The 270,287-nt window shown below is 49.3% G+C and overlaps 80 protein-coding genes across 80 annotated transcripts; 40 read left to right on the forward strand and 40 right to left on the reverse strand.

The window, feature by feature from the left end:
• Positions 1-356: 356 nt before the first annotated feature.
• FMAN_10363 (uncharacterized protein) lies at positions 357-3,086 on the forward strand (the record flags this gene model as incomplete). The annotated part of the gene is made up of 6 exons (XM_041821029.1): positions 357-579; positions 654-939; positions 990-1,206; positions 1,253-1,555; positions 1,604-2,089; positions 2,136-3,086. The coding sequence occupies 6 exons, from the start codon at positions 357-359 to the stop codon at positions 3,084-3,086; spliced, it is 2,466 nt and encodes an 821-aa protein (XP_041686851.1).
• Positions 3,087-3,500: 414 nt separating this feature from the next.
• Positions 3,501-4,387, forward strand: FMAN_10364 (related to oxidoreductase, 2OG-Fe(II) oxygenase family; the record flags this gene model as incomplete). Its single annotated transcript, XM_041821030.1, has 2 exons — positions 3,501-3,775; positions 3,838-4,387. The coding sequence occupies 2 exons, from the start codon at positions 3,501-3,503 to the stop codon at positions 4,385-4,387; spliced, it is 825 nt and encodes a 274-aa protein (XP_041686852.1).
• Positions 4,388-4,503: 116 nt separating this feature from the next.
• FMAN_10365 (uncharacterized protein) lies at positions 4,504-5,204 on the reverse strand (the record flags this gene model as incomplete). The annotated part of the gene is made up of 3 exons (XM_041821031.1): positions 4,504-4,652; positions 4,706-4,872; positions 4,918-5,204. 3 exons carry the CDS (start codon positions 5,202-5,204, stop codon positions 4,504-4,506), a joined length of 603 nt encoding a protein of 200 aa, XP_041686853.1.
• Positions 5,205-5,701: 497 nt separating this feature from the next.
• FMAN_10366 (uncharacterized protein) lies at positions 5,702-7,152 on the reverse strand (the record flags this gene model as incomplete). The annotated part of the gene is made up of 2 exons (XM_041821032.1): positions 5,702-6,898; positions 6,949-7,152. 2 exons carry the CDS (start codon positions 7,150-7,152, stop codon positions 5,702-5,704), a joined length of 1,401 nt encoding a protein of 466 aa, XP_041686854.1.
• Positions 7,153-10,167: 3,015 nt separating this feature from the next.
• On the reverse strand, positions 10,168-13,168 carry FMAN_10367 (putative DigA protein; the record flags this gene model as incomplete). Its single annotated transcript, XM_041821034.1, has 3 exons — positions 10,168-10,252; positions 10,299-12,900; positions 12,961-13,168. The coding sequence occupies 3 exons, from the start codon at positions 13,166-13,168 to the stop codon at positions 10,168-10,170; spliced, it is 2,895 nt and encodes a 964-aa protein (XP_041686855.1).
• A 787-nt stretch (positions 13,169-13,955) lies between these two features.
• FMAN_10368 (uncharacterized protein) lies at positions 13,956-15,301 on the reverse strand (the record flags this gene model as incomplete). The annotated part of the gene is made up of 2 exons (XM_041821035.1): positions 13,956-14,976; positions 15,027-15,301. The coding sequence occupies 2 exons, from the start codon at positions 15,299-15,301 to the stop codon at positions 13,956-13,958; spliced, it is 1,296 nt and encodes a 431-aa protein (XP_041686856.1).
• Positions 15,302-18,948: 3,647 nt separating this feature from the next.
• On the reverse strand, positions 18,949-20,502 carry FMAN_10369 (uncharacterized protein; the record flags this gene model as incomplete). The annotated part of the gene is made up of 4 exons (XM_041821036.1): positions 18,949-19,595; positions 19,657-20,192; positions 20,247-20,373; positions 20,457-20,502. 4 exons carry the CDS (start codon positions 20,500-20,502, stop codon positions 18,949-18,951), a joined length of 1,356 nt encoding a protein of 451 aa, XP_041686857.1.
• Positions 20,503-23,515: 3,013 nt separating this feature from the next.
• Positions 23,516-24,763, reverse strand: FMAN_10370 (uncharacterized protein; the record flags this gene model as incomplete). Its single annotated transcript, XM_041821037.1, has 1 exon — positions 23,516-24,763. One exon carries the CDS (start codon positions 24,761-24,763, stop codon positions 23,516-23,518), a length of 1,248 nt encoding a protein of 415 aa, XP_041686858.1.
• Positions 24,764-25,050: 287 nt separating this feature from the next.
• On the forward strand, positions 25,051-27,051 carry FMAN_10371 (related to NOC3 protein, required for maturation and intranuclear transport of pre-ribosomes; the record flags this gene model as incomplete). The annotated part of the gene is made up of 1 exon (XM_041821038.1): positions 25,051-27,051. The coding sequence occupies one exon, from the start codon at positions 25,051-25,053 to the stop codon at positions 27,049-27,051; it is 2,001 nt and encodes a 666-aa protein (XP_041686859.1).
• A 274-nt stretch (positions 27,052-27,325) lies between these two features.
• On the reverse strand, positions 27,326-29,153 carry FMAN_10372 (uncharacterized protein; the record flags this gene model as incomplete). The annotated part of the gene is made up of 2 exons (XM_041821039.1): positions 27,326-28,911; positions 29,036-29,153. The coding sequence occupies 2 exons, from the start codon at positions 29,151-29,153 to the stop codon at positions 27,326-27,328; spliced, it is 1,704 nt and encodes a 567-aa protein (XP_041686860.1).
• A 1,442-nt stretch (positions 29,154-30,595) lies between these two features.
• FMAN_10373 (uncharacterized protein) lies at positions 30,596-31,453 on the reverse strand (the record flags this gene model as incomplete). The annotated part of the gene is made up of 3 exons (XM_041821040.1): positions 30,596-31,187; positions 31,277-31,327; positions 31,377-31,453. The coding sequence occupies 3 exons, from the start codon at positions 31,451-31,453 to the stop codon at positions 30,596-30,598; spliced, it is 720 nt and encodes a 239-aa protein (XP_041686861.1).
• Positions 31,454-33,743: 2,290 nt separating this feature from the next.
• FMAN_10374 (uncharacterized protein) lies at positions 33,744-41,933 on the forward strand (the record flags this gene model as incomplete). Its single annotated transcript, XM_041821041.1, has 11 exons — positions 33,744-34,461; positions 34,511-34,676; positions 34,725-37,302; positions 37,446-37,803; positions 37,852-38,405; positions 38,468-38,577; positions 38,627-38,835; positions 38,884-39,453; positions 39,505-39,556; positions 39,608-41,805; positions 41,869-41,933. 11 exons carry the CDS (start codon positions 33,744-33,746, stop codon positions 41,931-41,933), a joined length of 7,578 nt encoding a protein of 2,525 aa, XP_041686862.1.
• A 2,481-nt stretch (positions 41,934-44,414) lies between these two features.
• On the forward strand, positions 44,415-45,983 carry FMAN_10375 (uncharacterized protein; the record flags this gene model as incomplete). Its single annotated transcript, XM_041821042.1, has 2 exons — positions 44,415-45,007; positions 45,053-45,983. 2 exons carry the CDS (start codon positions 44,415-44,417, stop codon positions 45,981-45,983), a joined length of 1,524 nt encoding a protein of 507 aa, XP_041686863.1.
• Positions 45,984-46,224: 241 nt separating this feature from the next.
• FMAN_10376 (uncharacterized protein) lies at positions 46,225-47,376 on the reverse strand (the record flags this gene model as incomplete). The annotated part of the gene is made up of 1 exon (XM_041821043.1): positions 46,225-47,376. One exon carries the CDS (start codon positions 47,374-47,376, stop codon positions 46,225-46,227), a length of 1,152 nt encoding a protein of 383 aa, XP_041686864.1.
• Positions 47,377-47,837: 461 nt separating this feature from the next.
• On the forward strand, positions 47,838-50,422 carry FMAN_10377 (uncharacterized protein; the record flags this gene model as incomplete). Its single annotated transcript, XM_041821047.1, has 3 exons — positions 47,838-47,860; positions 47,920-50,257; positions 50,315-50,422. The coding sequence occupies 3 exons, from the start codon at positions 47,838-47,840 to the stop codon at positions 50,420-50,422; spliced, it is 2,469 nt and encodes an 822-aa protein (XP_041686865.1).
• Positions 50,423-53,972: 3,550 nt separating this feature from the next.
• FMAN_10378 (uncharacterized protein) lies at positions 53,973-54,618 on the forward strand (the record flags this gene model as incomplete). Its single annotated transcript, XM_041821048.1, has 2 exons — positions 53,973-54,023; positions 54,079-54,618. The coding sequence occupies 2 exons, from the start codon at positions 53,973-53,975 to the stop codon at positions 54,616-54,618; spliced, it is 591 nt and encodes a 196-aa protein (XP_041686866.1).
• A 1,769-nt stretch (positions 54,619-56,387) lies between these two features.
• Positions 56,388-57,437, reverse strand: FMAN_10379 (uncharacterized protein; the record flags this gene model as incomplete). The annotated part of the gene is made up of 1 exon (XM_041821049.1): positions 56,388-57,437. The coding sequence occupies one exon, from the start codon at positions 57,435-57,437 to the stop codon at positions 56,388-56,390; it is 1,050 nt and encodes a 349-aa protein (XP_041686867.1).
• A 1,406-nt stretch (positions 57,438-58,843) lies between these two features.
• Positions 58,844-60,363, forward strand: FMAN_10380 (related to ATX2-Putative Golgi transporter involved in homeostasis of manganese ions; the record flags this gene model as incomplete). Its single annotated transcript, XM_041821050.1, has 4 exons — positions 58,844-58,876; positions 58,932-58,948; positions 59,007-60,128; positions 60,177-60,363. The coding sequence occupies 4 exons, from the start codon at positions 58,844-58,846 to the stop codon at positions 60,361-60,363; spliced, it is 1,359 nt and encodes a 452-aa protein (XP_041686868.1).
• A 3,474-nt stretch (positions 60,364-63,837) lies between these two features.
• Positions 63,838-65,981, forward strand: FMAN_10381 (uncharacterized protein; the record flags this gene model as incomplete). Its single annotated transcript, XM_041821051.1, has 5 exons — positions 63,838-64,215; positions 64,278-64,885; positions 64,935-65,297; positions 65,345-65,693; positions 65,745-65,981. 5 exons carry the CDS (start codon positions 63,838-63,840, stop codon positions 65,979-65,981), a joined length of 1,935 nt encoding a protein of 644 aa, XP_041686869.1.
• A 1,069-nt stretch (positions 65,982-67,050) lies between these two features.
• On the forward strand, positions 67,051-68,497 carry FMAN_10382 (putative pyruvate dehydrogenase (lipoamide) alpha chain precursor; the record flags this gene model as incomplete). Its single annotated transcript, XM_041821052.1, has 4 exons — positions 67,051-67,182; positions 67,295-67,428; positions 67,484-67,938; positions 67,989-68,497. 4 exons carry the CDS (start codon positions 67,051-67,053, stop codon positions 68,495-68,497), a joined length of 1,230 nt encoding a protein of 409 aa, XP_041686870.1.
• A 626-nt stretch (positions 68,498-69,123) lies between these two features.
• FMAN_10383 (uncharacterized protein) lies at positions 69,124-71,974 on the forward strand (the record flags this gene model as incomplete). The annotated part of the gene is made up of 5 exons (XM_041821053.1): positions 69,124-69,179; positions 69,245-69,381; positions 69,431-70,568; positions 70,616-71,384; positions 71,438-71,974. 5 exons carry the CDS (start codon positions 69,124-69,126, stop codon positions 71,972-71,974), a joined length of 2,637 nt encoding a protein of 878 aa, XP_041686871.1.
• Positions 71,975-72,639: 665 nt separating this feature from the next.
• FMAN_10384 (uncharacterized protein) lies at positions 72,640-75,620 on the reverse strand (the record flags this gene model as incomplete). The annotated part of the gene is made up of 6 exons (XM_041821054.1): positions 72,640-73,965; positions 74,022-74,207; positions 74,257-74,348; positions 74,400-74,514; positions 74,564-74,716; positions 74,778-75,620. 6 exons carry the CDS (start codon positions 75,618-75,620, stop codon positions 72,640-72,642), a joined length of 2,715 nt encoding a protein of 904 aa, XP_041686872.1.
• Positions 75,621-76,450: 830 nt separating this feature from the next.
• FMAN_10385 (uncharacterized protein) lies at positions 76,451-78,440 on the forward strand (the record flags this gene model as incomplete). Its single annotated transcript, XM_041821055.1, has 3 exons — positions 76,451-76,818; positions 76,872-77,178; positions 77,229-78,440. The coding sequence occupies 3 exons, from the start codon at positions 76,451-76,453 to the stop codon at positions 78,438-78,440; spliced, it is 1,887 nt and encodes a 628-aa protein (XP_041686873.1).
• Positions 78,441-78,854: 414 nt separating this feature from the next.
• On the forward strand, positions 78,855-80,291 carry FMAN_10386 (uncharacterized protein; the record flags this gene model as incomplete). Its single annotated transcript, XM_041821056.1, has 1 exon — positions 78,855-80,291. One exon carries the CDS (start codon positions 78,855-78,857, stop codon positions 80,289-80,291), a length of 1,437 nt encoding a protein of 478 aa, XP_041686874.1.
• A 55-nt stretch (positions 80,292-80,346) lies between these two features.
• On the reverse strand, positions 80,347-80,955 carry FMAN_10387 (uncharacterized protein; the record flags this gene model as incomplete). Its single annotated transcript, XM_041821058.1, has 1 exon — positions 80,347-80,955. One exon carries the CDS (start codon positions 80,953-80,955, stop codon positions 80,347-80,349), a length of 609 nt encoding a protein of 202 aa, XP_041686875.1.
• A 435-nt stretch (positions 80,956-81,390) lies between these two features.
• On the reverse strand, positions 81,391-82,907 carry FMAN_10388 (uncharacterized protein; the record flags this gene model as incomplete). The annotated part of the gene is made up of 3 exons (XM_041821059.1): positions 81,391-82,550; positions 82,608-82,746; positions 82,803-82,907. 3 exons carry the CDS (start codon positions 82,905-82,907, stop codon positions 81,391-81,393), a joined length of 1,404 nt encoding a protein of 467 aa, XP_041686876.1.
• A 4,291-nt stretch (positions 82,908-87,198) lies between these two features.
• Positions 87,199-88,266, forward strand: FMAN_10389 (putative CDC42-GTP-binding protein of RAS superfamily; the record flags this gene model as incomplete). The annotated part of the gene is made up of 4 exons (XM_041821060.1): positions 87,199-87,221; positions 87,422-87,541; positions 87,748-88,126; positions 88,201-88,266. 4 exons carry the CDS (start codon positions 87,199-87,201, stop codon positions 88,264-88,266), a joined length of 588 nt encoding a protein of 195 aa, XP_041686877.1.
• Positions 88,267-90,060: 1,794 nt separating this feature from the next.
• On the forward strand, positions 90,061-91,378 carry FMAN_10390 (uncharacterized protein; the record flags this gene model as incomplete). The annotated part of the gene is made up of 3 exons (XM_041821061.1): positions 90,061-90,180; positions 90,272-90,728; positions 90,792-91,378. The coding sequence occupies 3 exons, from the start codon at positions 90,061-90,063 to the stop codon at positions 91,376-91,378; spliced, it is 1,164 nt and encodes a 387-aa protein (XP_041686878.1).
• A 4,294-nt stretch (positions 91,379-95,672) lies between these two features.
• On the forward strand, positions 95,673-98,033 carry FMAN_10391 (uncharacterized protein; the record flags this gene model as incomplete). The annotated part of the gene is made up of 1 exon (XM_041821062.1): positions 95,673-98,033. One exon carries the CDS (start codon positions 95,673-95,675, stop codon positions 98,031-98,033), a length of 2,361 nt encoding a protein of 786 aa, XP_041686879.1.
• Positions 98,034-98,700: 667 nt separating this feature from the next.
• Positions 98,701-100,352, reverse strand: FMAN_10392 (uncharacterized protein; the record flags this gene model as incomplete). The annotated part of the gene is made up of 2 exons (XM_041821063.1): positions 98,701-98,814; positions 98,889-100,352. The coding sequence occupies 2 exons, from the start codon at positions 100,350-100,352 to the stop codon at positions 98,701-98,703; spliced, it is 1,578 nt and encodes a 525-aa protein (XP_041686880.1).
• A 1,595-nt stretch (positions 100,353-101,947) lies between these two features.
• On the forward strand, positions 101,948-104,350 carry FMAN_10393 (uncharacterized protein; the record flags this gene model as incomplete). The annotated part of the gene is made up of 1 exon (XM_041821064.1): positions 101,948-104,350. The coding sequence occupies one exon, from the start codon at positions 101,948-101,950 to the stop codon at positions 104,348-104,350; it is 2,403 nt and encodes an 800-aa protein (XP_041686881.1).
• Positions 104,351-105,286: 936 nt separating this feature from the next.
• FMAN_10394 (uncharacterized protein) lies at positions 105,287-106,080 on the reverse strand (the record flags this gene model as incomplete). The annotated part of the gene is made up of 2 exons (XM_041821065.1): positions 105,287-105,964; positions 106,045-106,080. 2 exons carry the CDS (start codon positions 106,078-106,080, stop codon positions 105,287-105,289), a joined length of 714 nt encoding a protein of 237 aa, XP_041686882.1.
• A 4,628-nt stretch (positions 106,081-110,708) lies between these two features.
• FMAN_10395 (uncharacterized protein) lies at positions 110,709-111,489 on the forward strand (the record flags this gene model as incomplete). The annotated part of the gene is made up of 2 exons (XM_041821066.1): positions 110,709-111,059; positions 111,139-111,489. 2 exons carry the CDS (start codon positions 110,709-110,711, stop codon positions 111,487-111,489), a joined length of 702 nt encoding a protein of 233 aa, XP_041686883.1.
• Positions 111,490-113,119: 1,630 nt separating this feature from the next.
• Positions 113,120-114,233, forward strand: FMAN_10396 (uncharacterized protein; the record flags this gene model as incomplete). The annotated part of the gene is made up of 3 exons (XM_041821067.1): positions 113,120-113,488; positions 113,550-113,948; positions 114,003-114,233. The coding sequence occupies 3 exons, from the start codon at positions 113,120-113,122 to the stop codon at positions 114,231-114,233; spliced, it is 999 nt and encodes a 332-aa protein (XP_041686884.1).
• Positions 114,234-115,898: 1,665 nt separating this feature from the next.
• Positions 115,899-117,200, forward strand: FMAN_10397 (putative Ras-like G protein RagC; the record flags this gene model as incomplete). Its single annotated transcript, XM_041821069.1, has 3 exons — positions 115,899-116,131; positions 116,184-116,285; positions 116,339-117,200. 3 exons carry the CDS (start codon positions 115,899-115,901, stop codon positions 117,198-117,200), a joined length of 1,197 nt encoding a protein of 398 aa, XP_041686885.1.
• Positions 117,201-117,383: 183 nt separating this feature from the next.
• FMAN_10398 (uncharacterized protein) lies at positions 117,384-119,997 on the reverse strand (the record flags this gene model as incomplete). The annotated part of the gene is made up of 7 exons (XM_041821070.1): positions 117,384-117,640; positions 117,699-117,848; positions 117,904-117,952; positions 118,002-118,712; positions 118,772-119,345; positions 119,399-119,711; positions 119,766-119,997. 7 exons carry the CDS (start codon positions 119,995-119,997, stop codon positions 117,384-117,386), a joined length of 2,286 nt encoding a protein of 761 aa, XP_041686886.1.
• Positions 119,998-120,622: 625 nt separating this feature from the next.
• Positions 120,623-122,281, reverse strand: FMAN_10399 (uncharacterized protein; the record flags this gene model as incomplete). The annotated part of the gene is made up of 4 exons (XM_041821071.1): positions 120,623-120,712; positions 120,766-121,570; positions 121,621-121,850; positions 121,904-122,281. The coding sequence occupies 4 exons, from the start codon at positions 122,279-122,281 to the stop codon at positions 120,623-120,625; spliced, it is 1,503 nt and encodes a 500-aa protein (XP_041686887.1).
• A 911-nt stretch (positions 122,282-123,192) lies between these two features.
• FMAN_10400 (uncharacterized protein) lies at positions 123,193-125,780 on the forward strand (the record flags this gene model as incomplete). The annotated part of the gene is made up of 4 exons (XM_041821072.1): positions 123,193-124,395; positions 124,447-125,038; positions 125,303-125,704; positions 125,758-125,780. The coding sequence occupies 4 exons, from the start codon at positions 123,193-123,195 to the stop codon at positions 125,778-125,780; spliced, it is 2,220 nt and encodes a 739-aa protein (XP_041686888.1).
• A 3,433-nt stretch (positions 125,781-129,213) lies between these two features.
• Positions 129,214-130,707, forward strand: FMAN_10401 (putative DUF803 domain membrane protein; the record flags this gene model as incomplete). Its single annotated transcript, XM_041821073.1, has 6 exons — positions 129,214-129,235; positions 129,288-129,313; positions 129,428-129,518; positions 129,574-129,825; positions 129,883-130,174; positions 130,227-130,707. The coding sequence occupies 6 exons, from the start codon at positions 129,214-129,216 to the stop codon at positions 130,705-130,707; spliced, it is 1,164 nt and encodes a 387-aa protein (XP_041686889.1).
• Positions 130,708-132,258: 1,551 nt separating this feature from the next.
• FMAN_10402 (putative S3 ribosomal protein) lies at positions 132,259-133,179 on the reverse strand (the record flags this gene model as incomplete). Its single annotated transcript, XM_041821074.1, has 2 exons — positions 132,259-133,018; positions 133,157-133,179. The coding sequence occupies 2 exons, from the start codon at positions 133,177-133,179 to the stop codon at positions 132,259-132,261; spliced, it is 783 nt and encodes a 260-aa protein (XP_041686890.1).
• Positions 133,180-133,993: 814 nt separating this feature from the next.
• On the forward strand, positions 133,994-136,412 carry FMAN_10403 (uncharacterized protein; the record flags this gene model as incomplete). Its single annotated transcript, XM_041821075.1, has 2 exons — positions 133,994-134,008; positions 134,103-136,412. 2 exons carry the CDS (start codon positions 133,994-133,996, stop codon positions 136,410-136,412), a joined length of 2,325 nt encoding a protein of 774 aa, XP_041686891.1.
• An 815-nt stretch (positions 136,413-137,227) lies between these two features.
• On the reverse strand, positions 137,228-139,217 carry FMAN_10404 (putative phenylalanine--tRNA ligase alpha chain; the record flags this gene model as incomplete). Its single annotated transcript, XM_041821076.1, has 3 exons — positions 137,228-137,273; positions 137,326-139,056; positions 139,165-139,217. 3 exons carry the CDS (start codon positions 139,215-139,217, stop codon positions 137,228-137,230), a joined length of 1,830 nt encoding a protein of 609 aa, XP_041686892.1.
• Positions 139,218-140,848: 1,631 nt separating this feature from the next.
• FMAN_10405 (probable protein phosphatase 2A A chain) lies at positions 140,849-143,179 on the forward strand (the record flags this gene model as incomplete). Its single annotated transcript, XM_041821077.1, has 8 exons — positions 140,849-140,914; positions 141,036-141,141; positions 141,221-141,372; positions 141,429-141,920; positions 141,973-142,232; positions 142,285-142,385; positions 142,434-142,771; positions 142,823-143,179. 8 exons carry the CDS (start codon positions 140,849-140,851, stop codon positions 143,177-143,179), a joined length of 1,872 nt encoding a protein of 623 aa, XP_041686893.1.
• A 462-nt stretch (positions 143,180-143,641) lies between these two features.
• On the reverse strand, positions 143,642-144,447 carry FMAN_10406 (uncharacterized protein; the record flags this gene model as incomplete). Its single annotated transcript, XM_041821078.1, has 2 exons — positions 143,642-144,329; positions 144,389-144,447. 2 exons carry the CDS (start codon positions 144,445-144,447, stop codon positions 143,642-143,644), a joined length of 747 nt encoding a protein of 248 aa, XP_041686894.1.
• A 977-nt stretch (positions 144,448-145,424) lies between these two features.
• Positions 145,425-146,391, reverse strand: FMAN_10407 (putative TIF6-translation initiation factor 6 (eIF6); the record flags this gene model as incomplete). Its single annotated transcript, XM_041821080.1, has 3 exons — positions 145,425-146,058; positions 146,111-146,182; positions 146,357-146,391. The coding sequence occupies 3 exons, from the start codon at positions 146,389-146,391 to the stop codon at positions 145,425-145,427; spliced, it is 741 nt and encodes a 246-aa protein (XP_041686895.1).
• A 1,082-nt stretch (positions 146,392-147,473) lies between these two features.
• FMAN_10408 (uncharacterized protein) lies at positions 147,474-150,933 on the reverse strand (the record flags this gene model as incomplete). The annotated part of the gene is made up of 4 exons (XM_041821081.1): positions 147,474-147,577; positions 147,671-148,510; positions 148,575-149,430; positions 149,920-150,933. 4 exons carry the CDS (start codon positions 150,931-150,933, stop codon positions 147,474-147,476), a joined length of 2,814 nt encoding a protein of 937 aa, XP_041686896.1.
• A 2,348-nt stretch (positions 150,934-153,281) lies between these two features.
• On the forward strand, positions 153,282-153,594 carry FMAN_10410 (uncharacterized protein; the record flags this gene model as incomplete). Its single annotated transcript, XM_041821082.1, has 2 exons — positions 153,282-153,312; positions 153,377-153,594. 2 exons carry the CDS (start codon positions 153,282-153,284, stop codon positions 153,592-153,594), a joined length of 249 nt encoding a protein of 82 aa, XP_041686897.1.
• Positions 153,595-154,301: 707 nt separating this feature from the next.
• On the forward strand, positions 154,302-156,060 carry FMAN_10411 (putative benzoate 4-monooxygenase cytochrome P450; the record flags this gene model as incomplete). The annotated part of the gene is made up of 6 exons (XM_041821083.1): positions 154,302-154,630; positions 154,683-154,713; positions 154,765-154,908; positions 154,962-155,148; positions 155,201-155,840; positions 155,892-156,060. The coding sequence occupies 6 exons, from the start codon at positions 154,302-154,304 to the stop codon at positions 156,058-156,060; spliced, it is 1,500 nt and encodes a 499-aa protein (XP_041686898.1).
• Positions 156,061-157,806: 1,746 nt separating this feature from the next.
• On the forward strand, positions 157,807-159,129 carry FMAN_10412 (uncharacterized protein; the record flags this gene model as incomplete). The annotated part of the gene is made up of 2 exons (XM_041821084.1): positions 157,807-158,793; positions 158,845-159,129. The coding sequence occupies 2 exons, from the start codon at positions 157,807-157,809 to the stop codon at positions 159,127-159,129; spliced, it is 1,272 nt and encodes a 423-aa protein (XP_041686899.1).
• A 362-nt stretch (positions 159,130-159,491) lies between these two features.
• FMAN_10413 (uncharacterized protein) lies at positions 159,492-162,170 on the reverse strand (the record flags this gene model as incomplete). Its single annotated transcript, XM_041821085.1, has 5 exons — positions 159,492-159,842; positions 159,895-160,794; positions 160,852-161,022; positions 161,074-161,841; positions 161,892-162,170. The coding sequence occupies 5 exons, from the start codon at positions 162,168-162,170 to the stop codon at positions 159,492-159,494; spliced, it is 2,469 nt and encodes an 822-aa protein (XP_041686900.1).
• A 590-nt stretch (positions 162,171-162,760) lies between these two features.
• On the forward strand, positions 162,761-167,298 carry FMAN_10414 (uncharacterized protein; the record flags this gene model as incomplete). Its single annotated transcript, XM_041821086.1, has 5 exons — positions 162,761-163,047; positions 163,106-163,206; positions 163,254-163,640; positions 163,699-166,773; positions 166,829-167,298. The coding sequence occupies 5 exons, from the start codon at positions 162,761-162,763 to the stop codon at positions 167,296-167,298; spliced, it is 4,320 nt and encodes a 1,439-aa protein (XP_041686901.1).
• Positions 167,299-171,247: 3,949 nt separating this feature from the next.
• On the forward strand, positions 171,248-175,883 carry FMAN_10415 (uncharacterized protein; the record flags this gene model as incomplete). The annotated part of the gene is made up of 4 exons (XM_041821087.1): positions 171,248-171,835; positions 171,901-172,311; positions 172,645-175,718; positions 175,775-175,883. The coding sequence occupies 4 exons, from the start codon at positions 171,248-171,250 to the stop codon at positions 175,881-175,883; spliced, it is 4,182 nt and encodes a 1,393-aa protein (XP_041686902.1).
• A 1,317-nt stretch (positions 175,884-177,200) lies between these two features.
• Positions 177,201-181,786, reverse strand: FMAN_10416 (uncharacterized protein; the record flags this gene model as incomplete). The annotated part of the gene is made up of 5 exons (XM_041821088.1): positions 177,201-178,919; positions 178,972-180,263; positions 180,319-181,288; positions 181,347-181,447; positions 181,513-181,786. 5 exons carry the CDS (start codon positions 181,784-181,786, stop codon positions 177,201-177,203), a joined length of 4,356 nt encoding a protein of 1,451 aa, XP_041686903.1.
• Positions 181,787-184,954: 3,168 nt separating this feature from the next.
• FMAN_10417 (uncharacterized protein) lies at positions 184,955-187,284 on the reverse strand (the record flags this gene model as incomplete). Its single annotated transcript, XM_041821089.1, has 2 exons — positions 184,955-186,721; positions 186,787-187,284. The coding sequence occupies 2 exons, from the start codon at positions 187,282-187,284 to the stop codon at positions 184,955-184,957; spliced, it is 2,265 nt and encodes a 754-aa protein (XP_041686904.1).
• Positions 187,285-187,740: 456 nt separating this feature from the next.
• FMAN_10418 (uncharacterized protein) lies at positions 187,741-188,859 on the forward strand (the record flags this gene model as incomplete). The annotated part of the gene is made up of 4 exons (XM_041821091.1): positions 187,741-187,783; positions 187,842-187,969; positions 188,020-188,520; positions 188,575-188,859. The coding sequence occupies 4 exons, from the start codon at positions 187,741-187,743 to the stop codon at positions 188,857-188,859; spliced, it is 957 nt and encodes a 318-aa protein (XP_041686905.1).
• A 1,195-nt stretch (positions 188,860-190,054) lies between these two features.
• FMAN_10419 (uncharacterized protein) lies at positions 190,055-192,978 on the reverse strand (the record flags this gene model as incomplete). Its single annotated transcript, XM_041821092.1, has 5 exons — positions 190,055-190,875; positions 190,928-191,666; positions 191,716-191,875; positions 191,929-192,128; positions 192,184-192,978. The coding sequence occupies 5 exons, from the start codon at positions 192,976-192,978 to the stop codon at positions 190,055-190,057; spliced, it is 2,715 nt and encodes a 904-aa protein (XP_041686906.1).
• Positions 192,979-196,307: 3,329 nt separating this feature from the next.
• On the reverse strand, positions 196,308-197,966 carry FMAN_10420 (uncharacterized protein; the record flags this gene model as incomplete). Its single annotated transcript, XM_041821093.1, has 5 exons — positions 196,308-196,507; positions 196,561-196,681; positions 196,735-197,382; positions 197,445-197,540; positions 197,607-197,966. 5 exons carry the CDS (start codon positions 197,964-197,966, stop codon positions 196,308-196,310), a joined length of 1,425 nt encoding a protein of 474 aa, XP_041686907.1.
• A 2,133-nt stretch (positions 197,967-200,099) lies between these two features.
• FMAN_10421 (uncharacterized protein) lies at positions 200,100-201,339 on the forward strand (the record flags this gene model as incomplete). Its single annotated transcript, XM_041821094.1, has 3 exons — positions 200,100-200,165; positions 200,224-200,367; positions 200,419-201,339. The coding sequence occupies 3 exons, from the start codon at positions 200,100-200,102 to the stop codon at positions 201,337-201,339; spliced, it is 1,131 nt and encodes a 376-aa protein (XP_041686908.1).
• A 733-nt stretch (positions 201,340-202,072) lies between these two features.
• On the reverse strand, positions 202,073-203,345 carry FMAN_10422 (uncharacterized protein; the record flags this gene model as incomplete). The annotated part of the gene is made up of 2 exons (XM_041821095.1): positions 202,073-203,065; positions 203,148-203,345. 2 exons carry the CDS (start codon positions 203,343-203,345, stop codon positions 202,073-202,075), a joined length of 1,191 nt encoding a protein of 396 aa, XP_041686909.1.
• Positions 203,346-205,867: 2,522 nt separating this feature from the next.
• Positions 205,868-207,129, forward strand: FMAN_10423 (uncharacterized protein; the record flags this gene model as incomplete). Its single annotated transcript, XM_041821096.1, has 3 exons — positions 205,868-206,125; positions 206,187-206,674; positions 206,733-207,129. The coding sequence occupies 3 exons, from the start codon at positions 205,868-205,870 to the stop codon at positions 207,127-207,129; spliced, it is 1,143 nt and encodes a 380-aa protein (XP_041686910.1).
• A 540-nt stretch (positions 207,130-207,669) lies between these two features.
• On the forward strand, positions 207,670-208,902 carry FMAN_10424 (uncharacterized protein; the record flags this gene model as incomplete). Its single annotated transcript, XM_041821097.1, has 2 exons — positions 207,670-207,755; positions 207,819-208,902. The coding sequence occupies 2 exons, from the start codon at positions 207,670-207,672 to the stop codon at positions 208,900-208,902; spliced, it is 1,170 nt and encodes a 389-aa protein (XP_041686911.1).
• Positions 208,903-209,190: 288 nt separating this feature from the next.
• FMAN_10425 (putative oxaloacetate/sulfate carrier) lies at positions 209,191-210,341 on the reverse strand (the record flags this gene model as incomplete). Its single annotated transcript, XM_041821098.1, has 4 exons — positions 209,191-209,429; positions 209,485-210,086; positions 210,151-210,225; positions 210,325-210,341. 4 exons carry the CDS (start codon positions 210,339-210,341, stop codon positions 209,191-209,193), a joined length of 933 nt encoding a protein of 310 aa, XP_041686912.1.
• A 4,842-nt stretch (positions 210,342-215,183) lies between these two features.
• Positions 215,184-216,469, forward strand: FMAN_10426 (uncharacterized protein; the record flags this gene model as incomplete). Its single annotated transcript, XM_041821099.1, has 3 exons — positions 215,184-215,291; positions 215,385-215,619; positions 215,685-216,469. The coding sequence occupies 3 exons, from the start codon at positions 215,184-215,186 to the stop codon at positions 216,467-216,469; spliced, it is 1,128 nt and encodes a 375-aa protein (XP_041686913.1).
• Positions 216,470-216,834: 365 nt separating this feature from the next.
• FMAN_10427 (uncharacterized protein) lies at positions 216,835-218,365 on the reverse strand (the record flags this gene model as incomplete). The annotated part of the gene is made up of 3 exons (XM_041821100.1): positions 216,835-217,569; positions 217,642-218,120; positions 218,323-218,365. 3 exons carry the CDS (start codon positions 218,363-218,365, stop codon positions 216,835-216,837), a joined length of 1,257 nt encoding a protein of 418 aa, XP_041686914.1.
• A 924-nt stretch (positions 218,366-219,289) lies between these two features.
• Positions 219,290-219,765, forward strand: FMAN_10428 (uncharacterized protein; the record flags this gene model as incomplete). Its single annotated transcript, XM_041821102.1, has 2 exons — positions 219,290-219,361; positions 219,412-219,765. 2 exons carry the CDS (start codon positions 219,290-219,292, stop codon positions 219,763-219,765), a joined length of 426 nt encoding a protein of 141 aa, XP_041686915.1.
• Positions 219,766-220,398: 633 nt separating this feature from the next.
• Positions 220,399-221,769, reverse strand: FMAN_10429 (putative small subunit of ribonucleotide reductase; the record flags this gene model as incomplete). The annotated part of the gene is made up of 3 exons (XM_041821103.1): positions 220,399-221,343; positions 221,411-221,665; positions 221,740-221,769. The coding sequence occupies 3 exons, from the start codon at positions 221,767-221,769 to the stop codon at positions 220,399-220,401; spliced, it is 1,230 nt and encodes a 409-aa protein (XP_041686916.1).
• Positions 221,770-223,255: 1,486 nt separating this feature from the next.
• FMAN_10430 (uncharacterized protein) lies at positions 223,256-224,231 on the reverse strand (the record flags this gene model as incomplete). Its single annotated transcript, XM_041821104.1, has 3 exons — positions 223,256-223,814; positions 223,878-224,092; positions 224,157-224,231. The coding sequence occupies 3 exons, from the start codon at positions 224,229-224,231 to the stop codon at positions 223,256-223,258; spliced, it is 849 nt and encodes a 282-aa protein (XP_041686917.1).
• A 1,271-nt stretch (positions 224,232-225,502) lies between these two features.
• On the forward strand, positions 225,503-228,060 carry FMAN_10431 (uncharacterized protein; the record flags this gene model as incomplete). The annotated part of the gene is made up of 2 exons (XM_041821105.1): positions 225,503-225,533; positions 225,590-228,060. 2 exons carry the CDS (start codon positions 225,503-225,505, stop codon positions 228,058-228,060), a joined length of 2,502 nt encoding a protein of 833 aa, XP_041686918.1.
• A 2,140-nt stretch (positions 228,061-230,200) lies between these two features.
• FMAN_10432 (uncharacterized protein) lies at positions 230,201-231,656 on the reverse strand (the record flags this gene model as incomplete). The annotated part of the gene is made up of 6 exons (XM_041821106.1): positions 230,201-230,426; positions 230,498-230,751; positions 230,802-231,299; positions 231,348-231,400; positions 231,457-231,544; positions 231,624-231,656. The coding sequence occupies 6 exons, from the start codon at positions 231,654-231,656 to the stop codon at positions 230,201-230,203; spliced, it is 1,152 nt and encodes a 383-aa protein (XP_041686919.1).
• A 2,394-nt stretch (positions 231,657-234,050) lies between these two features.
• FMAN_10433 (uncharacterized protein) lies at positions 234,051-234,888 on the forward strand (the record flags this gene model as incomplete). The annotated part of the gene is made up of 2 exons (XM_041821107.1): positions 234,051-234,180; positions 234,236-234,888. The coding sequence occupies 2 exons, from the start codon at positions 234,051-234,053 to the stop codon at positions 234,886-234,888; spliced, it is 783 nt and encodes a 260-aa protein (XP_041686920.1).
• A 534-nt stretch (positions 234,889-235,422) lies between these two features.
• Positions 235,423-236,847, reverse strand: FMAN_10434 (uncharacterized protein; the record flags this gene model as incomplete). Its single annotated transcript, XM_041821108.1, has 2 exons — positions 235,423-236,281; positions 236,327-236,847. 2 exons carry the CDS (start codon positions 236,845-236,847, stop codon positions 235,423-235,425), a joined length of 1,380 nt encoding a protein of 459 aa, XP_041686921.1.
• A 330-nt stretch (positions 236,848-237,177) lies between these two features.
• FMAN_10435 (uncharacterized protein) lies at positions 237,178-238,899 on the forward strand (the record flags this gene model as incomplete). Its single annotated transcript, XM_041821109.1, has 4 exons — positions 237,178-237,408; positions 237,459-237,728; positions 237,779-237,983; positions 238,034-238,899. The coding sequence occupies 4 exons, from the start codon at positions 237,178-237,180 to the stop codon at positions 238,897-238,899; spliced, it is 1,572 nt and encodes a 523-aa protein (XP_041686922.1).
• Positions 238,900-239,222: 323 nt separating this feature from the next.
• FMAN_10436 (uncharacterized protein) lies at positions 239,223-241,175 on the reverse strand (the record flags this gene model as incomplete). The annotated part of the gene is made up of 7 exons (XM_041821110.1): positions 239,223-239,884; positions 239,936-240,178; positions 240,226-240,300; positions 240,357-240,720; positions 240,778-240,944; positions 240,997-241,030; positions 241,104-241,175. The coding sequence occupies 7 exons, from the start codon at positions 241,173-241,175 to the stop codon at positions 239,223-239,225; spliced, it is 1,617 nt and encodes a 538-aa protein (XP_041686923.1).
• A 643-nt stretch (positions 241,176-241,818) lies between these two features.
• On the forward strand, positions 241,819-243,664 carry FMAN_10437 (uncharacterized protein; the record flags this gene model as incomplete). The annotated part of the gene is made up of 3 exons (XM_041821111.1): positions 241,819-241,845; positions 241,899-243,099; positions 243,153-243,664. 3 exons carry the CDS (start codon positions 241,819-241,821, stop codon positions 243,662-243,664), a joined length of 1,740 nt encoding a protein of 579 aa, XP_041686924.1.
• A 262-nt stretch (positions 243,665-243,926) lies between these two features.
• FMAN_10438 (uncharacterized protein) lies at positions 243,927-246,040 on the reverse strand (the record flags this gene model as incomplete). The annotated part of the gene is made up of 2 exons (XM_041821113.1): positions 243,927-245,849; positions 245,981-246,040. 2 exons carry the CDS (start codon positions 246,038-246,040, stop codon positions 243,927-243,929), a joined length of 1,983 nt encoding a protein of 660 aa, XP_041686925.1.
• Positions 246,041-247,245: 1,205 nt separating this feature from the next.
• On the reverse strand, positions 247,246-248,394 carry FMAN_10439 (uncharacterized protein; the record flags this gene model as incomplete). The annotated part of the gene is made up of 1 exon (XM_041821114.1): positions 247,246-248,394. One exon carries the CDS (start codon positions 248,392-248,394, stop codon positions 247,246-247,248), a length of 1,149 nt encoding a protein of 382 aa, XP_041686926.1.
• A 450-nt stretch (positions 248,395-248,844) lies between these two features.
• Positions 248,845-249,928, reverse strand: FMAN_10440 (uncharacterized protein; the record flags this gene model as incomplete). Its single annotated transcript, XM_041821115.1, has 2 exons — positions 248,845-249,450; positions 249,638-249,928. 2 exons carry the CDS (start codon positions 249,926-249,928, stop codon positions 248,845-248,847), a joined length of 897 nt encoding a protein of 298 aa, XP_041686927.1.
• A 1,480-nt stretch (positions 249,929-251,408) lies between these two features.
• Positions 251,409-253,964, reverse strand: FMAN_10441 (uncharacterized protein; the record flags this gene model as incomplete). The annotated part of the gene is made up of 3 exons (XM_041821116.1): positions 251,409-251,547; positions 251,604-253,725; positions 253,811-253,964. The coding sequence occupies 3 exons, from the start codon at positions 253,962-253,964 to the stop codon at positions 251,409-251,411; spliced, it is 2,415 nt and encodes an 804-aa protein (XP_041686928.1).
• A 6,641-nt stretch (positions 253,965-260,605) lies between these two features.
• Positions 260,606-264,576, forward strand: FMAN_10442 (uncharacterized protein; the record flags this gene model as incomplete). Its single annotated transcript, XM_041821117.1, has 5 exons — positions 260,606-261,427; positions 261,486-263,777; positions 263,835-264,051; positions 264,111-264,381; positions 264,549-264,576. The coding sequence occupies 5 exons, from the start codon at positions 260,606-260,608 to the stop codon at positions 264,574-264,576; spliced, it is 3,630 nt and encodes a 1,209-aa protein (XP_041686929.1).
• Positions 264,577-265,807: 1,231 nt separating this feature from the next.
• On the reverse strand, positions 265,808-266,742 carry FMAN_10443 (uncharacterized protein; the record flags this gene model as incomplete). The annotated part of the gene is made up of 3 exons (XM_041821118.1): positions 265,808-265,965; positions 266,017-266,532; positions 266,607-266,742. 3 exons carry the CDS (start codon positions 266,740-266,742, stop codon positions 265,808-265,810), a joined length of 810 nt encoding a protein of 269 aa, XP_041686930.1.
• Between the last annotated feature and the right edge of the window lie 3,545 nt (positions 266,743-270,287).

Consider the following 270,287-nt stretch of genomic DNA (forward strand, 5'->3'; position numbering starts at 1 on the left):
CCTTTGTCGGGCTATTGTAAGCCTCTCGGCCTTCGGACAGTTTAGATTTCCGACGTTTGGTCTGTCAAACGGCAAACCACATCAAAGCTTGACGACGTGAATATGTCTGTAATACGTTTCTCCATCGTGAAAACCGTCGTGATTGAGCCTTCATACGCATTCTGTTACTCGTCGGGATAACATGATAATTGCTATTTCGACTGCTTCTCACCCTGTACCATATTTGACAAGGCTCTTGAGCCCCATCTTCAACCTTTATCCACCACGCGCGACACTCTACAGCGACAGCAAACTTGGGATCTGGGGTGGAATAATCGGAACTATCATTCATTGAATGACTATACTCTTTCATCAAGATGCCGCCTGACACAAGCGAGCCCGATCCTTCCGGCCAAACTGAGTCGGCAAAGACTGAGCCTTTAGCATGCGTTTCCTGCAGAGCCCGCAAGTTGAAATGCGATCGCACGAAACCCGCGTGCACTCGCTGTGTCAAGGTCTCAAATGAGTGTGTATATCCAGAATCACGGAGGAAGCCCAACTTCAAGAGAAGAAATGTCAAGGAACTCGAGGCTCGCCTGGGTAAGTATCTCGACAACCAACACTTATAGTTATACTGTAACCATGAATGACGAGTTGCTAATGATGTATCTCAGCTCAAGTTGAAGATTATCTCAAGGAGGTCAACAAGAATTCTTCAGAGGAGAAAACAGATGATGGGAGTCCTACTCAGCCACCCCAGGCGAACGTTAACTTCTTTGACATGGACTTTACCCCTGGACTAGGTCAGACAATTAACAGTCTGCCTGATCCCGATTTTTCGTCTTTCACATCGCCCAACATCGTCCAAAACCCACAACCAAGTCCCCAGTCTCTCAATGCGCAGTTGATGAGTCTAGGTATGACCGAACCCTTGCCGCCGGACGATGTCACGGAAGAACTGTAAGAACGGTCGGTATTTGGACTTCCAAGATGGGCGCTGACCTTCACAGCAACAACATCTTCTTTCATAACCAATATCGGATGATACCAATTATCCACCCGGGAAAATATCTCCAATCTTTTTATGGTCCTCTACTCAGAAGACCCCCTATGTGTCTGCGCTATGCCATATGGGCTTTGGCAGCCACTGGCAGTACCAAGTTTGACGAGTACCACGATGTCTTTTACCGTCGATCACGGGCGTACATTGAGGCAGACATGATGAAGGTGAGCGATTTGAGAGTGCCTGGCAGGTCAATGTTGACAAGCTCAGGGACACGGGGATGCTTTCATATCTGTCCAACACGCGCAGACATGGGCCCTCATAGCCTTTTACGAGGCAAAACACCTGCTTTTCACGAGGTCGACCATAAGTGTAGCTAACTCCGTACGACTGTGCCACATGATAGGACTTGACCGTCTCGATGGGGATCCCCTTGGCATGCCACCGGCACTGGGACCTCCTCTTACATGGGCTGAACTGGAAGAGCGAAGGAGAATCTTTTGGGGGGTGTTTGCTGCAGATGCACATTGCAGTATATCTACAGGATGGCCGAGCCTGATTAACTCGGAAGACGTATGGCACACTCTCCCCGTTTCCTGAGCAATGCTGACCACGACTTAGATCGCGACAAGGCTTCCTGCCTCAGAAGAAGCATTTGTCGAAGATCGCAAAGAGGACGCTCCTTTTCTGGATGAGGCAATCCAAGGTGCTCAGTACACAGGGTTTGCTGGAACCATCCTTACTTGTGAAATATTCAAAATCATTCTCCGTCATGTTCACCGATCCAAGCCCGACTCAAGAAACGAAGATCTAATGCATGGGCCATTCTGGACTCGACACCGCGATCTAGACAACACCTTATCCAGCCTTTTTATGTTTCTCCCCGAGAAATTCCGCCTCCCTGAGAATGTGCGAGATGTATCAGCACTCCATCTGAACCTCAATCTTCACGCCGCGATTATATGTCTGCACCACGCTGCCGTTGAAAAAGCGGACAAATACAACCTTCCCGATCATGTCAAACAGGGCAGCGTTACTCGCCTGCGAGCGGCTGCCGAGGAGATTGTCAATATCATGCGACTGACCGCCAACGGCACTCTGTTCTTTGTATGTTCATTCTGATTGTTTCTTATCTCGGCTAACCACTGTATAGAAGAGTCCATTGTCCGCTCTCTCGCTATACTGTACCACTACGGTTTACGTGTACCTAGGCAAAGAGGACCCGGTCAACGGCTTGAGCACAATTGACCTGTCAAATTTCCAGCTCATAATTCAATCTATGGAAGCTATCGCACGTGTACATACCATCACACGAACGTTCTTACAGCAGGCATGCCTCGACATCGAAAAGAACGGACTCGGCTCTGTTATTCAAGTACCATCATTGAGGAAATATCGAAACGCTTTTGGACCAAGCAGGTCGCGCATCCCCATGCTTGCCCGAAGCTCGGTTGCGGAGCATACTGGGGCATCGCCTATCTTATTTGCTTCCAATTTCACCCAAGAGAAACGGATGGATGCTGAAGAGTCAAGACTGGACAAGGTGGCCAGCGCCATGTCGCTGGGAAAGACGTGTTATTCAGCTGTGCTTGGGGCCGCTGCTAGAAATGTCGAGCCTGCGGATCGACCAGATCCGGAAACCAACAAACGAAAGAGAACGAAAGAAAGTCCTGGGCCTGAAGTTATGGCCAATATGCGAAGCAGAGATCCTCTCAACTTGAATTTGAATCCCAACTTCAGAGGAACGGGTATGTGGCCAGCATCATTTTCGCCCCGCATGGCCTCAGGTGCTATTTCGCTACCGGATCGAACAAATTCATCAGCCGCATCTTCGCCAGCTAACCAAGGTTCCTACACGAAGACGGTCTCCGGGAGTAGTCATACCTCACCTGATATCGGCCTCGGGAACAGCGCAGAGGAAAATCGAGTCGATCTGAGAGCGTTCCAGGAGCGTATCTCTACACCGATATGGCAGTCTACCGAAGAAACACTGTTTGCACAGATGGCAGCAAATACTATTCCCCTCGGTGATGGCGATCCTTGGGGGATATTGAATGCTGTCGACCTCAGCTGGGATGTCGAAGGACTTCCAGCAGGAAGTTGACAAGGATGGATGGATTTGGATTGAGGTTATGTGTATTACTAGGATGCGACTAGAGTTTTAGTCCTTCATTTAGGGGACGTTGATGTGCTGAACGAAGGGGAACTTGTACGATATATACCCATGATTGTTGGAGATGACGACACACAACTCTTGTACTCGTTTTGGGACCAATTAGAGGACATAAATAAACCAAGGGCCTCTTCAAATGACCAAGATACTTATGGAATACTCATAACCTGAACTCTATTCTTCGAGGTTCAAATATGGTCAGGCATTGGTGACCCCCGTCTTATCCGAAGCTTTTAGCCCTTGTAGTTTTGCTCCACCCATCTTGAGCTCAACCGTCCGCCCCCCTTCAACTCTCATCCTCCTTTAGACTATCAGCCATTGACTGCTTATGAGTCGCCCTCAGCCATGTTTCAATACGTGATTGGGCTCCTGGCTATTATTCTAGTGTTCTCAAACCCCATCAGTGACTTCTTGTATCCAGACCGGGTCACCCACATCAACGATGTATCACCGCGCCCTAGGTTGAATGAGTCGCTCCTAGCTATTGATCCGCCCAATGCGACGGCGCCTGAATGTGCTCCAGATGGTTACGTTGCTAGAATCGTGAGCAGAGAGCCTCTGGTGATTTATCTTGAGGATTTCTTGAATGGGGAAGAGAGGAAGCATTTGCTTGATATAAGGTGCCTAGTCATGTCCCGGTATCGTGTCATGATATGTATGATATGATGCTAATATTCAATAGCGAACCGATCTTTGTACCTTCAACCATAACCAACAATGGCGAGGCCACCCATCGCGACTCTTCAGTCCGCGACTCTCGCGTTGCGGTCATTCCCAGAACTGACCCTGTCCGCTGCATTGAGTCGCGTGCCCGCGCTCTTCAAGGCTGGCGTCCCGATCTCTGGATCGAGCGCCTGAGGACTCAACGGTACGATCCCGGTGGTCACTACAACCATCACTTCGACTGGAGCTCTAGCACGCGCGGATGGGGCCGTGTGAGCAGTCTCATGGTATGGGTCGAGGGTTCTGATAGCCTTGAAGGCGGCGGCACCGAGTTTCCCCTTATCAAGAGGCCAGCGGAGACGGAATGGTGTCGGTTCATCGAGTGTCCTGACGATGCGGAGGAACATAGAGGCATGGGTGTGACATTCAAGGTTGTGCCGGGGAATGCAGTCTACTGGGAGAACTTTGCGGCGGATGGTAGGGGGTACGAAGAGACATGGCATGCTGGGCTGCCCGTTCAGCAGGGAACCAAGACAGGGTTGAACATCTGGAGTTTTGGACGAATCTAAGGGAGTTCGTGTTCATGTTCACTAACTACAAAATGTGTGACGGGCTGAGAGATTGGAGCCGTCAATTGTGCATAAGAGTCGAAACATACTGAGATCGATACCGTCTCTGTCTTGACTCACTCCCATCTTCTCTCGCACTGCCCCATCCATCTCCCCCAGACAACTATCTTACCGTGAATGGCTTCTGCGACTTGATCCCTGTTCGGTTTGGAGATCTTGAACTGCTCGTCCAAGGGCTCATTTAAACCAATTACTTCATACCAGTCTTGCATCATGTTAATTCATGTATTTACACCTGAGCCACGCAGGTATACTCACATCGATGAATGCCATGATTCAGAAGTGGCCGAGGAGCAATATAAACCGAGCCGTTGCGACTCGCGCCATAGTAGAAGCCTCCCGCGAGTCGATTTGAACTCTTTTCAACAGGCTCAAAGTCACTCCCGACAACTCTTGTTTTCTCAGAGGGTATTCCCAAGTAGATTCTACAACAATGAGTCTCATTCCTCCAAATCAAAATGTCAACTCACCCATGACAAATCGGCGTTGGCAGGGGAGCATCTGGGTCTTCAGACACAATTAACCACTCTCTTACACCAGAGTGAGAGTCCCAGGATAACTCTGGAAACTTGTGCTGACCGCCGTGCATGTAGTCTTTCCCCAATGTTGCACCATCTGGGCCACAGTCTGGAGACGTGACAGCAAGTGTAGGGTCTGGATGCTCAGCAAAGGCGGGAGTGGTGAAGAAAGCTTTCGCATCTCTGCCCTTGGAGTTTTTGAAGAGCCAAGAAGCTGCAAGCTCGATATAAGCAGTCATTCTGTACCGGTTGACGTGTATTGGTTTCAGGGGCAGTGTTTACTGTAGCGCGCCATCAACAGCAGACTGAAGTCTTGGGGCCGAAAGCGTGAGCTTACTCGGATAAGGGACAGTCGAAATATATATATATATATATATGATGTATACATCGGGTGTGACTAATCTCCGTAGTGTAACTTTGTATGCCATGCTATGTATATCAGTGAAGAGTGGTAAAATGCTACCTTTCGGAGCCGAATCGGCAAACGAAGATCAGATCACTGCCATCGCTTAGTTACATGTAGGATGGGTTCGATCGAAAGGCAATTTATTCAAAAGTCAATAGAACATTATTTCTCTTAACGCGTTTCTACCTCGACCCAATACTCCTTAAATGTGGCCCAACAGAATAACCCATGTAACACCAGAACATCCATCATGCCAAATCAGACGCTAAATCATGATGCCTCACTGTAGATGCCTTCATAAACCAAATCATGCACATCGTTAACACCACGTTAAATGAGCATCCATGCAAACCCGAGGGCAAAGGCCCCAGCAACCATAGAAATAGCTGCGTCGCCTCCTAATGGTGAAAGTGACGCAGCGGCATTTTCCTTGTTATCAGAAGAACCACTGCCAGTGGCAGTAGGAACAGCATTCTTTCCGGTACCGATCTCGAGGATATGCGATTTTGTAGCGTTAAAGTTGCTCTGTGCTGGTGAGATCTCGTTATTGTCAAGATCGAAAACAACATAGGCGCTTCTGAGAAACGTGTCACCCAAGATAGAAATGTCTCCTGTGGTGGGTGCTATCCCAAAGGTACAGGCTGCTTGGCCATTATCGAAGGATAGTTGACGCCCTGTCACGTCGGTGAAGTCGAGAACCAGCTCACTCAATGGCACCGAGATCTCTGCTGGGTCTTTGAACTTGAACGTCAAGTTTCCGGACTCGTTTCCAAGATCGCAGGGAACGTATGCCACAGACTGGCCCTCCTCGTACTGGGCGCCAACGATGTCGTATATGTCTGATGTAAGTGTGGCGGGGAGATATGACAGTGTTGAGCCAGAGTCGAGGATAACAGCGAGGTCGAGGTTGTCAACGATGGTTTCTGAGTCTGCGCTGACGCTCTGTAGTGTGATGGAGAACTCGGCAAACTCGCCATTCATCTTGTTGATAGAGAGAGTGACCAGATCGCCGGTGTACTGCTCCTGGTCCACGCCTCCAAACAGGATGGTTCCAGTGGCAGATTCGAGGTCGTTCAGATACAAGCTGTAAGCATTAGAAGCGATGAGGCCCTTGGAAGCCAACTTGGCCGGCAAGTTATCGTAGGCGTCTCGGTTGAGTTGGCCGACCTGAGCCTCATTGCTCTTGTATCCAATACCAAGGACGCCTTCGTTGTCAGATGTAACATATCCGATACCAAACTGTAAATCCTCAAGCTTCACACTACCCATGCGGAATGTCTCGGTAGCATAGTCTCCGGAAGCACCAGAGCCATCGGCATATGAGATGTTGAAGTCGCTGTTCAAGTACTCATAAGTGGACGACTTGTTGGGGCTATATAGGCCAGATTCGCTGCATATATTTGCGTGAGTAGAACATAGTTTTGAGCCTTCGGCATTGACCCATAGATCACTGCTTCCAGTGTCGAGATGGAGACGGAAATCTTGAGGTGGCGTTCCCAATGATGCATTGAGGAAGTATAGAGATTGCTAGAGAATGTCAATGGTTGCGTCTCTGTGTTTCTGTGGCAGATGCTTACTTCATTGTCAATACCAATGTCTATTGTCCGGTCTCGCTTGCGAAGACGTCTTCGATCACTGGAAATAGGATCAGGTATTGTCCGCCTCTGGATCTCGACGCTCATAACACGAGGCTCGAGGCCATTGTCTCTCCTGTTGAGAGAAATTCCTTGGGTGAGTGGCAGCAAAGACAAAAGCAAGGAGGATAGTTGAGTAGACTTCATGGTTGAAACCTTGCAAGTTGATCTGATCTGTCGAGCTCACCCATCAACTGAGGGTATTGATCCCTGTGTTTATATCCTGGCCCCGATGTACAGACGGATACTCCGCCCCGACTCGAGTTAGACTACGCCCACAAGGCGAACTCGGCAGACTGACTAGTATGTTGCAGTGCCGATATTTGGTCATAGATAGTCGATGTTACTAAGGATCTTGCCGCACATCCGCGCGGGAGTACTAAACTCTCGCCGATGTGCCAACGTCACCTTGGAAAGCAAACGTCAGAGCACCACCTTTCGGCACGGAAACGCCGAAGTAAGTAGCGAGGAACGACCCGAGGAGAGAGAGAGCAATGAAAAGATACATGTCCGAAATCTGTAACACTCATTCGTTGTGACATTTGCATGCATTTTGTATAACACTTCCAAAATCCAGTCATGCCATTTACCCCCTTCATCGATCTAAGCTGTAACAGAATCATCTTTAGGCGCCGCACGAACCAGTGGAGTTTGCATATTCGAAACGCCTCGAAACCGTCAGGATGCCTCTCATCCCATCTTATCCCATCTCATCTCATCGGGCCTAACTCAGAATCACCCCCAACTCGAGTTGATGCTGAGGCGTCAATAAGGAGACGCGCGGCCGGTAGAAACCTTCATTAGAGATTGCTCGGGAGATAGAGCGGACACGTAAAAGGCGGAAGATCCGGGGGATTGGACACCGGTAGTATTCGCATACCAGTAATACCTAACCTAGGTACCTTAGTAGGTTAGTACTAAGTTAGTGGGTAGTACCCATCCTACTAACTGCAGAGTCAATCTGCTGCTCCCTATTCCGTAGACTGAGTAAGACTGTAAGTATATTTATTATCCGTTGGAGCCTTATTTGTAAGCCTCTCTATGAAACGTTTACATGGGCGTCTGACTGGCGCATGTTTTATGACGTGCAAGGCGTTGGTCCCTGCAGCGCTTAACCACGGCCGTGGCTTTCTTTCTCTGAGGCCTCGTGTTACAGAGTCTTTCTTGAAAGAGAAATCTATTCGATTCTAGTTGAGGTCATTCAGGAAGGGTCGCTAGGTAGTCAGTTGACATTGCATGCATGAGAGTCTGATGGCGATGCTTACGACAACTTAAAGTGGCTCAAGGTGCCGAACTTCCGACTGACAACGGAGGCTACTCACTTAGGTACATGTACTTTGGTAGATAGACAAAGTTAGGAACTTGGTAGTAATCAGAATAGAGCCAAGTTGGTTGGTTGGTTGGCATGACGTCTTATTCTCGTTTCACATTCCTTTAAATAGATGTTTTCCCACTCGAAACTGCCAAGATTCCGTCCCTCTAGAGTCATTGGCTCTCCAATTTCTCTTTCTCCAGTCATCATGGATGTTTAGGGTAGACAATGGTTCCATATAATCCATACGAATATTCGAATCAATCCTGCTCTAAATAAACACCAAGATTCAAATATCACGAGAAGCATGTTTCCCATTTTGTGGTTATTTCCCATCCCATACTATTACTCTCGGTTCAAGTTTTACGCCGTTTCTCATTGTATCATGCAGTGACATCTCGAGTTTCACAACCCCCCCAGGTTGAACTCAACGTCCGCTTTCAGACGGACAGGACATTCATGTCAATTACCCCTTAGCCATTGTGCTGCATGTATGGGCACAGAGGGCCATGTCTTTAGTTAATACATCGATGAACCGCGCTAGTGGCCTCTCCCCGGATACGCATCTTATCTTGGATGCTCGCCATCAACCACTTATAACACTGCGTATTCTTCTGCCTACCAAGCCACGTAATGATGCAATTCGACATCACCAACACAAACCGTGCAAGTCATCCATTTTTAGTTGCCTAGCAAAGCGCTGCCAAGATTGATAGTCTTGTCTCTGTGCGGCTGAGATCAATCCTTTTGAGGGGGCTGTATGCTGCCATGGAAGTGATGTTGTCTGCAGGCTTACATGTCCTGGACCAAATGTGCAGCCTGGTATGAGTATATATATATACACATATGTCTTGCTTACCACAAACTTCTGACCATCCGTACCCGTGATAACACCTTTTAATTCCAACCGAAAAATCCACAGTAACTAAACAACGTCAAAATGGATGCCGAATTGCTTGCCAACATGGACCGATGGTACAACCTCCCTCTTAATCTCTTAATCACCGAGACTCAACTGACATGATATTTCTCAGTCCCATGTACGCCGTATGTAGCCCTTTACCAAAGAATAACCCACTTCTAATCACATAACCGATGGCCAGTCCTTCTTTGGCGCAATAGGTTGCGCGTGTTCCATCGTCTTCACAACATTCGGCGCAGCATACGGCACCGCAAAGTCCGCCGGCGCAATCTTCCAATCTGGCATCCTCCGACCCGACATGATGATGCAAAACACGTACGATGAGATGAACTCAATGTTGGTAAAACTGTGGCTGACACACTTAGCTTGTGCGCCATCATGGCCCAGATCCTGTCTATCTACGGTCTCGTAGCAAGCGTCATCATGTCAAACAACATCAAGGAGAAGATGGCTATCCACACGGCCTTCTTGCAGCTCGGTGCCGGCATTTCCGTAGGGCTGTGCGGCATGGCTGCTGGCTTTGCTATTGGCATTGTTGGTGATGCTGGAGGTATGTTCACTCATGGACTAAAAGGCAGCAAACTTGACAATCCGTGACAAATGTCTAACAACCCCCAGTTCGTGCAAGTTCGCAGCAACCGCGTCTCTATATCGGAATGGTCCTCATCCTCATCTTTGCCGAGGTCCTAGGCTTATACGGTGTCATTGTGTCCATCCTTATATTGACTCGTTCCACCGATGGTGTAACCGAATGCAGGTATTGAGACATACAAACTAGGGCGCGATTGCTCGGTTCCATATTGGACCATAGGTTTCAGATTAAGGCTGCCGTCAATTGTACTGAATAAATGTTGCGGGGGTATATGCAGATCTAAGATAATGATAAGGCAGCCACAAGCACAAAGCCTCTGTTCCCGCCCTCCTCTTGTTACAACGCCCATTCGTTGACGTTGTCGTTATGCGTAATGAAAGGCTCATCAATCCTCTTGATTGCAAGGTCACTGCAAAGAATACTGTAGGATGTTAGCTGTGAAACTACAGGAGGAAACACCAACATACCAAGCAGAAGCGACAAGAGCATCCAGCTCCGCCACAACAGTCTCCCTCTGAGTGCCACTGACCAAACCCTTCTGTATCTGGGTCTGAAGTTCCCTGATACGTGTAGACTTTCCAACGCCCGCCTGCTCCAGCACCTTGCGTCCCAAGCAGTCAGAATGGAACGAATGCTGACAGGGGAACACAAAGAACTGCCTGCTCAACAGCGGTAGCCCGCACGTATAACACTTCTCTCCAGGTTCCACGATTGCGTATCGGTGATCGAGCGCAGCAATGTCAACCTTGATATTTGTTGCAGTCTGCGACGACTCGTCCATCTCTTTCTTCAAGTTATCGATATTACGGCTGTAATCTTCCAGCGCGGCGCAAATCTCCTCTTTGAAGTCATCGATAACAACAAAGTCGGGGAAGAAAGGAATGAGATCCTCGATCTTGAGCAAGTCGCACCGCTTGAGAAATTCAATGGCGGCCTTGATTCCATTCGATTGAGAAATGACTTTTCGGGCCACCGCAAGCCACAGCCGTTTGCGCAGTTGCGGACTCGACATGGGCCGATCTGCAATAACTGCTGCCAGCTCAACTTCGCCATGAGAAAGCGCCAAGTCGACTGCTTGAAGATACTGCCCCATGCTGGTGTAGATATGAACGCAAGACAATGTTCGATGGTGTTGAATGCAAAGTCGAAGGGCGAAATCTGGGTCGTAACGCGGCTCATCACCTTGTGCTTGTAGGTAGGACAAAAGTCCAGATTCATCCTTGGAGGAGTGGGAAGCGTAAATCGAGACGAGAGTGTTGTGCACAGCAGCATCTTTCGAGTTCAGCTGATAAACCGCATAGTTGAGGTATCTGATGGCTTGGTTCTGTGCATTGGGACCTCCCGAGAATGTACGGTTGTACTCAAGAAAGGCTGGTATGAGATTTCGAGGCTTCAGGTCAGCATGCCTCATCAAAATCTCAACTAACTCTGGTGCGACATATGTCATAAGCACGCTGCTATATCGGTAAAAGACTTCAGGATCCGTCTGTTTCTTGAGAACATTCAGTACCTCATTCCACCTCTCTCGCTGTACCCAGTACGAAAGAACGTAGTTGTAGTCGTTAACCGCATTGGCAAAGTATAGGAGTTCTCCCTCACGGCCGTGGCTGCTGATGACATCGTAGACCATTTTCCGGTCGAGGTCGTTTTTATACTTGTCGACAAAATCTCTAAATTCTTTCCTCACAGACTCGAGTAGCTTGCGTGATTCAGTCGAGTTGAGGTGCTCCGACGGCTCAGCTTGTGTGTTTATCGTATCATCCAGCGTGTTGAGTTTGGACATAAAGACCTCGATCAACCATCCCGCGATCATCATCCGCTGCATCACTGCAGATTTCTTGAGCGAAACTAATTTCGTCAGTAAGAACTTTCTCAAGGCATCTGGTTGATTATTGTCGATTATGCTCAGTGCAATATCTTCAAAAGGCTTATTGCTGCGGCCATAGACAGTAGCAGCCTCGAGCCAGTGTCCATTCTTGGCCAAGTGATCACCGTACGCAGCCGCGACTATTTCCTTTTGAAGTGGTGTTCGAGCGTGTTGCAGAGCTGGCTCAAACTCTTTCAGTTTTGTCATAATCTCCCAGATGTTGCGCTCCTCATCTCGAACCACAATCTCGAATATCTCGTCTGATGTAAATAGCCAAAATGTGTTCTTTTGGATATCCACGGAGAACCCGAGAGGCTTCTGTCCCTGACCGATAACATCATGCTCAGACACCATCTTTCCCGTGAGGCGATTCGTTGTGATGACACGACCTCCAACCAGGTGGACAATATGCCATTGTGTGAGTGCGATTGCATCAATTGCCTCGGTTGTCGGGACTCGTCTTTCGCTGTTCTCAGGGGAAAGGATCTGAGCTCTAGAGAGCATATGTGATTCTGAAAAGACCTTGGTCCCGAGGTTGCTGTCTGCAGGCTGGTTCAATAGTTTACCGTGGAACACGCCTTGGTACGAAAGCCACGCATATGCTCTTTCAGGAATGTCGTCATCGTATGGTCCGGAATCCGGGGGGTCTGGGGACACCGCTAAGCTCGAAGGTGCTCCTGAGGTCGTCCGGGACAGTTCGTGAACAACAGGCTGTTCTGACTCGAACAATCGGGTGTATACAGACCCTGAACCATCATGCCCAAAACCTATCCTTCCGACTAGGTGAAACAAGCGTGTCTGAGTAGCTATCACAACCCGCCGAAGGTCTGATTTGTTATTCTGAAGATTGTCCACCCACAATCCCGTGATTGGTCCGTCAGGAAGCTTGTGTAGATTCTTTAAGTGCTTCACCTCCTTCTTGTAAAACTCCTTTGACGTCTCAATGAAGGCTTCATAAATGTTGCCATCTGATGCACCAATCAATATCTCGCGTGTCGACGCTGTCGGTAACGAAGGGTTCCATGCCACGCTCTCGATCGAAACTCCTCGCAGACGCCCAAGTGGCCGAGGATGTTTTGACTGGGAGTGGAGGTAATAATTCTCGCCAAGCGCAGTGCAAACAATTAGATGTGAAGCTGTAGGGTCGAGGAACATGCGCCGTATCATGCCAATCTCGGATGGCTTTTTGGGAAGATCGATATCTATACATTGCGAAATCAGTCACCATGACTAGCTGCATGATACATCACTCAACTGCTCACCGTCAATATCCTCGGGCCGTTCCAGGTCAATACGGAGAATGCGTCCATTGGAAAGGGCGAGTACGATGACGTTGTTAGCAACCTGCGCAGCAACAAAATCAGCCGCTACCGAGAACTGTAGCTGAACGCGCTCTATGGTGAAAATAGATTCTTCGAGATCTGGGACGCCATTGGCGGCAACGAAGCCATCTTGGAGATCCAGGGCCATATTGTCGCGGTCTCACAGGCTCATATTCGGCGGTCGGGGGCGTAGAGGGTGGCTATGCGTCTTGAACACTGCTACGGAGTAGACGTCTGATTTGAACTCGACAAACAGGGGCTGTGGAGGTTGGGTCGGTTCACTGGTGCTGGTTGATGATGGGAATGAATGAGAGTTGGCGTTGACGGTGACGAAGTCGGTGGTTGGACAGCTCCGGGTCCCCACCTGGGGCCGGATAGGCATCTCACCTAGGTATCTCCTGTTGGGGGCTAAGGCCGCTATTTAGCTCCAAGCTCCTAGCAAAACACCCACCCCAAATATCCCATTACATCACCACGCTTTTGCTATTGGATTGGCATCGCCTGGGTTGTAACGATACAGTTTTAATGGAATGCTCGATGAATCAGAGGCAGTAAAAGTTTTGACTCTAAAAGATTCTATTGTCAGTGCACTGGTACACATGTTCTCCCTATGTCTGTCTAACCAATCCAAGTGTCTTTTACATAACTCGTCATGCCTATAGCTCTCAATAACTATCAGACGAACAAGTCTTGGGTACACCAGAGCGCCGTCCATGAGTGTCTTCAAAGGATAACCAACCCCTAGATCGAATGATGAAGAATGTACAAATAAATGTTTAGAAGAATGGGTGGAAAAAAAGTCGTTATCCGTTTACAACGCCGGCCCAAAACAAAAGTATGCGCCAAACCCCATCACACACAAAGCAAAGCCACTGAGCCGCCCAAGAATTAAGCTTCTTCGTGCCCTCGCCATAACCGGAATTGGCATCACCGCCTCAGCTTAGACCTGCAGTTGTTTGGTCATCTGGACGGAGCGTAGGATCAGGACTGTCACCATTCAATTCTGTTACTGGCGAGTAACTCCTCCCCAGAAATTCTGCAAGATCTGTGGGTGGCGCATCGAGAGGCTTTCTGCCAATGATGATGCGCATCTTGATCTGAAGGCCCTTCGACTTCTCGGGATCCTTGGCTGCGTTTGCCAAGTCTCGGGCAGCAGCTTCACAAGCCTGTTTGCACTTTTCAGGGTCCCAGTCCATGTACTCCGTCAACAAACGCAGGCAATATGCCTCGAAGCTGTCTAGACACGAAATAAGCCAGATCTTGCCAGCAGACGCCTCGGCAACGGTAATTGGAATAGAGTATTCCGTAACCCGCACGTCGACAAAGCCTGCCTCCATGAGCAGCCGTGGCTCGAGATGATGTATTCCTCGTGGGCGCCCCGACTTTTCCGAAGCAATCAAGAGGTCTCGAAGGAGTTCGTGCATGGCAGAGTTGTCAGGGAACTGTGACAAGAATTGTGCGAAGCCCTCAGCGCTCACAAAATCTTGAACCTCAATCCAACCACCAGGCTTGAGAGAAAAGAAGGTATTGTCGTAGACGAAGCTCCAGTTCCGAAATGCGCCCTCCATGAGCCGGAAGTGAATCAGGTCGTACATATCGGGGTGGCGATCCCAATCCTCGGCGTCTTCAATTTCGAAGAAGACGTTCATGGGCACGCTTTTAGTCTCGGCTATCGCAGCGATATCGGTTCCAACAACTTCACACTGGGGTTGCAACTCGGCCATTTTGATTGCCCATTCACCTGTTCCTGTGCCGATATCGAGGATATGCTCGGGGTTTTGGAGAGGGACAAGAGTGAGTTCACCGTCTAGGACGTGCATAAATACTTGGTGTTGAAGAGACATTCTCCATTGTTCGATGTCGTCGTTTGGCATATAATATTCGCGACAGTAGCGCCGGCCGTGGATTTCTCGGTAGTCAAGGTCTTGCGCCCACAACGATCGTGTCGATGCAGCCCTAGCATGTTGTTAGTCGTGGCAAGGAATGTAGCACAAGACGTCGCTTACATGTCTGAGTCTACCGCATAGGAATCTGGAGTGAATGGTGTCTCTACACGGTGTGAAGCAGAGACCCTTGGGTATTGAGAAGCGGGATATATGGAGATCATGTCGTCTTCGTCAACATCTTCATCGAGGTCGGAATCATCGTGGTGATGCTCCTCATCGGTACCCATGATACTGGTCATGGCTGTGTTATTTCCGTCGCTATTGGCATGCTCGCTCGGTGTACCGTCGCTGGATTGTCGGCCGCTCTGTACAGCGTACGAGTCCTCCGAGGACATTGTGCTCGTCTGAGACTGGTTGTGACGTCCCCGTGTACTTTTGCGTTGCTTGGTCCTTCGCTTTTTGGCCATGGGTGTCTAGAGAGAAGAAAAGAAGGAGAATGACAGCTAAGATAATTGAATGGATGCGATATTGGCTAACGGCATGGCTTGAGATCGGGAATGAGGCTGAAACGAGCGGCGCGGGCGACAAAGTTTGGGCCCAGGTGTGATTCGTTGTTGCTGTCGCGATGACGGGCAATGGTCCGAGGTTTGGTGGATGAGAGGTTGAGGCGAAGGAACCGGATTAGTTAGGTTCGGGTCTATTCGCGAGAGCGAGGTTGCAGTGTTTGTCTAAAAACCGTCCGTACGAGCCCGAGCGGCAGTAGCAGCCGTCAAAGCACAAACAAAGCAATTATGGATAAAAGACGAGATGTGTATTCGTGAAGTATCCGTAGAGTGGAGGAGGATCCAAGACTTCAAGAAAGAAGAAGACCTGGGGATTGGTAAAGGCCCGTGAGCACAGACCAAGAAACGTGGACAAGGGTCTGAGGGAACCGGAAGGGATCCGTAGAAAAAGGCAGACAAATTATATGGTCAGTTTACGAATAGTCTGAGGTTGGAAGAGGGAAGAGATAAGTTGACTGGTTGAGTCACCGATGGAGAGGAAAAGCCGGGGGAACACACTAGAGCCAGAGCTAGTAACTAGTACGGTCGTTGGGTTGAAAGACCAAACAAAACCAGGAACAAAAACAACTCGAGTATTCTCTTTCCCTGATGAATACAATGGACAGAACAGAACAAAAGTGGAGGAAGAGAGAGAGATCCAAGGATCGGGTGCAAGGGGGGGTTCTGCCTCTGGTGCTGCTTCTGAGAGACAAGGATATGCCGGTCGGTTGACAACGTTTGTGGTTAGTAGACGACAAGGCTCTTGGGGTTGACGGTGGTAGACGCTAGTTGTTTCCTGACGAGGGATTGGCTACCTTATTAGTGCGCAAGGTACGGAGTAGGTAGAGAAGAAGGTGCCATAGTTGAAGATGAAGTTGAGAAGTTGGAAGATTTGGATACGTATTATACCCAGTCAGTATACAATAGAGGAGGCAGCGATGAGGCGGGCTCGTTGTCCATTCATACCTTATACAGTGCAGCAATAATACAGCACTCACACTTCAACCTGCTTTCAGATCAAATCCAAATATACAAACGGACATGACAGCCGTAACCCCATGCTTTATGACCTTCTTGAGCTTGGCAATGCTGGCTGTTAACGGAAGGCCGTGGCAACCCTGTGAAGTATCTCCGTATCCCTAACTCAAAGAGAACATAAATCATGAAACGTTGTATCCCTCTGACGGCCGTTTTTCCATTACTGTCCGTTTATGCGATTCGACGGTCAAGGTGGAGGTTTATCCATTCCTCAGCTCCCGGCACTGTAAGCGTACCTGGCCCTTTAACCCGCCGCATATATCCTAAACACGGACTCCTCACTCCATGCATGTTTCTGCACCTGCTCTCGGATTGATGTTGCTCCGGTGAGCTTGGCTGCTTGGCTCTGCTTGTCAAACGGCCTCGGCTACCGGGGGGTTGGAAGAGGCAGGGCAGGCCTGGGCCCTAAGCCTCTGTGCACTATTGAAAGGTCCACGGTATACCTGCAGTAGGTACGGAGTACCTATGTGTGTAGGTAGGTGTTTCTCATCTGGTTGACATGGGCAGTATGTATGTAGTAGTATCTGTACGACCTCATCTCACAAGAAGGCGCGGGATTAGGTATTCTCATCAGTAGTGTCACCCCATGGAAGTACTCAGAAGCACCACGGCAAGTTCCAGTCCAATCTAGGCTCTTAGAAGCAATGAGCAACACAGAAACTTGCTCTCTTCGGGATGCTAAGAGTTCCCCCCTCAGGGAACCTGGCTCGTGGTCCATCATCCCACGGCAGTGGAGCAGTGCAACAGCAGGGGATGCACAGTTGGTTCAGGGTTCACAATCCAGACAAAGACTTAAACCTGATTCAGATAAGCGTCCATGCGGGTCTTTTCATGAGTCGATGTTTACTGTGAGCCGGATACCTTGTGCCTTTGTCTAACGGAAATCCAATCCTGTTATCGCATGCCAAGACAAGACAATACGACAATAGGGAATTCGTGTTAAGCATAATTGCTTGTCACTCATGTATCGGCATTGCAGTTACTCAAAAGAGCGAAGACTCTTTGACCACGGTTACCCACGTCTTCCTTGTGTCATGGGTGTACCTAAGTTAAATATCTCCACATCGTCGGAGAGAAAAAAGAAAACGGTCGATGAAGCGCAACAACCTGGACAAGTTGGCTTTTACTAATTACTTACAGGCGGAATTGGGTACTGATACGACAAGGATGACCTCGCCGTTGTCACATGTATGTATGGATACGGATAGACTTGTTCCTACTGCAACTCACTTATCAATCGTCGACTCATCAAATTCTAGTCATTGTCTGTCTGCTACGGAGCCAGTAAGGTCTCACATCTTGAAGCGGCCCGTCCCCTTTACCCTCTGACCCAAGACCCAAGTTAACAGGTTAGAGGCAATTAATCAAAGCCCTCCCGCCCTGTCAAACTCTTTAGCGCAACCCAAATGTCAGTAATTCCAATTGGAAACTCTTCCAGCTCTCCGCATAGTTCATAGTCTAGTACATGGTTGCCTATCAACATTTCGGCAGTTACAAAAAATAGTATGTATGATGCAAAAACAACACCAACACCAACACCATCACATACTAAAAACCCTCACCCCCCCGGATACCCTTTCCCTTGTCCCTTATCCGGCAGGTCGGTTCACGTTGGGCATCGACAAAAAAGATGTCAAACCCTCCCCAGTCTAGGATCGTCCCGCCGTGATCCCATTCGCTGGAGACTCCGTAGAACGAAAGAACTTCACCACGTATCACACAAACTGTTGCCTCTTGTTATGCGCTGTCAGAGTTTCCCGGCACGCATTAGACTGTCGGCCCGGCGCCGCGGAGTTTAGCCTCTCCCCGACCCGTTGGTTTGGACTTGGTGTCTGCCCCGAGAGTGCGTCTGCGTTTGCGTCTGTGTCTATGTCTGTGTGCTGGCGTTGTCTCTGCATTTGCATATGATACCGGGCCTTTGGGAAGATAACCCCTGAATTTTGGCTTGATTTCTTCCCTTTGCCCGCCCCAGTTAGTGATGCATCATGCAGGAGAACGCGTCATTAACTGTGGCCATTGGATATGCATTGTTGCATTCTGTCCTGATTGTGTTCCTGCAGTTACAGGGGGGGTTATTGGTTATTCAGAGAGCTTAGATGATCCAGAGTTGAGTTGTTCTCAAAGCTGATGATAGATAGCCAATGCCATAGCGTCTACGGAGTAGCTTGACCTACAGAAAAGCCAGCGATAGTTGTTGCGGTCATCTTGATTGCTACGTGGTCTAACCCATACGGTAGACGCACAAACATGTATCCCCGGTAAGTTAGGTATGTATTCGAGACTCTTTTTGATTTAGGTGATTCAAGTTGCAGCCCCAGCTTTCGGACTTCGTCTCGTCATCAGCCCCCTCGTACGTGGTATCTATGTCTTTCACCTTCTATCTGTTCTATTTGTCAAAATGCATCTTGAGGAGAAACAAAAAAAGAAAAGAAAAAAAGGCCCGCAAAAAGAATGGCTGTTCGTTAGGCGGTAATTTGATAACCGCCGCCGTTATTTTGATGTAGCCCACTTGTATCCTCACCGTTCTGTTGTGTTGATCGACAACCACCACTCATATCATCATTTTTGTGCTGTTCCGGCAGCTTGCCCTGTCGTATATCTTGGGACTCAAGGGGTTCATCGCGCATTGATCGCGCATCATCCGGAACCATCTCGCCATCGCTCACCGTAGGAAACGGCGTGAGAACATGGCTGATGTCTCCCCACCAGGTCTCTCCGAATTGCGTGAACCAATCGACTGTGATCTTGAGGCCTTCATCAATCGACACTTTCTGCTCCCAACCAAGCCTCTTTAGCTTGGTGCCATCAACTGCATACCGACGGTCGTTGAAGGGTCTGTCCCGAGTGTACTTGATCCACTTGCGGAGCTGCTCCGGGGTGTCGTGTGGTATCCTCATTCGGTCGAGCAGCATCCCGCAGAGCTCTAGATTGGATACTTCATCATGTGAACCGACGTTGTAAATCTGGCCAATTTGACCTTTGTGGAGAATCGTGTCAAACGCATCAGCTGCGTCGCCAGCGTAGAGATATCGCCGGGTAGGCGTGCCGTCTCCGTGCAGAACCAGTGGCCGCTGACGGTTAAGAAGACATGTAAACTTGGGGATGATTTCTAGTCGCGGTCGGTTAGAATCTTGAACATGCATCACGCGGTAGACAGCTTTCTGACTCACTCTCCGGATACTGATGAGGACCGTATACGTTATTACTCCGCACAATGATGGCAGGTAATTTGAAACTCTTCTGGTAAGACTGCACTAACATCTCAGCTGCCGCTTTGCTGGCGGCATATGGATTTGTAGGAGCCAATATGCTCGTCTCGAGAAGGTCGTCGTCGTCGTCTTTAACTTCACCGTAAACTTCATCAGTCGACACATGAATGAAGCGGCCAATGCCAACCTTCTTGGCGCTTTCAAGGAGAACATGAGTTCCGTAGACGTTTGTGTGTGTGAAGCCATAAGAGTTGCCAAAGCTCAAGTCCACATGTGACTGGGCGGCAAAGTGTAGAACTGTATCAATATTGTATCGCTCCATACAGTCAACAACCTCAGCTGGATTGGTGATATCGCCATGATAGAAGGTAAAGTTGGAGGATTCACTTAGGACGCCTGTGTTGTTGAGAGCAGCGCAGTAGTCTAGCTTGTCGAATGAGACAATATTATAGGCATGTGGATAAGTCAAAGTGAGATGGCGGACGACCCAGCAAGCGCTTGAAAATGGATTGTCAGTGGAGCAGAGCTTGGCGTTGCAGGACGACACTCACATGAAGCCAGCGCCGCCCGTAATCATGATGTTTTTAACATCGGAGCGAGGCTCAAATTTGGTTGTGCCAATGAGTACAGGGGCATGCTTCCATATGTCGCTTTGTTTGCTGTGGTTATTTGTCCCAACTAGAAATATCGGTTAGTCTACAGCTCGACCATTCGCTTATATAGCTTGCCCGGATGACGAGATGTCAAGTTGGGTGGCTTACCACCGGCGTCACCGTTAGTTCGCGGTTGATCAGAGGAGGCCGTCATATTCGTCGTAGGATATTTGAGTCTGCTCTATTTGAAGCAGCGTGCATCAGAGCATTGACTGTGACTTTGGTGGCAGAGTCTCTGCTGTTATGCAGACAAATCTGCCTGCGTCATGAACAGCCAGGATTTTAATTGTCGCAAACCACCCGCGGGAGATGGGTCATGGGTAGACAGGGGGCAGGGGATATGTAAAGGGCAATCCCTCGGCTCAGAAGCAATGAAGAGAGATCTTTGATGAAGAGATTTGGTCTAGAATACGAATAAGTTATCCTGTGTAACACTGTTGAGGTTTTTCGTTCATAGTTGTCAGCAACTCAAATCGAGTTAAAGGGGCAAATCACACAGAACACGAAGAGACGTTGAATTCTAGCGTGGTTTGTCCAATGCAGCACAGTTGAACTTGTAACGCCACCTCACCAATCGAGCCAAACCGCTGGTCAGGTATGTAGGATGTGGCGTTGGTTCCTGGAAAAGAACGTTGCGCCACAGCTCAAGTCCTAAAATGTTGTGATAATTACCTACCAGAACTACCTGTGGGAGGTAGATAGATGTATGCCGATCTTACTCAAGATCCCATGACTATATTAGATGCTCTCCAAGACTCCACTTGTCCTGCTTATGCTTTGATTCCCTGCTGTTCCTGTTCTCGGCCTTTGAAGCGAACGGTACGACGATTAACGTTCCATCACCGTTTTCGACGGTAGGGCGCCCACAGATGCTTGGATGTAAGCACTGAACTTAAAGTCAAGCTTCGATTCACATTCACGGGCTCCCTCAGTACGGAGAAGGTGCCTGCCTACTAATATCGCTCCACAACCTCAACGGTTCCTATCCAGCTTTCGGGCAAGCATTATTAATTGTGTCTTTACCACGATTCGGCCACTGCTTCGGATAATTGATTAGGTGAATATAAAAAGTAACGTTACTTGCACAGTCACGCTCTGAAAATAAATGACTGTATTGGCCTCTGACAGGGACGCTGAAGTCCTCTAACTTGAGGTCCCTTATACATTGGGAAACAGAGAGGATTTGATCCCTCTTGAAGGGGACTTGCATCGCTGGGCTTTCCCCTCCACTACTCTTTAGGTCCGTTACTAATAGCCATCATGAGCAGAGCGTGGCTTTCGACTCTCCGCTTAACCCTTGCTTCTGTAGCAATGGCCGGGAGAGATCTTCCGTTTTATAGGCATCGTTCCCAACGAGATGGGGTATTCTTGTATTCCCGCACCTGCCAGCATATCGAATAATTCCCCCTCATCAATAATCTCAAAGTGACTCGATGCACTGTAGCAGTGGAGCATCTATCATCGTCAAGACCTCGACCTGTCACGGATATGATATCCTGAAAGGGGTTACGTCAAACAGGGGTCAAGGCTCCCACTCCAAGTCCCTGCCATTCGTGGACTTAAGGGATGGGCTCGATTGACAATGGATACTGACCAGCTAGTTCTCAGGCGCATTGTAGTCGAAGAGCAGTGTCGGAAGACTAAAGCGCCTTCTTATATCCGTATAACCGTTGTGATACTCATGGCCAGGACTTTCTACCATCCACTGCCAAGGGACATGACTTCCGGCTTTCAACCCTGGTGCCACTTCATTTATGGTCTCAGCCAGAATGAATACCCATAATATTGTGTCGCTAAGGAACGTGAGTCTGGGTGAATTACCTTCAGAAGTAGACATGCTCAGCCAACAGCAAGAACATAACCTGGTGCATTCGATTCCCTATCAAAGTTAGCCATATCTATTGCCCGTGGAATAAATGCTTCTTTGCCCATGTTCACGTACCTAGCAGCTTATAAGTCACATCCATCATCATAGGTATGTATTCAAAGCCCACGAATACCCAAGGTTGGGAAGCGTATGTTGTTCGGATGATGGAAGGGAATGAACTCATACAGAAACCCTATCTTCAGCTCCTTGGGGCACTGCTGGGGGACCCAGTGGGTATGTTGGCTATAGGACCAGCACATCTCAGGGGGGTTAGAGGTGAAGGCATGGGGGTTGGCCTTTGATCCAATATATGCTCTTTTGCCTCGTTAGTCACCTCGAGAATCATAGACGTGAGAAGGAATTCTCGGCCTTTAATTGGAGAATTATGGGCTACATTCCGGAATTCAACAGGGTGTTGCGAGCGACTTCGTATATATTCATCGTAATCTGCCTGTAGCTCGTCAATGGGTCCGCGCACAAGTTTCTTGATAAGGAGGAAGAACCTCCTGAGCCGGATGCGGCTATAACATCCAGATAAACTTGACCCTGAATGGAAGATGATGTGATCCTCATCGGACTGGTCCCGCATCGCGGGCAGGGCTTCACATATAATTCCCTTCGTGAAGGCAAAGAACATCCTTCAGGTAGGGCTGGTCGACGGATGACATTTTGTCTGTTTTTGTGAAACTGACTATGAAGATAAAAACGAAGAGAAATGCTGCTCGGAGTGATGACAAGCAAGTGATCATGAACATGATAGTATTCTGTGAGTTGTTGATGAAGGAGAAGACTCATGCCTACTAGTTAAGGTGCCTGAGATATGGAAACCACCATCCTGGGTATCTCAGAGGTCACTGTCGACCATCTTCAAACTCTGAGCAACTGTCTCCTTGATAGGAAATGTACTCGTCAAAGTGCCTACCTTGAATTACTCCTGCGAGAGCACTTGTATTGTCCCTGGGTATTACCACCTTACCTTGGACACTTAGGCTACTAAGGCAGTACTAAGGCAGTACTCCCCTAGGTCTTCGACGGGTCCAGATATCATGAGCAGGACACAGTGAAGTCGCTTGATACGAAGCAACACCTCATCGATCATGCCAATCAGCCGTGAGGTGCGCCTCTTTTCGAAGGTTTGGGTTGAAGAACATGCTACACATCATTGGGTAGGAAAAAGGAATGACAGCGACCTGTAGCGTGATATGGAGATGTCTTCGTTGTCTTTGTACTGCATTGTATTGCCGGTTCAAGTTCAAGAACGCCAAGCACCATGACTACCAACCCACTATTAGAGAAACAATTATAGGTTGAACCTCTTGCGGTCCTTCTCCATCTTGGCCTTCCACTCCCACTGTGTCGCATCATCACCTTCACTTCCAGCTCTTCCAATGCCCTTGTCAACTCTCCTCAACTTGAGGGTGAAGCGGGGACCGAGCTCCTGGAGACCAGCACGGATGCCCTCCACACCTTTAACCTCCTTTCCATCGGCACCGACGATGCTCTTTTCTGTCTGTCGCTTTTCTCGGAAAACGTAACGATGTCGTCGCACAAAGATATAATCTCGCTGGTTGTGGAGCGTAGTGACCTGGCGACCTTGGAACTCGGGCTTAGGGGGAAACAAGGTCATAAACAGCTTGGCTGTCAACAGGCCAAGTGGTGTCTTGAAATTGTTGAGAAGCAGTTCAGGGTAGTGATTTGTTGGGTTGCCGTGGCCTGGGAGCTTTTTGCCTTCGATCCAATTTGTGATGGAGAAATGAAAGGTCGGGCCGGAAGGAAGATGCACAACCGTGAGACCTGTAGGTTTCTTGGAGTCCTCCTTGAGGAGAATTAGGGCTGTGTACTCTCGATTTGAGGCATACTTGCAGATCTCTCGGAGCGAATACTTATGGCCGTATCGATGGGCCGACCGAGGGACGTAAGAGCTATTGGGGAAGAACTCGCAGAGAACATGGGCCTGTTCGTGGAGAGTAGAGTTGATAGAGGTTGTGACCAGAATCTTGGGCTCAGGAGCTGGTATGTCGGTGAAAAGAGACGGAAACTTTAGGGCCAGTGATGTTGGTGTCAAGTCAAGGTTTGTGCTTGTTGTGGATGGGGCAACACTGTTATCTCGCTGTGCACGGCGTTGACGGTTCTTTTCCATTGCAGCCTGTCGCTCTTCGTCCATCTCCTCATCCGAAGCCAGCATACTGTCAACGTCATCATCTTCGTCCAGCTCTTCCTCAGCGCGCATTGCAGCCTCATGAGCCGCCTGTTCTGCTGCTTCAGCCTCTTCAATGCGGCGGCGCTTCAACTTCTCGAGGTCCACCTGCACACCAAGACTGTCATCGTCTATATCATCCCATACTCGCTTCGAGTCGATTGTTGCAGGTTTGCGCTTGGCTAGACGGGCAGCCTTGAGCTCGGGGTCCTTTGCTTCTTCCCTACGGCGGCGGTGTCGTTCCTCATGTCTCTCCTTGTTCTGGTGCTTCTTGTACTGGACGAAGAGCTCCTTTCGTTTGAGCTTATTGGAAGACTTGAGCGCCTGAACAGGCGGCTTTGTGAAACCCATTTGTTGCGGTTCGACGGAGTAGATCGAGTTGACTAGCAAACACGGTAGAGAGAAACACTGCGGCTGGGAAATAATTTGGTAACTAGGTAAGGTAGAGGGGCATTTCTGCCCGGCAGAAAAGTCCAACTTTTTGGCGGTGAGTGATCATCTTGCCCAATCACTACATGCGATTTCCCTTCGGCCCCACAAGACCTTGTCGACCTTCGAAGAAATCGACGAGACAGACGGCGACAAAACCTTCAAGAGGCGATTTATCTCGTGCCATAAACTGGAAAAAAGACACAAAAATGGCACAAAACGGCACAAAGCGAAGAAAGATCGCTCATGATTCTACCAATCATGAGACCCAAGATCAGAACGATTCAAGAAGCGCTCAGGAGTCTTTCTTTAAGAACGCTTCAAATTGGAGTCTCGAACAAGACTATGAGACACGCCCACGCAAAGGCAAGAAGCAAAAAGAGAGCAACAGGCTCCCCATCAAGACAGCCGATGGTCGAATTGAGCAAGCCGAAGCGCAAGACGATGAGACTGCGTCAATTGAGAGCGACACTGAATGGCTAGAAGGCCGCGAGGATGAAGCGGAGGAGGAGCCTGAGGAGGAGGAAGAAGAGGAGGAAAAGGAGCCTGAGATCCCAGAGCCTCAGCAGATCCTTGCAGCACAGGAAGAGCTAGCAAAGATTGCTATGCAAATGAACGAGAACCCAGAGGAACACGTCGGCGCATTCAAGGCCCTCGCCAAGATCGGACAATCTAAGATTATTGCCATCCAGATGCTTGCCCTCATGACACAAATGTCTGTCTATAAAGATGTCATTCCTGGATACCGTATACGTCCCCAGACCGACAACGGGCCAAGGGAAAAGCTATCCAAGGAAGTGCGTACACTGCGACAGTATGAACAAGCTCTCGTTTCTGGGTACCAGAACTACATCAAGGAGCTTGCTCGATGCTCCAAGCTTGAGGTCAGGGCTGCAAAGGGCGGGCAGAGTATGGCTACCATCGCTATCACTTGCGCGTGCACTCTCGTCACATCGGTTTCACACTTCAACTTCCACATAGATTTGCTCAAGATTCTTGTCTCGAAGCTCAGCCGGCGCAAGATTAACCAAGACGGTGTCAAGTGTTTAGAAGCTCTTCAGACGCTTTTCAAGGAGGACGAAGAAGGGCGACCGACAAACGATGCGGTCGCTCTACTTTCCAAGATGATGAAGGCTCGCGAGTTCCAGGTCGATGAGAGTGTTGTGAACCTCTTTCTAAGCCTACGCCTCCTCTCCGAATTCTCGGGTAAGGCATCCAGAGACCATGTCGAGAATGATGATGCACCCCTCAAGAGGCAAAAGAAGGAATTTAGAACCAAGCGACATCGCAAGGCGCTCAAGGAACAGAAGGCCTTGGATAAGGACATGGCCAACGCTGATGCATCAGTCAGTCACGAGGAGCGTGATCGTATGCAGTCCGAGACGCTTAAGCTTGTGTTTGCAACCTACTTCCGCATTCTCAAGCTACGCATGCCTCATCTTATGGGTGCCGTTCTTGAAGGTCTTGCCAAGTACGCCCATCTCATTAACCAGGATTTCTTTGGTGATTTGTTGGAAGCACTCAAGGATCTTATCCGACACAGCGAAGAAGACGCCACTGAGGGTCTCGGTGATGAGGAGGGTAATGAGGGTGAAGAAGACGATGACGATATCCCCATTCGCAATCTAACCCGCGAGGCTCTTCTGTGTACCGTCACAGCATACGCTCTGCTCGAAGGCCAAGACGCTCACAACTCGCGCAACGATCTTCATCTTGACCTCTCCTTCTTCACAACGCATCTCTTCAAATCCCTTCTCCCACTCTCAACAAACCCCGATGTCGAGCTGACACGCCCCACCAACACAGCCAACGCAACCACCAAGATCAATGTCCAAACCACAACAGTCCTTCTCCTCCGAGCACTGACGGGTATCCTTCTTCCGCCCTGGAACATTCGATCCGTGCCACCTATGCGGCTAGCCGCCTTTTCTAAGCAGCTCATGACAACAGCACTTCAGCTCCCTGACAAGTCGTGCCAGGCTGTTTTGGTTCTTCTCAGCGATGTAGCACACACGCACTCGAAGAAGGTCCGTAGTCTATGGAATACTGAGGAGCGTAAGGGAGATGGTCGGTACAATCCCGTGAGCGATAGTGTTGAAGGTAGCAACCCGTTTACAGCAACGGTGTGGGAGGGCGAACTGTTGAGGAAGCATTACTCACCGAAAGTCAGAGAGGGTATCAAGATACTAGAGAAAGGGATGTCCGAGTAGGTGGCTGATGAGTGAATACACCAGTACTGTGCACTTAATAACGAATTCGATTCCCACCTATTTAAGATCATTGAGCAGTTCACGGGTTGATAACCAATATATGTTTTACACTCATGTGTATTTTTCTACTGTCTTTCGGTATCAAAAACCAACTATAAGCTTGATTTACATGGTCACATAGAATTAGACGCTCCAGCATCAGCTGAGAAGCGTCGGTTCTTGTGCCCTTCGAGAACCCTGTCCGAAACCTGTGCATATTATATCCTTGCCTCCCTTACTTAGCCCACATGGATGCACCAAGGCCCTTAGTGGGCTTTCTCGGGGCATGAGCTACCTCCTCGTTGTCGCCAGCAGTGCGTAGGGGCAGCTCGGTTGAGAAAGTGTCATTGATAGGTGACCTGGGCATGATTTGACTGGTGGGAGGGCCGGTGATCCGGAAGCCATTGGCATGAGTGGCAACTGGAATCGCGGTGACCATGAATTGGTCAGCAGGGACGAGTGTCTTTGTCAAAGCATGCTGCGAGGCCTCACTACCGCCCAAATCAATTGGCGATGGAGTCGCATACTGGACTGGCATGGAAATGGCTGGCGGCGCGTGCAATCTGGACACAAAACCAGGTGCCTGCGGGCGAAGCCCATGAGGCTCTTCTGGACCTCGAAATTCCTTACAGGCAACTGGATCTTCTGCCTGCACAGATTCGGATTTGGCCTCGGTGGGGGCTTGAATAGAGTCAATCTTAGTATGCTCCGAAGATGTCTGCAGATCAACAAGATCATCATACGTATGGCCAGACATCCAGCGTTGATGATCGAGAGAGTCAGTTCCAGGTACCTTATCTGCAGCCCCAGGCTTAAGCTCAACCTGGCCTTCCCCAAAGTTAATAAGACATTCCACCTGTGCAGGTTGGGCAGTGGTCACAGTGGGAGCTTGAATAGAGTCGAGCTTTGCCTGCTGTGGGGAAGTTTGCGGCGCAGCGGGACGAGGAACAGTAGACTCGGTCATCCCGACCTGAGATCCAGATCCAGAGGTATTCGAATGAGCAATGAAACTGGCAGCCGATTTGTATGTGGTAGCAATGCCCGCCTTCTGGCTGTTATAATGACGCTTGACTATGCAGTCAGGGGGAATAACTCCCGTCTTTGCATTTGCCTTCAGTTCCAGAAGTTTGTCGGGCGAGTACTTCAAGGGTTCGGCGGTCTTGGAGTCATGTGTAGCTGCCTTCTTAGCTTGGCAATCAGAAATGCCGCAGTCCGCTTCATCGTCTGATTTTTGGTTTTGGAATAGCTCCAAAAGAGTCTTCTTTTTCGGCTCTTTACCGGAAGGATTGATAGTCTGAGCTGGCGTCTTTGGATGACCAGCTGCTGTTCCTACTGTCGAAGCTTTGATAGAAGTTTGATCTGAATCAGTGGCGAAGCGACAGGGGAGATCAAGATTGTTGACTCTTTCAGGGGCCTTAGAAACCGTGGGAGGATTGATAGATGTGGCTTGAGCCTCGGCCTCCTGGATGGAGTTGCAATCTAGCTTGGTAGCCTCCGGAATCGCGGCCAAAGTAGACGGAAGCTTTACCACGGGCTTCTCGCTTTCTTTCTGAGCGGGACTGGGTGACACCTCCTGTGCCTTAGGAACAGTAGATGGAGTGGATGGAACCTCGGACTTCCCTTTATGGTCTTGACCCTGGACAAGATTGGAAGACAGCTTCGGAGTTACATCTCTTCGACCAAGAAAATCAGAAGCTGACGAGCCCAGAATAGCTCCAGCTTTCCGATCCAGAGGGTTAGGTAGAAGGGTAGGCGTATAGAACCGATCTGTTGTTGACGGAGTAGTAGAACCGCTTGGGCGCGCAGCTTGCATCGATGGGCCTTGAAACAATATGTTAGTCTACCTGTTAATGAACCGGTTTGTTGCACTTGGTGTGAATTTTCCCAACTCAGGATTGTTCTTTCCCGAGTCTAAGTAGGATGAAGCAAAGTTGGAAATACTGACCTGCTCGTTTCTTGGGGATGTTGCTTTGACCCTTGGCCCCGGTCTTGGATTTGAACAATAGTTGCAGTGCCTTGGCATCTGACACCTTGCTAGGGTCTTGATACCCTCTGTCGCTCATGGTTGCTGTGGCTGGTGTAACAATAAGACTACGGACGTGTGCAAGGGAGGCGGTTTAGCGGCCACTGCAATGAGACAGTGTCAGCTAAGAGATAATAGAAATGAGGCAATCGTTCATACTATAAACCTTTGATACTTCAACTCACGACGGCGTTAATATTGCAGACGTAATCAGTTACCACTGTGCAGTGAAGATTGGGGTGTGGCTATACTGGACAGCCGACAGTTCTGAACTATTCACTGTTAACCGACCGAAGCATAGCATTAACATGCCTTGTATCATGACGCAGACTGATGTTTGACGACAGTGATGTGACCCTGAAAGATTCAGAGGGAAAAGCGACTTGCCTTGGATCTTGAGAAGGGACGCGCTGAGCTTCTGTTGGCATCAGCCAGTAGAGGCGAAGAAGGAAAGAAGGAAAACAAAAGGCAAGTCTTCTTGAGGGGTACCTTACTTGATAGTCTACCTATATCTTGTTTTATGAAGACATACCGGTGAAAGGGAAAAAGAAAATCAAAACAAAAGTTCTGGCACGTGGTGGTGAGGTGGAGGAGGAAAGAAGAACGCGATGGGTGGGGGAGGGCGAGAGAAAGCGATGGAAGTACCCAGCCCAGCAACCGCCACAAGTGGGTGGCTATGAGCAGAGAGATTTGGTGAATTAAGGAAACGGTACCTCTATGAGGATGATTTTAGTTGGAAGGATTGCTTATAGGCAGCATTACAGAGGAGTGATAGTTGAGTGAAGTCACTGTAGCATCGTCCTTAGGGGGGTAGTGCTGTATTGCAATGCAGCCAAGCCAAGAGTCCACTACCTACCTACCTCTTAGCTGCCCTACTGAGTAGAAATCTATCAACTAGATCTCAGTTGCTCGAGCTGTAGCTCTCTCTCCCAGGAGGAGTACAAACGCTGCCCTTGGGCTCCCCTGGCTGGTGTGTATGTTCATGCACTCAGGAGCTGCAGGGTTTGGTGCTGTGATATCGTGGGAGGATGAAGTCTAGCTATAATAGTAGGACCTACTCATTGTCTCGGCTGTAACCGTGACTCGATGTCCTTCTGCAAACCTCCCTCGTGGGTGGCCTGCATCCTTACGGTCGTCTGGTGCTGGATTAGGGGGTTGTACAGTGACAATTGAGGATCGCGGGATGGTATCCTGCTTGACACTGCTCACTCTACTTCACAGCCATGAATGGAAAATTTACCTACTACCTAGGTACCTAGGTGGTATTCAAAGATAAAAGGAGAATATGCGCAAAGGATGTCTTCTTCCTGTACTACGTTGTGGACAAGTACTTTATTTACGCACACCTGAATGGTTTTGGCGTTTGAGGCTTTACACTATGCAGCTACCAATACCGTTCAACAAACAGCTGATAGGCTAATAAGATGATTCGGATTTCTATAGGATACATGCATAAGCCCCTGCTTAGGTTATCTGTCTGCCTCATTCAACACGCGCTCGCTTGGGTCCCACCGTTGTTTCTATAGCATTAATCTTTGGGGTAAGATATTGTGCGGCCGAGAACACAGCAAGCCACGAGGCTTCTATTGGCTCGACTTTCTTCATAACAAACTCCTGCAAAGCTCCAGCTCCTGGGGCATCCATTCGAATAGCTATAGATGAGACCCTTGGCACTCCAAGACAAGAACTCAAGCGTTCAGAGCATGGTTTAGATAAGCCTATCAGGCGAGTTTTCCTTTCGGAACTGGTCTTCCTAGATGCCGCCCCAATCATCTGTGGGAAGTGGCAGTTGAATGTTGAGGCTTGATCGCCCCGCGCTACAAAGACCATGGAATATTGTCGGTCAGGTTCGTCTCCCACTGATCCAGTCTCTTGCCGCGAACACAACTGCAGGTTTCGAGTAATAGAGTTAAGACCGACATCGATGCTGGCTTCTATCTCGGGCATCGGGGGCACTGGAGGTTGTTCTGAAGCATGGGCTGTCTTCTTAGTCCCTTTCTCCTTTTGCGATGAACGCTTTCCCTTGGATCTCTTGATTTGTGTCTGACGATACTTTCCAATGGGACTCAAGAGTCTGTGGGCGTTAGAAAGTCTTCGCATTGAACTTAATGGCCTTCATGGAGAGATATGTGTAAGATTTGGCCAAGATATAAGCTGACTTACTCGCACAGCAATTCGAGGATGGTGTCCTGGTCTTCTATCAAGATTGAGGGCCTATTCGTGTGAGACATAAACAACCTGGAAGCTTGAGATATTTTCATACCATGGGACAGTAGAGAAAGGAGTGTCAAGCTGGTGCACAACCTTTTTACGGGGGCCTTGGGAAGCGGGAGCGGACATGGTGACACTCAGAGACGTGCAAGACGCTGGAAACAACAAACGACTTCTGACCAAACCGCTGATTGCAAGCCACTAAGTGAAATTGAATGTTCATCGAAGGGCAGCGTGGCTCAAGAATGACATGAGAGACCTGAAAAAGCCTTGCAGCTATTCACAATAAAATGGACGGGCGAATTATGTGGGGCAGGATTTTTGACGGGGAGTTGCTTATTAGCGCCGGATTACATGTCATAGGCCGCAGGAACAAGCTCGGAAAAGGCCAGCTGAATGGCGATCAATCATTGATAGGGTTTTTGGCTAAAACAAGCTTTTGACAGCTGTGAGTAGTCTATGATGTTGGTTAACATAGACGATATGGCTTGCACAACTAGTCTGAGGCAGACAAAGGCTGTGAAAGGCCCTAGACTCCCTGGGCAATATTCAGTTAAGCCCGTAGATGGATCACGAATCTACAGCTTGCCTTGGTGCCCCAGGTAAGGTAACTTCCTAGATAGTACCTATGTAGTAGGTTTGTAGGTACTACCTTAGTTATGGATTAAAGAAGAAATCACAACCCCTTTATTCAAATTCCTTTGAAACGGGTGGAAAATATGCCACTTGCCTGGGGCATGCAATTGTTAGGAAACATGCACGCGTCGAACATGAGGCACCCTAAGGCAGACAGCCGAACATGGTCACAAATCAAATCAAACATGGTTGGTCATCATGAATCTGTCGACAAACAACCGCGCACAGATTGGAGTTGATCTGGACCTGCAAGACAACAGGTTTACTTCCAAATTAAGCTACCTACCTACTTCTCCCAAATTGTAATGCCCAAATCCTCAGTTAAAGCAACAAATGACGCAGATCTAGGTAAGTTGCTTCTGCCGTCATTTATTCATGATTGAAAGTTGGATGGATGTTTGATGCCCCACCAAAGACGCACTCGTTATCATGACCACCTACTCTCGCGTGAATGACTTTGAGTACAAGGTTTTACTTCATTTCAAGCCCTCGCTTCATGTGTTAGCAGGGCTTGGCTGGCAATCACTGTAGCTATATTTCTTTGATTGAGTTACTAAAATATTTTACCCCTACATATCTATATTGGATACTTCCCTGTTGTGAATGTTACTGTAGAATCAATCGGCAGTATACCTACTTACCTACCTAGGTACCTATAAATGCAAAACCTAGTACCTTAACCTACAGCACCGTCCATGGAGCCAATCGAACTTGATGTACGGATAATCGCACTATCCTCACACCTTTTTACCCCGCCCTCCGACAGCAGCTGACATCACGCCCAAGCTGTCTGGAGGTGAGCTCCCCACTAAAAGGATCTCAAGTTTGTGCGGAACAACTGTCAGTGCCAAAAACAACTGCAAGGCAACCGGGCACCAGGGTAATCTTGATCTACCCAGGTACCCAGCGTACATCTTAGCTCGACGGCACCAGAGAGACCCTCCATTAAACCCCCGAAAGCTTCAAAGCTCCGGCACGCACCATTTTCATCCCTTACCCAGCGAATGTGAGGGTTCTCTTATCGCCCTTCCTTCGTCATACTTAACCTTTCCTAAGAACCTCCATAACTTCAATTATATACTTGCCCGTTCACGCTGGCAAGATCGGAAGGCTGTCTTTTTTCAACAATCTTCTCATTCGACAAAGCAGTATCATTTCCTTGACAAGGCAAGTAAACACAACCCCATTCTTCTCCTTCTCAAACGAATGTGTCCCGTTCCCTTCCAAAACATTCCCATCTTGCTCTGGTCTACTACCTGCACCCCCTGTGCTCGTGTTATAGCGGGGTATCCACACTAGCAAACCGCGAACGCGCACTGCCAATCCATGCTCCCCCATATCCTGGCCTGAACTAAGGTGGCTAGGTACCTACCTACTTGCCTACCTACGGTAGGTATCCTATCCTCAGATCCATTTCAAAAGTCTTGTCCATCCAATCCATCCGCCTGTTTTCTTATCCGCATCACAATCCAAGTCCCAAGAGTAAACAGTATTTTCCTCTGGGCAACCATCTTTCATCCGTTCTTGAACGTCAGGACCTCTTATTTGCACACATTTGTCTACGTTTTCCTCCCCCCGCACTTGTGCTTTAGCTCTGATTCCCTCTTCGAATCCTCTATATCTTCGAGCTTGGGAATCTTGCTACTTTGCCCCGCTACATTTCACAGTTTCTATCAAACCCACATGTTAATTTTGTGCAGCTATCGCCGGGGCGTCTTTCGCGACGGTGTGACGTCTCTGCACCTCCACGCTTTGTCCCCGTTGGCCTCTTTCTACGATTCCGATGGATCCAGCCTCGAGATCTCCCGCCCTCCCAGATCGTGCTGCCTCCGCTGAAGCGAGCTCGACCCGGCCGAATCCCTTTGATGACAGCAACATATCATCTCGCAAGCGACAACGAACTTCGCTCTCTGGGTCTCCCACCAATTCTCACAGCACAGTGAATCCTGGTCACGACTCTTCTCGCTCCGCCACCCTCGATACTGAACCTGTCTTGCCTCGACCTGGCTCGACAACTGCCTATTCTCAACCAGACTCCGCCGCGCTCAAGACTTCAGATACAGAGTCTCCTGTTTGCGACCCGTCAACAGAGCCGCCATCTAGCATGGCTACTCTTAACCTGAGAAACGTGCCCGGGAATGACTCAACTTCCTCACCACCTCCTCCACCGAACGTGGCCCAGACAGTTGCGGCTGAGACTACGGCTAATGTCTTCAAGGACCAAGTCAAAGAGAGCGTCGAGGATACTGAAGTCGCTATGGTGCCGCCTCCCCAGAACTTCGGCACTCCACAGTCCAGCTTCTCGCATTCAGCAAGCCCTCCTATCGAAGTTATCACTGTGCAGTCGGATGATGATATGGCTTCTGATCGCCAGAGCATTGGGGTTTCAATAGTCGATGATGACTCTGTCGTGATCGATCCCATTAATGAATTTCCTTTCAGGGAACCCACAGAGACACTGGAGGGAATGGTGGTGCGCCTCTGCAATTATATTGAAACTCGTAAGACCCATTCTCCTATTCCTTGAGGGTCTAGACGCTAACAGTATAGAATCGTCGATCGATGCAGGAGTCATCTGCAAACTCCAACAATGGCTTGGACGGTATCTCGATTACATCGCTGCTGCCAATAAGCAATTGGTGGTCGATTCATGTCGTCTTAACCTTGTTTTCTGGGTGACCTTCCCACGCATTATTACCACTATGGCTGCCCACAAGTAAGCCCACCACGCATGCTCCTGTGTACCGAGACTAACGTTGCACAGGCCTACGTTTCTAGCAGATGATTTGTTACGGCATCAAACCAAGGCCATCTTTTTAGACTACGCCAGGTTGTCGGCATGGTTCGTCAATCAGGATATTCAAACGATCAAAGAGTTCATAGCAGAACAGGGAGGTCGGGGACAGCAGACCGTCGAACTTTTCTGCCCATGTTATCTTCAGAACCTCCACTCAATCATCAACCCGCTATTGTTGAGCGATGACCAGTATCAGCATTTCGGGGCCTTGTCCATGGCCTTTCTTAAGGCATACCAGGACAGCCCAGGCGGGAGCCTCAGTCGCCTTCTCCAACTGACAAGAGCATTATTCCAAGTTATCCCTACATATCCCCGGTTGACTAATGAACTGGCACCTATATGCTTAGTCGCGTCAGATATCATGGAAGATTCCTGTAATTTTGTTACTCCCGAAATTGCTTTCAAAAACAACCAGAAACTTCTGGTAGGCCACACATTGCTCGATCTGATACATGAAAGATTGGACATCATGATTGACAAGAGCCCGACGCATCTCGCCGCAGACAGTGTTCTCGTGATCGTTCAAGCTTTGTCAAATATGATCAACGTAGCTCTCAAGGGTGATCACGCAGCTGCAACTCGCATGTTGGAACAGCACCGCACAGAGTTTCCAGCAGTGCCTCTCAGATACACTTCTGAAGCGATTTCTTATGAACACCGCTTTCAGTTCTTGATCAAACTAATCAAGTCAAGCCAAATGCAACTTCGATTTCAAGGCATGACACAAATGTGCAAAGAGCTTATTGCCTTCTGGAAAAAGCATTTCGACAGCAAAGCCGATGATGGAAGCCATTATGTCGAACACATTGCGGAATACCTGATCCGGACCGGATTTATCGACTATCTACTAGGCGCCAACTGCCATCCTGAAATTATTGTTGAGGGTGCTAACATCATTGGCTTCATCATTGTGACGAGAAGGTACCGAAGGACGCATATCGATAGGTTTTGGGAGGGCATTACTTCCAGGCAAGACCCCCGTACCGCTGACGCTCTGGCCCGTATGGTCATTCAAGTCGCGCATCTTTTTGACGACGATGGGTTTTTGCTTCTCTGTGAGAAGTTCCAGACTCTTCCCATAGACGCATTTACGCCCGCCATCCGAATGCTCTGGGAGGGTGTCATGAAGAGTATGGCAGAAAAATGTTCGGAAGAGCGTCTTCTCGTTGTCCAACCGTACAATTTATGCCTGCGTCTATTGAGGGATTCGTCTGTTTGTGCATCCGGATCGCAAGTCATGTATCCTGACATCCAACAAGCAGCAATGCAGAAATTCATAGAGCTCCTGAGGTGCGGCCCAGATGCTGAAGGGCAGCAACAGCTCTATCTTGGGTGCCTTAAAGATCTTGAAAATAAGTCTGCAACAACCTTGGGGAGCCTTTGGTGTTTATTCATCGCATTACGCTCAAGGGACATGAGCCAAGAGATGCGCTGGCTAGTAGAACACCATGACTTGACAAGACTCGTGATTGAAGAGTTGGAACATGCTATTGGGGCTTGCCAGGCGGCAGGGATTCCGGCGGTTCTCTCTTGCTCTGTCAACCAACCTCGGAGAGAGTTCATTGCCAACCTCATCCAGCTTGAGCCGCCATCAATCACCGAGGATCTTGGTGTCAAACTATGGGACATGTTGGTAGGGCCAATGTCCCTTTCACCAGACGATAGGCGGGTGGGCTGGGAAATCTTGAACAGTCCCCATCGGAAGAACAAAAATGGTAATTCTTTCCTTCAAGCTTGTCTGACCTACCATCTTCCAGCCCTTTCGTCCGAATACTTCTGTGAGGGTATGCTTGAATTTCTTAGAATTGAGATCCTCCCACGCCTCAACGACAATTTCAACCTTGCTCTCGATGATCCAGAAGCGGTTGCTATTAGCGGCATTGAACAATTGTGGCGTCTCATTCTCGAGGCCGAAGATGAGACTCTAGTAGACAGGGCCATACGAACCCTTGCAGTTGATGTCTATATCGACAGTCGATTTTTCAACTCTATTTCAACTCAGAGAGCACAATCTGTCCATCTGAAGCTGGCCAGTCGATGCTTAGGGCAGCTGAAAAGCGCTGCCCAGGAGCTGAGAAATGCGAGCCGAGGCGCGAACAGCGATGGCCAAGTCGTGGGTACCACAATTACGCAACGGCAGTTACAGCAGCAAGAAAAGATTTTCACCCGTTCGTTGAAGTTTCTCCGCTATATTCTTGAAGCCCACCAGTCGAAGCCATCCTTGTCCGCACCTGACCTACGAACACTGATCCCACAAGCCTCCCACGAGGTCCAAGGAGATCCTGCGGGCCTGAAGTATCAGTCCTTCGATGGCGACCAGCAGACTGACATCAAGCCACTTGTCATTGGGAGGGCGAACACGGCAGCCTCACTCCTCGCTAGTTTGCGGCAAGAGACCGGGTTTGAGAACTATCGGATATACTACCGAGGCCGGCCATTCCTGCCGAGTGAGCAAGATATATGCAGGTCCTTAGAAGATCTATGTGTGCATGATGGCCTTATACTGGTCAGACGTGAAGAGGGTGGCCCCGCCCTCTCCAAAAGGGTCAGGCCGGGCGCTTCACCACTAGAGATTGAGATTTCCGCACACTTCGACGAGATGTGGGAGTATTTAAGCATGGATGAAGCACTGGCACAAGAGGCAAGTACCCGCAAATTGGAGATCGGAACTTCGACTGACCTTTCCAGATTTACTACTTTCTCATCAAGCTGCCCACAGACGGCCACTTCATGAGGTTGATCAGCAGTGGAACAACGTCATCTAAAGATATCTTTCCCTCGGGGCAACCGTTCAAATCTCTTTACGCTGTCCATGCTTTGGTCGAATATGCTGAAACCCTCCTCCCTAGTCAACTGATCAGTCATCTCAATGATGTGACCACTGGCTCAGGGTCCGATCCTGTGATCCTCCCTGAGGCTCTCAAGACACCAATATCCTTTATCGTACAGGCAATCTCGGATGAGGACATTTTCAATGGCGCTTCGGTACTCCTGCGGCTAAAGTTGGCGTCTACTTTGCTGCATGCCCTTCGGCAGTTTCTTGACAGTATGTTCACTCATCACACACACGTTATTCGGCCTAACAAGGTTACAGGAGTCGGCAACCTCAGAGGTTCCGTACCGCCACAGGGGCTCCCCCTTCCTGACCCGAACAGGTTGGTGAAAATGTTGTCGTATGCCATAGACTGCCCGGGTGACGTCCCTTCTCCGGTCATAGCAGGAGCGCTTGTGATCTGTCTTCGACTAAGCATGCTTGATGACAAGTTTTGGGCTGAACTCAGCACAAACCCCGACTTTAACCATGACCTGCATCGCCTTCTACTCATTGATTCCCGCCAGAGTATGAGATCGCTTTCTGCAAAACTAATTGAAGAACTTTTTGCTGTTATGAGTACTGCCACTCTCATTCGTGAGACTGACTGTGAAACTTCAGCTACATCCCGTGAGCGCTCAATGACGGAATATTTCTGGAAGGTCACCAGCGCCATGGTCAGACAGACGACTATATTTCCCAACCAGTGCGAAGAACTCTTCAGGTTGGTTTATTTTCTCGTTATGAAGATCAACGCGCGGTCGCCTGAGTTGTTGAACATTGAGAAGTTTGCCTCTCAAATTAGCCAGCTTCTTCTTGAGCATACTACAACCGAGGTAAGCTCAGTCACTCTCGTCATAACGATATTGCGCAAGACAGCTGACCGCACCATCATTAGACCATTGGGCCACCAAGTGTAGATGATTCGCTCGCAAGAGGTCTATCGTTACTGTTACACATTTGTCTCCAGCTAGATAACTCAGTCGCACAGTCCAAGACACTTCCTAGGTATTATACTGCATCTTTGAGTCCCGGAATGTATGCTGACCTAGCCCAGTAACCTCGCAATGTCACTTGTTTGGAAGCACTTATACCCTCCTAAAGACCTGCGAAGTGGGCAGCCTGTGCCCAAAGTGATCCTTAACGAAGAGACTCGAGCGAAACTTTCAGATGTGCTATTCACCCTTGTGAAACACGACCAGAAGAAGATGGTGGCGGTTGTGGAAGCTCTCGACGAACAAGTTCCATTCTTCGACGATGAAGAGGGTACGTGCTATGTTCTAGTAAAAGTGCAAATACTGATACCAAGTCCAGACGACCACTACATCTATGATCTCAATTACCATTTCGACCGACACAGAGCTCTTCGTGCCCCTTGTGGGTATGCTGGTCTGATGAATTTGTCCAACACTTGTTATCTCAACTCCTTGATGACACAACTCTTCATGAACACTACGTTTAGGCGTTTCATCCTCGGCTGCCGTATCAATGATCCTGCAAACAGCCAGCAACTCCTGTCCTACACCCAGAAACTGTTCGGTCATATGCAGGAGAGCTACCGTCGCTTCGTTGATCCGTCAAATTTCGTCCATTCCATCAAAACATACGACGACGCATTGATTGACATTCACAATCAGATGGACGTCGACGAGTTTTACAATCTACTACTTGATCGCTGGGAGACTCAGCTCTCTGGCCACGATGAAAAGCGGGTCATAAAATCGTTCTATGGTGGTCAGCTTGTGCAACAAGTCAAGTCAAAAGAGTGCGAACATATTTCGGAGCGACTTGAGCCATTTTCTGCAATTCAGTGTGATATCAAAGGGAAAGGCACATTAGCAGAAAGTCTCCAGGCATATGTGGATGGCGAGGTTATGGAAGGAGGTATGTAAAGTCTCTTGGTAAGAAAACAGGAGATGCTGACCGAATAACCAGACAACAAGTACAAATGCTCAACATGCGATCGCCATGTTGACGCAGTAAAAAGGTATTGGCCTCCCTCCCGGCGTGATGCCCCATAGTAGCTAATGTTTCATAGGGCCTGCCTCAAAGATGTTCCTGACAATGTCATATTCCATTTGAAAAGGTTTGATTTCAACCTGCGTACCTTACAGAGAAACAAGATCAATGATTATTTCTCCTTTCCGGATCGAATTGATATGCGATCATATACCATTGAGCATCTCAGTAACCCAAAGAGCGATATCGAGGAGGACATCTTCGAACTGGTGGGTGTGCTCGTTCACGCAGGCACAGCTGAATCCGGACACTACTACTCATACATTCGCGAGCGTCCCACCTCGAGCAATCGGCCCTTGTGGGTGGAATTCAACGATGACTTAGTGACGCCATGGGACCCTGCGCAAATGGAATACTCCACGTTTGGTGGTGCGGATCACCGTCCCATATACGACAATAACGGCATTTTGTACGACAAGAACTTTAGCGCTTATATGCTGTTTTACCAGCGTTCTTCATCCTTGCGCGCGGAACAGGAAAAGATGTCGGCCCTTGCCATTCCAGCACCCCTTCGTGTTGACGTGCCAGACCACCTTGCGGATCATCTCTCAGATGAGAATACGAACATCCTCCGCCGCCATTGTATTTACGACCCAAGCAATGTCAAGCTTGTTCAAGTTCTGTTTCGTCAGTCACAACAGTACTGCAAATCCATTGGCAGAAGCGAAAAGAGCTCGAGTATTAACAGCTTTATGGCCATGCGTAGTCAAGAGCATGGACTCCAGGATCTTGCCATGCGAACACTCATTGGTAACTTGGATCAGGTTGTTGCAAGGACTAAGGACTCTCCGGATTTCCTCTCGTACGAAGAGATTATCGAAGACGCAGTCACATCATGCGAGTGTTGTGCCTTTTCCTTCTATGAGTACTTTAATCAGCATCCGAGCGCTCTTCGCATGCTTTTGCAGCGTAACCCAGATCAATTAGTGCGGACCAAGATCAAGAACCTTTTCAAGGTTGCAGTCACGAAAATCTCGACGGCTTTGCCCAATGTTTACGATCCGGAGATTCGATACAATTTGGTTCATGATGCTGACGGAGATGAGACACTCTCTGAACCTGATGCTTCCCATCGCTCCGTTATTGACGGCGTAATGATGATATTCCAACACCTTTGGAAATTCTTTCATATCCACATTAGAGCCTGGGACGAATACTTTGGAGCTATTTTAGACTTTGCTGACATGGGCCACCGGGAAACCGGATATGTCTTGGCCGCGAACTTCCTAGCGAGCGCTATCAGAATCATTTCTGCTGACCCGCTCCAGGAACTCAGTGGGAACTGGGCCAGAATGCTCCAAAGTGTCATTAGGCGGAACAATACTACAAAGCCTACCTCGTATGTATCGATTATCAGACTAGTCAACCACTTGATGAGTCAGATGAGGCCGCAAATAGGAACCGAATATATCGAAGACCCGACAGAGCGTGTATCACAACTAGCTGAGGCCTTCAGCTGGACGCCCGAAGAGGTGGACCTTGTTTACAGCAGTCCAAACGGTTCCTATACCAGCCTGTTTGTTGAAAAACTCCTTGCCCTCGATCAAGAACACGCCGGCTGCAACAATATCATCAGAATTTTGACAAAGCTGGACAGCAGTATGGATGAAAAAGTACTCGGGACCTTGAAGCTATGTATCCGTGGTGAGACCTCGACCCAGGCCATGGATCCGTTTCTGCGGGCTTCTATCACGTACCTCGAAAGCACAGAACAGCTCAGCAACGCCAAGGACATGATTGAACACGTAACTATGCAAGCGAGAAGTCTTCAAAACACTGAGGGCATGTATTTTGTTCAATTTTTCAGAACGGCATTGGATCTCCGCCAACAAGACAGGGAATTTTGTAGGGCAGTCCGCACGTTCAGCCGTGACCTCATCCCAAAATGGGTACCTTTTCTCCTCGCAAGCCCTGAAGAACAAGTGCGCCGGAGCACACATGACTTTTTAGTTTGCGAGTTGGGTAAGATTGATGCTGGTGCTACCAGTGACCGCGATGTCACTGCGGATGATCAAGTCTCAATCAGACAGATGACGAAGCAAATCGGCCTTATTTGCCTCCAGTATCTCAGGGACAACCATGTGCGCAGACGGGCTCAAATGAGTCGGGAAATTGCAGACAAGTTCTTGAAGGTAATTGAGGGATGTGCAGCTACGATGGCAATAACAACGGATACACAACCCGATCTAGATGTGGAATTCCTCACATTGCAGGACGGTAGGTCATTTTCTCTACAATTCTATCCAGTATCATTAACCAAAAGGCTCACATGTTTCACAGATGTCTTGAATCCCTTCCGCAGGCTAATTGTTGACGAACTGGAGGAAGATGGGTCCGGTATGTAACAGTCGCTCAGCGACTCCAACACAATTATAAAAGACATGAGGCGACGGCTGACGTTGGGCAAAGACTGGGAAGGATCCTGCGGGTCATCTGAACAACTTGATGACATTGTTGAGATGAACATTCCAGGCATGAACGAAATAAACGATCTGGAGCAGATGTCATGAGGTTGGGATTATACCCAAGAAATTTAGACGATCCACTGCGGCTGCTCGAAACCAGAAAATTGCAACAGACACGGATACGGACACATATACACATATACGGACAAGGACGGAAAGGCGTTTAGTGGAAGCTGGGTGAATCTTATTCTGAGCTTATTGATGGTGTGCTTCGACTGGACCCTAGCTTGAAGAATGAGTGGGCAATGGATGGTATATCAGGCTCAAAACATCAATGCACAGTCATGGTGTCGAGGCAGAAGCAAGTGTTTCTGGAGCAAAGTTGCATAGCAAGGAGTGATGGCGTCATGGAAAATAAGATGAATAGGATGAGGGAGTCATGACTGAAACAGACAGAGAAAAAGACGAGCTCCCAGTCTGTTCCTCAAAGCCAGGACAGTATGAGGCTCAACAGCTGACAGGCAGTCTGCCGGGTCAACGAATACACGACCACATGATTCATGATAGCCAGGTAGATGGTCCGGTAAGCCGCGGGGCATCTCCTGGTGAACTCGGTAACCTTGAAACGAATTCACATCCAGATTAGAACAGAATTGTATCTGTTACCGCTAGGTGAAGTGAGGGTGGCGCCATGTTGTTCTATGAATAGCGACTTGAGAATAGCCTCTGATTGACGGTATCTCTAAGCCGTGCGACAGGCGAAGGGAGAAAATACTGGCTATTGCTATCCATTTCCACACGCGAATTAGACTGGGAGGCCCTGGCCCAAACATTGAAGATCCAGGTCGTGACGGTACCGACAGGCCAGGCTGGCGGCTGGCTGAAAAGCTATCTTTAGCTACCGGACCAAAATGGTGACCAGCCTTAGCACGCCAATGCTACGATGCCATTCCACAGATATGCGAAAATTAGTTGGTTTGGAAAATTGTCTCTATAGTTGCAACAGCGAGACTCTGATATGGAGATGTGTTTCTGCTTGTCCTTGATACGGTTGAAGCGTTTCAAGCGAGGTTTTTGCTTTGATTCACGATAGCAATAGAAGAAGCTGATGTTTCAGCAACATATTATTCATACATGTGCTCCATGCCCATCCTGGGCTGCTAGATTCACTGAAAGGCATCAAGGATCTGAGAGTTGGTATGTGGCTGTCGAGATGATTTGACCCGGGAGATGGGAACTGTTGGTTCATGGTCACAGCCCGACTGCCGAGATCAGAGCAGCGATCATGATGGTGTCGAGGTTAGTGAGGGGAGGAAACGCAGGAACAGAACGGGGGAGGGAGTGGTGTTGATGGACAAGGATAAGGAACTGTTTTTAGAACAAGGGAGAATACATACATACATACGAACACAGTAAAGTCAGTCTTGATGATATTTTGTTTCCGCTAGATTATGGAGATCTGACCGTTGAGCTTCTCGCTATAAACATGATCAATATTAGCTTATTTAACATAGTATCTACAAGTGATAGTCCGTCTATCCCCTGCTCGATCAAAATCTGCGAGTTCATCAGTCACACTCACATGCATACAGCCACTCACATGCCTTGCCAGGCCGCCAACGACCTTCTAAATTAAGTATAAGGCTAGAGCTGGCCAATCACAGTCCGTCTTGTCAACCCCGCCAGCAGCTCAAAATAGTAGCCGAGCTGCCACTAATGCACGTTAGCCGCCGAGATCCCTTGACTAAGCCGTATTGGGCACTCACAGCGGGGCTGCATCTTGATGTAAACCACCAGAGGTATCTTGTCCTATCCTATCTGTATATCACCGCTAATTGCTGATCAACTGCGAGTGATTGATGCCGCAATTCCCCTTTCTCACAACTCACGACAACAGAGCCTTACTCATCTTGGCACGCCTCCGTTTCATATCCCTCCCCCCCATGTCCATGTCCATGTCAATCCACATCCACCGAGGTTATCAGGCGGGCCGCTCAGTGGGAGGCCACCAGGGGGAGGGGAAAAGTGACTGGATGGTGAAACATAAACAAGCTGCCTTTTCGTTCTTTTTTTAGATAGAACATGTCCGGGGAAGAATAAGCTCTGACGCGGTCATCTCTTTTAATACTCTTTTCGTCCACTTGTTTCTCTCTGCTCTTGAAACTTTCTGACGCAGGATCACGACGACAACGGCGGGTTCACAATATCATCAAGTTTGAGAGGATATCACAGCTGCTGTGCGGCTTTTTTTCTTGGTTCGGTCACCTCGTTGTATCTTCGTGTCTTTCTCTCTCTCTCTCTCTCTCCTTTCTCTCTTCTCAGTGCACCTTGCCGCTTGTTGGTTTTCCTCGTTCTTTGCCAGATCATATCACGCTAGGTCAAGTCGTCCTCTTTACTGAAGCACGACTTCGAAACTTCAGAATGTCGCTCAAGGGTAGGATCTCGTCACCCCTCGAGGCTGGTACCTCAATCCTCGATGCTCATCACCTGCCACCTCATCTGGCACCGGCTCTCGAGCATGTATCCTCGCGTCTGGCCCGCAAGTCGCAACATATCACACTTGTTGTAGCCCGTCGGGACTATCAACTCCCTTCTGTTGTGCCCCCCAAGGGTCTGCTGACTCCGACGACTCCTTCACCATTATCTCCTGGCCTTCGGTTGAACCTCTCTCAAGGTCCTGTCTCCAGGCTCAAATCGCTGGTGAGAACTGGCTCTTCAACATCCCTGCGGTCGATGAATTCTCCGCGAAGTGCTCTGTCTTCACCCGGTCAAGTCCCCCCGCTTGAAGCGTCCAGCCCTCGGTTCAGATGGCCTCTTTCACCATCCACGCCAATGTCTCCTCCTCCCATGACACCTTGCACCGCATCATCGACAACCACCGATACCATGAGCTCAATGATGAGCGCCTCGTCAGGCTTCGGTATGCGACTCATCCACACCAACGAGCTCCACCCTAGGTCCGAAAAGATCCTCAACTCGATTTTGAGCAAGACAGAGAAGAAGTTTGCGATAGGGTAAGACACCTTGTTCCTCCATAGAACATAACTAACTCGCCAAAGCACTGAGTGGCTATCACCTGCTGTCAGAGCTTCCTCGTGCGGGCTCACCAATCAGCTCATCCATAGCTCCATCATCCAGAACGAGGTCCTTTTCTGCTCCGAAGGCCTCACAGTTCTATCACTCGATAGATTGTACAGTCTCAAGAGTGCCTTGTCCAGCTATTCCAAAACGAAATCTCACCTCCGCCTCGAAGACGCCGTTGACGAACTCCGGCGTATCATCCTGGCAACCAATGGTGCAAAGGTTTCAAAAACCGCCATCCTCCGGTCGTATGACTGGCTGAGTGTATCTAATTGGGCACTTGTGGACCTTGATCGCATGTATAGGCGGGCGTATGGAGGACCAGAGCAGTATGGTGGCATCTCAGGTCTTACTAGCTTTGCGGAGCCAGCCATAAAACCTATCAGCGACTCACAAGAACGATACAAGGAAGAAGAGGCTGAGGAGGCGACAATTGGCATGGCTGTCTCCAAAGGGAAGACGCCCTCGCCCAAGCCTCTGCTTAAACTCCAGACAAATTTCACTCCGGGCCCCATTCTGAAACCAAAGCCCAAGAAGATTCAAGTTCCAGCTCCAGTTTCGGTTCCAGCTCAAGCTCAAACGCCAACTCAAGCACCAACTCAGACCGAGGTAGAGGAGGAGGAAGATGGCGATCGCACAGCACGACCGACAGATCAATTGTATTTCACAATGCAACAATGGGAGCCACCTTCGACGATAGATCAAATCTTAACCGCCGGTCCCATCAATCGAAGCGCTTTCAGTCCCCTTACGCCAACACCCATCATGAGTCCAGCATCACCAAGGTTTGGGCCGTTAACACCACATGACTATGACGATATTTCGCCCACCACGCGGGGAGAATGGGGCTTCATGATGGCAGACAATGCCTTTCAGAGCGGTCGCAAGGCCGGAGTTGAGATCTTTTGATATTGTAGGCTTAATTGTTCTGCTCTCTTCTGTTTTGTTTTAAAGGTTGCATGGCGAGCGTTTTGGCTTCAAGACACCCCTTTTGTTCGATTGCACGTATGCTTTGTTACATGGCATATTAGATCTCAGCGTTATAGAGGACAGCATATGTTTGTGGAGTAAATATTCTGGACAAAAATGGGGGACGATAGATGGTACCATTCTTGAATATATTAAATGAATCTGGGTATCATTGTCATCACTACCATCCGTACTTGCTCCCTGCCTCTTTTCGATTATTCTTCCCCTTGGCAAAACTATCCTCAAGAGCTTCGCGCTGGCTCTGTGCGTTCTGTACCAACTGGCGCAAGCTGTGCTTTCCACCTCCTTGGATCGCACGCACAGGGTTGTGGGTCTGTTCCTCTCCTGCGGCCCGAATCTCTTCGTTGTGTCTATATTCCTTGTCCATATTAAAGTTGATAACTTTCTTAGCTGCTTGGTTGCCCAGGCCATTGCGGCCAAAGAGCTCTCTTCTTTGAGCGGCAGTGAGCTTGAGGTCCTCCACTACTGTATCAAGGGACTCAGAGCCTGGCAATGTTGTTGCGGATGGACCTGCTTGCGCATGGCTGGCATAGTCGCCAAATGCGCCCTCATCATAGGTCAATGAGCTTTCTGCTGTCGCAAACATTGGTTCGTAAGTGCCTGAAGAACTCCTGTCTGCAGGTTCAGAAGGCTCTTCTGTGTGCAAAGAGAACAGCGACACCTTCTTGGGAACGGCTGGCGTGGCCTCTGGTGTTGCTTCAGCCGGTTTCAGTCGAGCCTGTTCATGTGCGGGAGTCGGCGCTGGTTTTGCCAGCCCAGAATTCAGTTTTTTCTTCTTCTGGGGGTTCCTTGCCACAGACAGAGGCTTGAACATCAATGGCTTGCCCACCAACTTAACCTCGTCCGCTGGTTTTTGTCCTTCAGGTATATGTGGTTGCGCGGCAGCCTTCAGAGTCGGTAGGCTCATGCCGTCTGCGTTGTCGTCTGAATTCTTCAGGTCGCCTCCTGCGTCTCTACTGAATCCTGGAGCTGCGCTAGTCTTGAACTGAAAGCTTGGTCTCGCTATCGAACTGCTCGATGCCACGGGTTTGGGCTTGTTCGCGTTCTTGGGCGCTGGTAGAAACGAATTAAAACCGGAGAATCTACCACCACCGGCAGTCTTGGTCCGTTTCTCTGGGGGTTCTTCGGCTTGCGGTCTATTGTTGGCGAGCTGAGGGAGGCTGACAACGATTTTCCCAGGGTTGGATCTATCGACAACCTTTTGGAAAGGCTTCTTGGAAGATGCAGATGATTTAGGGGCTGGTTTGACAGGAGCTTGAACTTCGGCTTCGGAGCTTGAGCCCTCCGAGTCGGAATAGTCGACAAGGCCCATGGTGGTCGATTATTCGATTAGTTAGTTGGTGTGATAGTGAAAGTACGAAAGAATCGTGAAGCTGAGCATCGCGATATGAAGTTAAAAGGTTCCACTTCGAACATGACGGTGCCGACAATGCAGCCACATCTTGACGAGGCTGTGCTCCACACTCAAGGGTAAGGTGAGTTCAAATAAATAGGTACTGGTAGTTACGGAGTACGGAGTATCCGTAGGTGCTACCTAAGGTACTGCCTAAATTACCCCACTGCTCAATTCGTGCTTGTCGCGACTACCTACCTACCTAACCTTATCTAGAGGTAGCAGTTAGTTACAGCGATGATACAGTCCCTGCTTTAGATTCTCGATTTCTTGACTACAAACGGCTTGGGGCAGTGTTAAACATGTTGAAGCAGTTACTCGGCTCTCGGCAATTTCTTGACTTCACAGGGTGAAGCGATCACGCATAATTAGTCGCGACTATGTCCGTCATACAACTTGAAGAGTGCGATCATGTCTTTGGTAATGACTTTGCACGGATTCATAAGCTGACGTCCCGCCCAGACTCGTCTCCTACCAGCTTCGCACGAGCTACCTTGATGAAATTGCAGACGGTGTTGGAGAGCGACTCCTAAACGTCAACGATGGCTTCATAAACTCGGCTCCTTTCAAAGCCGCCGGCTGGCGACCGAATTCGTCCCACCACAAGCGGACACATTCACCTCCAATTCCTACTGCGATTGCCTCCGAGTACTTCCAAGCGCCAAAGCAGGCTGGCCTCACACTCGAAGATGGGGAAGAAGATGGTGGTATGCTCACTGCGGGCGGTTCGGATACTATGGGTCCAGGAATGGCTACCAGGCGGCGCAGGCGTCGCGAGCAGATGGAGGAAGAGGACAGTAGTGACTTGAGCGATGAGAGTGACGACGATACGGACCAGCGGGCTGCGCAACAGATCAAGTTTGCAAAAATGCCAGTCAGACACAGAGCAGGCTCGTCGCCACTACAGAACACGAACTTGAGGCAGGTCGGAGCTGTCTCACCAAGGGCGCCTCGCCGAGGCTCACAGTCAGCTTTGATCACAGTCCAGGAGAGGCCCCGGAGAGATACAGTCACCAGCAGTGAAATATCATCCGAAAACGAGACCGATATTCCGACAGTCCAGAGGCATCGAGAAGCTGCTCGCGCTGCGGCAAGGGCTGCCAAGTTACAGGCTAGAATTCTAGAGGAGCCCTCGCCCGGTATTCAACGAGCGGACACATCTCTCTTGCCAGAGGAGGAGGAAGATTCCGACGAGGCTTCCGACTTATCTGATAACTACGCCGAGAGTATAGACTCGGCATCGATTCTTGATGGCGTCGAAAATGCTATCAATGCTTCTCCCACCCGCCAGGTTGTGGGAACACCGCCCAAGAACTTTGTACGCCAGTCTACTATTCGCAAATCCAAACCGCCGGCGCACCCCATCGTCCTCGGAGCGTTACCACCTCCCAGGCCGATGAGCATGATCAGGCCTTTGAGCGTCGCCCAACCCAAGAGTTTGCTATCGGCCGCCCTAAAAGCCAAGGATAAGAAATCGTCTATTCCCTTCCAGAAGTTCGCTCATTTCAGCGGGCAGGGTACGCAAGGTTCTATTGCTGTGCGTATATATGCACCTTTCTCAATCACACCTAGCAAGCCATTCCAGGTGCTAATCCGCCCACGTGTTCACGACGGACAAGGTGCTGAGCGGGTGGTGACGGTTGCGGACCTTATCGGTTTGAGCTTATACCGATACAACGAGGAGAAACTCGAACCTCCGTTACCCAAAGGCAAGCTCAATATTAACTGGTGGACTCTACGTATGGTGGAAGAAGGTGGCGAAGTTGACGACGATTTCCCCCCCTTTGAAAGAACAAAACCGTTGACATCTTTTACTACGGTTAACAATGCTGCTGCGCGCGGCGGAGGCCGCATGCGATCTAATTCAACTGCTTACGACGACTTTGCGTTAGCAGCAGCTTCAGAGGAGGAGTACCTTGAGAATAAGTCACTCACACCACAAGAAGACGAAGAAGAAGAGCCAGCAACATCACAGGATAGCGGCGGCGGGGTTCCTCTCACTCCTACGGAGCCAGATGCGGATGCGACTCCTCGGGGCACTCCAGGGCCGGCTATCAACCGGTTTCTATCGGAACGTCCGCGGCAAAATCCTATCGTCACAACGACATATCGCTCCAACGCTCCTCCAGCAGACATACCCCAGGCACCTGCTGCAGCTCCCAATACATCCCGCGGGCAGCAAAAGCTGCTTCGGATTCATATCATGTCATCAGATGTCGCACCGGGTCAAATGGTGACACTAGATGTGATGACTGATACTTACTTGGCTGAGGTGCTGGACATGGTATGCCGAAAGAGACAATTAGACAAGGCCAACCATGTTCTTAAGCTTCCTGGATCAGGAGCGGTAGTCATGCTAGACCGGCCAGTTTCGTCCATCGGGAATGTCTCGGACTTGGAATTGTACAGGCGACGATTTGCAACAGATGGTCCGTTAACTATCACCGGCTCGCCGGGCAGCTCGTCCCCGAAGATGCTGCCATTGGCCGAGCAGGCCATGCAGAAACGCAGTAAGAAGTCACAAACGCCCATGGTCGGAAGTCATCCATTGGCGCGAGAATCGCTGAAGCAAGATGAGCTCAGCAACGCCAGCTACAAGAAGTACACTGTTTGGCGCAAGCAGCCCATGCGTATCGTTGGTATGAGCGAACGCATTCTAGTAATCGACGGCGAGTACATTCATATCATGCCAGCGTCTGGCGGTAAGGCATTGCATGATGGTTCAGGCAAGACAACAACGGTGCACTTTAGTAACGTGGTTGGGTGCAAAGTCCTCCGGAAACATCCCACGAATGTCAAGGTGAGAGTTTACTGTTCCTTTGATTTTAGTCTGCCATTCTAACAGTGCCGCAAATAGCTTGTTGTGTATAAAGCGACCGAGAGTAAACGATATGACTTTGAGGCCCGTAGTGCATTGGAAGCGGCCGAGATAGTGGAAGAGCTAAAGAAGGGCATGCCTAAATGAGTGGAATCGCAGATCCGAATGCCTTTGGGGTTTAGCAAACCGTTGACACACTCTCCAGATTCCAGACTGCAAAATAAGCACTGAAGACACGAAGACGGTAGCGCAGGCAATGCACTGGAATTCCTCGTTGTTTCCACACCACTTGTATGTCACTTGATGTACTCCGTACATAGTAGCAAATGGACTTGGGCTTGCCTCTTTCGTTTGTCAGCAAACCCTCAATTTCAATGGCAAACGAAACGACTTGTTTCGTTTAACCCATGCCATATGTACTTGAACGGACATTGAGCCATACTTTGATCAGTCCACGCGTGTGTTGATTGCAATGAATCTCGATGAGAAGCGGTGTCGGCTACGGCGTCAGAAGCGAGGCTGAAAAGCTGCTTCAATTATTGACAGACCATGCTCAGTATAGTCTTGGCTAACATTGGCCAAGACCGTCGAGCAAGGCAGTAGAATGTGGAAATGGCGATCCAAGGTGCCAAGCCGGGGTTATGGCAACAGGATACATATCATGGAGCACTGAAGATGGGGAGAGATGGAGTTGATGTGGAGACTCGGAGGGGGCGTGTGTGGCGTTGGGCCAAGCCGGCGACGACAGGGGAAGCTCTCAGATTGGATCAGGCCAGTAAAGAAGAGTGTTGGAGGTGCTGTATCCGTATCCGTCGTTGTGTGCAAACTCGGTACATGTTGCGTGTGCCAGTCTCCGAGCCTCATGACTGTGCATGTTGTTTGAACCAGAACCGATGCTGTCCAAATCGGCAAGCAAGACATATCATTTCTGCAGTGATACACCGCACACTGATTCCAACCCTTGCGTCAACTGCTGATTGCTTGGTCTTTGTGTGATGTGACACCAACAAAACTGATGGCTCTTCTGGCTATATGTCGCGTGCCGCGCGTTCAGGTACCTGACTACCCGAGACAAAAGAGCTTCGCAACCTAGTTCCAAGCAAAGGGTGGTCGGTCTAAGGTACCTCGGGTCTCCCATCTACCTACTTTGGTCGGTTTGAATGCAGATGGGGAATCAGGATTATCGGGCTAATCCCGGGTCGACTCGTTCTTCCTGATCGAGTGTATATTATGGGCCCTAGCCATGATCAATTCCGTGATATTGTCAGCAACAAAAAGAAGAGATCAAGACAGCCAAGGGCTTCCTTGCCTGCTTCTTCCCAGGTCGGGTGTGTCCATTGTCGTATTGGGGACTGACAGTCAGTCGATCCTCTGCACTCCTTCAGACTCCTCTGGGCTTCTCGAACTAACATCAGTGGTTAGCAGACCTCTCAATAAAGTCTCACTCCAAGTTCTCCTGAATTCCGCGGTTCAGCTGGGTACTGAAGAGGCTGGGACAACTTATGGAGGCAAAGAAACCAGGAACGCAAGGTTTCTCTCCAGGAAATAGTTCGAGGTTTGATTGGATGTCTTGGGACATTGTTTCAGAGAAGTAAGCTTCCTCTTAACGCCATGCAGAGTTGGAGGGTGGCGTGTTGCATATGCCAGCATGTATGTATGTGTTCTCCATAGAGCAGGATGCATTCGTATACAGTGCAACCTTTTAGGTAATTCCATCCATAATTTCGATTTTGTTTGAACCCAATGTCTGTCCACAGGGCTACAGTCCTTCTGACGAAGGATCAATATCACGGGAACAGTAACAGCTACTGTATAAGGTCCTAAAGTTCCAAGCTGGCTCACCAATGAAGAGGCCTTGTTAGTGGCCCATGCGGACTGCCGTAGGGCTCGTGTTGGCCCTGGATCAACTGTACCAAGAAGAGCAGCCAGCAAACAAAGTGTGGAGCTCCCATCCCAAAAAGCCCCACCGTGACGCAAAGAGTCATCTAAAATTACGCGATAGAGACATTGGCATTAGGGAAGGCGAAGACAGCGGCAGGATTGACTACAGGATCATGAGAAAAGGGACGAGGCGATGCCGGCGCTTTCATCTTTTTAGACGATGGACGACGCAAGCAAGCAAGGACCCTTTGGAAGAGTAAGTCTGTACCTATGTATGTATGCTAAAATAGAGGTAGGTACTAGCCTACCTAGGTAGTCTTCTCAGTTTCTCCCTGCTTCCTTGGATGTGCAAGATGTGATCGTCTTACGTGGCGCGTGGGCGTGGCTGTGACAGAGCCGATGCTGTGGCGACCGTGGCTGACGTATCCGTACTCAATTCGGTCCCACTTCTGTTTTTAGTCCATAACGTCAGAACAAGTTTGTCCTCAAACTTCACGGGAGTCGGCTTCATCAACTGGAGCTGGCTTTAACAATTTTCTTGCTTTCAACCAAGGCGAACCAAATTTGTTGCCCCCAATCACAAATCTTGGCCCAGTCTCGCCTTGGCGGCCCCCCCCCGGATGTACATATGTTTGAAGCGTGCAGTCTGTAGCTGCACTAGCCAGAACCTCTAACGCTATGAACACGCCTGTTACAGCACATGCGCAAGATCGTGATGAAAGATGATGGAGGATTTGCAGACTACAGGGTGCACCTGGTAGCCAAGAAAAGCCCGCTGCTGCCTCCCATTTCTTGCTTCTTTACTTCGACATCCATTGCTGCTCATTTTCTGGTTTTTCTGATACAACTCGGAGAACGGCACTGAAACCCTGGTCACGGAATATTATGCAGGTTCTCATGAGCTTGACTATCAAAAGTCGGTCGTTTCGGTGAATCACTTATGCCTCACGATTCGAATGGATCGGGTAGCTGTCCAGGCTGCATTCATGACCTGGATCCTGCGCTCCTTTCAACATTACCACCTTAGTAGGCACCTAAGTCATTGTACCTAATACCTTAAACCCCAAGACATGCCGCGTGAGCTTGAGGCTCAGCTCTGCACAAAAGACAATGACCAAAGAATGGGTCGACCTCCGTTTGAGTACCTGCTGAGTTATTCCCGGCGGTCTCGTGTAGGGCGAGCTGAGACGTGGGATGTTGTATATCCTTCGCCTTGCATAACGTAAGCTAGGGGCAGCTGAGGCCACTACATCTGGAAGCTCTTCTGAGTGCTGTATGCACAAAGCGTCTTAGAGGACAGCTCTGACTGGGCGAGATCTACACAAGGTGCACAGTGTATGGCATATTGCACTGGTACAGAGGCTTGAGAGAAGCAGTAGCATGACTGACATCAACCTGAAGCACGAGTATTTGGGAGGTACAGGTCCGTTTCTGGTCCGTCAACTGCGCTGTTGGCTGTGTCGATCGATGACCTAACTACGACTGGACGTGCCTCCACCGTTCTCCAAGCATATGTACGAATCGCCAAGGTCCGGAGCTAGGGCGGACAGTCCGGGGTGAAGGGGGTGTGCGAATAGAAGTCATCGTCAAAGGCCCCAGTGCAATGCAGTCAGCCAAGATACACGGCATAGCATGGCATAGTTCGTGTCCAACTGTCTCGGTCTGTGTCCATAAAACGTCTTGACTTCCAGACTTTCTATCCTTTCTCTCCTTTCCTCTCATTCACCGCTGGCAACCAATTCAATTCAAGATCAGACTCACACATCACCAAACAAGCACTTCTCAGTCCAATCTTCTCATCCACAACACCAACATCATGAAGTACTCCGCTGTCACTCTTCTCGCTGCCCTGGCTGCCTACTCTCAGGTATGATACTCTATTTCCCCAAGGTTCGCAGGCTTGCCTTGCTAACATGATACAGGCCCAGTCAATCTCCATCCCTGGCGGTGATGAGGTCTCATCTATCATTGGCGATGTTTCCTCCCGAATTGGTGATGCCTCCTCTATCATTGAGGATGTCTCTACCCGCGTCGGTGATGAGGTCTCATCTCGCGTCGGCGATATCTCTTCTCGCATCAGCACTGCCACCGAGACTGGTGCTTCCACAACCGTGACTGATGCTTCCACCGCCACCGATTCCGCAGAGACCGAGAGCGAGACCGGATCCAGCACTGTCGACACCAGCGCCCTCGGCAGCGTGACCAGCGCTCTTGCCAGTGCCTCCAGCGCCATTGAGGATGAGATTGCTTCTCTCAGCTCTGATCTCGCCACTGCTACTGGTACTGCCAGCGAGGCTATCGAGTCCGAGATCGCTGCGCGCACCTCTAAGATCGGTGCTATCGAGAGCAGTGCTGGTGCTGCCGCCAGCAGTGCTACTGGTGACAACGCTGGTGCCATGCCCACTGCTGCCGTCGCTATGGGTGCTCTCATGGGTGGTGCTGCTCTCTTTGCCAACATGTAAAGTGGCATTTACGGAAGATTACATTAATAATGAAATAAACGGTCAAATCTTCACGCGCCATCATTTTAACCAAAATGGAACTCTTGCATATCCAACTCTGATGAAGCAAGGATATGACAGGGTTCGGGATCTTAATTAACTAGCGTTGCACATCTGCCGTTAGTGTGATTGAAAAGGGAATTTGGAACTGAGGAATGCCTATGTCTGGTGCAGCCTTTGGAACGATGACTTTGTCGATAGAATTGCTCATATAAAATGTTCTTGACCATCCATGGAAATAAAGATTTTCGCATCATATGTTGGCCCAGATGATGGATTTCTGTGTTTATGCTTTTATGTGCTCTCAATTGCGTGAATAATGTAATGCATTCTCTTTTTTGCCTGCTCTTCTCTATAATAGGTATGCTTTAGTCTCGGGTTTTCCCTTTAGCTTAATCAACTCTCAATGACACCCTCCATGAGTGGCGTGAGACGTGTATAACGGTTTCGCCCCAGGATTTATGCTGTCGCGGCTAACTTCTACTTGTATCATGTAAGCTAAAACTGAACGTCTGGTAACTGATATTGGACATTCTACTTCGTCCCAGGTTGTTCTAGAAGTCAATGGCTTGCAGTGCAACCATCCACGTGAACGGCACAACTACAAACCCAGATGGAGAAATCTAGCAAGTAACCTTTCTTGTCGATAGTGAGTTTCTGGACTCAAGTAGTGGGAATAAGGGGATGGCCATGTGCTGTGAGATCCGCATTCCAGTCAACCGGTATGATTATATGGTCACTTCCCTGATTTGAACCCCATCCTGAGCTTCACCGGTTACGAATGTAGCAGCCCAACTCAATACAGAGCGCCAGGACAGACACCTATGAAACAACCAATAGCCTCCTGTTTTCGGCGAAAGAAAGGTAAAAATAAATCTCTACATGGGCGTCTTCGTACTTACTATACCCTGTTTGGGAATCAGCATGTCAGGCATGCCAGTGCCTCAGCGCGCTCGAGAATAACCATAGGCCCTGTTGTATTTGAATGCAGGTATAGGAACTTGGCTTGCAAGGTCTATTTGAGCTCTCAGAATATTTACAGTGTTTAATTCTCGTTTCTTTTAACCGTTTACTCGGTATGGGGTTCAGATCAGAGGGGGGACATGCTGAGAACGCAACCTTGTCAATGTCGGTCGTTTCTATTTCTTGACTCTACAGCTAATAATAAGGAACTGGGGAATGGAACAACATTTAAAGCTTATCTCAGTGCTTTTCATCTCTCATGTTATTCCGATATGAATATTGGCCAGTGTGGTGCTTGAACAAGACTTGAACAAGACTTGAATATGATTGCTATGAACGGTGGCTGTCCCGTGAGAGGGCTTTGAAATCCCTCGAGCCGAAGTTACCTCGAAGCGTATGAATGAGTGAACATCCCAGTGCCGTGCTGAAATATACTTCTAAACCGCATCTATATCTAATACATTATTCCCTTTAGCACCTCCCTGACTTGTCTGTACCAGGTGCTTGATTTGATGGTCATATCAATGACAGTTACTGGGTAGCGGAATCACGAAATGGGACCAGAAGCTGACTGTCTGTGTTCTCAGGGATGCATAGCTACTCTATCCCATTATATTAGTAGATGAATGCACTGAGCACGGTCCGCATTTGATTGTTTATCTCACACAAGCTTACCAAGCCATGCAACTCTGATCCAGGAGGAGCGTCACAGTCAAATCTACTGGCCGTTGCATAACCATGTGTTGTGCGCTATACTGGGATTACCGTCATGTTTTGGGCCGACTCTCTGTCCATAACTTATCGATGATCTGGAAGACAGCCGTCACGCCCTTCATGGTATCTTCATCCACCTGTCCACCCAGCTTTTGCTGGATCTTATCTGGATGCCATCGTACACGCTCATCCCTGAGCTTGGCCACAAACGATTTTTCTCCTATCTCTTGTGGATTCAGCCCATTGACAAGGAACTTGCGCACAGTTGGCTCATCCACGTCTTCTATACGACCGCCTTCAACCGGCCATGCAATTTCTGTAGGAGTGCCATCCCAGTTTGCCCAAGCTTTCGTGTAATCTTCCCATCGTTGTTCCCAACGTCGACGTTCTCTTCGTTCCTCTCCACGACGGATACTATGTTCCATGTCCTCTTGGAGTTTCTGAGCGCGACGATCCTCGTTGGCTTTGCGCTTCTTCGCCTCTTCACGGCGTGCACGCTCCTCAAGCAGGCCAGCATTTGTCTTTTCCCACATTTTCTGGCGTACATAGGAAGCGTACTCTTCATCTGTCATTTGTTCCAAGTGACCTGTAGGCCCTACGCGCTCGTTGGGGTAGACGTGGACGGGTTGGCCATATACACTTTCCCAGTATGCAGCGCCCTCGTCATCGGCCATGGCGTCGAATAAAGATTCACGAAATGCTGCGTCTGGATCTAGAGGCTCTGGCCCATGAGGGTTATTTGGCGTGGGAGAGCGATGTGGCCGACGGTGTCGGTGTCGGCGGTGACGGGCAGGTGAACGCCCGTGCCTGTCATCATGATCATAATCTCGATGCCTATGTCTGTCTCGCGATCTTCGACGAGATCTGCGGTGATCCTTCAGCCGGATTCGTGAGCGCCTCGGCGCTGTGGTATCCCCTCCATCATCTTTATCGTTGCGCTGGGCGTCGGTGTGCTCTGATGGCTCACCGAGCGACGGTCCTCTCTTGACGTCAACTGGTGATGGCGATTCGGGAGATCGACTCCTCCTTCGGCTTCTGGGCTTTTCAGGGTTGATAGAGGAGAGGATGTGGCGTCTGCGAGGCGACTGCTCAGTTTCGCCCATCATGTGAGGGCCGTATAGTTCGAAGGCATTGGGTCAGTGACGCTCTTGGCTTTGCGAGTCTGAGAATTTGTAGTTGTAAGTTTAGTTTCGATGTGGGGATTAGTTGTTGCGGGTGCACAGACCTTACTTTATATTCACGGTATTACATAGTACTTTACCTTAGTACCTATCCGTCGACCTGGACGGTAAACCCGACAAATTGGTAGGTAATTACCTGGGTATGCACCGAAAAGCAAGTTTAGGCTCTATTAACATTTAGCAAGAAGGATGAGCCACTGGGGTGCATGTTGTTCCAGTAATTGCAGATATTGCTGTATGTCAAAGAGTTAATTGCAATAACTTTCGTCACCATCAGATTGAGTTACACAATCAGATTGAGTTACACAATCAGAAGCTAAGGTATACACAAGGTTATTTATTTCAGCCGAATGGACAAGTCCACCAAGGAGCATCATCTTTGTCCGACTGATTGTTATATATGTTTAATGATACTCGAAAGATACTATAACTTGAGATTGCACTTAAATAAAATGCCAAGTCAGTCAGTACAGGGTAGGCAGATTTGACGTATCAATCCAGAAAGATTAGCATCCGTAGCTACTAGGTAGGTAGTTACTCGCTATCACTCAGTACTGGGTTTATAGTATCTACTCCAGTTTTGGTATGGTAAGGACAAGGTAGAAAAAATGATAATCACTGAAGGGTATTCGGTACTCCGTACTAGTAGCAGAAATATACCTTGATAGTCCAGCCACTATGGAACATTGACCATTAGTTATGATAAGGAGGCAACTTGGAGTGAAACATGGGCGACCACCACCATCACCACCTATTATTCGCATTCACTTCAAGTCGAAAGCTTTACACACCAAGAACCCCCCCTGCTAGAAAACAACGTTGCCCTCTGAGGAAGTGATACTGATCTCTTATCTCACATCGTCAATCAGTTATAGTTGACGCTATTCCAAAAAGTATCCCTCCCCCTGAATTCATTGTCTCCACGGGCTGACCCCTAGGGGGGGTTTTAAGGGTCTAGGTGCCCCGCAGCGGCCAATCGACAGCTAGCAAACCGTCGCAGGGCTGGTATTGATGGTCCCAACAGTGTGTCCAGGCTGACTGACTCCCACTGATGAGCGAGGCCAGATAAATTTGTTCGACACCCAATACCAACGCCAACCTCTTTCTTGTCCGCTCCGCCCTTGCGTCCTGTCTTGCCTGAGGTGTCGTCGATACTGCGCTTCAATCCCTCGACAAGCGCATATACAGATCGGTACACTTGACGGAAATCAGTGACGACCGCAACATGCGTGGGTAGTATTTACACCGGCACCTCTTTTCCTTCTGCTCTGGCATCATTCCTGTGCGCATAACCACCCAAGAGTCAGTCAATTGACATCGCATCAACCATGGGAGGGGTCTTGTTACTTCTAGGCCTATGCGTAAGTGAACCTCACCCATTCGTCGATAAATCACCGAGACTGACATTCAATCAAGCTAGTCATGGCGTTGGCGTACGTGCGACCGTGATGCCATTCTCGTCGATTGCTAACATATCTACTTACCCAACAGGTCATTCCTTGCCGGAGCGCTGCCCCTTTCAATGTCTCTTTCACAATCACAACTTCGACTGCTCTCGAGCGTCGGTGTTGGAATATTGGTCGGGACTTCACTTATAGTCATCATCCCCGAAGGAATCGAGGCCGCAACCGCACCTGCGGAGGCTGCTCATATGCATCGAGTTCGAAGCCTGGTGCGCCGAACCCCCTGGAGCCACGCCGTATTTACACGTGGACTCCCCGAGTCAATTGTCACAATAAGCACCGGCTCAATCGAGAAACGAAACGACGAGTTGGACACCGAAGCGCTTGTCCGTCGCATCATAAATGCAGCAGCGAGGAATGGCCGAGTCAAGCGCGCAGATATCGAGGCCGCCATTGAAGCGACAGGTGATGATGCTCCAGCCATCCCAGGAGCCGGCGATACCACAAAAGATAGCACTACCGATAAAACGGGATCTGAAAAGGCGGAGAGTGGGAATGAAGGCCAACAGAGCCATGACGGAGACCATGAAGCGGAACATGAGCACGAGCATGAGCATGAGCATGAACAGGAGCATGAGAAAGAGGAAGCGCACGAACATGCTGTTCCCACATTCGAAATCGGCTTCTCGTTGATTCTGGGTTTTTTGTTAATGTTCCTGATTGATCGACTGCCGCGCCATGCGACAGAGAGTCTTCACTCTACACCCCAGACCCGCCATATCAGTCTCGACAACCTCAACGGTGATTCTGCCTCCGTTGACGAAGAGGCGGATGGGTTCCTGGGATCCCTGACACCCACTCCGCGTCGAGCGCGCAGCTTGGCAACGACCACTGGATTGGTTATTCACGCCGCCGCCGACGGAATTGCAATGGGTGCCTCGTCGACTACTTCAGATATGAAGCTTGGCTTCATTATCTTCGCGGCCATTATGATTCACAAGGCTCCTGCTGCCTTTGGCCTAACTTCACTTCTTCTCAAGCAGGGTCTTTCGAAGCGAGCTGCTCGAGGACATCTTATTGTATTCAGTTTGGCCGCACCGTTTGGTGCATTGACAACATGGACATTGATCACTCTGCTTGGTGGTGGTAAGGTTGAGAGTGATCATTGGTGGACCGGCATGCTACTCCTCTTCTCTGGTGGCACGTTCTTGTGAGTTAAGCATGCCTTTCTTGACATTCGTCACTGACACCTCGATAGATATGTTGCTATGCATGCGATGCAAGAGGATACTACCCCCCATACTCATGACCACGGCATCAACGGCTATGCAGATAGTAATGCCACGGCACAGCGGAAACCAAAGGGACCGCAGATGCGCGATACACTGGCCACCATGGGTGGTATGCTGGTACCACTGCTCACACAGTTTGGCCACCACCACTAAGTCGCAAGCACTTCATTTGCCTCGTATTCTCCTGCTGCGCATGTTGAGATTTTGGGACGGTATGCGACAGAATATAACAGCCATAGACAGAGTATGGGATGACATGGTGCTTTTCAAGATTTCTTCATGTTTCGGGGCCGGCGAGCTCACTTTCGCTGCGTGGGAAGGGACCAGAATAGACTCCTGAGCGATTTTTCACGGCGACAAAAGGCGGGTATGAATTTATAGGGATAGCATGGGCCATGTACGGTTCCTTGGGTTGCAATAGCCGCACAAATAGTATTCTTGAGATATGTTACAGGCGTTCTTGACTACGGCTGCACAGTATCGCTGTCACATCTCAAGGCCAAATTCTTTGTGCAGGACTGTATCTTTGTGCCATCTGATCACTGCCAGCAACGCTGGATTTCTCAGATCGCATCTGGTTTCAACGTAACCCAGCCGCAGCCAAAAGGAGATATCCAATGCCAATGCTGGGTTTGGTTGTGGATTCATCTGGTTCAACCTAGGTTTCAAAGAGGAGTTTTATAAAACCGACTGACATCTAGGCAGGGATACAAGGACAAAAACTGCTTCACACATAGTCACAGAAGCAACAAAATGGCCTGATGTTTTTGTTTGAATGATACGTAGAGCATTACAAGGTGAAAATGGACAGGGAATGCTGAGATAGGTTTACATATCAGGTGCCTTGGAGGGTGGGTTTAATTATTTAATTCTCCGCGTTTGATAACTTTACGAATTTAATAGACATTGCCTTGGTAGGGCGTACGGCACGAGAGAATTCGCAAACTTTAAAGAGATTGAGGACGGACAACTTGACTAACAAGACGTTGTAACAATTCCACAGTGCTTATCCGTACCTTGGGGAAAAGCCAAGCTTGGTGTTCGGTCAAGTCCGCTCACACCTTTCTTCATAGCCTCTTACGAAAATAGCAAGGGGCTCAGTTCATTCAGCTTCAAGGCCAGGGTCGTGCAGTACTTGTTAGTCTCGTTACAGCTTTTCCAAGGCATTAGGCATGCGTCGTTAGTGTTGTACTACCAAAACCTAAATCTTCAGGGCGGATCAAGGAACCTAGAAAAAAAGGTTGGTCGTTGACGCCATTGGCGCTTCTAGTGAATGTTCCGAGGTCTTCTTTTCTTCCTCATACCTATTTTCTCTGCAGTGGACAACTGAGCAACGTCAGGGTGTGAGATATTACAGCATCGTGGCTTGCGCCAGGAGTTTGGATGTTGGCGTCTGGTAAGCATTTGTTCATGTGATATCTATTTCTTGCTAGTTCCTGCAATAAATCCTAGAGCCAAGGAATTTTGTTATAATATGTGGTGTAGATAATATCAAGGTAACGTGAACCCTCGTATTGATCCTCAAACTCCCTGCACGCACCTGATTGTCCAAGAAGCCTTGAAGAGGGGGTTCGTCAACACACTTGACAAAGCATCCAATCCCATCTTGTCGAGAGCCGCCTGAAATGTCACATCTTATCACATGGCTATACTCGATGGGGGAAGGGTAGCGATGTCTTGCAGGAGTTTGCAGTGCGGAGTCCTCCATCTTTGCTCTGAAGATATGTACTGTACTCCGTACATACCGCGGTACATACAGCACAATCGTAGCTGATCCTCACATGTCATGAACAAGATAGGTACAGCTGCAGACAGTCGAGCTTGTGGGAAGATCGACGTAATATCAGAGGCTGAGGGTCGGTGAAACCGTCATGATCAACCGTGCAAAAAGTCAGCAGCCACGAACTGCACCTGAGAATGGCGCACGGCTTCAACCGCCGAACTACACTACCTTCAACAAGAGATAACTAATATCCAACCCTTTCGTAGCGTACGGATACAATCTGATCTGGTGAACGGTGGAGATGATCAATTCGATCCAAAGTACGGAGTAGGATTGTATTCATTTATTCAGGGTTGACAGAGGCAGGCTAGGATCTGTTTCACTGTTTGAAACAGATCAGGTTTGGCATCTCATGTTTCGAAATCAATTTCTCGATGAATTGAGTTGAACCGTTTGCGGGTTTGAGAACAAGATTAAAGAATGTACTTTGTCAATGAAGCGAGATTTATCCCAATTGCGGGAATGTGATTGGAACGACGTCCCGTCCCTGCATTCATTGAATCAATAATAAATGAGCTGAAGGAAGAAAAAGCAATGAAAAGAGCGGGCTTGCTCAGAGCCTTGAAGTGCTGGGTTCTTCTCTCCTTATCTTACTTCCGTCTGATATTGGATGGATGCTGCTTGTACTGTAAAACCTTTTTGACGACACCAGCAAAAGGAAACGAAACTTGATCAAGTTTCCGTTTTCGTTCACAGACCGTCTTGGGCTTCGAAAAACCACTTCGTCCTATCGTACGTAGGTAAGGTAGTTCGTTCGATCACCCCTTATTCAGCCAACTTTTCCTTCCTTTGTCTTGTCTCGCCTCGCCTCGCCTCGCCTCCACTTCTGCATCCATCTGCTGCATCTGGTCATCAGATTGATTCACTTCCTCGACGCCTCAGAATCGAGTCGGTCATCTCGTCTTGCCTTACAAAGACGGACAAACCCATTATAGTCTACATATCATCCCGTATCCTCGGTAAGACAATCTCACACCCTCATTGTGTGCGTTGAAACCTTTTTCTCGACACAAACTTCCATACCCGGCCTTACCAGCTCGACTCAGGAGATATCCTTGTGCCGGTCACGGCGACAGCCGACATAAGCATTGTCAAAAAAGACATCCAAGCGGAAAGGCAAAGGCAAGGGAATCGCTCCAACGAGGCCCTGAACTGTAAGTCTGTACTGCAACGAATGCCCTTTAGCGCCTCTACGATCCCGCCATCGTCCTTGGCCTGCATCCGACCCACGCGCCAGGTCATCAGCCAGTCCCAGGCTCATTCTGCGAGCCAAGATTGCCATCCCAGAACAAATACAGGCGTTCCCGTCCCTGGACGTGTTAGGTACTTAGGTACTGTACTGGTACCGTACCGCCTGTCCGTCGGCTCTCTCCACTATCTCATCCTCTAGTGACTATCGCCATTCACCGTTGGTTTCTGCTTCCTGCTTCCTGCACCCTTTCCCTTTTTTCAATATCTGCACCTAATTCTGTTCGAAGCCAACACAACATTCTTATACCGAGTTTTTGCGCGATTATAGGCGATACTCCCTATTCTACATGTGCTGACATCGTCCTCGAATTGTTGGCAGAGGCCTCGTACGGCTTGCTTTCTGTTTTCCCCACCCACGATCCATCGCCGGCCTCCCCTCGATATCAGCCGTTGTCGCTTCAAGTAGCCCACCTCCATCAAGTTGTTGATCCTCCTCACAAACCGCTTCAAGGTCTATCTTCCAACAAACATCGACATCTTGGAGGGCGATGACCCGGGTCATGGCCGGCTACCAACGACCCATGAGCTTTTCCGAAAGACGAGGAAGCGCCCTCAGTGACGACTTGACCCTCGGCACATCGACGACGAACCCCATGGTTAACCACCGCTTGGAAAAGCTGCCTCAGCAGCAACGGCACCTGCGTGGACCTCCTACTCCCAGCATGTCTACACCCGCCGCGGACTTTGATCAACAACTCACTGGCTCACCTCCACCGCCTCCCACACCCGCTGCGTCTCCGGGACCTTCGCATTTCCAACCAGATTGGAGTGATGCGGCTGATGATGAGGACTTCTTTCTCGCCAAAGTCCGGCAACACTTCAAAAACTGTTCTGGTCCTCAGAGGACTCGGGTCCTCGCCGATCTGCTGAATCTCTGTACCAGCCAGCAATTGAGTTTCGTTCACCAATTTGTCAGCCCTTTATTGAAAAAGGACCCATTTACAAGTCTGCCAGACGAACTGTGTCTTCGGGTAAGGACCATTCTTATTTTGTTGTTTTCCCTAGGATCCGGTGGGCTTACTCACATGTGTAGGTATTATCTTTCATCGATGACCCAAAAGTTTTAGCACGAGCCTCGCAAGTTTCCAAACGATGGCGAGATCTCCTTAGCGACGACATGACATGGAAGAATCTTTGTGTCAAACACGACTACGGCCGCCGACTATCAGAGGTCTACACACGCGCACCTAATTTCTCATCGAGACCATCAGTACAGGCTTTGCATGGACTCGATGCCGACATGACCAGCAGCAATAGTTTCCCAGGCGCGCGCCCTTGTTCCTACACCTCAGGGACCCGGTCGTTCGAGGGCTCGAATACCTCTGGTCGACCCAGGTTACGGACTTACAAGTCTCACTTCAAGCAGAGATATCTAGTTGAAGCTGCTTGGCGATCTGGCGGTACCAGCACAACGCGGAATATTACCCAAGAGGGGGGCGTTGTCACGAGCCTGCATCTGACGCCAAAGTACATCATTGTGGCACTTGATAATGCCAAGATTCATGTGTTCGATACTGAGGGAGACTCGCAACGCACCTTGCAGGGACATGTTATGGGTGTCTGGGCCATGGTTCCTTGGGATGATACTCTGGTCAGTGGAGGCTGCGATCGCGATGTGAGAGTATGGAATCTTAAGACTGGGTAAGTTGAAAGTCACCATCACTCTTGATCATTTGCTGACAGGATACAGTGCCTGTTTACACACCTTGCGAGGTCACACATCGACAGTGAGGTGCTTGAAAATGGCAGATGCAAACACGGCGATTTCTGGATCCCGGGATACAACCCTAAGAATCTGGGATATCCGAACCGGCCTTTGCAAAAATGTTCTTGTTGGTCACCAGTCCAGTGTTCGGTGTCTCGAGATCAAGGGAGACATTGTCGTATCCGGTAGCTATGATACTTTCGCTCGAGTCTGGAGCATTTCCGAGGGCCGTTGTCTTCAAACGTTGCAGGGCCATTTTAGTCAAATTTATGCCATTGCGTTTGATGGTAAGCGAGTCGTAACGGGCAGTCTGGATACCAACGTGAGAATTTGGGATCCGACTTCTGGGTATGTGTCTCTTCAAACTACGGATAATAGCTACTAACAGTTCGAAGTGAGTGTCTAGCTATTCTCCAGGGTCACACGTCTCTCGTTGGACAGCTTCAGATGCGCGGTGACACCTTAGTTACCGGTGGATCAGATGGATCGGTCAGGGTTTGGTCACTGAAAGAAATGTGTCCGATCCACCGTCTCGCAGCTCACGACAACAGCGTCACCAGTCTGCAATTTGATGATACCCGAGTCGTAAGTGGTGGCAGTGATGGCCGAGTTAAGATCTGGGACCTCAAAACTGGACATCTCGTCCGTGAACTCATCGCGCAAGGTGAAGCTGTCTGGCGTGTTGCCTTCGAAGATGAGAAGTGTGTTGCTTTGGCCTTGAGACACGGCCGTACAGTCATGGAGGTAGGTCGATATTGGACGAAGGCTGAAAAGGCTCAAGACTGACTTTGGTAGGTGTGGTCGTTCTCACCACCCGAAGATATGCTATATGACCGACCACTCTCGCTTCAACAGCGGGTACTGGAGGATGACCCGAATCGCCCACTGAGTGCCATGGCTATCGACTATCGCACTTCACAACAGACTTTGGTCAGTTCTAGCCGAGACACTTCAACCCAGGATGTCGAGATGAACGACGCTGGCCCTTCAACTGCCCCATTGCAGGGCGGTACGTTCTTTCATGACGACTGAGCTGGGAGTTCGGTGATCTCAATGATGGCCCTGCGTCAACCATAGTGATATGACATCGGCGAGCACCAGCATTTCAAGCGCACCCGATTTTGTGGAATCAACATTTAGTATCGAAGACGGATCCGGTCATCCGCACTGCATTGCACTATACTCTTTCTTCGAATTGTTGTAGAGGCGCCAAGGATTTTTGAAAGCATGTTTTGGGCGTTGCTGCATCACCACCAGTTCACAGAATATGTTAGTTATGGATGGATGACATGCGAATTTGCATGGGAGTATGACAGCATGAATCAAGGGGTTATGGGAAACTGGAGCCACGGAAATGGAATACGGAGTTGCATCTCAAGGCGGCTCGGACTATATAAGAAGTCGATGTCAACGTTTTGGTTTTTTGACATTGATCGTTATCTTCATCATAATACTACATCGACAACGTGTGTATAGAACGATTAGAGATTAGCCCAGTAATGTTGGGTTCGACCAATAAGACCTGCCAATTCTTTGTCTTTTCATCCCGGAGCTAGGTATGAGTGATAAACTGCCATCATGGGCCATTTTTTCGTCCCTGGGAGGTCAAATCGTTGAGCCCGAATATTTCCAGGGACTGAGGGTACCTCAGCAAGGGACTTCCGACCTCCACCAGCAAAACCTCTTGTCGTGGCTCGGAGGTAGAAGGGATGGTGTGGATAGAGCCCCACATCGGCGAGAATTACACCGACGACGTGGTGTGTCACTTAGACGGTCTTGTATGGAGCGGAAAGATGGTCAAGAGGTGGTCTTTTGATAATCGGAAGACGTCCTGAGATATTCAGCAGACCTTGTCGATATGGTTATGTCCTCGGAGAAGATGATCTCTTGAATTGGACAGTCTGAGGGTATTTAAAGAGATCGCAAGCATGTACATATCACGTGACTGCTAGTCCTATTCAGGACTAGACCTACCAACAATTGGAGGCCAAGCTCAACGCTCTGCCGCTCAACAGCGACTTTTTCTGAGCTCCATCCAGCCAAGTCGCAGTTATCAACTCGACAACGTCCTGATCCCTCAGTTCAATTCTCCATATCCACGATGTTGTCTAGAGCTCTCCGTCTCCCCAGGGCTGTGCCTATGCGCACCAAGCTCGCCGCTCCCGCCTACACTGCCATTCGCTCTGTCACCACTGATGCTGCTTCGGCGTCCCTGAGCCACTCAGTCCCCAAGGTGAGAAAATGCGCACTTTCTGTTCCGCAAGGGTCCTTCGGAATACCCTCGCCCGACACTTCGCCCTCCGCAATGCGCCCACGAGCCATCACTGACTCTTCGACTGCTGCAGTCCGATGACGAGCCTTTCTCTGTTAACCTCAGCGATGAGAGCTTCGAGACCTACGAGCTGGACCCCCCTCCTTACACCCTGGAGGTGACCAAGAAGGAGTTGAAGGATATGTACCGTGAGATGGTCATCACCCGGTATGCAACAGCATTCCCCACGATCTCAATACGACATTTACTGATAATCCCGCAGACAGATGGAGATGGCGGCCGATCGTCTGTACAAGGAGAAGAAGATTCGTGGTTTCTGCCACTTGTCTACCGGACAGGAGGCCGTTGCCGTTGGTATTGAGCATGCCATCACCAAGGAGGACGATATTATCACCGCTTACCGATGCCACGGCTACGCCTTGATGCGTGGTGCTACCGTTCGATCCATCATTGGTGAGCTGCTTGGCCGACGTGAGGGTATTTCCTACGGCAAGGGTGGTTCCATGCACATGTTCGCCAAGAGCTTCTACGGCGGTAACGGTATCGTCGGTGCTCAGGTTCCCGTTGGTGCCGGCCTTGCCTTTGCTCACAAGTACAATGGAAACAAGAACGCTTCTATCATCCTCTACGGTGACGGTGCTAGCAACCAGGGCCAGGTCTTTGAGGCTTTCAACATGGCCAAGCTCTGGAATCTCCCTGCCCTCTTTGGCTGCGAGAGTAAGTCAATATCATAAGAACGAGTCAGAGCACTACTGACAAATCCACAGACAACAAGTACGGTATGGGTACAGCTGCTGCTCGTTCTTCCGCTTTGACCGACTACTATAAGCGTGGACAGTACATCCCCGGTCTCAAGGTCAACGGTATGGATGTCCTTGCCGTCAAGGCCGCCGTCAAGTACGGCAAGGAGTGGACTGCTGCCGATAAGGGACCTCTTGTCCTTGAGTACGTCACCTACCGATATGGTGGTCACTCCATGTCTGATCCCGGTACCACCTACCGAACCCGTGAGGAGATTCAGCGCATGCGATCCACCAACGATCCTATTGCTGGACTCAAGCAGAAGATTCTAGATTGGGAGATCACAAGTGAGGAGGAGCTCAAGAAGATTGACAAGGAAGCTCGTGCCCACGTCAACGAGGAGGTTGCTGCTGCTGAGGCCATGGCCGCGCCTGAGCCCAAGCCCGAGATTCTGTTTGAGGATATCTACGTTCGGGGATCCGAGCCCGAGTACATCCGCGGCCGTATTCCCGAGGAGAACCACTACTTCCAGTAGAGGAATTGAGCGCGAGGCCGTACCACCATAATGATTTGAGCACTTGATGCTTGCTGTAATATACATCCATGACCTATCTAGAAAGAGGCCTGGCACGGTCCGAAAATGGAGAAGGGCGAGGACCCAGGATTGCTTTTTTCGTGCTACTCATGGATGTCTCTTTGTCCTACAGTGGTTTTATATCAATGTCTTTCTCAAAGTTAAAGTCAATGACGAAAGAAATCACCCAATATCATGATATTTGGCGAGCCATCTCGGCCTATCTCCCCCGAGACAACAAGAGCTTGCAGGGGGCCCCTCTAACAATTAATTAACGCGCGCTAATAAATTTGATCGACGCCTTACTTAACATGGGAATAGCCGGGTGCACGTCCTGCCTTACTAGGCAACCGAGTCACGTGGGGCAGGCATCTCGCGCGTTCTGGTCGCACCTACCCTCGCGAATGGCAGCTAATTAACGCGACAGGTTCCCTAGCGGGCGCGTCATGCTACTCAGTGTCAGGTCAACTCGCGGGCTCACAATTGCCCCCCTCTTTCTACAAAACACTTCCAGATTAATATCACGCCCTGAAAATTGCTACTCTTTGCGTTCTGTGCGTTTGTTTTCTACAAGAATTCTAGGCATCATGGCACCAAAACAGGCGACACTCGGGTATGTCAAGTCCGGCCAGAGCACAATCGGGTGTGTGGAGGGACAACTAAAATTTAAAGACTCGATCACTGACCAAGGCCAATTGGTAACCACAGGAAGTTCTTTGGGGCAAAAGGTGCGCCTCCTCAACAGACAAAGCTCTCCTTCAGCAGCAAACCCAAAATAGAAGAAGTCGTGAAGGACGAAGAGGAGGCTGACGTGAAGGTCAAACCGGGCTCAGATTCTGAGAAAGGTATTTTGCTACTTCGATGAAATCCTACGATAATCTAAATATAGATCAGAAACAAAGAAGCGAGCTAGATCAGAAGACAAGCCCAAGCCCGAGCCTACACCCATTAAGAAAGAGGAAATCGATGACGAGAGCGATGGACCTGTCACTAAGCGAGCACGACGAAGTCGAAAGCGAGTTGAGGAAGACGAAGATGATGAAGAAGAAACTGTGAAGAAAGAGAAGCGTACATCCCCCAAGAAGTCAAATGTCGCAAGCACACCCCCAAAAGTCAAGTCGCCCGAGAGGTCAAAGACAACGCCCAAAGCCAAGGCGGCCAAAGAAGCCACTCCTGAGGAGAACGACGATTCCGACAAAGAAGAGGCATCAACAGCTTCAGCTTCAGACGCCGAGCTTGACGACGAGGCAGATATCGAAGATAAGCCTGAAGTTGCTGCCAAGGCTCGTGAGAAGGTCCAGACAAAGTTCAAGTCCAAGACGAAAGACCCCTATCCCGACTGGAAGCCCGGCACCCCTGTTCCGTATGCGGCCCTGTGTACAACCTTCTCTCTTGTGGAAATGACCACCAAAAGATTGATTATTATGGAGCATTGCTCTCTTTTCCTTCGCCAGGTCATGCGCCTGACCCCTGAAGATCTATTACCTACAGTTTTATTAATGATCAACAAGTTAGCTCCTGACTACGCTGGTATCGAGCTGGGTATCGGCGAGTCGTTAATTATGAAGGCCATCGGCGAGACGACGGGACGAAGCCTCCAGGTGATTAAGGCTGATCAGAAAGAAATTGGCGATCTTGGATTGGTGGCTGTAAAGAGTCGATCAACTCAGCGTACTATGTTCAAGCCAAAGGCTTTGACTATCAGGGGTGTGCATCAAGGCCTAATGAACATTGCTACTGTCACTGGTAACGGTGCTCAGGGGCGCAAGGTGGATGGTATCAAGAAGCTTCTTGCTGCAGCTGACGCTAACTCCACCGGTAAAGTCGATATTACTAAGGACAAGGGAGGTCCGAGTGAAGCCAAGTTTATCATTCGATTCCTGGAAGGAAAGTTGAGACTTGGTCTGGCTGAGAGAACCGTTCTTGTTTCTTTGGCGCAAGCTATTGTTGCCCACGAAGCTGATGCCAGGGGTAAGGTCCCTAGCACCTCAGATCTTGAGAAAGGTGAATCAATTCTCAAGACTGTCTACAGGTAAGCCACATGAAACACTGTCGATGACCCATACTTACAAAATACAGTGAACTTCCGAGCTACGACGTGATTATTCCTGCGATGCTAGAACACGGGATCATGAAGCTTAGGGAAAATTGCAAGCTCCGACCCGGCGTACCTTTGAAGCCTATGCTGGCCAAGCCGACGAAGGCCATTACTGAAGTACTCGATCGCTTTGAGGGACAAACCTTCACCTGTGAGTATAAGTATGATGGCGAAAGAGCACAGATCCATTATGTGGCCAAAGATGCGCCTCAAGAACTAAGCGAGGCGAGTCAAGGCGCCGCTAAGGAGGCTGCTGCTGGTGTTGCTAGCATCTTCTCCAGAAACTCCGAAGATCTCTCCCGGAAGTATCCCGATATCCTTGCCAAACTCCATACCTGGGTCAAGCCGGACACCAAGAGCTTTGTCCTGGATTGTGAGACAGTAGCCTGGGATGTCGACGAGAAGAAAGTGTTGCCCTTCCAGCAACTCATGACACGCAAGAAGAAGGATGTCAAGGTTGAGGATGTAAAGGTCAAGGTTTGTGTATTTGCATTTGATCTGTTGTACCTCAATGGAGAAGCTGTTGTCGAGAAGGCACTGCGTGAACGACGTGAGCTTCTCGAAACCGCGTTTAATCCTGTGGAAGGCGAATTTTCCTTCGCCACCCACATGAACGGCCAAGAACTGGATGAGATCCAGGTCTTCCTTGACGAAAGTGTCAAGGCATCATGTGAGGGTCTGATGGTAAAAATGCTGGATGGAACTGAGAGTGGATATGAGCCCAGTAAGCGAAGTCGTAACTGGCTCAAGGTAAGATTTCAGAACTGCATTACTAGAAGCCGTACGACTGACTGCTATCATAGATCAAGAAGGATTATCTCTCAGGCGTCGGTGATTCCCTGGACCTTGTTGTTTTGGGCGCATACTACGGCAAAGGCAAGCGTACATCTGTTTACGGTGCATTCCTTCTGGCCTGTTACAACCCCAACTCAGAGACATACGAAACTGTTTGTAATATTGGAACTGGCTTCTCAGAGCAGGTCTTGGAGGATCTCCATACCCAACTCTCTGAGATTACCATTGATAGGGCTAAGCCTTTTTACTCCCACTCTTCTGGCGGTCAACACCAACCTGATGTCTGGTTTGAGCCTCGGTATGTCTGGGAAGTCAAGACAGCCGATTTGACCCTCAGTCCACGTTACAAGGCCGGTGCTAAGGAAGGTGTCGACCCTTCAGGAAACAAGGGCATCAGTCTTCGATTCCCTCGCTTCATCCGTGTGCGAGATGATAAGAAAGCTGATGCTGCTACGACAAGTCGCCAGGTTGCTGAAATGTATCGCAAACAGGAGAGCGTGACAAAGAACAAGGGTCCCTCTGTTGATGATGACTTTGAGTACTAGAATCAGTGTTGTTCTCTTTGGCTTTCTCAGGAGAGGTTTATGCATTGGCTGGTATGTTGCTACTCAGGCGTTGGTTTCATACTATATCAGGCAAGCATGGGAGTTGCACGTTGAAAGAAAAAGTAGGGGTTATTTCGACCTGACCATTACTTCATGATAATTCAAGTGATCTTATGACAAATCCTCAGGTCTGAATCTAGCGTCTTGTGTCCTGGTGTGCAGTTTTTGGTTACCAATAAGGGAGTACTTCTGGCGAGCTGAATCAATGTCTGTCATGCTTTACGGAAAACATCTGACACAAAGCTCAGATACAAGTTATTTCAAGATGTACTAAGCCTAAAATAAGTATACCTCACTATTCTTATTAGTTTCCTATAATATTGTCCTTTTTTGTCTCCCCTTGGCTATGATTTTACAAGATGGGGGGCACATCTTGTAACAAAGCCCGAAGCACATGAGAGCGCTCGATAAGAGGTTGTTCCGGAAACTGAGATGTGAAGTACTTTGTCAGGATAAATTTGTACGAAGCGTTGAAGTGTACGTTCATATACATTGATAGCCTACCAAGAATAGCAAAAGCAAACTCGTCTATATGATAGAGAAAATTTAATATACCCACGATCCATCATACATGCATGACCCGGCATCAAATCTACAGGATCCCTTTATAACATTGGTTCTTCCCCTTGTATGCTATCACCATCATCGGCACCGTCGCCATGTAATAAGCCACTACTTTCACCGCCGCCATTGTCGTCTGCTATCCTGTCGGTCACGCCAGTCTCATGACCAGCACCTCCAGGTGCCAGACCCATGGTGCGGCGTGTCTCTTCGGCACCATTGAGGACATACCAGACGTCCTTCTTTGTCAGCAAGCCCTGCAGAACACCGCGATCGCTGAAGAGAAGATATCTCAGGCCAAGCTTTTGGAAATATGTAGCGACAAGGTGAAGACTTGTATGCGAAGCCCGGGTGAGCGGTGTTTGGTCCATCCAGGGGCGAAGATCCAGTGTTGTGCGTGGATCTGCCATGGGCTGGTGAGAAAAGAAGGCTTCAGTCTCAGGGGGCAGCAAACGAGGTGCTTGCGTCGAGGCTGAGAGATTGTATGCCAGCTCGGCACGAGAGATATATCCAAGAAGAATGGCTTCTCGGGGATCTGATATGACAGGGAAACCGCGGTATGGGTGCATCTCGAGGATAGTGGTGAGAGATGCGATGGTGTGACCTGTGGCGGTAAGAACTACAAGATCCTCGATGCGAGTCATGACTTGAGAAGCTGGGATGTCAGGAATAGATTCGTTGTTCTCACTATTGTCGAGAAAGGGATACTCGTTGAAGTGAATCCACGATTCGTAGATACCGCGACGAGAGAAAGCATCGCCCACCCACTTTGATATCATGACAGCGATCATGATGGGGAGAACATAGGTGAGGGCACCCGTGAGCTCGAACATGATGACGACAATAGAGACGGTCAAGCGGGTTACTCCAGCAAGAGATGCTGCTGCGCCGACGATGGCATATGTACCTGGTGTAACGCAGGGTATATCAGGTTCGCATGAGCCGAATAAAAAGAATCCAGGGTGATTGGTAACCCAAATCTCCATGATGATACCTACGGCGCGGCCTGTTAAGGCACCAATGGCCATGGAAGGGAGAATAATTCCGGCGGGAATTTGGAGACCGAATGTGACAGCGGCGAGGAAGAAGCCCAATACAGATGCAAAGACTAGGAGGACAATGGTCCTGGCCGAAGCAGCTCCTGTTCTACAGAGGCCGATGGGGTCATCGAGAACCTGCGAGCATTCTGAAAAGAGGTTGGAGACGAGCTCAGTCGTCTGCACCTTCATGTAGAAGTTGGGATAGTTGATGAGGGCTGTGAAGAAGGCCACGATGAGAACCTGGACGATAGGGCCTGGAATCCATCGGTTCGACTTCTTCCAGCGAGCAATAGCCATGTTGAGTCTTATGAAGAGACCGCCATGTATGCCCTGGAAAGAAAATGCTGTTAGTTACTTGTCCTGTTCGGACTAGATGTTGGACTTACACCCATGACGCCTAGTATGGCGTAGGGGAGCAGCTCAAAGCCATGCCATCCAATGCTGTAGTGGACTTGATACAAGACAAGCTTGCCAGATCGAAAGGGGTCAAAAGCCTGAAGAACAACTGCAGCAGTCATGGCACAGACAAAGCTCTGCCACATCGTCTTGTCTGGAAAGTAGTAGGACAAAGTCTGGAGAGAATTAGTATTGGTTGGGGGCCTGGGGCTGAGCATAACTAACCTCGAGACTGAATAAGACACCACCGATGGGGGAACCAAAGGCAACTGAGACACCTGAGGCGGCAGCAGCCGAAAGGACCTCACGTTTGCGAGCTAATGGCGTTAGCTGGCGACAACTGACTGCATTACAGGGAAGCTCTCTACCTTCATTGTCATTGATGTTGCGGAATAATTTCGTAAATACGTTGGCGCAACAGCAAGCAACATGAATTAGGGGGCCTTCTTTGCCCAACCACATGCCTGATGCAACAGCAAGAGCCTGTGATGGTGTCAATAACGAGCTGGTAAGCAGTATAGACTTGACTGACGAGACCAAGAGACTTGGTAATGAGTGTCCAGAGTCCAAGGAACCGTCGGATAACGAAGCCCCCCAGGACAGTCTTGATTTCTGGAATGCCACTGTGTTTTGCGTAAATGGCATATTCTTGGACGAGAAGTGCTGCGACATATGCAAACAGCATCTTCGAATTGTTAGCCATACGAGGCAGTTGAAGTTATGGGGTTCCGGTCCAGTGTACATACCGCGAAAGAAACAAAGAAGAGATACTCAATGAACCACTTGCCGCCTTTTGAATGGACTCCCAGAGCATCGCCCCAAGTCTTCCAACCGTCACATTTGGAGCCTTGGTCATAGCCATAACAGCAGAACGCCTTGTTTAGGTAAAAATGGCCACCTTCTGGCCCACTGGCGCAGTACCCTTCCTTCAAATCCCCAAGCCAATCGGTCGTGACGTTGATGACAGCAGCTACAGTGCCTACAAGCATACCCGTCAAGAGCAGGACGATCCAGACTTGGCTGGCGTCAATGAGGCGCCGCACATAACCTATAACCCCAGACGCACTCGAGTATAGCATGCGCAATCTCTGGCGCTCCTTTGTGTATTCGAAGATCCAATCGATGGCCGTAAGATCCTCATAACCGACTCGACGCCCTGGCCCCTCAACATACCAATCATGCGGCACACCATCCTTGGAAGCTTCGTTGAACACGACAGTTTCAGAGCGCGGGGGAGTATTAGAGCTTGGATAAACAGCAGGAGACGGGCCTCTCGAGGAGGCATGCGGTCGTGAACCTGTGATGGCGGAGAGAAGTCGAGAGGGCGCAGACCAGAGCGAGGGGCCCTGTCTGCGTTTAAAGGTCATGGGCGCACTCAGATTGCTCTGAAGCGGATCGTCGCCGAGCACATGATCTCGGTCGCGAGATCTGCCACGGTCGCTGTCATCGCTGGCGTTGTCATCAAGGAAATCGAGCTCATCGCGATCGTCGGAATTGGAGTTTGGAGTATGCGACGAGGACGAGGCGGCGGAAGCAGAGGCGGAAGCGGAAGCGGAAGCGTAGGGGTCGTTTTGAGACGCTCCAGACATGATGCGGCTCATGACATTGTGATTATGCGGTGTAAGAGCTCACAGCTGGCCCGGACGGAGTCTTTGGCTCGTGAGAGTTTGAAAAAGGGAGAGTCGAGAGGAGATAAAGGTTAGATACGAGGTTGTTGGTGTCCATTTCAAGTGCACGCGCTGTTGAGTTGACTCGGAGAGTTCAGTGGAGGACACGCAATGGCTACAGTTGGTCTGGTTGGTTGTTGTAGGGCTTGGATTGCCTAAAACGTCGACTGGACCAGCTGAAAGCATTGGATGCGCCAATGGATGGTGCCCGAAGGGTGGTTGTTTATAGCTGAGACAAGGAAGAGTTTTAAAGAAATACTGAAACATTCTCGGCTGTCATTGTCTCGAGTTGCATCTAAATCAATTTCCTGGTCTCGCGAGGATCTTGGCTGTCATTGTCCTTGTCGCAACTGGCTGAAAACACTTATTTAGGTCACATTCCTGATATATTCATCAGTATATGATACCGCGGAGCGATATGCTCAGATCTCAACAATAATCAGTGTTTATCATTTACCATGTAAAATGAATTCGTTGATATCACTCCCTCCTTTCCATAGATGTTGGAGGTTTCTAGAAACTCATCTACTGTACCTACCTACCAAGGCACGCACGGAGGGGAATTCATAGAATAGTGGGACCCAACAAAGTTGTTGCATATCAAGTCTATCGATACCTTACACAACACATGTGCCCTTCTCAAATATACGGTCGAGTATTCATCTTCCTCAAGACACTCAAGTGCTGCATTCGACGTATGGTTCTAGCTCGGTATCCGGAACTCTACTCACGGCTGTAAAATAGGGTCCAAGATGGCTGAGAACACAACAAGTGCTGCTTCTCACCCTACAGACGTCAACAAGATACAGTCACTTCTCAAAGCCAAAGATGATACCCAAAGATTCGTTGGACTGGCCCTCCTGAAATCTCTTCTCGACAGCTCAGAGCAACTCCGCCAGGATGAGCAAACGGTTCAAGGTCTATGGTCCAGCCTCTCACCCAAGTTCCTCGACCGACTACTACGCACAGGCTCAAAGCCTTCAACCCAGAATTCAAAAGAGATGTTGGATTTGGCTGTATCTGTCTTGTACATCTTCTCCATTCTTCTTCCCGACCAGGCCAAGAGTGACGCCAAGTTCATCGACAGAATCCCCTTGCTTATCAATGCAGTTCTCTACAGGTACGAAGCCTCGCCGCCAGGCAAAAGGAACAAGCTAATAATGGCTGTTTTAGCTCTGAAGATACCACAAAGCTAATACTTCAACTGCTACATACGCTAGCAAGCTCACAGCAAGGAGCACAAGAGTTTATCAAGGTGGAAGACTTTAGCTCCCTTACAGAGATCGCTCCTAGCCATGCACAGGTTCTGGATATCTTTTGCTTTGCATGGCTCAATTCTATGACAACCATTGAAGATCCCTCTACGCTGGTGAGGCAGATTGACGACACGATTCAGAGTCTGGTCTCATCATTCACTGGAACCGATGCTGTCACTCTTCTCGAGTTCCTTGGTTACGTTCTTCGGCATGCCAACTCTTCAGTGCGTTTTCCACACCTTCTCCGAGTGAGTCATCTAACCATTTGCTCCAGATCATTCCTCAGCATCCCGAGTGGCTCAAGGTAGTCGTTAACTACATTCGAAACCTCGTCACAAGTAGGCCAACACCTGAAGCCCGAGCGGCATATACAAACGCCACAGCCTCCATACTCCAAGCTTTCCCGTCCGAGGTACCGAAGTTGGTGTTTATCGACGACAAAAAGGATGACAAGGCCTTCTCATACCTACTCATCAACCTCCTGCTCATTGATATTCGCTCTTCGGCTCCCACTCTTCTAGAACACTTAAATGAGCCCGAATACCCCAAAGTCTCAACACGCCTCACGTCTGCATTCGACGTCATCTCAATCTTCATTGGATACCTCGTGCAGTGTTTGGAAGACGAGTCCATGGAAACCTTCTTCATGACCCCCGAGAACCTTCTTAAGCTCCGCAAGGGCATTTCCGAGACAATGTCTCTCACAGCCGAATACCTTCGCGATCGATGGGATGCTTCTGTTGCTGGAGCCATGGGACTACATCCAGACGCTCGAACTGGCACGACAGACACATCAACTGGTGTTCATCACACACTCGCTTGGGACTCAATGAGAGATAATGCTGACGATGATATGTTCATACTTTCAGCTGTGCGAGCGTTAGCGCTCTGGCTTCGAGAAGAGGAGAATGATATCCTGCGAAAAGAGGCTACTGGTTTGATGGATATGTTTATGGACCTTTACAAATCCAGCTCTCAACATAAATTGGACTTCCGATCTCCTGTCCTCGTGGCTCTCGAGGGTGTGACTACGCTACCCCAAGGTCGCGAGCTGTTGCTCGCCAATGAAGGGTGGGCAATTCTCGCTCATGATCTGATTTCTACTCTGCAGCACGCCTCACGGATTTGCGGAGGGCAAGAGGCTGTTCGGGCTACAGACATTGTTCGCATTCTACTTCCCATAGTTGAACAAGAATCCAACGGTGTTCCTGAAGCTTGGATGGATCTCATCACTTTAGTAGCAGCATGGGATATCCCTGACTCAGAGTTATCATCTCAGGTACAGGAGGCAGTAATATCCTCTTTGCAACTTTGCTGCTCGGTGCTTGGGGCGGCGAACCGGGGCATGCGACAGAGATACAAGCACTCTATTGCTGCTATCTTTGGTATTGCGTCTCAACTTGCTAAGCAAGTCAATCATGATAACGCTGAGAGGGATATGTTAGAAGATGTTCTCGCTACATTGGGTTCGTTAACGCAGGAGTGATGACAACCACGGGATAGCATTTCAGACGTAATAATATTGAGACGACATTCAGAGCTAAATACTGTGTGGAATAGATAGTGCTTATGCCAATACGTCAAGCGGTTAGATACATCGTGGTGCTCTGTCCTACCCCTCACGAGATTGTGGCATCCCCTTTGACCAACAGTAACTTCATCAATAACGCTGACGAAATGCGGGCGTTGCGTTGTAAGAGATGAATAAGCCGCCTGCTTACATGGCGCTGAACGATGGTGCCTCGTATAAGAGGCTTCTATTCATACGCTCTATCTAGCTGGTCTCTAAGTCCTGATAGAATCAAATATCAATTGATAACCTCTGCTCATGAAACGTCTCCTCGGCTTATCGCGACTAACTTCCATCAGCCAGTTTCTTAAGCGCCAAAATCTTCATACAATGGCTACGCACTACGACGTTATCGTCCTCGGCTCCGGCCAAAGTGGCAACCCAGTCGCCAAAGCCTTTGCCAACGCTGGTCGCAAAACAGCTGTGATTGAGCGTATGGCGCTTGGGGGAACTTGTGTCAATGTAGGATGCACGCCTACAAAGACCATGATCGCCTCTGGAAGAGCAGCCTACATGGTCAAACGTGGTAAAGACTATGGCGTACACGGAGGAAATGGTAATGTTGAGATCGACATGGCTCGGGTAAGGCAGCGCAAACGTGAAATCGTGGAGCAGTGGAACGCCGGCAGTGTCAGAGGCTTGAATGCAGCAGGTGTCGATGTGATAATGGGCGGTGGTAGCTTTGTCGGCGAGAAGAAACTCAGAGTTTTGTTGAACAATGGGGGCGAGAAAGAGGTCAGCGCCGATCAAATATTCATCAACGTCGGTGAGAGGCCATCGAGGCCAGATATCACAGGTCTCGACGACGTTGATCCAGCACGAGTACTCAACTCGACTACTATCATGGAACTGGGTGAGGTTCCACAGCGTCTCGTCGTGTTGGGCGGCGGGTATATTGGCCTTGAGTTTGGGCAGCTCTTTCGCCGCTTGGGTTCTGAAGTGACTGTTATTCAAAGGGCCAAGCAGCTTGTGCCCCGAGAAGACGCTGACGTGGCGAAGTGTCTCCTGGATATCCTTCAACAGGATGGAATCACGGTTCATCTTTCAAGCACAGTGGACTCGATCTCAGCTTCCAAGAACACAAAGACATCTTTCGCAGTGAGCATCAAGACTCCGGGAGGGGAGACAGAAGTTTCTGGAACACATCTTCTGCTGGCAACAGGCCGAATTCCCAACACAGATAGCTTGAACCTCTCCGAAGTTGGCATCAAGACGACCCCTAGAGGTCACATTATTGTCGACGACAAACTCCAGACCACGGCTTCAGATATCTACGCCATAGGAGACTGTCACGGAGGTGCTGCTTTCACACACATGTCCTACGATGATTCCCGCATTATCCGCACCAACATCATCCCAGAAGCTATGTCATCGACAACTCCAGCTATGCCGACGACAAAGGCGTCGATTTCACGAATTCTGACTCCCTATGTCATGTACACCGATCCACAGCTTGGCCATGTTGGGCTCCACGCTAGAGACCTCGCCAACAGTGCAAGGGAAGTGAAGACTGCCGCGATGCCTATGAGTTATGTTGCGAGGGCGCTGGAGACAGCAGAGCCACGTGGTATGATGAAGGCGACTGTGGATGCAAAAACCGGCGAGATCTTGGGGTTCACATGTTTGGGATTGGAAGGTGGTGAAATCATGTCGATTGTGCAAACTGCTATGATGGGCAATCTGAAGTGGTGGGATTTGGAAGCAGCTGTTTATGCTCATCCGACTCTGGCCGAGAGTCTGAACAACCTGTGGGGGCACTGGGAATGATTGATGTACCCGAGCATGATCATATATGAGATATGTTCTATCAACATGAAGGCGTTCAAACTGCTGTGCTCTGTGGCTGCGTCGCTACGGCAGCTTGGCCTGTCTTCTTTTCAGCTGCCTCCGCTTTAGCACGTCGTTTCCTCGCTCGCCGCACCTCAATTTCCACGTGTAGCATTTCAGCGTTGACAGAAACAAGCCTTGGGATAATTTCCTCTACTGCTTCCACGGAATGTGTTTGCGCCGTGCGGAGAGGCATAGGGGCGAATAACCCAAACCATCGCAAGGGGTTCTTGTTCTGTTTGCGCTTCATTTCTGTAAGGCTGGTGGCCTCTTTGGCGTCTATTGTTGATGCATCGTCAGACTTCTCGGCTGAGGAGGTTTCTTTCTTATCTGCTACATTGTCTTCTTCAGGAGCAGGGAAGATTGAGAATGTTGGGCTTGGGCTGACATCCTGCTCGATGGCAAGAAGGCGTGTTGCTTGCATTCTTTCATCGTAGTGATCCTGACCGTACCTCATGCCTCTCTCGCCAGCGAAATTAGCTCGGGCGATATTGTGAAAGACATCGGATTGAATCCGAGATAGATTCTGGCGGAGTTGGCTGTATTCGTCTAGCAGACTGAGATAGCGCTCAAGGAGCTCATCAATGTGTTGCTGCTCCTCCATGATGTGTGCTGACATGAAAAGTGCTTGTTTCTGGGAAATGTATAAGAATTCGGGGTAGTTTAAGCGGAATAACGACGATGATCGGATCTTACGTTTTGCAAAAGAGGAGTCAGAGAATTTCGATGCAAATATATCATCAAGCTAAAAACGAGTTACACATGAGGCCGTTGAGAGAAGATTGATTAAAGCTGCCTGCAGGTAGGTACCTAGATGAACAGAACAGCAGTTGTTCCTTTTAGGCTTAGCTTGGATATGGCCCGCGGTGTCCGAGACGTCCCTTTCGGGCAGCGAAGGACTACGTATACTTTCATGTATAGGTAGGTAGGTAAGGTACTATGTGTAGTCTAAGGTGTTTAAATACCCTCAATCTTGAACCTAGAATAAATCTACTGTGGATTGTTTAGGCTCCAGCTGAATTCTGTCTCCCCTGACCTCTTATCTAAGCTTGACCTTCAGTGGCCCGCCCGTATACAAAACAGTTGGAATAGCGGACGCGAACACTACTATACCCAGACTCCATCCGACAGTTGCCCAACCAGCGCTATCCTTGACCATTCCGCCCATTATAGGCCCTACCAGAGACCCTCCCGAGTATGCCATGTTGTAGAGGCCATATGCTTGAGCAATCTGCCCCGCACCTTCAGTGCCGTCCTCGCCCTGGACGGACCAAGTGATCTCAGCCATCAAGGGCCCGAAGATGCACGCGGTTGTGATACCCACACCAGCCAAGAGCCCGCAAAGGAGGATCTTGTCTTGAATCGTATCCTCGTCGACGAACCTCAGACATACAACAAAGGGCGTGGCGAAGAGGAAGCCGAACGAAGCGAGCCACTTAGGCCCGTATCGATCGCCAACCATGCCAACCACAGGTCCCAAAAATGATGGCAGAATGACCGGGAGGAATATCAGTCCCGCTCCGATGGAGTCCCAGCCAAATATCTCGTGTGTGAGAAGGGGAAGAGTACTTTCGAGCGCCGTGTTGATGAGTGCCTGAACGAAGGTTCCCCACAGAGCAGCCAGGAATCGAGGCTGCCCTAGGAGCTTGACGAGTGTCTTGATAGGTGATCGTGATGGGTCTGATACGTCCTTGGTCTGCCCATCTGTTTGCTGAGCGATGTTGTCTTTATTCTTCTCAATGTTCGGTTCCTCCGTCATGACATGTTCTGGATCTGCCACGGCTATAGGTTCCACCCTACCAAGCCACCTTTTGGCGTCCTTGACCTCGATGATGAGGAGACGCAGTGCAATGTCAACGGCCAGAAGGCCAAAGCACATGGCGAAAACGGAGTAGTAACCTCCCTTTCCATATACGAGACCTCCCAGTAGAGGTGCCACCAAGATGCCCAGACTGCAAGCTGTGCTAATCCAACCCATGGCCTTGCCGATATGCTCCTTATCGACAGTATCAACAACAAGCGCAAGGCCAACGGTCCATGTTAGTGCGGCCGATATTCCTTGCAGAGCACGGCCGATCATGAAGAGAGCAAGCGTGCGACCTACGCATAGAAAAACAGTAGCACCACACAATACAATAAGCCCTATAAGCATAGGCATCCGGCGGTTGTGGATTCTGTCGGCCAGATAACCCCAGACAGCTGATATAGTCACCGTAAGTTATATACTGCCACTTCAAGTGAGGACTGTGTACATACGAGAGCCAGCCAAGAGTGCAGCACCAAACACGGCCAATGCTATGGAGACCCAGTACTGCACCCGGTTTGTGCTGATACCAATTCGATCCTGAAGAGAGAATGGAAGTATGGGAACGATAACACCATACAGAAAGATGTCCTGAGGCCATATTATTCAACTGGCTTTTCAGAGTTGAGGAGCAACCGGCGACTTACAGTGAAGATTGCAAAGGAACATGTGGTGACGATGAGACCAGCCGAGGACCGCACCTTGAGCAGAAACGGCGGCTTGTCCTTGTGAGGCCATCTTAGCAACCCCATGGCCAGCAATTGACAGTCGGTGCTTTGGTTAGTGAGCTTCTCAGGCCCGAGCGTCCATCATCTCAAGAGAGGTCAAAGTCTGGGAAGACGGATCTGAACTGACTCTTTTTCAACATCTTCGTACCCACTTACGGACCCCCGGGTTGCGGGCATCTCGCGCCCCGATGATGGACGGATGACAGGTCCGGACTCTCCATTTGGGTTTAGCGCCCTCTCAAGACTGTGATGTGATGAATGTGATGACTTTGAGGTTGAGATGTTTGCCGAAGATGCGGAGTATCTACAAGCTATTGATTACCAAGGCTTAGCTGCAGGAGGAAACTAGTTATAGATCTACGTTGACAGAAGAAAGATGTGGGAGGCAGGCCGAGATGCAGGGTCGAATTATCCTTCAACGGCTTCTTAGTTAATGCTTAGCTTGGCCAAAACCAAACTGCTACACAAAGAAGGAAAGAATTACAATGAAACCTAGAGCTGTTTATATTTTCGGGCTTGGATTACTTGACGATCGTTCTGATGGTCTGTGGAAAACAGTAGTTGACCGTACAAAGTTGTCGAAGCCATTGACTCCCCAAGTAGACACATCTTGAGGGTTCGTAAACAGACTTTCCTGTTAATAAATCTATAATGCCATCGTTTCTTTCATAACCATCGAGAACACTTGATGTTAAAGAAGGAAGACAACTAATTGACTGTGGCGGTATAGCGTGGCATGCTCCGCATATAGTTTTCACAGCTGTTCCCCGTTGATGTTCCCCGAATGCTACGCCGACGATAGCTTGGCAATACAGGAAGATTGGTTCTTCCACAGAAATGGACGAACCGATCCTAATCGAGGTTCATGAAAACTCGATGCTTATCGATACTATTCAGAGATGGGAATCACAAAGCATCACCTGAAGCGGGCTCAGCAAGAGGAAATAAACCTCAAGCCACGAGACCGTGCCGATCGACGGGTAACATGCTAAACGCAGCTCATGTCTCAGTTTGAATCACGTATGTAGTATGATGAGAGTACAGATGCAATTTAACAAAAGCGCCTTCGTGCAGGTGAGACAAGCAGATAAGCTGCATATTCACCTCGTCCCATGTTGATAAGTTGGAGCCCCAAACATGCAATTGCGACAGGAGCATTATCAAGCTGAAATTGACAGGCGTGACAGAGCTGCAGCTGGAAGTCTGTTGAGGGTATGGATATGTGACAAGTTCACGAGGCTGATCTCCACTGCATAAACTTGAGCAGGGAGCCCTTGATCAAAGTAATATCCCTGGGCTGAAGCTTCAGTGTTGATGTCGGTAAGTTCCTATACTAGCGAGCGGGTGCTGGGATGAGTGATTCCGAGATTTGTGTCCGCGCGTGTCTCCCCAGTCACCGTTTATCACAGGGCTGTTGTGTTGTTTATCAGAGGGCCATGATACTCGAACCAACGACATCGTCGCAGTGCAACCGGGACTCGAGAGACTCGGCAGGTGCCAACAGACATGTCTTGTTCTCGCTCTTGTTCTTCCTCTTCTTGATGTTTGCCTTTGTCACCCTGCTTCGGGACGTCGCACTCAGCACAGGAAGTGGTCGTGGCCGTGTTAGGTGATGGGGGTTTGTTTCTTTATTCGGATCTCCGAGCCAGAGGAGGTTTGAAACACATAACACAAAGATCACCGTCAATCCGCAGTGGCCAGTGGTCACGCGTGTGTCACAATTTGCATTGGCATCAAAGCACTCGACACTTGTAAAGCAGATCCCCTTGTTAAGCGAGAGCTTTGAATATAGCTTAGGGGGCCAAGGGCATGGACTAGAGAGAGCTACTTGCAACAAGCCCCCGACCCCTTCTGGATCACCAGATGGATAGGCTCTTAATGCGCTGCAACTTGCAAGGCGAGGCAATCAAGACCAGGCGGGAACAGAATGAGCCCAATCGGACATGTCACGATCTGATATACGACACCACCAGTGAAGCGAAGTCAAAGGACAAGCATACCCCTACAACAAGGCAACGCACGCACTGAGAACAATCGGATCTTGACGAGCGGATCGTCGTCTCATTCTCTGACCCCTATCCCCTTACTTTGTTTTCCCACCTTTTTCTTTGGTTTGGTTCTCGTGCTTTATGCAAGCACTTGGTGCCAGGTGGCTCAATCCTCGTGTCGTCATCAATTAACTATCGCATTGGTCCTCTGTACTGACATACTGTAGTAGCTGGTCTAAGTCAACGCCGATAACAAAGGGTCCTAGGATATTTGCGCCATTCAGCACGGTTCTCGCGCAGTGCGTCAAGGTCAAGCTTGTATTTATTATGGCTAATACAGGTCCGACTGACAGGCCTTTGTCCCAAATTTCCAAGCCAAAGACCAGAAACTTTGCCCCTGAGTTGGACCGTTTCATATTTGCAACTGAGGGATACTGTGGATGGTTGTTATACGGGATAAGGCTGCCACTGAAGGAATGGCACTGATGAACCAGATATCGGCTTGATAAAGAGCTACTTTGCCCCGTGGCATATACACGTGGTTTTGGAAGTATCTGGCTGTTGATGACTAACAGTGGACCCTCCTGCACGCAGACCGGGACCCAGGCAGCCTCTTATGGTCCCGTAGGTACTAAGGTAGTATCTTTGGGATGATGACGCTAAAAAGGTCCTGAAGAGTTCCAGTATCGCCGTTGCACCTGGGCTGCCATCCATTGATCGACGGACGCTCCAGAGTCCAGGCCTTGCCTCATTTCCATTCCATATTACTTACGACTTCTTGTGTGTCTGACATTGATTTTGTGCTATCATATCACTCCCTTGGCTTCAGCTCAACAACTGCAATCTAATGATCGACTCGACTCGACTCGACTCTACTTCTTCTTGGTAAGGTTTCTTGGACTTGCATCAAGAAGTCGGTAAATGGTACCGACCAGACAGCATACAGCATCGCTACAGTACCTTTAATAGTGCCTAATCACTAACAGGTTGGTCCATTTCTTTATGGGTATCAGAGTTGTGACCACATTCACGACCAACTTGGCTATTTCGACCATAATCACAAAGAACCTCACTCAGGATCTCCTGGAGTCTGCCTGATAACTCTGTCCCCTTTCTGCTTTGTTTTACTTCTCTTCTGCACTATAGCCTCACTCACATCTTGCATTTCTTTTGCCCTTAGGTGTTGTCCCGTCCACTCAGACTGGTACATGTAACGCATCCACCTCCCCAATCCACCCACATTGGCCTGGCCTGGCCTGGTCTCCTTTACTTGGTGCTTGTTTAGCCCATCAAGTAGAGGCGGTACTTTGCTGTACTGCTAAGCTGGCGGTTCTCACGAGTGTACTTGGCTGTACGTAAAGTACTTACCATTGGATGCAAGCTTGCCTGTCTAAGCTAAACCTGGAACTGGGAGAGGTGCTGGCTCTGAGCGTTCTAACCTCCCTCTCTCTTCTCTCCCCGTCCCCGTATTAATACCATTTCCTATCCCCTGCTCTGCTCTGCCTACCCTGCCCCATGCTAGGCTAGGCTGCCTTCCTTGTGCTGGTACCTCCAGGCTAATGCTACTGGTGTTGGTCCCTTTGCTTTGCCTTACCTTACCTCACGCACCTCACCTCAACTTGCTTTGCCTTGATTTCCTGCCTGGCTTGGTTTTCTCCGGCGGTATCTGTCTATCTGTCTGTCTGTGCTGCTTCATCGAGGCCCACTACCACTCACTGTACACACGGCCTGTGCCTCTCTTTTTAACTCTTGCCAGCGCCTGTGCCTCTTCCCGTCGCTTTTTGCTTGGACTGGACCCTTTACCAGCTGGTAGTCGCACGTCAATCAATCGTGTCTGTTTTCTACTTCCGCTCACCTCTTCTTGTTGCAGTTTCAAAGTTCCGTCGACCATACCTACCTAGCCTCCTCAGTCGCTCCCAGGCTCTCCACCTCCACCCATTCGCTGGCCTACATAGATCCAGAACCCAAACAACCCAAACCAGACCAGACCGAACCAAACCAAAGCGCACCTCAACGCAACTCCATACCAATCCGCTACCTAGACCTACCGAAAGCCGCATCCACCGCAATCTTGCCTTGTCTTCAACCACCTCAATCCGCCATCAAACAGTACAGCCCCAACATATTCGCCTTCCCTCGACTTATCATCCTTATTTTGACCTATTCTCCCCGACACCTATTCGAACTCGACTTTCTCCGCTCCGCAACCCCCCCGCTCTCTTACCGTAGTCGCGCGCATCCGCCCGCCAATAGAGCTTCACCACTCGACCGCTTGCATTTCACATTAACATAGACGAGCTCCTGCCGAGGAGCTTTCGTGAGGAACAATGGCTGTTGTCGCAACTATTAAGTATGTTTTTATCCCTTGGGTTTGTGCTGCCGCAATGCCATGCCATGGTTTGCTTCCGTTTGCTTGCCTTCTCTCTACACCGAGATTGTCCTACGGCAAAGCACCCTAAGCATACCTGCGCATCTACTCTGCTTGCCCGTTATCCTGTCCGCCATTCGCACAATCGTTCTTCAGGCTAACCCGGCTTACCCCTTTTCTAGATGCGTCGTCGTCGGTGACGGTGCTGTTGGAAAGACCTGTCTTCTCATCAGCTACACAACAAACAAGTTTCCCTCCGAATATGTCCCTACAGTCTTCGACAACTACGCAGTTACGGTTATGTGAGTCTACCTACACGCCTATCGATCGATGCCAGCCCCCCCCAACAGGGTATCACCACCTGCAATGGACGCCTTCAGTCGTGAAAGCCATCACCGACTCCTGGCTTGAGCAGTGTGATGAATTCTGTGATACGAGGGGCGATCTGTGGATGTGTTTGATGGACGGCAACTTGGCCAGTCGAAGAAGGGTTGCTGATTACTTACAGGATAGGAGATGAGCCGTACACTCTCGGGTTGTTCGATACCGCCGGCCAAGAAGATTATGACAGACTGCGACCTCTTTCATATCCTCAGACCGATGTCTTCCTCGTCTGTTTTTCCGTCACCTCGCCTGCTTCCTTCGAAAACGTCCGCGAGAAGTGGTTCCCCGAGGTCCGCCACCACTGCCCTGGCGTTCCGTGTTTGATTGTTGGTACCCAGGTGGATTTGAGGGACGACCCTAGTGTTCGAGAGAAGCTGTCAAAGCAAAAGATGCAACCAGTACGACGAGAGGATGGCGAACGAATGGCGAAGGACCTAGGTGCTGTCAAGTACGTTGAGTGCAGTGCTCTCACCCAGTATAAGCTTAAGGATGTATTTGACGAGGTATGTCTTGACTGTTTGAAAACCCTCCTCACCAATAAGCATTACTTGGAACATTTTCTCATTGCATTATACAGGCTATCGTTGCAGCACTTGAGCCCCCTGCTCCTAAAAAGAAGTCACACAAGTGCCTCGTCCTATAAACGGAAATGGGATAGCCACAGCCGAGCTATGACACCACCTTCTCCTACTTCCCCATGGGAATTTTTGGCTGAGTTAGGAACATGCCCAGTAGACATGCACGAATAGAGTTCTTGGTGGAGGCACGGCAAGACGACATTGGGTTGACCTGCGCTGGCGGACCGGAACGATATGGGTTTCAAAGAGAGTGATCGTTCTTTACATGAGGTGAACTAAGAGACGGAACAAAACTCGAGGAGCAGGCGTCCTGTTCCGCAACGAGAAGGGGAAGAAGGGTTTGAAAGGGTGAGACCGATCGAGAGCTGCCGGGTGCCGCTGTGCGTAGCCCCCAGGCGGAACTTCTGCCGAAAAGCCTCTTCTATCCCAGCGGTCTCCCCGAGTTTCTTTAGGCTGGAATCCAATGCATCTTGTTCTCTGGCCCTCGCGAGATGGATCAAGTGGAAAGAGAGAGGACTGGTAGCGGACGAAGACAACGATTGACACATCTAGGCGGGAATGCTTTGATAGGAAAGTTTGGCGATTGGGGTGATTTACATCAATGTCATGTCTTGATTCATACTAAGTTATAGAAAATTTTGTATTTCATGTTTGAATCTTTCAATGGATCATGTTAATTGGCAACGGTGAAGTAGCTCAGACATGTGTTTCGGCGGATGAAGAAGCATAGTGGCATCAAGTATGGTCTTCTCTTTCAACTCGGCCAGCGAGTATGTTGGATCTTGCAGGGCTTCAAAGCTACTGTACTCGGTAAAGCTCTTCATACGTTCTTGACCTGGGGAAATGTGCTTGGTAGGCAAACCCTTGCCTGCCAACTCGGTAGATGGATCGGGCCCGGACTGTCCTTGGGACCGGCTAACTGCCGGCGTACATTGTAGACCAAGTGTAGGCATCAACATTGCAGTTGATGCCAAAGGGGACATATCACTTGTCTGGGATGCTGTCCTGTCGAGACAAAGACAGAGACAGACTGTTCTCCTCGAGTGCTGCAAGAGGTGTGGTGAATGACGGAGGGTACTACGCCCTTTGACAGACAATGCGTACGCCCTATGCGATGTGTACTAAGCATGATGCGTACTGGAACAAAGATGTGTTGTCCGTAAAACGATCCTGAGAATATGATACCTAGAAGGTGCCTGTCCCCTCAGGAGAACTTGAGGTGTGTCTGTAAGAGTCACACTTGAGACAAAGGGGAACTTGATATTGCAAAGCTAGAGAACTTTGGAGGGTGTCCCTGTTGATAACTGCTTGACAAACATATCAGCGGGCTGAAGGTGATTTGACATTGTTCAGAATACAAACCCAACGTTGCCGGTAAATATGAGGTGCCGTCGCCCCAACTTTCCTATCTCAACCTAGTTCCACACCCGAGACCCATTTTCTGGTCACTATCTCTCAACCCAAAAGTGAAATCATAGGGCCTCTACGTGCAATTCTATGCCTGAATCAGGCAAATTCACTCCCCAAACCTCAAGAGGGCTCGAGGCGGGGAAGAAAGACAACTGCGGGGAGATCGTTATCCGGTCAGAACTGCCTCGATTGACCAATCGGCGATCGTCATATCTCTCTTTGAGGCTTTCATTGAGTTGAGTGAGGCATGCTTGCTTGATCTGATGGATCTTGACTCGTGGGGCCGGATGCCCGCCCGGTGGAGGGTGAAGCATAGATAGGTAGTGACTATATAGACCTCACCGGTAGCCTCTCTTTTCTTCTGCTTCTCTCTCTCTCTCTCTCTTGTGATTCTCAAGTTCAAATATTTGCAAATTGACTTGATCGGTGAATTGCAACTGCCACTCATCATGAAGCTCCTGAACGTTCTCGCTTTGGCGGGGCTGGCCACAGCTTGCTCCCATGATCACGATGATAAGGAGTGGACGAAGGAGGAACTCGATGAGCTTGAGCAGAAATGGGGTTACGAGGTATGTGATAGGCACTCGGTAGAGAAGGGTCCAAGTGTCTCATTAAGCATCGTGAACTATCGTGAGAGGTCTATATACTGACTCCTCGCAGTGGCCCTTTGCTGGCATCAACACATTTGCCCATCTCAACCATGTAAAGTGTCTCACTGAACCCACCGAGCCCTTCGATATTGCTATTGTTGGCGCTCCTTTCGACACAGCCGTGAGCTACCGCCCAGGAGCTCGTTTTGGCCCACGAGCGATTCGCTCTGCATCTGCTCGCCAGACATCCATGCGTGGATTCAACCCTCGCGCTGGTATCAACCCTTACCAGAACTGGGCCAAGATTGTAGACTGTGGTGATATTTCTATCACCCCCATCGACAACAACATTGCTCGCGAGCAGATGACCCAGGCTTTCAAGCAGCTTGGTCGCCGCAAGACGGTTTCAGCACTTGCGCCCAAGGCTCGACTGGTGACTTTGGGTGGTGATCACTCTTTGGCTCTCCCTGCTTTGAGAGCGTTGAACGAGATTCATGGGAAGCCTATCCAGGTCCTACATTTCGACGGTGAGTTAATTGTGCCCTCGGTTAATTATCTTATGAAGAACCTCATTAACACATTCATCATAGCTCATCTCGATACCTGGAACCCAGCTGCCTATCCTTCCTGGTGGGGAGCCACTCAGTTTACCCACGGCTCCATGTTTTGGATGGCCAACCAGGAAGGTCTTCTTTCAAACTCCTCCTCTGAGCGCTCCGTCCATGCCGGTCTACGCACCAGGCTCTCAGGTAACGACTTTGCCGACAACGAGGACGACACCTCCCAAGGCTGGGTCCGCTTCACAGCCGACGATATTGATGATCTCGGTACCAAGGGAATAATCGACGGTATCCTGAAAGTACTCGGTACCGAAAACCCTGTGTATCTCTCTGTCGACATCGATGTTCTGGATCCCGCCTTTGCACCCGGCACCGGAACTCCTGAGCCCGGCGGCTGGTCTACCCGCGAGTTCATCCGCATTCTTCGCGGTCTTGAGGGACTGAACCTAGTTGGTGCTGATGTTGTTGAGGTATCTCCTGCTTACCAGAATGGTGGTGAGGAGACCGCTCTGGCCGCTGCTCAGGTTGTGTATGAGATCATCAGCTCTATGGTCAAGAGAGGCCTTCAGGATGGTGGGAAGGAAGGCAATGGCGGCAATGCTAAGGATGAGTTGTGAGTGACATGGAGAGGGGATGGCGTTATGCGTTATGAATGATAATGAGGACTTGCATGGGTTTGGCCGACGTCAAAAGAATGTACATAAAACGGAGAGGGTGCATATTGTAGCAGAAGAAATCATCATTGAAATCATTGAACTGCTCTAGTTCTTTCGGTCTAGTTTCCCGGTAAATACTGCCACTGAGACTGAGATAGTGGATAATGATATGAACTTGGTGGAGATCAACGAAAGAGTCGTCAGGAACTGCTTCGCCTGCAAGGTTTCCATTGTTTGTGACATTTTGTAAGTCTGACTTGGGATGATGCTATAACATTTAGGTGGCTATTTGGACCATCTCTCCGCAGTAGCAAAGAAGCTATGAAGCCTCGCCGTGCAACCCCATTCAGTATCAAAGGAACGTGTCTGTGCTACAGGCAACACCCGAAAGCCTTCGAGTCCCACGGCTCTCAGATCTATAGAAGGCTTGTGAGTAGCTTGGGAGAACTCAGATGTGGCATGGAAACGGTCGCGCTTTGGTGCCCGCAATTGAACACCCAATACTCTGTATCAGTACGAACCATCATTGGTTGACGAATCGTAGTTTTACATCGAGTTTGGTGCAGATACTCGCCAATGGCTAACCGCGAGTTTCGCTTGGCATACTCCGTACGTGGTTGAAGATCTAGTCTAATCGATATGATTAGTGAATCCCTGAGTGGTCACGTTCTCTCAAGGATACATAGGATGCAAGGTGGATTCCTTGACACTGACAGCACAAAGGGGGGCATGGAACTCCCGAAGATGATAGGAGAGCTAGGAGAGGTCTGGAGTTGGGATAGCAGTAGCTGGTCCAGGCGCAGTACCCGTAGCATCGCGGGACGTGGGATCAGAAATGGAACCACTAACAGTAGTAGCATTAAAAGAAATACCGCTTTCAGACCGACGTTTCTGCTCAACTCACTTGTGTGAGAGTTGTTGAACAGTATGCGCAACCGGGAGAACAAGACTCTCATCATCAGCCTAGAACCATTGAAAGCGGGTGGCGCGCCTGCGAAGCGCCTGAGACGCTTCCGAAAATAGAATTGACCTCCATGGTCTGAAGGCGATTGTGTTTGGGAGTGAAATGCTTCAAGACTAGGGCCCGTGTTGATGTTTCACGGCGACTGGGGACCATGTAACAAGGGGAAGAATACGAATCGAATCGTCTTTTCCGTCTTCTCGCTTGTATCACTTGTACCGAACTGTGAGGCACGTACGTACAAAGATTGACTTCTGTAGCCGCCCTAGAGGAGGTGCTTGTTCTGCATGTCTTATACGAGCGGCTCTTTAGATCGAGCTGCGACGAACTGACTGATATTGGAGACTCTGTTGGATCTGCAAGAGTGTCTCTAATGATACAGCTGTCAAAGTGGCTTCACGCTGAAAGCATTTGACCGTTTCAAGTGATGCGGGTGAAGTTACTCTTTGAGCTTTGAGCAAGTTTAGCGCGAATGAAACGGGCGGACCGTCAGACCCATTAATAAATAACCCATCCATGCCTTGCGGAGTACATATAATCATGAGTTAGGGGTCCAGTTTGTGCCAGGGGTGAGGAGAGGTTGAACTGTGGAATATGGATAATAATGGATGTGTGTTCACAGGTTGGCAGGTTGGCAGGTTGGTTAGAAATTGGGATACGTGTGAGCTGTAATGGTCATAGATCTTGGTAGAGACACAGTTGAGGAATGTTTCCACTTTGTGACATTTGAACTGAGTAAATTCTCGTATATGCTGCATCCAAAGTCTATTCAGCATTGCTTTGCTCTCAATTTCATCATCATGCTATTTTATCCCGAAACAAACCCGACCTAGCTCAGAATGGACAAGTCATATCTGCTTTCATCAGGGCCTACCTGAAAACTAATTATCTTCACAGCAATTACATACAGAGTAATAACAGCAGACTGGCTACCCCTATCTGATCCCGAGCCCAGAATCGATCGCGTGGTATGGATGGATATTCACCGGCCGATCCAAGTAAGCCAAGCCGAGACAAACAGTCCAGTCTCCCAGTCCCAGATGGACGGACGGGATTGGATTGCATGCTTCTCAAGGGGAAGCTTGTCTGCATGTAACATTGCAGTGCATATAATGTTATGTTATGTATGTATGTACATCTCCAACACTGGACATCTTCAAACGACGGAACCGGTCGATGAAGGAAGGGCTGCTATTGATGGAAACTCATTATCCAGGACTAACCTTTTGCTGTATATATGCTCTGATACACTTGCCTTACTTCAGGCTGTTTCTATTCTCCTTCTCAACTGGCATTGACTGACGATCAACGACTTCGGTTCAGTCCGTCACCGACCTTTAGTGACAGCTAATCGACATGATCCCTGTCAGGGTCATTAAACTATCGCAGCAGCCAATTCCAACCTTGACCCCCTTTAGGCAATGGTCCCCTTGTCCAATGTCCCCTCATGGGCCCCTGATGTCGATGCTGGCCCCCCCCCCAGGCCAGCCAGGCCCCAGAGCCTCCCCTTCTCCACAGCCCAACATAGGTAGGCAGAGGCAATGCGTTGTCTGTTCTGCCACTTTGAACCACGAGACTTGGCCTTCAGCTCCCCCTGAAAAGATGCACCAATCCTCTCCTTTCAGTTCCTGACTGGCTCGCCGTTGTCCGTCGTCGGTAGCCTCTAAGCCCGTCTCGGTCTTAGTCCAATAGCTTCACCTTTAGTCTCACGTTCATTTTGTGTTGGTGTTTTGTGCATGTGCTCTTTGATGAATTGTGCATCCACTCAATCGCTCACTCACTCACTCACTGCCTGTCTCTGGTCTTCTTTCCTTTCCACTATGATCGTGAATTGACCACCTTATGACTCTATTCATTCATGCAGCTGGTTAGCGGAGGCACTGAGCTAGTCCTTTAGCTAGTAGGCATATTGTACATAATTGTTTTTTTATCACCGTTAGATTACTGCATTCATTCTTGCCGTTCATCAGCTCTTTCCTGTCTTCTTTTCATGATCAACAAGTCGTCTTTCATCATTCTTTCCGTTCTCAATCTTCTCAACGTCAGACATTCATTCCTTCTTTAACTTCCATTCTTATTATCGATCCCTCCTTTTCCATCAACCTCCTCTAAGTTCTCATAACCTCAACATCTACCTAGTACCTTGCCTTTTCTTCTTATTTCTTCTTCTTTCATTTCATAATTATCCCTTCTCAATCTATAACTCCACCCACCCACCGAACCCTCCTCCACCTCATTCCCTACCAGGTTTGTCTGGCCTTTTTTCTCTCCCTCCCTGGCGCCTCTTTGCTCATTTGAGCATTATTACCTTGCATTATTTCCAAACTACTGGACTGGCCTCTTTGTACCTACAGGCTATGGTCTACCGCCCACAGCTAATCACTTGCGCTTCTATTACATTACTTGTCGGCCTGAGGCTCACCCAACACACCCCCTGTGTTTCCTGGTCCCTGATCTTTTGGAGGTCAACCTAGACGGCATCGAAATTCATCCCTCTCCCTCCCTCCTTTGACTCCTTCTTCCCTCCACATCTGTGCCGTCCTCTCATCGACGCCGACTTTTGTCTCTTCTCTTCTTCGTCAAGTCTCGTCTCTCATACACACTCACTGCCTGGGGCTTTCATTGACTGCTCCTTGGCAGATGCAGTGTCGTTATTCTTCCTTCTGTTGAGACTACACTTTTCGGCTTCGTCGACACTCGTTTCGGCCATATTGCTTTATTAATACTTTTACCTGCTCAGCTCACTCTGTCCCTGGATATCATCCTCAGCTCGGCAAGGCTACACACAATCGTGCTTTACGTTTCTCGTTCGACATTTAGATACACTCGCTCTTGCAACCGATTACCATTATTTCGCATCTTCAGCCTCACCAAAGCCTAAGGTTTCGATTCGGCCGAAACTCTTTCAAATTCGATCACCATATATACTAAACGGCTGCTTCCTGGAACGGCCTTTTTCATTTTTCAGGGTTGCCTTGACTTATTCTCTTTCGAATAAGCCAATCCGCTTCATAATACTCGATTTCATCGACTTTATTCTGCATAACTAGTTGCTTTAGCATTGTTATACGGCCTGCTCTGACTCGTTGGATTCTCGTGATTTGACCGATTTCCCGAAAAATCAGCTCTGCTGTCAGTGAACTGGAGACTTGGAACGTCTGAAATTCTTCAGTCGGATCATCCCCCCAACTTCACAGCTCTCTCCGTGCCTTACTCGGGCACAACCAGTTCTTCAAAACGGCTGTACTGTCGCACGTCGGGCGGGACTCGCTCGTCCCCCCTCATCTGCTCGGTATGCAAGACCTAAATGGACCCGTTGGCCAGGGTGCCCCTAATGGCCCGGCCAACCGCTTCGGACATGCCTCCAAGCCTTCCAACAGCGATACCGGTTTCTCCCATGGCGCTTTCAACTCCAACATCTCTGGCTTCGCCGACCGACATCCTCGGCGAGGTAACATCCCTTCGATCAACACTCAACCTCAGCCTATGGTCCAGCAGGCTTCGAACAATGGAGTAGACATGGCTACCCCGGGGACTGCATTTGATATGCAGTTCACCCCCCTTTTGCCTTCTCAGCTGCTTCTCGGCAGCCCTTTCCAGCCCGGTACACCGGCTGCTTTTGCCAGTCCCCAGTTTCAGAGCATCCCAGGATTTCAGCAACAGCAGGGAAACAACCAGCCGCAGAATAGTATCTCCAGCCCTGTGCAGCAGACCATTTCTCCTCAGTCATACCAAGGAATAGTGTCTCCCTCCACTTATGGTGCCCCTCAATTTTACCCTCCCCAGTCCCCTACTGGCGGTTTCGGTATGCAGGCACCTCTGCCTCCTACGTCTCCCGTCTCAATGGGATCCGGTGTTGTTACAGGAACCAGCCGTACCGTTTATCTGGGTAACATTCCTCCGGACACTGTGGCCGAGGAGATTCTTGGTCATGTTCGAAGTGGTCAAATCGAGTCAGTTCGCCTTCTGCCCGACAAGAACTGTGCTTTCATCTCGTTTCTTGACGCTAGCTCCGCCACTCACTTCCATTCCGATGCCATCTTGAAAAAGCTCTGCATCAAGGGCCAGGACATCAAGATTGGTTGGGGTAAGCCTTCGCAGGTCCCGACCTCTGTTGCTCTGGCTGTCCAACAATCTGGAGCTTCACGAAACGTGTACTTGGGCAATCTGCCCGAGGAAGTTAGCGAGGAGGAACTGCGCGAGGACCTTGGTAAGTTTGGTGCCATTGACACAATCAAGATCGTTCGCGAGAAGAACATTGCGTTTGTCCACTACCTCTCGATTGCCAACGCCATCAAGGCTGTCTCCCAGCTTCCCCAAGAGCCCAAGTGGCAGGCCCCTCGCCGCGTCTACTACGGAAAAGATCGTTGTGCCTACGTTTCCAAGACTCAACAGCAGAATGCTGCTCAGTACCTGGGCATTGCCCCTGGATACGCCCACATGCTCACAGGTGCCGACCGTGACTTGATCTCGAATGCTTTGGCCCAGCAATCTGTTGCTGCTGCTGCCGTCGCTACAACTGCTGGAGGTATCAACAACCTCGGTAACCGAACCATCTATCTTGGCAACATCCACCCGGAGACGACCATTGAGGAGATTTGCAACGTGGTTCGTGGAGGACTCCTTCACCACATCCGTTACATTCCCGACAAGCACATTTGCTTCGTTACCTTCATCGATCCCACCGCTGCCGCTTCGTTTTATGCTCTGAGTAACATTCAGGGCCTTATGATCCACAATCGACGCCTCAAGATTGGCTGGGGCAAGCACTCCGGAGCTCTTCCTCCTGCCATCGCTCTGGCTGTGAGCGGTGGTGCTTCCCGAAACGTCTACATTGGCAACCTTGACGAAACCTGGACCGAGGAGCGTCTACGACAGGACTTTTCCGAGTATGGTGAGATTGAGCTTGTCAACACTTTGCGTGAGAAGAGCTGTGCTTTTGTGAACTTCACCAATATCGCCAACGCCATCAAGGCGATTGAGGCCATCCGAGGCCGAGACGACTACAGGAAGTTCAAGGTCAACTTTGGCAAAGATCGTTGCGGTAACCCTCCTCGTCAAATGCAGCAGTCGCAGTCTCCTCGTGGTGATGGTGTGTCTTCTCCTCCACCTAACGGCTCTCAGAACAGCGGTTCTCCCACAAACGGCAACACTCCCCAGCAATCGGCTGCTCTCTTCAATGCCAACAGCAACCCTTTGACGATGTATTTGAACCAGGTCTCTCACCAGGCACAGCAGCAACAACATCACCAACAACAGCAGATCGTTGCTCAACAAAATGCCCTGTTTGGTACCGCCCAGCCATCTCCTAGCGATCTCGATCTCGCCATGTCCCAGCAAGTGCCTGTTTCCGGCCATGGACAGTCAGCAAGCATTTCGAATGGATACCCAGCCAACAGTGCAGCACCAGGTGCTACTACGATTGGTGGCTTGCTAGCACCAGGTCGCGGTCAGCATAGCAGGGCGGTCAGTCTTCCTGTGCTTGCTCCTGGATTCGAGAATGGTGGAAATGCCTCCAATGGTATCCCCGGAGCTGAGACCGAGCAACGACGAGGTCACCATTACCAGGCAAGCTATGGCGGTATGGGCTCTGGATTTGGCCTTGCTATTCAAGGAGGCCTGAACGGTTGGGTTGAAGAGGAAGTTGCAAACTAATGACGCTTGTGCATCTTTATGCTTTCACTCTCATCACGAGCAAGATTGAACGAAAAACTTGCTTAAACGTTGTAATCGACGTCGCTTGTGGCGTCATGTCCTTGATTCTCGGGGCTTTACAGACTTTCATTCTTTGATTTTCCTTTTTCTTGATAATCTACCCCTTCGGTGTACCTTTTTTTGTATTGCAAGTTGGTCTCGATTTTTGATGTTTTGCTCCTGAGAGGAAGAGAGCATTCGGAAGAAATGGGATTTGTGATTAATACGCCCCCTTTGTGAAAGACGGGAGCGCTCATGGTTGAGACGAGACGCTGTTTGAACTGGAGAGGATTCAGCACGGGATGGATGGATGAGAGGATATATCACCTGCGTTTGTGTCTATTACGGAGTCTTAGGTTAGGTTAGGCACTACAGTCTTGAACGCAGATCATATGATCACTTAACAATATGTCTATTTATGTTTGTGACAGCTCAGTTCTACTATATGGGTGGTGTCTTACGTATGTACCTAATTCGTTTATAGCTGTCGATTCGAGGTCTTGAGGTTATTGAGCGCAGGACGTGATTAGAGCTTAATGGTAAATGCACGCAGTTTCCAGGACTGGGGCAGTGTCAAATATTGGAGGATTTTGGTTACCTCTCATGAGCTTGCAGGTGATTTTCACAATCAATATCCCGATGGCTCGGGCTTAGAAGGAAAGGCTGGGTCCCTTACATTGGCACGGCACTGTTGTTTCCAGTTTATGGGTGTGAACTTATCCACGATCTCCTTAAAGGCTTCCTGTTGAAGTGTAAGTAATGCACGATACCAGTCTTGGTTCCAGAGTTGGTAAGGGGGAGAATATTAGAGCTTACCAAAGTGCAAAAGGACTCATCACCATCGAGATGCTTGCCTACTAGTGCACAGCCAGGGATAGTCACCGGGCGGTCATTGTAGCGCAGGCGGACATAGAAACCCTTCAGGCGCTCTTTTTCGTTCTCTGACAGGTCTGTAGTCTTTTTCCGACCTATGCCGGGGGGTGGCAGTCCAGGATGGGAAGCTCCTTTAGTACCCAGGCCGAAGAAAGACAGAAAGCCAGTGGGCTTGGGAGCTTCAGGAGGAGGTGTGGCACCTGCATTGACGTGGCGGAATAGTTCAATCGCAACGTGACTTGTGAAAGGCGGCCAGGCCTCTTCGTTGAAAGCGCCGAGGCTGGCGAGTGTGGCAGCAAGAGTGGTATCGTGACAACCGCTCATTCCAAATCGTACAGGTTGTGGTGTAGTAGCAAAAACCTCCTTGTTGAGAGCCAGCTCATACTCGCCATCAGCAGTAGAATGCTCAGCACTACCGACCATACGAGAGACAACGTCTCCGAGAAGTCCACCGATGCCTAGAGTGCGGTACTCCTCACTCTCTTTGTATCCAGCATACCACTCCTCGACGCCGATCTTCTCCATAATTCGCTTGACTTCGGGGTCGTAGAACTCTTTGGGTAACCGAGTGGCTTGACCGTGGGCCTTTGTTGCATTAATAGTGTCCATAATGCCACTGAGGCGAGGCCGAGAGTCCACGGCAACGTGTGGGTGTTCCTCGGGCATCCAGCGACCGAGGCGTCTTGTCAAATATGCCATCTCGTCGGAGTCGTTCCAGCGGTCAGCACAGCGCTGAGCGAAAGCGCGAGCGAGAGCAGCGAAGCGTCGACAGTTGCCATCATTGGGGAAGAGGGTTTCGTCAGCAGGTGATCGAGTAAGGATTGTGGGAGGATGAAGGCCAGGGGCGCGAGCTGAGGGAGGATAGAGACCGTAGAAAGCTTGCTGAAGAGACTCAAGAGCGCGGGGTATAGGTGTAGCGCGGAGGTAGATGGCAGCTGTGTCAATGTCAACAGCGAGTTTTTCCGGCAAGAAGCGAAGCTGATCGACGTAGAGATGGCGTAGGCGCTGGCCAAGATCATACGTTGTTTCTCGTCCACGATCGGTCAACATGCCCATGTCGCAGATAGCATCAAGCTCGCCATTGCGGCCAATGGCTAAGATAGGCGCATCATCAGGCCCAAAGGTCTCGAGTCGGCGCTTCCACTCAAGAGTAGTAAGGCCTGGGTTATCGGCGGGATCGACATGGGAGCTGGTGGCAGAAGGGTCGAGAATGACGCTGGTTAAACGACGAGCTGCAGAGCAGTATGGCCAGAAAGGTGCAAGGCCTGTGGAAGTGAAGCGGGCGGTGATAGGAGTGCGTTCGCCATGACGGAGAAGGATCTGGACGAGTTGCAGACGTAATTGAGGCGGATAAAGGTTCTTGATCTCGGCTTCTGAGTAAGGAGGTCGGGGTTCGAGAGTTGACATTGTGAAGATCCGGCAGATGTCAAGAGCTGCCAGTGGCTCTGATGATCAATGGTAGCTAGGTTTGCTTCACTGAAGGACAGGATCGTCTGGTTTGAGGTCATGACATAACGATCCGATTAAATCTTGGCACATAATAGCTCCGTTACGCCCGGGCCGTGTCGGCGCCGTTGACCGGGGCCGAGTGGGGCTACAGCACGAGGGGAAGAAAGTTGGTGCATGACGTTGACGATGGCGTCGAGAATCAACAGCAAGGTGTGGCTACTAAGTCTCTCATGACTATTACAAAATTAATTGCACAAGACACATTAGTAGGTTAGTAGCTAAAAGTATCGCTGAGGTTCTTTTTGAAGAGACCCGCTCTATTTCGCATTGAAGATCTTCATTCCTTTTGAATCCTCAAGGCTGTGCTGGCATATCAGTGCTACTAGGAGTTTTTGGTACTGTACTGTGATGTTACCCACCGAAAGCTGCAAGGAACAGTTCCTTCCGATCGGTAACAGTTGTTGATTCTAATCGTGACTTTCTGTAGAATTACCTAAGATACCTTATCTTCCGATTCTATTGTCTTGGTTGGTACCTAGGTATCTCTTATCCTCTTTCACATGTAAATATCGAGTCTCACGATAGAATCATCTTCCTTTTCATGGAAGGGTCCATAAGTTGAGGGTCCATTATCACATGAACAAGCGGATGTCTCCTGCCTCGTGCGTGTTGAATCTTGGTCTAATGTCTTGGCTCCTTCCCGAATAAGAGCTTTCATCCTAGGTCCGTTCCTGCCATTCGGGAGTTGTAAGAGAATACCTAAAGATATGTACTACACCAAAAGTTGATCAGTTCTAAGTGTATCATCGCCTAGTACCTATCCCTACCTACTACTTAGCATCAATAACGACTACCTTTACAATTACACAATGGATCATCCTCAGCCTCAGCCCTCACTTCGCCCTATGACCTGTTGATCGATTCTCCAGAAAACAGCTTGTCGGCCCGTAATTGGCCCAGAATCCACGGTTTATTTAATCCCATACACCATGACCTCATTAAACCAACGACGATCAGGGCCAATGCTTGGGAGCTTTCATCCATAATCGATACTTCAAAAGCCGACTTCCTTCTTTCTTTTAAAGACAATAATACTTCATAAGCAACGTTGCACTCACCCGCCCGAAACAGTTAACACGAGAACAAAAGAGAATAAACGGCATATACCTAAACACCAACCATCAATCGTGGATCCATCCACACCCGGCCTTCCCGGATCAGCACACACAGCCGCATTGCATCGTTGGACAGATTGAGTGATTCCTTTCTGATCTCTCTCTGGCCTAGCTCCACCGTCTTGTCTTCTACGTCTCTGTGATTTGGTTTAGGCCGAGGAACAAACAAGAACCGCACATCTGCCATGTCTGATAATTCTTCGCTTTACCTTCCTTAAATAATCTCTTCTCCTAGTGTCACGTCTTGCCGGCTAAGTCGCCTGTTCAACATACACACAGACTTCGGTCCTTTTCACAAAGCCCGCCGTTCAACTCAAACTCCCGTTCTTGTCCTCTGGTGGTGTCTGAGGGTTGTAACAGGGCTCAATCAAGTGAGCCATGGCAACGAAACCGACGCATGAACCTCTGCCTGATATTCCAAGTCCAGATATTCAGGATGATGATGACTCAATCATTTGCAATCAAGATGAGGCTGAGGCAATATTGCAACCTGCTCTTAGTGATGCTGCTAGACATTTGACCTCACAAAACACGCCAGCCATCGAGAAAGCCTTAGCACTAGACAAGAGTCGAGCTGGATTGTTCGATTTGCCCATCGATAAACACGGTGACACAAGCCCTGACCTTTCGTCTTCGCCCGAAACAACACCCCAGGTACTACAGATTGCTACCCCAGAGAGGCCATCCGCAAAAGTATCGCCCACTCAGCAGTACCGAAATGCCCTGCCTTCACCCTGGCAGGCTCAGCCGAAGCCTACAAGCAAAGTTTCCACAAGCAGACCATCAGGAAGTATTCTGGGGAATGCCTTAGCTCCAGCTCGAAATCGTTCCAGGTCGGCAGGCCAAGAAGCACTAAGGAGACTGCAGAAGGCATGGCCTTCTCTTAGCCCTCCGACGCATCTGTTACCCTCAATGTCAAACTCGTTCTTTTCCAGCTCACACGACAAAACCAGTGCCAGTACGTCAGGTGTCCCGAGTCACTCATCACCAGCAACCCACCAGCATTCGCCTCATAATCCTTCTGATGCGCTTGGTGTCTCTCAAGTGAGGCCTAGTCCGGCTCCGCAACAGGCTCGAGGACTCGCTTCTACTCCTCGGAATTCTAACGCAGCCTCTGCGTCTGTACGACCCAGGGTTCTTCGACGGGTCACTTCTGATGAGAGTCACTTATATCACAGTCTTTCTCGCACTTCTTCTCTCGGTGATGATGAACAATTCCAGGACGTTCGTGAAATGGTCAATATTCGGTTCATGGCCTTGAAAGACAGCCTTCCTGACGTTCCAAACTTCAAGATGCCTAGCCTGCCCAAGCTTTACAGCCAAGCACGGAAGTCAACGCATTCACTCGGTGCATTCCACTCACCCGAACCGTCACCAACTCGCGCTCAGCCTCCCAAAGATTTCGATGTCAGCTCAAAGGACGGATCTGCTGTTCTCGATCGCGTCCTGGAGTCTCTGACTGGGGACTTGGTGATCATGGGCGGCTACCGTGGTTCCGTCTTACGATCTGCCGAGCCACCTCACCAACAGGTCTGGGCCCCTGTGAAACTCGGCCTCAACATGCGAAAGGTCAATCTCGAAGTTGGCTTAGAGGATGAGGACGAGGAAAGAATGGAAGAGACTATCAAACCTGACGGCATGCTGAAACATATCGGCCCCGTCGACGTCTCTCGCAAGTTTATCAAAAGACTGCGCTCGTGTGATAATGCTCGATCGGGAAAGCTGCGAGTTTGGGACTATGGTTATGACTGGCGCCTGAGCCCGCATTTACTGTCTCGTAAATTACAAGAATATCTCCAAAAGCTCCCTTCAAACCAAGGAGGGACACCGGATGGATCTCGTGGAGCTCTTGTCATATCTCACAGTTTGGGCGGCATCATCACACGGCATGCTGTCAACCAGAGACCTGATCTCTTCTCAGGGGTCTTGTACTGCGGCACCCCGCAACGTTGCGTCAATATCCTGAACCCTCTTCGCCACGGTGATGTAGTTCTCCTGAATGAGAAACTTCTCACAGCAAGCGTCAATTTCAGCATGCGGACATCTTTCGTCTTTCTGCCTGAGGATGGCTTTTGCTTTGTGGATAAGAATACAGGAGAAGAGTATCCCATCGACTTTTACGATCCTCAGGAATGGGTCAGGTGGCATCTGAGCCCGTGTATGCAGCCGGCTTTGCCGCCTCGCAACCGTCCTCAGTCATCTTCCTTTTCGTCCTTCCTCCCAAACTCTCTTCGGACTCGCGCTGATAGTAAGAGCGAGAAATGGCCGCCTTCGCCAACGGCGGCTGCCCGAGATCACAACCCTATCGCGCTCCAGCTCAATGGAAGTGGTGCAAATGTGGAAGAATCAAAGCCTTCGGATCTGCAGCGTAAGCGTTACTTGGACTATCTTACCCGAACACTTGCAGCGACTCGCAGGTTTCGCTCAGAATTGGCTCACTCGCCAAGGCACCAGGAAGCCAACGCCTACCCTCCCCACGCTGTGTTATATGGCAAGAGTATTCCCACGGTGTACGCAGCCCAGGTCACTGGCCGCGAGGGTATATGCTATTCTGATGCCTACGACGATCTTCTCTTCCGACCCGGCGATGGCGTTGTCTTGGCCAAGGAAGCCATGCTTCCGGAAGGCTACTCTATCGCTCGCGGCGGTCGTGTCTGTACCGAGCGCGGCCACATTACAATGCTCGGCGATCTGCCGGCTATGGGAAAGGCACTCGAGGCACTTGTTAGGGGCAGGCGGAAGGGCATCGGCATGGGCACTGGTGGCGGTGAGGCAAAATAGACGGGTTCCGGCCGTGTCGAGGTAACACCGCGCAACACCATGCCGTCACTCGGCAACACGATACGGCACCGGAAGCAGTCGCCGCCACCACCGAATACGGATGGGTATGCGATAACGCAGAAGAGGCTACGAGCAAGCATTAGTACCTAGAGACCAAGGCATCGCATCTGTGTCAAACGAACGAATGGACGAATCACGAATGTGGAAGGATATGCTAGATGTGATGTTATACACGCATTATTGGGCTGGCGTCGGATTGCCTCATTGTTCTGTAGCATAGCTTTTGTATGAACATTATAGCACAAAAACATTGACACGGACAGTATTGAATTAAATTCCACCATTGAAGCATGACGCGCATGATATCGCGAGTCTTTCCAAATATCGTCCGCGAGCCCTCCTGTGTGAACTAGATCCTTTCCAACCGTCGTCCCTTTTGTGACCTGGTAGTCCACAACACCGACGATGGAAATCCTATGCAACTCCCAGAATGAAGAAAATGTGGGATTGGTTAGCGGTGCTGTTTTTTTCCCGCCCGAAGCACTTGTCCCAAATGTGAAAATGAATATGGATGGGTATAAAGTAAAAGCAGTCGCTGTCTTGGCCTAAAAGCAGATGAGATGCCGAGCTGGGCTGGGCTGGGCTGGGCTGGGCTGGGCACATGTGAAAACGACTGATGACGCCCATATTGGCGTCTCTTAAACAACCTCACCCAGCCTGTTCTTGTTGGTTGGTGGGTGAATGGGTGGGCGCGGGACTTGGAGGAGAGGGTGTCGTGGAGGCTCAGCGTTTGTCCTCCATTGGTGAAAGGAAGCCTTAGCCTAAGCCTCTCACCGTCCCCCACGCTCTCTGCTTTCTGCAGGGTCTTGTGCTCGGTGGCTAAATATGGTATGCGTAAAAGCATCTTGTTAGCTTGTTCAGTAGGAACGTCTGTTCTCATGCAGCACCGACACTTTGGAAAGCACTCAGTGGTAGAATCCTCCACCTGGGCGGTGTCCAGCCGGGAGTCTGCTGCTGTAGAGTTTGAATGGCAACTTCGATCTGTTGGGCCATGCGCACATAGACCATGGTCGGTTCTATGTAGGACAGAGACTCTGGTGTTTCCTCTGCGCGAGGAACGAAGATAAGCTCCTCGAGTCCCGGCATACGCGACTGAATGCGACGCAGCAGCTCGACTGTGAGACTGGCGGCAGTCATGGAGCGATAGGTTGCGTCGACCCAAAATAGGGCATCGTTGATAGCAAGGCGGCGCACAAGAGCGAGTTCTTCAGGATCGCACATTGACATGCATGTTTGGAACTGAGAGTCTGCGGCCATGTAACCATCACGAGGTCCAAAGTAGAGAATATCGCGATCGGGATCGAGGAAGACCTGACCAGGGCCACGAGCAAAGCCAAAGCCGAGTCCGTAGTACTTCAGAGCTTCACTGCGCGACTCGGCGCATACGTGGAGGTTGGCGGGAATGGTTGCTGAAGAAGTACATCCTGACCATGAGTGGGAGCCCGAGGAGCCGGACCATGAGGAACCGCATTGCATGGGCACGAGGCGTGCAGGAGGGAGGTTATAATTCCAGATCTTGACACGAAGCTCTGCGGGGAGTTGCTCGAAATTGTGCTGAAGAAAGACAATGGCGTTAGCATTGGGCGTCTTTTGCTGTAGATTCAGGGGAGCGAAGAATGGGCTGGTTGACTTACAAAGGTGCGAGGCGTGGGTGTTGGCGGGGTATACATTGTATGAGAAGACATATTGCAGGAAACGTTTGAGGACAAGAGTGCTAGGAACTAAAACTGTGGCTGGAGTCGCAAACCCCAGGCGACACGCGCGGTGATAATGCGCTGCGGAACCAACGTTCACAAGACCGTCAATGGTCGTGGTAGATGTCGATGGTGACGAACTTTTGGAGTTGAGCAGAGTTGTTGAGTAGAATCAAATGGCCTGTGGTGTTGTGTGGTTTGGTGAAAACCAAATAATACGATGAATTCTTCTTTCTTCCTCTGTTCTGAAAGTCGAGACAGACTCGAAGAGACAAAGTAAACACCGAGGGGCAGGTGAAGGATAATAAATATAACAAACAATGGGAGACAGGACAAGATGAATAGGTAAGGCAAGTTAAGTGAATGACGATAGAGGGAGTGGGAGAGAGAGAGGGAGGGAGTGTCTTGTCCAATTTACCATCACACGCCCATCCCACCCCATCCCATCCACGCCTAAATCACTTGGGTCCTCACTAAAAAAGGTTGACTAGGTTAATAAAGGTCCAGTCTCTCCTCTTACCGTAGGATCCATGTCCATGCCAAGTTGTCGATGCCCTTGTCATGTTCATACCCTTGACAGACCCAAACTTATTCATACATACATACATACTAGCATACCCAGGGACACATCGTTGATGATCCTTGTTGATCAACAATGAGAAAATGTCCTCCCCAGAGCAAAGCTCCCACTGTGATTTTCATTCACTCACTGTATCCGTTCCCGTCGGCAAGGGCTCAAGCCTAAGAGCATCCGTGGGTCATGGACCAATGGACCCAGCCCCCCAGCCACGGAAAAGATGCCAAAGTCCGAAGATTCTAGGCTAAGTTAAGTTGTGTGTAAGTAAGTTGCCGGGAGAGGATCTCCAGTTGCGTTCGAGGCTTGTGCAAGAGACGACTTGAGTAGGCAGCCAGAAAGGAAGACAAGAAAAGGGGATGAAGCGTACTCACTCGGCAGCCCGGAAACTGCAAAACGCACTCGCTCATATTCCCGGAAACACTTCTCCATATCCATGCACCCCCGTTCGGCAGCTTCCATTCCCCTCAGCCTGACCTGACAGATCACAGCAGGAGGACACAAGTTTCTGTCTGCCAGCCCCAGGCGAGCCCAGCCCAGGCACACCACGGACAGAACCGACTGCTCGGGTCCGGAGAGCCGGGGGTGCATTGAAAGTGTATGTAGTGTAGGCTAACTGGCATTATTTGCAGCCTAAGATGAAGCACAGGCTGCACAAGCAACATCACATCACACTCAGCAGCAGCTCAATCAAGTTGGGCCGTTCCAAGCCTAGGATCAGGCCCTTGGGCAGTCACGTCTCTGATCTGATGGAATACGGATCATGGAGGCGCTGGTCGACTTGAGTCTTTTCTCATCAAAGTCGAGTGCTATGCCGCATTCAAGGCCGCCACAAATGGTGTTTTGACTGACTGACTGATTGATTGATTGACGGATGGATGGCTGGCTGCAACTCCAATGTCACCCCGTTCCCGTGTCTCGCATAAGCCGCACACGACAGAGGAGGGAGAGCAAAAGAGCCAGAGCACGGAGTAGAAGCAGGCAATCTTGCTAGTGAAATGAGCCCCAGGAACCTTGGCCGCCACGGAGGAAAATGGCCGGCGATAGATATCTCGAAACTCCGCAAGCGTTTATTATTCCCCTTCCAGACTGTGTTTCCTGTTCCTTTTGCGAAGGGCCCTACCAACTACCAAGCCAAGGCATGGAAACATGCGTAGATTTCTCGACCAATAGGCGGCTGCAATCGACTCCGGAACATTTCCAGCTAGACTTTTCCCCCAGGATTGGACTTGTCATTTCTTCTCTAGGGCCATGGGTCACATCATGGGTCCCTGTCATGGCTTTCAGTCCGCCCACACCACGATGCGATTGGCCCGAATGTTGAGTAGTACCCTTATTGACTTGCGGATGGCCGTTGATCCGACGCATGACAAGGAGGGGCCACAAACCCTCAGAACCCATATCCAATGCTGGGCTTTGACACTGACACTGACACTGACACTGACGAAACCTGCTCCCTTTAGTTACCTGTCCAAGATGCGTGTGAACAATCTCTCCTGTCATGTCTCATGTCATATGATGCTACTCCGATCTAGACAAGACGTGTTCATTGTCTTGATCTCTTGTTTCCTCCTTCGAGGACGTTCGAAACACACTCCCCCAGGGCGTGTCTTGATCCACAGATAACGCCTCTTTGTCTGTTCTCGTCCTCATCGCGCTCTCCGGTGTGGGACATCAAAGTGACGGTTGTGTAGTCTATATCCACATGCCGTTCATGGTTCCCGGTCGCAAGGGGCAAGGCTGTAATGTACATACGTACAGAGTACATCTCTGTACACAGCCAATTGTTCCAAGTTCTTGATCCCAGGTCGCTCATAGCACATCGTAGAGTAGTTTGGCCGACTCTAGTCAGCCATCGTTGAAACTTGAAGGTGCCAGACATGCTCTCTGGTTATGTGGGCTGCCGAAGGGTCTTGCAGTAGCCTTGGCTCTTTGATGCATTGCATCTATCGTTGTCGAACTGTCATTTCTGTTCCAATCATGTCCCAGAAATGAGGTGCACTAAGTAGCTGCAGGACATAAAGATTGCATTAGGTTCATAGTCCCAGCAGCAGATGTCATACTGTACTGCCGTCGGCATAACGACGTATAGAATTCACGCAGTCCACCATCTCTTCCTAGTATTCAGCTCTCTTGAGCCCGAAGACGACAGCGGGGCGTCCAAGATAACCTACCATATTCAATCCTCTGGAAGGTGATTAACAACGACATTAGATTACTTAGATCTGCATCCTGCTGATGAGTATCTTAATATTCTCAAGACAAGGGTCAGGATCTTTCAGTTGAGTCTTCGCAGTCCGCCAATCACATGTACACATCGTACTCAACAGGTAAAGCTCTGGTCTATACCGGCCTCTGTCTCAGCCCTCCAGAATCCGAGATCTAAGTTTGTGAGGATGTCAGGATGTCAGGATGTCAAGGGTAGCGCATTTTGGATTACTGAACGTTAGGGATCATGTCAGACCCCTTCCCCTGCACTGCCCACTCTGATTGACTCGTCTAAATAGCGGCTTGCATGGATGCGAAGGACGGGCCCTTGTTGGTCCTGGCGTCCTAACCGCAACCGGCGAGAACGCTACTGTCGATCATCCGCGACGCCTCACAGCGCCAGAGAACGTCTTATTGATGGAGGGGTTTGAGCCTTGAGGCTTGAGGGAGCTCCAAGCCTCCAAAGCCTCGAGCATCTTGGCGCATGCCAACGTCAACATCAGCCTTTGTGTCACGACATCGACATCATTCATCGTCTCTTTAATGCAGCCATCATGAAGCGGCGATGGTTGACGTGTAGATAGACACTCTGGAAGGATATATTCGTGTCTGGCCATGCTCTGGGCTGCCTGCTGTGACGCAAGGATTTGTACGAACGATGATGTTCAGGCCGTATCGATCTGCCCGGCAATTCGAGTATGTCATGTAACTGTGAAGTAGTTCGATATTAAAAAAATACCGGCCGGTCAGCCTCGATTGCGAAGCATTTACTGGCAAAAGCAATCCAGCCAGCAGGTTTCATTTCCGACAAGTAGCGGACCGACCGACGAGTTTAACGGTTTCCGAAGACTAATTTTCCCCTAGTCTACTGTAATAATAATAGTAAAGGCTTGAGAGACATCCGCAAGCTGAAAAGAAATGTTACATCGAAGACTTTGATTCATCTTGACTTTTTCGGAGCGCGATGCCAAGTCTAGCCCCGAATATTTTCGGGATCCACATCGGGGGGTTCTGTCAGGACGAGGTGTGGCGTGTGCTGTGGCGTCTTCTTGGTCTGGTCAGGTGATCAAGCATGTGACCAAGATAGGAACTCAAGGTATCTTGCTCAGTAAGTTGACTCTCACTGCTTGCTTGCTTGATAGATGGATAAACTCAAGTGACCACTGGTCGACCGTTCCTGCAGCCTTCTTGTCCGAGTTACTAATATCAACGTAGGTATTAGGGTATGTACATAACCGCTCACGCCAACGGTTTGACACGGACCCCAAAATAGATCATTGTGACAACCATCTCCCACCTCGGGGAATAATGCTTGTCTCTGAGTGGCTCAATCTCTGTCTAAGCGCTCGACGCCAAACGCTCAACTCTTGCAGTTAGAGGTTCGGCCAATCCTAGCCCAGCATTCGATGTCAATCTCTCACACCAACACCAACCAGCGCGCCTATGCTGCAATTCTTGCATAGGCGCTTCCTACAATCACCCTGATCGCCTTCATATGATTGGTCTCTTCACTGTCTGTTGTTGTGATGGGTGTTCGTCACTTAAGGTTAACGGGTCTTGTTGAGCTATGGTCAACCTCGTATATCTATGTTGCAAATCCCCATAATCTATTTCGATATCAATTCAAAGCTCTTTCGTATTTACGCTTGTTTCATTTGGCTTTTACTTCTCCTTCTCCTTCTCCTTCTCCTTTTCCTTTTCCACTTTCCTATACTCTTTCCTTTTCTCTCCAGCCGGTCTTGGGGTTTTGAATTTCCCGTTAGTCGTGTTCATCGCGATCCCTCTCAGGTCAATATACATATACTCGGTCTATATCCTCAGAATGGAGTCTTCCGGCAGAAACATGTCCATCGGTACCAAGACAGAGATCTCAGCGTCCAACTTCGAGGCAGATGCTGAGTCGGTTCGAACCAATCCCAGCTTCCGTATATATCGCTTGATCGACAGCGCTAGACTGGGCCTCACAGTCCTCGGCCTCGCAGCTGGCTTGGCAATCCTTGGTGTTTCTGCGGATTCCCTCGCTGTTTTCCATGCTACCTATGTCCCGGAAGATTGGTTGCTTCAACTGTGGCCTGCCAACTTCGATGTGCGCCCTACCGTAGCTCTGGTAGTCGGTAGTGCCATGGTCATTGTGGCCAATCTTGTCTCATTGATCGCCGGCAAGATTCCGACTGTAAGGCGACCCCCCAGTCTCTTCCTGTTGTATATATTTGCTTTTTGGTTCTGAAACTAACGGCCATGATGCAAATAAGGCCCGCAGAAACGCTACAGTCAGGGCAGCAATCACATTTGTGCCCCCTGCTATCGCCCTGATCGCCGCCATCATCGCCATGTCATTCTTCTACGGGGTGAATGCCTCTACCACCAACGATTCACTTCAGAGCTGGACATGCCGCTGGAAGGACGTGACCATGAACGTGCAGCCTCACTTCGGCACACTCTGCAAACAGAGCCGGGCCGGTGTAGCGCTTTCTGTCATGCTAGTTCCTGTCGAAGCTATAATCCTGGGGTTGGCGGCGTATCAGTTCACCCTAGAGAAACGCTTCGACTTGGGCGCTCGTGGACCAAGCCGCCGTAAAGCGGGAAGCCCTGCCCTGTCTTGAAATTGATATCGAGATTGGGAGACTGGAGCCAATATGCGAGAGTCCCACGGCCTTGGGCCTGGGTTCAGATCATTGAGATGTCAGGTCTGATCGCCAGATGCCAGTCGAGTTGGATCGATGGACTTTGTCAAAGGATCGGAATTAGTTGTGGGGTGTCATAATCAGCCCAAGGGGCGCTCGAGACTATTGCAGCCCGTATTCATACATACATACATACATACATGGCCTAGTCTCTTCTGTTTTTTCTTGTGAGGATTCGGAGCTGGGGCTGAAAACAAAGCTCGATGTGGTTTCGATTGCGATAGGTCATATGTGGAATATTAATCAACCCTGTTTTCTCTTTTCTTTTTATGTACATACGCGCCGAGACAAATGCCAGGACCAGAACCAACAGCTCGGCCATGCCTAGCGCGTGCATATGTCAATAGTCTGTGAACCAGTCCAGGTCAGTCTAGGTCTGATAGATAATTTTTATAGACATTCCGACAGTTTGGAAGCCCCTGATGCGTTGCAGCGATTAGCAGAAACTCTAACCTATGGTGTTCCGTCTCCTCGGTGCTGTCAAATATGATAAGGCGTGCGTAGGGGGCAATTCTTCGCATTACAACAGGGTATATAACACATTGTCCAGAGTGGCTGCAGCCCATTGTTGAACAATACGAGTAGTGGTCATCGGTCAAAAGACAATCGAAAACGTGCGTACCAAGGTGAGGTGCCGTAGCCATCCGTTGCACTTAAACGCCCATGTTTCGTGAGGACCACCTTTATACATATCTCCAGGGTAGCCGAGCACCCAAAGCTAAGTATACCTCGTAAAATGAGAATTCCTTCACACAATTGATGACCATTATCCGTACTCACACCCGCACCACTCAAACGAGCCAGACAAGGTCTAGAAGGCATGAATCGAAGGATGAGATAACAAGCATTGACAGGCCAGTTCTCGTCACGAGACAGACCAGTCAGGCACTGGTTTCATCAGCATCATCCCAGAAGGTAAGGCCGCAATGCATCCTTGCTAACAAAGGATCCATTTACACCTCGACTGTGTTCAGTCCTCGATCATGAATGTTCTATACCGGGCGGAATCGGGTTTTGTGCCCGTCGGGCCTCGCCTGAGCCAAGGGGAAGTCTGAGCCACAGTCGACTGTCCTTGTTGAACCCACAACTGTGTGTATAGTGATTGCGTGACACGCGTTTCACTTACAGAAGAGCAGAGCGGGAAACGTAGGGAAAACTGCAGTCCTTGTAACACCAGCTACGGCACAAAGACGCCTCGTTTTATCGTGTACCGTATTCAGCCTCAATTTATCTTCTTCACATCGAATTACTATAGAGTGGTCTATATGCTCACCTGCCGTAAGCCTCCTGCGTATTTGATTATGGAACGTGATACAGACTATGCTCACACTTATTTATATGCGCCTGTTTCTTTGGCTCGATATTCGATTTCTTTTGATACATGCGGCACATCGCCGCAAAGTATGGGCGCACAAAGATCTCACGTGTAACGAATAACCAAGCCATCTCTGAGCAGTCAATGGCTTTCATGCGCTCGTAACTTTCCTTTTACATCGTCGTGATCCCGACTCTGCAAGCTTCTGCTGTCGTCATGCATCTATCACCGGCAATGGCTTTGCCTTACATCCCAAGTCGCACCTCTACGAAGCCTCCGAATTCGAAACCACGGCAAAAACAAGAAACTCCTGCCTCAGCTCCAGCACCGAGATTACTCCCAGGAGAGCGAAGAGTCAAGCCTCGCCTTAGCAGGCCAAGTCTCGATCCTGTTCTGGAGAGCGATCAACGACTCTCAAGAGAGGTAGAGCAGATTGCCTCCGGGGATGCTGCCAAGGTGACGAGAAAGCAATCATTACCGATACTTACCAGAAATCGAAGTGACTTCTTCGAGGAAGCATTCGGACCCAAGCATACGCAAGACCCCGGTGATCGAATACGGAACGAGTCTCCTGTGCTGGTAGAAATCAAGACCAACGTCATTGCAAGTTGGCGCGCTGCATGGCACCAGAGGATCTGTCACTGACATTCAGCTATGTACCTAGATTGAAGATGAATTTACCTTCATCACTGAGCTATCCGAGTACCTCTCGTTGCGGTACAATCGTCCGGCATCTTCTATCGTAATAACAGTCCAACATGGGATCTGTATTCAGTTTGGTGGCGGTTCTGATCCTTGCTATACCATGACAATCGAGGCTCTCGCTCGAGACGTTCAGACGACAATGAACAAACGGAACATTGCTCTCTTCCAGAGACACATGGAGCAGGCCCTGAGGATTCCTCCATCCAAGGGGTTCTTGAGATTCGTTCCCCTCGCTGAAGACTGCGCTGGGTGGAAAGGCAACACACTTGCTGGGCATATTACAGAATTGATAGAAGAGACACAAGCGATGGCGGAACGTCGAGGTTCGATCAGAGCTCCGAGGAGAAGATCTAGTAAGGTGAGTCTCGTTTATTGCTATGTTGAAGGAGCTGGTTTTGATCAACATGAGTAGGCATTTCGAGAAATGAAGAGTAAGATAGCCGCATCAGAGAGTGCATCTGCTTTAAATCCGAGCACATCGCATGGCATATTGTCTCATGACCCAGAAACTTTTGCAAAGGCTGCGAAAACCGAAGCCGAGACCGAGAAAAACAATACGAAGACGTTGAAGCGAAGGAAGAGTTTCATTCATACTCTGTTTCCTCGGTCTGTGAGTCGTTTAGCGGAGAGAGAGACGGAATAAGAGGAAACAAATCCAGAGATTCCTGCCAGCTAGATACTTGTCTAGGTAGCCATCAGCAGTGGTTAGAGGGTTGAAATATCGATGTCACTCCTTTGTTGGCGAGGAATGACATAAACGGAAACGTTGAAGTCAAATATCGCTCCGGTACAGGGTAACCTGTTGCAGATTGCATGCGCCACAGGTAGTGGAAGAGGGCCCTCTCCCAGCCAAGGAGTGAAGCTAGGTTCTAGCACCTAACTAGTCATGAGATATTATATAACGATGTTGCTACTTATCACATCTGAAACTAGTTTAGATTGCATGAACTCACACAGATATGATGAGTCTATAAGGATCGAACACATCCAGGTCTGATAGAAAACCAACCTGAGGTCGTTTCAGGAGGTAGGTGACTTTGTTTTAGTGGATCGTGGGGAGTTTCAGCGCCATGAGCTGCTGCTGCCTGAGCGGGCAGTCATTGCTCCAGCCACCTCCAAGTGACAGTCTCGAGACCATACACATACAACAACACCTGGAGACGCATAAATCACCCATCACCTATAGAACGTACGTCCATGCCCATATTTTTCGTCATAATCGGCTATTGTCCTCCATCGCATCGTATACGCATCTACCAATCAAACACCGGAGCAACCAAAACGCTGCCGTCGTTTCGCTCGCTCACTGATCAATCACTGAGCACCCATAAGGTCGCAATTGACTTTCTCAGCCTCACAGCCTTGTTCTCAGTCCTACATCTGGACCAACCCAGCCTCGGAGAGTTGACCACTAGGACGGGAGTTATCGTGTAGCACGGGATAGCTCGACCTGGGCTCTCTAAGCAAAATGGAGGTAAGATACTAGTGCTTGTTGCGCCTGATTTCCCATGCTTTCTTCTTCTCTCTTGTCTCGACGCTCAAGTGTGCGCTTGACCCCTCGTGTGACCAATGCAACACGATACAACAAAGCACGACACAGCACGGCACGGCACAGCACAGCGCAACAATGCTGTCACCTCCAAGGTTCTCTCCCATCCTGTCAGCTCCCGCAATATGTCACCAAGCCCTGACCTCCATCGAGGTAAAGATTGGTCCTCGGCAGTGGCGCTGGCCACAAAATTACAGCATCAGCGTCCTGGCAACACTCTGGACGCCCTGATTCGACGGTCACTCGCTTGGCTAGGCCGCTGCTGTGTAGAGGAGCCTGTGTCAACTCAAGTGGTAGGATACGCGTCTCTTATACAACGCGAGGCGTGGTGAGGCGAGGCTCTATACGAGCCACGCTGGCCTGCAATTATGAGTACGAGTTGGGGTCTAAAGACCGCTGAAGCCTCATCACGTCCAGTCCCGCCAGCTGGAGCCCTCTACGCCTTCAGTTCACCTGTTAATGCAATGGATGAGATCCTTTTGCTCCGATGCATCAGGTGCTGCCAGTTGGCGGGTATATCATGTCCCTGTCCGTCAGTGCCCATTATATCAACCACTGATAGCTCGCCATCTTGATCCGGCACAACGAAAGAGGACAATAAAAGGAGATGAATCCTCGGGATAGCCTTGCTGTATATCAAGTGACATGAGCAAACCCGATATCCAGTTTCACTCAAACCCAAGAACCCATAACAATACATAACCCAACACCCCCAACACCAAACTACCCCCTCTCCATTGCCATTGCACAAGTCCCAAAATGTCACTCAGTCCTCCAATTTACAATCTTGCGCGCTCCTTTGATGAGGCAGATGACACATCTGCCAGTGGAACAAGTCCAGCCCAGCTAAATCTTCAACGTCTCTTTGAACAGTCAATTAGCGGAGCTCCGGCATCTAAAAAGGATGCACAAAAACCTGCCGTCCCCGGACCCAATTCTGTTGGCGCAGCTCCTAAGGGGAAGCCGCGTTTATTACTCATGGGTCAACGAAGGTATAATATGCGCGGGAGAAGAAAGCAGACACCAGCTAACAGTATGTCACAGGAGCGGAAAGTCATCCATCTCCAGTGTAGTCTTCCACAAGCTGCCCCCGAACGAGACTCTATTCCTTGAATCAACGGCTAGAATTCAAAAGGACTCCATGGCGTTAGTGCTAGCAATACTCTGGCCGTGGTAACCATAAACTCACAATTGCATAGGTCATTCATGGATTTCCAAGTCTGGGACTTCCCAGGCCAGATCGACGTCTTTGAGAACCCAGGATTTGATATTGAGGCCATCTTCAGCGAGATCGGTGCCCTCATCTGGGTCATCGACGCTCAGGATGACTACCTCGAAGCCGTCATGCGCCTCAATACCACGATCCTTTTTCTCCAGCGAACATACCCCAACATCAATATCGAGGTCTTCATCCACAAGGTTGACGGCCTCTCAGATGATTACAAGCTCGATATTCAGCGCGATATCACCATCCGTATCCAAGATGAGTTGTCAGACCACGGCTTTGAGAACGCCCCTGTCACCTTCCACCTAACCTCCATTTATAACCATTCTATTTTCGAGGCTTTCAGCAAGGTTATCCAGAAGCTCATTCCTCGCCTCGGAACGCTGGAATCCATGCTTACCAACCTCTGCCGCACGTGCCGTTTCGAGAAGGCATACCTCTTTGATGTGCTTACAAAGATCTATATTGCCACGGACAGCGCAACTGCTGATATGGCGAGCTACGAGATCTGCAGTGATTACATTGATGTCATCATTGACATAACCGAGGTCTATGGTACGTGGCAGCGCAGTGATGAAGGGCGTCGTCGTCTGGAGGGCGAACCTTGGAGCGCGCCTATTGATAAACAGATTGGCTGCAACACTGCAGAAAGCTGTCTTGTCCTACACGACGGAAACAAGCCCATCATGCTGCGTGAGGTGGATCGTTACTTGGCACTTGTTGCTATTATGAAGGAAGACTCGTACGATAGCATGCCCCTGGTCAACATGAACGTCGAGGCCGTTGTTGAGGGATTAACCGAATTCTTCAACATCACTAAGCCACGGCAGCAGTAATTCGACTGCCATGAGTGAAAGGGGCAGGCACTTCATATTCATGTTCTACCTTGTAAATTATTTAAGCTAGCGTCCTTGTCAATACCTGTTTTTGAGAGTCCATGACGCCGGGTTCGGGTTCCCTTCGAACTTCTCCCATTTCTACCCTGATTCTTATCTAAGTGAACCGCGTGACAGCTTGAGCTACTGAAAAGTAAATGTTTTGATAGTGGTGCGATTACTCTCAACAACGCAGACTCTCTTGGGCATGTCGCCCCTGACATTATTCCTGTCGTTAACCTCCATACGCAATGGTCTAGACATCGACTTCTCAGGAAAAGAGTAGGCCGCAAATCCATCAACTGACACGCAAGGTGTCTCACTGAGCCTGCTAGGATCGTAGTTGGCATATGCAAGCCTTCCTGTTCGGATAGGTACGGAGACAACCTGCAGCCCGTTATCTTTTTTTGCAACATTAGCATCATACTTGTTGCATGAAGAAACTCCCTATTAGCTTACCCTGACTGTTACTCAGTATGACAAGTGTTTCGTCGTTGAGGAACTTTAAGTCAATTAGTGTACGTGGGCCAAGATCGATACGACAACTTTTTGGCGGTCTGTTGGTACTGATGCCATTGATGATGTCGATGCCGACGGAGAATATTTGAACTTCCATTTGTTAGCAAGAATAGTTCTTCAGGTCATTGAACAGGGCTCGCCTCACCTTCGTTTTTAGCCTCTTTAGATGCTAAAGCAGTAACCACATTTGTTTCCTAATTCGATGTCAGTAAACAGATGAGTCACACAAAGAAGCTCAAGCACCTTGTTCCCTGATTTGCTCATCCTCATATCTCTATGTGAAACCACACGACCAGCTGACAGTCTAATTGGGTTCCCAAGTCGAACGCTACGCTTCTTTGCCTCTGCAATACCCTTGAATGTACGATTCGCCCAGGTCGTGGCATATGATACAAGAAATTCGACACGTGGGAGAGCTTTCATGCTGGGCTGTCCGTTCTCCCACTTTCCCAACGCCTGATCAAGAACATGAAGCAGAGTCGGACCACCTTCTATGTGTGCCCAGTCTGCTTCATAGTCTTCTCTGGTCATTTCGTCAAAGAACAGCCTAAGCGGGCTATCGATGAGATAATTCTCAATGTAACTCAGTACCTTTGCAATGTCCATGGTTGCCTCCTTTTCCGTGAGTTCCTCGCTCGCGGAGCTAGAAGAGGCAAGCCGGTCGATTTGGAAGCGAAGCCAGGTTGAGAACGCGGTAAAGCTATCAAGTTCGTCCATCACGTTGATCAACACTTTATGGCCGATGAGCTGGAGACATTGAACAATATCCATCAAGCGACTAGTTTGCTGGGGAGTGAAGCCGATGTCATCTCGGGTGTCATGGAATTGAGCCAAGCCTCGTAGCCTGCTTAGGATGATTGCACAACGATCAAGAGCTGGGAGGAAGTTCTCGTGGACTAAATTTCTGAGGCCCTCCAAACCGGAGATTACTGCCTTATCCCATCGCTTATGGCCCTGCAAAGCTTAGCAAATGTCACGATGTCATGAGAAGCCTGAAATCCCAAGTCACTTACTCGTTCTGCCAGACTTTCAACCAGCCACTCGCGTACAGGCTCGAAGGCGTGACCTGTCACAGCCAAATGGTAAAGAGCAGGGACAATACTTCGTGGCCCGGTCTCGAGATTTTCGAGATCGCCTTGAATACTCCGCAAAAATCTTGTGGGAAGCTCGCGCGTGTTTCGCCATTCGACCTGCATATGAAGTTGCGCTTGCTTCAGATACCTCAATAGCTTTTGAAGAGTGGTTAGCTTGGAGGCAAGGAGAGAAAGGTTGATAGGGTGGGATGAGATGAATGGAAGGTCGATGGGCACCAGGTGCACTTCTTCTGGCTCTTCTGTTTTGTCTGCAACTAGTAAAGCCTGGGTTGATACATGTGGGTGCGATGCATGAAGAATCAGCTGTGAGCTTGATGTGTTAATCTGAGGGCATTGAAAGCTGCCAATGATGAACGAATCGTATATGCTCAGCTGAAGTTGACCATCGCTGGTCCCGATAATCATAACGCTGACTTGATCATACTCTTCTGGTTTCGGGGGTTGGAAGAGGAAGTCTATACCAGTTCTCAACGTGAAAACCAAAGCATCTTCTCTGTCGAGGGATTATTAGTATGTTGCGTTCGACTGTGGAAGCTGAGGGCATACCCTGAGCCGGCACTACTGCTGGGAAGAGGGCTGATCTTGGGTAATGCTGTGTCAACCTCGAGGAAAGTCAGTTCACGAGGAAGATTCAACGGAAGTCCATCCCCATTCCGTGCTGAATCTTCACCGAGGCCATCCTTCAGAGCTCGGGACACGGCGCTGGAGCCCTTCTCGGCAATACTGCTACTCGCCCATCCAATGTGCGTGATCTTGCTCCCTGGAGATTCGCCAACTTTGATATGGTGAGCTGCCTTGTTGTTCTCGAGCCCCATCAATCGCACAAAGCCGTCACTCCATCCGACTGCAAGGAATTGGCCTACGCCGATTGAATGAGTAGTTTTCTCGATCATGGGAATATTTGCCTACTGACCGTCCGACCTCCAAGTAACTGCCTGCGCGTCTGGTGCTTTCTGGCCAGGCGCACCAACCTGGTGGATCTTGGAAACAACTTGACCAGGAGGTCTATACACAAGTATGTTCTTGTCCACTGGGTCCCAAGTTGCTGAGAGATCTAGAGTCGGGCAGCTCACAGGGTAGCCATCAGGTGCCCTGTCTTGATACTCAGTCGCGCTGAAGGGCGCAAGTTGGTTTCGCTGCGCCATGTTCATCTGTGGCGTGGACACAGCCCACGAGAGTATTTTTCAGAGAACTTCTAACATCCCTATGAGCTGTAAACCATCACTTTTCGTGTCGCTTGGAGGGTGCGATGTTGTATGCGAGTTGTGACCGAGCAACAACAAGCCCACAGGGAGGATTTAGTGAGTATGGACCGTGCATCAGTGAGCAGCTCGCACTATACAGCTCAGGCACGATATTGCTTGCGAGAATAGAAGTCCAGTCAGATGAGACGAGAACGAAATGCATACTCATTAAAGATGCAGAGAGGAAAGAAGAAAATACATCGAGGATGCGACAACAAAGCTGATGAGTATAAACACCTCAATTCTACATTTCAACTCCCCAACAACATTCACTATTGCGTGCGTAATCATTAGCTAGCTGTATGGAAGTTGATTTCGTGTCAATCAATAATGACGAACACGGCCACTTATCAACAAAATGGCCAAAACACGTAACATCAATTGTCGTTGCGCCATTAGGTTCTAAACCGCCAAGACACTCCTACTAATGCCCATCTCCAGCTCTACTCGAATACATATCCTTATCCTTTTATAGAGTAAATTCGCCCAGAAGCTGTTCCTAAACCGAAAGACTTTTGGGTTCCGTCTATTCTACCAAGAAGTTGTCCGCGTGAGACTTGATCTCCTTGGAAAATGTCACTTGCTCCTCTTCTTCCAAAAGAGACGCGGAGCGAACCTGTGAAATGGTTAACATAATACTTAGGTCAACAGGTTGGGATAGAGACTTACGTCAACGTCAATGTATGGCGTGCTCTTGTTGAAGCGAACCGTCATAGGGAAGAAATCATTCTCATCTCCGGACTCGGCCTCGAACTCGAATGAGCCATTGGGGTTCTCCTCATCCACGTTGCCAATTGTCCACTCGAGAGCGTCGCCAGAAACATCATAGGTAGCATCGAAGCTTGAAACAACAGGCTCGCTACCTGCATAGGGAATAACGACGCTAACATCGTTCAGGGCATCGCTGCCAGTCATTTCATACTCCACCGTTATGTTGTACTTGGCCCCCTCCTTGTTGATCCAGACAGTAAATGTAATTGGGCATGCGCTGGCGTCATCAACCTTGGGAGAAGCCCTCCATCGCAGTACACCAACAGCGTTGTTGACCGGGAAGCCACGTGCAGTGTTGCTCATCTGGATAATCTTGGAACCGTTGAACAGATTTCGGTCAACGTTGGGGTGTGTACGAAACTGTACGCCATGCGACGCCTCAGCCTGGAGGCCGAGCTTGATCTTTGTCAGGCTAGGGTCTGAGATGCGGAGAACAAGATCACCACTGATAGCTAGAGAGTTGACAGCGCCCTCGCGAGACAACTTGGCCGAGATAGTCTCTGAAATAGTGACGTGGATAGCATCGCGATCAAGAGTTGACGAGACGCGAGGTTCGGCGGCTTCAGCATGCTGGACGGGTGCGGGGGCAACAAGAGGTGAATCGTCGATTTCGCCTCCCATGTCACCTCGTACTCGCTCGAACATGTCAGTTGTCTTGGACTTCTTACCCAGTTGCATACCCTTGGCCTTAGGAGCCAACGGCCTCGAAGGTGTTAGCCAATTGTATTCTAGAACGCTGTAAGTGCCACTTACTTGCTGAAGGACTTGTTCTTCTCTGCCTCGTATGAGTCGTAGGTGTTGGTATTGGATTGCGAAGGGGGGTTGTATGAGGGATAGGAAGGACTTCTGGGCATACCACCGCTGCTACCCATTCCGCCCATGCCACCCATAGCTCCACGACCACTGCGAGCAGCATCCTTGCGCTGCATCTCGAGCTGTTTCGCCTTTCGTTTTCGCTCCTCGGTGGCCTCCAACTCTTTGTTCTATGCGTGTATGAGTATATGTCTGTGAAGGAGATCCCAATGGAACTTCTTACCCTTGCGATAATCTCTTGGATGCGCTCCTCATGACTCTCCATGTCAAGGAAGGTCTTGATTTGGCTAATGGTCAAGTTCTCACGGTAGCCGAGGGTGACAAGCTCGTCAAAAGCACTGAGCAATTCGTAGGCATTCTTGAGGATTTCGCGCTCGTCGAGACTCTTGCATGTGCTGGTAACTACCTGGGCAAACAGGTGCAGGGAGTCGATGTCCTGGAGAATGTTGGACTGTCGATTGGTGATGAGAACCATGTAGAGTTCGTCGAGGGGCTGGTAAACGAATCGGACGTTATCTTGCTCGACGGTCGTGTGCTGTGTACCGCTATCGGCAAGTTTGGGAAACGATGCGAGGAGGGCTTCTATGCGCGATCGTGGCATCTCTCGGAACTGTCTCGAGAGGACAGCTTTCCCTCCACGGGTGCAAATTGAAGCCGCAAGGACGACCTAAGGAGCATGAGTACATTATGTAAGCAGGGGTGATAGTGGTAGATGTTGCGCACCATCTTGGCGGACTAGTTCGAGCAGATGTTTGTTGATTGCGATGAGAGTTGCAAGATGTTGAATGCTCGTCCCCTGGATGTTAGATAGAGCGGGCCAATATTCAAGTCGGTGGGAGGTGCAGGAGCCTGAAGAGGTACGTACCCCTCTTACGGCCACCTGGAAGCCGGGCACCTCAGGAGCCCAGGAGCTGCTGCTATGAAGTGGGACCTAGGGAAAGAACAGCACGGCCCAGCAGCCAGCTACCCCACGCTAGCTCTTTTTAGGTAAGCGTCAGCCTCTTACCTCCCTGATCTCAGCCTTTCTGGGTCCCGCTGCTTAATCACCAACGAAGTTCATTCTTAGAGAGCTTGCCTGCCTAGGTAGTCCCTATATTCTCCTCAACTTCAACTTTCAACCTGAACAAAGGCTCTCTATTTCACGTTTTTCTTTCACGGACAAGCCAAAGTAAAATCCCCAGCACTACAAGAACGGCGCGCGTGGGCGTCCTTCGTTTTTATCAAACGCAATCTCACCAACCTGGATCAAATGTCGCATACCAGCCTAAATTACATTTCTAGCCAAGCTTGGTCTTTGTCTGTTTGATTCAACCCATCGCGTGTACGATTTCATCCCGACGCGCGCAAACTGCCGCCCTTGGGCACGTAAATTCTCCCGATACCTTGATTCCCTCGCTTTCAACGCGTTCAACACTCGATTCCTCCACACAGCAACTCTCTTCCACTCAAATCGATCCAAAGGACCAGCTTTGAAGAACCCAAACAAGATTCCAAGACGTGACGGATATCGAAATGGACATTGATATTGCCAAGCCAATCTTGGACGGTAAAATTGAGGACGATCTCATCGACTTCGATACCGACATGGTTGATTCCAGTCATAACCTGCAAAAGAACGATGACAACTTGGAAAGCACGGAAAGAGAAATGCAAGAAGATGAGGGCGCTGTGAATCATGAAGCCTACGAGACGAACAGTATCATGGGTGAGGGTGTGGACTTCGACCTACATGATGTCGAGAATACAGCAAACAGTCCCGAACATGTGGATTATGGAGTGACCGAGGCTCCTGAGCTTGGGACTCAGGGATCGATACAACCAACTCAGCCACCCGACGAAGACGTGCCAGAAAGCGAAGAGAATGTGGACATTTTGGATGAAATAATCGTTCGTGGCGATGCCGTGTCTGACGACCATGCATCTGCACACGAGATTGATTATGAATTCGAGGATAATTCGGAAGCAGAGGACTCGCATCAAGATGAGAAAATAGCTGCCGCAAACCGTGTGACAAACTCTGATCTAAATGGAGCAACCGGTGCTATTGAAGAGCAAGATGACCACGGACCTGATAATGACGCTACCGCAACCGGACAAGAGTTATCCGACCACACGGGAGACGAGAATAACATACCAAGCCACAATGATCAAAATGAGCCTCGCGATCCCAAGGAAGAAGAAGAAGAAACAGAGCCCGATTATGAGGTTGCGACTGGTGAAGCTGAAGCCGAGGACGCGAAGGCAGATGAGTATAGTGGTGAGAATATCCACGCATCAGGTGGCAACGACGAAATACACGATGGAGAAGATGCGAATAGTCATGAAGAAACCACTACCTTGGCATCAGGGCAAAATGATGAAACAACCGAAGCTGTCAAGGAAGCTGAAGATCACGATTATGACGTGGGTGAACATGTCGCAGATGCATATGACGAACATGCAACCACTGATGCGGATCATGCGGATCACTCAGCTACTGGAGAAGATTCGAATGGGAAGACAGATGAGGGCTTTCCTGCTATAACGGTACAGTATAAAGGAGACGAATTTCCTATGTTCTCCACTACCACCCATGGCTTCTTTGCCGATACTTCGGTTCTTGATGAACCACTTGAGAAGTTGATTGCTGGTCTTCGGAGTGAGCTTGAAAATGAGATTGCCGAGGATGATGACTTGGTACTCCAGGTCGATGAGCTTGGCCTCGAACTTGTTGAGGTGAGAAAAGGCTCTGACTTATATCCAGAATGCGCTAACATTTTGAAACAGGCAACCCAAGGCGAGACCATGTCGAACGTTACACTCCGTCAAATTCTTGAAATATTCGATCTTCTTGTCAAGAACCAGGACCCAGATGGCTCGCGCCCGCTGTATGCCTATCTTTTTACCAAACCCAACGCAGAAAAGCGTTTCGAGTATCTCGTCGAGAGTGCCACGGCAGGGAAGGGACTTGATGAAGTTATCCACCTCTTCGAGACTCCCATGACTGCCGGAACTAGCATGCTGGAGACAGCTGCCACTATCGATGGCGTTCATGAGGAACTGGACGAATTTGACAGCCCAATTGATGATGAACATCACAGCGACATAGATGAAGCAGAAAATGAGGATGAATATCTGGAAGACGAACATTCGAACCCCACCGTCATTGGTTCTGAGGACCAAGAGTTTAAAGACCAGGAAGTCAATGGCCAGCAAGCCGGTCACCAGGATGGCCATGATGATGGTCGAGACAATATTAACGTCATAACCGAAACTCAAATTGAGATATCAGTCAATGCTTCTGCCGTTGATCTGGAGGACCCGGAGGCCGCCGTTGACAGCCTCACGGCTGCCGATGAGGATAGCCTTGAGCAAAATGGTAAAGCGACCTCATTCTCTTCCACTTTCCTTTGTTGCTATTACCCCGAATTCTGCCTCTGTGCCCCCTGTGTGGCAGAGTATGTTGAGAATCACAACAAAGATGAAGCAGAATTCCGGAAAACTGTCAAGCGCACTTACGGAACCATGCAAATTCTTTCACCCAAAGTACAATATCTCTGTTCCCGTCAATCCAAACATCACCGCTCTCATTCTGACTTCAGCACAACGTATTCTTTCAATAATACTGACGAATTTACTCCAGCGCGAGCTGACAGCGAGATTGACCCATTTGCCAATTTCGAGTTGGACGAAGAAGCCGAGGAAGCCGAGTTCAATGGAGATGTTGCTCTTGAAGAGAATACAGAGACCCAAGATGAGGTCTATGCTGATGCAGAGCCAGAACCACTCCATGCACAAACTAATGACACGAGCACTACAACCACTCTTCAAGAGGAGGAGGAAGCGTCCACTTTCAACGTTGACCTCGGAGTGGAATCTGCAACAGTAGAGACAGCCGAGAAAAGGAAACCCGACGATGACGACCTGGACGAAATAGACTGGAGAGATGAACATGAACCAGAAGACCAAGCACCAAACACTCCTTCGGCTGCTGGTAAACGAGCCCGCGGTGATGACGATGATGTAAATGCAGAGGATGAGCAAGGTGCGTTAAGCAAGATCCTCAGCCAAGTTGCAATGTTGACTAACGTGATGCAGATGCCAAGCGCCGTCGTCCCTGAATGATGTTCGCCTCCAAACTAACCTCAACATTCTCCGATATCGACAAGCAACCCCCTCTTCAATAACTAAAATTCAACAGCTGCCGGTAACATGATGCCCAGTGGCTATCTGAACTCGACAGTCGGGTCCTCGGCCTTTGTCGTTGTTCTCAACGCTATTGTCGCAGAAGTTTTCCTGGTGGTAAGAATGCAACATGTTCTGAACCCACACAATATGGATCACAGACCCATAGCAGCGGATTCTGGGTAGGTAAGAAATGAATCCATCTACTAATTCTATAGGGCAAAGAAAGATCTTATGCATTTCTGCATTTTATGAGGTCAAGCTTGATTCCGGCCATCGACAACATGGTCGTTTGTTTTGTTTTGTTTCATACCCGATTGTTGATGACGCAAGTGTCGATCCCCTTTCCCCTTTCAAAATAATAATATAAGAACAAAATGCACGATCCTGGTTGGTAAGAGAACAGATGGATTAGCTCTAGTTCTGTATGATATGGTTCGTGGGATGGAATGAGGCGTTGTCGGCTGGATCGGAGGGAAAACTCAAAGCTGTGAGCGGTGCTTGGAGTTGAAGTTATAGCGAAGCGTGGGAGATAGTTGAGACGGACAGCATTTCTGATGTGGATCTATACTCTACCTACGCTTTAGTCGGGGTTACTGATAGCAAACAATATGAGCCTTCTACTGGGTTAGGTGGCCATTGAAGACTTTTGGTGAAGGGTCCTGGGCAGTCTTTAGCTGATTCGCTTGATAAAAATACTATCTTGAGATCTGGCCGCTAAGATTCTAAAAATAACGTGATCTGGATTATCATGATAATCATGGCGAAGGGGTTTGGCCAGGTAGTTATCACCAAACAGAAACAAAAGATTGAAACACTTTAGTGATGAGCATTGATCCCTTAAGACTAACTTGTTTCCAGCGCCGAACCACCCGTGGTATTAAAGGGCGTCATGGATCCCTGTTGGAAAGTGTCGGCTATGTTAGGGGTTGATTAAGTTGAGCGCTAAGAGTGTCGATCAGGAACAAGATGAAGAGTAGGGTTGGTATGTTAATAATAGCCCACAATATCAGCCCAATTTGCATTTTGGGATTGGATTCATCCATTCATTCAATTACTGCAAGACTCTATCCGCCAAGACAGTATATTTGCTGCAGTTTCTCGCAACGGCTTCAGTGAGGATAACTTACGGAACGTGGCTCAGACACCTAAAACTATTAAATGTGGCGCACGGGAGGCGCTGTTGAGAAGTTCTCGATCTTTGTCACAGCGGAGTGAGCGAGGCACTACCGAACTGCGGATGTTATAAAAAAAAAAAAACCCTCCCCTAAAAAATCAAGGACTGTTTCGAGCTTGAGATGCGGGCTGCTGACGTGGACACGAGGACAGGTTGCGGGACAGACGAACTTGATGGGCTGGAAATGGAGACGAGTCCAGGGGTTAAAGCCGAAAAGCAGATGGTGAGAAGCAAGGGGCTTATCGTCCGTCCCCCTTGAATCAAGCAGTCGGAAGCGCTAGTTATGGACGTGAATTGAGTCTACAGGGGCGGGGAGTAAAAGTCTGCGAGCATCACCAGAGTCGTGTATCTGTTACTATTTCTTCTTTACCTTTTTTTTTTTTTTTTTTTAAATATATATATGTATTAGAAACTATATATAAGAAATGTGGAAGTCCTTTCTAAAGTGATTGTTGAGAGCTACGATATTCTGGGAAGTACTCCGTAATCAATACGGCAATCCTACTGACATAAATACCTAGGTAGGTAGTCTGTGTATTTGAAGTGACTGTGATAGGGACAACTGCATGTTCAGCGTACATACTTACGTGCGTGTCAACATCACTTTAGTTCAGGGGTGAGAACCACTCGCACCCACCGATCGTATCGTGTTGTGCTGTGGTTGTGTCGTATCGTGCCGTCTAAGCCTCGGCTTTAGCATCTGAGGACTATTGTACAATAATTAGCTGTACATATGTATGTATGTAGTACTTTAAAGTCAGCGGAAGTTATTAGGCGACCTAATGCAATTGCTGCGTTTCGACGCCCGGGTCTGTGCCGAGTTTCCCTTAAGTTGCCGTATTTCAGTGGTTTGTTTTATCTTTACGGGCTGCTAGTCACTAGTTTCTCGGGGACTCTTAGAGAAATAACTCGATCGTGGAATGAAGTGTCGTCAGATGCAAGAAAGAAAAGAAAAGGTGCAGGCATTCAGGCACTTGACCTCGGACAGGATCCCCACCTCACCTCTTTTTGAGTCCTGAGGGGGCCCTGAAGTGTTACGGAGTATGTAGTGAGTCTAGGTAAGTTGTAACGCCAGGCGGCCAGGGTCATGGGCCTGACGCCAGGGGGTAGTGGATGGATCCATTGTCCTTTGTTGGCGCCCTCTCTTGAAACCTCTTGAACTTTGCTGTGCCTGATACTGGTGGCGGTACTTGTCAGCGCACTATAATCTGACCTCCGCCCAGGTACCTCAGCCTTTTCTGCTTCTCCACTGCTGGTTTTGTCCAAGCCTCCCGTAGCCTGTAGGTATTAGCTAGCAGGCCCCTGTCTGGTCTCGTCGGGTCTGATCTGGCCTCCCCAAACTTTGTCTCTGTCTCTCCCACACAAACTGGATTTGACCCATACCCGTCAACCGCTTACCTCCTACTACAGCACAGCACAGCACGTACGTACTGTATCTCATCCCATCCGCACTGCTGCTGCAGCCTCTCCATTTTTACTTACAATCCAGCCAAGCTGTCCCTTCTCCCTATCATCCAACCCCCCCTGCCTTTTGCGAATACCGTCGTTGCGCATCACGAGTCTCACGCTTGTCAAGATACGAAGGCAATAACGGATTCGACAATAATTGGACCATACGATACCGCAAACCCGATCTTGCTTCGTCACAAATCGCTGCCTTACAACAACAGCAGCAGCACGCCTGGTCCCCCTCCATCTGCATCCAACACCACGACTCAGCAGTCGTCCGCGCGGCCAGAACTCCAATCTCGATTTAACTTTCCCATCGAAGAGTCTATAGCGATACTTTCATGTGTCTGCAATAAATTCGAGCCCGATTCATCAACAACTCACTCGTTTCAACACTCATTATTGCTATACGGCTTCTCTCGCCTGGTGCGAGCCCACGCCAGTAGTGAACGATCCTTTCAGTTCAACCCCGACTCTCAGCGGCGCATTCTGCCAAACCCGCTATTCGATTCGGATCACCGCTTTCAGCGCATTGGGTGCATATATAGAAAGTCGACTTTGCGCGCTTCGTCGCTGTCGTGCGCTCTTTGAAACATCATGATTGAAGACAAGTATGTCGCGTTCCACTCCTGTTGGTCTTCTCCTGAGAAGCCACCTCGATCGGGTCCTTCTTGTATCCCGACCACACTGTTCTCACTACAAGTGCTAATATTGCCTCAAGGTATATCGGTCTGGCTCTTGCTATGACATCGGCCTTGGCGATTGGTAAGTCATAATTGAATACATTGGGGGCGTCGCAAGTCTAACCATATTTCAGGAACAAGCTTCGTTATTACGAAAAAGGTTCGTCCAATATAGCTACTATCTGCCCGTGGGAGCGGCGTATTCCATCGTTGCTTCAGCGGCTGGCGCCATGTTCTGCATCTCGCCTTGAGCATAAACTAATCCACTTCCTAGGGATTGATTCAAGCAGAAGAGCGGCATGGCTTTGAAGGCGACGGCTTTGTCTACCTTCGAAATCCCCTGTGGTGGGCCGGTATTGCGACTCGTAAGTGCTCTCTCAGACATGATCCCTATTGACATATTAACTAACATCAAATTAGTTGGTCTAGGAGAAGTCTGCAACTTTGCCGCATACGCTTTCGCCCCTGCTATCCTCGTCACACCTCTTGGAGCTCTCAGTGTGCTCATTGGCGCTGTTCTTGGCTCGTACTTCCTCAACGAAGAGCTTGGTACGCTGGGCAAGCTCGGCAGTGCTATATGCTTGATCGGCGCTGTCATTATTGTTCTTCATGCGCCTCCGGATGAGGAGATCGAGACCGTCGACGAGATCTTGCACTATGCAATTCAGCCAGGTTCGTACACACAAGAAGCATACTTACGAGGATGGCATTTTCTAAAACTGATACAAGGTTTTCTTCTCTACGCCTTCGCCGTTGTCGCTTTCGCCGTCTTCATGATTTACAAGATCGCTCCTGTCTATGGCAGGAGAAACGCCCTCATTTATCTTTCCATCTGCTCCACCGTCGGATCCATTTCAGTCATGTCTGTCAAGGCTTTTGGCATTGCGCTTAAGCTTACTTTTGCTGGCCACAACCAGTTCAGCCACCCTTCGACATACGTTTTCATGATTTTAACGGCCGTATGCATTGTGACTCAGATGAATTACTTCAACAAAGCTCTTGCCAGCTTTCCCACTAACATGTAAGTGGCTTATGGAGTTCTGACAGTTGGCCTTTGCTAACAGTAGTGCCAGCGTCAACCCTCTCTACTACGTAACGTTCACCACCGCCACCCTCTGTGCCTCCTTTATCCTCTTCAGCGGATTCAACACGAATGACCCAGTCAACACCCTCTCGCTGCTTTGCGGATTCTTGGTCACTTTCACGGGCGTCTATCTCCTGAACCTTTCTAGAGGTGACCCCCATGGTCAAAGGTTGACCGCCGGACGAGGAGGGAGCGATGCCACCGGTACCGACATGGTCTCTGGTTTACAAACTCGTCTGAGCATGCAGGCAAGGAGAAGCGGCGATCCCTCACGACACAGCATGAGCAGCCAACGCGGTGATCGTGAGGGTCTCATTCGCGCATACGACGAGGAAGAAGCTGCTGGTTTCGCTCTGACCGACCTCGCCTCGGATAGTGACGAAGATGTTCGGCATGCCAACGGCAATGGAAAAGCGAGCTATGACGAAAACATCGAGCTCGATAACCGCCACAAGTCAGGCGATCGGTGATGGCCTGTGACGTTCCCAGCAACGTAATGGCGGAGTAATAGAATATCGGTTAACCACCGGTCACCAGCTCCGCAAACGATATCTTGCATGTTTCATTATCTCAAACAGGCTTTGTACATTTTCAAACCATTTGACCGGGCATTTCTCTCGGAGTATGGGCTGCATTCGCGGATGGTACATTACGCAACGGCATACTTTAATGTTGGTGCCAACTGTGTTTTACCTATGCCAAACGGGATTGGGACTCGAAATCGACGACATGTATTGTTTGCTATTACTGGAGTACTATGGGCACATGGTCTTGGGCGGCGTTGGCGGATTTTGTATTGGGGCGACAGGCGAATCCTCGTTGTACGATAACTACAGAGCATGAGCGATAGGATGGGACTGGACGGCGAACTTCCATATCAGGGCCGTTTATACAGGGATGGTTTCGGATTAAAGGAGGCGTCATTGTCTTACGTCTATCGGGCGATGAAAGGGCGATGAAAGGGCGTATATCACTGCCTCAATTCTCCAGGGCATGAACGAACGTTTCGGGTATGGTAGATCTGTTATCCAAGTCGCAGGGCTTTTTCTCGGTTCGAGGAAGCTAAGTTTGAATTTTAACAAAGAAAAGAGGGAAAGCTAGAGGCTACCTACTATAGACAAGAATTTATTACGACGTTTGGTACAATGAAATTGCGGGTGGAAATGTATCTCACACAAATAAGTTTTGAGCTTATAGATGTCAAGTCCTCATTATATTTGGTTCTCTGTTGTGCTGTCCGCGATGTGCCTTTTCGTCTTAACTATATCTCACCAGCCTGGTGAAGATATATTTTGGATCCCTGCTTTTACTTCATATGTACACATAACCTATTTCCTCCAACTACGTCCACGATTTGCTTGTCTACTTAATTGTGAATGATGGTGATTGGTGGTCAGAACTATCCGTTTATTGGCCAGTTCTGTAAGTTAATTGAGATGCTCAATAACGAAGTTAGATATTATTGACTACATCACCGAACATGGCTGTTCGTTTCAAACAGCTATATGATTAGATATCGACAAATCGACAAATACCCAAACCCAAACACAGTATCTGAGATTCTTTGTAGGACACAGATGACCGTAAACGGCATGATTGACTGCCTTATCGCGGTTACGACCCCCCTGAGCCGTGGTGTGGATTGTTAGCGTACGACAAGCATGCGTGATAAGTAGACTTGAGTGTTGTCAGCTCGACATTATGTAGGCAAGCCAGTCTCCACTGTCTACGAAACATTCACATACTCAGTTCAAACAAGACTTCAAGAGTCGTTCAGAGGCACTCAAGGTGTTGGTATACAGAAGACACAGTCACAAGACGTGTCGTCGTAATCATGGGGTCTCATTTTTTCTCTTTTATGCTTTGCCTACCATTACAAGCAAGAATGAAACCGTCCGTGCCCTTAGCAGATGCAAATGATCAATTGACGCCTGAGTAGACCTCCGTCTCTCATCCCACGGATCTCCATCTTTCCTTCATCAGGTTTTGGCGGCTATTCCCAGCCTGGTGATTCAAGCATCCTATTGCTCAACAGCCTGGGCCTCTTCACCACCCTCCTCCTCAGCAACACGAGCATCCTGAGCAGCCTGAGCGGCTTGGGCGGCCTTAGCGCCGTAGTCCTGGCTGACAGGCTGGAGGACAGCCTGCTCCTCCTTGGGCTCGATAATGGTAACGGCGTCAGGGAGAGTCTTTTGGGGACCGGCCTTGCCCTCAGGGTCAGAGCCGCGCATGATCTTAACCTTGATACCCAGGACACCCTGTCGGAGGAGAACGTGGCGGGTAGCGTGGTCGATGAAGTCCTTGGCGGGCTGACCAGAGTGAATCATGAAGCCGTCGGTGAACTTCATGGACTTGGCACGGGCAGCACGGAGCTTACCGGAGACGACAACCTCGCAACCCTTGGCACCGGACTCCATGATGAAGCGGAGGACACCATAGCAAGCACGTCGGACGGCGAGACCGTTAAGAAGCTTGTATCGGAGGGACTCGCACTGAGCGACGGCGGAGAGACCACGGTTCTGGACCTTGGCGGCGTAGAGGGAGACGGAGTTCTCGGGGAACTTGAATCGCTTCTGAATGAGCGAGGTGAGCTCGCGAATGCGGCGGCCCTGCTCGCCGAGAACCTCCTGGGTGTGGGTGGCTCGGATGATGATATCGGTGACGGTGGGGGTAACGCGGACCTCGACGCCGGAGTAGCCCTCCTCAGCGAGCTCACGCTGGAAGAACTCGTTGAGCTCGGCGTAGAAGACACCGTCGGCGACGAACTTTCTCCGCTTGGAGCTGCGAAAAAGATTGTTAGTGAAACTTGGACTTTTGACTCGACCATTCTAACAAAAGGATGGTATTTGGCGGGGTGACGATGGCGATGTTTCGATTTGATGAAGGAAGGGGCTCGGAATTGCAATGTCAACAACTCACATCTGAGATCCGGGGTGAGCCATCTTGAAAATAGGACTTGTTTTGTCGGGACTGGACTTGACTTGGTGTCTTGTCTTGAGTCTGTTGGCGAGCTGAGGGTTGGCGGGCTGAAGAGAAAGATTCGCGATCCTGGGTGGATTTCGGCTTCACTGCACTCACAAATGTTGGCTTACTCGCTCAATATTTTTTGGTGTGTGGTTGAGCCCTAATTCGGCAGGCGGGTCCCAAGTCACACATTCCGTTTGGAGAAGTGGGTCTTGAATGGGAGGAGATGTGTACCAGTACCTAGGTACGTACATTCTCTCGGTCGGAGAACGGAGAAACAAAATTAACGAGATGAACCATGTAGCCCAAAATGGGGAAAGTGCTTGGACCATGTCTAGGTGGCTCTGACCTCTGGGGTGACGTCGCGGTTTCTTTTGGTAGCTGACAGCGCTGAGCCCCTCCTGCCATATGCCTTACCTGATGCTAAGTGGGCGCCTGTGGCTCGTGATGATGAGTGTGAGCTGTCTCTGGCTCTAAAAGAAACTCCATCCATTAATACTCAAAGTCGAGGCCAAGGGTTTGCCCCATGCGCTTCTAATTTTTCTTACTTTGGAAGTGACAAATATGTCAGAGTCCGTCTCATAACCTCTCCTCCTAAGGTCGCCTTACAACAGCTACTTCTTCATCTTCCGGCGGCCCCGCGATATTGAGCTACCTCTACTACATCACCAGAGCTTCCGAGTAGTCCCCCACACCGACCTACAAAGAGATCATTGATACAACATACACTTGACGAAGAGGTATCTCTCGCGCTTTAGCGAATAAAAGTCGATAAGGCAACGGTTTGCCAAAATGGAAGCCCGAAAGGTACGCGTGATCGCCTGGTTCTAGTCGCCATTCAGAGCATCCCGCCTGTTCATGCACGGCTTTGCGCTGCGTTTCGGCTCCTAACGTCATGTAGATCATCGAAAGCGTCCAGGGTATCTATGGCGGTCAAACAACTCATGGCACTTTGCGACTGACGGATTTCCACCTGGTATTCTGCGCACCCATCGATCAATCCGCCAAGCCCTCAGAAAGTTCGTCTCACAAACCCAAAGTTCGCGAGAGATGGATTCCATATCCCATGCTGTGCTATTGCGCACTTCGGCCAGTACCACCTGGATCTCGCCAGGCTCCATCGATCCGTTTGCGATGTCGTGACTTCACCTTTGTGACATTCAACTTCACCGACAGCGAGATTGCCCGAGAAGCTTTCGATTTCATCAAGTCTCGAACTTGCAAACTAGGGACAGTAGAGAAGCTCTATGCTTTCTCCCACAAGCCTCTAAAGCATGAGCGAGAGGTTGACGGTTGGTCGGTCTATGATCCAAAAGCAGAGTTCAGACGCCAGGGCATAAGCGAGAAATTGCCTGACAAAGGTTGGAGGATCACGCATATCAACAAGGACTATACCTTTTGCGATACGTATCCTGCTTTTCTGGTTGTTCCTTCCAAAATATCGGACAATGTCCTTAAATATGCGAAGGAGTTCCGCTCGAGAAACCGTGTGCCGGCTCTGTCGTACATCCATCCAGTAAACAACTGTACCATCACTCGAAGCTCTCAGCCCCTCTCCGGCATCACAAGGAAGACAAACGTGCAAGATGAGAAATTAGTAGCGGCGTCGTTCAACGCCCTTTTGCCGCCAGGTTCTGAGGAAAGCACTCCTCTATCGAGCCAGCCCGATGTCTCCCTTGAAAACTCGTCGCTGGAGCCGGAGCTTTCGGAGACTGAACGATATGAAGATGAACTCATTTCGAGATCCGTTGCTGTTTACGATTCTTCCGGGAAGCGTCAAGTATATGGTGCACAGCAGAGCAACTTGATTGTGGATGCTCGTCCTACTATCAATGCAATGGTGAATCAGGTACAAGGAATGGGCTCGGAAAATATGGACAAGTACAAGTTTGCACGCAAGATATTCCTTAGTATTGAGAATATTCACGTCATGCGAAGCTCCCTCAACAAGGTCATCGACGCACTCAAAGACGCCGACATTTCACCTTTGCCACCAAACAGAGAGCTGCTCCATCAGAGTGGCTGGTTACGGCACATTCATGATGTTCTGGATGGCTCAGCGATAATTGCAAGACAGATCGGAATCAACCATTCACATGTTCTCATCCACTGCTCCGACGGCTGGGACCGTACGAGCCAGCTCAGTGCCTTGGCTCAAATCATGCTGGACCCATACTACCGCACAATTGAGGGTTTCATTGTTCTTGTGGAAAAAGATTGGTTGTCTTTTGGTCACATGTTCAGGCTTCGATCGGGTCACTTGAACCACGAGGATTGGTTCACTGTGCAGAGAGATGCTTTTGCAGGTTCCAAGGTACAGCCCGGAGAGAACGATGGCCGGGGTGACGCGTTCCAGAATGTGCTGAGTGGTGCAAAGCGTTTCTTCAACCAGAATAAAGATGACCCTGACTTGGCTGCAGTTAGTGAAACAGCCCCTGGAAAGGTTGTTGACGATGAAGCCACCTCTCCAAAGATGGTCAGTCCTGTCTTCCACCAGTTTCTTGACTGCACCTATCAACTTTTACGCCAAAACAAGACTCGTTTTGAGTATAACGAGCGCTTCCTGCGCCGCCTTCTGTACCACCTGTACTCTTGTCAGTACGGCACTTTCCTCTTTAATTCAGAGAAGCAGAGAAAAGATGCGCGAGCTGCAGAACGGACGTCTTCCGTTTGGGACTACTTTCTGTGTCGACAAGCTGAGTTCAAAAACCCCGATTTCGATGCCAGTATCGACGACCACATCAAAGGACAGGAGCGGATCCTATTACCGCGACTGAAGGAGATAAGATGGTGGCATCAGTTGTTCGGGAGAACCGAGGATGAGATGAACGGCGGTTTGAACGCCGCTGCAGCAGCAGAGACTGACCGCCAAACCGCCATATCAAATTTACAGTATCCTAGCGTTATCCAAGCAGATGCTGATCCCCGGTCATCCAGTTCAAGTTCCAAGTCGGGGCCGCCCTCGGTTCTCACTGGAGTTGAGACTGCCCACGAGACACTCACCCCTGAGTCGCGATATGCACCAATCGAACGGAGCGCATCTACCGAACCAAGCGGTAACGCCTTTGCCGCTATCAGAGACGGGATTGCAGGTCTCAATCTAGGCAAGGGAATGCTGGGGCAACTTACAAATACTGGCGAGTCAGCATCATCGTCAAGTTCAGCCCCCGCACCAGCTCGTAGCGACCAGGAGCTACGTGAGATGACATAGAAGGTCATGTTTCCAGAGTCAGATCCTGGCCCTTACTTGATTGTCGAGACCCATGAATCCGTGCGGCACTGTTGTCCCTGGCTACACCCTCCCATAGCACTGCCGCTTCTGACAACAGAGTCTGACGCACCGTCAGCGCTCGAGCGCTGCAGCTTCTACAGTGTACCCAGCGATCTCAGTGGAGAATGGGAGTATATCAAGCGGCGCGATTCTGAGTCTTTGGGCCTTCGCTCAAGACTTGACTCCATTGATGGCCTCCAGCCCGATGCGGGCCTGCCGACGCCGTGTCACTCTCCAACTATTGAAATGCCAAAACCTGTGGCAAATCTCGAGAGAGTCCTCTCCAAATCTGATGGGCAGAGGCGTGCGATGGCACATTCTGAGATGTAAGCAGAGCATTCGGGTTCATGATGTCCGAGTTGTCAAACTTGGTTTCCTGGTTACACATGCGGACGTTTTTGTTGGCGTTAGAGGCATATCATGAGCCGGCATTGGCGTTTAACTTGAGTGGTGATGACATTCTGATTTTGCGCCAATCACGCGGTACACGGCGAGGGCTTAGACAGCAATAGACTCCTTCAGACTAGGTGAATTAGGTAGGTAGTTATAGAGTATAGTGAATCAAACCCTTTTCATAAGTTCAACACCCAGCCTTGTTTGGTTTCTTCTTTATTTTTGTCTATCTTGAAAAGTCATCTTAGTTGTGGAAGCGTGTCTGTTGACATTGAATCATATCCACATGATTTCGTTGCGTCCGTAGCCCTTTTTTGCTGCCCTAACCCTCGTGCTGTAGGTTTTCTCTAGATTCTTTGACATTACAGGAAGACCTCGAGATTGATTTCGAGAGTGCTGACAGGGTATCTATGAATATGTTAGCGATGTCACGTCGATACTGGTCGGCATGGGGGCTGACTTCAAATCAAACTTCTCCAACACGGTAGGGTGCAAGATGCCGAACTCCCCGATGCGTCTCTCTTTTCCACCAAGACGCAGGTATACGGAAGCAGCATGGCCAGCAAAGAAAGTGGCATCGTCAAGCTCCTGGATCCAGTAACCATCAGGCTTGCCAGGGTTCTCCTTTACCTCAAAATCGACACTCTTGCCAGAAAGACCCTCCTCGTGGGTGAGGAAAGCAGTTCGAAGCATGAGAAGAACACGATCAAGCAGGCCATGGACCACCTCGAAACCACTTGTTCGGCCATACCAGGCTGCGGCGAAATGTCGCTCGTTGCGAGCCTTGCGTTCCTGAGACTCATCCTTGAATACAACGTCAGAGACCTCGAAGATCTTCATTGGCACGCTGTGGCCCTTGTTCTCGCGAATGGTCTTGAGAAGACCAGGTAGAAGAGTTGATCGCACGACCTGATACTCAGCGGTCTTGGGGTTGGCCAGACGTACGACGGTGTTTCCGTCATCCTTGCGGTTTAGCCAAGCGAAGTTCTCATCGTGACTACACAAGATCAGGGGCATAACCTCACTCCAGCCAGCAACGGCGGCCTCGATTCGGATAATATCACTGAGCTTGTTGACCAGCAGGGGGGCGCCAACCGTAGCACTTCGCGAAGGAGCAGTACGGGGAAGGTTGTTGTATCCGTAGCACACGGCAAGATCTTCCATCACGTCACATTGATGCAGGACATCAGCTCGGGTTGGGGGAATAGCAACCTCGAGGATGTTGGAATCTCTTGTTGATGGCGTAGAGGTGTAAGACATCTTGGAGAGAAGCTTGCACAGGCTCTCGGGAGACTCACTGAGCCCGGTGCAGCTGTTGAGGTAGTCGATTTCAACCTCAGCAACTCTGGGCTTCAGGTTGGGAGTGACTCTGGTTTGGTTGTTATGGTCGGAATTGATCTGGACGGGCTCGACAGTGAAAGGCTCAGAGCAGTACATGGAGAACATGGTAACCATGATGTCGGTGACAATGTCGAGTTTGGTGAGGTCGGTGGCGGTGATCTCAATGAAAACGTTGGTGGTGTCGAGTGAAATCTTGGAGTGATCACCGTTGATAATTGGAGGAAGGGAACAGACAACACGGTTTGAGTCGTAGATCGCGGGGTAGACTGGTGAGTCTCGAATGATGTGTAGGAAGCGGCCCAGGTGCTTGTCATTCTCATAGAAGTTCATCAACTCGGCAGAGTCCATCTCCTTAGTCTGGTTCAAGGGGATGAACTTTATATCCTTGGGGTGGAGAGCCTCGTAGGTGAAGGGACCTTGAATCGTATCATAGTCGTGGGTACCAATTGAGACCAGTGTTCGGTTCCGAGCAAGATTCTGGTGAAGCTTGTCTTGTAGAGAGATGAAGGACTCGTATCGGCTCTTGTCGAACTTGATATTGCGGAGGATAGCGCCAGAGACATATGGCCGGACCTGCTCGGCTTCGGGCTTGACGGTGATTGACTCAAGCTTGCCACTCGCGGGCTCGACTAAACGGTACTTGGGGGGCTCAATACGTCCACGGAAGATGTTGAGATTGGTGACAATACCCTCGAAGCAGAGCATATCATATCGGTTGGCGGGAATCTCAATCTTGAGCTGAGGAGGCTCCTGTTCGCCGTTGACAATTGGACGCTCATCATTTTCAGTATCCTCGTCAAGCTCGATACCGAACTCGAAGCAAAGGTCCTCAAACTCCTCGGTCGTGAATCTGTTTCAATAGGAACAAGAGCTGTCAGCACACGTATAGGGAGACCTTGGGCGCGAAGTCGGAGAGCTCATGGTGGGGGTTGATATGAATAAGGAGGGGCATTCGCACTTTTGACCGAGGGCTTCGTAAAGCTTGTACTTGTCGACGGAAATGGTAGGCATGATGAAGCAGAGCCTCGAGCCTTGCTTGGTAAATTATCCTTTTTCCGAAGAATCAGAGGCGAGAGGTGAGTCTTCCGTCGAGCGTCGGACGTCGGACGTGGATTTGGGCGTAGATTGTACTGAGTCACAGGAATTTTTGGGGATGTAGGTACTAGGTAGTAGTTCGGGGTGCATGCGACGATGCGATACTCGGGTACTTGACAAGATGCAGGGCCATAGTGTGCTGTGACGGTACCACTCTAATGGATCGGGTTTGGCGGGGTAAAAATGACGGATCATCTATGCTCCATCCCCGGCAACACCGTCAGGTACCAAGAAGCTTTCTTGAACTTCCTGTTCTTAATAGAATTAGTATTGCCTTATGCCAGTAAGTTGACATTAAAACAGCTGGCACTTTGTCTGGTAAGTAAATTAGACTACGCTAGACATTTTAACTCTAATTATGAACGATCATCTTGTCTGAATGTCACTCATCAACCTAACCCGAGGAAAGTCGGCAAACCAACAATAATACTGAGCTCGAACAGCTCTGAAACAATGTATTGTTGCATCGTGAATTTGCCAGGGTTATTAGCTACTTGCGCAGCCTAATTCCAAACATCAGATATATGCATAATGATGTCTGCACTGAGCGAGGAGTGGCGGGGCTAGGAGCTCAAGATTTCAAGGCTTGATCAGATATGATAGTGACGTCGGATACGATCTTACAAAACCGATGCATCCTCAGAAGGTTTGGGTTTTATGCTCATACCCGTCCCGCGAGAACCGTAAGTACAGTACGCTCTCGGGCATTGGTAAAGACGGTTTCGATTCTGGTCTCACACAGTCTTGGCTTCAAAGACGGAGTAATAATTATTGCCATCCCCAGATTCAAGCCACAGTGTACCTAAAGCGCCCTGTCTAAAGGCAAGACTGAAAAGAGCTTGCCACTCAAAAATCCATGTTTCTCAGGGAAATGAGGAGCCACTTTGACCCCACTTCAGCCACATCTGAGCTACCAAGCCTAGCCAGCCAGTGCTGCCCGGGCCCTGTCGGTGCTGTTCACCTGGGGCATTAGGCGGTTGCCCCTCTCCAAGGCAGCGTTCCTAGCAGGGCATCGGTCGCTGAACAACGCAGCATCGAAGTGAAGTGAAGTGAAATGAAATGAAGCAGCCTACCTACCTAACAGTACTGTACCAGCACCAGCACCAGCCTCACCCACCTCCACTGACCACCTCAGCCAGCGAGAGACAAACATCCACCCTCTTCTCCCTCCCTCATCTATCGATTCACATGTCCACATCTCAAACCTCGACAACCTTGCTGATTTAGGCCACGGATTTGCCCTTTAACTCTGCATCCTTAGGTTCCCATTTTCTCTGCGCTGAGCGTCTCTTACAGCTCCCAGCCCCTGCGTGACCTCGTCTGTGGCTCTCGTCTTTCGGCCAAAAATCGTGTGTTGGGACTCCTCAGCGCAAATCATTGCATCACCCACCAGCACAGCACAGCACAGCACAGCACCACTACCACTACCACACGCGATCCACCCGCAACCGCCAACCTTCCTCTCCCTCCTAACGATCATCTCGACTCATCTCGGACGCTGCCACTCATTTTCTTGATAAATCTGCGATCTTACCGCCCCGCTCGCCATGGCTGACGCGCCCAACTCTGGCGATGAGCTGTACCCTATCGCCGTCCTTATTGACGAGCTGAAGGTATGCTAGGTTTGGCGGTGACGCCACGCTCCATCCCAACGCTTCCCCTTCCTGCGTGGTTGTCTCATCGCCGAGAAGCGAACAATTACACGTTCATTACTGACTCTCGATTCCTCTCCAGCACGATGATGTTTTGCTCCGTCTCAACGCCATCCACCGTCTCTCGACTATTGCTCTCGCTCTCGGCGCTGAACGAACCCGCGAGGAGCTTATCCCCTTCCTCGATGGTCAGTCTTCGATTAGCTCTCCCGCTTACCAACATGCGCTTTAAAAACAAAGACGTCTCCTAACCTTGATATTATGCAGAATCCGTGGAGGATGAAGATGAGGTCCTTGTTGCCCTGAGCGAGGAGCTTGGCGGCTTTGTCGAGTATGTCGGCGGTTCCCAGTGGGGTCACGTTCTGCTGTCTCCCCTCGAGAACCTTGCTTCTATCGAGGAGCCCGTCGTTCGCGACAAGGTAAACGAACACGCCGTTCTTTTAATCGCCCCTCCTGACACTGACTGTCAACGCAGGCCGTCGAGTCTCTGAACAAGATTTGCACCGAGCTTTCTTCTCAACAAGTCGAGGAATATTTCATTCCCCTCACAATTCGCCTCGCCAAGGCCGATTGGTTCACATCAAAGGTCTCGGGCTGTGGCCTCTTCACAACTCCGTACAACAAAGTCTCCCCGCCCGTCCAAGAGCAGCTGCGCCAGCAGTTTGGCCTGCTGGTTCACGATGAGACACCCATGGTCCGTCGCCAGGCTGCCACCAATCTCGCCAAGTTTGTCAAGGAGATGCCCGCCACCATCGTTGTCGACGAAATGATACCCCTCTTCCAACACCTCGCGCAAGATGATCAGGATAGCGTCCGATTACTCACAGTCGAGGTTCTCATCTCTATTGCCGAAGCCGTTCCCAAGGAGCAACAGGCCAGCCATGGTGTGTTGCTGACAGCTCTACGCAATTTGATAGAGGACAAGAGTTGGAGAGTCCGATACATGATCGCGGATCGGTTCGAGAAGGTTCACAACATCTGCCACCTCTTATTTTCCTTGCTGATGCTAATTTTTACAGATTGCTAAGGCGGTAGACGAGGAGGTTGTTTCTAGAGACCTCGTTCCCGCATTCGTAAAACTTCTCAAGGACAACGAAGCCGAAGTACGAACCGCTATTGCTGGCCAGATTCCCGGCTTCTGTGCTCTTGTGGATCGTAACGTGCTCCTCAACGACATCATGGGCAGTATTGAGGATCTTGTCTCGGATACATCCCAACACGTCCGTGCTGCGCTTGGTACTCAGATCAGTGGCCTGGCCCCTATCCTTGGAAAGCAAGAGTACGTCAGTCAGTCTTTTCGAGCAGGGCCTCGATTCTAATTTCCCTCTTAGAACTATCGACCACCTTCTCCCCATGTTCCTCCAGATGCTTAAGGACGAGTTCCCGGAGGTTAGGCTCCACATCATCTCCAAGCTTGAGCTCGTGAATCAAGGTCAGTCACAAACCTCATTGTGTATGATATGAAGCTCACGAAACGCAGTCATCGGTATCGACCTCCTCTCACAGTCACTTCTTCCCGCAATTGTACAACTCGCTGAGGATAAGCAATGGCGAGTAAGACTTGCGATTATCGAGTACATCCCTCTCCTCGCCAGTCAATTGGGCGTTCAATTCTTCGATGAGAAGCTCAGCAATTTGTGCATGGGTTGGCTGGGAGATACCGTTTTCTCAATTCGTGAAGCCGCCACTCACAACCTGAAGAAGCTCACTGAGGTCTTTGGTGTTGAGTGGGCCAGCGAGGCTATCATCCCCAAGGTTATGGCTATGGGTAACCACCCTAACTACCTTTACAGGATGACCACCTGCTTCGCTATCTCGGTGATTACCCACCTTGCCTGAAACTGTGAGCCCAAACTGACTCTTTTGCAGACATTGGCGAGCGTTGTGAGCATGGATGTGATTGCTAAGTCGATCCTCCCTATGCTCGACAAGCTAGTCACTGACGATATTCCCAACATCCGTTTCAACGTGGCAAAGACATACCGCGTTCTCATCAATGTGCTTCGACGTCTGCCAGACGAGGGTACCCTGTATGACCTGGAGAAGCAGGGCAGTGAGATCACACCGTCGCCTCGGGGCTCGGAGCTGATCCAACAACGAGTTGTTCCTAACCTGGAGAAGTTGCAAAAGGACGACGACGTGGATGTGCGATATTTTGCGACGACAGCAGCTGCCGAGATCTCGGGACCCATTGCTGGAGGGGAGCCTATGAATACATCGCCATAGATGAGAGACGTAATGAAGCAATAATCATTGTCGAGACAGATTTTGTCTGATTTTTGTTTTGTCCCGTCCATATCACTACAGAAAGAGAGAAAGACAGGCAGAAGCCTATGAAGTCGTATGTTGCATATTAGAAGCTGCTAGTTGGAGCCGGACATTGCCGCGCTGAGTTGAGATGAGAAAGGGGAAATGTTCGGCAAAAGACGCAATAAACAAAAGCTTGACGCGGATCCTCTGGAAGGGGTAAGGAGATGAGCTCGGATGAAGCTTTGGGATCACAAAAATGGGGAGGAGTCCAAGAGGGATAGTCCAAGCATTGACACGAGTCCAAATACCATTGTATGATACAACAAGAGCTCTCAGAGTGAATGATATTGACTGTTTAGAATAGGTGCTGTAGGCAGCACAGAGTGATGATGGGTATCTTTCTTTGTTCTTCAAACTACACTGCATCTACTATATCTTTTATACCCTGCGGAAGCAGAGCGTACTGATTGTTTGGCCTTTATGGCCTCCAAAGCTGAAGGAACGATACTCAACTCTGCCAACGACTTGGAACCCTTCTTCGCTGGTCTTTTCGAACCAGCCTCTCAGCTCCGTCTCGGTCCAGTTGCAGCTTGTCACCAAGAAGATGCCACCCTTTCGAACAAGGGGTAGCACTCGCTCTCGATAACATTCACATAGCCGTCGTCCTTGGGCATCTTTCTCGTCGCTTAGAGAGATGGCATCGAAGGTGCCCTTGTCCAGCACCACATCCCAGCCCTCGGTCTGCTCGCCGTTGAGGACAGGGCTGTATGGTCCAGCTATAAGATCCCACTCTTCAAATTCGACAGGCTTCTCAAGGTCGTCTTTTGTGGTGGTAATTTGTCGCGCTAGTGCAATACTTTGTGGGCTGTAGTCCACGCCAAGAGCTCTTGCAGACCAATCCTCTTGGCGGAGGGAGAAGAGAAGAGAGCCGTTGCCGCAGCCAAGATCGAGGAAGGTGGTGGTGTCGTGGGAGAGCACAGGCGAGTCTGGGTCAGAGGGGTCGATCAGACCGTCAAGGAACTCGAGGATCTTTGCTTCAGCATCTGAATCGTCAAACCAAACAGTTCCTATGTCGGAGGGATCGGCAGCATGATTTGTTATCTCATTCGTGTAAAGGTCATCCCAGCTGTTTGGGGCAGAGTGTTAGTCTGCAGTTTGAGAGAGACGGGTCAAGGGAGAGGGTACTATTGTTTTGTGCCAAGCTTTGACGGCTCAAGGTGCTGGGGCTTTCCATTTGAGGACATTGTGGAAGACTGGTTTCGGGCTTGGAGAGGAATGAAGCTATTCAGAATCTTTTGAACCCTTGACATTAACGGTGACAATGATGGCATATTTTGTGGTGGGGTTATCGAAGAAACGTCCGAAAGGAGCAGGCGGTGAAAGTGGGGTAATTCTTCATGTGCTAACGTAGGTAGGTAGGTAGCTACAGGCACCTGAGGTGCTCAAACTTATAGATTATGAGATGTCTATGATCGATCCAGGTACCTACTACCTACCTAGGTAGGTACCTGACGCCCATACAAGCCGGGTCGAGGTGTTCAAAATCCATCAAACATGTCACGAATTCCCTCAGAATAGTTTTAGTAGTGGCACAGCACCGAGAACTGAAGTTCTTGTAAACACTTCCTAAGTATAAAGCTCATATCTCACCTTGAGGATACAAAGACTAGTAATATATAGGCAGACAGGCGTCACTGATGAACTTGATAGGGTTGTCTGTACCATGTACTGTAGATTGGTTCTAGCGAGGCGTAAACTCTTGAGATGTAATGGATCTCCTCAAGTACCCGTTGTCAGGTACTTCTGGAACGCAGCATGTGCAACAATGTATATACCCTGCTGCAACAACGATCCTACAACCCAAACAGATCAAATCAGATGGGTCGTGTAGATGAGCAGGCCTATCCCTACTCTGGCCATAGAACCACATAATCCTTTTCCACCTGGGGGGGCCGAGAGCCGTCCATGTATGAGTATTTATCATTCGACCATCGTGATCATGAATACCTTATTCCTGATATCAATCGCACCGCAAAATCATTCAAGTTTCCAAACACCAGGCCCCGTATAAGTTAAAAGTTTGTTCGTCTTGTTGCGCGACGATGGTTATCGCTCGTCCAATCAATTGCAGGACGAGTAACGTAACAGCAAAGCCCCATAAGCAACATGTGTGTGTGTATATGTATGAATGTGAGAAACAGAAACACAAATCAGGCCTAACTTAGTAGAAAGACTCGACCATGGTGTCCTTCATGCTCGTGTTGATGTTGCTGGGGCCTTGACCCTCGCCGAGGCGGAACACACTCTCGATAACGCTGAGCTCCGTGGCAGTTGTGTCGAGACCAGTCACGGCGAGCCAGTCGTTGACGACCATTCCAGCGCCAACAACGTTAGAACCACGGTTGACACTACCGGCGACGAGAGGAACCTGAAGCAAGCTGGACAATTCGTCCTGATCTTGGATAGGAGTCTTGGGGTGCACCAGACCACCCTGGTTAGACAAGCTCATGTAGCTGCCCACCAGGACATTGTCTGCGACAGTCTGACGGAATACTTCCACGCCGAGGACATCTGCGATAATCTCTTCTGTTTCACGTTCCAAATCAGGGTGCACAAGAGCGATGTGATCGTTTGTGACGATGACGTTTCCGAGGGCTGACAAGCGCTCCTCGATACGCTGGATACGGACTGAATCGGGAAGTGAATTTCTCAAGTGCTGCAGCTCCTGGTCGGTTGTGGTTGTGGGGACGAGAAGACCCTTTCGGTTGCCAGCGGTCATACGGCCAATGATACGGGTGCCAGCGATTGTGGTTCGCACAGTAGGAATGATATCTTGGAGTTCAGCTTCAAAGACACTGCAAGATGTCAGCATGAGACTAGTTGTCAAGATAGGTGAGGGGACTCTACCTGTAGAAGTTCTCACTGGCACCGAGAGCCACAAGGGCGTAAGAATTGGTCAAGGTGGAAAAGACACCGACCCTGGAGATTTCATGTCAGCATCCAGTTCTGATATTTCAATCTCATACACATTGTACAGCACGAGGCATATCATCCACAGAGGTAGATATGCGCCGCATAAGAAAGGCGGGGGCGGGGTGCTTGAGGCGCAGGGAGCTTCAATCACCAGAAGAAAAGACAATAAAGATGACATACTCGTTGGAGTTCTCAAATTGAGCGCGGACGGCCATGATTGCTGTAGTGGTCTGGATCGTGCAAGTCGTAGTAGAGTCTAGAATTTTGGAGGTTTTGTTGTAGTTGAAGATTGTTGGTATCGCAAAGTGGATGCTCGTCGTAGGTTTTTTTTTTTCTTCGTCTGGTTGGTTTTGCTTTCTTGCCCCTCCTTCTTTTTTTTTGGGAGCGAGGGGGGGAGCTCTCGCCGTTATTTATGTAATGCGGTTTCTGGATCAGATAGTTAGTGGAGCTCAGGCAGTCAGCAACTAAAAAGTTACTTAGGTTGTCGCTCTCAGTGCATGGACGTCTGAAAACAGTAATGAGCCTGATGACTCACTTGAAGCAAATTGCTAAGGAACCTTGCCACTATGGATTGGGCGGGTAAGGCGAAAAGGATCCTGCTTAATAAATCAACAAGGTATCCGCATATGGATATTTGCTACTGTGGGATGACTCGTTTGACAAGACATGACTCCTTGGCCGTTTATCAAGTACCTCCTCTTCCAGAAGCTACCTAGGTGCCCTATCCCCAGGATCTTATGGGCCTCGTAGAATTCAGCCCTAGGTACTAAGTTTAGGCCTTTAGTTCAATAGCAGGCAGCTTGGACCCTTCCAGGTTCGACTCATCTCGTATCAAGTCCAAATACGGTAAGTGATTAACTTATATCATTTATCCTAATCCAGGTCAGGCACCTTCATTATACATCCATACTCGAATCGTTACGTGATTTGGAGCCTTTTCGTGACTCCAAACCGAATTTGTATATGCAGTCAGATGCCAATAGGAAATCCTTGTCGCATCATGAACTGCTCGTCTCATGCTAACGTGTATTTACGAAGAACAAAATAAGGGTCAGCATCCAGTATCCCTAATAATAATAAAAAGAACATCATCATGCCGTTCGTGATCCTCTGTCCCATCTTGCCCTGTTCGGGGTCATCTTACCACAGCCCCTTAAAACCTCGGTCAACTCTCGGGCCCTCGTTCTCTCTCCGGATATCTACTGTCGCCTCGCCATTTCAGCCAACACATGGCGCTGATTGCTCATTTCCCTGAGCTTCATCGTACTAGAGTTATCAATACTCAAAGTACTTGTCTTCACAGTGTCCAGACAGGCGCCTTCATCAGTACTTGTCTCCCTCGGACTTCCAACGCCATAAATCCTGCGAATCGCACCCTGTTCGAGTCCTTCGGCAGGGCCGCTACAAAAGTGTCCTCGTCAGCATCCGTCCTTGCGCTCTTTGAAGCATCGTTACCCTCCCCGCTCTCGGGCGGGGTTGCATTATTCAACGTACCAGTCTTAGCTTTGCCGCTCTTTTCATCGTCGCCGTCCTTGTCGTCGCCCTCTCCCTCTCCCTTCTGGGCCTCCAAGACTGGCAAAGCAGCCTTCTCAACCTCCATTACGTGCGGCTGGACGATCTCTCCGGGTAACGGGTAGGTAATGGCCACATCCCGACTCTCCAGGGGAAGGTTGGCTGCAATGCCCACCGCAAGCTCCACGATCATCGATGCGCTACCGTCCACGCCAGGTGGTGGCGGGTTGCAAAGAAACTGGTAAAGACAGCTTGTCAGGGACGCCGTTGACTTGGCGATAAATGCATTGCGATTATCGTTCGCAGCTGATGAGTTGAGCTGTCGATGCAAACCGTCCAATGATGTCATCCGCCAGCTCACAATCTTGTTCGTCAGGGCGTCGAACTCTTCCTGACTAGTCAAGGTATGCGTGTTGCTTCGAATGCCCAGCTCAATCTCCTTGAGAGATTGGCTCAGCTGTGCATCTAATCCAGGGTGGAAACACTTGTTGAACACCTCCTCCATGATCCAACGTGAGATCACAGCGCGCCCAATGGCTGTCATCTCAGCCTTTCCTGTCTTGAGTGCTTCTGTGCTGACATACTTATCAAGCCATTGTGGCACGCACCGCCAATCTTTTCGAATGTTGAATGAAAGGTTGTTAATGGCACCGTTGAGTCGGTTGAATCGTGTCGAGTATTCACTGTCGTCGAGAGCGGTACGCGATTGCGACATGCGCTGGTTGGCGACTGCATTCTGGAGATGCACGATTTGGCCATTGAGGGCCTCAATCTGTCCCTTACCATCAAAGTAGAGTCTCTTGACGTTCTTGTATTTAGTCACTGCAAATAATCAGTATGCTGTGCTCACTGCGGCTAGGCAGAGATTCTTCTGGTTTGTACTTACAAAGGTCCTTGAAAGACTTGTCATTTTCGCCAGCCTCAGCGGGGACTGCAGATACTGGCTGGGGGCTGTCCCTTCCTTGATCCACGGTTTGGCCCTCATATGGAGGGCGATCGCCACGGTAAGCCGGTGACTGGCCGGCCGACTGTGGCGGCACGGGAGGTAGCGGGTTCATGTTGTTCATGGAGTTGGCGGTACGGTAAGTGGGGGGCGGGCCACCGGGGACATCGGCCTGCCCACGCAATTTGTCGGAGTCAGGGCGGCGCGCGGACGGAGGTCCTCCAGTCGGTGGTGCCATACCGGGTTGCTGCGGCTGAGTTGTTGTCTGTTGAGCAGGAGGGAGGCTCGGGGTTGAACCTTGATTCTGTATATACAGGGCGTGGTTCACAGCGGGAGAGTTGGTTGCTGATTGCAGTTTGGCCGAACGCTGGTCCGAGTCGGCGATAGGCGATTCATGCGAGAACTGAGAGACTGTTTCAGGGTTCTGAAACTGTGCGCTGGGGCCCAAGTGTGCGGGAGCTGATCGTAAATCTCCACCTTGATTACCACCCTGGTGATAGTTGCCTTGCTGTTGAGCGTTCGGGAATTGATAAGGTTGTTGCGAAGGCGAATGCTGTGGTGGGTTGAGAGGTGATTGTTGCTGGTCGTACACGTTCGCCTCGTAACCACTTTGTGATTGTTGGTCCTCCGGATGTACCTGAACGTGGGTTTGCGGCTGTTGTTGGTGCAGCTGCTGCTGTAGCGGGGCCTGGCTCTGGTTCTGGTGATAGACGGCGGCGTCCTCGTAAGGCTGCTGCTGTTGTTGGTCTACCTCACCAGAAACTTGGCGAATGGTGTTGTGGAGCGAAATTCGTGAAGTCTGTGAAGGTGATGGCAGGTTAGATTGATGGGCGGTATAGTGTTCATTGATATCGTCGAGACCTTGGCGAGACGAAAGCTGGGGTAAAGGGGAACGTTGACTCTCGGGGAGCTGCTGGACCTGCTGAGGAGCTCAGCTTGAGCTGGCGGACGCGGCGAGGGCGGCTAACGCCAATGGTATGGCAAAGTACCAGAATTAACGACTGGGGTTTGGGCTTGGGCTAGGGATGATGAAAGGAGATTGGGTCAAATTCTGGACTGGGCTTGACGACTGTGGCTGGCCGAGTGCTTTGCCGAATAACAGTCAGAGCAGAGAGGAAGACAGAGTGAGATTGGGAGTGGGAGAGGGGTGTTGGGCTGGGCTGAGAGAGGGGAAGAGACAAGTGAACAAACGAGATAGGAAGACGGGGGGTTCCAGCTCATAACTGGTAAGGAGTGGAACAACAAAAGCAGGGAACGATTCAGAAGAGAAAGGCGGTGGATTGCTCACCCGCTTGGAAGGGCGACGTGCAAGGCCGCCAGTATTATCGTAGGATTGGTTGTTATTGTGGCCGATGCTTATGCTATGGTGGTGTTGGCCGTCAGATGCCCCACGATTGGACCCAGAAAATATGCCCTTAATTAATTTTCGAGTCGAGCGCTTCTCAACAGGAGCTGTTTGCTGTTGTGCTTGTGCCTGTGCTTGCTGCTGCTGCTGCTGCTGCTGGGGTGGAATTTGGCCGTAACGGTTCAGGTCCTCTACGGATGAGGTCTGAAGGCTATAAGGCGTGGCGGCGCTATAACGAATACTCTGCGAACGGCCCAGGCTCGCGTCGTTGAATTCGCTCTGCGGCTGATGAGGATCAAATGCGACGTTAGAAAGGTTGGAACTCTGCTGCTGCTGTAAAGAAGGAGGATGTTGATTAATGTTAGCACCGGTTGTGCTACTGGCGGCTGAAGGCGAGCTATAGAGATGCGGCGGGGGAGGGGCGCCAGCGGAAGCGGAGGAGGGGGAGGGCAGTAACGGTAGAGAACCTTGAGGCTGCTGCTGGGGATGTTGGAGATGCAACGGCGGCTGTTGATTCTGCAGGTAGTGAGGGGGGGGAGGCGGCTGTTGTGAATCAAAGGACTCGCTCGAGCTGAAGGCGGTGTTATGGGACGAGGACAAGGCTGAATGGGGGTTTATGTTGGAAGGATTGTTGGCGCTCGCATTGGCACTGGCAGCGTTGGCATTGGCACCGACCGAGTGCGAGTGGCCGAAGTGGGCGCCGTGGGAGGCTGAGTCTGCCTCGTCAAGGAGTTGCTGGTGCTGCTGAACTTGATAGTGTTGATCCGGCTGGATCTGCTGAGCCTGGTGGCTTGGTTGACGCTGGTGGCCTGCAGCTTGAGGAGTCGCAGCACTACCGCCTGTCGGAGTCTGGCTGTTGTTCGTCGGGGTTGAAGTCGCAGGCGTCTTGGACGAGTTTCGCGGCTCACTGAGCGCATGCGATGACCGGTTGCTGTGCTTGCCGAGGAAGTTCCTCATACTGCGATTTCGATTGTCGTTGCGGACGGCAGATGAGGAGGGAGTTCGGAGGAGGTAATCGCGCACAGCGAGTGTTGAGGTGAGGTCGGAGAGAATGGAACAGGCGGAAGTTATGGGACGTAGATGAGAGAGATAGAGTCCAATGCCAGCTAAGGGTAGGTGAGGTAAGTCAAGTCCTGTAACTACTGAGGTAGGTCACCTATCGAAACCGGGGCAGTACATCGAAGCAATGTACTTCTTGGAGCCACCTACCTACTAAGGTACCTACCTATAGAAGCAATGGAGGGCACCGATCGGACGGGACGGGACACGACGCAAGCTGATTGAGCTAGGTATCCCGTTCTGCCTGTTTCTAGGTGGGTGCCTAGGTGTGCTGAACCCGCTGCCACGGATGGGCCGTAGTTAGTGGATGTTCAGCGCCTTACTTGCTACACTGCTACCTAAGTATGGATGTACGTGCAGACCTCGTGGACACCAAACATCCCTGGATCCCTAAAGAGATTGGGTAGCAGAGGGGTGATAAGGCGGATACAGTACCACTCGCTAATATGCCTTTGGGTTGTGTTCCGAGTTACTAACTTGATCAATTGCGCGGTCGATGCCATTGAATCGTGTATGAGGGCTCATCTGGTCGACACGAATAAGACAACGTCTAACTTCTAACCTACCTAGGTACTTATTTAGTTGCCTACTAATTTAGGTACTAAACTACCTACTAACAGCCCGAGTACAGCACAGCCTCGACTGACTGTAACTATTTACCCTGTGGCACTGTATTCGTATGATCATACCTCTAGTAGGTACTAAGGCAAGCCTGGGGTTTGTGACCAAGACCCTGAACTAGATTGCGAAACGGAAAATTACAACATAGGTAAGCTACCCAAGACTGATGGTTTTTTAAACAGATGTTTGTTACCTCTTAGCATAGGACCATGCACAAGACAATTCCAATTGAGACAATTGGATACGAGCCAGGACCTCCAGCAGCGTTAGCACGTTCCATGTTAATCTACCAATATCCTCAACTACAGGTGACATATTTCTAGAATATGGATATATGTACCAACGTTACTGTATCCACACTAAAGCGTGGCCGATATGCACTACAACCTTTGGATGGTCAGCATCGGGTTTGTTGAGACTCTCTCTACTATAGACAGGTCGGGTTCGTCCACTTCCAAGCTTAGGTTCCCGTACTTGTCAGCAATAAGCCCTCCGATGAGAGCTAGTACTTCAAGCTTTGATCACCTCTCACTTGTGGTTCATCAGCCTTGTCGGAAGTTGTCTCGGTAGGTCCTTGTTTCTTGAGCGGAGCACGTTGGCCAGACTGGCCTTGTGGACAGTGGGGTCTGTTGAAAGGAGGCTGTGTCTGCAGACAGGGTTCCAATATGTGATCCTGCAGTTGAAAGACAATGCTGCGTATTGCCGGTTGTTTTGCTAATGATTGATGTAGCCCAACACGATTATGTGGCTATAAAGATCTCTGAGGGTATTCAATACGTTCTATCATTCGTCTTGTGTACTGTAATGTTCGTTGCTACTATATCAAACGAAAGCTCTACGTACAGTCCTGTCTTTTTAACTGGTCATCTTCAATTTTGAATCTCAGCGCATCCCACAAGCTATGCGTACCCTGGCAATTTGATACTATGAATAGCAACTCCTAAGCTTCCTGTCATACAGGGGTGTGTGTTGATCCAGTGTCAAAGTGTGGCAGCACGAGGCTAACTTGTGTTTCTCACCACAAGTTAGATCTGGCCGGTGATCGAAGTCTGAAGTCCCTCTGTTCTGATGAGCTACCATGACATGAACAGCGCTCCTCTTTTCGGCTTACCATACAATAAACGGTCCAGCTAGCTGAGCTTGAGGCTGGCCCCTAAATGACGTGGAGGTAACTCCCGAACATGTATGAGAAGGCATTTATAAAAGGCACATTCCAAATGAATAATGTGTCATGCATGAGGACCACTTATGGGCCATGAAATTGAAGCAAATACCATCGCTTAACAGTACATCCTCGTCTTTTACTGTTGGGTTGAACAACATTGGCACAGATATCTTCATCAACCCATGTCCAGGGTAGGCTTGTAGTGAGAACCGTCATTCCAAGCCGGCGATTAATTAATTCAGCGACCAGGTCCTTCATCTATGATCATTCCGCTTCCAACCAATGTAATGAGTCCGAGAACACTGATATATAAACCTAAGCCCCCAGAAGAAACCTCAACGCCCCAAAAGAACTCAAGCGCGTCAAACATTCACACCAACAATACCTGACTTGACCTGCCCAGAGGTGATATGACAATTGGCCATTCACTATCGCATCTGAACGAGAACAACCTGCCTTCATGTGCTTTAGTGCGACTTGCCCAACATGCTGTGAGTTTCTGTCATTTGATCTACGCTAATTGAGTTTGTGAGATATTAATTGAAGCCTATATAGCGAAGAAGTCGTGGCGTGGGTGCGGCAATCACGTTCAACAAGCCTTCGACGGAGTGCCACAGGCTGAATGGTGTACTTGTACTCCCAAAACCAAGATCGGCAGTAAGGAATATCCTCCTGTGGCTCCCATGCAGATTCCGGGCCTGAGTTGGATTTCTGGCATGCTTGGGGGAGGTAATCATCAGAAACCTGGCGGTGATAAGAAGCCGGAGCTATGAAGTTATATGGCCATCATATCTCTGCCACGCTATCAATGGATAACACGAATGCGGGGATTTGCAGGGGTGAGAGGTCCGGAAGTCGGTAGTTTGAACTTCATGACATGAAATAGGGCGTCAAGTCACATGCATTAATGCCGGGGTTGGGGAATTTCAACGTTGATTGTTTCTTTGTGTGGATGTTTAGCAGACGAGAACGAATGGCATGCGTGAGCAATTGGACGAATCATGGACAAGCTGTACTATGTAAATTGCTGTATCATAGGTTGAAAAGGTAGAGAAATCAAAACATTTTTCAAGTCAAGATCCATTGATGGCAATTCCATGGGTGTGGATGTTATCATTGATCCTAAAAGCAGGTGGACGCGGGAATCCCCAGAATGTGGAGAAGACCTTACTCAACCGGGGACAAAGAAGCGACAACTAGATACGGATATGTAATAGAGAGAATATCAAAGGGCGTGACTGGTTAACTATGGATCAACCTATCTCTCGGTTACGCAGCAATCCCACCCACACGAAGTACGCGATTCGGGTTTGGACCCGACCAGTTGGAGCCATATCGGAGCGCTTCTATCTCAGATGCCTTGTGATAAGAACCTCAATCTAGCCGGTTGATGGCCGGCTCCAACTCTCCTTCTCCCCCTTCATGAAATGAGAGAACCAGCCATCGACTAGTCAAGTTCAAACATATCAACGTTGCTACAATGTTTATACTCTCACCAAGCTTCATGCTTGGAGCTGCTGCTCTCCTTGTTGTTACTCATCTCATTGTCCGCCTGACTTCGGCCACGGCAAAGGTTCCCGGTCCCTTGATATCCAACTTCACCTCACTTGTACTGAAATGGCACGAACTCAATGCCAACCGTACCGTATATATTCACGAGCTTCATAGGAAATATGGCCCAGTTGTCAGGATCGCCCCCAATGAGGTTTCCTTCACTTCGATTGATGCCCTCAAAGAGATTTATGGTTCTGGTGGTAGCGGATACGATAAGACAGAGTTTTATGACCTCTTTCAAGTCTACGGCAAGCGGTAAGAACCCACGTTATAGGAGTGGGATGCCGGTTCTGACTGTGCCTTACAGGACAATGTTCTCAACACTGGTTAAAGGCGACGTAAGTTCAGATTAGAAGCCGCGATGTTTAGTCAAGCTGACTTTCTTCCAGCATGCGAAACGACGGAGGATGATCGGCGATAGATATGCCAACAGCAACGTAATGAAGCAAGCTCCCCTGGCCGGGATACAAGAACGTTCCAGGTGGTTTGTTGAGCGTTGCGTTGATTCGCCTGACAAGACGGCAGACGTATTTGTGAGTAGAGTGTTCTTTCTTTCCGGGGTATGCTAACAAACTGAGATAGAGAGGTTAGTTCCGACTACAAGGAGCTGAACCGATTGAGGAGAACGACACAGCTGACCAAACCAGCGTTGCACGCATATGCTTGTGATTGCGTTACGCACCAGTTGTTCCACCCTTATGGAAGCAACTGCCTGCAAAGTAAGGACGACGAAGAAATGATGCATCAAGTTGCTGCCGATGACAGTCTTCAAAGTAAGCTCTCATATGCCGTGGATCACGCGTTGGAGCTCACAAGAGAACTTAGATCGTCTGGTCCAGTACTATAGCCCGATTCTACACCGTCTTGGATCAAGCATTCTGACGAGCTTTGCCAAACCTCGACTGATTCCTCTGGCCGACAACTTTGTCATTGAAAACGCCAAAGAAGATGGTGCAGCAGATTTCACCGTTCTAAACCGGCTTAAGGAGAAGGATAGCGTCCTTGATACTATCGACATGGCTGCCGAGTGTCTCGATCACATGGCCGCTGGCATCGATACGACCGGCGATGTTCTCTGCTTCTTGATGTGGGAACTTTCACTGCCCCGATCGATAAAGTATCAACGACTTCTGCGAGAAGAGTTTCGAAGCAAGCCTGACGCCAACTTTGACGAATTGCCCATGCTAGATGCTGTTCTGAATGAAGGACTGAGATGTTTCCCCGCCATTCCAATGTCATTGCCTCGATACGTTCCCCACGGCAGCCGTGTCATTGATGGATTCTCCTTACCCCAGGGGACAGTTGTCAGTTGCCAGGCTCTTTCAGTTCACCGAATCAACGATCATGTCTTCCCCGAGCCGGACAAATTCTACCCTGAAAGGTGGTTGGAAGCCGAAGGAGATGCTGACCGACGAAGACACCAATGGGCCTTCTCTAGTGGAGGAAGAGGATGCATCGGGAAACAGTGAGTAGCTCTGCTGAGTGTAAAGAGAGAAGATAGTAACACATGCTACAGTCTTGCCATGGCGGAGATGAAGACCCTGCTGCGAGACGTGTATTCACAGTACGAAACTGAGCCGGATGAATCAATGAGGAGCGACTCTATGGCGATGGACGATCAACTGATCTCCTCACGGCCTCGGGGAAAGAGATGCCTGCTCAAATTCGTGCCCGTGAAGGGCTGAACTATGACTCAGACGAGTTGATGAGCATTGACGAAGAGACGGGAGCTTGATCAGTGCATCGTAATCGCGATTAGCAGACACACACGCACACACCAACAAGGACTGCTTCATCAATACAGTGCAATTGTCATAGGTTAAAGGATGTGGATCGGCAACTCGGCGATAGGAGATATCAAAAGCTCAAACAACTCCAGCTGAGTGAGGGTAGAGGGTGTTTCTATCGTCTATGTAAGAGAAACTCACAATCAAAAAACCCCTCTAACAACCAACACGTTGTGATTGCATTCGTCGGTTGGAGTCTGTGGCTTTTAAATCCGAATACACCGATGTCGTATTTGTCATTCTCCGGGTGCATCCCCGAAATCACAACGTGAAAAAAAGGCAACCATCCACCCAATCCATGGACCGAACCGATGCAAGTGCGTTAGGTTACGCTCACCAAGGTACCTGGCTTCCTCATGTACGGGCAGTGTGAGGAAAATTCAATATTAGAAGGCCGGGGGCTTGGCAGTTAAGCATGAGGCGCCCGGAACAGACCTACACTAGGTAGCTACAGCAGGCTCCCCCACCTGGCGAAGCGAGCTGTGTAACAGGGAATCACTACCTGGGATGAGCGCTACGAGCCGGGTGAGGCGCTGAAAGTACAATCCATGATTGATCATCTACCTCGTCACTGTTGGATTCAAACCTGGAACCTTGGGCACTCGGATTTTAGTTAACCTAGGTTTTCTTCCATTGTTGTTACCTGAGGTAGGTACGTAGTAGTATTTCAAACATTGGGGGAATTCAGTCTTTGCGACTTCTTTGTTGGCAACACAGTATCAAAAACAGTCTCAAACAGTATCTCCAAGGTACTAATATTTTGGCCATAAGGTTCTCTGACAGTTTGGATCACAACATCAGAGGTATTGGTTCCTCTGATGTTGACTGAATCTGAGGTTATGTCAGGTTTTTCTTGCCGCTTGCCCCATTCTTTAGCGTCCCTTCCGGGCATCCAAAAAACAAAAATCCCGGTCGGCCCTAACGTCGCCCCTCCCTCCCTCCTTCTTAACTCACCTGGTTGCTCCTCTTTTGCACTTTTTCTCTTCTTCTCCTCCTCAACATCACACTCTGCATCTCATCGAGACAGCAAATCTTAACTCAACTCAACCGAGCGGCCCTGAACCCATCGCGCCAAGCGCATTTCACTCCCATACTTGCCTGTTGACTCTTCCGGTCGCAGCGCGCATCGCCTACCTGACTTCCCCGCCACTTACACCTGGCTCACGAACTTCGCATCGTTCATAGTGTAGTGTTGGCCTTGGAGCACCATCTTCGCCGGTCTTCGCTTGCTCCCTACGACATCGGACCTCCCGAACACATATTTCCGCCGAACTACACTGCTGTTTATGTATCAGCACGACCAGCTCTCCGTCTTCAGACACCTCTTCAAGCTGCAGTTATTTCGCATACCGCGAAAGCCTTGTAGCCCCGACATCAGTTCCGACGGTTGAAATCTAGAGACACCATTGTCGTCTATGCATCACCACCAGCATCCGATCATACATCCGGTCTGCCACATGTCAATCAAAAATCATCAAGAGCACTGAAACCTTCCTTGCTCCGCCCACCCTCAAGTCATCTTCTGCTACCAAGTCTATACATGATCTCCTCGTCATCTCACGACTCCATCAACCACTAGCCTCGCTCACCCGCCTTGCCCTGTCAACTCTATCTTTCAGACAGTAATTACTCAATACCGCCACCATGGCTCTCGTCAACGTTCGTCGCGATGTCAGCGATGCTTTCTATCGTTACAAGATGGAACGTCTGCAGACCAAGATTGAAGGTAAAGGAAACGGTATCAAGACCGTCGTCGTCAACCTGAGCAGCGTTGCTGCCTCTCTTGCCCGTCCTGGTTCTTATGTCATTAAGTACTTTGGTTTCGAGCTTGGTGCTCAGACCAACATTGACCCCAAAGACGATCGTTGGATTATCAACGGTGCTCATGATGCCCCTAAGCTTCAGGACCACCTCGATGGGTTCATCAACAAGTTCGTCCTCTGCAAGAAATGCAAGAACCCTGAGACCGATGTTGTCATCAAGGATGATCGTATCCTGCTTGATTGCAAGGCCTGCGGTCAGCGCACCGATGTCGACATCCGCCTCAAGCTTAGTGGCTTTATCCTCAAGAACCAGCCCAAGAAGGGCAAGAAGGACAAGGCCGAACGCAGGGCTGCCAAGAAGGCTCGACAGAACGGCAATGCTGCCAACGGCACCAATGGTCAGAATGGTGCTGGCAGTGATGAGGCATCTGAGAACGGCTCAAACGAGAACGGTGACGAGGACGTTGGCAGTGACGACGAGTTCCAAAAGGTCGCGGCAGAGGCCGCTGAAGCCGCTCAGGAGAACGAAGTCAAGGAGCATGAATGGGCTGTTGACATGAGCGAGGAAGCAGTCAAGGCCCGTCAGGCCTCTCTCCCTGGCGAGTTCAAGCAGAAGCTCAATATTGGTGACGATGATGACGAAGAAGGCGAGGGTGGCCCCACCATCTATGATGAGCTTGGTGACTGGATTCAGTCCCAGGCTGAGGAGAAGGGCAGCGTTGACAAGGTCGAATCCATCGACATCTATGTCAAGGCCAAGGAGCTTGGGATTGAAGGCAAGCATCGTAGTGTTCTTGTTCTTGTCCAAACCATCTTTGATAAGAACATCGTTGCCCAAATTCCCAAGCGTGCTAGCATGCTCAAGCAGGTATGTTGAATTCTGGTTTTTACGAAGCATCCATATACTAACGTCCTACAGTTTGTTACCTCTGAGCGTCACGAAAAGGCTCTGCTCGGTGGAACCGAACGTCTTGTCGGTACTCTGGCTGCTGACCACCCCGAGATGTTCCAGTCCATCGTCAAGATTCTCCAGCTCTACTACCACTATGACCTGATCAGCGAGGAGGTTGTGACCAAGTGGGGATCCAAGGCTAGCAAGAAGTACACTGACATTTCCACCTCCAAGAAGGTTCGCAAGGCTGCTGAGCCTTTCTTGACCTGGCTTGCCGAGGCTGATTCGGAGGAGTCTTCTGACGAGGAGTAAAACCCTGTTTATATAGTCATTCTTCCCGTGTGGTACTTGATTTGGTTCGTGTCTTGTGTTTTGTCGGGCTGGTAGGCTTCTGTGGTGCATTGTTGCCTTCACTTTGTCGACAGCTCAGTGCAGTCTGTGCTCTTGGATGCTCAGATAGTTTAATTTTATTATTGGCCCTTTGCCCGAAACCTGATGTTTTTTAGGTGCTCTGCCTCTTTGACAGTGCAAGAGACAGTGGAATGCTTATGGCTGATGAACCTAGTTCGCACTAACTATGGGAACATTGCTTTGCCCCTTGCCAACTAGTTCACCTAAGACTGTTCTACAAGTACAGATAGTACACGATTATTTCGACATGCTCCGTCTCAGTATTATGCATCTGTCATCGTGGTCTCCTTTGCTTCGGCGATCTTGGTGGTATTTTCCTCCTCATCCTTCATAGCTGTGTCCTCACTGAAGTCCTGCTTGCCCTGACTTTCCCCATAAATGTAATTCTCAATAGCCTTGACTGCTTCAACATCATCGTCGTCGACAATTGATGTGTCAAACAGTTCGTCGACCTTACACAACTCGAGTTCTGTAGAGTGTTTCTTCAAGATATCTTGAATGGCAGGTTCTTCTTTGCCCGAAGCTTTGAGGCGCTGCTTAAGAAGTTCGGGGTTAGATGTCGTAACGAGCACGTAGCGTGCCTGGAAGTCCATATCTTTGGCATATTGGGCAGCCTGACATGTAGCATGTCAGTAAGGTACGTATTTTGACGATTATTTGACTTACCTCGATGTCTAGTTCGATGATTGGCACTTTGCCACTCTCTGAGATAGCCTCGATGGCCTTGAAACTGGTTCCGTAATCGACGCCGTTCCGAGTACCTGATTCTATCAAGCGGTCCCCATCTCGTAGCTGGTTGAACTCTTGTTGCTTGACAAAGTGGAAACTCTTGCCGTTGACCTCACCCTCAACAGGCTCTCGTGTGGTATGGCGGACAACAGGAGCGAACACGCCCTTTCGCTCTTCCATAAGTTTTCTGATAATGGTTGACTTGCCTACGCTTGTGATGCCACAGATGATGATAGGTTCTCGGTTCGAGGGCATATCTTCTTCACTTGCTGTGGGCTCAGAAGTGTCCTCGATATCATCCACTTCTGTAAGCTCCTCGAACACGATATCAATCTTCTTAGGATCTTCTATCTTGTCGAGTGCGGCAAGCTTTGAGCGCGCTGCGATTCGCAGTGCTCTCCAGCTCTTGCTGGCCTTGCCAGCGATAGCAGCAGCTTTGGTTTGGTCGTTTGTTGGCATATCGATCTCAAAATCATCGTCGGCAATTTTACGTTTGAACGTGTCGAGCTCTGGCAGCTCATAGCGCTCCTTGGTTTTGAGTCGACTCATCGCCGCCTCTCCATCCTCCTCCTTGAGAAAGTCCAAGGAGACAGAGCCCATAGGGACAGACCTTAGCCGCTTGCTGGTAGCCATTTTCTGAACGTTGGCCTTTGCCTCAAGAAAGGATGCCGGCGAGACTGGGTCTCGTTTGATGGGGTGACAGCCTTCAATCTTCCAGCGAACCCAGTTCTTGTCTCTAGCCAGCACGGTTTCTACCATTCGATAAAAGTATGGACCATCAGCACCCTGGCGGAGGTAGTCCGCAATAGTCTTTTTCATGTCACTAGCCCATTCAGCCTGAAAAGGGGTTAGCTGAAGCGCTCTCTGCTGTGGTCGTAGTCCTGAAATACTTACGTCTTCGTCACTCAGGACTTGGTCACTGTACATTACGGCCTTATTTACGCTGGCATTGGCGGGGAGGGCTTCTGTAAGTCGCTCTCGTGCTTGGATAGACAGTGAGATGAGGAAATCCATGATGATGAGAGCTTGCACAAGAATATGTCGACGGAAAGACAAATCACTGATCTGTATTGCTGTTAGCTTTACCTCGAGTCAGACTGAGTTATGAGACACCACCTCCAGGTCGAATAAATCTTTACTAGTGAGATATTTGGGGTTGAATGTGTTAGAACTCTCATCTTCTTCTCCACTCTCTCGTTTTCGTTTGAGGCTTCGCCTTGAATCGTTGTGCACTGTTTGAAAGACTTTCATTGTGGCTGCTAGACCCTCTTTGAAGGACGACAAATTGGTAGTCTCAAAAAGCTTTTTAGGTTGACTGAAGTATTCCTGAAGGGACCAGAATATTGGATAAAGCTCGTCTGTCGACAGGGGCTCCTCTTTGTCTGCCTTTTTGGCGTCGGCTGACTTGGGTGTGGACCTTGGCTCTGCTTGCTCCTTTAGTTGCTCTTCTGGCTCGTCCACAGCCATCTTAGATTCGTCCTTTGCCCGCGTCGCCTCGTAGGTCGTGGCATTTTCGACATGGTATTCGCCTCGCAGGTTCACAGAACTCTTGTCGCCCAGAGGAAAACTTTGGAACATGAAGATGAAGACGCGACCGCAGAAAGCAGTATCTTCTGCACGGGATAGTCGGCGCAGCAATTCGTTGCATGTTCGAAGAATAATTAATTGCTTTTGTTTGAAATGGTTTGCTGTGATTCGTTCTCTCCTCGACTCGAGGAAATCAAAGATCTTACGACAGCCAGCTATGGTTTGGCTGTCCAGTAGTTCCTCTGCTAGCCAGAACAAGAGCGCGGGATCACATTGTCCATCGTCGGAAAGAATCGACAGGATGTCGAGGAGGTTCCACACCTTGACATAGTCGGGAGAATCGATGGTGGTTGTCGCCTATTTTGGTCAGCGCAAGCCGCGGATCGCACGGGAGAGTGCGGGTTTACAATGAGTTGGCTGAATATGTTACGAGCCGCGGTTTCTATTATAGCAAACTGCCGCCCTTTGTTGATCGTTGACGTAGCACCTTCAGCAGCTGGGCTTGAAACATCGTCCGCGGTTCTGGAGACTCGGCCAGAGACGTCGTCGAAATCGGACTTGCGCAGCGCCGGCTCAATTGCTGATGTTGGTTTGGCGGTCTCTGCTTGTGAAAGAAATTCTTTTAGTAGAGTCGTGAAAGCTGCGATCGCCGGTGCAGCTGGATTGTCTATCTCTTGCGCTGCCATGATGCACGACTAGACTAGTCGTTGTGGATGAAAGTTCGTTGAGGGTACCATTGAATGAAGGATAATAATGGTCGTATTTATGCGCTATGGTGCAAATATCGAATCGCAAGGTAGTTCCCAGGATATGTCGTAAACGCTGCGAATGATTTGTCGGTATGAGCAAGAAAGGGAGGCTCTGTTTTCTTTGATCAAGATAATGGATGGGCACGCAGTATTGCGCTTGGAGTAGATGTTCAAAGCGAGAAGGCTGAGACGTCGCGGAAGCACCACCAAAAGTATTGCAATCAGACTGAAACCTACAGATCCAGCCAAATTACGTTAGCGTTGAAGTATCTATTTATTAGAGCTACTTTGCATGTGGCTGGACCCAGTCAGCGCGTCGCGTGGGTCTGCGAGGCTGAAATTCTGGAGACGGTTTGTTTGAGAGGCGCAGGTCGCTTTCAGACATACAAGGTGCAAGCTCCAAAAGTTCAGCTTCGTTCTTCGAACATATATCATCGGTCACGCGACTCCTTGGCTCCGCAGCCTCATCCCATGAGCGACCTTTCGCCAACTACTCAATAGGCTCATGACGACACGACAGTGCGACAATGCCTACAGTGAAGCGACTCAAGGGCAGCGGCGCTGCCAAGGCGCAAAAGCAGAACGAACCAAAGGAAAAAGTCAACGATGGACGGCCAACCCCGGCCGAAGTTGAGGAGGAGGAGCATCAGTTCGTCCAACTGGCGCGAAAGCATTGGTTGAAAGCTGGCAAGAAGCCAGCGAAGCCCAAGGTGAAGAACGACGTTCTCAAACAAAGTATCTGGGATGTACTTGAACGCGAGGGCTTCCAGTATAAGTCTCTTTTGCTTCTTGAGAGCCTGCAGACTTTAGAGAGGTATGGCTGCCAGAAACACGAGTAACTGGACATTGAATACTGACTCCATCCCCCTTAGTTATCTATGGCCAGGATACACAGAGGAGGCCTCTAACTTTCACGTTCTGTTGATTGCGCTCATCGCAAACGTGAAACATCGAGAGCATCTCGCGACATGGAGTGAGTCCCTATGGCTTGCTGTCAGACCGATAACTAATTTTTGTTAGCACTCTTCGAGGACCGGCCCGCCGATTTCTCTTCACTTTTCCGCCGACTCTTGTCGATGATGCTCGATCGAACACTATCCGTTACGCTCCGGACTCAACTTCTCTGCTTCCTTATATATGCTTTCCAGAGTCTCGACTGCACTCTCGTCCGCAAAGAATGTGCCCCTCTTGTATCGATCGGTATTTGGCACAACTTGTCCACCGACTCATCGCGCGAAGCTAGCCTAGATCAACTCCCTCATCTACGAAAAGCCTGGAAGGCCGCGCACAAGCGATACGAGGCCGCTGATGAGCCCAATAAGGCACGACTACGGTTCGAGCGATCTTGGCTTTATACACTTCTCCTCGACTTTTTGAGTCTGCTGTATACAGAGATCAGAAAGGCGGGTAAGTAAATATGTTAGCCCTGGTCTCCTGCGACATCCCACTGACAACCTATTTTTAGACCAAATTCTCTACTGTGAGCGTTTCACTGAGTTTCTTGTCGATCTCCAGGGCCAGCTTCCAACCAGACGATATGTCAATACCTTGATTCAGGATCTTCATGTTGTTCCCGCTATGCGATTATCACCAATGTTTAATGATGAGGAAAACACTCTACTCCGCGACCTCCAGGCTTTGCTTTCCCACTTTACATTCTTTGATATTAATGACCAGACAGGGGCCCAGTATACCATGACAGAGGCTTACGACAAACATTGCGCGTCACTCGCCAAGTTGCAACAGGTTGCTCTAAAACATTTCAGAGAGAAGCTTATGGTCCTGGCTCTGTCGAACTATGGTTCCATTAACCAAAGGCATGAACTGCAGGCATTACTGGAACCGTTGACAGACGAAGAACTTCTGAGCCTAGTATCTCTGCTTGGTTTCCGGATAGCCTACCCTGAAAGCTTGGGTCTACCAATGGATCGCAAGTTGTTGCTGGAAGTGCTCTTGTCTAATTTTGAGCGGAGAAAGACGTTCCAAGAGGAGGCACGAGACATGAGCCTGGCACCAACCGAGGAGACAATATTCGATAACAGCTTCCAGCAGGCAGAAACTTATGATGGCTCACATCCGATGGCTCTTCCTAAACTGAACCTCCAATATCTCTCAATAGGTGACTTTCTGTGGCGGTCACTTATCTTGTATCGGTGCGAGTCCTTTTATGGAGTCCGAAAGGATATCGAGACTGCTTTGAGGCGTTTACGCCCAGAGGCCAAGGGATCAGATGAAACAAACTTTGCCGGTTTCTCAAAGATGGCGATGCCGATCTCAAAGCCAGCCATACTTGAGATTGTCCCTCCTCTTGTTGGAGATGACAAACCATCCACGGTACGCGCTGAAGTATCTCTTGACGTTAGACGTCTAGGTGAAGGAGTCCGAAGAGAGTGGGATTCTCTCCGACAGGACGATGTTGTTTTCCTCATTGCAGTCGAGCCACCACTAGCAAAGTCCATCAGCAACGGAGGAGATAATTCGTCAGAGTCTGAACGACTAGGTGTGATAACTGTACGAACCGCCGCAATCCATCAAATCACCGACGATAAAGGGCGCCATGTTCGAGAGGGCGCAGGAAAACTTGACACCAAGCGCCGCATCCAACTCAAGCTGGACACACATGCTTATAGCAGAGACGCTGAGCGGGCGGCGGCTGGCAAGCCTGATGTTTATGGCAAAGTCAACCTTCTGCTGAGAAGAGGAAGAAGGGAAAACAACTTCAAGCCCGTGTTGGAATCCATTCGAAGCCTGGTGCTGTCAGATATTCCTCTGCCGGAATGGCTTCATGAGGTCTTTCTCGGCTATGGGGATCCTGCTGGAGCGCATTACAAGAACTTGCCAAACCGCGAACGCAAGGTCGACTTTAGGGATACTTTTCTCGACTGGCAGCATCTAGCAGAAAGTCTCCCTGGTAAGATCATTGACCCAGGTGACGACGTCTCTGGTAGCTTTGGACCGCCCTACGTACTAGAGTCTGTCGAGAAGCAAGAGGAGCCTCAAGGCAACAAGCCTTCCAAAAAAAGACGCCGAGATGCCGATCCCGCACTTATCGCCGAGATTGAGACTCTGAGGGTATCGAGTTATAAGCCCCCCAACAACGGCCCTTATATCGTTGATAACCCTAAGCTCAACTCGGTACGGTTCACTCCCGCTCAGATTGAAGCTATTGCTTCCGGCACCCAACCTGGACTCACTGTCATTGTTGGACCTCCCGGTACAGGAAAGACGGATGTTGCTACACAGGTTATCAACAACATTTATCACAATTATCCCGAGCAGAAAACGCTTCTTCTTGCTCATAGCAACCAAGCACTCAACCAGCTGTTTGCCAAGATCGTGGCCCTCGATATCGACGAGCGACACTTATTGCGGCTCGGACACGGCGAAGAGGATCTAGATACGGAAGGAAACTTCAGCAAGCATGGTCGAGTCGAGTCATTCCTCGAAAACCGAGACCGCTATCTTCTGGAAGTGAGGAAACTAGCAACTAGCCTTGGCGCCCCTGGAGCTCATGAGAACTCGGCTGAGACAGCAGGTTATTTCAATAATGTCTACGTCGCTCCAGCATGGAACAGGTTCAAGCAAATCGCTTACGCCGAGGAATCAACAGCTGCTGAGATTGTGGCAGCCTTCCCCTTTCTTTCGTACTTTTCAGATGCCCCGCAACCTATCTTCCACCCAGAGAGCAGCAAAGAGCAAGTGCTTGAAGCTGTGGAAGGTTGCTACCGGCATATTTCCAAGATTTTCTCTGAGCTGGCTGATGCACTTCCGTTTGAGATCCTCCGACGAGATCGTGACAAGGCAAACTACCTGCTCACCAGCGAGGCGCGCATTGTTGCCATGACGACAACACATGCAGCTATCAGAAGAGGAGAGATCGCATCACTTGGTTTCCATTACGACAACGTAGTTATGGAGGAGGCTGCTCAAGTGACCGAGATCGAGACCTTTTTGCCACTCACGATGCAGAAGCCTCGAAATGGTGAACTGCCTCTGCAAAGGGTTGTTTTGTGCGGAGACCATTTCCAGAATTCACCAGTCATTCAAAGTCTGGCATTCCGTCATTACGCCAATCTTGAGCAGTCACTATTCTCAAGACTGGTCAGACTGGGCGTTCCTACGGTCACCCTCGACCAGCAGGGCCGTGCTCGTGGTTCGATCGCAAATCTTTACCAGTGGCGCTACCCCAAGCTTGGCAACCTTCCCGAGGTGCAGACAAGTGCTGAGTTTGTCAAGGCCAATGCTGGATTCAAGTTCGACTATCAGTTTATCAACGTGCCTGACTACAAGGGTCGGGGTGAGGCTGAACCCACGCCACACTTTATCCAGAACCTCGGGGAGGCCGAGTACGCAGTAGCCATCTTCCAGTACATGCGCCTCCTGGGTTACCCTACTGAGAAGATCACTATTCTTACAACTTACGCTGGTCAACGGGCCCTGGTAAAGGATGTCCTCTCGCATAGATGCGCCCGAAACCCCATCTTCGGCATACCCAAGGCGGTAGCTACTGTCGATAAGTACCAGGGCGAGCAGAACGATTGTAAGTGAACTATTGCACATTTTATAGCAATTTCCCGAACTAACGTCCCCTCCAGATATCATTCTGTCTCTTACCCGAACGTCACGTGTGGGCTATTTACGTGACGTGCGACGCATGACAGTAGCTCTATCTCGAGCAAGACTTGGCCTGTACATTCTCGGTCGCCGCGAGGTTTTTGAAGCATGCCCTGAGCTTCGACCCGCCTTTGACATATTACTTCAAAGGCCAGATAAGCTAATGCTGGTAACGGGAGAGCTCTGGCCTACGCAGAGAGAGGTCGCTCAGGAGCTAGGAGCTGTGGAGGGTGAAGTACCAATGGAAGGCGTAGAGCACCTGGGTCAATATGTCTTTGAGATGACCAACACAAAGATCAAGCAGCTTGAGGCAGAACAGGGAGGACTGCCTGAGACAATCATGGAAGAGCTTGAAGACGAAGAAGGGGGGTATGGCAACAACGAAGACGAGGAAGATGACGAAGAAGAGGAGGTCGAGGCAGACATCTTGGAAGTTCGGGAAGGAGAGTAGAGATACTGATTGAAAAGTCACTTGTGTATTATTGACGGCGCAAGACAGGACGAGTTGTTGTTACAAGGACCCATATAGCATGAGAACCGAGGCCCTGGATCTATCGTATATCTTTGAGCCTCCGACTGAACCTCGCTGGCTCCTGTTTTACTCAAATGGCGTGCGCTTATTAGAAATCACAATTTGCTATAAGCGTTAAGAACAGTTGAACTCTAGCGCCATTGGGTTGGGCAAAGAGCGGGTGATCGACAGTCTCCAGTAGTAACAAGTAGAAAAAAAGTGCGAAACGGCTGGAGGGGTTATTTTCTGAGGTTTCTGGCCATCGAACTTGTTGGAGGCCTCTGATCGTTTATTTCATATATATACACCCTTGCCGACTCTCTAGTAAATGCTTGGCTAGATCGACTCGAGACTTGACGTTGTTCTGTGTCGAGTAATACGGTTTGTTCAAGTTTGGCTACATATACATTTTTTCTTGACTGATTTCGACGATCACAAGCGCAATGCACATCATTACATCATACATCGAAATGTCAAATTCTTCTAATTGTGACTGTGTCATTGGTTTAATTGCATCTCATCAAAATCAGACGACCAAAGTTTTGAGATTATGATTTTGAGTCCGACGTGGTTAGAAGTCGAACAGGATATAAGTCGCTTAAGGTAGACAGCATTGCAAGGCGTGGGATGTTAAGATAGAACAAACAAGCAACCTACGTAACGATGTGCAGCAGAGCAAAAATTGGGAATACTTTTAGCTTAGGAGGGGCTATTCAGGTACATGTTCAACACGGATTAGGTGACGAGGTGAGACACGTCCATCACAAGATCAGGACGGCCAGCAATACTAACGTTAGCCTGTCTACCTGGAACGCCTCATCGAATCAAAGTGATGCTCATATGAAGGAAGTTACTGGATGCAAGTGATAGTATCAACGAACGTCCCACGCGTAGAAAGAAATCTTAGGCTGCACGACGACACTGCTAACGAGCATGTGGCATTTGCTTACGAAAGAGGGAATGGCCGATAAACAATCAAATATTGATTGTTTTTATTGGTCACATGATGTGACTCTTCTTGCAAACTCTCACATCAGTGTTATTAGTAGTAAGAACAGGCAGATGCTTTAAGAGCAACGGTATCAAGCTCCTATCATTTGTTAGAGTTTGGGCTGAGTAATGTATTGGATACAGATAGACATGCTATAGTATCTGTGCGTTCAACTTTGAGCAGTTGGTAGCTGGTTGTCAGAATCACTTGAGTATGGGAACCCTCGATGAGTGAACTTGGGGGTCTCAAAGGCAAACCAAGTCATGTTTGCAATAACACGTAGAGAAAGAGAGAGAGAGAGAGAGAGAGAGGACAAACAATTCATCAGATTCAGTCCTGCTGCAGCCTGCTAGGGTGATGCCTAGACCGGAGCTTGCGGACTTAGTACGGTAGTGGTGAGGTGCGTGTAGGATTCTTGCTTTAGTGAGGTTTGGCTCAGCTGAGGGAAGAAAAATCAGGATCTTGATCTCAAATGACAAGAAGATTTAGGCAGTTTGGTATAAATTTAGCTCAAGTTTAGTATGCCTTTTGCTGCGCTTATTTTGATAACCTATGTGAAGGCCTGGTATTTTCTTGCGCCCCGAGGTTAGGTACTAAGTTTGTTTGTTGTTGACTGGGCCGCAAGTCGACAGGTCAGTGAGTCAGTCCAGTCAGCCAGTTCGTGAGAAAGAGAAACCAGGCCATGCATACCTACCTACCTTACCTAGTCCAAGTCGAATTGACTGCTCGATATCCATTAGTTACCAGTTTGAGAATTGCTACCCTTACAACTTTGGTCCAAATACCTAGGAGAGGTCACAGAACTGACTCCCTTTGATGTTACTACCCCTGATAAGCTAACAGTCAGATGCCCTGAAATAGGTAGCCAATATCCTCTCCTTTACCACTCCCGACATGCCCTTGTCTATTTTCCTATCTCTCGAACAGATGCCCACGCCTGGCCCATGCGCTCTCACACCAGTGTTGCTCATCACTCCACTCCTTTATTAGTTATGGACGATTCATTGTTATATCAATGGGGAGGGTTGGGCATGAGGCGTAGAAATCGCATGTTTTGACGACCATTTCGGAATTGCCGTTTGCCCTGACAATCTTGACACCCACCCACTGTTCAACCATTACGCCCTGTTCCCCTGCACAATGGCCCCCAGTGCGCACATCGTAGCAATCGTACTGAATTCAACATCTGCGGATCGCCTTGGAGACGAGCACAGACAAGTCGGCTCATCGGACTGAGGGCCCGTCTATCTCTGTCCTTGCTAGTTTGTGTTGGGTCGCTTGGGTTTAAAGATATCGTGGAATCAATATCAATACGCTCGGAAAGCGCTTTACGGGTACAATGCTGAGGGCATAGCATACATGTATTGTTGAACTGACCGAAACCTACTATGCTTCCTATGCCTGATGTCGTGTTTAGATTACAGGTATGTTGGTTTCATTGAGTCCAACTATATTCGTGTATGCATGTCATGCTAGGTAGGCAGACTGGATACACAGTCATCTAAGTTAAGTTGAGTGCTCCCTGCCACATGAAAGTGAAGTTACTTGACAAAGTTGACAGTCATCTAACGACGACAGCCTGGGCGCCTCTGAATTCATTGTATGCGCCTGTGAGTTGGATTCTGATCGCCACCTTCATACTCAAATTCTCAATAATGAACACCCTCCCTCGTGAACTTCTGACGTCAAGATAAGGTGTTGGTTATATTAAGCCAGCCTATAGGACCGATGAATTTATGCCAGATTTTCCCAAGTCTTTTCATCACTTGGACTAGAGGCGTAAGTTTTATGCTTCTCCTGTACCTGTATGCTCATTCGAAGTACAGTGGTTATTTGCAATGTCTCGAACTATCTATCCAGCCAGGTTTAGGCTCCGTTTATCGCCTTAACTAGCGTGCCCTCGCCCGCGGGGACGGGATTGACGTAGTGCTCTTTGTGGGCGAATGGATGGAGAAATTAGATATGCGGCGCCTTTTCTTAGCTGGAGGTCAGGCCGGGTTGACCAACCAACTCGAGACTGCATGTTTGTCTTGGGCTTGGGCTGTGTCTAGGTACCTAGGTAGGAAGACGAAGAAGAAAAAAACCCGTGGGAGCAACAGTGTTGAGCACATTCTTGGCAGTGATTAACACTGTATAGACTCCCTGAAAAACTCTCATCATCAGAACCCCCAACGGCTCTGTCGATGTTGATTACAGGTGACTCACTGCCCCCCGAGGTGCATTGTTCACCATTGCTTCATTGCTTGCGAGCACAGTGCTCAAATCTTAAATAGTCTTGCCGGAGAAAGCCCTGTTCCCTCGCCCCTTCCTGGCAGTCCTTATCATATCCTGCTGCCCAAATTTTTTTGCCGGCTTTTTCTGAATCCTCACCAACTCAACCTTCTTGGTCCGGTGGAAAATATTCTAACCCGACCCATTTCCATTTGCTTCTGCTTTGGAACCACGTCCTGTGTGTGTTAAGACCATCACAGCGACCCTCTCCCCTCCGTTTCTTCTTCTGTCGCTGCCGCGCAGGATCGTACGTAGCTTGACCCGTCTTGTCTCTACGATCGCCTTCATTGGTACGACTGCACTCCTTGTTCGCTCTCCTGTGATCGATCGATTCGATTCGGCCTATCTCGACCTCTCGAGCCGCCCATCGGACTTACCGTCGTTTCTTTCTACGAGATCTCTCCGCACGAGATCGTGGTGTTTCGTTTATTTTTTGAAAAAGGGAAACGACTTGTGCGTCTCTCGTCTTCGTCGATTCTTGTTGCCCCGCTGCAGCTTCGAATAATTCCACGTCCCTACCCGGCACCCGGCGCCATCTATTCCGCTTTCTCCCTCGACGCCCACAAAAAAAAAAAATATCCCAACACCACCGCAATCTCACATCGCGAGCGGCACCGAACTCCCCATATGACGTCGCCTGCCAACAAGCAGAATCCCATCCAGGCGAACAACACCCCCGCGACTACGGCTTCTTCGTATGCCTCTGCTGCAGGTGCGCCTAAGAAGTCAGCTCAGGCCCCTATAGTCGCAACTGGATCCCACCCTCCCGCGGTGGTTGGAGTTTCGTCTTCTTCGCAGAATGCGAAAGACGCCTCATCGTCTCCTGTGAACGGCAAACCCGCCGTCACCCCCGCTGTCCCTGCTGTCACTCGCAGCAGTGCTAACCTCAACGGTCCCGATCATTCTCGCAAGAGCTCCGTCACCATGGCTGCCAACGGTCCAAACAGTTTTGTCGCCAACGGTGGTCCCGTCACTGCTGGTAAGCCTGGCATCCAGTTCGGCTACGACTCTCCTGCAATGACCAACAGCACACCTCAGACCTCCAGTGCTGCGCCCATTCCCATTCCTGGTGGTGGAAATGCCCGAGTCCCCTCTCCTGCTCACTCACCTTCACCTATTCCTCAGCCTTCGGCCAGTGGTGGTCGGCCTCCTTCTGGTCTCCAGCAGGCAGGAGGTAGTACAATGACATTTGGCAGTCTCGGCAGCGATGGCGAAGTAGGTTCTTTCAGATTCGTCTGTCAAACAGTTACCCTCGAACTCATCACTGACTTACTCTCTAGCGCCACATGAGGCAGGGCTCTACTCCAACGAACCCCAATGCACAGCCTGGAGCTCACTTCCGACGTGAATCTGGCCACTCAGCGCAAGGTGACGGCGCTGGTCGAGGTAACTTCCAGCCCCAGGGTGGTCGTGGCCGCGGATACAATCCCCACGGCGGCAACTACAGCTCGCAGATGGGTTTCCCTCCCGCCAACCAGTTCCGTAACGGCCCTGGTCAGGGTCGTGGGATGCCTCCAGCTTTCCAGCCTCAGGGTCGTAACCTTCAGTACCCTAACTCCCCCCAGCCTGCCCGAAGCCCGGCTCTCGTCCCCTCGCTCCCGGGTACACCGAACATGCAGCCTGCCACTATGCAGCCTGGCATGACGCCTCAATACCATTACCAACCTCCCATGCCTCAACAGCATCAACAAGTACAGTACCCCCTTTCTCAAGTTGATAAGCCTTTCTCGAAAAACAGCAAAAAGAACAAGGGGAAGCGTGGCGACCTGGAAAAGTCGGTCCAGGTCAACAACCCGCAAGAGTCGTCACGAGATTTGCATGGGAACGAGTTCAACCAACGTCAGCGTTTCAGTAAACGTTTAGATCAACCATGGCGAGAACCAGATACCAGCAGCTCGCGTGTAACGTCATTCAGCTATCCCAAAAAGACCTTTCAACCCCTATCCTTGAATGAACCAACTCCGTCTCTCGACTTGTCACCAGGAAGTGGCTTCTTTGAATACATGCTAACTTTAAAAAAACAGAACTACGGTTATCCTCCCCCGCAGGTGGATGGCTTCGGACGCCCACTGTCGATGCAATACAATTATGCCAATATGCCGTATATGGCTGTACCTCCCCAGGCTAACTCTCCTAGCTACGGACAGAACTATGTCACTCCCTATACACAGCATGGTCACAACATGTCACGAACACCCTCTCAGCCTGAGAGGCCACCGAGCGCCAGCCAGCCAAATGCTCCGGTCGTTGTGTCATCTACCCCACAGCCCCAGAATTCGTCATTAAAGCCCACCGCAAACAGCTTCGTCAAGGTGCCTAAGAAGAGCGCCGCTATCCAGATCAAGAACGCTGCTGGTGAAGTCATTGACACCTCGTCCTTCAAAACTCCATCATCTCCCGCTCCCAGCATCCAGCAATCCAAGACTCCTCCCGTGATCGTTTCATCTACCCCTCCTCCAAAGCCATCTACCCCATCTCACGGCCGCACTGATAGTCATGCTGCCACCAAGACCGCCAAGCAGATTCAGGATGAGCTTAAGGAGAAGATCAAGCAAGCCACGCAAGCGCCGCCCAAGGAGGATAAGCCAAAGCCCGTTGAGCCTGCAGCTAAAATCGAAGACAAGCCTGCTGAGCAATCTGAGGCCAAGCTCACCGAGACTAAGGCCGAGCCTGCACCCTCCATTAAGGCTGAGCCTGAAAGCAAGCCCGAACCTGAGGTCAAGGCCCCTGAAGCCACTCCTAAGATAGAGGAGCCTAAGAAGGAGGCTGAGAAGCCCGCTGAGCCTGCTAAGAAGGAAGAAACTGAGGAGGAAGAGATGGAGCGTATGATACGTGAGATGGAAGAAGAGGATGCTCGCCGTGAGAAGGCTGAGGAAGAGCACCGTAAGAAGGTCGAGGCCCAGAAAGCCATTGCCAAGGAACAAGCTGAAAAGGACCGTGTTAAGAACGCTGCAGAGGAAGACCGCAAACTCCGAGAACAAGAGCGCGAGATGGAGCGTCTCGAGGAGGAGAAGGAGAAGCGACGCCAACAGGCTGGCTCATCTGCTCCTTCAGTCGCCGAACTCCTCTCCCAGGCTCGAAGCGGCAAGGACACTGAACCTACTAAGGTCGAGTCTGTTACCGACAAGCTTGCTAGCATGAAGATTGGAGGCGATAAGCCTGCCGACTCTGCTGCGCCCAAGCACGAGAAGCGTGGTGCGAAGCCTGCTGCTCTCAACTTGGCTCCTCTTAACACCAAGCCTGTTGAGCCTGCTCAACCTAGCGCTGCCCTGCAATCGCTCAAGTCTGCTCGTTTCCTGAAGGTTATCGAGCAAGATATCTACCCTGCTGGCATCAAGTCGCCCAATCCTGCCCTTAATGCAGCAGTCCAGAAGAAGGGCAAGACATTCAAGTATGATGCCAACTTCTTGTTACAGTTCCAAAAGGTCTTTACTGAGCAGCCTTCTCTCGAATTCGGCCAGCAAGTCAAGTCTCTTATTGGCGATGACCGTTCCAGAACCAACACTCCTGGCGGCTCTGGCCGAGGCTCTCGTGGTCCCAGCTCAGGCATCGGCAGTGGATTTCCTATGGGTAGCTTCAACGCCCCCACCGCTTCCCGACCTCTCCCCAGTAACAGTACCTCTGAACTCCGTTTCGCCCTGTCCAACCAGCAGCGACCTGGCATTGGTTCCATGGGCCGTGGTCCCAGCAATTTCCCTACAGGCGGCTCCTCCCGTGGCCCCTCTCAACTTCCTAACTCTCCCCGTGGGTCCCGTCGTCGTGGCGGCGGCAGCCAGCGTGGCGAAGGCGTCAGGGAGGCTCAGGCTGCTAAGACCATGCCTTTGACTGCTGGCCAGGAGCTTAAGCCCATTGCCCAGACCGCCAATGGTTGGAAGCCTACAAGTATTGGCAAGAATGCCAATCCAGCCGCTGCTAATCCCTCTGGCCATCTTGAACCTGATATGGTTCAAAGAAAGGTCAAGGCGGCACTCAACAAGATGACACCCGAGAAGTTTGACAGAATTGCAGACCAGATCCTGCTCATTGCATCCCAGTCCAAGGATGAGTCCGACGGGCGTACACTTCGTCAAGTCATCCAGCTCACCTTTGAGAAGGCCACTGACGAGGCCCATTGGGCTTCCATGTATGCCAAGTTCTGCAAACGTATGCTTGAGACTATGAGCCCCGACGTCCGTGATGAGCGTATCAAAGACAAGAATGGCAACGTCGTCAGCGGTGGTAACTTGTTCCGCAAGTACCTTCTCAACAGATGTCAGGAGGAGTTTGAGCGCGGTTGGACCGTTAACTTGCCTGACAAGCCTGATGAGGAAGAAGACGCTGCGGGTAAGAAGACTGCTGAGGCTGCTCTCCTGTCCGATGAGTACTATGCTGCTGCTGCTGCCAAGCGACGTGGTCTTGGTCTAGTCCAGTTCATCGGTGAACTTTACAAGCTCGGCATGCTTACTGAGCGTATCATGCACGAGTGTGTGCACAAACTCGTCGACTATAAGGGAGTACCTGACGAGGCTGAAGTTGAGTCGCTTAGCAAGCTGCTCAGGACTATTGGTGGCAACCTCGACAGCACTGAGAAGGGTCGACCCATGATGGACGCCTACTTCCAGCGCATCCAGACCATGATGGATCTTCCCGAGCTTCCCAGCCGACTCAAGTTTATGCTCATGGACGTTATGGACCTGCGCAAGGCCGGATGGCACTCCAAGGAGACCAACAAGGGGCCCAAGACCCTCGATGAAGTCCGAGCTGAGGCTGAGGCTGCTCAGGCCGCCAAAGCTCAGGAGGCTGCTCGCACTAATCAGCGAGGTGGCGGTCGCCCTCCCGTCGGACGAGGCGACGCCCGCAACTTCTCGGCTGGTTACGCACAACAAACCAGCAATCAGGTCGGAATGGACGACCTGCGCCGTCTGAAGGGCTCTGCCAACCGAACCTCAAGCGGCAACATCTCTCTTGGCCCTGCTTCCATGCTCTCTTCTCGTAGTAACAGCGGAAGACGCATGGGTCCTGGCGGCTACCTGGGTCCTCGTGGTGAGGATTCTGCTACTTCCTCACGCACTGGCACTCCTCCTACCCGCGAGAACACCTCCCACTCTAATGCATTCAGGTAAGTTTTACTAGTGCCATGTACATTCAAATTTTGAGTTGCTGACATGTATTTAGCCTCCTTGCCAACATGGAGAATGACCACCCGGCTTCGCCCCCGTCTACTTCTGCCTCACCCGCGATGTCGAAGGCTGTCCCTGACAGTGATAAGAAAGAGAGCGAGTAAAAGTATTCTTCTTCCTTCGGTGTCTTGCATTTCGGCAGAATAGACTAGGCGGTGCTGTGTTTTCTTGCATTTACAGGCCTTTTTTTTATTATTTATTCATCAGACGTGTCACAAAAGTTGAGCACATTTTCTTTTTCCAGAACTCATGATACCTTGCCCATAGACAGACGGACACGATTCCTCTCAGCGTGAGAGGTGACCCCTACATCGGACTAGGGATTTCCTTCACCATTGTGCTCATTACCACCTACCTCAGCCCCTTTTCTGATCATGCTTCGAGTGTGTTTCAGTTCTTTAATGTTGTGGAGGATTTCCGGTTCAAGGGTTCGGGATGGCCCTATCGTTGTCGTTGGCCAGCATACTTCTGGCTGTTTTATTTCCAGGAGAGGTCACGCACGAAAAGGGGGAGGTAATGATGGTGAAAAAGCGTCACGATGATCACGTCGCAACCGTCATATACATACGTACGACTCGGGGTGGATGGCGGAGGTGGTGTTCAGGGCATTTGCGGTTGAATTTTATTTCGGACTCAACGAGGCAGAACGCGAAAGGGAACGGAATGGAACGATAAGGAATGAAATGGTTTTTCTGGTGCATTCTTCCTCTCTGGCCTTTCGTTCGTTATACGTGGACAGTCTCTCGCCATGCTTTCGTCCCTTCGCTGGCTTCAGATGTGGCTACTTCACTTAACGCTGACGAATCACATCACGTCACGATGGGTTAGGAAAGGGTTCTCAAACAAGACCATGATTGATGATGACGACCCAGGCTCTCTTGACTTAGCCTCATGAGCATATGCATTGTTCTACCAAGGAGGCCATGGCCGCTCGCCAACGGCTCTGTAACTTGGCGTGTAATGTTTGGAGGCGTTCAGCCTGGTCAAGCTTTAATGAAAGGGTCTTGATGGTGCTTTGCTGTATATCATCTAATTTCGAAGAAGCATGGGCCATTGGCAGGGACAATTTACATATATGCTCAAACTTGCTGCCTCTTACTCGTGAGTGTTGGACACAGGGAAGGTGTCTTGAGAACGGACAAGTATATGGAAACTATCCTGTTTTTAAAACACTGTAGCTTGGTACTGGAGCACTCGACAGGCTTCGCTCTGATCAAGCTCCCAAACACCACTAAAAACTCGCTTACTCTTGTGCATGCCAAAATCATTCATTACTTGCAGGTGAAGTAGTTATCCTTTCTGTTGATCCTAAACGAACCAACCAACCCGTGTGAATATTTAATCCCCAGACGCCACTGACCCAAATATACATCAACATTTCACAGCATAACCATAAATGTCCTTTCACTCCCCTAAGAAACTCAGGCCATTGGTTTGAAGCCCAGCTTGGTGAACAGAGTATCCATGGCTACCCATTGCCGACCACACTTATCGAGATACTTGTCAACAATACCCTTCACATTTCCAAAGCGTACGCGGTTGTGTTCAGCCAATGCAAGGATGTTCTCCCGATCTTGCCTGGACATCTCAGTGCTCGTGGCCTTGGCCTTGGCCTTGTCGACATCCCACAGGCTGGCGAAGTAGAGAAGCTGGGTGTAGATAGCCTTTTCTGTGTATTCGTAACGCATTCGACCAAGACAATCTCGGGCAAGTCCCTTGGGGCCAAGGCAGCGAGAACCATAAACACTCATTTGCCGTGTTCGATTGCCGCACTGGCTATCATCGCAGACCAGCCAGCCCTCGTAGTACCGACTTGTCTGAGTGCGGATGGCGTGCTCCATCTGGGCCACGACAGAGAGCGTTGAGATGAAACTACCACACGAGCCGCAGATGACACCGGATTGGGACACATGATCGGGGGACGCAGCCAGGCCCTCGAACACAGACGAGCTTTTGCACTTGCGGCAACGCAAAGAGAGGCGAGCACAATCACCGAAGCGGACCTCATCTGGAATCTGAGAGTCCAAGGGGTGGATCTCAAGGTCGTTGCTTGAGCTGTTCTGCTGAGTCTGGAATGAGCTGTAGCGCTTGATATCAAGACCTAGGTGCTCTGCCAGCTGTGATGTTGATGTTCCGACAATATTGGCACAGAGACGCTCGACAGGAGGGAAGATCTGCTTGCCAATATACCACTCAACGTCAGGAAGTAGAGTAGGGTCTGCCTTGAGATCACCAGGAGTGTAGGCTCGTTTGGGAGCAGGCTCAGAGCTCTTGCTGTCGCCCGTAATTACGTACGCGATCACATCTCCCTTGCGAACTGTCTTGCCTTTGGCCATTTCACGGAGAGCAACTTGGACCTGAGGCATAGAGTTGGAGTCGGGGTAGTCCTTGGGTGCTTTTCCAAGCTGTGTATGGATGATGTACTTCTGAACAGGAATAGTCTGCTCACGCATCTTGCCAGCAATGTCGCTCAAGTACTCATGGATTCGGGCGATTGAGACTTCGGTGTCGTCGCCCGACAGAATTTCGTTAAGAAGGTGTTGGGAGATCTCCTTGGACAGAGCACAGTATTCTCGACGCTTCATGTCAAGACCCTTGACTTCCATCTTCTCGATGAACTTCCCATCCTTCTCTACAAGGTTGATAGCAGCATATTTCTTTTTCGCTTGAAGGAGAATACGGCGAAAGACATTGTCAATATCGATCTCAAGCAGCTTGTACTGCTCATTGACTGCTTTCTTGAAATCGTTGCCAACCTTGAACGCATCGGCAACATTATCCACGTTGGCATTGATCATGACGGAATCAGTATCACCATAGATGACCTGCAGTGAGCTGCTCTCGGCCAGCTCCTTGGTACTGCGGAGAATCTCGCGGCCCTTGAAGGTTGTCAAAACAGCCAGAGGTCGAGCGTAGAAGCGTGACTTGGTATAGCCCAAACATCCGTACATGGAGTTGGCAGTGAGCTTGAGGGCAAGCTGCTTGATGTCCCATGTGGCCAGCTCCTCTGGGGTAGCCTTCTTGTCCTTCATGAGGCTTTTGACTTGTCGACGTCGACTGACGAGAGTAGCAATGAGCCTAGGTAGGATACCTTGATCCTCGTTGATTGGAACTTCGGGAACTTCATCTTCTTCACTGTTCTGTGGGTTTGATTAGTCTCGAGGTTCAAGCAGGAATTCTCGACAGACTTACTGTGGCTGGTCTATCGACAGTTGTAAAGCAGATGTTGAACTCTTGAATGATAGAGGGATAAAGGGAATTAAAGTCCATGACAAGCACAAACTTATCATATAGACCTTTCTCGGGCTCGAAAACCAAGCCACCCTTGTACTTGTCCTTCTTCTTCCCCTCACCCGCCTCTTCTTCACGCTGTGCCTCTTCAGCACGCTGGCGACTGCGAAAAGTCTGTTTATCAGGGCAGATGTACTTGTTGCGATAGAACTCGTGGAGCAAAATGTACTCGTTCCGCTCTGCACGCGTGCCGGTCAGAGTTCGAGCCCAAGAGTTACCCGCCAGATTGGTGAGAACCTTCGTCAGTGGCAACATCTGAACACCCAGGCCCAGGGCTGCAATGAAGTGTGTATCGGCCTCCATGTGAGTGATGTAGTCGAGAAGTCCCTGCTTCTCCCTGGCCCACGTCTTCAGGGCAACCTCATTGTCAAAATCGCGGCGCCGGTTATCTCCAGAGAGGTACAAACTGCACATCTCTGTCAGGCTCCATGACTGGCACTTGAACATGACCGACTTTCCAGCATCGTTGGCCAGATCACATAGCAGACGTCCTGATAAGATCTGGCGTTCGGCAAAAACGTTACCACCAGTCTTGCCGATGGACGATGGCCACTGACTGCGACGGAGTCTGCCTAGCCTGGACCATCCAGGTATTTTCTTTTCATATAGACGATTGAGGAGCACACTGTAGTCTACACCCTCCAATTGGTGTCCAAGAATTACATCTGGATCTGCAACATCTAGCTGGGCCAAGAAGAAGGCGAGGATATCGGCTTCTTGCTTCTTCAGCACAATCAAGCCACGATTCCTTTTCTTTGCAAGGTGATCGAAGCCCATGGGGAACGCCTGGCCATGCGGCCGGATAACTGTAAAGGTTCGACATGGCAGCTTTTCTGCAGGGGTTGTGTCACTGAGGGATACCTTCTCGTAGATTCTTGCACTAATAGCCAGAATTTCTTGCTTGTTATCCTTCTCATTGAAGGCAGTCCGTAACGAGACACTCATAAGAGTCAGGGGAGGCGCATCGAGGTTGTCAGACTCGCTAAGAACAGAAACCATGTTGGGGTGATCGGCCAAAACCTCAAGCTTGCAATGGGAAGCATTCTTGAGCTTGTCAAAATCGGCATCCTCAATCTTCAGCCAACATGGTCCCATGATATTCTTCCAGAGAACGAACTGTTCAAAAAGAGCAGTGTTACTACCAAAGACGTGAGAATATGTCTCACCGGGTCTGTTGGGGTCGACTTCAGGCTCTGGGATACTTGTTAGGTGATTTGGGGGACCTGCAGGATGAATGTGGCCACTCACTGTTGTATGGGTAGAGAAGTTTCATGTACTGTGCTTCCTTGGGGACATCACGGAGCTCAAAGGCATATTTCCTGGTGCAGGCCTTGATCTTGTACATACCAACATTCATCTTGGTCATCATGGTGTCAATCTCATCATACACGTTCATCATCTCGACTTCTTCGCCTGTCTCTTCGCCATTTTGCAAGCGGTGTTGACGCGGCAAGAAATAAAGCTTTCTCAGGATATTGTCGACTTTGACAAAGCAGCTGACGTATGATCGCGTCTTCTTGTTGAGAACTTTGCCAAAGAGACACAGACTGCCGCTGACCTCAGTGTAGTCTGTCCAGAAGAAGTTGAGACTGCCGTCTTCCTCGATCGCATCCTTGTAGTCGATTTTGCCTATTGTCTTTGATTCCGCAGGCGAACTTGTGACGACGTTCAGCCTCTCTGTGAGGGCATTCCATGAAGCTGAGTCGACTTGAGCGCCGTTGGGTTTAACGGGAGAGGAGCTGGCAGGTGTGGGATAGGACTCTGCTTTCTGAATTTTCTTGATCGGCCTTGAACTTGCTAGATTAACACTGGTTGTGGCAATGGCTCCAGCATGTGCAACCTCCATCATGTCTTCGTCATCGTCGTCTTCCTTTGGTTCCTGCTTAATCTGTGCCTTTCTCTGCGCTACCTTTGCGGCTGGAGAAGAGGGCGCAGGATCGCTCATGGGGACATCGGCAGTCTCGAGGATGTCGTCATCGACGGAGGGAAAGAAGCAATCGTCATCTTCAAGGGCTGGAGGGAGAGGGGACGGTAGCCGGGTATCGAGGGTCTTGGTCTTTTTGGGCACAGGCTCGCGAGCAGGTGAAAGGGCCCTAGCCTTGCGACGACCGCCAGACCTTTCGACTCTCGAGGTATGGGGAGCAGGGGCAGGAATGTTGTTGTCGACCTCGCCGAGGAGGTTTGAAAGGAAGTCGTCGTCCTCCTTTGTCTTGACGACCTAAAGAGAAAATTACTTAAGTTGGGTCGATCCACGATCTTGTAAACGGAATGCGTACCTTGGGTTTTGATTGGGCTCTGTTGGCGCCCTTGAAGTATTCACTGATATCTTTGTCGTTGGCCGCTCGCTTGGCTTGCTCCTCCTGGCGATTCTTCTTCGCTACACGGCAGGTGAGTATGTGGGCTGTCCTAAACATGTACTTGAGGAAGACTGACTAGTCTTACTGGGTCGGCCACGGACGGTGGTCTCTTCTTCGCTTTCTGAGCCATAGGCTTGTACTCGATCCCAGTCTTCGCGGCCATCATCTGCGTAGCCCTCGCCATTGTCGTCGACAACAAAGTCGTCCTGATTTAATCGCTCCCGAACAACCTTCTTATATCCATCCTCGTCAACTTCGTCGTATAGATTGTCGACGTCGGCAACTTTGTAAGTATCAAAGACCTTCTTGCCGGACTCTCGAAGAGCCTTGAGCTCCGCGAGTCGCGCTCTGTGAGACATGACGGGAGAAGAGTTTAGGCCGGTGGCATATCAGTGAGGGAATGGGGGGAGAGTATATGCCGGGATGTCACTTTCTGATCATATACTGCTAGTGACTGTTTTGCAGGGAAACGATGGTATCGAGAATGGAAATGGAAATGGTGATGGTGATGGTGGAGGTGCTATTTGGATTGGGTTGGTCCCCCGGTAACCAGCGCTGAGGTGCATGCTCATTTAGAAAAGTGGTCAGGGAGACGCGCCAAAGCGCGTTGTCCCTCCTGAGCCGCGTCTCGGCTCGTGTCGAGGGAGGGGCCGTCCATTTAAGTGACTGACGCGAGACCAGCCAATAGGCGCTGCGGCATAGGCACCTTAGGTGATGCAGATTCTTTAAGTACCCCGCGCAGGGGGAGTACTCACGTGTTGGTATCTTACACAGGTACCTTTAAAATATATGCGGGATCACTTGATTAGTTACCCAGGTAGGTAGGTAGTCTTGTTTCTCTCCAAACAACCTGTTTGCTGTTAGTGCCGCCGAGACTCTTGTCAGGGCTTTAACCCAGGCAGCCGTTGCACCTTTACGACTGCACTTGAAAGTCAATACGATATACTGACTAGGTACTAAACAATATCCAATCCGTTAGGACATCAATTTGTTTAAGCGGTTGCAGTCAATGCCTTTATAAACGTGATGTTTTTAAGTGGCCGCTTTTTGAATTGATGTTGGTTGTAGTGTCGCGTCATTACTCGGAATAAGTTAGGTCAAATGGGAAAGAAAAAAAAACCCTCAAGTTCAGATCCTTCTTCTTCATCCAGCTAGTCTTCTGACAATATCATTGTGTCAAGAACATCCCAAAAATCCATTTGTTGCCCAACAAGGTGTGTTGCCGGCCGTCCCGGTACGGCCCCACTCACCCGGAACGGAGGATGACCCACAATGAACGGCAGGTCATCTCTCCCGTCGGCTCAGTCAGATACATCCATAGGTAGTGACAGTGACTACCTGACCATGCATTAGAGATCCATACGTTCAGCTTGTAGGTATTTTAATGAAATGCAGGTCGGAGCTGAAATTCCAGGACATCCCCTTTCCAGAAATTCGTTGTGATTATTAGTCTTGATACACTTTAGGCAATTGGTGTTGGTGGTGGTGATAATGCACTGGTCAGTAATTCACTCCTTCCTTACGGATATTCTTTTATAAGCTCTTCGAAAGAGCTACCCATGGAATTTGACTGCGAGCTCAGTCAAAGAACCCTTCCCAAAGTAACACAAATTCTCAACTTGTTCCTGTACTTAGGTACCTAAGGTAGGTACTCTCTACCAGTGGATGTCTTCCTACCTGCCTACTACCTAGGTAGGTGCCTATCTTACCTACCTTACCTACCTTACCTAGGTTAGTAGGTAAGTAGTAGGTATAGTACCTTGAGTATGTACCTAGGCCGCCTTTTTTTCACCGAGCATCAGTCAAGATTGAACCATCTTTGTCTTGTCACACCATCTATACCCGATCCCATCCATACCTCATTTACTTACATCATGCCCAACAGTATCTTTGGTGCCTGGCAGGCGAAGCTCAAGAAAAAGATTCAACCTCAACCTCAGCCCCCGCTTCCGTTCCCTGAGCTTTCCAAGCCTCACAGCAAGATTAGCAGCTAGAGACTGCCACTGAATCGCCGCCGGGCTCGTCTCGATGGATCTGAAGAAACTAATTCTAGTGGACCTAGCGAGAATACGTCAACACAGCGCAGAAGTCAAAGATCAAATTCTCAGAATTCGTCGTATTCTCATCTTGCGCGTTGGTTGAAACCGAAACGACGGAAGACTGTTTCCTCTTCAACAAACTTCGAGAAACTGTCTGTCTCTGAAGTCCCGGGAGTTCCTCATCTCCTCAACACAGGTGGGTTGACTAATGCGTACTCTCTTGCGGCGTACCTGACTCTATTTAAGCGGAAGATCTCAGCAGCGCATTCCAATACTCCAGGGAGAGATGGACTCGCAATGGGAGTTCCTCGAGTAACCATACACTATTTCCATTTGGGTCGCGCATCCAGACCTCCCAGTCATCCAAGCCGTTCCTGCAGGACTCTGAATTCGCGCCCCCTTCACCAGTTATCGACCAAGGTCCACCTCAGTTAGATCCTCTTCCTGACATGTCTAGCTGTAGCCTGGAAAGATCATATACTTTGCGAGCTTGCATAGAAGCGGCACCAGATGATAAGCGTCTGGAAAACAAATCGCTGCTCTCCACTACTAAGTGTGATCACATCACAACGCGTCCCAAGGTCTCGGCAGCACTTACACTACAGCCTGTAGAGCGCAAGACACTATCCATTACGAGGCACCTATCCTCTTGCGATTCAGTTGCTCCTGTGACACTAGTCGGCTCCCTTGGCAGTTTTAACAAATCTGGAGGCTATAACCACCCGCAAATAGGTCAGATTTCGTCAAACTGGACTCAGGGTAATTCGGACAAATTGCTATCAATGCAAGATAATCCAATGCAAGAGCCTGGCCAGTGCTCGCCGTTCTGCACCTCGGCCACCACGTTTCAACCACCCACAAATGTACTCGAGAGTTCTTACTTGGCTATCAAAGCAGGCGATCAACCGTCAGCCATGGATTCATCAACGTCGAATACGCAATCACAGCTCTCAGATCGATCATCCAGCCAAGGCAGCAGGTCAATGTATCGTACAGTGGCCTCGGATCTCTATCTTGATTCGTCGTCTCAATTCGAACTTGAGTGAAGTTGCTGGGCTTGATTGCTCCCAGGGTATTTTGTTGTTTCGGATGGACCTAACAAGGAGCTATAAAGCTGGCCATAGAATAGAAGGTATTGAACTAGCAGCAGAGACTGGCTACTTTTGTTTACCTATTCTTGACCGAGATAAAAATAGAGCAGAATGGATAGTCATGGGAGAGTAACGTTGCATGCTTAAGCTTGTGACGGCCTAGACTATGACAAATATTCAACAGGACCAAGGCTTCAATTGTGTAAGCGATGTATTGTATATGCAGAGAAATGCTATCGCCCAACAAAACGCCGCCATATGCTATATCAGTACATCTTCGCACTCTTTTTTGCATCTCAATCGTACATACATCAGTCTATTTTTACACGAGCTTTTCCCATTGAAAGCTCTTATTTGTAGACCCAAGCGTAACTCTAAACTCCAATATGCAGGAGCCTTAACGTCGCGGGTTGCCAAAACGGCGGTCGGCCTTCCTGTCGTCACGAGTCGCGCCCCAGCTAGGATGGGGTCCTCGATAGCCAACATAATCGGGTTGCCTCACTGGCCGCGTGCCGTCTTTGCGCTGGCGCAGATCGTTTTCTGGTTCTTGCGTTCTGGATGGCGTCTGACTGTCTGTAAGGTATGTATTGTACGTGAAGGGGGCACGCCTTGGCGGACTTGGTCCGGACCTTGAGCTTTCTTCGCGTCGGTAGCCATCACCTGGTCCGTTGTCACGATGCAACTGCCGTCGGTCTGTCTGCTTCAGGGATCGGGGCTTTCCTGCTTGAGTGGTGTCCCAAAAGTTGGCCGTATTCATGGCCTCATCGTGTGTGGACATATCCTCCTCGGCTTTGCCGCGACCCTTCGTCTTGCGCAAGTTGGGTTCCATTTCCTCCCGGTTGGCATAAAAGGCCTGAATCTCGCGATTGATGCGTCCCCCGACAGGGCGTATTCTCTTGAGGTCTTCCTCAGGGAGCATTTCCTGCTGAATGACCTTGTTGAATGATCCATACATAATGCGTGCGAGAGCAATTACCTCGCGTTGATCGTTGTAAAGAGCCCTCTTTTGTTCCTTGGTCTCAGCCTTGACTTGTTTGAAGTAGTGATCGTGTAGTTTGCGGTAGGGCACCCACAGACGATCAAGCGCGTCGGTGATTTGGACGCCATAGGCACGTTTGGCACCAGCCACGTCCCCGTCATTAGCACGAGCGCGCAAGTGATAGTGGGTAGACTGAGAAACGTTGAGGTACAGGCGCATGAGATGAGCGTCGGGTAACTCTAGGTGATTCACCATGCTGTCGAGCGCGCGGTTGGCATTCTTGATGACGTTTGGGTTGATGTTATCACGAACACATGTTTCAAAAGCTATGCGATAGAAGTTTGGTCCAGTGATACTCGCCGGTATTATATCCAGAATCTCAGTAGCATGACCGCTTGCCTTGGCTTGCTTTAGAATACTAAAGAGGCGCAACCAGCAATCCCGGTCAGGCTCGAGATTATATTCGCGAAGAATGAAATTCCAGTATTTGATGCCCAGGCTGTTGAGCTTCGTCTGCAGCACAACCTTCAAGATTAGAGACAAGGCATTGTTCCCAGGACTGACAAAGACACCATTTTTATCCTTCTTAACCACTTGACCGGTGCGAGGATTTGTCTTGCGAGCTTCCTCAGCTGGCATTTCTTTGACTTTGGACAAGTTGGGAATGTTCATTGTCTGTTCGATTAGATCAAGAACCCCCTTCTTGTCGTTGGTGTCGCTTGAGATGATCATCATACGACCCATTGAGCAGACGAGCTCCTCGTCAATGATCAGACGTCCCTGCCTCCATTTACTCATAACTTCTGACCAGATGGCTTTGGCGCGCTGACAACCTTTTTTGAGATTGAACTCCTTCTGTTCGGGCGTCAATTTTTCCAAGCCATCAAGCGTGTTGAATCGTATAGCATTGAGAATGGTAGTATAGGTGTAGGAAGTTGGAGCTCGAGTTGACTCGTTGAGAGTGTCGACAATGGAGAACATGGAGTCCAGGTCGCCCGCTCGGTTGCACACGCTAAGCACAGCATTCAGATGAGTACTGTTTGGTTCTAGGCGAGAGTCCTTGAAAAGGGCGTTGTAGTGCTTTACAGCCTCGAAGACAGCGGTTTTAGGGTGGTTCGACTTGGCGAGACCACGGAACAGGGTTGTATAGGTTTGCGCATTGGGGAACTGAGCGCGCTTTTTCATCTTCAGATAATGTCAGTGTCATAGACGAGACAAGAGCCTGAGTGAAGGCTGTATCTCAAGCCTACCTCGTTGAACAGCTTGATTGCTGCCTTGACTTGTTGCTGGTCAAGCAGATATTCCAAGAGGAAATTCCATGGCACGACCAATTGCATATCTTTGCTGCCTTTTTGAACCAAAAGATGGGCTTGATCGAATTTCTTTGCCTCAAGTGCTTTTCTGACATATTCTGCAACTTTCCAAGGGTCATTGTTCAGATATTGTAACTCCTTGTTGACGGCCCGCTCCATTCTAAGGTTTTCCTTCTTTTTCCATAAAGGTCCATCAGCCGGTGCCTCGAGGTTTTTTGGAGCATCTTTCGTGATAGCATCAGCTATAGAGTTTGCGTCTTGAGCTGTAGTCGACTCCTCGGTAGTCGGTATCGTCGTCGAGTTGAATATGCGCTGTGAGTGCTGAAACGAACGGGTTTGAAAAGCAGACGCAGGCCGAATCTCTAGTCTCTGGCGCGGTGCGAACTGCAGAGCTCTTCGAAGGCACGCGCCTCCATGCAGTAACCTATCAGCCATGTAAGAGTTGCTGCTTGATTGCAGGTAACTAGGTTGATCACGAAATTCCACATCCAAAATTAGAGGCGACCAACTGGGGGAAAAAAGAAGACTCCTATCTTATCAGCTGAGCGAGGGGCGTTGCATGAGATGCGCTTAACTTTGCCGCGCTTGAGGCACCTGATAACTACTACCTACTAAGGTACCATAGAGCCACCCCTAGGTAGGTTTCTGGATACCCCTGCAGGTCACTAACAAATCTCTCCCATTTCTAATTGGAGACGCGCTTCGCGGTCGCAGTCCAGTCTAGCCATCGTTTCTTTTCTTTTAACCTTTATAGGGAGGGAGGGACACGACAAAACAAGCGAATTGTTTAATCCTCCAAGTATCATCAGCCATCCCTTGTCCTTCTGAACTCATCTTACTATACTCATCCATTTCCGCCGTGTAACGAGTCTCCTTGATACTGCCTCAATCATGGCCAAGGTTGCCACAGATTTCGAAAAGATCATCAACGAGGGTAAGTTGCAATCAATGTTCCCAAGTTATTCATGTCCTTCCCTGACAGCGTCTTTCAGGGCGTGAGCGAAAGAAGAACGAAGCCCTCGCCGATCGCATTTTCTCAAAGAACCGTCGCCAAAGCGCACCCTCCAAGCTCAAGTCCGCCCCCGGCCAATCACTAGCAAGCCGTGTCGGCGTCAAGAAGGTAGCTACAGCAAAAGACAGGATGCGAGTAGTTGAAGCCAACATGTACAGCAGCGAACTTCCACCATCGGCACCCGCTCGGCCCAGCCCGCACCTGGCAATGTCAACGGAGAATGGACACATGATCTGCATCACTCCGTCTCAGGCGACCTAAGCTCTCGCATTTCAGCTCCCAATGCTGCTCATAAGAGAGCCAACAACCGCCGCGCTGCTCGTCTGTCCGCTGCCGTGGATCGCATGGACACTTCTGGCGACGCGCCACAACAAGTCAACGTCGTGAAAGGCAAGGGTAGCGCTGGCAATGGCAATGGCAATGGCAATGGCAATGGCATGGGGATGACGATTCGGGGTCTCGCAGGTCCATTCACTATTATGGCACAAAACTTTGCCCCTGGCACCACAGCCGCTGATATCGAGAGCGCTATGACTCCCATCGGAGGCGAGATTTTGAGCTGTCGCATTGTCAAGTCAAACCCATTCCTCCTCTTCGAGCTAGCCTTTGCATCGCGCGAGGGTGGTGAGCGAGTAATCGAGACCTTCAACGATAAGACCGTGAGTCTATCGGGACCAATTTCTATTCCGAACTCTTGCTAAAACTTGTTACAGGCTGATGGTAGAATCATTAAGGTCTACCCTAAGCTCGGGGCTCCTTCAAGCAAGACAATTGCGTCTAGCAATGCGCCAAGAAACGCCCCAAGCGGTCCCCGTGGCACCCGCGGAAACAAACCCAACGCCAACGACAACATTGTTGATGGCTCGATGGGTTTCCCTGATTTAATGGACACAACCGCCACAAACGGCTTGCCAAGGAACAACCAGTTGTACAGCGATAAAATCGTGGGCGGCAACCGACGAGGCCGAGGTGGTCAAAGAGGTCGCGCCGGGCGATGATGAATTATTTCCTGTTTCTTGTTTTCCCTTGATTGCATTTGGCGATTACCTCGCAAACTTTTTGGGATATGGTTTCTAGAGAACAGACCTGTCGGCATTGAAAATGCCGCCCATTTTTACTGCGAACCACAACAATGGGAGCAGTGGGTGAACGAAATTTTGGGCTGGGCGTTCGGGGTTCACACGTCCAAAACGGGCTATTAAAGCTAATCATTTCATCTTTTTCTCTCTCTTTATATTTCGGGTATCCCTAAAAATGGGTACCCGTTACGACCATGTAGAAGCGGCTCACTGTCCCAGCTCCCGACAATGGTATCACTTGAGGATAGAGACCCATTCGCATTCATCAGGGGTAGTTCATGATTTTGTGCCTCGATTCGTCCGCCCAGAAATGACCCCTTTGAAGCCGCCCAAACCCAAATAATACCAATACAACTACAAGATGGGAATTGTAACCCAAGAACCTTACCCCATGATATGCCAAGCGTGGTCCGTCCGTCATCGTACACCAAAAGTCGCGACAAGCATGACAATATCTACAGCCAGGCTACACTAGGCATGAATAATATTCAGCCGAGATTTGGCAACTCTGCACCATGTTGAATTCCTGACCAGAAACCCCGCCCCTCCAAGTGCTATACTGACGACAGGAAACATAACGAGAGAAAAATAGAAAGCCGCCCCGAGAGTAAACTCATAACTTCTGCGGCCGTTTCTGAGGCGTGCTTCATCGTGTCGAGACAAAGAAATTCTGTAAAGTACTACCCCTTTCATCACGGATCTGTGTAATTTGGCTCAACCTATTCCTGTGATAAATGCTTGAAGCTTTGTAATCGAGTCTGAAAATCATTGCTTCGAGTTCACTGAGATCTTGGCGCTGAAGTTCCATTTGCCTGACCATGACCTGGGGCCACGCCTCCTCTTAGCCAATTCCGACCAAGTCGACTGGATAATTCCGAGCATGCACATATGGCGTGTGACGTCTCTTGCTTCGTTGGCGCATGGGTTTCGAAGGGAGGACGGACTTCTAGTACATTAGAACCACCATGGAATTTTGCTTCGTTACCAACCATGAATTCCGGCCTGTTGCACGCTATGACGCATAGACTTCGGCGGTAGGGCTTCGTTTATCGAGTGAAGTCGCTCGTATCACAGATTGGCGCGGACATCTGGTCCCTCGTTAGGTTACGCCACTTCAATGCCAGGTGCTCTGGTTTCCCATAAAACCTTCTTCCAAAGTGCGCTCCTCCAAGTTGCGGATGAAGTCCCTGTTGCCTCGACCACCCTGTTGGGCGCGGCTACCTCTTCGGCCTGCTGCCGTGCGGTTATCGATGCTGCCAGACGCCATGCTTTCTCCAGTGGGCGGGTAGTACGCCGGGCTAGGCTGTAAACGAATCGGCTGACTGGGGTCGAGATGGCTAGCTACTCGTTGGATGGCAGCGGGAATACCACTCTGTTGCTGCTCCATGGTCGAAGCCCGTTGGCGTGCTGGCCTCATACCACCTTGTTGATGCTGATACATGTTGGGCTGGGGCATTTGTGCATATTGCCCCTGGGGCATCTGCTGAGGCGGTTGGGACATGACCATTTGTCCATACTGCCCGTGTTGTTGTTGCTGGCCGTATGCCGATGGCATGTTGGCGTGGTTGCCTCCGGGAGAATACATTGAGTTGTTTCCGTACATTTGCGGTTGCGCATGACCTTGAGGCGCGTACTGGTTAACATAAGGGGTAGGAGCAGCCGAAGCAGCCTGTTGTTGTGCTTGGTGTTGAGCTGCTGCCGCTTGAGCCCGCTGCTTGCTAAGTGCTTCGGCCTGCTGCTGTTGCTGGGTGCCAGGTGCTGGAGACCTATTCAGCGAGCTAGACTTGAGATTCATGGGTGGTATAAAAGGTCCAGTGAACTTCTGTTGTGTGATGAACGGATGAAGCTTGGCTTGCTGGGGAGACCACCTCTCGAGAGGGTTGATTGTAAGAAGGCCGCGGACAAAGTCAATAAACGCGATGCGGTTGTTCATTTCTGTCACGGTTAGCACGAGTGTACATGACATTACTATCAGTTCGGGTCTTACCTCTATCTATCTCGCTCTGCTTCATGTTCTTCCTAGGCATGGGGTAGGACTTGATAATCTCGGGAAGGGTGTTGGCCTGGAAGTACTTCTTGCTAGGCTGTTCCTTGGTGCCACGTTCTCGGGCATATTGTTCCATGGGTTTAAGCTGGTATGTCCGTCTTCCGAACTCATCTTGTCGCTTTTCGAAAAAGTCGCCCGCCTGCTTGCCCATTTCGATCATCCAGTTCGGGGGGTTGCCCAACATTTCAACAATTCGCGAGACCTGATTATACTCAGAAGATCCTGGAAACAAGGGAAGTCCCAGGAACAGCTCCACCACAATGCATCCAAGGGACCACATATCGATGGCTGAGGAATAAGGGAGACCAAGTAAAACCTCAGGAGACCTGTAAAATCGAGATTGAATATAGGTATACACTGTTTGTCGCTCGTCGCAGGCTGAACCGAAATCAATAATCTTGATGATGGGACTTTCGAGGTTCTTGAGAAGAATGTTCTCAGGCTTCAAATCGCAATGTATCAGACGAGCCTTGTTAAGCAGTGCGAGACCGTTGAGAAGCTGTTGGGCAAACACGCGAACCAAAGTAGTGCTGAGTCCTCTAAACTGGTTCTGTTTGATAAGCTCGTAAAGATTGACGCTAAGGAGCTCAAAGACCAAGCAGAGATGTTGGCGATGAATGAAAGTGTCTTTAAGCCGCAACAAATGGTGGTCGTCGTTCTTGTCAAGCTTCGTGTTGAGCTACTTTTTGTTAGTGCCAACCTTTGAAGTATGGAATTGATGGCCGTACCAAATCGAGGACCGAAACCTCCATCATGCTCTGGTTGAAGTAGGCAGTACGATTCTTGATGACCTTGACAGCCACTACTTCTTGTGTCTTGAGATTCTGACATTTCACGACTTGCCCAAAAGTACCCTGACCCAAGACATCCAGAATGAGGTAACGGTTTCTAGAGAGTCTGTTAGAATTACAAGCGACATACTTCAATTTTACACAACATACTTGTGGCCGGCCTCTTCAGATCCAAGAATGTCGTTGACGTAGAGGATATAGTCACTGTCTTCGTTGTCATAGCCATCGTTCTTGGTGCCCTTGCTGGGCTTGGTCAAGACTCTGCGAGGATTGCGCGACGACTCATATTTGAAGCTAGGGTTACAGATGCGATAAGTGGCAGGTAATTGAACAGTAAGAGCTTGGAGAGGCTGATTATATCGTGAGTAAATTTGTCTGGAAAGCTGTAGAGGCTTGAAAACATACACTGATGAAACCGCCTTCAGGGTTGGCGCGACGGAACGCAGGCTGTGAATTGACCTTAGGTTGCAGATCTGAGGGCGAGGAGAGTTGCTTGAACTCGGGTACTGGGCCCCTTGTCACTTGCTGGGGCACAGGCCGTCTCGGAGACTTGGGGTCCAGGTTAAAAGCAGCATCGAGATTGCCGACAGCCGAAGAGGGATAATTTTCCTGTTGACTGGCGGACGCGTAAGGGTTGATAGGAGGAAGGTGCTGGCTTTGCTGGTGTTGGCGGGCGCCGGGGAAATATGGAGATTGAGAATAATCAGGCTGGCGTGTAGGCGACTGTCGCTGGGAGGTCGGGCTTGTGAATTGGCTGTTTGAAGCCGACTTAGGCGCGTAAGGGGAAGTGGGGGACAGGGCCTCCATGGGCGAGTATCGTTGAGCGACGGAAGAAGACTCTTGAGGTGAGTGGAGGTTGACAGGGCGGCTGCCCGACATGTGAGCTTGATGAAGGGGCCTCATGGGGTACTTGATACCAGCATGAGCATCATGAGCATCGTGCATAGCGACGTCACCGTTGCCGTCGCGTATCTGCGAAGGTGAGATTGGAGATGCGGCTGAGTTGGGGTTACCAACAGGAGCAGAAGCAGGCGGAGCAGTAGAATGGACGGGGGCGCCGCCGTGGAACTGGTCGTATTTGTATCCGCCTTGAGGCGGGGGCTGGTTGGTGTAGTCTCGAGGGGCTTGGGGATTGCCGTTGTGTCGTCTCGAGGAGCCAGGCGAGTTCGCGGAGGGATATTGCTGCCACTGAGGATCCATTGCGCTGACTGGCTGGTGCGGAAGCTGAATCGAGCAGCTTAGGGCGACAGCGTCAGGTTGCTCGCCGCGATTAAGTAGAGGCGGTCGGTGTTCAGCAGTGAAATCGTTGTTGTGGTGGTGGTTGTCGCGAGTGGAGATGCGTAATGCGTGGTTATCGGGCGTAGACGGTGATGTCGACGGTCGATGAGATCCCAACGACGGGGGGGCGGGAGGACGAAGGATGGGAGTGAGAAAAATGAGAATAAGAGGAGAAGGGTCTGGATGGTGTAGTGTAGCGTCGAGTTGCTAGCTGCTAGCTACAATCCAATGCAGAGAGCACGGAGAAAATGGATGGGATGTGATGGTTGGCTGGCAGCTGATTGCTGGTTGGGCCGGGTGCAGTGTGCGCTCACCAAGTTGGAGATGGATCGAGTTGGGTCTCGTTGCGCAGGTCCTGTCCTTTTCTGTCCTGTAGGAACGGATTAGGCAAAATTGCGGGAGAACAGACTAACCCAGGCCGTCCTAATAGAACTAAGAGCAGCTACAGCGTGTGTATTGAGAAGAGCAACAATGGACACGCCAGGCTCTCAGAATATCGTGCCGTCGTCTCGTACCGTACCGTAAAGAGAGATGAGGGGGCAGGGCGTATTGGGCAGACAGTGGAGGCCCAAGCCAAGGCCCCGGGGGTGGATATGGGCAGCCAAGTCAAGCAAAACAAGGTCAATTAAAGTATCTGTAGATGGTAGGTATTGGTTCGTCAGAGGACTCAAGCGTTGAAGCGAGAATTAAGAAGGTAAGGAAAATGAGGAGGAAGTTTGCTGTATAGGAAGGGATGCTCTAGATTCTAGTCTTAAGAGCGTTGCTGAATGAAGCCATTCATTATATGGTAGGTGAGTTGATGTGAGAGGGAGGTTGGGTTGGGGACTGTGTGTAGGTGGATGGATGCCAGAGGAATAAGAGAGGGCAAGAGTCAAGAAGGTTGATATCACCTCAATTGGGCTGTAACAAACCCACCTGCCTCAGCGAGATATTATTAAATCCCATTGACTACCTACCTACCTACCTACCTACCTATAGATAAGGTAGTTAGGTCAATGCCTTGATTGCGCATGATTTAACTTTCATGCTGTTGTCCTTGGTTGCTCACATCAACACGAGTTACGAGCCGAGTTCAGACACTGAAACATCCTTTGCAGCAATTCAAGGCTATGGATATAAAACTTTCATTGCAGTAAAACAAAAGAACTGACAGTTGAGCTACGGAATCACATTGGACCAAGTGAGTGCCTGTAAAAATCTTGTTGACCTAGGTTCCTCTTTACGGACTCCCAAGTTTGTTCACTTCGTCTCTCGCCAGCCAACAGCATAAAGTCAAAAAGAAGCCCACCACTATTACTGCTACCAACTTTGGTAACTGGGCAAGGCACTGAAGGCCGGTGGTACACGAAGAGAAGGCTGGTTTCCCAGTCGGCTCTAGCTGCTCTACCCTGCCACAACAACAACGGGGGCACCGCAGTGGACAGGCTGTGTTGATCCCCCTCTATCAACTGTCAAATCACCACTGACTTTTACTCAACGATGCACATATTCTGCCGTTCAACGCGCAATCAGAGCTGATCCGATTTATAACGTGGCAAAATAAGGGTACTTTTTAACAGTACATGCAGTATCTTGTTGCCTCTGATCAGCGGGGTCGTTATCAGCCCTTCCCTGCTATTCTCTGCTACTACATATAAAAGCTTAAGGTTATGACTCTATCGCTGACACGAGCGACACACAACACATATGCCCCCGGAAATAGCCATCCATTGATTGATGCCTACCTCAGTCGGTCAGCTTACGACCTCGATTTCCCAATACAAATATATTATCATTGGCAGTATCCTCGACTTGCGTCAGTACCTATGTATGTTATCATCATTAACATGGGATCTGTCATAATCTACAGCTCAATATCCGTATTACTACCCATGCCATAGATGGATGGATGTTAGTTAGCCAGTTAATCCGCCATGTCAAAAATGACGTCCTTTTCAGAGTCCTGAGGAGTTACCACGGAATAAAAATCAAGTTTCACTTTCTACACGGCTCCCGGCCCTTCTCACCGTATCTGGTAGGACAAGACGGTAGCCTGTAGGTATCAAATCCCAGAGCCTCTTCTGCCCCGTTTATTTCGTTGGCGTTTCATGGGCTTGCCATCCATCCAATCTGAACCTACGTGGCTCCTGTGTCTGTTTACGCCTTTACTGGGGTTCACTGGTGCCAAATATCTAACACGTACTCCGTAGACCCGTTGCTACGCCAGTTCATATGTAGAAACCTCACTTCTCAGCTTGGGCATCATTATCGAGATGGGAACTTTGAAGGCCGGCAACGTCTTGGCAGAACGGCTCGATTGTGGTGTCACCCCTACGCCATTATCCAATTGATCAGAGAAAAGCCGAGGGTACCACGACTGGTAGTTGAGCGAGAAAGTCTTGTTATTTTATTCATCCACTTCATCAACTGCCGCCATCTTGCCACCTAATTTTGTTCGAGAACCCTATGCATCTCGAGTAACATTCACCGACGCCCCCAACTTGCGTATCCCCGACATTTTCCACTTCCTCACCTTTTGTCATCAATCTTACAGAGTCGTCAAGTCGTTGTTCCATCATATCGTGCGCGAGAATTATTAATGAAAAAAGGAGAAAGAAGAAAAATGTCCCGTTAAGAAAGAAAAAGGTCGCCGCTAAATACATAGATGAGAATCCATGGAATGGAACTGCCACCCCCTTCGCCAGCCACTGAAATATCAATCAGATGCTCCATGAGACACAAGAATGGATGAAACGCTCATGACGTCGTCAGATAGGGAATTTTGAAATGCCAGACTGGCTCCTGACTTATTGCAACAAAGTCAAGGTGAAGAAATGTTGGTGGTATCCTAGAATTAGCGCTCGTACAGAAGGAGATTGAGATTGAGAGAGATTTGAGAAACATATGGCGGTCCCTGACTTTTATCGACGAAACAGGAATAGAAGAGAAGAGAAGAGCGAAATGCATACATCCGTTTGTCAGCAAGAGGAAAGTTGCCCCTTTTCCCCCATAACACGGAACTGGGGTATCACAGGCCTGAACTGTAATAATGCTTGAAGATACTGAGAAAAGAGTAATGGAAGCAACAGAAGCAAGCACAAGAGAGAAATCCATAGAAACGTGTGAAGGAAGAAAGGGGAATCGTGAAAAGCGGACAAAGAGAAACCCGTCCCGGGGCATGATCAAGTGGTAGACACCTCCGCCCTGATACCACCATGTCCAGCTTTCGTCCAGCTTTTTGGGTTGTCTTGCTCTGGTTTGGTTGTTGCCACCTAGGCCTGATAACCACCAAATCCATTGTTGAAGTTCTGTCCAGGGCGAGGCTGGGCCCATTCAGCATTGGGGGGCTGTTGGCCCCTGCCGTAGCCACCCGCGCTTTGAGGAGCAGCATACCCCATGGGGGATCCAGCATAGCCGGCCGGTGATCCAGTTTGTGGTCCACCATAGTTTCCAGGCTGTCCACCGTACTGGGCTAAGTCATTGTCAGCTACTACTACGATCAAGCTTTGCTGGCATTTAACTTACCACCGTACTGAGGATAGTACGTAGGCGTGCCTGGGAAGGCAGGAGCTTGAGCACTCTGTGGGCTGTAAGGCTGGGCAGGGTCAAAGGCTCCTTGAGCACTGGGCGTCTTGTCCTTGCCCCACTGTGGTCAATTGTCAGCTGTCATCTCTCAATTGCAACACAGGTAAAACATACACTGCACTTGAGAGGCCGTCCGTTAACGTTATACCCGTTCATCTGGCAGATCGCCATGGCCGCGTTCTCGTGGGTATCCATCTTAATGAAAGCAAAACCTCGATCAGCCTGGAATCGAGACTCAACAACGAACCCGAAGTTCTGGAACAGAGGGACCACATCGTTGGGAGTTGTGTAAGGAGTAAGGTTGCCGACATAGACAGTTGTCTGCCAGCTGGGAGTTTGAGTCAGAATAACCTCGTAACTAGCGACGCCATGTGCTGGGAACTGGTGGTGTCCGTAAGGGGTGGTAGGCGTCATGCCCATCGCCTGCATAGCTTGCTGCTGGGCCATTGAAGGTTGGCCCTTCTGGTTTGCCCAGTTGCATCGAATGGCTCGCGAGCCGAGCCACTCGCCGTCCATGGAGCTCAGGGCCTTTTCGGCCTCAGGGCGATCGCGGAAGGCAACAAACCCGTAACCTCGAGATCGGCCGGTCTTCATATCCCACATGACACGAGCCTCTGAGACGGAACCAAAAGCAGAGAAAGCTTGAAGGAGGACCTCATCGTTGACTTCGTTAGACAAATCGCCGACAAAGATGTGGAAATGATTCGAGGTGTCCTCCTTGTTTGTGGTGTTCGACTGATAGGCCCAGTTGACACGGATTTCCTAAGCTACGGTTAGCGGGCGACGTTCGAGATGTTGTTGGATTTCGCTGGGGGCCAATGTACCGATTGGTGAACTCGTCGTCCATTGAGGGTCTGCATAGCACGCTCAGCGGCACCAGGGTCATCATACTCGACAAAGCCATAGTTATAACCACGCGCCTGTGAAGCATTGTTAGCCCACCATACCACATCCGCAAAATTTCTTAGGGTTGTTGCGAGACCTACATTCTTGTCGGGAATGATCTTGACATTCTGAACATGACCCGTAGTCTCGAAGATCTGACGCAAGACTTCCTCAGTTACACGCTGGTCCAAACCACCAATGTATAGGGCACGCTTGTTGGGTTCAGGGGCAGCACGCCGGAAGCCACCTGCACTGGTAGGCGACATGATGCCTCCTTGATCGGCAGCGGATCTGGGGGAGGTGATGGCAGTCGGGATCGGGTTGGTATTCTGAGGGATATGCAGAGGCGGAGGGGCCATAGGCTGTCCATTCTGGCCAGCTTCGAAGCCAGGGGCGCCAGCAACGGCCTGAGGGGGGGGAGGCAGCTGGCCTGGGTTGGAGGGCGTTCCAGAATCGGCCATGTTGTATGATATCGTGTCTGGGGTGATGATCAAGAAGGATGAGTAGCGGAAGGATAGGACGACAGAGCAGAGGTAGAAGAGGAATTGGAGGCTACCTATGAGCTGCGTTGTACTGAAGTCGGTCGGTCGAGGTGGAGAGTCGGCGGTCGGTGACAATATGTACCTGTGCCTCCTAGCGTTTGACAGGACAGGGGTCCAACTGGACGAGTAGGCAACCCGGAGCTAAGAGTGACACGGGTGGGCACAAGGAGAGAGAGGGGCCCGCGTCTGGGTCTGGTCTGACAACGGGGTCCAGACGAAAGCTTTGGGACTGGGGTGGGAGGCTACAGTGGAAACTCCAACGTCAAGAAATCTCCAAAAAGCGGTTGACGGCAACGCGAACGAAGGTGCAAGCTTTCGGAGAGGGGCGATCGAATTGTTGCGTGCGGGCGGTTTGGCACTGTAACACAGGAGCGGAACGAGACGGTGGCCTTGGCTTGATCGTGGCCGGTTGTGAGACGTGGGGGGGTTTAATTTGATGGAGATGAGAGCTGGTCGACAGGCTGAAAGAAGGCGTGCAGATGGTGTTTCCCCGTAGCCTGGCGCGCACGAGAATCGAAGACCGGCAAAGACACGCAGAAAAAGCAGAAACCGACTCGAATAAAGAGATAAGTTGAGAGCAACAAGAGAGAAGATGGCGAAACGGAAGAGAGCTAACTATGTTAGAGAAGCAGCGTGAGACGACGGTGAAAGTTGATGATATGAAAGGAAATTGAACGGAGGAACCGAAAGGAACCGTAAAAGCCCAAAGGAAACCTGATACAAGGACCACTCCAACGATATTATGACTATGAATGCTTGAGAGGAGAGAAGTAAAGGAAGAAGCTGACGAGTAGCGGATGATGGAGGGGCATACATAGCCTTACATATCGCCCTGTACCTCTCTCACTGCACAGTTCATCATACAGTGAGTGAGGTAAGGCACACGGGTTGGCCGGTACCAAGGCCTAGGGGGGCAAGAAGACATCAGGCCTTGGTATGGGATGTCAAAATAAACTCAGCAAAAGTCACCTGAAGCTTAGGCTATATTACCTAGATCCTTTTGTCATTTAGGATCAAGGTCCTGAGTTTTCTTTCCTCACCTGGCTACTACGTACCTACTAAGGGTACTAAGGTAAGGCAAGGTACTTGTTCCCTTACCAACTATCGAAGCCCAACAGACCATGCTGGTATATTGATCAGCGATTGGTTGTCTGTTCTTCTAGACGCCTGATTCGACCAAAGTGTCAGGGTTGAGAATGAAGGAAGAGGGGAATGGGATAGAACCGAACATACTGCATTGGACCTTGGAGAAGCGGGAAACGGGTTTGCATGGGCTGAGCTGGGACACCAAGTAGGTGGGTAGCTTGTATCATGTCACATAGGTTATCACACATGACTATATTGGCATAGGTTATCCTTGCAACAGATGGTGGAGGGGAGTGCATGTTAGTAACATACATACATAGGTTTTAGTACCTACCTACTGGCATGATAGAGCATTTGCATATTCCCCTGGAATTGAATACTTGAGGGGTATAAAGTTTATATAAAGGTGTCAAAGGCAGGCTTGGCTGGAGACCAAGAATGAAAGCAACGTTGAGCTTTGCAGAACCCAGAGGGCATGACAGGAGGGCAAAGGTGTAAGTGGTGGTATAGATAGCCCAGGAACGACCGATCAAGACTCATATGGTTCATGCACAAACTGCCAGGCCCTCAGCGGCTCCCAGAATTTACCTGGGTACCTGAGGCAGGTAGGTAAGAATAAAAAGATGCGAATGTACCAACTCTCAATTGTCAGTGAGTCTTTTGGTTGGTTGCTCACTGTTGTTGTCCTTGTCAGTGAGTCCATCCAACTCAACCCTTAAGGTAGGTAGGTACCTCTAGTGAGGTGCACGTGATGTCGTTCCTGGACGCGCCTAACACTTAACCTGGGGGGCTGAACTGGGTCCAGCAAGGAGTACACCTCTTGGGCTCTCTCCTCCCTGGCTTTGTTCAGCAACGACGAGAGTTATCTGACCGTCCTTTGAAGCTAAACTAACATAACTTCTCGTAGTTTGCTTGAACGGCTTCTCAGTATCTACCAGAATACCAGAACTGTCGCCTGGCACGGCCATGGCTTCCCAACCTCATCAGGAGCCGGACCCGCTCGATGTCTTGCAGAATATGGTCAACGATGTCGTAAGTGTCACCTCCATCCTTATAATGACTTGACCAAATTTCTGATGCCTCGTTACAGCTGGTACATACTGGAAAGGCTCTCAGAGCTTCCCGCAAGGATGCCCAAGGGAGTACGCAGTCTACCCAGTCAACCCTCAAGTCCAAGCTGCCCGAGTCTATTGACGGTTTCCGGGAAGCCTTACACAAGCTCGAATGGGATATTGTAAGTCGCCTCGAGCATCGCCTCAACGACTCAAATCTCACATTATCTTAGATCGATGCCAAGTCTGTTCTCATGCGTGATATCAAGCGTCTACAAGAACAGAAACAGCAGCAGAGCCAGCAAAGTCAACCTACTCTTGTATCCCAACCCCCACAACCTCAACCAGTTGAATCTCAGTCCAAATCTCCCATGGTCATCGACCTTGAATCATCCCCTCCCCCTCCCCCTCAGGATCAGCATATGACAGAGATCAAGACCAACAAACCAGTCGCCCCCTTTCCTGACATGGGCATGGGGCTTCCCGATGTCGGCCAACCTATCAGTGTGCCGAATGATGAGACCACACCATCTGTAGTTCCAAGTACTGGACCTGAACAGACCAACTCCAAGGCAATTTCTCCTACTGCCCCGACTTCAGCTCCAGCTGCCACCGCTCCGATGGCTCCTATGCCGATCATGGAGCAAAAGCCTGTGGACAACCAAAACAATAACGTGACAGACCTTACTAGCGACGGGTCACATTCAGAACTCAACTTTACAAATATGCAGTTCACGCTGGCTCCGACAAACAACGACTCGCAGAACCCTTCTAATTCCCAGGAACCTTCTTTTGACCTTGCAACATTTGCTCCCCCGGAGGGTAATGATGATATACTAGGTCTGGACGACATCCTGCCCACCAACAACACTTCTCAGACAAATGGCATCTCGCAACTGCCTGCTGGATCTGTCGATAACGCACCCAAACAAGATCTGCCAATGGATACAGACAATCTGGGAGCCTCACAGGAAATGTCAAACAATAATTATGATTCTGTTTTTGATGACGAGATTTTCGGTGGTCTCGGCACAGGCGACGGTCTCGCCGATGGAACCGACGACATTACTTTTGAATCCCTCATGAACGACCGGGATGATGACAACCTAAACTATGGCGAATTTGACGATACCTTTCTCCTTGAGAATATATAGCGATCTTGCGCACAAAGCCGCTCCGCACCAAAGATCCAGTGGTGTTTTTTTTTTCGGGTGTTCGCATATAGTTGTTGCGCACATCGTCCACGAAACTCGGCCATCTGGACTCTGACACTCATTGTCCAGTTACTTATTTGGATTTATGCCAAGATCACTTTATCTTGGCCAATACCAAGACAAACCAGGCAAAGCTATATCAGCAGTTGTCAACATGGCACAATCAAGCTCAACAATAATGTTTGTGTATAAAAAGCTTGGCATCTTCGATTTTCGATTTGGTTTTGTTTTCGGCGTTTTGTAATGGCTCAGAATGCATCGGTAGACATGGATGGACAGGTGTTTGGGTTTTGGGTCAAGCTCACAATGATGTTCTCGACTTAAGAATATTGGATGAGTATGGAAGGTTTCTACAGGATGGTGCTAAGTACCAGGGATATCATGTTTTATGTACACAACGAAATAGGAGGCTTTCGCTAAATGAACAGACGCTGAGAAACATATACAACTTGTTAAGAAGCTCCCCTCCTCTTTTCTTTCCTTTCTCTCGTCTATCAAGTAACGTATTCGCCATGAACAATGACCAAGAAATACAAGGAAAACAGCACGGCCGCTGTCGCATGACAAAGAAAACCGACAAAGAAAACGTTAATCATCATGATTCATCTTGGGTGCATTTACACCATTGGGTCTCACGAGGCCTAGATCCCGTGAGGTCTATTTCGCGCTTAGGTCATGTGGCTGTCGCGGCAGCGCGAGCCTCAAGTTCGCGACGTTTAGCAAGCAAACTCTTGAAAGCGCCAATGCAGCGAACAAGGGCATCTTCATCGTGAGCGCAGAAGCGGTAGCTCTTTTCTTCAGTGATAACCTGAAGGCAATGCTTCTTGCTTTTGCTGAGAGGGTCCAGATCGACAACATTTACAACTGCGGAGAGCGGTAAAATCCACCGAGCTGTGTATTCAGACTCGTCCTTGTAGAGAATGAGGTTGCGTGGGCGAAGCACAGCCCACATATCCTTCCACTGGCGCATGCCACGTCGGTGACGCAAGAGGTAGAGCCGGCCTTGCCATATGACACGGTCGGGGTCTTGCTCAACATTAGACACGCTCGTTTGGCTTGCGGATCGGATACCTTGGCCTAATGGGCGAGCTGCTGGGGGTAGCTTGCCAGGCGATTGAACGGCCAAACTATCGTAGGACGAGTCCTGGGGACGGAAAGCTTCATTGTCGGAAAGGTCGGAGTGCGATGCGAACTCCGCACCCGATAGTCCCGAAGACTCTAGTATCGACGACCTTCTCCCACCCCCTGCCGAGGTGACATATCTGGGGGCGGATGATGCCATTGGTTCCGGAGAGCTGGAAAGGAAGCGCTCATGTTCGTTTGGTCGGTTGTTGCTGATAGAAACCGGCTTGATGCCATTGCCAGGCTGTTGGGAGGCACGTGGGCTGGCAAGGAACATCTCGTCCTCCTCTTCATCGATACGCGCATCCCTTCGGATCAAGTCCATCCATTCCTGAGCATCTTCGGCGGAATTCGCTTGAAAGTGGTAGTTGCGAGACGGGGAAAAGAGGCCAAAAACATGCTCGCGCTTATGCTTGGGGTCCTTCAATTCGGCGACGGCTGTAAGCTCGGATAAGTAAAGCTGATGTCGTAGTCGAGACTCGCTCTCGTTTTTGTACAAAGAGAGGGTGTTGGGTCGCAAGACAAGGTAAACAGGCTTCCATTTCTAGAAAAGGAGTCAGTACTGGACAAGAGCTGGAAGCCGTGACGTGATGCTTCAAAAAGGGTCATTGGCGGCGGATGCTAACCTTTGTCTTTTGCGTGCGCTTCTGGACATAGCCGCTCTTCAACACGCGGTCAAAGTCAAAACAACCGTCGTTGTTGACAGGAGAAAAGGCAGCCTCAAGGTGAGACTGGCTGCGAGGACGAGCAGAGACGACGAGTTTGGTATCAAGAGAAGATGTATTGACTGGATGCGCGGCCCTTTCAACGAGAGTTCCGGCCATTGTTTACTATGTTTCAGCGAACGGTATCGAGTACGAGAATGATGATGGTGGTGGTGATGTCACGAACATTGACGGTTCGTGAAGGAGAAGGGTAAGCGTTCGATTCGAAGGTTTGCGCGGCAATGAAATAATCAGAGTAGTCAACCGAACAAGCGTCTAGAAGTTGATGGCAGACAAGAAGTGAAGGCTTCGTTGTGAAATTTGAGAGAACGATGGGCCTCTCGATTGTCGAAAGGCTGGTGTTACAAGCAGGGGTTGGAAACCAGGATATAATGCTTGTAGGAGGAGAAGGTTGTGGAAGTCGAGACGATGGGGTTTGCGGGCGTGGAACGTTATGCTGATACAGAGTTCAGGTAGTGAGACTTGAGGAGATGAGTCTGGGACTGGTGGTGGCAGTGAAGTTTGTGGTTGTCGTGTTAGGTTGGGATCGGATCGGATTGGATGTTTGTTGATTGTTGTGATGAAATGCCGGAGTATTTAGTAGCCACAGGGCGTAGGTATTGGATGCAGACAGATGCTGCAGATGGAGCAAAGGATAAAGACAAAGAAAGAGGGACGAGAGATGATGGAATTATGAACGACGATTGCAAGGTATTTGCGGCTTTGGAAAGGATATAGACAGAAAGGAGAAGAAAGGGAAAGGGTGTTTTTGATTTGATCGGCGGCAACGGAGAGGAACGAAGATTGTCGCAGACCAGACCAGACGGGAGCCCAGTAAAGAGGCGGGGGGACGTAACTAACTCAGAGCTAAGCAATAAGCCAAGTTGCAGATCTGCAGGCCCGGTACTTTTTCGGTACAAGGCGCAACAAGCGAAACTGCCGCTAAATTGCAGTGACGGCTCAGGTATTTTTAGTTGAGTGCCAAGTATCGGGTGTCCTGCATGTTGAGTTTGCCCGTAGGCGTTTCAGGCGTTTTGAAGAAGCGATGTTGTCGAATCAGTTGGCGTTTTCTTTGAGATGCACTGCTCGCGGCCAAAACAATGCGGCGTTAAAGGTCCACCTCAGTAGGTACTCTAGGTAGCTTTTGTTTTTTTTTAACCTAAACTAATAGAAAACGAAGTTTATATAAATAAATGGAAGTAGTTAAAGAAGAAGCAAGCGTGTTACGGTTTGCCTGTTGGGATAGTAGGTGCCTACCTTAGTACTTTGGACTTGAAAACGGACACCATCAACAGTCAATCAAGACCTTTTCGCATTCGGAATTGGACTTGGTGAACCAAGGAATGAAAGAGGGGTTCAATCTGATTAAGGTTCTTTTACCTGTTGATCCCCTCTTCCTCCAGAACGGGATTACATCAGGTGGCGGAAGCATCATGGAGGTTCGAGGCCCTTGAACAAATATGTACAGCACAGAAGCGTGTGCACGCCTCGTTTTAAGCTACTACTAGCTACTAATCTATCAGTCTTACGTATCGCCTGACGTTACCACCCTCCATCACCATCACCAGCACCAGCACCAGGCAGAGAAATTGACTATTTGTGAAAGATGACAGTGGGCAGTGTCTCTTTGGTCATCTTGAGTGGATGATCAAATCGATACTGGCTGTGCAAACAAGGCAGCTGAATTGAACCGCCCGCACATTCCACAGCCGAAAACGATCACGAAAGTGGCTTGTTCCTATTCTGTGACTGAATCTGGCGATTTCAGCTCTTGCAACTCGTTTTGTTGGGGGGGGGGGGGGGGTTTTCTAGTCCTCTTTTCATGTCATGCGTCCATCATCATCAGCCTGCATATGCTGCGTCTAGCCAAGAACTGTCATCTCGATTGGTGACAAACTGCTCGAGCTGACTTGATATAAAGTAAGAGATAATAATAGAGGCCCGGCCTGGTCAGGCCAAGACCACCTGGTCGATCGCTTAATCTGATACAAGGCGCTTCGACAAGAGTCCATAATATGAGACGATGCCATGCCATACATACTACATCATAATGCCCAGCGGCTAAGATATTGAGATTCAGAGAGTTTCATGCTATCTATATATGACGAGGTTCCCTCCCTGTTTCGCTCCGAGCCGAATAGACGCTTGCTGGTGGAGAATTACAATGGGGGAGGTTTCATGACGACGAAACACTCGTTGAACCAGCTGTTAATTAATTCAATGCCTCCAAGTGCAACAGGTGAAAGTAGAAGAATGGATTGATAATCAACCTCAGATATTGCAAAAGGCAGTATGTTCCCTGGAACACTATCGCAAGCCATAGGACGATGACTCTTTTCTACTGATTGAGTCACCGGCGAATGCAGCCCATCGACTAAACGCGCTCGATACTTGCCGAGTCTGTATAGTCGGTCTAGTTGTGGAATGGAAATATTCACTTCTTCTCAAGCAAACAAACGCTCTGGTTGATCCTGGTTATAAGTAGTCAATATGAAGCCAGTCAATCAATTGTTCGGACCACTGCGACATCTTCAGTGTCCTACAACACCGCTAACACGTCCAATAATCACCCATAGTTACCTCTTCACCTGTCGCTGTTTTACTTTCATCACTCCACATCCATTCACCCACTTCGATTCACCATGTCTTTACACGAACAACACAGCATTCCCACAGATACCGAACAAGAAATTCGGTCCAAGGTAGAGCAAGTCCTCAAAGAAACCCCATTTGCCCCCTCAAGCCTACGAAAGCTCAGTGGTGGTACTGCCAACTTTATGTACCATGCTATTCTTGAGAAGCCATCAGGTGAAGACAAATATCTAAATGGCGTCGTGATCAAGCAGGGAGAGGGCTATGTTGCACTTCATCCTGCGTTCAAGATTGCAACTTCTCGATGTGTGAGTGCGATACTGAGAATACTAAGCAGCAAGCTCTGCTGACTGACATCCACCGTTGTAGGCTATCGAGTATGAGTCTCTTGTCCAGCTTGCTGGACTACCCCCGACAGAAACGCCATCGTGTAGAATATCAACTCCAGAGACATATTACTTCAACCAAGATAGCAATACTCAAGTCCAAGAGTACCTTTCAGAAGCTCTCAGTCTGAAAGACTATGCCCTCAAATACTACGCTGCCCCCACACCACCAACTCTTAAAGAGCAATGCGAGCAGCTCGGCCATGGTCTTGGATCTTGGCTTCGCACGTTCCACGGCTGGAGCCAAGAACCTAAGCAAGCAGCCCTACGAGAGACGTTTGCGGGGAACAGGGAGATGCAGGGTCTCAAGAACATGATCAATTACCAACAGTTGCTACAGGTGGTGGATCGACACCCCGAGATCCTTGGCGACGCAAGGGACGTTTTACAGGGTGTCAGTGATCTGGCTGCCGGGGAACTTGCAGATGAATCGGCCTTGTATCCCATTCATGGTGACTTCTGGACCGGAAAGTGAGTCCTCGTGTTGGTGTTGCTTATCGTGAGACCGCGGTCAGCTGACTACAAACAGTATCTTACTCCCTGACACTCCTCTGGCAAAAGGCACTCACACTCCCATTCGTATTGTTGACTGGGAGATGGTTCAGATTGCTGTTCGGCCTCTAGATCTCGGCCAGGCCATTGCTGAGCTTTGGCAACTCAAGCTGTACAAGGACATTGCTGCAGGGGAGTGGCTGATCCGGGCATTTGCTGATGGCTACGGTGCCGTGAGTGATGAGTTTGCTTACCGCACAGTTATCCATGTTGGCGTTCACTTGATCTGCTTTGGATCTCAGACGCCAGGATGGGGCGATGCTGCGCAACAGAAGGACGTGGTCAGAATAGGAAAGGAGATCATAGTCAGAGCCTGGGGTAGGGATCGTGGCTACTTTGTCGGACATGTTCTTGGTAGCCTATTCAGAAGCTAGATGTCCTTTTACAGATATGTGTAAGGAACCAGGGAACCATCAGTATAAGCGGTGCTAGGAGTCGTGTAAGCGAAATGTGCGTCAAGGTTTTGGACTGCATTTGGAGTTCGAGTGTATGGAAGTGAATTGACAAGGTATAGATAATGAAACGGAAACACCACCATGATTATCTCTGGATTTGAAGAACTTGGTTTAACTGCTCACCATGACGTTCCTCTGAGTTTGTGGTAAAGTTGGCTCTCGTGATTGTTGTATGACTGATCGGTGGGAGGCGGCGAAAATTTCAACTTTTCAGTTTATTCAACTCTACCTTACCACACAATCGGCACCTAACTCACCTATCGATCGACTCTTATGGACCCATCTCTCGGCATCTGACAGAGTCTCACTTCGGATCCAAAAACACTGGCACTTGAAAACAATTAAATCTGCTATCAGTGTTCCTTACCTGACTCCCAGCGACGGTTACCCTATATAGGTCACACGAAAACTCAACTCCAACTCCGTTTGTAAACATCTCCACGCCCACGCCCAACTCAGATGCCTTCCCCGGACACCAGCCGGCCTTGTAAGCGGTGCAAGGCCGAAGATGCCGCTTTCCTCCTGCGGACAGACCCAACGTGCCGGTGAGTTACCATCATTCTCTCGCGGAACTTGATCGTTTTGCCCGTCATGCTAATGCGACTCAGTGATTGTTACGTCCAATATGTCGCTTACAAACTAAACAGGCGTCTCGGCGCACTTCACAAAGACATTCGCTCTTCAAAGAAGCTTACCACTCGGAGATACCTGGCTGGCTTGTCTTTTGGACCTTCATCTAGCGTCCTGGCCCAGTTACTCACCGAGCAGGCCCGCCACCACTCAGAGAACAAGGCATCTTCACCATTTGAGCCTGTGATCATTCATATCGATACTGAGTTATCATATATCGAGGGAGAATCTACTGCTAAGAAGCTGCTGGACGAGTACCGTCGTGTATTGCCAAATGCTATGTTCGAGTGTGTTCCTCTGAAGGACGTCCTCCTCGTGAAGAGCATCGACTGGTCAACTCTACCCCTCGACGCTGTCACACCAGATGATGATCCAAACGCTTGCCTTCAACGACTGTTCAATGCTCTACCAACATTGACATCGCGAACAGATCTTCTCCGTCAGCTTATTCGTCACCTTCTTCTCCAGAAAGCCCAGGAGCACTCATGCTCAGCGCTTCTCCTCGGCCACAGCACTACAGCACTGGCAGCCTTGACACTATCAGAGGTCGCCAACGGTAGAGGATTTGCAGTTCCGTTACAGGTTGCTGACGGCATGACAACTGTATGCACATACGGGGCAGTCGAGGGCACCGCCGCCCAGGAGACTGGTCGACTAGAATTCCCGGTCTACTATCCCCTACGCGAGATCTTTCGCAACGAGCTGGTCCAGTACATCGACCTTGTTCCCTCATTAAAGGAGGTTGTTCCCGTCAACCAAGCAGGTGCCAAGGCTAGAAACAGTGTTGTTTCACACAAGGACCTAAGCATCGAGGAGGTCATGACACGGTACTTTGATAGTGTAGAGGAGGGATATGCTGGAATCGTTGCCAACGTGGTGCGCACAACTACAAAGCTGGACCGAGTTCCTGGAAAGAGCCTCTGCGGAAGCTGCGGAATGTCACTTGATGCCGAGGGAGATTCGCGATGGGCCGGAGAGATAGGCGATGATGCCGGGAACGGGCCGGGGCCAGCCGGTGCAGGCCGGCTGTGCTATGGCTGCAAGCGGTCAATTCATGGGTAGAGCATCATTCGTACAAGAACCTGAACACTCATATTTGTATTCTGGTATATAACAGTATTTATCGTGACTAAAAACTCCTCAAATACGCCACGCCGCCTTTTGATTGCCAAACCCATGACCCAGGCGGTGCCAAATGCTCCTGTTGTCCTGCTAGATAATCATATAATTGAGGACTTGAAATCTTTCTTTCCTTTTCGTCATATACAAGAGCAGTTTTGCTCTAGATCGATGTTCGCTAATCACTATGCTACCCGTTCATTATTGACCTCTTCTAATAATCCTATCACCTTAAGTCGCCATCTCCAATCTTCCGGGGAGAATGCGATCCTCGATCTTGCGGACCAGCTTATTGGTCTGCTCCGCTAAGCTCAGAGTGAGGATGGTGTGAGGTAGAATTCGGGCAAGATGAGGGAAGAATCCCTTGTACAGAGCAAAGAGACCCTCTGAACGAATGGTTTTGGAGAGACAATCGGCAACGCTGCTGTAAAGATTGCCGTTCTGGTTGTACATACGGGACATGATGGTGTCTGAGACGTGAATGTCAGCCGCTAAACTTAGCTTTGGTTCAAGTGCAAGACTCACCAGGAGGATGCATCACGCAGCAGACAACGAATCCACTGATAGCACTGGAGGCCAAGTGCAGACCAGGGCCCTCTTCCATATCAAAATGACGAACCAGGCGACGCTTCGCGAAGAAATATGTGGGAAGCTGAACAGAGCTGCCAAAAGCAGTCCTGATCATGGCAGCCTGCACACCACGGTAGAGACCACTGATACCCTCAGTTCCATAGATGGACTTGAAGCCGTGCCACGCGCCCCGGTAGTGGTGCTGTGTACCAACGGGTCGGAACGCCGAGAAACTCTGTAATCGGGTCTTGACAAGGAAAAAGGGGCTTCCGGCGGCGGCGCCGATGACGCCCGAGGCTGCACCGCAGAACATGTTGATGCCCAAATTTTGGGCCTTTCCGTCCTTGAGGAAGAAGCTCGCGAGCGCATTGCGCATAGGGTCGTAGAAGCCGAGACGGCACCCATTGAGAAGAACTTGGTAGATATAGGCCGCGCCAATTCCGCGGTAGATATTACGGACACCTTCGTTGCGCACAATGACGCTCACACCATGGATCGGTCCTCTGTAATGGTGAGGTTGATGGCCCTTGTTCTGAAGCTCGCCTTGCAACTGCATACTATACAGGAATCTAGTCAGCATTTACTGGGACAATACCGCGTGCCGAAAACTCCAGAACATACCGGATTTTGACCGTCTCAAAAGGATGTGTTGCAGTAACGGCACCGCAGGCGGCAATGCCGCCAGCAATGAAGGCGCTATTCACCAAGTCAGCACAAAAACTTGGGCGCGAACGAAACCCCATGGGTTCATCTAGATGATCGATTCATGAAGCACCCAATGGCCAGAAGGCTTACCCAACAGTGGTCGACATGGGCCGATCTCTCCAAACGCGAGGAAGCGGCCGACAGCTGCTAGAGCAATATTGGGTGCAAGGAGAGATTGGGCGAGGGAACCAGATCCCTATGGGGGTGAGCTCGGGCGCGAGAGCTGTCCTCTTCAATCGGCGGCCCGAAGAAACCGAAATGATGCAGAAGAAACAAAGTTAGTTACCTGGGTAAGGTTTAAGAAGAAGATTTGGGAACGTGGAAAAGAAGGGTTTCACACCCGTTGCCGTCACCAGCGGCTTCGGACCCTATGGCAGCACGAGAAATTGTCAGCGCTGAGGTACCGCCTGCAGCGCTATTACACCAAAAAGGTACAAGCTTTCCACATAACGAATTAAGAGAACATGGAAACCTGAACGGGGCTCAAGATATATAAATTATTGGGTACTACTGTTTGACCCTACAAGTGTAAATTGCGTCTTCTGTCAGCGGCTGACAATGTTGATAAGCCGCCTGTCATCAACGTCAGTGATACCTCAAGACTGTCCTTGAGGGTATTTCCGGGCCTGTGCTATCCGTATAGTCTAGTACCTCACACGATCACATCCATGTCTCCCATCTCTTCGGCCGTTTAATACTTTTCCATCTTTTTTTGCGCTGGATGCATTTCATATGCCGACGTCGGCGGTCCTTTTTCGCGGGGACGGCTGCGGGTCCTTGCGTCAGGGCCGCTGGACCGCTGTGCAGCCTCTGGAGATGGAGGACGACGATGGAATCTGATTCGTCTGCGTGGTGACTTACTGATATGGCGCTAGGGTCAAAGGGAAAGACAGTACCTAGACAGGCTAGACAGGCTAACAGGGCAGCTAACTTGGCTGCTGGGCCGGCGATTCTGTTCGCTTTGAGCGGCTTGTTGCGGCTCGGGCGTTTGTATGCCGCCTCCGATTTTAATTATACCGAGCGTTAGGTAAGTACCTACCTACAATAATGTATTTATATACATATAGGGAATATAGGTATGGCTATAGTAAAGTTAGACTGACCTCCCTAACTCAACCTAGACCTAGCCCCTATTAGCGCTAGAAAAGTAAATTAAGAAAATTAAAATTTAAATCCTACCTTATATACTTTTATTAGCTAGAAAATATAAAGTATAGTTTAGATTTTAATTTTAAATTTATTAATTATTTTTTTTATTTTTTTTATTTTATTTTTACTTTTTAATATAAAGTTTATAATTTATTAAATATTATTATATTAATAATTTATTATTAATATATTAAGTTAATATTTTCTTTATTTATATTAATAATTTATTATTAATATATTATATTAATGTTTTTTTTATTATTTTTTTTAATTATAATAGAAATTATATCTTTTTATAATTAATTACTTATATACTTTAAGTATATTATAGGCATTAATAATTAAAGTAAATACTAGCCTTACTTTAAGCAGTTTAAAATTATATATATTATAAGTTAATTATTAATATATTATTAATATATTATAAGACCTTAATTTCTATATTGTTTTTATTTTATTTAATAAGGTATTTTACTATATAGAATATAATTCTATTTATAAGTTAGGTATTCTCTATATAAATATAAATAATAATTATAATATATAAGTAATATATTAAATATTTATTAATAATATATAGCCTTAAAAGTATTTAGTATAAAATTTAATTATTTATATAAAGAGTTATATAATAAAAAATAGCTTATATAATAAATTATACTTTTAAGTTAATAATACCTATAGTAATATATTAATTAATTTTAAGTATAAGTATTTTATAAATAAGTTATATTTAATATATTTTTTTTCCCCTTATTATTAGCCTAATAAGGCTATTAAGCTTTTAACTTTCTATTTAAAGGCTTAAATAATAAGGCCCTTATAGTAGGCCTATATCTTAAAGGTTAAAATTATATAAAGTTTATTTACCTTAATAGTATAATTACTGCCTTAATTAAATAATATTAATACTGCCTATAGGTCTCTTAGTAGCTATATTAGCCTTCTTTTTTTATTATACCTAAAAGATTAAGGCAGTATTAAGTTAAATCTATTATAAAGTATATTTCTTAACTTAATTTTCCCTTTATTAATTATAGCTATTAATATTAATTATAGCTATTAATATTAATTATAGCTATTAATATTAATTATAACTATTAATATTAATTATAGCTATTAATATAATATCTATATAAAATAGCCTATAGCTATATAATTAGGCCTATTATATAACTAGTTATAACCTTAATATAGCTATTAGGCCTGCTTTATAGAAAGCTAATAAAGAAAAACTAAAAGAAATTTATATAATAATAATTATTATTAAAAAGAATTTTTTATTAAAATACTACTTTAACTTTATTAAAATAGCTATTTTTAATTATAATTTAATTAAGTTAATTTATTATATAGGCTATTTTAGCTTAATTAATTTAATTTAATTTAATTATAAGCTATTAAATTTAAAGGACCTAAAGAGGGTCTTAAAGGAAGGTTATTCCTTTAAATTAAATTAGGCTATATTCCTTACTGCCTTTATAGGCTTAAATATATATAAAAAGTGGCTTTTTAATATAGCTAAAAGGGTTATTATAATAAAAAGAGTGCTACTTTTAATATACTAGGCTAATTATAGTTTAAAACTATAAAAGTAAAGTTAGGATAGTATATCTATAAATAGAGTTTTAAGATAAAGGCAGGGTAATAATAGGGTTTAAAGAAATTAAGTTAACTTTATTTATATAAGTTAGTTAGCAAAAGCTAAATTAACTTAAAGTTAATAATAACTAAATCTATTAATTAAATATATATACCTAAATATATAATTAATTAACCTTATATCTAAAAATAGATAAAGTAATATTAATAAAAAAGCAGTAATTTAAATTAAAAATACTTATTATATAACTTATATTTTTAATACCTTATATTAATAGTTATATATTAAGAGGATATATTAAATATATTTAATTAAAGTAAATTAAAGCAATTTTTAAATATTACTTTATACTTTTAAAAGTTACTATAAATAATTAAGTATTAATATCTATTTTAATACTTATAGTTATAGTATTAAATAGTTTATTAATAAAGACTGCTAATTAATTAAATAATAATTTAATAATATATTAATAATTTATTAAAGATATAATATACTTTAAATTTAATATTATAAAATATAAGTTAATATAATATTTTTTATTTATTTATAGTATCTTTATATATAAAGTAAAAAGTATAATTATTTATAATAATTAAAATTTACTTAAAATATATTTATAAATTATTATAAATAAATAGTAAATATATATTTAATTACTTTTAATTAAAGATTTAGCTTTATATTACTTATATTAATAAATATAAATATCTCTTAATAATTAAGTATAACCTTAAAATACTTAAAGTTAATTAGTTACCTATTAGTATATATATAGACCTTAATAGTTAAGTATTAATGCTTTTAATATATATATTTAATGCCCTTAAAAAACGTAAAATATATATTAATAGGCCTTTTTTATTAAATATTATAATAAAGAATTTATAATATATTAATAATATATAAATAATATATAGCTAATAGCTTATATATTTATTTAAATAGCTTTTTTACTTTTATAAGGCTAAAAGTAATATAATTAATAATATATATAATATTATTTATATTTATAATTAACTATATAAAAATAGTTTTTATAAATATAAGTCTATTAACCTTAATTATATTCTCTCTATTTTTATACTAGCTAGTATTAAAGGTAAATAATAATATAAAAATAGAAACTTTAAGCTTTTTTTAAATATTAAATATATTAATAATATATTAATAATATATTAACTATAAGTTAATTAAGACCTATATAGAAGACTTTTATATTTTACTTTTTAGTTTTATTTTATAGTTATTACTATAAGGTTAGTATTTTAAAATATCTATTTCTATTATTATTAAGAAAATTAATTAAGTCTTACTTTAATAGGATAGCCTTAAAGATTTTAATAAATAAAGGTATAAATAATATATCTATTTTATATTTATATTATATATAATATTATAATAATATATAATTTAAAGTATTAAAAGAAGTAAAGAAAAAAGAAAAAAAAAAGCCTTAAATAAAAAAAAGATAAATTAAATTATATTTTATATTTTTTAATTAATAGAAATATATAATATAAGATTTAGATTTTAATTTTCCTAACTTACTTTTATAGTGCTAATAGGGGCTAGATCTAGGTTAAGTTAAGGAGGTCAGTCTAACTTTACTATATCTATAATATAGGTACCTACTTAGGTATATATAGGAGTTAAATACTAAGTCTTAAAATCCACTATAAGAAGCTATAATAAATGTTGAAGATAGTAATTATCAGTCTGAGTTACAGAGCCTGCCCTGCTGAGTAAGGCGAGGATAATGAGACCCTGGGTCAGTAAGATAAAAAAAAAAAAAAAAAACGACTTCATGTTGGCCATGGACCTTTCCGGGTACCGGTACGTAGGTACGTAGGTACCTATAACTTGTGGCTCCCGTCATGGCGCACCCCACAAGATTACACCCCTCCAGCTCAAAGAGCTCCAGGACAAAACACGGCAGAAGTCGAAAACCTAACCAAGACATCAGCATCAACAAAAACATCCACCACAATTACTTGAATCTTCCTATTGTGAGAATTATTCAATCCCGCCACTGTCGCGACTAGATTGATCTGGATCTAGAGTGACTGCGACCCTTTGCGACTCGTACAATCGACTCTCTCTTTCAAGCCGATCGCGTGTGCTTTGTGCCACACCTACCACATTTATCACTTCGCCATTGCTCCTCGAGCTTTTACCTCGCTTCTCTCTGTCTACAATGTCATCAACGCCGATGGATATAGATAGGTCCAATACACCAAATGGCGCATCGCTTAACATCCACCGCACCATTGGCACCACCGCCTCCGTGTCTAATCTGTCCGATGTCATAGGCAGCTTTCGCCCTACCAAGGCATGGAACCTACATAACCCGACCGTACGCTTTGTTGGTGGGCTAATCGTCTAACGCTGTGTGTAGCTCTTCCGGCGTGATGATATCAAGGACAGTCGTCCACAGCCTCATGTACTGTCCCTCGACTACGATGACGAAGGCCAACTCGTCATGGCTTCGGCTAGCGACGAGACGATACAGATCTACCACGTCAAAGAGGGCAGACATGACAAGAGCCTAGTCAGTAAAAAATACGGAGTGAAGCTAGCCAAATTCACACACACAGCTTCAAGCATAATCTATGCCAGCACAAAACAGAACGGTAGCTCATTCACAACTGTTGAATTCTTTGAAATGAATCCAATACTGACCGACTTTTGTCTCCAGACGCTATCCGATATCTTGCCACACACGATAATTCATTCATCAGATACTTTGAAGGTCATGAGGGACCTGTGACTTCACTGGCTGTTCACCCGGGCAGCGACAACTTCATCTCATGCTCACACGACAACACTGTGCGCCTCTGGGACACTCAAACCAAGAACTGTCAAGGTCAACTATTTCTTCGAGCACCCTACCTCGCCGCATACGACCCCTCTGGAACTGTGTTTGCCGTCGCCTGTACGAGTAGCGGCACGGTACTACTCTACGATGCTCGACACTATGACAAAGCTCCTTTTGCAACGGTCGATGTTGTCGAACAGTGCAGGAAGGTAGATTCACAATGCCTCAACAAGGGATGGACAAAACTCGAGTTCTCAAATGATGGAAAGTCGTTACTTGTTGGAACTCGTGGTAATGGCCACTTCCTCCTGGACGCTTTCGAAGGCACCCTGAAAGCATATCTTCACAAGCCAAACGGCGGCACTCGACGATTGAGTGTGGGAGAAACAGCATCGGGTGGCAACGCATCGTCAGATTTGTCAAACATAGAGAGCAGTGGCGAGTGCTGTTTCGCTCCCGATGGGCGCTATGTTCTGAGTGGCTCTAAAAAGGACGTCCTGGTCTGGGATACCATGGCAGCTCCCAATGACAACAAAGTTCTGGAACCTAGCTGGACTCTGCCTGATAAGAGAGAGGCAGCTGTCCTAGCCTTCAACCCTCGGTACAACTTCTTCGCCACGGCTGATCAGGAGCTATTGTTCTGGCTGCCCGACCCTCATGCCTGAGTCGTGCAAACGAAAAAGACGTTGAGCAGTTAAAATGGCTGGAGTAAACAATAGATACCCTTGCATTATGGTACATCATGATGATGAGATAGTGACTGAAACATATTTAATGAGAATGAAAGTCACACAAAAACTGCCTGTTCGGCAATGGGCTAACCAGAAAAGCTTTCACTTATAGTATGATTTCTAACTACTTCATGTTCCCTTCGCTGAAAATACTCGGAGGCTAACGCTAACACGGCGCCGGGGACGATCGAATTTGCGATGATGTAACACAAACTTCAAGTCATTTATGAGAAAGAGGAGAAGGAGAAGGAACCGAGGCAGAATAGTTGATGGTTACCTTACACTTAGGTAGTTTCATACTATTCGAGTGCGATTAGCCTCGGAACGGTATCTTCGCGGACTTCCACATTTGCCAGCTTGGGACATGCTCCATGCTCTATCAAAACCTGACCAATGTCCCCTCTCCCCTTTCTAACGTAGTACCACAACGGCGTATGCCCACCAATGACCTTATTAAAGTGTCTTATCTTCCTACAGACAAGCCTGGCTAAGTCAACCTCTGCCTGTGCATATAGTGAATTGCTCAGCGGCGTTATCAGGTTCATGATGGGAAGCGCATCGCCCTGCGACTGCGAAAGATCACCTTCTGGCACTGTATCATGATCAGCTTCTGCTCCAGCTTCCAGTAACATTTTGACAACTTCGTGGTTCCGGTTCCGCTTGAGCGCATCTGCTAGCAATAACCTCTTCTGACCTGTCTGGCTATTGATCGGATTTGGCGAAGCACCTGCTTCTAGAAGAAGCTGGACAGCTTCGACATATCGCTTGTTTATGGCAGAAAGCAGGGGACTGATGTTTCCTATAGTATTTGCGTATATATCTGCGTTGGCCTGTTGGACGAGATAACGAATAGTGCTCAAGTGGTTGTGACGAGTGTCCAGAGCATTCAGAGCACCCTTACTCTCGGGCATGTTGGTTTCTTTGCTCCAGTCGCAGTCATCCATTGGTCCCCAGGAGACGAGATGGCATAGAGCTGTTTCGTCGGTGTCGTGTGTGGCATTGACGTCCGCTCCTCTGCTGATGAGCAGTTTGGCCTGGTGTGTCAGTTAGTTCGCTTGTCATGGGATCTCTGAAGGTTATCAGGTTGAGACGTCTGCAACACTTACCACATCTTCATTCAATGCGTATGCCAAGGGAGGCAGACTCTTCCCATCTGGAGCATTTGGGTTGAAACCATTGTCCAATAGTAATGTGGCGATTGCCGTGTTCCCACGCAGGCAGGCCAGGTGCAAAAGGCCGCTCCGGCTTCCCCAATGCAGATACCCATAGGCTGGGCCTGAAGGACCCATCCTCTGGACCGTCTTATATCTCAAGGCGTAGAGGCGATCGTTTTGGAAAGGCCGATTAATCCTGTCCCCAACATCTGTACCGGTCCGCCCCAGGGCTTCCAGGGAGCCTTTTGCTGCATTGAGGGCACCAAACCAGCTCGCCCATTGAAGAGCTAAAGGCTGTTGGTGATCGATCTTGAGTGCGTCTTTTGCATCCTTGTCGTACAGACGTGGAAGGACAGTCGCTTTGAGACTTTTGCAGGCCAGTGCCAAGTAGAGAAGGTCCTTGAAAGGCTCCTTTAGCAGTGACATCTCATCTGTTATGAGATGCATGATCTCAACAGGCATGGCTAATTCTAAAAAGGAGATGGTTTAGCGGCAAGGTCAATGAGTATAGAATACAAAGGACCTACCTTCTTAGTACATCCTCAGAGTAGGTAATTACGTCCTGTGCAATACGTTTCTGTTGAAAGCCGGGATCTCGTCTCGTCAATTTCGTTGCCGAAGAGGGTGACTTACCATCGAGATGCGCAGTCGTTCCTTGTTTAGGCTGATGTGTCATTTTTGCTTTATGAAAACAAATACGATTTCTTGTGTTGATCGAGAAGAACAAGGCGATATTTACAATGTGGAGGTTGCCTGAGACAAATGATTGGATGGCCAGGGCTTGATTGCTGCCTACCTATCCTTGGGGAGTAAGAAAACACTGCATCAGACCTTGATATACGGAGTAAGGTGTCAGAATAAATTCTACAAAGGCTACCCCAAGCTTATACACCAAGTTAGCCAAGTCTTGTTATCACGTCAAGCTGGTGTATGCCAAAGGTAATTCTAGAATAAGCTGCCCAAGGTAGGCTACAGAATCTGGAGGCACTGATATGCATTTAAATTGACACGGCTGATATAGAATAAACGCACATCTACAAGTCTATTGACAACTAATTGGTATTCATTTTGATGTCTCCATTGTCAATCAACTTGTTACCGAAGTACTACGTAATGGCTCTATTTATGGCTCTATGTATGGCAATCATGCTTGACTGAGTTACTACAATATCAAGATGATGCGTCTCAAATATCAAAAGAGTCTCGCTTATATGACACCAAAGTTTGGAATTCATCTCTGGTACTACATGAGGATTTTCAAGACCAAGTAAATGGCATTTGCGATTGTACCGTGGTGTTGTGGCGCCCAGCCGCTCCGGCCCCTCATTGAGCCCCACCATAAGAATATCCCACCTTCTAAATCCAACCTCATTCAACTTTCCACTTCAAAACCGCGAACGACATTGCATCTACAAGCGCCCTGTTGGGATTCCTATGGCCATTGACAATTCAATAAGCGAACAGGATCCTGAGGGTATATCTATTTGCAGGCGGAGGCAGAAGCATAGCTGGGCCCACGATCATTCTTGAGCCAGAACGGGCCACCACACGACATCACCTTCGACATCGCGACTGACGGTATAATACAACTCTTGACGACATGGTGTATCTCAAGACCAGCCAGGAATGGCTCGACCAGTCCATGGCTCTCCTAGAGGCCCGTCCTGCCACTGTACGTCCATGCGCCGACCACTCAACCTCAAACTAACCACAACACCGTAGACTCTCATTACCACAACATACAAGCTCAAGCCTGGCCCTACGCGACCCGATGCAGACGGCGACACACCCGTCACCAAACCCCCACGCGGCGCTCTCGTCCTCAAGGCATACGATCCCATTAGCGGCGCGACCATCAAGTACCGCACCACCAAGGCCCAGGAGGTCACTCGCTTGATACATGCGTCTCTGGGCCGGCTGGGAAGAAGTATGGCTGCGGTGCCGGATGTACCTGAGGTGACAATGGCAGATGGCGATGGCACAACTCCGGTGGAGGAGTCACAAGCTGCTACGCCGACACCACAGGCGGCCCAAGGGGGTGGAGGTGGAAAAAAGAAGAAGAAGGGCAAGAAATAAGATATCCGAGCTGGACGAGTTGTTTTTAGTGCTTCTGGTATACTCGATTTATTTGTGGACTTGAGGATTGATGATCATGAAATGAAACTTGTTGCAGTTGATGTTGAAAAGAGTAGCATTGTTAACTGCAGAATATTGATTTGAGGGATGCCACTTTGCAGACTTCTTACCTTCTCAAGTCTCTCTTCGCTACACGAAACTCACAAGACACACACGAGCCTACCAAGTCCACTGTCGTAAACTTCAACCATGGGTACAGGGCTGAGGGGAGGCAAACAGAAAAGTATACACGTCACACATGCAACGATCGAGGAGTGTACTAGTCTAATCAATTCATCTCTATCTAGAGTGGTAAAGTAATATCGTCATCCATAAATAGGATCAAGCCGTCAATGCTATTTTCATCCACCCTCAGTCCAGATCCCAAAACGCCGTGTCGATCCGTGCAAATTCAGCTTCCGGATCCAAATTATGATTGCCTCCTTGCCAATCGTAGTACTAACCAAGCATCGCCGCCCCGAGGCCCCATTCAGATGTACAAACAAGAAGTAAAACAGGGTATATGTTCACATGTGCGCGTGCCAATGAGCAAGTGCCCAGGCCAAAGAAAAGAGAAACGAAAAGGCGAGACGCTCAGAAATCCTCGTCAAAGGTGAAGTCACCGCCGTTCTCACCCTTGGGGGACTCGTCCTCATCAGTCTTCTTAGTGGCACTGTGGAGGACACCGGCCTTTTGGTAGTCGGCAACACGCTTCTCGAAGAAGTTGGTCTTGCCGCCAAGGGAGATGTTTTCCATGAAGTCGAAGGGGTTGGTGGCCTTGTAGACCTTCTCGTTGCCAAGAGCGACCAGGAGACGATCAGCGACGAACTCAATGTACTGCTTCATGAGGTCAGAGTTCATGCCGAGGAGGGCACAGGGAAGGGCCTCAGTGAGGAACTCCTGTTCAATGGTGACGGCATCAGTGATGATATCTTGGATCATCTGCTTGCTGGCACGGCCCTTGAGGTGAGAGTGGAGGAGGCAGGCAAAGTCAGTGTGAAGACCCTCGTCACGAGAGATGAGCTCGTTAGAGAAGGTCAGACCAGGCATGAGACCACGCTTCTTGAGCCAGAAAATAGAAGCGAAGGCACCACTGAAGAAGATACCCTCAACAGCAGCGAAAGCAACCAGACGCTGGGCAAAGGAGGAGTCCTTATCTTGGATCCATCGGATGGCCCAGTCAGCCTTCTTTCGGATGCAGGGAATGGTCTCAATGGCGTTGAAGAGGTACGTTCGCTGGGCAGGCTCCTTGATGTAGGTGTCGATGAGGAGGGAGTAGGTCTCGGAGTGAATGTTCTCCATCATGATCTGGAAGCCGTAGAAACAACGAGCCTCGGGGATCTGGACCTCGCCACTGAATCGCTCGACGAGGTTCTCGTTGACAATACCATCAGAGGCAGCGAAGAAAGCAAGAATGTGAGAGACGAAGAACTGCTCATCGGCAGTCAGGCGGTTGTTCCAGTCGTGGAGATCCTTGGACAGGTCAATCTCCTCAGCAGTCCAGAAGGAAGCCTCAGCCTTCTTGTACATTTGCCAAATCTATCAAGAGCTGTTAACATGGGTCGCGTGGGGGTGACCACTTTACGCGTCAAAACGCGTCACATACCTCATGGTACTTAATGGGAAAGAGAACAAAACGCTGGGGGTTCTCCTGAAGTAGAGGCTCATCGGCCTCCTCAGACTTGATGCCAGGGGCAACAGCGAGCTTGGTCTCCTCCTTCTTGGGCTCTTCGACAATCTTTGTCTTGAGGTCGGTGGTATCGAGGGACTTGTTCAAAGGCTCGTTCTCCTTATTAGCGGCGCCGAAGTCGAGCTTCTTGACGGGAGACTCCATGTTGAAGTTCTCAATGGCGGAAGCAGCCTATGATTGGCGTATTAGCAATGAATTGGCCTTGGTGGATATGTGCAGCTGCGTGCACTTGGGACGTCACATACCTGCTTCGAAGGAGTGATTTGCGCAGCCATTGTATTGTGAGTGTGGGTGTCTGAGGAAGAAGAGTACAATTTGGTTGATCAGAGCAATGCGGAGACAAGACAAAGGCTTTGTATGTGCGTGAAGCTCTCGAGGTTGAGGTGTTGTGGGCTGCGGTGGTGATGGTCTGGTCCAAAGTAAAGAACGGGATGAAGGCGATGGGCTTTTGTATAAGTCTTGATGCGCTGTCACGTGGAGCTAAAGCGCGTCAGGTCGCGCTGGGCAATACAAACAGCGGGCCATTTTAAAGTACCTAGCTCTACTGCGTCAGGGCAGGGGGGCCGCTGCGCGTCACTGGGTGAACCAAGGGCTTTCGGCGCCATTTGGACTGCTACTGGCAGCATCCAAGGCGCTAGTGCTGGAGCTGGTACCATGAGAATATCCAGCCACCAGGATGAATCAAGCAAGTGAGACGCGTAGATTCGCGTTTTAGGCAGATTCACGTTCTTCTTTGGTATGGTTCAAGTGCAATGCCTCGTGTTTCTCTCAATTGCCCCACTGCGCTTGCACGGTACCTGCTTTGTCGCAGGGAGTGATGATTCAGACTTTGTCAGGATTAACGTCATGGGTCTCTTTTATCAATCAGCACACTTTGGCGTGAAAATCCATTCATGAGGTGGCCTCCCTTGTTCACATCGTTGGGCCAATGTATGCGAAATGGGCTGTGGCCAGGGCATGATAGTGGTACGAGGCGGGAGAGAACTCATGGGGCCAAGGTACCATTGCCTGGTGGGAGAAGTCATGATGAGGTCCTACCGTGCACTGAGATCAGATTCATGCAAAAATGATGGCCATTGAACCTTTTCTGCAGCTGCTGCAACAAGTACCCTTAGTTAAGCAAGCTGCTACAAACTTTCCCTGTTACTCAACTTCACTCCCAGGGTGAGAAACGCGTTCCTGGAGCTACACCGCGTTCCGGCCTGGGCCCTGAATCTGACGTGATGGGCCCGGAGATGGAACGCCTCCACGAGCTCCCTTTTGCTGTCCACAGTTTGCAACTAAATTCAGATCAGCTTGGACTGGGCCAAGGTGAGTTCGCATTTACATTGAAAGAAACCCCTTTAGAGTCCTAGATCGGAGGCTTCAAGATCATCTCTCTATCACGATTCCACCTGAGTTGCTTGGTCGATGAAAATGCCAAGTGAAGTTATCAGATCTTATTCTCTAATTTAATTCGAGGATCATGACCCACGCGCGACTGCACCCACTGTATCAATCGGTGAGTTCATGGCGCATTAGTATAGATTCGTAAGGTAAGCCCAAAGTAAGGTATCCATACTGAACATCATTCGTACCTAGGTAGACAACATAACAATGAAACACGTCTGCATCTTCCGATCATTCAAGCATTACCAAATATTCTCACCCCATCATCATAATAGTCCTGACTCACAAGGGCCCGCCCTCATGTCAGCGTGGTTGGTCCATTTCCCTTGTCTTCATTTCCCTTGCCGTCCATGTATATCCGAGTTGCCGACTTTAGCGTCGGTCTCTATCTCGTCGCTGTGATCTTTGACTTCGAGACCCACGCTCGGCTTCACCTGTTTCAATGTCGTGTGGTTGAGCTCTGCTGCGGCCAAAGAACCCGCGGCTCTCGCGGACTCGTGCCGGTTCCGGTTCGATGGGACGATCATCACGATGGCGATCTCGGCTGCGACTGCGGCTGTGTCGACGACGCTCCGACATGGAGGGATTTCGCGATGGTGGGTTTGACACATACTCTGGTGGATCCTGGGCTTGAAGTCGATCAAATTGTTCAGGATCGCTGGGGTCAATAGCTGGCACTGGCAATCCGCTCTTCTTCAGGTTCTTGCGTCCTTCCTCGCGCAAGTGTTGCTCAAGAAGTGCAGCATTGCGAGTATTGGCTTTGAAGGCCGCATCGGCAATGTCTCCAGCAAAGGGCACAATTCCAATGACAAAGTCGATGATGATATTGAACATCATCCTGGACTTGACAGAGGTTGGCAGCCCACCGTCGATCTTCATGCAGCTCCTCATAACCAAAAGGGCAAGCAACATATCCAAAACGTCACCAATTCTATGAAGCCCATGTTAGCTTAGTTCGATGGAGACCCAAGTTGGGTTTGGAGACCAAACTTACGCAGGGATCAGTCCCAAAACGCTACCCCAGCCAAATCGGATGCCGCAGCAACTGAACAGAGCCAGGTCGAGACGGTACGCTCGGCGCTTGACCTTGGTCAAGACTTTGCCATCATTTTCGGAAATGCCAGGAGGAAGAGCCTTCTTTCGCTTTTTAACTTTGCCAGTAGGCGTTCCATCTAGGCGAGTAGCTGGGACATGCTCAAAGTAGGGATCCTGTGAATAATGTGTTAGTTTGACGGGCTCTAAAGGGTCATAGGTAGTGTCGATGCTTTCATACCTCAGTTCCAAATTTGTTCTGGACAGTCTCTCCCAGGATCTTCTTGGTGACAAGCTTTGCGACAAGTGATGCCATGTTTTACAGCAAGAGCGACACTTCGCTTATTGAAGCAGTCGGTGCGCGACCCGGGACGAGGTCGTTGGTCTTCTTAATATTGCTGAAGCGACAAGCTTGGCAGAGGCGGGAGTATGACCAAGGACAAGGCCACAACTACACCAACAAAGAATGTATGCCACTGCTTGAAATTCCGAGACCAAGATTGGGCGAGCCAAGACAATGAGAGGGTGCTTCTCTTATTAAATAAGGGGAGGACAATGTCCTGATAGAATGACCACTTGCTGCGTTTGTAGTGGCTTTACTGGCTGGTCGGTCAATTAACCTGTTTTCAAGTATTTATGATGTCTGTCCATGGTGAGGGAGCCCAGTCGGTGCTGTGACCGATGATGTAATATTGGCGGCCACCCGAACTTCTGGAACCTACATACAGAACTGCAGCAAGCCAGCCCCTGCAGTCTAGAAGCATTAATGCGTAATCTTTAGCTCAACAAAACCGGTTAAACCACTGCTACAACGCCGATCATGCACATGTGCTGGCATATTTTTCAGTGGCGATTGAGCATTACCTCTCTAAGTAACTACCTCTGAAACGTCTCTGCAACTCTGGACGGGAGGGAACCTACCTGTTGGAGAAATTGAGTTGGACGATCATGGGCGGCATTGCACCGCCACATCCATTAGGCTAGTCTGTGGCGAGTAAGAGCAATTGTGGCTCAGCAGCTAGCTAGGTACAGTAGCTAGCTGCTTCTGAATTGGAGACTGCTGCCCGGGCTCCATCTCACGAAGCACTGGACCTGAAAGCGGGCACCTCAGCCAAAGGCAGGGTACCTAAGGCGCGAATGAGAATTGGGTCTTCGACCTCGCTGGTCTCATTGCGATCCAATGCCATCAGTCCGAACCTGGCAACAACACCAACAGCAAATCACATCCTCATCCACCATCTCGGCCTTTGCACTGCCGCCTCGACCCCGCGTGTCGTCAAAGAGACGTTGCATTCTACTGAGACTCGTTCACATTCACTTCGTACAGCATTCCCTATCTTTAGCTTCTCAAGTGACCGAGCTTTCCTCTCCCTCGACCACCGCTCGCGTCTTTTCGCTTGTCGCAGTCGCTCCTAGCGTTATCTTGGCTGTCGCACTCCAATCATGGTCAGCTTGCCTTCGCAGCTACTTTCGCATTATCGTCTCGCAAAGTCTTGAAAAGGCGTCAACAAACATAAGAGAAAAACAACAACCGAATATCAAGACATTCTACCATAGCATGAGCCGTGTGGTTCTAACATCGCCATCATGTCTGGATCACAAATGCAGTTAGAGGATTGTATGTGTTGGTGGGTGCTGCGCGGTTGCGAGCAAGGACTAACGCAACCAACCTAGGGCTGGACGACCTCTGCGTCCGCTTCATCATCAACCTTCCCCAGGAAGACCTCTCCTCCGTCGCTCGAATATGCTTCCAGGTCGAAGAAGCTCAGTGGTTCTACGAGGATTTCATCCGTCCACTGGACCCGACCCTGCCGTCCATGACCCTGCGAACCTTTTGTCTACGAATCTTCCAGCATTGTCCCTTGTTGGCGAACTTTTCTGTCGAAAATCATACCAAAGCTTTTGAGGAGTTTTTGGAATACAAGACCCGTGTTCCTGTACGCGGTGCTATCATGCTGAACGAGGCCATGGATTCGACAGTCCTGGTCAAGGGATGGAAGAAAGGGGCCAACTGGAGTTTCCCACGAGGAAAGATCAACAAGGACGAAGATGATCTGGATTGTGCCGTTCGTGAGGTATATGAAGAGACCGGCTTAGACCTTCGAGCTGCTGGCCTGGTACCCACCGAACATAAGCCGAAGTACATTGAAATCTCGATGCGCGAACAGCACATGAGGCTTTACGTCTTTCGAGATGTTCCAATGGACACCGTATTTGAACCCAAGACAAGGAAAGAAATCAGTAAAATCCAATGGTACAAGCTATCGGAGCTACCAGCCTTCCGCCGCAAGAACGGCCAAGCGAACGACGCCAACACTGCACCTAACGCCAATAAGTTTTATATGGTGGCACCATTCTTGGTGCCGCTGAAGAAATGGGTTGTGGCGCAGAAGAAAATTGAAGCAAGGAGAGCGGCAAACAGCTCTCAAGGTTATGGACCTATCAGCGAAGCCCAATACGAGGATGAAGCATGGAACGATACTGGCGCCGAAACTACGGATCAAGGCCCGGCGATAGAGACGCTTGCAGGTGCGACACAGGAGTTACAACGGTTGTTGAAGGTGCAACCTCCCACCCAAGGATTGCAAGGTGTTTCTGCTCCGGTTCCGGCTCAACAGGATAAAGGAAGTGCATTACTTTCTATCCTCCAAGCCAAAGGCGGTCCTACTAGCGCCATGCCTCAAGCTCATGTTCACTATCCTCAGACTCCTCTTGATCACACAGTTACAAACGCTCCCGAACCTCATACCCCGCATCATCATAATACTCACCAGATGCCGTCCACAAATAGCCAGCAGCCACCGCCCCCATTCCCGTACGCGCCTAACCAAGGCGCTCGCTGGGGTATGGGACTTGAACAGCAGGCTGGCAATCCTCAGCTATATAATCAGCAATATTCCATCCAGGAGGGTCAATATAAGAGCAATCAGGCTCCTCTGGTGCATCCTCAACCATTACCCCCCCAGGTAGAAAGAGCTGTTTTCAACAGGAGTGTTTTCCGGGACGTCAATCAACCCACCAACAACCCTATGCCCGGTCAGTTCCTTACCCAGCAGCAAGCGCAATATGGCCACTCTGACCAGATGCCTCATCAATCTCTTAATGGACCTGGGCAGCCGAGACCACAACCTTTGAACGGCCAGTCCATGGCCCTTCTGAATGCTTTCAAGGGCGGTAATACCGCGCCACAGGTACAACAGAAGCCTCAACAAGTTTCATTCCTCCCTGGCTTCCCAGCACATAGCCAGGGGGCTGTGTATAGTAACCTAGGCGGAGCACAAGCGCAACAAAGTCCTCAACAAAACCTTCATGCGGCCGGCCCTGTGGGAGGTCAAGACCGCTCGGGGCCAAGTCCTAAGGAGCTGCCAGGCTCAAAGGTTGGGCCTCCTGCCGACAATCATCGTTCTGCTCTGTTAGGCATGTTTCGCAAGGACGACCAGAATCAGCCTCCTGCGCAAGGACCCCAGCTCGCTGTACAGCCCGCTCCTGGCAGTATGATGAGTGAACTTCTGCGTTCAGTTGGCGGTGACAATTTCAGGGCCAACATTCCCCAACAAGCCCCCGCTGATCCCAACCCGCTCCCGTTAATGGATGGCCTATCACTGCAGCAACGACCTACTCAAACCGGCACACCTGGATCTCAAGGAAGAGCGGATTATTCGCAACAATGTGGTGCCCAAGGACATGCACCAGCTGCCTCGCAACCTACCCAGCCTATTCGTATTCTTCAGCGAGGCCAGGGCGAACAATTATTTGGCATCGGCGCAACATCCGCATCCCCTCAGACTTCTCTTGCCTCACCAAGTGGATTGTCTAGCCACTTGCAGCCTGCGGGTGCTGGCATTAGCCCCAGCATTGCACACGCATTCCCTGCTATGAATCGTCGTCGTGAGTCTGGTCCCGCTCAGAAGAGAGAACTGCTGTCACTCTTTGGCAAGCAGCCATCCCCTGCTAGTTTGGAGGCAGCTAAGGGCAAGGAGGTCATTGCCGGAACACCTAGGTCTCGTCTTGCTTCCCTGGCCTCTGGAGCTGAAGACCCTACCGGCCCGCCCTCTCGTCGCGGTAGTCAGACGCCCATCTCGCCAGCCGAACGCACCTTTTTGCTGGACTACTTACAGTCTGTTACCAAGAATGCTAATCATTAAGGGACCCGTGGAGAAGTGATTTCATCTGTACTATTTGTTGATTATAGGAACGGGGGAGCATTGCAATGGAGCCTTAAGTGGGATCTATTGGTTTGGCAAACTATGAGTTAGCGTGGTATCGAATTGCTAAGCGATCGTTATCGTCACTTTGTTTGGCCTGCACTGTTATCCGACTCTAGACGTTTATGGTGATTATTCATGCCGTGTGAGTGACTGCTCTTTCGCATCCTTAAAGAAGCCCAATGATAAAGCTTTGCTGATTTGACCAGTTCAGACCTGCTGCTTTGACTGATGAATGTTGATGTGCTCCTTGATTTTCTTTTATGGCCCAGGTCCGTATGTGTATATGTACGAGTATTATTGAGTACCAGAAGCAGCCATGGGGGATGCTTTAGTTGACCGCCGCTGCTGCGTACGTTGAATAAGATAGAATCAGACCTTCAACTACTCCGTTAAGAACTCGTTGAGGCTTCCTCCTCTTTGGCCACGTAGAGATACTTGAGACATTTGCCGGTGCATTTGGCATCTCAGGTTGCTTTCCTGTTGGCTTACTTCTGGCTCTATAGCACTCTGACATGGATTCAAATCTCGCTGCCCCTGACAGGTAGATACCTACTCAAGTAGTTCGGTTTGAAGGCTCAAGGGCTCACTCACCACATCGACTCGCTTGTTTCAAAAATCTATCTACTATCTGTTCATTAGACAGACCCGTGATGGTGATCTCAATGGGTCAGCAGCAGCCCTGGTTTTGATGGAGAAGATACCAGACTTCAGGGGTAAATAGAATTCTCGACAGTTGCGGGTATGTCTTAACAACAAAAGAAAAGCAATTGATCCAACGATCGTCAGGTGTATCCTCCCTGACCTTTCGATAGACGCCCTCACCACTCGAGACCACAGAACCTGCTCTTCATTGCTGTGGCTGGGAACGTGTCTTTTATATCTGCTACTTGCTTGGCAGTGCGAGCCAGCTGCCAATAACTAAGGTACCTATCATCACACGTACGCCATGGAACATCCAACCAGATCCTATGAAACCTTAAGACCTTTATGAATCATAAACTCTCTTTCTGGTTTTAACAACGACGGAATTCGATGGCATGGCCAAGTGGTTAAAGCAGTGCTTAGTGGCATGAACGACAAGAACCTGATCGTCCGGACAGAACTGAGGTTCGATCGACCTACCAAAGATGGACGTCATTCGCGCGCTTTTTTCTTTTATTCTTGTTTTTCTTTAAATCTTTTATCTAGATTATTGTTCTCCTTTAATTCTTTTTGAATTCTTTTTGAATTCTTTTTGAATTCTTTTTGAATTCTTTTTGAATTCTTTTTTTTATTACTATTTTAGAATTTTATAATCTAACCCTGCGTCCATAATATTGCGATTTGGCCATCTTGAACCTGATAACTTGAGAACAAACAACTAGAGGGCAATTCCTGGAGATCTAGTTGGTAATAAAAGTATTGAACTTGCTGGAATATTCACATAAGCCAGAGGAGCCTTGAGAACTAGATGAATTAAGAACCCGAAACAAGCGCATATAGTGCGTGTTGTATGCCATGGCCGCGTTTGACAACCAAGGCAGATCCCCACAGGCCTTTGCGCGTTAGATCGGTTCTCATCCTCGATTCATATTAAAGACATCAAAATCCTCTACATTGTATATATCGAACGTATCTACCTCATCTATGGATCGCGGTTGTGGTGATATGGACGAGGGAAAGGTCCAGTCTGGCATTTGAGCTGCTGCACTGTCGAAGAGTTAATTCCATAGTCAGGCTATTTAAATTCGTAACACGACATATCATATTAATCCTTTCGTGTATTAGATTGATGCCCTCTCACCACCATGCAGGTATTGTAATGCTCCCGTACCTGTCTCAAACTCTCGATAATAATCTGCCTTGGGGTCGACATTGAGGAGATTGCTTTCGAAAAGCAATCCCAGAGCCAATAAGAAACTGACCATCTGATATCTACAGCCAAGCAAACCCCACTGTATGTTCCGTGATTAGACCTCTCTCTCACACAGAGGATTGAAGCAAAACCCGCACCAATGAACAGATCATTACCGTCACAGCAAATTAATCCCCAGATCACTCTAGATCGAAGAATCGAATATGCTGTGCCTCAAGTAACTCAAAAAGAGTCGTCAGACGAATCATCCCCATTACTTCCATCACTATCAGAAAGATCCAACAGCTGGAAACGGTTTCCCATGAGGTCCTTGCGTGATGGATGGGCGGCAATGACACTTCTCTGCGACTTTACGTCAGGGACAGGGTCCTGAAATGCAGGTGATGCTCTCTCAAACGGCTGTGCACATTCATCGGCATACCATTCAATACGGGAAGCCCTGTACTCTCTTGATAAGTTACCAATTAGCACTGTCTGGACAACTGGCTGGTCTTCAACATGGGACAGAGCCTAACTTACACTCGGCTCTGAAGACAAGTTCGAGCATAGATAGCGCCATGGACCGCATTGGTACTGATGAAACAGCTGTCCTTCTCAAATTCGATGCTGATCACATGAAGATTGTGAATGTGTTCCAGATCACCACGGATAGCCTGAATAGTGAGGTTAGGGTCCCGCTTGCGGATGACGAAGTTACGAGAGCCACCTTTGCGAATATGATGGGCAACCTGGCCACTCAGTGTGAACTGGTAGTCAGACCATTTGGTATGTATCTGCGATGGCGTATAAGAATGACACCGGCTCCTTTCGCAAACGCACTTACCTTCCGGTCTTTGATGTACAAACCATCTGTACGGCAGTTCTCAATAAAAGCACAGGCATCAGCCTCATGCAAAAAGGAGACCGTGGCAGTGTTATCTTTGCCCCGAAGAAAGATCTCCAGAACAGGACCCCCTCGAATAACCGCAGCAACATCCCCATGTGTGACGCCATCAGGTACATTGAGGAGTCGGACTGACCTCTGCGCAGAGCGCTCAAACCACTCCTTGATTTCTGGTCTTTTGTTGTCATGGAAATATCCGGGCCCTTTCCGGTTGATCGAGCCACCTGGAGAGGTTGAGGGTCGATAAGACGCATTAGGCTGCCAACTCCTGCTCAAACGAAGCCCTTGCTCTTCGTCAGGGCAGCCCGAAGCGGAATTCGATTGAACTGGGAAAGGAGATGCTTGTTCTTTGTACGTTAACGGTACCGGTGGCGATGGTTCAAACTGTTCAGGGGCATAGGGGGGCGCATGTCCAGCTGGCTTCTGATGGCAGAGAGACTACAGAAAGTTTAGAGATTGGTAGACGGATGTGAATTGGTAACGTACATCCACAGTTGCTTCGTTCAGCCCTTGTGCAATGAGATTCTGACGTAGGTAGACTGATCACAGGCAACTGTCAGAGATTGCCAGTATAGGCTGTGCCGCGATTACATACCATACTGGTGAGCAATCGTAAGGAGGCTCTGGTATTCCTCTCGAGGCACGTACACGCATTGGGGGTCGCTCACTGGCATATCAAGGCCCTTGGACCAGTGTCAGTTCGATGAAGCGTTTGCACGACTTGCATTTCATGCATTTTTTTGGTAGTTCTCTGCTGAGTGCAAAGGACTCTCCAATAAGCAAGACAGGGGTCATACATCTTGTTTCCTGCGAATAGGTGAGTATTACGTGATGTCTCGGTACCCAAACGAGCTATAATAATTCTTGCTTACTGCGTCTTGTTCATGCTCATTCTCATGTTCATGCTCATGTTGATAATTCGTGGGCTCATGAGCTGATCTTGATTTTGATACGGATGAAAAGGAGAAAACCCAAATTGGTTGGTGAAACCAATATATAAGAGTTTGATGGAAAGTGCTTCCAGTTATCAGAGCACTTTCTCCTCCGGGCATGGAAGATTGGACAGGCAGTCACCATTGGATTGGATCTCATAAACCTACCTACCTAAGGCAGGGCGAACCAACGAGCCTGATTCACGTGCGGCTGCGAGCCTCCCGCTGGCCGTTTACTGGCTTGAAAAAGGCAAACATTGGCGATGTTGGAGGACTTTGATTCGCCCATCACCTGCAGATTAATGTATACCATATATTATTGAATATCTTTTATGGTCTCCTTTACTTTTGAGTCAAGACTTTGACGGTAGGTAGGTATACACAGAAACATACTGGCTGTAAGAACATTGCAGCACGAAAGATGAAACAGAATTGAAAGAGTGACGTGATAATACCATCACTCCTCGATGTGACCTGGAGTCATCCCGGAAGCGAGTGTATATATGGCTTGCATTGAAGAGGAACACTTCAAGTAAGTCATGACACAAGGAGAAAGAGACAGAAAGTATCAAAGGAACAGCACCGGGGCATTAGGTATGTAACCAGACGGTTCTCAATCAAACAGACAGATGGATACTTGAGTCTGCACAGCCGTTGTATTCTACAAACGTCGCTGGCAAACACTGTGTCTTGATGTTGTGGAAGACGGGTCCACGAGACACGGAAGAGGTATGTTACATTGATCGGGAGATAATAATAACGGGGACGGGGACGGGGACGGAGGGGGCACTTTAATTTAAGACGCCATTATCAAGATGGGCAGTTTATGTTAGTCTTACGGGTGAGGCTAAACGAGGCTTAGGTAGTCGGTGAAAAGACAATCAACAGGAAAGTCTTTTCAGTATAAAACTTAGTTAATTTTTAAAAAATATTAAAAAAAAAAAAAAAAAAAAAAAAAAAAACCGTTATCAGCAAACAACACAAGCAGATTAGTTCGCGGTTCTTCACACCCCGGCGGCATGCATGACCCGTCCCTGGACACAACCGTCGAGAACAAAAATCTGATGATGGAGCCATGCACCATATTTAGTGCATGATTGCCGAGAATAGCGGAAGCTTAGGGGACTCCGAACAGGGACGGCGGGGAATCAACAAGGGGCTAAGAGGTTATTTTTAGGTGAATCAGACTGACAAACACGAGATCATGTGATGCATTCTCCCTCTTTCCATCGTTGACTTGTCCCATTGCGAGTTCCAATCCAAATTCATCAACCACCCTGAGCGACGGTCTACACTAAACTTTGTGCTAGAGTACATACAACAGTACGGAGTAGACGCGTGTGTGCCATCATTAATTTGTTTATTCGAAGTATCTAGAAACAATGCACCCATTTTTACCTCTTGTACGGATACTGGGATGATACATAAAGAGAAACACAAGGATCCAGATCGTCAGTCAACACGAGATGACTTCCTTGTCTTACCGCGGGTAGGTACCTACGTAGTAGAATAGACCCAATAATCCAGTCCTCGGGGAAGGCTTTGTAAACACTTTTGTCCAGCGCCACCGTTAGGTACCTCATAGCATGAGAGGTACCTTACCTACAAGCATCCACTAACAAAAATTCAACGGCTACCGCCCAGACCTCCACCCAAAAGGAAGGAGTCGCTGTTTTGACTTTAAAGTCAATCTGGTGTAGCCACGGCAGGTACGTACATCTCCCAGGTAGGTAGGTTACCTTACTAAGGTTAGCATGTGCTAATGGAAAAGACCAACCCCTTGCTCCTACTGTACCGCCTGCTGGGCCAACCTAACCAACATAACGCTTTCCCCTGTTCTGATCCCTCTTTTTTGCTCTGTTGATTTCTTGTCCACTTCTCGCTTCTTACTCTCGTTCGTTATCTTTAAGATCGATCAATTCCAGCGTTTTGAGACTAGCAGCAGATCGTCGTAGCCATCGTTTCATCGGCCTTTGTTGTTTCTCGCCTTTTGCTACTTCTCTCACTTCACTATACGCTTCATCCTTCGTTCGCTCGTCGATTTGGACACGCTTAGCATCTTCTGGTATCAACATCTATTAGTATCACGTACAAGCGGTCCAGCCATCTCTTGGAATATAATCGATCAATATCGACAACACCATCATCGACACTCGGGACTCATTCATCGGTTGATCGCTAACCACAACCACTGTGACCGCCCTGACATTATCTCGCTCGACCCCCCTTTCGTTCTCAAACCCACCAAAGATCCATCATGCGTCCCGCCTCGAACCTCCTTCAGCTGGCTGTCTGCCTCTCCTCTGTTGCCCCTCTAGCGGCAGCATGGCCTAACTGGTTTCCTCCTGCCGATTCAGTCGTTGTCCGACGCGTTGCACATGAAGCCAGTACGCTAACCTTCTCACCCACCCGTAAACAACCCCTTTTACTGACTCTTCATAGTGCCACAGGAGACCGGCGTTATCAAGGCTCGTCAAGACAAAACCGACAATGAAGAGGCTTCAAGCACCCGAAAGAACGGCGCTAAACAGACCAACTTGAACACCGCCAAAGTCGAGACAGGCACTGAGACTGGAACTACAGACAACACCAAGACCGCTACCGAGACAGGCAAGAAGAAGTCCGGCACCAAAACTGGAACATCTGCACCCAAGCGCACAACCTTCTCTGCCGATGTTCAGCCCGGTGGTGTGAGCATGACACTTCCCGATACCATGTATGTTCCCACACCTCTCTTCAAGATTGGTGACTACGCCACCTTCGGCTGGAACTACACCTCACTTGAGGGCACACCAACTGCCATCGACGTCCTTGTCAGCCAGTCTTCCGCAGGCGAGACATACACTCTCACTGCCAATATGACTTTTGCGACCAACCCTACCTTCGTCTGGGACACCAGCAAGCAGGCCAACGACCCCGATGCTCCTCTCGTGGTCGGCATGTACACTCTCGTCATCAAGGATTCTGACTCGGCCATCACCGACCTGCCCTCTCCTGGCTACCTGCAAGTTGAGAAGACCTTCCAGTTTGGCATGTACACACCTGCAGCCTACACACCCTATCCCCAGTGGAACTGTGATATCTGCAACAACTAGTCAAAGCACCCGGTGTCATTTCTGTTTTTTATCCTTTTTTTTTCTTTGCAACTGATTTTTGGAGTTATTATTGGGGGTGTTATGGACAGGCAAGCATCAGAAGGAGAAAAAATGTTTATTGGTTATTGTTTCACCTTTATCGGGATATTTCACACACTGTTGAAGGCGTTGACAGACGGGTGTCGCTGTGGTGAAGTCACATTGCAAAAACAGGGAGAGCCCCAGTTTGGATGCTTATGATTAATCAGGTGGTCGAAATGAGTTGGGTCATTTAATGATCTTGTCTACTATATATATATTAATCTCATCGGTCCTTGGTTACCGATTGCGGCGAGTTTGTCGTCAGATAATCATAACCCCCGTCTTAAATCTTGTATCTCTATGGTTGTCTATTAAGGTTCTTATATGCGCCTAACCCGCCGAGAGAATCAATTATATATGTGCTTCGAGTTTATTTCCACATATCGTGGTAAACGTTCATAGCTTCTTTCGCCTCCCAGGAACAACGTTAGAATTGACACGATGCACATAAACTTAGACCATACGCAGCTGGAACCCTGCCCCCCTTTCTTCTTTATCCCGCCCCAGAAAAATGCCACTGAAGTCAGCATCGCCCAGCGACGCAGCCTGTCCACCACGCACAGGCGCATGAGGCTCTGCACGCCTTCGTCGTTCCTGATTCGCCTTACTAGGGAACGTTGGGAACATGCTCTCCGGTTTAGGCTTTGGGTCCTGTCGGAAGTACTCGTGCTGCAGCATCTCACTCGCCGACGGTCTTCTTTCAGGGTCAAGTGATAGGAGATCACCCAGCAAATTGGCGCCTGCGGTAGTGAGGCCGGGAAAGCGAGCGCGAATGACAGATCCGGTAGCGCCTTGTGTCTTGGGAAGTCGCAATGAGCGCGCATTGGGGAGACGACGAAACCCGGGCCATATCTCTTCTGTGGGAACACCACAGAGCTCGAAGATGCGCGAGACTTGATCGACTTCATTCTTGCCCTGAAGAAGAGGCTCCCGGGTTATTAGCTCGCCAAATATACAGCCCACGCTCCACATGTCTACCGCCGCACCGTATGTCTTTGCGCCAAGTAGTAGCTCCGGAGCCCGGTACCAAAGGGTGACGACGAGTTGTGTGAGTTTCGGGGGAGGATCGCCAACATAGCGGGCCATACCAAAGTCGGCAATTTTCAACTGGCCACGGTTGCTAAGGAGGAGATTAGAGGTTTTGAGGTCGCGATGTATAATCCAGTTGTCGTGGAGATATGCAATGCCTGACGTAAGCTGTAATAGGAGACGCTTTACCTCGGAAGAGAGAAATGGCTCGGGCATATCATCAAGAATGGATTTTAGGTCGTGTTCGACGAATTCGAGGACGAGGAATAAAGAGCTGGCCTGGCTGTTAGCTGTAGTCTCCAACGCCAACCAAGTGCCATGTGCTTACTTGTCTGGCCGTGATACGTCGTCGCCTACAACCACTTCTTCCATGGTGACAATATTCCGGTGTTGGCAATCCTTCAATATTTGTATTTCGCGCAGGCCTGTGACGGGGAGCCCGTTTCGATCTTGAGGTTCCAGCTTCAACCTCTTGAGCGCGACAACCTTTCCCGTAGCTTTGTTTGTCGCCCGCGCAACCCAGCCGTAAGTCCCCTCCTCGATATCGTTTAGCTTCTCGTAATTCTCAACGCTTCTGCACTTCCCCCAGGTGCCCGCTGGAAACCGCAATAGCTTCGCTGGAGGTGCCTTGCCTTGTTGGTTTTCGCCTGGTTCGGGGGTGATCCTGCGGCGCTTCGAGGGCCGGTCATCGTCAAGTTGGAGCGCTTTTTGTTGCGCAGCTTCTTGTGCTTTCTTCTCTTCTTCAACCTTTCGAGCCTTTTCTGCCTTCTTACGTCGCTTTTCTTCCTTGAGTTTGGCGTCGATACGGGCGTCTTCTTCGGTGTCGGCCCACCGAGATTTGCTGGACATAGCGGCGGTGGGAGACTGCGCGTAGCTTCTGTAACTAGTTTATGGATAGGAATCGAAACGAAAAACTTCCAAAGTCACGCATTTGACGCTGTCTAATGGTGCCTGGTTTATGAGTGAAGCGAATTGGTGTTGCGGGGAGAAACGTCCAAGTTGCCTTACCTAGGTATAGATGAATGGGCAAGTTTCTTATCTTATCAGTAAATACTTCGAAAAGCATCGTCACTTGCTGTACTACTTACTAGGTACAGCTTACATGGAAGTGAGAGCATCGCCAGCTAATTTATTCTGTAGCTAATTCAATTGCTCTCGCTCACAGGAGACAGGCTCAGGATGTTTAGATCACTAGGCTCCAAACCTTTCGCGAGACTGAAATTGGACGGTGGCCGGTGTATACCATGGCCAAGCTTGTTCCATCCTTGTGTTGGCCGGAGCCTCTCATCCACTGTTCGTAAATGTCAAGATGCCACAGATATTGATGAGATATTCAAGAACGAGGACCAGAAGGAGAGCGAGAGACAGTGGTCAACGCCATTAGCCAAGCAGCTCTTCGCTGCTATATCAGTGAGTGAGCCCCGCTACAAGTTCATGCTTGTACTGACCATTCTTCTTAGACAACTGGACCTGTTCCGTTGGCCAGTTACATGCGCATGTGCTTGACCGGAGATATTGGAGGCTACTACACTGGGGCCATCGGTGAAGGTCGGGATCAGTTTGGCACAAAAGGAGACTTCGTTACATCGCCAGAGATTTCGCAAATCTTTGGTGAACTTGTCGGTATCTGGTTCATCGCTGAATGGATCAGCCAAGGCCGCCCTAAAGAGGGCGTCCAACTCATCGAGGTTGGCCCTGGTCGAGGTACTCTTATGGATGATATGCTTCGAGTATGTGACATTCATTGGTTGAGCTTGAAAGACTCACTGACTTGGATTAGACCGTTCAACGGTTTCCTGCGATGGCTAATAGTATCGATGCTGTATACATGGTTGAAGCCAGCCGCGAACTGAGAAACGCCCAGAAGCAACTCCTTTGTGGCCCGGATGCGCCATCATCAGAGTCAAAGTCTGGTTTTCATAGCCCCAGCAAGTACAACGGCAAGCAGATTGTCTGGACCGACACTATCAAGTCTATTCCAACTGGTAGGAAAAGCTCACATAATGTAACGGGTCTGACTAACGGCAGTACGCAGGAGCTGACAAAATGCCCTTCATAATCGCTCATGAGTTCTTTGATGCTCTCCCTATTCACAGCTTCCAATCCGCTTCAGCTCCTCCCCCCCAACCAAAGGCATCTTCACCGGCCTCGCCTGCTCGACCACCACCACCTGCGAACACCAAACCCGCTATGGAATGGCGAGAAATGATGGTCTCGCCGACGCCGCCGGGCGTCACTCACGCTCAACTTGGAACACCAAAATCACAACAAGATGAGCCGCCTCCTGAGTTCCAGCTTACACTTTCATCCACGCCTACTCGCCACTCTCGTTTCCTCCCTGAGACCTCAACGAGGTACCGCAAGCTCAAGAATTTGCCCAATTCCGTCATTGAAGTGTGCCCAGATGCGTCCATCTTCGCTACAGACTTTGCAACTCGTATCGGCGGTTCTGAACAGTATCCCAAGACTAAGCCCAGCGGTGCTGCCCTTATTCTTGATTACGGAACGTCAGATACCGTCCCTATCAACTCCCTTCGCGGTATCCGGCACCACAAGCGAGTGAGTCCCTTTTCTGCGCCTGGTCTGGTCGACTTGAGTGCAGATGTCGATTTCACTGCCATTGCTGAAGTGGCCATGTCAGCAAGTGAAGGCGTTGAAGTCCATGGACCCGTCAACCAGGGTGACTTTCTTGAGTTGATGGGCATCCGAGAGCGTGCTGAACAATTGACCAAGGCGTCGGGCGTCGACAAGGAGACTGCTGATAAGATCGACGGAGCCTGGAAGCGCCTTGTTGATAAGGGCCCTGACGGCATGGGGAAACTGTATAAAGCATTGGCTATCCTACCTGAGAATGACGGTCGAAGACGACCAGTTGGGTTTGGGGGTGATGTCTTGGGTTAACAATGGACATTGCCCGGCCGCTGTACTGCACCACGGTGCTTTAGGAGAATAAAGTCTGAAAAGATATTGTAACAGTATGTAAATTGATCAAACCATTGTATCCTTATACGACAACTCTGATCTATCCAAAACCAAACCCAAAAGCCCATATACTACACGTATTACTCACTACCCATGCAAGAAAACGTTGCTTAATCGAAAACTCAGTTCAGTTCATTCATCAGTAAGATTTGATCCCTTCGACAACCCTACAATTACACAAACAGGATGCGCCCAGCTTTGATCGCATGCAGATTCAGCGTAAGTCAATTGCCATCCTCCTCTTACTTCGTTTTCACAAGCTTTGCGTCCTCTTCGTCACTTCCATCGTCTGAAAACTTGTCGCCATCCTCGCCTATAGCAAAAATGGTCTCATTCTCCAGTGACTCACGAGGAGCGGTACGAGTATTGTTTCTGGGTGGTTGAGCGCTGCTGTGCGACGCACTTGAAAAGGAGAGGCCATTGGCGTTGCTCGAGTCGTTGCGAGTCTTGCCCACTTCGACGTCCTCGTCATCCGAGTCTTCTCCTGGAACACCGATATCGCCAAGGTCAAAGTTGCCATCGTCATCTTGAGCAATCTCATCACTCATGGCAAAGCGGCGGTTGTTGGAAGTAGGGCGCCAAAGGTAGGCAATCCATGCGACGTCAGCAAAGTAGACAACGTTCAACCAGCCATCGAGGATGAACCATCGTGTTTTCCAGTGGAATGGAACAAAGTCGGGATCGCTGGCTGAGGCAAAGGTGAAGCTGTTGAAGAAGAAGAAACCAAAGATGACCATGACACTGATTAGGATGGCCCACCAGAGCTTTCGGTACATGGCTTCCTTTGCGTGCTGCTTTCGCTCGCGGAGATCCTTGAGTGTCCAGTTGAGTGAGTTGAGTGTCCAGACATAGAAGGCAGTCAATGTGCCCGCCAGGGGTAGGACGATAAGAAGCACAAATGGGCCTATATTCAGTCAGATACGACTAATGAAACAGTTCATCATAGAGATCTTACCAGCTGTCTCAGGGGTGATGGAGAGGAAAGTCAGTGAGTAGACCAGTCCAAACAGGAAGTGAGCCGCAGCAAGCCATCGCACCCTAATCATGGTCCTACCGAGGGTGTGCTTCACAACACCATAGCCCATGCAGACAATAAGCAGCAAGAAGAACGAGAATGAGTTTCGGCCAGCGTTAAGAATTCCAACAATGGTAAGGAAAACCTTCGAGCCAACATTGGAGCCATGACGGTTCTGGTATTCTATACTCGAGTTAGGACGGGTAGACTAAACCAAAGGAGAGGCAAACCATAGAAACCCCATGTTATGAGCATTTCCACCACTAGGAAAACGAGAATGGCCGTGATGTAGTTTTGCACAGCCACTGAGTAAGGTCAGCATGCAATTAGTTGAAGCAGCGTATACGAGGTTCCTGCTTACATATGTCATGCCTGTGCTGATAGTACAAGAAACCCCAGTAGGCAGCAAGGAGAGCATACAAGATACTCATGCCACCATAGAAGGGCAACTTAGGAATCTGGGTTGCCTCTAGCTCGCCATAAGCGTTGCGATATTCGACTACTAGGTCGTACTTCTTTGTGTTTACCACATCTGTAAGAACGCAGTAGTATCCAGTCTTCTTGATAGCATAATTGATTGGAGCCGCATCGTTGAGGTGGACAGCCTTTGTGAGGACCATGCTCGAAGACTTCTTGTCGACGTCGGGATGCAGGATGAATTTGCCAATATCGGTCTTGTTACAGTAACCTTGCTTGACGAAATCGTCACCACAGACGCCAAGTCGCTATCATGTGTCAGAAGAGTGCGTGCGTGGCATACATATGGAATCGCCAGCACTTACGTTGCCGGGAGTATTCGGATCGGGGATTCCAACGAGGTTTCGGTCCTTCCACTCAAATATCACCAAGCTCGCAATCGGATCCTTTACATCGGAGTTGCTGGTGTTGAGGAACTTGACGAGGATGAATGGGTCAACGGGTCCACCCCATGAGGTTTTGCTGTACATGCCTGGAACATGTTAGATCCAAGAGTCGCATTGCATGTTGGAGGCATAACCTACCGGTACAGTATTCTTGATAGCCTTCCTTCTCGCTCTAGATGACAGAGACGTTAGTATTTTCAATCCGAACGATTCGCATTGCATCGCAGGATGGAGGCCGCCCGTACCAGTCCAATCTCATAAGCTTGGGTTGTCCAAAGGGACATGCCCAACACGAGCAGTCCCGTTAGGAACCTCATGATTGTTATGTCGGTGGTCGCAGCGGGAGCGTCGGCGTGCTACGATGAGATACGTGGGGGCGACGTTGGAATCAAGAAGGCCGAAATTCAAGACGAGAGACCAAACGTGCGAGACCAAAGGGAGCTTGAGCAACGTTTAAGTGGTGGCGCGGGAGCTTCTCAATTTATGGAGCATATCGAGCCTGTCGAGAGTCCTTTCTAGCGTCGTCCTTGTCGACTCGGACACGATCAATATTTTGTAGAGTTGTTGGGCGATACGGGTAATTGATGAGTCAAATTCAATAAGGTAGATCGAGGTTGAAAGAAGATGCATCGAGTTAATAAGTGACGAGTTGCAGATTCAAGGGAGTAACCAACGTGTATACGTAATTGGTCGCCGGTGATGCCAGGTCAGCACCAGCGGCAGGAGAAGCCAAGGGCCCCTGTTTTCCCATTGGCTCAGAGGTCCACGATAGCGATAAGCCCCAGGTCGTCTCAGGCACCATGTTAGCTGCTAAGGTGCCCACAGCCTAGCGTGGTGGCGCATCATAAGTCTAACGTACCTATAGTTAGTCCATGAATGCGACTGTAAAATTCCATCTTCATCATCATAGCTTCTCCCCCCCCCCCCCCCCGAAGTTCTTTACGTTGAACCAGCGCAAGAATGGGTAAAGGAACAGACAAGCTCTATGTAGGTCTACTCGTCTATCAAAACTCACGTTCCATCTGACTCAATGACTCCAGATTACACACTCAGAGTGGTCCTCAGCCGATGCCTTCTCCCCCAGTGTTGGCGCTGGCGCTTCTTCTCGCAATCAAAACGCCAGTGCATCATTTCGCCGTCTTCCTTTTAACTTTTGCGCAGCCAGTCTCCAACCCTTCAAGAACCCTGTCTGCACCCCCGGTGGAACGATCTTCGACGTTGAGGTCATCAGCGCCTGGCTTGACAAGCACCCCAATCAGAACCCCGTCACTGGCGAGCCTCTACAAAAGAAAGATCTGATCCGTCTCAACTTTGCTCGGAATTCAGAATCAGACTCTCTGGGCACGGGCTTGAGCGACGGAAAAGGCGACTTGATCGATCCGGTCACCTACAAAGTCTTCACCGACAACACACATATTGTTGCCATTCGTCATGGGACCTACGCCAATGTCTTCGCTTGGGATACGGTCGAACGTATGAATATCAAGGCCAAATCCTGGCGTGACCTCGTCGATGATGAAGAGTTTAGTCGCGCCGACATAATTACACTTCAGGATCCCCAGAGTGCGGCCAGTCGCAACCTGGACCAGTTCAAGTACCTGAAGGATGGCGAGCAGGCGCAATTGACCAAGGAACAGGAGGGTGAGCGCAACGCCGGCAATATCAACTCCAGTGCATTAGGAAGCCTGGGCGACAAGGTTTCGCGTGCGAAAGCCGCGGTGGAGAAGGCGCGCAAGGCTCGTGAGCAGGGCGGTGATATCAACCGTAGCTCGACTGCCCTCACCAAGCCTACTGCTGCCAACAATGTTGTCCGCCATTCTATGATCAAGGACAAGAAGCTGGCTGCTAACTCGGCAGCTTACACCACGGGCAAAGCCGCCGCTAGTTTCACCAGCACAGGACTGACACCTGAGACGAGCGGCGAGAGAGCTCTGCTGACGGATGAGGAGTATATGCTAAAGCCCAAGCGAGTCAAGACAACCGGGTATGCCAGAATAGAAACAAATCTGGGCGACATAACAATCGAGCTGTATCCTGAGTTTGCACCCAAGGCTGTGTGGAATTTCATAAGATTAGCACAGACTAGCTACTATAAGGGTGTAGCCTTTCATCGAAACATCCCAAACTTTATGATTCAGGGTGGTGATCCATCAGGCACGGGCCGAGGCGGGCAGAGTATATGGGGAAAGTATTTCGATGATGAGTTCGACGGTCCAATGTCACACAATGCCCGAGGAACGAGTTAGTAACCCATCATAAGCATGTTGTAGTCCTCGCTAATCTCTGATCACTAGTCTCCATGGCCAACAAGGGCAAGAATACAAACTCAAGTCAGTTCTTTATTGCGTATAAGCCCACGCCACACCTTGACCGCAAGCACACAGTCTTTGGAAAGGTTGTCGAGAATCTCAATGTTCTTTCCAAGATGGAGGATGTACCTACCGATGGGTCTAGCCGACCCCTCAACAAGATTGTTATCAAAGACATCGTTGTCTTTCATGACCCTTTCGCCGAGTTTCAGAAACAAAAACAGGAACACGAGCGTCAGACCAGGGAACAGGAGAAGATTCAGTTACAAGGTGGTACAGACGATGACAAGACAACATGGACCGGCAAACGGATACGCAATGACGGCACTGTTGATAGCACAGGCGCCGGTGAGAGTGTTGGCAAATACCTGAAGACCGTAACTCATCAGAACACAGCGACGACCAACGAGGCTGATATTGAGGACGTTGACACGTGGGAGGAACCAACACGCAAGAAGATTAAGGGGGGTGGTTTTGGGAACTTTGACAGTTGGTAAATTAAGCAATGGGAAACATTTCGTCCATGCTATGCTGCAACGCGTCGGCAATCCATCCTAAAGGTGATGGGTATGTGCACTCTACATCTCGTCTCATCTAACAGAAATTATGCTAAGAATTGAAAAAAGCCCGTTGGTATTGCAACCATGGCATACAACTTGTCGCCATATGTCTCAATTTGATGCCCGATCGAATGGCGAAAAGTAATGGGGAGCGAATCCAAATATGGCACGCTCAAGTCAGGCTCGGCGTTCGGATGGATTAGACTGTTGACGGTAGAGCGTTTGCGTCAACCGTGGGAAGCTTGCTGAGGAGTGATGGGCTAAGAGTCAGGGGGTTATCCTTCTCCTGCAATAGTCCCGCCACCACACGCGCTTGCTCCAGACCAGCTTCTCTGTGGATAGCTTGCAGGCCCTCGATGGCATATTGTTTAGTTTCTGGGGAACATGCCGATGACATACCTAGCATGTACAACGGCCAGATGATGGTATTATTTGCCGACGCAAGGCTCATGAAACGAGTGACATCGTCGGTGTGAGGCGTCGACTGCGTTGGATCAAATAGTACCGGACTACCACCGCTACTGTATGTATCCTCTCCCGGGCCGACTCGTGAGTCTTGCGCAAATGGCGACGATATAACACGACATGCTTGTTTCTTGGCTGCAATCGAAACCGTGTGCCCTTGGTTCTTCTTGTTCCTTATGTCCCGGATACTAACAACTCCGAGATGCTGGGGAACGCTGGCTGCAATTGCTTGTCCTAGCATATCCAACACTTTGAGGGATTTGGCAAGCAACTGGAAATGATTGTCTGATAGTGCAGTGTGGTCAGCCAATCCCACAGCAGCGCAAAGCTGCTCGACGAGCGTTTCCAGCAGCATCATCCTTATTCCGCGCACCATATTCCAAGTGGTGGATTGAAGAAGCCCAGCATAGACGTGGCATATTTGTCCTGATACTCGAGGGTCCGGTTGCGTCAGCTGTACGCGATGGTACTTCCAAGATTCTGGCAGTCCGGACAGTATCGATGAAAATTCCTTCTCAACATTTGATATGGCGGCGACAACATCATCAAGATCGACTAGTTTTCTCGTGTTGATATCGTAGCGCACCTGTAGTGCTTTGTATATGGGATATGCCACATGAAAATCAGGTCCTCCGAGTTCTTCAGAAGGGGGAATCTCGTATCGGAGGTCTATTAGTGTTTGTGGCATAGGTAGGCCGCTCTGTATGCAGCTTATAAGAACTGTATGACAAAGCATGAGAAACATGCGAGCACCAGCTTTGCTTCGAAACTGGGCAGCACCTCTAATGTTTGCCAGGGCAGCAGCTCCGTTGACGTGGTCTTGCCATGCACGCATCGTATGGGAACTGTATCCCGAAACAAACTCGAAAGTGCCGAGTATCAAGACCGCGAGCATGGTTGTGTCTTTCACAACCTCGACTGGGTCTCGAAGTGCACGGTGCGTCAATCCGAGGGCGATAGCATAGCTCTCTTGTGCCCGTGTCATAAGATCTGGGGATCGGAAAACCTGTGAGCATCCTGCAAGTCCAACAGCTGTCATACTGACAGTGACTGGATCAACTTGAGCCTGTGCCGAGTCCGGAGGTTTCCATACATCGTAAATAAAAGCATAGTTTTGATAAGAGCCTCTGTCGGCTACAACGTAGCGAGAGAAGAAAAAAGCAGTGCCCTTGTCTTGTAGTTCGGGTGATAGAGCGTCATCCAAGTGATCGCGGTCTTCAGTTGTTTCACTTGGACCAATGACATCGCTGGCATCACTCGGGCTTTCATGAGAGGTTTCCGATGGAGACCGGCTCCAGTCGTTAATCAAAGCGGAAAGGACAGGCGCGCGGCAACGAGTGCTAGATTTCCGAGCACGTCGGGCCTTGACCTTGTTTGATTTCTCTGTCTTGGTGGCAGGGGCAGGGGCTGCACTGGACCTCGGGTCAATGGCGAACGTCGGTGGTGACTTGATAGTCACAACGGATGATGGGGGGGATGTTGAGGCCGAGGCGAGCTCCTGGCTAACAGGACTCTTTTGTGATTGATTAGATCGAGCCCGTGTCTTGACCGCTTTCTTGATAACATGGGAACTTTCATCTCTAAACATTAGATCGACGAGATTGCGGTAGCCAGGGCATGGCTGATTCTTCTTCTCGCATTGCGTACATGCTGGCTCCTTTTGGTCACACTTGATTTTGATATTCACTTGTCAGTAAGAGCACTGGGAAACAGGCTGAGATGACGACGGCCGGGAGGCTATGGGTATTTGACGGAACTCATGTGGATTGTGGTAATGGACCAACTCACCCGAATCTTGCGACGGCGGCAGGTGGAGCAGCCACCAGAGGGCTTCCCGCAATATACCATGACGACTTGTATAAAAGAGGCAAGACGTACAGCCTCGTAATTAGAATCTCAGACTGGTCAGTCGAGATAAGAGAACGTGAGGTCAAAAGGGATGGCGCTTTGGCAGTCATGACATGATGGGCACCTATTAGTGAGAGAGCTATCACGGCAAGGTCAAAAAGACCGTGTGTAGGTCGTCTAAGAAGCTCTTGGGTTAAGATGGGTTCCAAGGGATGACGGTAACTGTTGGCGGGGATCGACAGAGGCGGCTAGGAACCTTGGAAGTGCGGAGTGTTTGTGTGGTATGATGGATTGTCCCCGAAGTAGGTATCAGTGATATGGCCTGGTCTGGGGTATCGTAATTCCGTAAATCGTAAGTCATTAAAGTCGGTGTCGATGTCAGAAACGAGGGAAGAACAGAATGATTATCTCGAGGCGGGACCAAAGGAACGGAATTGGAAAAAACAAGGGTCTATGGCCAAAGATTAATTTAGATGTGAGAGGGAAAAGTATCTTTGGTACGGAGCAAGGCAGGTCGAGCCATAAGGTACCTACCTAGGTACCTACCTACCTAAGGTAAGGATCCATGGGCATATGCAACCACGGAAGGAGGAATAAGGGTTGTATGCGGAATGATTGGATCTCTTCCTTCCTTTGGATTGGATTGGATTGGACGTGATGCAACTTGTTAGCTGCAGATTGGGTGGGCAGGCGCGGGCCTGGCTGTGCTCCTCCTCCAGGTGGTCTCAGTGTGTACAGTAGTTCAGTGACTTTGCATATTACCAATAATGAATGCCCTGCCACTCAGTTTGTGATTCATTACCTGGTACTCCGTACATCTATGTACACTATGAGAGGGAAATGCTACGAACTATTTATTTCTGGTATTGGCAATAAGCCCATGACCTGGTCCGCATACTCTCCGAGTGACAGGGTAATACTAGGAGCAAGGCTCAATGATCACCCTGTACCTTGAAACAAAACTTGAGGCCCTCAACGTCACAGTTCATGATCATTAGTCTACTAGGTATGCAACCCTTTCATTCCTTGATTGCGGCTGTGGCAGATGCTATTAACAGCCACAACCGCATGTCTTACATACATGATAAAGGCTGCTGAGGGTGCCATTTGGTTTAGTCGTTCGTTCGACTGAGCCCGTTCATGTTCTCGGCAGATTTGACTTGGTGAGACCTGACAGATGTTGAAACTTTCACAGTCTGTTTCTTTTACTGTCCTCCAACATGAACAGTCAAGACCTTTGGTCTCCCATCATTCAAGAATCCGCTCTGATCAACTCCCCCTGATGCACCAACATCATCATATGGAAACGCATACCCCTTCCCCTCGAGCGTGACCTCATGACAGATTCTAGAGTAGTGATTTGTCCTTCCCTCTCCTTTGCAGTAATACTCTTCAACCTTCTCCCCCTCGGGCTGTCGGGAGTTACCCGATAACGTCGTCCGGTTCAGCGCCGCCACAATCCTGGCTCCGACGTTGAGCTGTACCGGCGTCACATCCGGGCCGCCCGCAAACGGTCCCGTGCTGCAAGACACGATGTCCCGCGTAGATGGCTTCTCAAAGTGAAAGCCAAGTTTGTCCTTTCCAACATCTTTGAACACTAGTTTGCCATCATGGACGCGACCCCTAACATCGCCCCATTCTGCCTGCGTGTTGATTTCGATGTCCTCCTTTTCGTAGCGCTTCCACGCCGCGTCAATCTCTGGCGCAAAGTAATTCTCCAGCAAGCCTGGATGCAACTCTGCACCGGCGTTTGGGCTTAATGCTCGGAGGTTGGAGCCAGACTTGGATTTGACGACAAGCCTCTCCCAGCCCGCGCCATCCTTCTCGCCCTGACGCTTCAAACCCTCGGAGACCTGATCAAGCCCATCCTTGGGCATGCCCGGAACACGCGTGACTTGGCCTGCCTCGTTCTCAAGCTCCAGACCGATCGGAATGCTAACGAAGTCAACATATGACACGTTAACGTACAGCTGATCGTTGTTGTAGGTGAACTCGCAGAATCCCCAATCAGCGTCAAAGTTAACATCAGTTGGATTCGTTACAGACGGTTCAACCACAGCTGGCCCTGGGTTGATAAGAAATGTGATTGGCTTGTCTTTGCAGAACCAGATTCGCCCTCCAAATATATGCGGTATCCGCACTTTTTTTTGAGCTCCTGGTCCTCCAACGGGAATGGCGATATCTGCACCAACGGGCTGTAATATCCCAGACGGCGACTTTGGCCGATGAACCGTCTCTCCATCCGCGAGAAGAATCAAAACGCCCTGTTCATCTCGGCCTGTGACGTGTGCAAAGAGCGACTTGGAGTCTGTATGATTGGTGAGAATAATGTCTAGGAAAGGTTCTGTAGGCATATTTGCAAAGTGTTGCTCACTACCAGGATAATATGATGGATAAGGTAAGGTAGTGAAGGATATGAGAGCAGGTTGGCCAATTTTGTTGAAGAAAGGATCTGTTACCTATTAAATGCATCTATGACCCCTCACCTCACAAGGCAGCCTCTGCCTTGATTTAGGCCCAGTTTTGTTGGTTTCTTGGCCAAGGTAAAGTAGAGGTAATGGAATTGGATGCTCAAGGTAAGGGAGAGGAGATTTGAAGCTCTGATTCGACTACGTCAGCACTCACTGATTCCAGGTTTCTGAGCATCCAACATATCGACAGTGCAGATAGGAGGTCAATCGAACAGAATAGTATATGTCTTGAATACTTCAAATACTCTTGTTTGCGCCATAAACCATAACGAAACATCGACTCCAATCACGGCTTCAAGCCCTCAAACTCATAGCAGACAATCAAGTACCCATTCACACCACTAAGAAAACATGGCTCAACTGCAGAAGGGGCATTACCAGGCCAACAATCAAGACGCAGACAGAGTTTACTTGCGTGATTCTCCTTGGGCTAGCACCTGCACTATCGATTTCATCATTATCCGAATCATTTATCGCGCACACTGGATTTCCCTTTGATGATTCGTGACATCGTCTCACCAGTTGCGACTGGCGCTCACTGTTCGATGAGTTGAAGTAAGCTTTGACATAACTGACAGTGACTGTGGCATCCTCTTTTGGAGGCCCCCCTGACCATAACGGATTGCCGTTACTCCAATGCTGAAGTATCAAATGGCCCCCAGAAGAAGGCATGTCGCCTCCTTTCATGTGGGCGAGCAGTTTGCCGTCAGCGTAGAATAGGACCTGTCCTGGAAGGTAGTCAAAGCGATACTCGTGAAAGGCGTCTGTCGGGTCGAAATCTAGATTGACTCGCTTGAAACTGCCGGTTTTGCTGGCATCATAGCCAGCCTCCAAGGATTTCTTGGACTGAACAACCAGATTGATAGGGTATATACCATTATCGTGATCAAACTCTTGAGAAAGGAACTCGATATCGATCTCCTGAGTATCGTTAAAATACTGTTCATTGGTCAGTTTCATTCATCGCTCTTGACATCCGATTACTCGCCCAGAAGAAAGCGGCACAGGTGCCTTTGATGTCCGTCAGTTTCATTCCTGCTCGGAATGATCCCCAGTGAAAGTCAAGCCTGGCTGTATCGACTTCGCTCGACGGGATTGCATCGTCTTTGTTGACTGCACTTCTTACGCGCAGCTCAAGCCCAGAACCATCCCCAGACTTTGTTCCATGAGTGTTGACATTGTTGGGCAGGAATGCTTTGCTGAAGTTACCCCTACCATCTGCTGCCGACACTGTAAAGTTTTGAGCTAACCAATCGTGCCCTTCAGAGATGTTGTGCAGCTGGCTGAACTTGGTCTCCAGCCGATCAGTGAATACCATTTGGCTTTCGCCTTGGGGTTTTTTGATCGAGTAGCCACATTCGCACGCTCCAGAAACCAGACGAGCAGTCGCAAGAAGATGTGTGAGAGGGAGGATCATGATGGAAATAGAAGTGATTGGGTCTTCTTAACAGAATTAGCTCTCTTGGCCGTGACGAGCGGATTTCAACATTGACACCATGTAAGTTGTAAGTCTCAAGTCATAAGGTACCTACTTGGGCTGGACAACCTCGAATGATCCATTTTATCGGAGGTGCCTGCTTTGCAGCTTAGGTGGTCCATGGAAGGAGGTTCTCCAAAGCTCGAGGGAAACTTCCATGGACAGGACAAGGCAGGTAGGTACCTACCTAGGCACCTATGCCTGCATGCGTGGGAGAAAGAGCATCTCGTACTAGGTAAATATGGTGCTTTGTTGCTGCACCTACCCACTAACCTACAGGTACCTAGGTAATGACTCATGAGTACCTATCTTTTGTTGTAGGGCATGAGAGACCTTTTTTGTTTTGTTTTGGTGGTCGTGATAATGCCGCCTTTGGTCTGCCTATGACTCCCTGGACAATTTACTTTGGTTCGGTAGCTGATCGCTTTCAACATGTTACGGACTTCATAAAGGACAAGAAATGATTTTTTGACAGGTGCTGATTATTCAAAACAAACACTATTCATCTATACACGAGTATGGGCCAGCATCCTCTTGACGGTATGCGACGCTGCGTCGTGGCCCAAAAAAGGGGTTCCCAGGACATGCCAGATCATGCTATTACCGTCATATGGCCGCAAAAGAAACAATCTGTATATCGAACAAGGTATCTGAAAGCCAAACTGAACAATTCGACAAAAAATAAGTCAAAGATAAATAGGAGAAGAATCGAGCAAGAGGCGAAGCAGAACAATGCCATACCATAGGAAGAAGCAGACCAAGACGGAACCGATCGTTGAAAACTGCCCGTAAAACGGCAGAAGAAACACGCAAAATATTATAAGACGAAAACAATAAAGGTGCCATAGCATATAGAACAGAGGAAGTAGAAGGCGACAACAGCCATCTTGGACCTGCCAACTGATCTGCCATCGCAGTCATTAGCCTGCGCTGTCACTACGCAAATGATCCAGTTCCCTCTGTCCGGGGCACAAGCCCAATGCGAAAACCGTTTCCCGATCCCCTTCCTTGACCCCAATTAATGCCCGTTTGACCCTTTGTAACCATGCAATAAGGAGAGACGTAAACAAAAACAACAAAGCATGACGTTTCCAAATAAAACAACAACAGACTTGCAATGATAAAACTGCAGTAGACTGGACATTGCGATTACCCGCCCTGTCTCGGGTATCGCCAAGGAGATAGTGAAATAATAACCACAAGGAGACTGCAATAAACAAATTCATAGGAGACGGGACGAGTCCAACTCCCTCCCGAGCCCTTCGCGCCGGAGCCGATCAAGTTAGAGAGGAACGAATTAACCCACAACCAAAACCAAACATAATCAAGCAGAGAGGTATATGCCTAGGAGAAAAGGAAAGCCCGAACCGGCCCGAGGGCAAACAAAGGAAAAAGTCATTTCAGTCATGGCCAATTAGTTTTAGTACACGCTATCCTCATCTGCCCCCTGCGAAATCATCGAGGGAGTCGAGACATTTGAGGATGCTTCAGGATCATCGACATAGCCGACAAGGGCCTGAGAATGCAATTTGAAGGCGTCGCCCATAAGTCGTGTCATGCTGTGTGCTGTGTTAGTAATGTAATTCTGAGAGATGTTTGCACCGTTGATACATACCCCCAAACAACAACTTCATCGAGTATCGAACCCCAGAGTCGTGCGACAACCGCGCTCAGCTGAGACATGTAGTTCTCATCAATTTCCTTCACAAGAAGCTGTCGGACCTTGTTGTACATGGCCATCTCTTCTTGAGTCGCAGGCTCCTCGTCATGTTCCAGACGATACAACCACAGCGATAGAATGATCATGAGATCCATTCCGCAGAGCGCATGCTCCACGCTCCAGTTGGTAGGCGATACACGGGCAATCCATCTCACTCCTTGAGAAACAACAGTCTCTAGGCAGTTGTAGCATTCCTCAATAACCTTGATCATCTCACTCGAGCGCTTCACACGATCCCGGGCATGCGTCATCGCAGCAGCAACCTCATAGGACTCATGATAGCGAAGCGCTTCCTGGACCGCCTTGAGATCAACTTCCAGGCGGGCACGAGCATTACGGTACATAGCTTTCGCGTTGAAGATTAGAGGATGGCCTTTGTGGGGAGCACTGATCGGTACAGGAAAGGCCTCGGCCTCACACATATCGACGGACTTTTCCCATGTTTCTAGCGCTAGCCGCAACTTGTACTCTGTTACCACGTCTTGCAGTGCTTCAGGACTGCGCTTGTGATACCAGACCTCAAGAAACAGAGCGTTGATCATGACGCGGGTGCCGAAGGTGCTGTATCGAAGCGTCTCGCCCTGAAAAAGATTGTCGTGAGCCTCCATGAAGGTCACGGTAGTGGAAGCTGCCAGGTGTTCTTGCCATACCGCCTCGTCTGGTACCTGCAAGTTCCATAGCGTTTCGGTGGAAGGAAGCTGTAAATCTTCAAACTCGCTGAAACTGATGGCCGGCGTGTGGTTATAGGTAAGTGTCAAAAGACCGAAGAAGATGTAGACAGCGTAATATGTACGACGGCAGCCCTCATCTTCTACCCACTCGGCACGAGTGGGCTTTGCACCTGACCGAGCTTCTTGGCGAAGCTTCAGCTCGTACCTGTTACCCGCGACCATGTTGGCGAGTAGACTCTTGATTGAGCAGGTCCACTCCAGGCCCTTAGGGTCACCACTCCAGCTAGCAAAGATCATGTTGAGGAGGTTGCTCTGCATGGTCCACAGGGGACACTTTCGGGAGCTAAAGTTCTCCTTGCTTTGTAGGAACTGGTTGACCAGAACCTTGGAGCCAATGTGCAGCATGTATGCTTGTTCTTGGTCGAAAGCATAAAGAGCGCCAATGCTGAGAACGGCCAACAAAAGCTGGGGTGAGACCTTGGTGGGATGAAATGAGGCAGGATGCAAGAAAGGCAAATGGTGATGGAATAGACCGAAGTATGTTGAAAGGTACCGATTCAAGGAACCTAGGCCTGGTAGGCGGAAACCCTCAGGGATGGCGTGCTCGCTGTCGGCACTGCGAATGTTGTCAAGGATAGCGTTACGCTCATCATCCCCCATCACTTCAGGGGCCTTGTATCCAGGCTTGGATGACTCTGACGACCATGGAGATGGTGGCGCAGCTGTGGAGTTGGGCAACGAGTTGATCATAGACTGTAGAGCCGGTACCAGGCCATTACAGTTCTGTCCACTAATAGGAGGGAGTTGGTTCGAATTAGCTTGCAGGGTAGTTCCGCTGGTGAAAGAAGGTTGAGACTCGAATGACCCGGATGCACTGGACGTTATCGAATGGGCTTTAGGCTCGGCGACTGATTGAGACATAAAACCATCCCACTGAACCTGAGGTAATGCGATGGCGCCGGAAGGATAGGTCACAGTTGACTCCATAGCAGAAGCATTGTGGGGTGAATAAGTCATCGATGGACTGTCCTCGTATGAGTGGTCTTCGCGCATAGCGGCGGTGGCCTTATGATGTAGATCGGCTACAAGCATGGCAGCAGTCTCAACGTCGAAAATGCCATCAGCACCAGATTCCATTTGTTCCAGGGTTGAAGTATCAATAGCGATAGAAGACTTTGAAGGGGCACCGACCGCGCGAGTCTTGGGACCGGCCCGGCGCTTGCCATCGCTGTGAAGAGGTACGCCGCCGTCCTTGGCGTGGACGGTACGGTCATGTCTAAGAAGAAGGTCACGACGGACGAAAGTACTTCTACACTTCATGCACTTGAAAGGACGCTCTTTGGTATCTGCGAATGGGTTAGTGTATGACCAAGAGAAGAGGGGTCGCGGGATAAAAGGTTTGGCATGAGGGCTAGCTGGTGGTACACGTACGTGATCGTTCATGGCGACTTCGGTGTTCGCTCCTGCTAAAGGCCCTGTTGCAGAACTGGCACTTGTATTTACGTTCGGGTGCCAGCGAGGCCTTTCGCGAAGACGCTGTCGAGGCCGCAGGGGGCGGGAGGACTGCTACGTTTGCACCGGGCATCTCAACGTGGTCAAGTCGCGATTCCTAAATTTGGGAGGCGACTAAGAACGACGCGAGTTTGCGATCGGTAATCGGACAATTAGGCTGGGCCCGACAGCACGATGGTTGAATATCGTCTGATTCGTAGGATATTGTGGCTCACGCTCTCGCTCTCGACTGCTAGCTCTTCGCTTGCGCGCGCGCTCCCGTGGGGTTTAAAGGGTGAAAGCGGTGATCTTGAACGTAATGATGGTCATTGGATATGATTGATCGCTGGTCATGGAAAAGCTGAGTTTATTGGTATTGGTTGAGAAATGAAGGCTCTGGATGGCCTCTTGAAAAATATGAACCGGTCGTGATGAGACGGGCGAAGTGTTGCGAGTTGGTTGTGGATGAGTCGAGCTGGTGATGGAGGGGAATTGGAAGAAGAAGGGAATAAAAGCGAGGGGAGCAGACGTAGAAGACTTAGAGGGGCGGACGGGAGGGAGGGGGGAGAAATCCGGAGGGGAGAGTGACCCGGGAGTTGGGGGGCACTTATTTTCTGGGTGGGGAGGGAAGGAGGGGAACATCCATGGAAAACCAAGGAGAGGGAATGAGAACAGAAGAGACGACAGGAGGGAGAGATGGAAGGAGCGACCGAGCGAGGGAGAGGGGTGGCTGAGAAGTTACTGGCTGAGGCTGGACTGATTGAGCGAGTGAGTGAGTGATGAGAGGGCTCTAAAAGATCACTTGTGCCAGCGAAGCACAGCATAGCACAGCACAAAAAGCATGGACAGACCAAGGCCGAGAGCACAGCACACAGAGAGAGGTGTATGGAGTGTCTTGTCGACCTTCCTTGGCGGGCAATCATGGGCGTGGACGTGCTCACTGCCTACCTAGGTACCTTGCTCTTAGCGACTGAAAGAACCAATCTAGGGGAGGAGATAAAACTTAGGACCTTAATCCTAAGTGACAAAAAGACTTAGGTGAGTTTGCATATATTCAGGGTATCATTTTACTGGATTTATTTTGACACCATATACTGAGGTCTGATGTTTTCTTGCTCCCCCGAGGCCAATGTAGCACTATGCAGCAGCAGCATCCAGCGTTCGGCCAGTAATGCTAGGCTAGTTAGCCCCTATCACACCCCTGTGAGTCCGTCCAGGCATCCGCCTCTGAGCACCTCGTACCGAACATGACCGGAGACCAGACTAGGTGAGCACAACTGACCTTGCCGAACCAAGCTCCGCTGATACAATAGCGGGGCCCAATTCGGTGGAGGGGCGACGAGGGGCAGTTCAGCCATTCATTTTTGCCCCTAAACCACTTGTGGATAAACAAGAAGCAAGCAACTCAGCTTTGGACGAGGTGAGCAAGCACCGACAATGAAAATTCTGTCAGGAGAACCTAGTAGCCAACGCCATCCGTCAATTAAGAAGCAGCACAGACAATGATACAGAGAGACAGACAAGACTGGATTGTTGGACCAGGCACTATTTACACTACGGCCGGCACGCAGAGTCACGATAATCGGCACAGAGCAACCAAAGCGAATCAAGGAAGAAGCAGACCCATCGAGACGTGAGAGCACGAGATCGTCAAGGTACACTGTAATTTTGACAGACGTGCAAACATACCTACTTGCATAAACTCGTCACTTGGTGCACTCTTTTCCCTGGGTTCCTGCAGAGGTGCAAGCCTTTGGCTTCGTCAAACCTTCTCTCTTTCCGCCAAGGATTCATTATGTCAGCCTGAGTGGACACATCCACATGGAAACGATAGCGTATGTTTAATGGGGGCATCCACAACGGAGAAGTATTTTTGCTCTCTCATGCAGGCCCTAACGCAGAGTCAGCGGTACGGTTCCGTTTACTGAACCGTCGGTCAACAACGATATATCGTATACTTGACGGTAATAGAGTCGGTGACGGATACAAAAAGTCGGAGTCAATGTCGGTGTCGAGATACCTTGCTGAACCGACAGGGAACTGCTATCCACTCACTCCGTAATCCGTCCTGTCCGCCTCGAAGAATGGCGGTACAAGGTCACTGGCCCACTAGCACAGTATCCACGGGATAAGGGGAACCGGGGGGCTTGTCAAAAAAACACAGGGGAGCGAGGCCGGAGAATGGAAGCCATTAGGAGCAGCGACTCAACCGTCTACCTAATCAAGGAGCGTATCGCAATCGATGATATGGTACGGAGTACATACCGTGAGGGACGAAAAACGAGGCACGAGACACGCAGTATCGTTGGCCACCGAGGATGACACAGTAACAGGCCAGTCTAAAGATGAGAAGGCCAATTCTCAGCCGCCGCGCATCGGCCAAGCAGCCAAAAACAGTCAGATCTTGGAAACGTGATCGCAAATATCATGAAATCATCCAGGCCAGAAGGGATAAGGCGGGGAAGCTGAGGGAGCTCCATCACCACCAAAAACTCACCAGCAGCCTCTAGTCCTATGCCTCATCTGGATGATTAGCAACTTAACCTCGGGACCTGTAGGTCCGCCTCGCTCTAACTTCTGTGTACTCCGTACTTTACAGATAATGCCCTGGCCATTTCGTCCCAGCACTGTTTTCGACTTCAACCAACGCGATTCAGGCGTAGCGTCATAGCACCACGGCCTGTCAAAGAGAGGATCCGTTCCCAGCACGGCGGCGCAAGGTCTGGGATCACAGTCGTCGCGGGCGCGCCTTGCATCCCGCGCCCCACTTGATGTGAAGCTCCCCGGTCAAGCGCGTTAAATTCTAGTGGGAGACGGTCTACACGGGGAGGTTGATGAGACTTCCTGTTGGATTCGCGTCAATCATCCCTGCATCAGAACCCATGGCCTAACTTGATATGCACTGTACGCGCCTGCGCGTTTGGCAGCTAGTCACACAGTGTTAAATATCACATCGATACGGCTCGCTGCTTAAACCACGACTCTGGAACACTCTAATCTCTACGATTAGGGGTGTTCAATTTTATCAACCTTTTCATATCATCAGTTATCTATTTATCACTGTGCTACTGACAAGCGACCTCTCATCAGCCGTGTACGGCTACCAAGGTCTTTTGATCTATCAAATAGTCCGTGGCATCCATGTTCTTCTCTGGAACATTGGTCCATCCATCTATTGATCCAACCCATCAACAGCACCTGCAACATCTCAGTCATAGCCAGGTAGGTAGGCTACACCGTTTCTCTCGACTGTCCCAGCATTTGTCTGCGAGGGAGACTTGGCTTGACCACCATCGGCTGTGCCGTGATTGAGGTTGGGACTGATAAGGGGCTCGTTAATCTGAACAAGTCGCGACGTATGCACACATGAAGGCATAGGATAACAAATACCAAATCAAATGCAGGGAGATAAACAAGATCACAGATTTGCGAACGTTCCACAAAAGAGGCCAAATCATACATACACATGTATCCTCACAAAACCATCATTCAATCTTTATTAAAGGTGGATTATCCGCGATCATTGGCAATTTGGAGGCGTCACATTTGACGCTCAGCTTACAAGATCTGCCATGAATGGCAAGACAAGAGAAAATCCATTTTTAACTTCTTTCTTCAACAGCACAGAACATGAAATGATTCATTCTCGTATCCACTACGCCAGGGACAAGCCCCAAACATGTTACGAGAGGAATGAACATGACGGACGGTTTTGGGGGGACGAGTCGCGAGCTAGAAGGGGTTCATCTCGCTGTGGAAAGAATGGAAACTTGTGCAATGCGCTACTGAGCCCCTCTCAGCTCTCCGGCCTCGTCGGATCTGCAACCTATTTGTCCTGTAATGCTGCCACACCCCGCAACGGTCGGACGGCACTGGCGCCCGAACGGATCCTACAGTTAATAATCCACCAAATGTTGGAAAGGATGGAGGGGAAGTCCATCGTCTTGTGAGGGGTTGCCGTCTGTTTGCTACTCTGTAGAACTACAGAGATTGGATGGTCGCCACAAGACGTTGACAGAATCTGGTATACTGCTGTTAAGTAGTCACCCATTCTAGTCTGCATCAACTCAACTCAGACGGCAAGGATTGGGACGATACATCATTTGCTTCCATCGGCATTCGCATCTTACTTGACTGGCTACTGGCTGTGAAACGCCTGGAACTTTAAAAGATGATGCATAATTTCCTCTCTTGACCCTTGCGTTTCCAGAGCAAACGTTACGAGATCCACGCCAATAGCGGGCGGGTCCGCGGCAGTCTCCCGGTGTAGGGAGCCATGAATTTGGTCAGGCTCCACGTGGTGGAGTGCATTTTTGCTCCTAGCTGTTGTTGTGTGCTTTCCTGTCTGACCTGCCTGCTCCGTTTTGTGTGATTTCAACCTTTGTGATATTTCTCTGTTGGTGGCCTGCTATGTACATACGGGTATGTACTAACATAGGTAGGTTAGTAGGTAGAGACCCGCCCATCAAACTCAAAGACTAACGGATTGCAACCCCAATATCACACCCAGATAATGCAAAACCAGCCACAGCTGCGCAATAGCTTTGAGGCTGTCAAGAGGATGCACATGATTTTCCAAGCCAGCACCTCCCTCAGCAGAATAGCGTTGCGGTGGGGTGGAGGGGAAATGATGGACGTGCACATCATCGCCGTAGTCATGGGAGACGGGCTCGCATGGCACCGTCACCCGTGGGCTAATATTTGAGCCAAACCTGGTTGTGAGTAGGAGACGGAAAATGACGAGTCAGAGAGGTTGCTGAGGTCTTCCTGTATTATTTCAAACTTGCCTGAGTAATTTTGTCACTTATTGAGATCCAGATCTTACATACGTTTTCTTAACGCCCCTAGCCGAAGAACAAAAGTAATACATATTGGAGGGCAGGAGACCCAACCCGGTAGACTTGTCTTATCTGTCACTTATTAGCAGACAGCGCATTGTGTGATAGTCATAACTGCCCTTAAGGTTGTGTGAGCACGGATTCGGTGATACTATCCGGGCCTTCACGGACTGATCTGACCTGATCATCGCTGACTCACTTGTGCGCGCGAGTGAATCAAACAGGAGAGCATCGTTTTTTTCGTGTCGATCCGCAAGATGTTGATTTAAGCAGAGCAAACAGAGCCGTCACCTGCAGTCGCTGGCTAGACAATACCTCTTGTTTGCACACTCATCACTTGCATGCTGCATGATATCCGATACTGTCAATTCATTCGTTGGACATTACAAGTCGAAGGGAATAGGAGAACGAGCGACCAGCCATTCGCGAGGCCCTCCCCCCTCCTGAATCATGCGTACCCTGTATCAGCCAGTGTCGAGTACCGATGAGAGGTCTGTTAAGGGCTCTATTCTTGTACAAGTTGTGTGTCAAAGAACGACCTGTTACATCTTCCGGTCGGAATGACGAAACGTCAAGAGGTTCTGAACTGAAGTCCATGTACATTGATTCTCTGGCAATTTGTCCACACAACATAGGACAGGTCTTAGCTCGAGGTTTGGTCCCTTGCCTAAGGTACCTTGAGATAGGTTTGTTTCTCTGGTGGTCGTTGTTTGCCAGCACCGTCTCCTCCCACTAACTACCTTATCAATACGTATTATTGAGGTGAACTAGGTAGGTACTATAATGCTTCATCTCGGCGACTTCTGGCCACTGCAACCCAACCGTGACAGCAGCCTGGGATGTTGTAAGGATGGATGGATGATGTGTGTATGTAATGTATGTAGGTAGCTAGTACACCTAGAAGCCGGCTATGTTGTGTCGGTCCTGTTTCTACTTTTGAATGTCACTGAATTAGAAACATAATGAGTTGCCGAAAAGGGCTGATGGACGGGACCTGAAGGGTTTCATTGCGACATGGTTTTTCCAGTGGAGAAATTCCATCCATCGGTGGAGGGCATTGAAATTCTTAGGCTGCTCTTGTCCCATCTTGTACGTTCTGGTACACCACAACACAGTACCTAAGGGTGGTAGGTTAGGTAGTAGATGGGGGGCAACTCAACTCCAAGGACGGAGAAATGCTGTATACCTAGGTAGGTACTGTCCTCCATCGCTCCCACATGAACATCAACATTCATCAATCCCATTCGATCGAGTCGCCATCAACTTTGAAATAAAGCATCCGCTACTTTCTGGTGTATGGGCCTGGCGACTGCGAGTTTGTCTATCGCGGCTGTCCGACAGGTTGTTGATACTGGCCCCCCCCCTATATCCCGTCCCTTATTCATTGCCAAATCCAATAGCCAGGCCGCCAACTTTGACTGTTACTTTTCTGACCTGACCCGACCGATAACTAGTCATTTTTCTATACCGTCTTTTCACCAACGGAAGCATACAGTCAGTATTTTCGACCAACCTGTTCTGTCATCCTAGTATCGTTTCAGCCAAATCGCCTGTCGCTGCAGGTTGCCTTCTTCCCTCCTGGGCTTTGTCCTGGCCCGTCAGCCCCTCGCCGTCCACTCGCATCCGAGCCTGGTCCCAGCGCGATCGGGTCCCCTCTAAGCAGCAACCCCCCCTGGATCCTTGGCCATCTTCTCCATTCTCTCTGCTTTCTGGAGCAAGCAAGGCCTGCAACCTCCCACGACTCCTGCGACTCCTCGTAACTCTCGTGGCATGCTGCTGTGCGTCGCCTCGTCTGCGTCAGCGTCACGAACCGCAGTCCCCAGAAACGGCATCCTTTTGATGAGAAACAGGCTTGCCGCTTTCTACCATGCCCTGAGGTGAGCTTTGCAGCCGCAATATGCTCAAGATACAGACCGCCGCCGTGCCGCCAAGTATCCACTCTTCGCGCACTATCCACGACCCCTCCGGCGACTCACCGTCCGCTTCCGTGCGCATCACGACTGCTGCCTCCGTTCAAGCTTCCGATCAACAAGCCTCGACAACTCGGGCTGATCCCGCCTGGGGCCTCATGAACGGCATCGTTGGTACCGCCCCAATGGGGGCCATGTATGTCCGCGCCCTCTACGACTACGAGGCCGACGATCGCACTAGTCTCAGTTTCCACGAAGGAGATGTAATTCAAGTCATCACCCAGCTCGAGAGCGGCTGGTGGGATGGCGTTATAAATGGTGTTCGAGGCTGGTTCCCCAGCAACTACTGTCAGCTTATCACGAGTCCCGACGATATACCTGACAGCGCCCACAATGGAACCTTTGACGCTGTCGAGGATGATGCCGAAGACCCTGAGATGTATGACGACCAATATGACCAAGACGATGACTCCGAACAAGACGGCCCTATCGCGTTGCCCCTCGAGGGGACCGACGGAGGAGACAATTCGAGGGCCGACTTTTGGATCCCACAAGCTACTCCCGACGGGCGCTTATTCTATTACAATATGATGACAGGAGACCGTAGCATGGAACTGCCCCTGGAGTCTCCTGTATCTTCAAACGAGACTGGTCCGCGAGATCGAATGAATGTCAATATTCCCGATAAGACTAGGCCGCCTCCTGAGATGATGGCCCGTGGCTTGACTCAAGATGAGGACGACGAGTATCTGACGTCCGCATCCGAGGCCGAGGGCGACTCATCTAGACTGGCCTCACGTCGTTCCAAGGTACACAGCGAGCTAGTAAATTTGATGTTCTAATGACCCGGTTGCTAACACTCACCAGCATACTAAGCGTGCCTCTTTCGGCGCCTTATCCCCATCAACCTCTATGGATTCTATCAATGGCGCATCGCCTGTTGGACGTCTGCGAAATGGCGCCTCATCCAATGGCCATCTTACTGCAGGACAGGTCCCTAATATAGCATCCGCGACCTCTTTTACTAGCACTACCTATAACTTGCCGACCACAGCTACAGTTCCTCGATCGTTTTTCGACGACGGCTCTACACCCTCACTTAGCTGGACTCTTCTTGTTTCTAATATGCGACGTGCCATTGATCGGTATCGGGAGGCCATCATGAACAATAACCGCTCAGAATACGTAGCAAAAGCCGAAGACATATCCGACCATTTACGACTGCTACTTGCCGCTGGTTCAGGGACTACCGATAACCATTCTGGTCAGCCATCTATTATTTCAACGAACAAGGCTCTCTATCCCCACTTCCGAGACATGATGTCCAAGTTCTCCAAGCTCGTAATATCTTCTCATATAGCAGCTGCTGACTGGCCCAATGCCGAATCTATCCAGAAATGCCTTCAGGAAGCTGACGGAGTTCTCATGGGCGTATACAGCTACGTGGAAGTGGCTCGACAACAACGAGGCGAGGAGATTCCTCGACTCTTCCCAGGCTTTGTGATTGGTAGTAACACAGGTGGAAGTTGGCAAAACAACGGCTTGGGTCCTCGAGATGAAATCACAGCCAACTTCCTCGAAGATGAAGAGGGCGTTGTAGAGCCAACTGCAATTCTTGACAACAAGATGCTCGAGCGACTGGACGAACAGAAGCGCATTTTGGTATCCAGCATCCGAGAGCTCGACAAGAGCTTGGTCGTCCTAGAGAAAATCGTTACACCCTACAGGCATGAAGTTATCGGAAACAATGTTTGTTTTGCCGGTGGTAGGGTACTCGATACATTCAGGCAATGGATAGCTATGATCGAATCGATCGATCTGTCTTCCCTTGGCAACAGCTTCCAGACGCCTCAGTTAGCTGACCTCGGAACACACAAGCAGAGCCTTTACGACAATATCTCTGATCTTATTCTTGGATGTCAAGCTGTCGCCGGACCCTTGGCTGATGAATGGTCCGAAGTCCGTGGTGAAGCACTGGAAAACCGCCTGGAATATGTCAGACAATGTGCCAGAGCCCTGGAAACCAACTCTTCGCATATCGGATTCTCACTTCAACTATTGTCTGAACAGGTTCAAATCAATATGCAACAACACCAGGCTGAAGTACGACCTCGGGGGAATTCCTTTGTCCGAAGCACCCTACAACGAGGCGAGACAATGCCGTATGACCGACCACACCAGCGAACAGAATCAAGGACTGCTCCTGTGCGACCACCACTTATCACATCACAATCTTTCACCGAAGGCGAGCCTGCTCCTGGCAATATGCGACGAGGCGATTATTCCAAGGTCAAGAAGATATTTGGCGAAGATCCTTCGCCTCAAGTTCCGGTGACCGAAGATACACCAGAATTCTTACTCCTAGATTATGAACATGAAGTCTCCTGGGACAGCAAGACCTCACCACCTACTGTTAAGGGAGGATCCCTCCTCGCTCTTGTTGAACAGTTGACTCGTCATGACAAGCTCGATTCGAACTTCAACAATACCTTCCTTCTCACTTACCGATCTTTCACAACAGCTCGGGAACTTTTCGAAATGCTTATCAAACGATTCAATATCCAACCGCCAGAAGGTCTGTCACAGGCGGATTTCGAGATTTGGAGGGACCGAAAGCAAAAACTTATTCGATTCCGTGTCGTTAACATTCTAAAAAATTGGTTCGATAATTTCTGGATGGAGGATTATAACGACGAGTCAAAACAACTTGTTCGAGATGTCTACAGTTTCGCTAAAGACACGGTCAAATCTACAGAAACTCCTGGTTCAGCACCCTTAATGGCGGTCCTTGATCAGAGGCTCAGTGGAAAGGAGGCTGGCGCTCGCAGGATGATTCAAACAGTGAACCAGAATACCCCAACACCGATCATGCCTAAGAACATGAAGAAGCTCAAATTCTTGGATATTGATGTCGTTGAGTTTGCCCGCCAGCTCACCATTGTCGAATCCCGCTTGTATGGCAAGGTCAAGGCGACAGAATGTCTGAACAAGACGTGGCAGAAGAAGGTCCCTGAGGGCGAGCCCGATTTGGCCCCCAACGTGAAAGCGCTCATCCTCCACTCTAACCAAATGACCAACTGGGTCGCTGAGATGATTCTGGCGCAAATGGAAGTCAAGAAGCGAGTGGTTGTTATCAAGCACTTCGTTTCTGTTGCTGACGTGAGTAACTAAAGATATGATGCCGGGTCACTGGAACCCCTGCTGACTGACCGATAGCGTTGCCGCTCCCTGAACAACTTCTCAACATTAACATCGATTATTTCCGCATTGGGCACTGCACCCATCGCTCGTCTCAAGCGAACATGGGACCAGGTACCCCAACGTACACACGCTACATTGGAATCGATGCGGCGGGTAATGGCAAGCACCAAGAACTTCGGAGAGTACCGAGAGGCTCTTCATGCAGCCAACCCCCCTTGTATCCCTTTCTTCGGTACGGACCCCCTTTTCCGAAAAGCAGGCGACAGATCACATTATTGACAAACAGCAAAGGTGTCTATCTGACTGATCTGACATTCATCGAGGATGGAATCCCGTCCATCATCAAGAAGACTAACCTCATTAACTTTGCTAAACGTGCCAAAACTGCTGAGGTCATTCGCGATATTCAGCAGTATCAGAACGTGGGGTACTCTCTGCAACCAGTGCCTGAGCTGCAAGATTACATCTTAAACAACATGCAGGCCGCTGGGGATGTTCACGAGATGTATGACAAGAGTTTGCAAGTTGAGCCTCGTGAGCGAGAGGATGAGAAGATTGTGAGGTATGTTGCATTGCGGAACACGCCCGCATCGTATGGAGCGGTGCCATCTTTCTTCTAAGTCCGCTGGTTTAGTTTTGCACAATGATGGAGGCCACTTTGCATTAGTGGCTTGCCGTCTTCAGTTAAGATGAAGAGACATATGCTTACTTGACGTTTCTTAATTACAGGGTCTTGGCCGAGTCTGGGTTCCTATAAACACCGGACCCTTGCAACTATTTGAATGATAGATGCAGCCTGCATTCTTTCAAGCAACAAGGGATGCACAACAAAATCGAGGAGGGCCAGGAGGGGTAGTACTACGACCCTGTCCACCGATCATCAGAGCTCACAATAGTCCTGAGTGGCCCTTACATGGGACGGATATCACGCGATGAACGCCGTCCACGATTGATAGTGGCAGGAAGAGGCACAAAACAGCCAGCACCGCATGGTCGGGAAGCGGCCCGGAAAAGTTGGTGTGGTGGGAAATGGTTGGCGACAGGGGGTTCTTCAGCGCGGAGATGCTCGGCAGGGTATTCGGAATGCTGTGAGAGGCATTTTGACAAATGCTCCGAGGAAGGCCAAGAGGCAACCCTTACGTGAAGGAATTGGTTATTTGATGATGAACATATTCGGCACACCAACATCCATATGGAGAAGGTTTGCGTGGAAGGGATTGGGAAACTTGGTGGACACTGACGATGGCATTTGCAAGTGTACGCTGGCCGCACGAGGATTGAATATACCTGAAAGACCCCAGAGATATGGCGCATGATATGATGGGAAGCATCTAGTGGAGCGAATGGTAATTTTTTTTTTTTTTTAAAAAAAAACAAACAACATGGTTGTGTATCAGTACAGTTCATATAAGGGACTGTCACGGCAGTTCGGTTATTCACATCACGGACAAGTTGGTAGTGATTCTTGAATCGATGTATCTTTAATGATGAGAATCCCGTTGACGTAACTATCTGACAATGTCCCTGAAATCTGAGTTCAATTATCCTTATGCAAGGAGTGCTGATCAGAAACAAACGAATAGTCGGTATCTCACACCCCCTCTCGTGTATCTTTACCCCAGCTTGCCCAGCATCCCGCTATTCCGGGCCGCAGCTAGGCGATACACCACCTGACAGGGGGCCTGGTCTGATAATAGACAACGTGTTGGTGACAGCATTGAAACGAGGCTTCGCATAGGATCCAATCACATATCACGACATGGCAGCACCGAATTCAACGAGACAGTCCTCTCGGCTGGCATTGAGTGAATGGCCAGAACAATGGTGCCAACTACTTACATAGAGTGACTACCTACGTAGTATTAAAACACGACTAAAAACAACAGGGCATAGGCTGAGAAGTAAAGCGCCGAAACGGCCGTGCGGGATATCATTTTCCATCATTAACTTTGCATATTTGTTCCAAACATCACGACATTTATTCCCCTTTAGTGCTTGTGGAGCTTGGCCTTAATGCGCTCGCCGATGCTTGGCTTGTCCTTCTTCTCATCAGATCCGTGGTGCTTGCCGCCGGAGTGCGATTCCGTCTTGGAGTGATCTGAGCCTCCGCTCTCACCAAGGTGAATGCCCTTTTGCTCCATCAGGCCTGACAGTTGTTAGTGTAACGAAACATTGGGTATTTTGATTGTGGACCTACGGTCAGCTTCACGTCCAGCACCAGGCTTGGAAGCATCAAAGTCACCACCATCGGCAGCAAAACCGCTAGCAGTGACATACTCGTCCTCCTTGGGGTCATGGGGTTGATTCTCAGACTTGGATGACTCTGTGGCTCCCTCGGAGCCAACCTCAGTGGGCTTGTGAGAAGTTCTCTCGACAGGGGCATTGCCTGCATCACCTCCATGCTCCTTGGCAAGCTTCTCGATAGGCTGAGGTCCAGGACCCTCTCCGAGCTTGACGTCGCTGCCCTCAGAGGTGTCGTCAACGTCGTGGAGGTCCTTGTTGCCCTTGTCCGCCTGCGCCGGGTCACGGGTGTCATTCTGGCCGGCAGATGTATCCTTTGAGTGAGGATTGGGAGCGGGAACTGAAGGTGTGGCTGAAGCAGCGTTTGTCGCGTCGGTGGGCTTGGAGACGGGGGCTTCATGTCCAAGGCCTGTTGCGCGTTCCTCGCCGTGGCTGCCAAAGGTTTGTGCCACCTTTTCCTGCTGGGGCGTTTCTAGACCAAGCCATGTTAGTGATATCATTCAACTGTATTTGCTCATGTACCTAGTGCAGGCGTTGAGGTCGTACCCAGGTTGCCGGCATCGTAGGGCTCGCCCTGCCTGGTGTCACCCTGGACCCCAGAGACGGGCTCCTTGTTGGCAGTTTGGTTGTCTCCCCAAACAGCCTTGGAGGCGGCGGCGGTGAGGTTGCTGATGGTCTCCATTGTGACTAAGTTGTGACGGTTGTGTAAGTTTAGTACCTTTGGTTGTCGTGCAATTGAAGCGTGAATGGCTGGGTATCTTGGGAGCGAGATGGGGTATAGTAAAGAACTGAAATTATGAAGAAAGGGCGAGAGCGTCAAGGGGAAGTTCCAGTTTAAATAAAAGGTCCATCAGTTTTGGAAAGGTAAAAACCAAAGAGGGGGAGGTGGTATGGTAGGTCTGACGTCGTTGTTTGCTTAACCCAACCAAGCGAGGGACACAAATACTGGTAGCACAACACCTCAGTCAGCTCAGGCACCTAACTAGGTCAGTATGCATCATGGCTCCTATGAATAGAAGCCATTTAGAAAGTACCCTTGGAAGGATTCACGTTACTTGCCGGGTCTAAGCAGTCAAAGTTGTGCAGCATTGTAACTACCTGTTTGCTGTAGAGCATGACCAAAAGTACGCATCCATGTCAAGGCAAGGCAGAAGAGTCCATCATCCATATGTGGCGGCTCAAGTTATGACGCCGCGGTCGATCGATGGAGCTGACAGGGCCCTGGGCTACTGCAGCATGCTCTGAGCCGTATCCCCGGCCTCTCGTTTCAGCACCCAGTGTTCCCTTGATATTCCAGGCTTGGATAGGTTGGGTGAATGATGTAAAAGGTTGGTCTTGGAAGAGGGTATGACGTTGCGCTGCCCCTCCATAGGCATGCGGACGTACATGATACGTACAAGCGACAAGGGTGAGTGTGGCTAGAGAGGAGGAAACCTGCAGCAGAAGATAAAAGTAGCTAATCAAAGAACAAACAGAGGTTGCGCATCTGTCTGTGGCTTAACTTATGCTGAAGCTAAGGAATTTGTGTCAGTGTTTTGGTGTTGGACCGGACAACCTATCTGGGGAAGGCCGAGATAGAGTTGGATACCTTACTTGAAAGTGCCTACCTATGTCGACTACGTCATCCTCAAGTTACCCGGGTCATGTAAGTGGAGGGAGAGCTCAAGAAGCTGAAAGGTGCCAGTAAACGGACGCAGGCAAGCCACAACTAAAAAAGCATATGCATTTCAGCGGTTAAAGAAGAAGAGAATATGATTCTATAACCCATTTGTAAAGCTTTTGATGGCACTTGCTTAGGTTCCGACTTGGCATTCGATGTCCCTGAAGAATCTAGGGACCCAAGTCGCAGGCCAGAAAGATCGTGGAGGGGAATAATTAAAAGCATGATGCATGGTCTTTTGCGGTCAACATTGGATCCAATGCTTCCAACATTAGCTAGATTGGGTTCTTGGCACGAGCTGCAGTCCTGAGTCGCGAAATTGGCACCGAGTTTTGGCTGCGCGCGCCATCGAGTTCAGGCGCTGTAACTGCTAACAGTACTCCGTACTAACCTAGGTAATAAAACCCGCCCGCTCGGTTGTGTCCGTTATTAGGTAGCTAGCATCCATTGGGATCATCACGAATCAGGCAGCTCCTTGAGATACGACGGGCGTAAAGGCCAACTAGCCTTACTGCCCCAAGACAAATCTGCAGCCCTGTAGCACCGGTTCGGCCGAGAGCCGGCTTTTGTCCGGATATTGATCAAGTGTCAAGACAACATGTATGTAAGTCGATGGACTACCTCCCTACCTTACATATAAAAGCCTCTGTTGAGTTTACTTCGATGGGAATTGGCCCTTGGTAGGTCTTCAGAGGTTTCGAGCTTTCCTGAACACACCGCTCTCCAAGAGCTGAAACCCGTTATGCCAAGCCAGAGAGTGCACGTACGTATGTACCCTTCACAACGGCCGGTCACGAGCTAATGTCAGTTCAAGGTGCAGCTGCGTCTGTGAGGCTAAACTCTGTGGTCGGTTGGTTTTGAAATGATAAATTAATGCGTGTATCGTATTGCACGAGTCGTCTCCCTACCTCCGTGACTCCCGTACTGGGATGGCCTTCTGGAAGAGCCACGCGCCAAGCGGTCTCTGCCGTGCCGTGTTTTGATATGGTAAGCAACAGATAACATCTGCCGTTCCATTTTCATCTGGTCTCCTGGTAAGTATCTTGCAGACTTACCCACTCCCATGGTAACGGCAAAATGGACCATTCCGCAATCAACATTTCCCCTGCCTCCTCAATATGTATTGGCGACTAGAGCTTAAAGGCTTCGCCTCCACTGACTGGGTTACCCTTCCTGCTTCTCATACAGTTCAGCTCGTGCGGGTAAGGTTTTCCATACTGGATGGAACCCCTAAAAACGTCCATCTATAACTCACGTTCGTTCCAACTTACCCTTCAATGATCCCGTATTGATGGCTGCCTCCGTGTCCCCCTTTAATGTATGTGCCACCTCCACCTTTCTCGTCACCTTGCAAACCTTCATCCTTTCAAATTTCCCCTCTCGAGTTGTGAGTTGTGATCAATAGCAAGCAAGGTGGTCCCTGCTGGCCTAGACCGTCCAAAGTGGCACTTTGCACCACGTCACGCAGTCCTGGCATGGCAGTCCACTTTGAGTGATAGTCTAGAGGCCCTCATTCCCTCGTCGAGACCTTCAAGGACCTTCCCAGTATCCAGGATGTCGGTATCATCCTGGGCTTTGGCTTTGGCTTGGGCTTGGGCTTTTGTCATGACCTCGAGCAGAAGCTGAGCTCCTGATCTCCGTGCGGATTTCGGTAAGCTACGTTGCCATCGAATCCATTGGGTTGGAGTTGAACAATGCTGGCTGACGATCGCCGAGATGAGGCATGATCGATGAGTACATACTATGTAATGCTCCATAATTCCCTCGATACAACCGTCAGAGGTAGCATTGATTCGGGTCCACACATTAATTAAAATGCTGACAGATTGAAATCTCAATATCATAGATTGTGTGATACGGTACAGTACGATACGATACGATGCGTGTGCCAGCGCCCGGCTTTAGGTCGGTTCGGCAAGCATTACGTTGGCGCTGTGGCCGCAGCTAGCTGTGTAGCTGTAGGTAGTTAGAATAGAGGTAGCTGGTAGTAGTGTCTATTTACCTAGGTAGTATACCTACCTACCTACCTACCTCCCTTACCTAGTTATAGGTAGGTACCTTACCGAGCTCTTACTAGGTACTAACGTAGTACTGAGGCAATCTACCTAATTAGGACATTTGGGTCCACTACTTGGGCTGTCCCGTCTGAGCACCTACCTCCCATCATCCAGAGATGGCTTCCGTTTCCGTCCTCTACTTTACCATACTTAGACTCTCATCCTTGCTTGATCTTTAATCTTCCAACGACTTTTTTGACAGTATTTCCCATAAAGTCCGACGGGGCATACTATTAGGCCGTTATCTATATGGACGTCATGTCTATTTCGTCTTAGATCACTCCTATCCTCAACATATACCAACCATACCGTACCATATACCGTACACAGTTTGCCAACCCTTTCTCCGCACTACCTACCAACCCTTACTCGAAAATATCCAAGCCAGGCCAGACAAGACAGACCAGTTCAGCACAGCACCAGCCTCTAGGCCCTGGTCCTGGCCTTGACTCGGTCTCGTCGCAATCAATCAATCACGGGAGAGGGCTGGCTGAACTCACTCACATGTGC

This window comes from Fusarium mangiferae (assembly GCF_900044065.1).
Source record: "Fusarium mangiferae strain MRC7560 genome assembly, contig: FMAN_scaffold011, whole genome shotgun sequence".
NCBI classification, from domain to species: Eukaryota; Fungi; Ascomycota; class Sordariomycetes; order Hypocreales; family Nectriaceae; genus Fusarium; species Fusarium mangiferae.